The 288,358-nt window shown below is 37.7% G+C and overlaps 4 protein-coding genes across 12 annotated transcripts; 2 read left to right on the top strand and 2 right to left on the bottom strand.

Annotated features, from left to right (window-relative positions):
- Window positions 1-93,099: 93,099 nt before the first annotated feature.
- On the bottom strand, window positions 93,100-130,509 carry EPDR1 (ependymin related 1). Its single transcript, XM_033088886.1, has 3 exons — window positions 129,893-130,509; window positions 95,891-96,099; window positions 93,100-94,753 (listed from the first exon to the last, which is right to left on the bottom strand). Exons 1-3 carry the CDS (start codon window positions 130,189-130,191, stop codon window positions 94,557-94,559), a joined length of 705 nt encoding a protein of 234 aa, XP_032944777.1. The 5' UTR covers window positions 130,192-130,509; the 3' UTR covers window positions 93,100-94,556.
- A 3,186-nt stretch (window positions 130,510-133,695) lies between these two features.
- On the top strand, window positions 133,696-143,848 carry SFRP4 (secreted frizzled related protein 4). Its single transcript, XM_033087951.1, has 6 exons — window positions 133,696-134,431; window positions 135,699-135,779; window positions 135,870-135,935; window positions 138,388-138,586; window positions 141,011-141,074; window positions 142,987-143,848. Exons 1-6 carry the CDS (start codon window positions 133,987-133,989, stop codon window positions 143,170-143,172), a joined length of 1,041 nt encoding a protein of 346 aa, XP_032943842.1. The 5' UTR covers window positions 133,696-133,986; the 3' UTR covers window positions 143,173-143,848.
- A 21,608-nt stretch (window positions 143,849-165,456) lies between these two features.
- On the bottom strand, window positions 165,457-237,572 carry NME8 (NME/NM23 family member 8). Of its 8 annotated transcripts, XM_033087948.1 has the most exons (18): window positions 237,110-237,572; window positions 223,139-223,253; window positions 221,930-222,014; window positions 206,096-206,231; window positions 205,960-205,999; window positions 205,826-205,883; window positions 205,526-205,632; window positions 201,740-201,811; window positions 198,692-198,808; window positions 190,213-190,273; window positions 189,315-189,388; window positions 185,534-185,718; window positions 175,297-175,472; window positions 171,054-171,198; window positions 170,249-170,356; window positions 167,474-167,625; window positions 166,751-166,895; window positions 165,457-166,121 (listed from the first exon to the last, which is right to left on the bottom strand). In XM_033087948.1, exons 5-18 carry the CDS (start codon window positions 205,990-205,992, stop codon window positions 165,893-165,895), a joined length of 1,662 nt encoding a protein of 553 aa, XP_032943839.1. In that variant the 5' UTR covers window positions 205,993-205,999; window positions 206,096-206,231; window positions 221,930-222,014; window positions 223,139-223,253; window positions 237,110-237,572; the 3' UTR covers window positions 165,457-165,892. The 8 variants fall into 8 exon arrangements, 1 of the variants encoding a protein (XP_032943839.1); XR_004421111.1 differs by lacking the exons at window positions 165,457-166,121; window positions 166,751-166,895; window positions 167,474-167,625; ... (12 more) ...; window positions 223,139-223,253; window positions 237,110-237,572 and adding exons at window positions 212,457-212,794; window positions 215,891-216,048; window positions 220,566-220,893; window positions 224,998-225,094; XR_004421109.1 differs by lacking the exons at window positions 165,457-166,121; window positions 166,751-166,895; window positions 167,474-167,625; ... (11 more) ...; window positions 206,096-206,231; window positions 237,110-237,572 and adding exons at window positions 212,457-212,794; window positions 215,891-216,048; window positions 220,566-220,893 and having other exon boundaries at window positions 223,139-224,016.
- A 2,075-nt stretch (window positions 237,573-239,647) lies between these two features.
- On the top strand, window positions 239,648-287,611 carry PNPLA8 (patatin like phospholipase domain containing 8). Of its 2 annotated transcripts, none has more exons than XM_033088443.1 (10): window positions 239,648-239,788; window positions 246,525-247,669; window positions 247,816-247,965; window positions 252,258-252,409; window positions 256,293-256,387; window positions 259,241-259,412; window positions 264,279-264,336; window positions 266,383-266,577; window positions 276,137-276,332; window positions 286,511-287,611. In XM_033088443.1, exons 2-10 carry the CDS (start codon window positions 246,614-246,616, stop codon window positions 286,783-286,785), a joined length of 2,349 nt encoding a protein of 782 aa, XP_032944334.1. In that variant the 5' UTR covers window positions 239,648-239,788; window positions 246,525-246,613; the 3' UTR covers window positions 286,786-287,611. The 2 variants fall into 2 exon arrangements, with proteins under 2 accessions (XP_032944334.1, XP_032944335.1); XM_033088444.1 differs by having other exon boundaries at window positions 239,650-239,788; window positions 246,658-247,669; window positions 286,511-287,610.
- The last annotated feature ends 747 nt before the right edge of the window (window positions 287,612-288,358 follow it).

Here is a 288,358-nt window from a genome sequence, read left to right as displayed (position 1 = left end):
TTATGACTCCCATGTTTGCCTCTGTGTCACATGGCCGCTTTATTCCCATGTGTCCATGTCTTCACAAGGCATTCTCCTCTCTGTGTGTCTGTCTCTGTATCTCTTCTGCTCTTCTCATGACGATACCAGTCATATGGACTAACGGCCCACTGCACTTCAACTCTTCTCAACTTATGAGGTCAGACAATTAAGCTCGCAAACTTGTTGCTATGATCTTGCTAATCTTTTTTGATATCAGAGGGATTATTCATTATGAATTTGTACTAACTGGACAAAGAGTTAACCAAGTTTACTCTTTGGAAGTGCTGAAAAGGCTGCATGAAAAAGTTAGATGAGAATGACTTGAACTTTTCTCCAACAATTCACGGCTCTTGCATCACGACAATGCACCAGCTCACACAGCACTGTCTGTGAGGGAGTTTTTAGCCAGTAAACAAATAACTGTATTGGAACAGCTCCCTCTACTCACCTGGTCTGGCCCCCAGTGACTTCTTTCTTTGCCTGAAGATAAAGGAAATACTGAAAGGAAGACATTTTGATGACATTCAGGACATGAAGGGTAATACAACAACAGCTCTGATGGCGATTCCAGAAAAAGAGTTCCAAAATTGCTTTGAAGGGTGGACTAGGCACTGGCGTCAGTGCATAGCTTCCCAAGGGGAGTGCTTTGAACGTGAACGTAGTGATATTCAGCAATGAGATATGTAGCAGTTTTTCTAGGATGAGTTCACGAACTTAATTGTCCAATCTCATACATCTTAATCATATGTCCAAAGACCCTATTTCTAAACAAAGTCACATTCACAAATACCAAGTGTTAGGACTTCATCATATCTTTTTTGGAGAATACAATTCAACCCACAACAGGTCCCCTGTAAGTGGCTGCTTGTTCTCCTTGAAGAATATGCTGAATTGGGCAGAGGTGGGGGCAGTCTGGGGGGGTGGCGCTCAGGATTGCTCTGTTGCTGGAAGGTTGGAGATCTGATAGATTCGGTAGCTCTAGTAGGCTTGGTGCTTGGGAACAATTGTGGTTGGACCCATGCACAACCTCCATCACTGTCACCACAGCTACCTTATTCTTGAGCCCATTGTGCTAGCATCAAGGTGAAAAATGGCAGAGCCTGGCTTAAGTCAATTATTTATACCATTCTGTCTATTGGCTGTTTAGCCTTTCTTATGTGATGAATGCTCACTGATGGGTGTTATCATGTGACTTAAATATACTATGCAACTTAGGCTGTGTTAATGTGCTCCAGCAAAGATAACCTCATCCAACACAGCAACTGTGACTGGGGGGACCCTGTAGTTGAGTTTGTAGTGGACCACTGCCATCCACCAGGATTCATATCATTTTTGTAGAAGCCCCACAGATGAATTAAATGTGTACATGGTGGAGACCATTGCTTCTGCACACTTTAGGACTCTACGGGTATCACTCATCTCTGGCATCTATCCCTCAACTCCAAGGTCCAGTATTATTCATAATTTACTATTTGGGCTGGGGGAAGGAGAGAACTTTCAGAGACCAACCTGGCTTTCCCCACTGAGATAGGATTTATTCTACAGATCAAGAAATGAAAGCGAAGATTATGCCAACTATCAAGTATACTGTTTCAATTTTAAATTCAGGGCGAGAGAAATGGCCACTGTCATGCAGGGTGTCATGCAGGGTCTCAGCTCCAGCTCCCCACATAAGAACACAGGATATGGTGAGGCCAAAAAGGAACACCCACGGAGCCATAGATAGCGGAGTCATACCGCTATAGTCTCGCTGGCAGCATCCGCCTCTCTGCAATCTGCAATCCACAATCCGCCCTTGCTAGCCCCCATTTGCTGCTAGCAAAGCCACGGCAGTTATATTAGTGGCCAATGGTTCACTGGTGACAGCTGATGGCCAACTAGCCACACCTGATGGCCATCCAATCACAGTTGATGGCCATTTACTACCTGAGCCAGCACCTTTCCACGTGAATCTGAGAGCCTGGAAACTGCACTCCTAACTCTCTCCCCACAGCCACTGACTGGTTTCACAGACTCAGTGGACACTCTGTGAACTGAACTTAGGTTAAGATATCTTGTATTACTTTACCTATACATGTCCTCATCCTAAAAGGAGGGCCATTTGGTACTTTGGATCAACTCATGCTCAACAGTCCTCAATGTGTTGGGTTTTCCCTTCCCCCACTGGTAAATGGCTTTTACATTCTTTGAGGAAGGGCTGGGAAAATCATCAGAATGCTATCATGTTGCACTATCCTATCTCCTAGTCACCCAGCCTATGCTTAAGCCCAAAGGATCTAGGTCAGAAAAGTGTCCTTCTCTTGGGCTCCCTGGAGGATTGTATTCGGTTCAATATTTCCATAACTGCTCCTGGCTGCCGCTCTAACCTGCCTTTGCTTGTGATAGCTGTGTTCACCTCCATTCTGAGGGTGAAGCCAAACCTCCTGGCGTCTATTATTTTGGGATTATCCCCATTGCTATCTATGAGCACCATTCTGGAATGACAGTTCCAAGCATAAAGAGTTTCTCAGTGATTCTGGTGCCTGTTTCACCAGCACATTCTTTATTGCTCTAACAAATGGAGTGTCCTCCAGCCCTCCTGTAGAATGTAATCAGCTGGTAGGTTTTGGGGCCTGATATACTACTGTATAACCACATTTAAATGCCCACTTCTGTGAACTATTTGATCACTTCCTCCAATCCTTGCGAGAATTCTGGCACCTCTGCTTCACTTAATGGGTGCTATTTGTTTTTCTCAGCCATCTGAGAGTTATCCTAGTAGCACTGTATTAACATTGTTTCCTGGGGCCCTTGCTAAAGGATTAAACATGCAAGGTAGAAATGTGCTCCCTAATCAAAAAGCAGTCTCTTATCCAGTTTCATGATCTGACCCACTGACCCAGCACCTTCAGAATCCAGCTCCGTGTACTCTACCATCTCCTGCTGATACGTGTTGACTAGACCCGATAGCTCCACACTGCCTTCCATAGCCACCTTGGGATTTCTGTTGGAAGTTCACTGAATCTGTAGTTTAAGATAGGCAAAACTGAGTCTTTACAAGAAAGGCTTCTTTCTCTCCATTTCTTTAAGTCATCCTTGATGGTTTCTATCAGAATTTTATGATTTTCCCCATTAAAGGTTTGCATGCCCTTTGATAGGAGTATCCCTAGGTATTTTTATTTTTTTGGTCACACTGAAAATATCCCTTTTAAAACTGCTTGTTCCTGATGTAGAAATACAACTGATTTTTATGTATTGATTTTTGTATCATAAAACTTGTCAAATTTGTTAAATGTCTTGATTTTTATATAATTTATTTTAGATTTTCTACATTATGATGAAAATTATATCTGCAAAAACGAGATGTTTGGCTCTTATTTTCCTTCCTTATTGTGTTTCTTTCTTTTTCTACTTCATTGCACTAGCTAGATCCCACAGGTAACAGCTGAATAGAAGTCATGGTAACAGGCATGCGTATCTTTCACCTGCTCTTAAAGAAAATGCCTTCAACATGAGATTTTTAAGTTTTGTGTTTGCTGTACATTTTTTTGTTTGTGAGTTTTTATTTGAGTTTTGTAAAACTCATGAATTTATGTGCTTTTCCTAATTTGCTAAAACATTTTTTTTTAAATCATGTATGGATATTGAATTTTTAAAAATGTTTTCCTATATCTATGAAGATAATCATCTGGCTTTCTCCCTTTAATAATGTGACAAATTGTATTAATTGATTTTCTATTATTAAACCAACAGTGCATTTCTGGGACAAACTTACCTTACTCATGATATATTAACTTCTTATATATTTCTGTGTACACGTGGCTAGTATTTTATTTAATTACTAATATTTTGCATTTTTGTTCAAGAGTGTGGTTGTTATGTAATTTTTATTTATTTGACTATTCTGGTCAGGTTTGAACATCAAAACGCTAGACTCATAAAATGAGATTGGATGTAGTCTCTTTCTCTATTTTCTTGGAAGAGTCTTATGAATAACTGAATTTTTTTTCTTTCCTTGAATGTGTGGTAGAACTACTCTGTAAAGTTGTCTGGGTCTGATGTTTTCTTTGTGGGAAAATTTTTATTGACTTTGAATCATCTTTACTCAAGGAAAATATGTATTTCTTGGTATTTTTCTGAGACACCAATTCCCTGGCAGGTGAATCATAGTACTTTTACTTTACCAAATTATACCAGCGTCATTATCTATGAGAAAGAATATACTTACTGAACTTCTAATGACAGTAGCTGGAGTTTACTGAGTATTTATGTTTCTATGGCAGAATTCCTGCTTTCTTGTTAGAAATCACTTCACAATTTATGTGAAGTAACAAAAAAATTATCAGTGTTGTCTATATATTTTATCAGTCTAGATTTGGAAAGTAGTGACATTAAAATAGAAGATAAATTTTCTGAATAGCAAAATTAGTGTGGGATTTTTGCTGAATCAGATCAATTTTCAGAATTTGAAATCATTCTTATTTACACATGGCTTCATTTTCCTTTCACCATTCTTTGGATATGTTCTTTCACATGAGGTAACTACAGCTGAACTGCATTTCTTGAACGTAGTTAAACCATAGCAGAACTAGGTTTAGATATAGATCTGTCATTCTGACTTCTGGTTTCTGGCCTGACATGTTAAGAGTTTGCAAATCATTACTCTTGTTTTCACAACAAGAAAAAAAGCTGAACAAACTGAGAACTCAACAACTTTTCTTAGAGCTGTCTGATAAATGAGGTCACAGGGCAAACCACCGCCACAAAAACTAGAGAGAGGCAGATAATGAGAATCACAGCTGTGGGAGCAGCAGAAGCCCAGGTGTAGAAGCCTACAGCTGGACACAGTTACCAATATTCTACTTAAACTATAATTGACAAGTTGCTGGAGGCTCGGTGTGGATAAACTTCATATTTTTGTAGGTTTTACCTCTAGGAGCCCCACCAAATTCATGCGGTGAAGATCAGAGGAAAATCCCCTATCACTTTTGGCAGGGGGAGGGGAAAGTAATCGTTTTGAAATACATCTAGAGCTCTCCACTCTCCTTAACAAAGGCCAGCCTTCAAGGGAAACTATTTACCATAGCCTGACTGAACTGGCGGAAAGGAAATGCGTCACTCCGGCCCCTTCTCCCTCCCTGTCTCACCTAAGGACAGGGCACAGGTGAGATGACTGAAAAGTTTAGAAGCACCGGCTCACTAAAAACCGAACATCTAATCACAGGACTAGAATGATGGCCCTCCCTCCACAACTCGCCACCACATCAGTAGGGCTCCTGCATAACAGCAGTAAATCACAGCTAGAAGACCTGCAAAGCTCAGACCCTATTTAAGAAGGAGTCTCTACAGAAACTCAAATACAACAGGGATCACTAAGGGAAATAAGGACCCTAAAGGACATTTTAGCCTCTGCCACCTACACCTGCAACAAACACTAAAAAGCCTACCTCTTAGATAAATTTGTGATTCTAATATTGCATTGAATTTGTGTGGTCACTCTAATGGTGACTCAGAGGAGCAGCTTTTGACATTGTGCTGTTTTATTTCATATGTGAGGTGCTCTTAAGCCAGACCCTACATTTTTTATACAGTCCTTTTTTAACCCAAGTGCAGTATCTTCCATTTAGCCCTGCTTCGTGAACACTTACGCTCGTTAATGACCAGTCACAGTTAAAGCTTCCTCAGCTTTAACTGACATTTAACTGACATTGTCCATTCCTTGGACATTTGGCATTATCTGTTTGAATTTCACACCAAAATTGGATTAACATACCCTTACTAACTTTATTCAGGTTTTGATATCTGTTAAGCAGCCCCAGAAACTTCTCTCTAAGCTGAATTAAACTCATTAATAGTCCTCTTACTTACTCATCTGTAGTTATCCTTGTTCACAGAGATAGGAACGATCAATCAGAAAGAGTTTCCCAAATACCTTGTAAAAGGGCTTGCTGAAGTTCAGACTTACAGGGACCAATAGAGTATACAACCCACAAATTACAATATAGAAGATGACGTAAGTTTAATGTGACAAAAATTACTGATTTTAATGTTTAGTAACTTCATTTTTTGAAAAACAACATTTGAAAACATGATGCTAACATGGTGTTACTCAAAATCCTTCAAATACATTAGGAAAGATTTGTGTAAAAGCCTCTGGAGTGTTAAGTGCAATATGATATTTTGAAACATACTAATATGATTTTCTTCTTTTCCCTCACTTTTCCTTATTTATGAACTTCCCCTATTCCATTCATTACCTAGGAGAACATTAGGATGTGATGAAAAAATTCAAAGAAAACAGTGCTCAGTGTTGACTTCTGAAACGTGATCCTAAAGCTCCCTGAAAGAGCATAACACGTAATCAGAAGAAATGGATGGAATGCCTCGGCTGGGAGGTAGAGAAGGATGGAGGCAGGTAAGGTGGAGAATTCTGGATTTGGAAGAGAGGAACCTTTGCTATGTGGGCATAATGCAGTACAGTGGAGCCTTTGTGAGCTGAGCCAGAGGTGCCCAGGTGCCCCCCAGTTGAGCATCTATTGCAGGGACCTGTATGGCCCACTAATGTCCAACAGGAGAGTGCCCTGCCATGTCCTAGGACTGTACCCTATGTAGGCAACTCCCCATAAGCCCAGGGTACTTCTCAGCCCCTTAAAATAGAGGATGGGCCCAGGACACCCAAGGAGGCAGTGCTGATATGGAAAGATTTTAATGTTATTATTCAGATCCATCTTAAGAACTGTATTTCCTTTCTACCTGCCACATCACCACAATCCCCAGGACAAGCAGTGGTGAACCTTGGACCATGACAAAGGAATCATAATTAAACCTCATAATTATCTCTCTGACATCTGTTTTCCTACCATTCTGTTGTGAATTAACTCTCAAAAAAATAGCTAATGGAAACGAAATGGAAAAGAATACAGAATATCTAATACCGGAGAGGAAATATAATTTGGTAGATGCAACATTACTTAATATTTAAGAGCACACATCTGGAAGCCAGAATCAACAATTTCAGTTTTCTGACTTTCAGCCAACTACTCATCTGAACCTCTGTTTTCTGACGGGTGAAGTGGAGATAATACCTTCCTCAACTATTTTGACAATTAAATGGGCTAGTATATTCACACGCCCTCATGTATAACCACACAAAAGCCCGGTTACATCATTTTTATCTGTTAGCATTACTTTCATCCGAATTTATTGAGCACATATTACTTTGAGTGGCTGTAAATTGATTCCGGTGGAGACAAAATTCTAACAGACCATCAAGCAGGGGGATTTCTTTGTGTTCCTGGATCCCTCCTATTCACATACCCAAGAGCGACTTTCCCTCACAAGAGGAGTGCAGAAAGGGAGCAGTGATAATAAACTACTGGTCTCAGATCCAGACATCTATGTTAAAAATATGCACAAGGGGTCCTCAGGCCCAGAATATCTGTGTGTAACCTCAACCCACAACGATTATCACCTTGGTCTCAAGTTTTGTATGAATAAGGAAATGAGATTTTTGTACAAAATACTTTGTGCAAAATATTTGATTGTATGGTTTTTCTCTTATTTATTCTTTTACATGATTAAGATCTGCTTCTGGACATGTTACTCAATGTGTACCAGGTACATTGTACACCATGAGGTAGAAACCACAAACATGTCCTTTGTCCTTGGGAATCTTACAATACAGTGGGAGACACTTACCTATCTCTTTCCAAACATGCAGCCAGCTCTGGAAAAACGTTAGGTAAGGAGGTTTAAATTATTATTCAGTGCTTGGTTCCTCCTGACTTACATCTTAAATCTAAGTTACCATTTTTTAAAAGGCACACTCTACCAATGTCCTTCCTGCAGTATATTTTCAAGGAGGTAGCAGTAAAAGATAGAAAATGTATAAGGAAGAGTAACCAGGCAGAAGACACAGAACTCAGGCCTGCATCTCTAACTTACTCACCACGTGGTTGTCAAAACCACAGCTTTGAGGGAAGGGGCAAAGAGGAAGAATGCTCTAATTTTACCAGAGCTAAAATCATGAAAGTATCTCCTTTTGAGGGAAAAATAAAAAGAAAGGAAGGAAGGAAGAAGGAAAGAAAGAAAGAAGGAAGGAAGGAAGGAAGGAAGGAAGGAAGGAAGGAAGGAAGGAAGGAAGGAAGGGAGAGAGGGAGGAAAGGGTGGCATGATATTTTATTTGCTAATTTATAAGTGCAATTAAGGTTAAATCATACTTCCTTTTCACTACAAAACACGACTGAAAGCATTATGAGCAAGAGAGTTTTGTTTGTAAAGAACTTTTCAAGATGCTGTTTTTCTCCTGGAAAATGTGGTTTATCTAATTGATGGCTAAGGAAAACCATCTTTTTAAACTTCCCACTCAGTGAGTCAGCCTGGGGTGTGTCTGCCTTGCAGCATCCTGTGAGATCCAGTAATCTAAAGTGGCATGACCGACGCAGCCCCAACTTCATGCGTCAAGCGGAGCTACCAGCGCTGGGAAACCAGAAGGAGCCCAGTTTTCTAAACAGAGTGGTTAACAAAATTGCATGTTAGGAAGTGGGGTTTCATCCTTTAAAGGATCATTACCTATTTTTAAAAAGAACCTGCCGAATGGTTCCTATCAACACCCAGAAGTCTACAATTAGTAAAGTCCAGGTAATTACTCCAACTGAAGGGCAGGTATTATCGCCTTACGGTTTCTTCATGTTTTCCTTGAAGAGAATTTCCATGCTACCACCAGTTACATTAAGTGGAGGTGAAATAGAGAATCTAGACAAGTCCTTTTCCAAACATAACTTGAGACACTGACAAAGCATTGTGAATATTGAGCCAGACAGCCTATGAAACATCAAATCCTGAGGAAAGAAATTAAATAGTAGTCTGAAAGTCTTTACAGTCTTCTTGCCTTGTACCATAACTCTCCTTTCCAAAAGAAGAGATGTGTGAATCACTGACTTAGGAGTTTTTTGGAAGAGAACAAAGAAGATAAATGGACATAATGTCAAATCTTCTCTGTTGGAAAAATTGTCCACCTTCTTTATTATAGATAGTACAGGTAGCATTTATCTATGAGGTGTGATCAAACAATACAGTGAATGTTAAAATTAAAAAATATACGTATTACAGTAAACGACATATTGCCATTAATCCCCCTCAAAATACTCTCCCTCACTTCAAACACACTTATTCCATCGTTCTTGCCACTTTCTGAAGCAGTTCTGGCAGTCCTCTTTCATGAGTATCTTTAGTTGAGCTGTCATGGCTGCCTCGATGTCCTGAATCATTTTGACTTTGGGGAAGAGCCAGAAGTCACACAGTACCAGATCCAGTGAATAAGGTGGATGAGGACATACCATAATGTTTTTATTTGACAAATTGCCATATACCAGAAGCGATGTGTGGCATGGGGCATTGTCATGATGGAGGATGATTTACAACACTTTAAAATACACCTTCTCTCAACTGTAGCTCACACCTGACTGACTGCACCGAACAAATTGAAACTTGTCAAACACTGTTACTAAGGTTCGATGTGCCACTTCCTGTATTGAAGATCCCTACTTTTCTGTTGGATGGCACTTGGCAGCAGCATTCACTGTATTTGGTGATCACAATGGAAAGACTCCATGTCACACATCGCTTCTGGCACGGCAATTTCTGTCAAATAAAAACATTACAGTGTGTCCTCATCCACCTTCTTCACCGGATCTGGCACCGTGTTACTTCTAACTTTTCCCCAAAGTCAAAACGACCATGAAAGGTAAATGTTTTGAATCGATTCAGGATATCCAGGCAGCCACCACAGTGCAACCAAAGACACTCACAAAAGAGGGCTTCCAGAACTGCTTCAGAAAGTGGCAAGAATGATGAGATAAGTGTGTTGAAGTGAGGGGAGTATTTTTAGGGGAACTAATGGCAATGTTTCTTTTACTGTGAAAAAATTTTTTTAATTTAAACATTTACTGTATTTTTCAACCACACCTTGTAGGTATAATAAAAGAATGTGACAGGATAGTATTTGGGATTCTTTAAAATTGATCACATCAAACTTCCAGAGTTAGTTCATTAGGATAAGATGTAGAGGCTGCAAAATGAATGAAAAAAATGCAAGTTTTACCTCAAACTATAAGGCCTTTACTCAAGTCTTCAGGGATTAATATGTGAGATGAATTAAGGTCTTGGGGAGAATGGATGGGAGACTGGATTGGTTAAGTTTCTTAACTTAAGGCAGTGCATAGGACTGTATGGAATTTTTATTTTGGGAAAACAGCAATGTGTAGAGATTTACTGTAACTTCTTTAACTTACATGATTAAGACTAAGGTAGATAGCAGTCTAGTTTCATTCTTTTGCACATGGTGTTCCAGTTTTCCCAGCACCATTTATTGAGGAGGCTTTCTTCTTTCTACTGTATGTTTTTGGATCCATTGTCAAAACTTATCTGTCCATGTTTATGTGGGTTTATTTCTGGGTTCTCAATTCTATTCCATTGGTCTGTGTGTCTTTTTCTGCCAATACCATACTGTTTTGATTATTGTCACTTTGTAGTACAAGCTGAAGTCAGGGAGTTTGATACCTCTGGTTTTGTTCTTTTGTCTTAGGATTGCTTTGGCTATTTGGGGTCTTTTGTGATTCTATACAAATCTGCTGATTTTGTGTTCTATTTCTTTAAAAAATGTATATAGTCCTTCACATACTTTGTAAAGTTTATTCCTAGGTATTTTATTCTTTTTACTGCAATTGCACAAGGAATTGTTTTTTTCACTCACTTCTTTTTCTGAAATTTCATCGCTAGTATATAAAAATGCAGTGGATTTTTGTACATTGATTTCATAGCCAGCAATTTTACTGTATTCATTTATTGTTTCTAATAGCTTTTTGGTGGAGTCTTTAGAGTTTTCTGAATAAAGAATCATGTCATCTGCAAAAAGTGATAATTTAATTTTTTCATTCCCAATTTGAATGCCTTTTATTTCTTTCCTTTGCCTGATTGCTCTGGCTAGGACTTCCAATAGTATGTTGAATAGCAGTGGTAGTAAGGGACAGCCCTGTCTTGTTCCCGAATGTAGAGTAAAAGGCTTCAGTTTTTCACTGTTAATTATATTAGCTAAGGGTTTGTCATATATGACCTTTATTATGTTAAGGTATTTTCCTTCTATACCCATTTGATTAAGTGTTTTAATCATAAATGGATGTTGTATCTTGTCAAATGCTTTTTCTGCACCTATTGATATAATCGTATGATTTTTATCTTTTATTTTGTTTTTGTGGTGTACCACATTGATTGATTTGTGTATGTTGAACCACCATTGTGCCCCTGGGTATCTACCCAAAAAAATCTGAAAACATATATCCGTAAAATATATGTACTCCAATGTTCATTGCAGGTTTATTTACAGTGACTAAGACATGAAAACAACCAAAGTGTCCTTCTATAAATAATGGGATAAAGAAGATGTGATGTAGGTATATATACAATGGAATACTACTCTACCATAAGAAAAGATGAAATAATGCCATTTGCAACAACATGGATGGATCTCGATATTACTATGCTAAGTGAAATAAGTCAGACAGAAAACCATATGCCTTCATTCGTATGTGGGATGTAAAACTGAAAGCAACAAAGGAACAAGACAAACCAATAAAGAAACAAAAACTCGTAGACACAGACAACACTTTAGTGTTTACCAGAGTGTAAGGGAAAGCAGGGTGGTAGAAGAGGATAAAGGGGTCAAATATATGGTGATGGAAGGAGAACTGACTCTGGGTGGTGAGCACACAATGTGTTATATAGATGATATATTATAGAATTGTACACTTGAAACCTATGTGATTTTACTAACCATTGTCACCCCAATAAATTTAATTAAAAAAAGAAAAAGAAAGAGAAACAGAATAATGTAGCTAAAAGAATAGAATCTTTGAAACAAACAAAAAAGATAAGATAAAAACGTATTAGACTCTGCGTAACACAAAGAGAGGGAAAATGAGCTTAAAATACAGCAAGTATATTTTTAGATAAAAGAGGCATGACAGGAAAAGATCTTAACATTGGAATGAGTTAAATAATATGATCACAACTTCAGATTTCCAGGAACCTTATCAAGATGTGCAAACTATGTGCCTCTAGCCACTTTAGGCAGAAGTTTCAGCATATTAGGGTGTTTGTTTAGAATGATCATCACATTATAAACTTAGGAGGATTCTCCAGAGGTTTGAGCTTGAGCAAACATGTGTTTCTTGGTTCTCTGGTGTTTTCCTCACTGCTCATTAGCAACAGTATAATTTTCACTGCGCTATAGTCCAAGAACCATCACAATTATACCCCCAGGTCATGATGATCAGCTCTGGTCAGCTCCAGAGGGGAAAGTCATGGAGACAAAGGACTGACCAACTACACTATCATGGCTACTGATAGAATTCCTTTACAACTGTGAATATCTATGAATCCTTTACACTGATTTTGGGACCTCTTCCTTAATATTTCCAAAAAGCATTATAATTGCAAATTCTCTGCTTCCCCCCCCTTTCTTTTAAATTTCAGCTTTATTGAGGTATGTTGATATATAAAATTACAAATATTTAAAGGGTGCATTGTGATTTGATATATGTGTACGTTGTGAAAAGATTCTAGCCATCTAATTAACACATCCCTCACCTCATATATTTATCTCTTTTTTATGAAAACATTTAAGTTCTACTTTCTTAGCAAATTTCAACTATGCAATAAAGTGTTATCAATTATAATCATCATGCTGTGCTTTAGACCCTCAGAACTTATTCATTTTATAGCTGAAATTTTGTACCTTGTTACCTACCTCTCTCTATTTCTCACCCTCCAGCCCCTGGCAATCACTTTTCTACTGTGTTTCTATGGGTTTGATGTTTTTTTTTAGATTCCACATATATTTGATATCAGGCAGTATTTGCCTTTCTCTGTCGGGCTTATCTCAGTTGGCATGATGTCCTTAAGGTCCATTCATGTTGTCACAAAAGGCAGGATTCCCTTCTTTCTCATGGCCGAATGATATTCCATTGTATATGTCTTTATCCATTCATCTGTTGATGGACACTTAGGTTATTTCCATACCTTGGCTATTGTAAATAATGCCACAATAAACATGGAGGTGCAGCTATCTCTTCAATATCTTGTTTTCAGTTCCCTTGGGTATAGACTCAGAAGTGGGATTTCTAGGTCGTATGGTAGTTTTATTTTTAATTTTTTGAAGAACCTCCATACTGCTTTCCATAGTAGCTATATTTATATTCCTACCAACAGTGCACAAGAGCTCCCTTTCTTCTACATCCTTGCTAATACTTATTATCTCTTGTCATTTTGATGATAACCATTCTAACAGGTGTGACATGATATCTCATTGTGGTTTTCATTTGCATTTCCCTGATGTTAAATAATGTCGAGCCCGTTTCATGTACCTGTTGGCCACTTGTACATCTTCTTTGGAAAAATGTCTATTCAGTTCCTTTGCCCATTTCTTAATTCGATTGTTTGTGGGGAATTTTTGTTTGTTTGTTTTTATTTTTGCTATTGTGTTGTATGAGTTCTTATGTATTATGTATATTAACCCCTTATCAAGTGTGGTTTGCAAATATTTTCTCCCATTTGTTATGTTGCCTTTTCATTTTGTTGATGGTTTCCTTCAGTGTGCAGAAGCTTTTTAGATTGGTGTCATCCCACTTGTTTATTTTTGCTTTTGTTATCTTTAATTTTGGTGTCAAATCCCAAAATACCTTCACCAAGACTGATATCAAGTTTACCCCCTTTATTTCCTTCTAGGAGTTTTATGGTTTTAGATTTTAAGTTCCTCTTTAACTCATTTTGAGTTGATTTGGGGGTATGGTATAAGATAGCAATCCAATTTCATTCTTTTGCAGGTGGCTGTCAGTTTTCCCAATACCATTTATTGAAGAGGTTATCCTTTCCCCATAGTAAATTCTTGGCTCCTTTATCATAAATTAATTGACCGTATAAGCATGGGTTTATTTCTGGGCTCCCTATTCTGCTCCATGCATCTATGTGTCTGTTTTTATGCCAATACCATACTCTTTAGATTACTACAGTTTTGTAATATCATTTGCAATCAGGAAGTATGATGTCTCTTTTTTTGTTCTTCTTTCTCAAGATTGCTTTGGTTATTCAGCATCCTTTGTGGTTCCGTACAAATTTTAGGATTGTTTTTTCTACTTCTGTGAAAAATGTCATTGGATTTTTGATAGGGATTGTAGTGAATCAGTAGATTGCTTTGGGTAGTGTGGGCATTTAACAATATTAATTCTTTCAATTTATGAGCACATATCTTTTCATTTATTTGTGCTGTCTTCAATTTCTTTCATCAATGTCTTACAGTTTTCAGTGTATAGATCTTTTGCTTTTCTGGTTTTTCCTAGGTATTTTATTCCTAGGTATTTTATTCTTTTTTGATGCAATGTAAATGGGTTTTCTTAATTTCTCTTTCTGATAGTTTCTTATTGGTGTATCGACATGCAACTGATTTTTGTATATTGATTTTGTATCCTGCAACTTTAATTAATCATTGATTATTTTAACAGTGTTTTGGTGTAGTCTTTAGGGTTTTCTATGTATTGGGTTGTGTTATTGACAAACAATTTTACTTTTTCCTTTCTTATTTGGATGCCTTTTATTTCTTTTTCTTGTCTGATTGCTTTGGTTAGGATGTCCAGTACTATTTTGAATAAAAGTGATGAAAGTGGACATCCTTGTCTTCTTTCTAATCTTAGAGGAAAAGCTTTCAGGTATTCCCTGTTGAGTATATTGTTAATTGTGGGATTGTCATATATATTCTTTGTTATATTGAGGTATGTCCCTCTATACCAGGTTTGTAGAGATTTTTTTTAATCATAAATGGATGTCAAATGCTTTTTATGCATCTATTGAGATGATCATATGATTTTTATCCTTCATTTTGTAATGTGGTGTATCACATTGATTGATTTGTGGATGTTGCACCATCCTTCCAACCTGGGAATAAATCCCACTTGATCATGGTGTATGATCCTTTCAATGTATTGTTGAATTTTGTTTGCTAATCTTTTATTGAATATTTTGCATCTTTGTTTATCAGAAATATTGGCCTATAATTTTATTTTCTTGTAGTATCCTTGCCTGGTTTTGGTATCAGTATAATTTTGGCTTTGTAACATGAGTTTAGTAGCATTCCCTCCCCTTCTGCTTTTTGGAGGAGTTTAAAAAGGATTGGTATTAATTCTTCTTCAAATGTTTAAAGAATTCACAAGTGAAGCCATCTGATCCTGGACTTTTGTTTCTAGAAATTCATTCAGTTCTTCTAGATTGCTCAATTTTTTGACATATAGTCATAGTAGTCTCTTAAGATTCTTTGTATTTCTGTGGTATTAATTGTAATGTCTTCTCTTTCATTTCTTATTTGAGTTCCCTCTCTTTTTTTCTTCAGAGTCTAGTGAAAGTTTGTGTATTTTGTTTATCTTTTCAAAAAAGCAGCTCTTAATTTCATTGGTCTTTTCTATTGTCTTTTTAGTCCTCATTTCATTTATTTTTGCTTTGATCTTTGTTATTTCCTTCCTTCTGCTGAGTTTGGGCTTAGTTGGTTCTTTTTCTAATGCCTTGAGATGTAATGTTAGGTTGTGTATTTAGTTCTTTGTTTTTTCTTAATGTAGGCATTTATTGCTATGAACTTTTTTCTTAGAACAGCGTTAGTTGCATCCCATAAGTTTTGGTATGTTTTACTTCCATTTTCATTTGTTTCTAGATTTTTAAATTTATTTCTATGTTGATTTCTTCTTTTGCCCATTGGTTGTGAAGTAACATGTCATTTAATCTCCATATATTTGTGAATTTTCTAGTTTTCTTCTTGTAACTGATTTCTAGTTTCATACCACTGTGGTTGGAAAGATGCTTGATATGACTTCAATATACATTTAAGTAACTTTAATTATTCATTAAATTTAATTATTGAGATTTATTTTGTGGTTTAACATAATCTATCCCAGAGAATGTTCCATGTGTGCTTGAGAAAAATGTTTATTTTGGTGTTGTTGAATAGAATGTTCTGTAAATATCTGTTAAGTCCTTCTGGTTTAATAGTTTAAATCCAATGTTTTCTTATTGATTTTTTGCCTAAATGATCTATCCATTGTTGAAAGGGGGGTATTTAAGTCCCCTACTATTATTGTACTGCTGTCTATTTCTCCCTTCTGGTTAGTTAATATTTGCTTTATACTATATTTATTATACTATATTCAGATGCTCTTATGTTTGATGCATAGACATTTACAAATGTATACCCACTTGTTGCATCAACCCCTTTATCATTATATAATGAACTTTTTGTCTCTTCTTACAATTTTTGGCTTAAAGTTTAATTTGTCTAATATAAGCATAGTTACCCCTACTTTCTTTTGGTTCCTATTTGCATGGAATATCTTTTTCCATCCCTTTGCTTTTAGTCTGTGTGGGTCCTTAAAGCTGAAGTAAGTCTCTTGAAGGCAGCATGTAGCTGAGTCTTGTATTTTTTAATCCATTCAGCCAATGTAATTCTTTTGATTGAATAATTTAGTTCATTTACATTTAAAGTTATTGTTATCATTGCCATTTTTAAAATTGCACAATTTCTTTATTCTTTTCTTCTCTTTTTTTTTGTGATTTGATGACTTTCTGTAGTAGCCATATGCTTAGATTCCTTTCTTTTTATATTTTATGTATCTACTATAGGTATTTGCTTCATGTTATTGTGAGGTTTATATAAAATATCTTACATTTATAATATTCTATTGTAAGCTGATGATTTAACTTTAAATGCATACTACAGAGCTACATTTTTTACTCTTCCTTCCCACATTTATGTGCTTGATGTCACAATTTACATCTTTTTACCTTATGTATCCATTAGCAAGTTGTTGTAGTTACGGTTAGTTTAAATACATTTGTCTTTTAACCATTATATGAGATTTATGCAATTTACCCACAATTGCAACATTAGAGTATTACTTTTACCAGTGATATTTATACTTTCATATGTTTTCCTAATTAGTTTCTTTTCTTTTCAGCTACACAAACTGCCTTTAACACTTCTTGTAAGGCTGGTCTAGTGGTGATGAGTTCCTTTAAATTTTGCTTATTTGGAAACTCATCTCTCCTTCAATTCTGAAGAACCACTTTGCCAGATAGAATATTCTTAGTTGAATTTTTTTTTTCTTTTAGCACTTTGAATATATTATGCCTTTTTCTTCTGGCCTGCTAAGTTTCTGCGGAAAAATATACTGATAGTTTTACGGAAGTTCCCATGTACATAACAAGGTTTTTCCCTTGCGTCTTTTAGGATTCTCTTTCTTATCTTTAACTTTTAATGGATTCATTATATGTCTTGGTGTAGGTTACTTTGTATCCATCTTATTTGGAACCTATTGGCTTCCTAAATCTGGATGTCTGTTTCTTTTCCCAGGTTAGGGAAGTTTTCAGCTATTATTTCTTTGAATAAACTTTCTGTTCCTTTCTCTTTGTCTTGTCCTTCTGAGACTCCTATAATGCATATGTTGGCCTGCTTGATGCTATGTCATAAATCCCTTAAGCTATCTTCACTTTTTCTTCATTTTTTTTTTCTTTTTGCGTCTTTGATTGAATGAAGTTCACTGCCCTTTTTAAAGTTTGCTGATACTTTCTCCTGTTAGATCTAGGCTGATGTTGAACCCCTCTATTAAATTTTTAGTTTAGTTACTGTTATTTTCAGCTTTGTAATTTCTTTTTTGTACTTTCTTGTATTTTCTGTCTCTTTGTTGAAACTATACTTTGCTCATCCATTTTTCTCCTCACCTCAGTGAGCAACTTTATGACCATTATTTTGACCTTTTTCTTTTCAGGTAAATCATTTATCTCCATTTTGTTCAGATCTGTTTCTGGAGTTTTATTTTGTGACATATTTCTTTGTTTCTTCCTTTTCCTTCACACTCTGTCCATCTTGCCCTTTCATCAAGCATGAGAAATGTTTCCATTAATTTCAAGCCTGATAGAATTAGTTATTGGAAGGAAAACTCAATAAAGGTACAATAATTTATTCTACCAATACATGCTATAAAAGAAAGAGTACAATTTTTAGCAAGTAGTTAAGGAGCTCTCAAGTTGCCCACTGACTTAGATACAAGCTCTTGCCTCACTAAAATAGCTCTACCACTCTCTCCTATTCTAGTCAAGACAGAACCTATTTAGCTAGAGTCTTTCTCTCAGAAAGTAACAATATTAATGGTAAATTGGTGTGGCTTGTAGTAGTTCATTGATCTGAGAAATATAATTATACATGTCTTTCTTACATGGGGTAGAGATAGGCAGAAAAAGCTTGAATAACAGAAGCACGAAAACATAAAACACAACTTTACCCATCCCACTCACCACAGCTGGTCATCAGGATCTGGGGATGTGGACCAGTGAAAATTACACTGTTGTTAATTAACAGGCAGGAAAACACTAAAGAACAAAGGAACATAATTTTTCTCAGACTCAAAACTCAGGAGAGTCCTTCTAAGTCTATAATGTGGTGATCATTCTAAATATCCTAAAAGAGAGAACAACAATAGGAGCAACAAGCCCACAAAGAGAAAGGAAGTGGGAACAGGAAAACATAAAAACACTTATATGCGTCTGAAACATGTTATATAGTAGGGACTGGGCTAAAAGATTTGAAAATCTTGTTGCTCAGCAGTACACGTGAAGAGGAGATTCAGTCCAACTTCCAGTTTACATATAAATAAAATGGAAGTCACTACTTCCATATTCAAAACAAGAAAAAATGCAAACAAACTAAAATTTTATGACTTTAGACTCATCAGAGAGCTAAGGTCACAGAGCAAACTACCACCCTAAAATCTGGAGCATCAGGTGAATGCAAAGAATCACATCTGAAATGAGCTCACTAGGAACAGAAGCTGCTAAAGATATATGAGTTCTGACAATTAAGTTCACGAACTCATCCTAGAAAAAGTGCTACATACCTCATTGTTGAATATCACTATGATCACCTTTGAAGTACTCCCATTGGGAAGCTATACACTGATGCCAGAGCCTAGTCCACCTTTCAAAACAATTTTGGAGTTCTTTTTTTTGGAATGGTCATCAGAGTTGTCATCGTACTACGCTTGATGTCCTGAATGTAATTAGAATGTCTTTCTTTCAATATTTCCCTTATCTTTGGGTAAACAAAGAAGTCATCGGGGGCCAGATCTGGTGAGTAGGGAGGGTGTTCCTATACAGTTATTTGTTTACTGGCTAAAAACTCCCTCACAGACAGTGCCGTGTAGCTAGTACATTGTCATGATGCAAGAGCCATGAATTGTTGGCTATAACAATTCAGCTGTAACCAGTGAGCCATTGGCCACTAATATAACTGCTGTGGCTACGCTAGCAGAAAAAGTTCATGTTGTCTAACTTTTCATGCAGCCTTTTCAGCACTTCCAAATAATAAACTTGGCTAACTGTTTGTCCAGTTTGTACAAATTCATAATGAACAATCCCTCTGATATCAACAAAGGTTAGCAACATCATTGCAACAAGTTCGCGAACTTAATTGTCAGAACTCATACATCAGTAGGAAGACTAAAATGTTAATTTTAATGCATTTCTGGAGGCTGACGAAGGACTATATTGAGAATTATATTGAGAATTAAAAACTCCTGGGAGCCATTACCCTCGCACTTCCATGGGTTTTAATTCCAGGATCTTCCAAAATTTCTCATGACGAAGTCTGGACATGAAAATCATATAATCATATTAATAGATGAAGAAAATGCATTTGCCAAAACCTAACATTCATTCATTCATTAAAAAAAAAAGACCTCTTCAAACTTGGAATAAAACAAACAAAACTTACAGATAATATTATCCTTAATAGTGAAAAATTAGATGCTTTTATCTAATCAAAAGCAAGGTAAAAATGTCGTCTCTCACCATGTCTAGTCAATATTGTATTGGAAGTCCTAAGTAGTGCAATAAGACAAGGAAAGAGGTAAAAATTATATAGATTGAGGAGAGAAAACTGAAAATGTCTTTTCTCATGAATGCTATGATTGTCTTTGTAGAAAAATTTTTAAAAAGGAAAGAAGAAATAGTGCCATTTGCGACAAAATGGATGGATCTTGAGATTATTATGCTAAGTGAAAGAAGTCAGACAGAAAAAGTCAAGAACCATATGATTTCACTGATATGTGGGATATAAAATGAAAACAACAAAGGAACAAGACTAACAGATGAAGAAACAAAAACTCATAGACACAGACAATAGTTTAGTGGTTACCAGAGGGTAAGGGGGGAGGGAAGTGGTAGATGAGGGTAAAAGGGATCGAATATATGCTGATGGAAGGAGAACTGACTCTGGGTGGTGAACACACAGTGTGATACATAGATGATGTACTACAGAATTGTGCACCTGAAACCTATATAACTTTACTAACAATTGTCGCCCCAATAAATTTTAACTAAAAAAAAAGTCCTAGAACTAATAACTGATTATAGCAAGTTTTCAGGACAAGATAATATACAAAAGTTAATTTTTTCTTATATAATAGCAAAGAACAATTGTAATTTGAAATTAATAACACTGTGGGGACAGAACCCCAGAAAGCAGTTTCCAGGCTCTCGGCCTCATGTGGAAAGGTGCTGGCTCAGGTAGTAGATGGTCATCAGCTGTGGCTGATTGGCTGTCAGCTATAACCATTGAGCCATTGGCCACTAATATAACTGCCGCGGCTACGGAGGGAAGTCGAGGAGAGAGGAGGAGAGAGGAGGAGACTGAAGGAGAGTGGAGGAGAGTGGAGGAGAGTCGGTCAGTTGGCAGCAAAGCGGACAGCAGGTCGCACGTCGTGTAAACCCAGCGAGACCATAGTGGTATGACTTCCCTACCTATGGCTCCGTGGGTGTTCCTTTTTGGCCTAGCCATATCCTGCGTTCTTGTGTGGGGAGCGGGACCAGAGACCCTGCCTGACACCCTGCGTGACACATGGCGTAGTCGGCAGGATCCCCTGCACGACAAACACAACACCATTTACAATAATACCCCCCAAAATTGAAACACTTATATGTAAAACTCGGAAAATATGTACAGAATCTCTAAACAAAAATGTTATAAAACTCTAATGAAAGAAATCAAAGGTGATTTAAATAAATGGAAATATAGCTATGGACAGAAAGATTTAATATTGTTAAGATGTCAGTTCTTTCCAGCTCAGCTTATATACTGGATTTTGCCATGTATAATTGTGGAGACAGAGCTAGGAGTGCAGTTTCCAGGCTCTCGGCCTCATGTGGGAAGGTGCTGGCTCAGGTAGTAAACGGCCATCAACTGTGATTGGATGGCCATCAGCTGTGGCTAGTTGGCTGTCAGCTGTAACCAGTGAGCCATTGGCCACTAATATAACTACTGTGGCTACGCTAGCAGAGAAATGGGGGCTAGCAAGAAGGTGGTGGCTGAGCCTGCAAGCGGCGCAGTGAGGGTTGTGAACAGTGTGGCTCCTGCTTCCTGTGTCTCCAACCCAGCCGCCAGCGAGAATATAGTGGTATGACTCCCCTATCTATGGCTCTGTGGATGTTCATTTTTGGACTCACCATGTCCTGCGTTCTTATGTGGGGAGCAGGACTAGAGACCCCAGAAGAGACCCCGCCTGTCACCCTGCATGACAAATGGCGCAGCAAGCAGGGTCTCCTGCACAACAATAATGCTCATTTTTTTGCCCAAATTTGTGAGGGAAAAATAAGGATGCACATTGTACATGGGTGGTACTAGTTTTTATCTATATAAATATTTTTAATTATTTTATTTATGGTTACGAGTTAAAAGTGTAACTCTAGAAATCAATAATGATATCCACATGGAATGCAATAATGGATTTTGTTGAACTTACGATAAACTTGCAACGACAAAGAGTTCTTGGCCTTCTGTGATTCATAAAAAATATATAAATATCGTAAATTTGTTACTGGTACATAAAATTTCTGGTACCTTGTATCTGTTCTTATGTTTTTTTGTTTGTCTGTTTGTTTGTTTGTTTTGATTTATTGGGCTGACAATTGTTAGTAAAATTACATAGATTTCAGGTGTACAATTCTACATTACATCATCTATAAATCCCATTGTGTGTTCACCACCCGGAGTCAATTCTCCTTCCATCACCATATATTTGATCCCGCTTACCCTCATCTCCCACTCCCCCACCCCCCTTACCCTCTGGTAACCACTAAACTATTGTCTGTGTCTATGAGTTCTTGTTTCTCATTTGTTTGTCTTGTTCTTTTGTTGTTTTGGGTTTATATACCACATATCAGTGAAATCATATGGTTCTCTGCTTTTTCTGTCTGACTTGTTTCGCTTAGCATTATACTCTCAAGATCCATCCATGTTGTCACAAATAGTCCTATTTCATCTTGTCTTACCGCCGAATAGTATTCCATTGTGTATATATACCGCAATTTCTTTATCCATTCATCTATTGAAGGACATTTTGGTTGTTTTCACGTCTTGGCCACCATAAACAAAACTGCAATGAACATTGCAGCACACGTGTCTTTATGTGTAGATGTGTTTATGTGTAGATGATTTTTTGGGTAGATACCCAGGAGAGGGATTGCTGGGTTATACGGTAATTCTATTCGTAATTTTTTGAGGAACCTCCACACTGCCTTCCATAACGGCTGCACCAGTTTGCATTCCCACCAACAGTGTATGAAGGTTCCTTTTTCTCCACAGCCTCTCCAACACTTGTTACTATTTGTCTTGTTGATGATAGCCATTCTGACTGGGGTGAGGTGATATCTCATTGTGGTTTTTGTTTGCATTTCTCTGATGATTAGTGATGTTGAGCATTTTTTCTATTTGCCATTTGTATGTCCTCTTTGGAGAAATGTCTCTTCAGGTCCTCTGCCCATTTTTCAATTGGGTTGTTTGTTTTTTTGTTGTTGAGTTTCATGAGTTCCTTGTATATTTTGGATATCAGCCCCTTATCGGAGGCACTGTTTGCAAAAATCTTCTCCCATTCAGTTGGTTGTCTCTTTATTTTGTCGATGGTTTCTTTTGCTGTGTAGAAGCTTTTAAGTTTCATATAGTTCCATTCGTTTATTTTAGCTTTTACTTCCATTGCCTTTGGAGTCAAATTCATAAAATGCTCTTTGAACCCAAGGTCCATAAGTTTAGTACCTATGTTTTCTTCTATGCAGTTTATTGTGTCAGGTCTTATGCTTAAGTCTTTGATCCATTTTGAATTAATTTTTGGTACATGGTGACAGATAGCAGTCCAGTTTCATTCTTTTGCACGTGGCTTTCCAATTCTGCCAGCAACATTTATTGAAGAGGCTGTCTTTCCTCCATTGTATGTTTTTAGCTTCCTTGTCAAAAATTATCTTTCCATATTTATGTGGTTTTATTTCTGGGTTCTCAATTCTATTCCATTGGTCTATGTGTCTGTTTTTCTGCCAATACCATGCTGTTTTGATTATTGTAGCCCTGTAGTACAAGCTAAAGTCAGGGAGTGTGATACCTCCAGTATTGTTCTTTTCTCTTAAGATTGCTTTGGCTATTGGAGGTCTTTTGTGGTTCCAAACAAATCTGATGATTTTTTTGTTCTTTTTCTTTAAAAAATGCCATTGGGATTTTGATGGGGATTGCATTAAATCTGTATATTGCTTTGGGTAATATAGCCATTTTAACTATGTTGATTCTTCCAATCCATGAGCACAGAATGTCTTTCCATTTCTTTGTGTCTTCTTCAGTTTCTTTCAAAAATGTCTTATAGTTTTCAGCATATAGGTCCTTCACATCCTTGGTTAAGTTTATTCCTAGATATTTTATTCTTTTTGCTGCAATTGCAAAAGGAATTGTTTTTTGTATTTCGTTTTCTGAGATTTCATTGTTAGTATATAGGAATGCAATGGACTTTTGTACGTTGATTTTGTAGCCAGCAACTTTACTGTATTCGTTGATTGTTTCTAATAGCTTTTTGGTGGAGTCTTTAGGGTTTTCTATATATAGCATCATGTCATCTGCAAAGAGTGACAATTTAACTTCTTCATTCCCAATGTGGATGCCTTTTATTTCTTTCTCTTGCCTGATTGCTCTGGCAAGGACTTCCAACACTATGTTGAAAAGCAGAGGTGATAGGGGACAGCCCTGTTGTGTTCCTGAAAGTAGAGCAAAGGGCTTCAGTTTTTCACCATTAATTATGAGATTAGCTGAGGGCTTGTCATATATGGCCTTTATTATGTTAAGGTATTTTCCTTCTATACCTATTTTATTAAGTGTTTTAATCATAAATGGATGTTGTATCTTGTCAAATGCTTTTTCTGCATCAATTGATATAATCATATGATTTTTGTCCTTTATTTTGTTTATGTGATGTATCACATTGATGGATTTGCGGATGTTGAACCATCCTTGTGCCCCGGGGATGAACCCCACTTGGTAGTGGTGAATGATCTTTTTAATGTATTGTTGTATTCGATTTGCTAGAATTTTGTTTATGATTTTTGCATCTGTATTCATCAGATATATTGGTCTGTAGTTTTCTTTTTTTGTGTTGTCCTTACCAGGTTTTGGTATCAGGGTAATGTTGGCCTCATAAAATGAGTTAGGGAGTACTGTCTCTTCTTCAATTTTTTGGAAGAGTTTGAGCAGGATCGGTATTAGATCTTCTTTGAAGGTTTGGTAGAATTCACTAGTGAAGCCATCTGGTCCCGGGCTTTTGCTTTTGGGAAGGTTTTGGATGACTGATTCAATTTCATTACTGGTGATTGGTCTGTTTAGATTTTCCAGTTCTTCATGGTTTATCCTAGAAGGCTATATGTTTCTAAGAACTTGTCCATTTCTTCTAGATTATTGAATTTGGTGGCATATAGTCCTTCATAGTATTCTTGGATGATCCTTTGTATTTCTGTGGTGTCCGTGATAACTTCCCCTTTTTCATTTCTGATTTTGTTAATATGTGTCTTCTCTCTCTTTATCTTAGTGAGTCTAGGCAACGGTTTGTCAATTTTGTTAATCTTTTCAAAGAACCAGCTCTTTGTCATATTAATTTTTTCTATTGTGTTTTTGTTCTCTATTTCATTTAGTTCTGCTCTGATTTTTGTTATTTCCTTTCTTCTGCTGAGCTTGGGTTTCACTTGTTCTTCTTTTTTTAGTTCTTTTTAGGTGTAACGTGATGTTATTTATTTGGGATTTTTCTTGTTTCTTGAGATAGGTCTGTAATGATATAAATTTCCCTCTTAAAACTGCTTTTGCTGCATCCCAAAAATTTTGGTAGGATGTATTTTCATTCTCATTTGTTACTATGTATCTTTTGATCTCTCCTCTAATTTCTTCTTTGACCCAGTCGTTCTTTAAGAGTATGTTGTTTCATCTCCATGTATTTGTGCTTTTTCCTGCTTTCTTTCTGCAGTTGATATACAATTTCAAAGCCTTGTGATCAGAGAATATGCTTGGTATGATTTCAATCTTCTTAAATTTGCTGAGGCTGATTTTATGTCCCAATATATGGTCTATCCTTGAGAATGTTCCATGGACACTAGAAAAAATTGTATAGTCTGATGTTTTAGGATGAAGTGCTCTATATAAGTCAATTATGTCCATTTCATCTAATGTATCATTTAGGGCTGCTATTTCGTTATTTACTTTCTTTTTGGATGATCTATCCATAGCTGTCAGTGATGTATTTAAGTCCCCTAGCATAATTGTATTTTGGTCAATTTCTCACTTTAGTTCTGTTAGTAGTTGCTTGGTATATTTCGGTGCTCCCTGATCGGGGGCATAAATATTGATGACTGTTATGTCTTCTTATTGTATAGTCCCCTTTACCATTATGAAATGTCCATCTTTGTCTCTTGTTATCTTTTTCACCCTGAAGTCTGTTTCATCCGATATCATTATGGCTACACCTGATTTTCTCTGGGTACCATTTGCTTGGAGTGTCAATTTCCACCCTTTCACTTTGAGTCTATGCTTGTCCTTGTAGCTGAGATGTGTCTCTTGGAGACAGCATATGGTTGGGTTTAGTTTTTTGATCCAATCTGCCACTCTGTGCCTTTTTATTGGTGAGTTCAGGCGATTTACATTTAAGGTGATTATTGATATGTGAGGATTTCCTGTCATTGTATCTTTAGTTTTCTGGTAAGGCTGTGTCTCCATTGTTTCTTTGCCTTTTTGTTGTTGTCTATTATTTCTGTATGGTGGTATTCTATAATGTTTCCCTCTGTTTCTTCTTTTATTACAGTATGTATTTCAGTTCTGGATTTTTTTTGAGTTGTTACCCTTAAGTTTAAGTAAAAGAAAGTTTGATATTTAGAGTATTACATTTTTTTTAGCACACTTACTTTCTCCATTCCCATATTCCGGTTCAGGAGTTTACTCTCCTCCTTTTTATGTTTTGGTTGCCACAAATTGTCCCTGTTGATGGTGGTCGAATAGCCTCCTTTAGTATTTCTTGTAGTGCAGGTCGTGTATTAGAAAATTCCCTCAGCTTCTGTATGTCTGGAAATGTCTTCATTCCTCATTCATATCTAAAGGATATCTCTGCTGGATACATTATTCTTGGCTCATAATTACTCTCTTTCAATAGTTTGAATATTTGGTTCCACTCCCTCCTGGCTTGTAGAGTTTCTGCCAAGAAATCTGATGATAATCTAATGGGCTTTCCTTTGTAGGTTACCGTCTTCTTTTCCCTGGCTGCCTTGAGGATTCTTTCTTTGTCGTTGATTTTAGACAGCTTCAATACAATGTGTCTTGGAGAAGGCCTGTTGGGATTGAAGTAATTAGGTGTTCTATTTGCTTCTTGGATTCGAGGATCCAGTTCTGTCCACAAGTTTGGGAAGTTCTCATCAACAATTTGGTTGAATATATTCTCTGTTCCCTTCTCTCTTTCCTTTCCTTCTGGTATGCCCATTATTCTTATATTGCTCTTTCTGATGGAGTCAGAAAGTTCTTGTAGAGTTCTTTCATTTCTTTTAAGTCTCAAGTCTCTTTCTTATTCTATCTGTGTAATTTCCAGGTTTCTATCTTTGATGTCACTGATTCTTTCCTCCATCTGGTCAACTCTACTACCTAAGCTGGTTATTTCATTTTTAATTTCTTCTATTGAGTTCTTAATCTCCAGAAATTCTATTTGGTTCTTTTTTAAAATTTCAGTCTCTTTCGTAAAATGCTCATGTTGTTCTTTGATTGCGTTTCTGAGTTCATTAAACTGCCTGTCTGTGTTTTCTTGCATCTCGTTGAGTTTTTTCAGAACTGCAATCTTGAATTCTCTGTCGTTTAAGTCACATATTTCCATATCTTTAAGTTCCTTTTCTGGAGACTTTTCTCTTTCTTTCTGAGCTGTCTTGTTGCCTTGGTTATTCATGGCAATTACTGATTTATTATTTCTTTTCCTAGACATCTACAGGAGTGGCCTCTGCAACAGGTTGATAGGAAGGGGTCTTTCTTTTGTTTTCCAGTATTTGTTGGTAGAATGTTTTATTTTCTCTCTGACTGCAGCCTTTCATTTCTCACACACGGTAGTGCTATGTTTTCTCTGCAGTATTCTAGCTTCTCACACAATGGGGGGATTCCCTGGGAGACGGGCTTCTCCTCTGTTAATAGTTCGCTTGGGTCACAGGGTGCAGTGTCCGTGTGGGTATGCGGAGAGCTTTTGAAGTTCCAAAGCTCTTCCTGCACCAGATTCAGAGCCTGTATGTTTCAGCAGTTGTTTACTCCTGCAGGGATCCACCCGGATAGGTGGGGCCAGGGGCGGGGTGAGTTGTGAGAGGTGGCCCAGAGCAATGGCAGGGCGACCACCACCACAGGCGGTCCTGCTTCCACAGCTCCCTCCCCTCTGCCGGAACTAGTTGGGCTGTGAATCTGTGTCTGTGGTCCACAGTTCTCAGAACAGCAAGTATTCTGTTCTTTTGATCTGACACGCTACTGTTCAGCTTCTAGCACGGGGCAGGTGGGGGCGGGGCGAGCTCTGGGAGGGTAGGGAGGGGGCGGCTAGTCTCAGTGCCTAAGGCTTCCGTTCTCTGCTTGGCAGTGAGGGCTTAAGCCACCGTTTTCAGCCTTCTTCCCTCAATCTTTGCTCCGAGGTCTCTGCCGTGAGTGCTGGGCTCAGCCGTGTTATATGCTGCCCCCTCAGGCCTGTGGGCCATAAGCGGAGCCCTCGCAGTCCGAGTTCTTCCCTCTCCCGCAGCTGCGGTAGTTCCGGGATGCAGTGATCAGAGCACTGAGCCAGGTCTGCGTCCTGCGCCCGCCCGCGCGGCTCCATCTCCGCACTTCTCCCTTCCCTCCACCCCCCCCCAGCTCGCTCGTGCGATTCGCCCACCTTTCGGTGAATTCAGTAGTGGGCCTCTTCGTCTGTCCTGTCTGCTGTGCAGAAAGTCCTTTGTGGAGTTATTGTTGTTCGATTAGTTGTAAATTCCAGGGGAGCTTTACAGAGGCTCACCTCATGCCGTCATTTTTTTTTGGTCCTATCTGTTCTTATGTTTTGTAATTATCTGATACATAAAATTTCTTGTACCATAGTATATTAAAAAATAAATGCTAAAATTCCTTTACAATACAAAAAACAAGTACCTAAATGTAAACAAATACAATTTTGAATTAAAAAATTAAAGTGAAATCTTTTTTGCCATGAAATTTGGGCCAAAAATGTGGGTGTGCATTGTACAGGGGAGTGCATTATACACAGCAAAATATGGTATTCATTGTAATTGCAATCAAAATCCCATCAAGCTATTTTGTGGATAAAGACAAGCTGATTCTAAAGTTTATATGGAAAAGCAAAAGACCCAGAATGGTCAACAAAATACTGGAAAAGAACAAAGTCACTACCTAACCTAAGAATTATTACAAAGCTAAAGTAATTCAGTCCGCATTGTCCTGATGAAAGAATAGACATACAAATCACTAGTACAATATAAAGAGATCAGAAGTAAGCCAACACGGAAATAGTCAACTGACCTTTGACAAAAGAGCAGACAATTTAATTAAAAAAAAGGATACTCTTTTCAACAAAATGTGCTAAAACAATTGAACATCGATATGCAAAAATAAGTATTTATAGACACAGACCTTACATCTTGCACTGAAAATTAACTAAAAATGTACTGTAAATCTAAATATAAATCACAATACATAAAACTTCTAGACGAAAACATAGGAGAAAATTTCAGAGACCTTGGGCTTGGTGATGAGTTTTTAGATACAGTACAAAAACCTCAATCCATGAAAGAAAATGCTGTCTTTATTAAAATTTAAAACTTCTGTTCTGTGAAAGACAATTTTAAAATAATCAAAAGAAAAGCCACAGACTGGAAGAAAGTATTTGAAAACACATATCTGATAAAGGACTTGTTTCCAAAATACACAAAGAACTCTTAAAACTCAACAATAAGAAAACAAAATCCCAATTAAGAAATGGGCAAAGGATCTGAACAAACACCTCATCAAAGAAGACATACAAATGGCAAATAAACATATGAAAATATTTTCAACATCATATGTGATTAAGAAATTGCAAGTGAAAACAACAATGAAATATCACTACATACCTATTAGAAGCTAAAATTTAAACAAACGAGCAATACCAAATCCCAACAATATTTATGAGAATACAGAGCAAAAGAAATTCTCCTTTCTTCCTATTGGAAATGGAAAATGGTACACATATTTTGGAAGAGAGTTTGGCAGTTTTATACAATGCTAAACGTAGTCTTACAATCCATTCCAGCAATCGTGCTCCTAGGTATTTATCTAGATCATATCCAGTTTAGTTGAAAACTTATTTCTATATAAACCTCCCTGTTTGTGTTTATTGCAATCTTATTTATGATTATCAAAAGTTGCAAGATATCCTTCCATAGGTGAATGGATTAATAAACTGTGGTACAGCTATACAATTAAATATCAATATTATTCAGCAATAAAAAGAAGTAAGCTGTCAAGCCATAAAAAGACAGGGACATAGTATGATCCAATTGTATGACATTCTGTAAAAGGCATAACTGCAGAGGCAGTAAATGATCAGTAGTTGCCAAAGGTTCTAGGATAGGGTAAGGCACAAGGATTTTTAGGGCAGTAAAACAAAACTGTTTTGTGTGATACTATTACAAGGTATATATGACTATGCATTTATCAAAATCCATGGAACTTTATAGCACAAAGAGTGAACATTAATATATGCAATGTTTTAAAAAATATTTAGGAGGTTTGGGAATACCAAGAAGAAATTCAGACTATGACATAAGCATCTGACTGTATTAAAATATGAAAACAAAACAAAACAAAAATACCTCACTGCATGGGTAGAGGGGAAATGTACTGATCTAAGTAACTTTGGTACTAAGTGGATTCTGTAAGACTCAAGGCAAAAGGAACCAGACATAAGACTGTATTTTATTGATATTTATTTTTTATTTATTTATAGTTATTTCCCACTGGGTTTTGAATTAATAATTCTGATACCGGTACCCATCTATACTGGAATTGAACTATTGAGTAAATGGATGGCAGATGGTAGGAGCCAGATTTTTCACAGTTGGAATGGGTGTTCACAGATAAGTAATTAAAGGATCTGCGTGATCCATGTGATAATGGATTAGAGTTGGAGACATCAGAATAAACTCACGTTTAACTTAGTATAAATACACATACATATAGAAACACTTACAGATATATATTGATATAGATACACAGGTTAGTACACATACATATATATCTGTACTCTTTTAGCTGAGAGGCCCCAAAAGAAATAATAACCCACTATCAACAAGGACACCTAATGCCCAGATCTTGGTTTCTAATACCATTCTCCAATAAAAGGAAGCAGGGCTTGTTAGAGAAATGACTGAATCTTGGACTTGGAAAGGAAGTATACAAGATGAGCTTGAAGCATTTTGTAGAGGCAGAAAGAAAACAAATGCTAAAAAGAGAACCAAGAAAAAGCAAGCAAGCAAGCAGGCAAGCAGGCAAGCAAAAGGAAGCAGGCAAGCAAGCAAAAGCACGCAGGCAAGCAAAAGCAAGCAAGCAAGCAAGCAAAAGCAAGCAAGCAAGCAAGCAAAAGCAAGCAAGCAAGCAAGCAAAAGCAAGGAAGCAAGCAAGCAAGCAAAAGCAAACAAGCAAGCAAGCAAAAGCAAGCAAGCAAGCAAGCAAGCAAAAGCAAGCAAGCAAGCAAGCAAAAGCAAGCAAGCAAGTAAAGAAAAGAAAGAAAGAAAAACCCAAAACACACAATTAATGTCAAAGTTGTACACGAGCTAACTGAAAGAGTTACCAATGGCCAAAATTGTAACAATTTGAGCAACAACGTTAAAAAGTAGTATTGTATTATAACCCAAAGTATAAAAAAAAAGAGTCCAAACTGATACAAATACATGATCAAATAAATGTGGGAGAAGAGACAAATCTCCCATTCAAAAGAATTCCAAATAATATATGAAGGTACTCCACCCTCAAGGAAGAAGACTATATCTTCCCACTCCTTAGGTCTGGGCTGTGCATAGAGACTGCTTTCCAAGGAGGACAGTATGAAAAGGGGGGAAGGGAGTAACTACAGTGAAGGCTGACAAATGCTACCTCAGCCAGATCAAGGTCAACATCAATAGCCATAAATCATACTGATAATAAGCACCTTCCATATGATGTGATGAAAATAGCACTTTACCTCTGATGTTTTCCTCCTAATATGAGAAAAACATCAGATAAATTCCTGTTGTGGGCATCCTACAAAATATAATACTTGAGCAGTATGCCTCAAAATTCAAAATTATCAAAAACAGAAAAATCTAAGAAACTGCCACAGCCAAGAGATGCCTAAGGAGACATGACAACTAAATGCAATGTGCTATCCTGGATGGGACACTTGAAGAGAAAAAGGACATACATATAAATTAAGGAAACCTGAATACACTACAGACATTACTTAATAAGAATGTATCAATATTTGTTCATTAATTGCAACAAATATACCACTCTCACGCACGATGTTAACAATAGGTAAAACTGGTTGGACGGTATATAGGGAACCCTCTGTATTCTGTGATCATTTTTTCTGTAAGTCTAAAAGTATTCTAAGAAAAACAAAGCCTATTTAAAAACCAGAACCCAAGTATACAGCTCTTGTGCTGGGGGTTCCTTTTGTTCAAATCCTGGAAAGTCCCTACACCTACTTCCTGTGTTGGATTCCCTGTGTCCTGGATCCTGTGTCCTTCCTCTATCCTAGCTTATTCCCTCACCTTGTTGGATTTTATTGCCCAATACATTTCTGATGAAAAGTGAAGGATAGTAAATGTTTCAAAATGTGCATGTTTCAAAATATCATTATTCTACACTTACCCTTGATTGGTCATGTGGATATGTATAGTATGCTAGGTTGGATATCATTTGTTACAATTTTACCGGCATTTGTTCCTTGTGTTCATACTTCCAAAGTTGCAGCTAAGAAATTCAAAACCATCCTAATTCTGGATCCTTTGAATTTTACCTCCGTTATCTCATTAGAAGATTTAGGGATCTATTTTATCCACTCCTGTTTATGAGTCATTTTTCATTTATTGTAACAGGTACTTGAATGACCCTCTAAATCTGGAAATTCATGTGTTTCAATTATGGCACAATATCTTCCATAGCTTCTATCTTCTATCATTTCTTTGATATTCCATCTCACTCTCTCCTTTGTCCATTTATTCTTCTGGAACTCCATTATTCTGATGTCGCACTTCCTGGGTTCTCTTGTAATCTGAATTGTCTCTATTTTCCTTCTCTTTGTCCTTTTGTTGTACATTCGGTGCGATTTCCTCAGCTTAATCTTCCAACCCTCTGTTAATTAAAAAAAGTGATGTCCTAGTGTATTACTGGAAATTATGTAAATATAAACACGGAAGGATATATAATATATACATAACCTGCTACTATATATATATAATCTGATGCATATGTGTGTATTTATATGTAAAAATTTCTTCCTCATTCCGTTCTCTTTCTCACTCTGTTTTTCCCTCTATTTCTCTCTCTTTTTCTTTTCCTTGCTCATTTTCATCCCCTTTCTTTGATTCCACCTCCCTTTTTTTTGTTTTATCCACTGTTTCCACACCTTTTTCTTTTTAATGATTTTCTTTTTATTCTCTGATTTTGCTTCCTACCTCTTTTGTTCTTTGTTTCTGCCCTTCTTCCTGTTTCTCCCTTTGTTTTTGTTCTGTTTCTTCCATTTCCCTTTCTCTTTTTCTCCCATCACTCTTTTTCTTTTCCTTTTTTTCTTTCCCATATCTGTTGCTCCTCCTCCATCTCTCTCTGTCTCCCTTCCTCTTTCAATTTCTCTACTTCACTTGATTTATCTCTTCTCTTCCCACTAGATATATACCCTCATTCTCTCTTTTTCTCTCTCCCCCCCACTGTATTCTCTGTCTCCCCTTCTATGTTTCTCTATACCTGACTCCCCTTTTATTATTCTCTCTCTCCCCATCTCTAGTTCCATCTTACTCTCTATTCACACTTTCTATATTGCTTTTTCTCTGTATTATGCTTTTTTTTTTAAATTAAAGTTTATTGGGGTGACAATTGTTAGTAAAGCTTACATAGATTTCAGATGTATAATTCTGTAATACATCATTTATATATCCCATTGTGTGTTCACCACCCAGAGTCATAAAAACCACAATGAGATATCACCTCAGATCAGTTAGAATGGCTATCATCAACAAGACAAATAATAGCAAGTGTTGGAGAGGCTGTGGGAAAAAAGGAACCCTTTCACACTGTTGGTGGGAATGAAGATTTGTGCAACCACTATGGAAGACAGTGTGGAGATTCCTCAAAAAATTAAGAATGGAATTAACATATGACCCAACAATCCCTCTCTTGCGTATCTACCCAAAAAATCTGAAAATATTTATACATAAAGACAAGTGTGCTCTAATATTCATTGCAGCTTTATTTACAGTGGCCAAGACATGGAAACAACCAAAATGTCCTTCAATAGATGATTGGATAAAGAAGATGTGGTATATATACACAATGGAATACTATTCTGCCATAAGAAAAGATGTATTATGCTTTTATATCCAAAATATCTTAGTTGTTTTGATATCTCTAAAAATACATATAGCATCTACGGTTTGTTTCATGGATGCAATATAGTCTTATCTTGAGGATATTACAATGTTATTTGGAGTTTTTTCCCCATGGGCATTCTATTTTGCCTATGCTATCCCATATTCATTTTTTTCCATTTCCTTGTTGGTTTGAATGTCTATTTTTCACATTAGATGCCTTCTGGTGCTACTTGGCAGTTTATCTATGTCCATTTATACTTAATAATTTTAGTAAAAAACTAATTGAAAGCTATGTGTGTAAGGGTTGGATTTGTTAACTAGTGGATTTCACTGTAGGGTGACTGAGCAAGATTTTGCCAGTGTTTTAGGGAATCTACAATGTCAATATCTGTAAGAATTTTTAATTTTTCTAGACAGAAATGAATCCTCCCTACAAATAAATCCTTCATTCCTTTGTGTACGGTGTATAAGCCAGATAATAAATTCTGGCATCTAGTCAAGAAGATCTGTGTGTTTCACCACTCATGTTGACTTTCATTTAAAGTTCCCATTTTCTGTGTAGAAACTCCCTTTCATGTCAATGGTAATTGAAAAATAAAAAGAAAACAGAAAAAAAATAATCTCTCCACTGTGTCTTGGGTCCACAGATTCAAAACCTATCTGGCCCATTCTTTCCAAAGAATAAATATTCAATTTTCTGCTAAGTTGAAAGATACTGTTTTAGCCTGGATTCCTCCCAGAAAAACTTGAGACTAAGGCATAAATAAAAAGTTTAAAAAACAAAAATGTTAAGGGAATCAAGCAGGAAAGATGGGAGAACAATAAGCAAGAATGAAAATACAAATTGGACAACTACTACCAAAAAAACCACATCCAATATACCAAGGTTAGACTGAGTGATGAATTTTTTATAATGTTTGTATAATAATTCCAATGTTAAAAGTGGCTCAGAATATAAAAATATGAAATTTTCCCATTTATTTCAAGACGGACAGAAATGAAACTGGATATTAAAAGAATAAAACTATGGTCATGTAAGGATTTATAACCAGAATGCAAGGATGGTTTAAAATTAGGAGTGAGAATGCAGACTGGTGCAGCCATTATGGAAGGCAGTGTGAAGGTTCCTCAAAAAATTACGAATAGAATTACCATATGACCCAGCAATCCCTCTCCTGGGTATATACCCAAAAAATCTGAAAACATTTATACATAAAGACTCGTGTGCTCCAATGTTCATTGCAGCTTTATTTACGGTGGCCAAGACATGGAAACAACCAAAATGTCCTTCAAAAGATGAACGGAAAAAGAAGTTGTGGTATATATACACAATGGAATATTATTCAGTGGTAAGAAAAGATGATATAGGAACATTTGTGACAACATGGAGGATCTTGAGAGTATAATGCTAAGTGAAATAAGTCAGACAGAAAAAGCAGAGAACCATATGATTTCACTGATATGTGGTATATAAACCCAAAACTACATAAGAACAAGACAAACAAATGAAAAAGAAAAACTCATAGACACAGACAATAGTTTAGTGGTTACCAGAGTGTAAGGGAGAGGAGGGTGGTAGATGAGGGTAAAGGGGATCAAATATATGGTGATGGAAGGAGAACTGACTCTGGGTGGTGAACACACAACATGATTTATAGATGATGTAATACAGAATTGTACACCTGAAATCTATGTAACTTTACCAACAATTGTCACCCCAATGAACTTTAATTTAAAAAAAAAAATCAGGAAATCAATAGAAAATGTTAGTCAATCAAGAGTCTAAAAGATCTTTGATAAAATATCCATTTCTTTTATAAACTTCATAAACTAGGAATGGAGAGCTCTTTCCTTAACATGATAAAGAACCATTCTTAAGCCAATCAACATGGAATATCACCCTGAACAATAAAACACTGGATGCATTCCCACTAAAGGGAAGAACAAGATATGAATGCAGCCCATGACCACAGCTTAATTTTGGTCTGGAAGTCCGGAAGAGCTCATGGATTCTTAATCACTGTGAAGGTGGCATTAGAAGGTAACCATCTACAAATATCAACTCCTTCTGATTATGTAATTACATTGTTGCTGAGGAGCTCTATTTTCATTGAAGCAAAGTCTGTGACCTCTCCAGGGCTTTCTAAAAGTACATAGGGAAAGGGTGAGAGCGTTCTCAGAACACTCAGGAATTTAGCAAAGTGCTATTTACAGAATAAAGTGGGAGGTCTTCATGTGTCAAGATTGAGAGGCTAGCCTCAGTCATTCCATGATTGTTGGCTTTAAACACACATTCCAGACACTCCCCAGGCCCTATTGGGAACATGATTATAGCCATCCCCATGTGATAGAAAAGCATTCTTCATTAAAGTTGTAACTACTTGTGGATAGTTTTCATGGATGCTTGAAAGAGAGTCTTAGGAGAACTTTTGAGAGTAGAATCATAAAATTCCAATGCCACTTTCTGTGGATTTAAATATGAGATGTCAACCAAAGGGAAAAAAGGTTTGAGAACTACTATCCATAGTGGACAGAGCTTGAGATCTTTGGTTAGGAGCTCTGGGTTCAAGACCATCCCTTATTTGTTGTCTAATGTTGGATAAGTGAAATACACCCCTTTCTCAGATGAGTTGTCAGACAGGCTAACATCTGCCTCACAAAATTTCTTGTAACAAATAGGAAGAAAAAGCTTCTCTAACTGAAACCTCATATGCTAATATTTCTGGAAAAAAAAAAACCAGGATGCTTTTCAGCTGAAATGTTTTATCCTTTGTCACCACCAACGCTTTTCAATCATTTGCTAGGCCTGAGTCAGAGCTGGAACTACTGAGGCTGCAAAAGTCTACAGTGTAAGGCCACAGGGGCTCTGCCTACCTGGATGAACAAAGATCTACAAATTAAGGAGGAAGATATTTGGTTTCAGCAATAAATCAAAAGGCAAAATGATTTTGTATAGATGGATACAATGACAGCCAAACACAAGTTGGGCCCATGCTAGATTTTTTTCCATAAGGTTCAACAAATCTTAGGGGCATAATGATAATGACTACCATCATTTATTGGAGTGGTATATATGTGCAAGAACTTTTAGCTTCAGGATCCAACCCTTTCAATTCTGAATTTCATGCTCTGAAACCCTGGTAGGTCCTTATTATCCACTGCAATTGAAAAGTATAGGCAAAGCGCACGTTATGTGGTTATGTCATCAGTAGACCTCTTCATAGAGAATACTAAAGAAGCATGAAGCTTGGAATAGTTCCAGTTAAGTATATCCAAAAAATTCTATTTTGAATATGAGACTATTTTCATACATTAACATTAATATTTGTTTTGCCATCTTAGCAACTATTTCCAAATCAGCAAACTCATTTCCAAACTCTAATCCCAGTAGCAAAATTTAAGCACCTTAAGCCAAAGTTTAAAATGTATAATATGACATACTTACTTAAGAAGAAAATTTTTATAGAGTGGGTTTAATTAGTACTGTCTTCGTTGATACATTGAATCCTGGAGGCCTTTGTGGCTTAGGTAACAATTTCTATTTAATGGTCATCTTTCCTCAAGGTACAGTGCATCTAGTCTTTTAACAATGCAGAATAGAAAATGATCACTCAACACTTGCTGTAGAGTGGCCAGGGCAAGCAATATGAAATGCCTCTAAGATATTAAGCAATTTTACTGTAAAGATCATGTTGAATAAACAAACTGCCAAGATCAATTCAGTTAACACATAATAAATAGCATCAAGCTTTGTGTAGTTTTGTTAAAATGAAAGTCTAGGAACACATTTGCATCAAATTTAAAATTTTTACACATTTGGCCATTGCCTAGTTTACTTTGCTTCATAGAGACATAAATCATATTTCACTTTGCTATAATGACTTTTAAAAATCAATATACATATACATTTAGTAATATGCTATTCACTCTTTGTAGATATTATTTTATACTGTTCTAATGAAGTAAGTGAAATTACTCCATTATATTTTCAGCATTAACGTTCCTCTGAAAGGACTGTTAACTTTAATTTTAACTTTTAAATGCTTCATCTGCATGGGTTTTGTTTGTTTGTGTTTTTTTTTTTACATAATCCTTCCACTGTGTATTAAATATTTCAGAAATTTTCTCATATAATAACAAATGAGGTATTATCTTACTTTGGAAGACTGAGGAAGTATCTAAATATTCATTTTGAGGCCACTAAAATTATTTTAAATTTAATGATACTTTTAAGTGGTTAAATTCAAATAAGAAATGAGTGCTACTCAAAACAAAGCCATTGAGAGTTTGTGTACATCTGTAGAAATAAAATACTCGTAAGTTAAAATATTTTTCTTTATTGTTGCTCAGATTTTTAAAATTCCCCCCTGCAAAAAAAGAAAAAATGCTTCATGTTATCTTTATGGTAATTCTACAATAAGTGTATTTTCTTTGAATTCTGGGTACATTCTATTCTTTAACCAATTTTAAATAAGAATATCACAAATATCAACATTAACTCAACTTGCCGTGAGTTCAGATGTTTCTCAATGTTTTCCAGAAATTTCATTCCAAGTATAGACTCTTGTGTCTTAAGGGTTTTCTCCACCACAATTTGTAGCAGACAGACCATTCAACACCATCAACAAAATGCTGCCTCCCCTCTTAGGAAAAAAACAAAAACAAAAACAAAAAACCTTAGCATTGAGGGTTATTAAAGTTTTTACACCGAACATTAATTTTGATTGAATCAGTCCATTATTTGTCTTCACTAGCCTCAGACCATGTGCAAAATCAAAGCTTAACACTGTATCTTTATGATTACCAAATGTGTTGTGACTAATGAAAGTTCACAAGGATGACCACCATCCAAGGCCTGACTTTCCAGATGAAAAAAAATTTTTCCCCCCATTGGAATGAAACATTACTAATTCACTAAATACTAACTGCTGGCACTCAATATTCTTCACATCCTTTTTTTATTTCAGGTCTTTCCTTATACTGCCAAGGCCAGAAGCCTGGGAGGTATACTACCTAGACTCCCTTGCCTACAGTGTTTTGAATTTGTTCAGGATTCCACTAATGAGATAATTGTATCCTCTTTTTTCTTTTCTTTCCTTTTCTTTTTTTCTTTCTTTTCTTTTTCTTTTTTTTTTTTTCTAGATGGAAGGAGATCTGATTCTGGGTGGTGAACACACAATGTGATATATAAATGATGTATTATAGAATTGTACACTTGAAACCTATGTAATTTTACTAACCATTGTCACCCCAATAAATTTAATTTCAAAAAGAGATATACTTTTACACAATTTGGAAGGCAGAAGAAGCAGAAGACATCTTATGTTTCCTATGACAGTGAGTTGAGGTGTGGGTTTTCCAGGTGTGAGTTTTTGTAGCAATTTCTGCATTCTAGTGTCATTCACCTTCCTGGATGCTATGAGGGAGTTCTGAAATATGCAGCAGTTTGCTGACTCTGGGTGGCAGCAACTCTGCCTCTCTATAGCATAAACCTTATAACCAATGACGTTTGCTACTTTAGGCTTGTAATGATTTTGTAAGCACCTCATTCTAACCTAGAGTAGTTTTTTTCTTTTTACTTATTAACCCATAAACATAAATGACCAATGGAAAAAATTCTAAGTATTGAATAACATTTAGTGCCAGAAAGGTAAGCCATCTAAAAAATGCAGATGGAGCTAAGGCAGAGGGAAGCTAGCAGAAAGGGGGAGTTTAGAGTCTAGAAGCTCAGGAAAGGCTGGGATGCTAAGGAAGTTCAGTGAATTCTGATCTAACTAGAGGGAGTTATTTCTGTATCTATTTATACTGCTTAAAGCATAAGGGTAGCCCATGACTATAAAAAATAAATGTCAATAAATAAATCCCACTTCACTCAGTGAGTGAGAAAAATGCCTAGTTATGCTCCTATTGCCTTTAGTTCCCAGCAGCTTTCCGTTCAGTAGGCCAGTCACATCCCACCACCCATCTGGCAGCATTTGTCTCTCAATAATAAGTCACTTAAATAAGCAAGTCAATTAATCTGAAGATAATTTCCACCACCTAATCAAGGAGTTGTGATTACTAAATGACTTCTGGTAGGTGGAAATGCTCAGGAGAGATCAGATCCAAAGCAAGACTAAACTGCATAGGAAAGCTAAGCAAGTAAGCTATGTAAGTTAGCATGAGTAATAATGCTGGCTTTTATTGGGAATTCTGCTGCCTTGTAGAACTAAGGAATCCAGATCTGGCTTGTGTTACTACTTGCATACAGAAGGCAAGACACTGGAAAAGTTTTAGCACCTAGAAATAAAACGTCAACATTTTACTTGCAATTAAATCTGGCTTGCAACCTTGTTTATTTCATTCTTGTTTTTATGCTGTCATATTAGTTATTAAAAAAATGTTGGGCTAAGAAATCAGGAGATCCAAGATGGCGGAGTAGATAAACATTGTGCCTGCTTCCTTCTGTGAACAAATTAAAATTACAACTAAATTATAGAACAACGAACCTGAAGAATCATATGAAGTCTGGCTGAACAGAAGTTTTACAACTAAGGATATAAAGAAGATGCCAAGTCTGGTAGGAGGGGTGGAGATGCACAACTGGCTAACCCCAAACGTCCATGGTGGTTGAAAACTGGGAGGGATATTTCAGCCATGGAGGTTACCCCCAGAGAAGCAAGAGACCTCAACCCCACACTGGCCTCCCTAGCCCAGAATACTGGCTGGGAAGAGGAGCCCCACAACATCTGTCTGTGAAAAACAGTGGGGATTCTGACCATCCAGGTGGGACAGAAGACAGTGGGAAACTCAGGCGTCCTGCTAAAGGGACTGCACACAGACTCTCTCACCCCTAGGCACTCACCTTGGGCTCCAGTGGATGAGCAGTAACTCGGGGGTTGTTGTAGACTTATGGGGGCAGACTGAGTTGTGTTGCTTTGGGTTGAGGGCTGAAGGACAGTCAACATTTCCCTGTGAGGAGGTCCTTTTCCCATGCAGCTGGCAGGCAGGTGCCATCATTCCTGTGTTGAGCCTGCTCCCACCATGGCCAAATCTGAATCTGATTGGTCTGATGAGCTCTACAACCCTTCCCTGCTGACTAACTGGGACCCCACCATACCCAACTCCCCCAACACCAGAGGCGCTTTCCCCGCAAGCAGCCAGCCCCACCTGAATTTCATTCTTTCTTGGAAACTATCAGAGTCCTACAGACCCCATGTTGGTGGTGACTGCCCTCAGTGTGCTGTGAGTCTTTTGCTGAGTAGCTTTAGGCTCAGCACTGGCACCAAACCAGAATTTACATTGAGCTGGTGACCAAAGTTCTTCCCACTCTAATGACTCCCTGAGAGCCTGCCTCACCCAACTTATGTGCCACACGAGGCTGAATCAATGACTGAACCTTAAGGGAGCCAGCAGGTAGCAGCAGGTCTTGGGGTTTCCTGGCATTTTGCAGAGCTACCCTAGGCCGATACTGGTGGCAGACATCCTTGGTTCATAGTGTGGCTTCTCCCACATGCCTCCAGGTTTAACACGGGCAGCATACAACTGCAGATCAGTTTGTAGCTCTTACCAGGTATTTCCTGGCTGGCCAATAGCAGTAGGTGACCTGGGCCTGCACTGGAGTCCCTTCCAAGGGCCCCAGAACCAACATACTTGGAGGTTGGCTTCAGACCACAGCAGAGTACTGCCCAATCAGCTCCAAAAGAGGCACACCCAAAGGGCAGTCTCAACAGGCACCAGAGCCCACTAGGGTGAATCTCGCTCAGTGAGGTAAGGCCCTACACAGCAGCCTGTAAGCCGTGGACAGGTCCAAACCCCATAGCCAATCAGCCTGAGGGTCAATCCCACCCACTGATATGCCAATAGCAACCAAGAATCAAATATAACAGGAGGGATACTCCATAAAAGGGACACTCCTGGAGCACCCTGCCCAGGTGACCAGGGAGACTGTGCCACTGCGCCCCATAGGGCACCTACTACATAAGGTCCCCTGGCCAAGACTGGGGAATATAGCAGATCTACCTAATACATAGAAACAAAGAGAGGCAGCCAAAATGAGGAAACAAAGAAATGTGTCCCAAATGAAAGAACGGGAAAACTCCAGTAAAAGAACTAAACAAAATGGAGGCAAGCAACCTACCAGATATAGAGTTCAAATCAAGGGTTATAAGGATACTCAAAGAACTTAGTGAGAACTTCAACAGAGAAATAGCAAGCATAAAAAAGGACATAGAAACCATAAAAAGAACCAGTCAGAAGTGAAGAATACAATAACTGAAATGAAGAAGGCAATAAAAGAAATCACCAGCAGATTAGATGAAACAGAGGTTCGAATCAGCGATTAGGAAGACAAGGTAGCAGAAAACACCCAACTGGAAGAGTAAAAAGAAAAAGAATCCAAAAAAATAAGGAGAGTTTAAGAGACCTCTGATACAACATCAAACATAACAACATTGGCATCAGAAGGAAAAGAGATAAAGCAAGGAATTAAGAACCTATTTGAAGAAATAATGACTACAAACTTTCTTAACCAGGTGAAGGAAATAGGCATACAAGTCCAGGAAGTGCAGAGAATCCCAAACAAGATGAACCCAAACAGGCCTACACTAAGACACATAATAATTAGAATGGCAAAGAAAGTTTAAAGACAAAGAGAGAATCTTAAAAGCAGCAAGAGAAATGCAACTAGTAAAGTAAAGCACAGGGAATATAGTCAATAATATGGTGAGAACAGTGTATAGTGCCAGGAGAGTACTAGACTATTCAGGGGGATCACTTCTTAAATTATACAAATGTTTAACCACTATGCTGTACATCTGAAATTAATATAAAATGATATTGAATGTCAACTGTAATTTAAAATTTTAGAAAGGGAGGAAAAGGTGAAAGGAAATAAGAGGTCCAAATTTCTAGGCATAAAATAAGTGAGTAATAGGCATATAATGTATGACATAGGGAATATAGTCAATAAGATTGTGGTAACGTGGTAAGGTGTCAGATGGTTGCTGGACTCATCATGGTGATCACTTCTTTAGGCATATAAATGTTGAATAACTATGTGTACCCCTGAAACTGATATAATGTTGTATGTTAGCAATATTTTAACAAAAATAATATTTTAAAATGCACCAGAAAGTAAAAGCAAACACAAAATAAATGGAGAGATAGGAAATCTCAGAAAATAGAAGATATAAAGGAAAACCAAATAGAAATTATAGAACTAAAAATATAATAATTTATATGATTAAAATCTCCCTGGATTAAACTCCGTAGTCAAGTGGAGATGACAGAGGAAAGAGTCAGTGAACCTGAAGACAAAGCATGGGATCATCCGGATTGAAAAACGAAGAGAAATTAATATATTGGAAAGAACTTAGCAGAGCCTCAGGGACCTAAGTACAATACTAAAAGCTCTAACTGAAGTATCTGAAACAGAGGAGAAATATGAAGGACAAAGAAAGTATCTGAAGAAAATATATTTGAAAAAAAAGTTCATATTTGGTGAAAAGCGTAAACTTCAAGACTCAAGAAGTTAATCAAACTACAAAGAGGATAAACTCCCAAATCCACACTCAGGCACAACATAATCAAATTTTCATAAACTAAAGGCAAAAAAAAAAAAAAAAAAAAAAAAAACTTTGAAAGTAGTCAGAGACAAACAGTGCATCACACACAGGAAAACAACAATTTGAAAAACTGGGTTTCTCATCAGAAACCATGGAAAAATTGCAAAAGAAAGTAACACAATAATTTTCAAGTGCTGAAAGGAAAGAACTACCAATCCAGAATTCCAAAAATATTTTACAGAAATGGAGATGAAATGAGAAACTTCCTGCTGAAAGAAAACTAAAAGAGTTCCTTTCCAGCAAACCTGCACACACACACACACACAAATTATAAAGTTTTTTTGGATAGAAGGAAAATGATACCAAAGGAAACTTGGAACTTCAGGAAGGTAAGAAAAGCAACACAAATAGTGAATATCTTGGTAATTCTAATAGACTATATCTCTAAGTTCTTTAAAATATGTTTGAATGCAAAAATTATAATACTATCTGATGGAGTTTTCAATATATATAGATATAATATGTAAGACAATTATAATATAAAAGGAGGGTAAAACCTATATTATAGTATTGTTGTATCACTTGATATGATAGAACAATGACTTTAAGCAGTCTGTGAATCCTAATCCCTAGGTTAGCCAACCAAAAGTCTACACAAAGAGATATAGTAGAATACACAATAGGTAAAATTAAATACTAAAAAAAAAATTACGCAACACAAAAGAAAAGAGAAAAGGGGAAACAATAATAATTTTAAAATAAGGTAACAAACAGAAAAGAAATAATAAAATGGCAGTCCTAAATCCAAAAATACCAACATTATATTAAATGTAAATAGTCTAAACACATTAATTAAAAAAAGATTATCAAAATGTTTAGAAACATGAGACCCAACATAATGTCTATAAGAATTCACTTTAAATATTATATAGGTATGTTAAAAATAAAATATGGTAAATAAATATATCATGCAAACAACCCTAACTTTAATGGAGAGATATATCTAGTGAGCAATAGCCCTCAAAGAGCCTGGGGATAAGGAGATGGAGATAGCAGGAGCTTCAGAGACTAAGTGGTTAATCTCCATGGTGGAATTACATGGTCATGTGAGGCTGGCAGCTGGCTGAGGTAGATGGTTTAGCCATGATCTCTCAAGAAAGTAAACCAATTTGGACTTCATTCCCACCATCTCATCTTTCCAAAACACTTCCTCTTTAAGGATTAAACAGTGTTCTTTTTTTCAACATTTGAAAAGCTAGGATATCCATGGGGGAAAAAACACTACTACACCCAGCCTCTTTCATTCCAGCCATCCTGAAGCCTATCGTGTCTGTTTGCCAAAGGTGCTTTATTTTAACACAGGCTGCTTTTGCAGAGGCTGACTCTTTTTTGAAGTTAGTTGTTGCCATACTTGACTCCATTCCCCTCAGTATAGATTCTGGGTCCTATTTTTCACCCTCACATTTATACCTCTACCTTCCGTGGAGAAAGGCTACTTTGTATTATTGAGAGATAACAGGATCCTCTTACATCCTTCTCTTCTTCCTCCCCCAAATATCTTGACCTAGGTCTTGCCTGACTCCAGATGTTAGGAATGATAGGCATTTTAAGTAGTTCAAGGTAGAAAAATAGTGTAGATAGCAACTGTGTTAACCTTCTCCTACTCTCACAGGCATTAGGAAGAAAATACAAAGGCAGTCTCTCCTTGGGAGGAGGAGAGAAGCCTCAGCAAGATTATGTCTAGCTCTGACACCAGTCTCAAGGTCCAGAAACCTGGAGACAGAGAGTCTAGGTTTACTGGGGAGAAAAGAATGGCCACTATCAAGAAACTGGTACTTAAGAAATGGTTTTGCTAGAGATCTGGACTTCTGTTAGTTCTTAAGATGTGAGCTCCAATGAAATTTTGTCAGATATTGGTAGAAATCATGGAGACAAAAGGCTAACCTCAAAACAAACAAACACCATAAGCATGGACTATCGTCGTTTTCAAAGACAGTTTTGCTAAAAGCATTAGCCATTCAGACGTGGGAAGGAAACCTGTCTTATTTAGTTATTTGTAGGTCATTACCCTGATTGGAGTCTCCAGTCTCCTGGGCCAGCCTTTAGATCCTGGCCTGAATTTTGGCAGTTGGAGGGCTGGCTATTTGGAAGGAAATGAGGAAGAAGGTCATGGCTGTACACATAGTCTCAAAATTAGTCTCCTTAAGAACTCATCGATTGCTTGCTCAGTCTCCCACTGAACTCTGGAGAAAGGCTGTGGTCTTTAAACTGGCTTTCCCCCAAAGCAAACTGGTTTCACTGTCCTTGAGCAGGTCATGTTCATTTGGAACTTTGTTCTGTTTCTTATGCTGTTCCCCTATCCCCTAGAGTCTGGTTTTCCTCTACCCTTCTCCAAATCATATCCATTCTGCTTCTTTGAATACTTGGCTTCCTCTACACTGGATCACAATATTTTTTCTTTCTTTCTTTTTTTTTTTTTTTATAGCACTTGCAAATACCTTTTTTTTAATAGCACTTGCAAATACCAAAATAAGAGGTACAGAATGTATAAGGTTAATTATCTATTGTCTATGTGTATCTTGGGTCTACAAGTGGCTTTTAAATCCTTAGAAGCTATAGACACTGGCTTCAATTTATTTTCCTATTAATAAGGCAAAACAAATTAAATTTATCTTCACGAAGTCCAAAAGCCATTGCCAGCCTACTTGTGAATATTTTTGTAGCTCATGAATCATAGTTTTTCTTTGCATATCCACATTTATGCTATGGTATGCTTATATGTTGATCAAAACACATGCTCTGTGTGCAAAGAGAAAGCAGCAATTTTCTTGTTATAACACGCAAAGTTGAGATTATGGGTGTCATGGCTAATTTCTGTTTGAATGGAAAATTACAAGTATAGATAAAGAATCTTGATTAATAGATTTTTTATTATTTACAGATGTTAATCCTCTGTTAGTAATCGGCAATAACATCTGCTGTGTTCTTGTAGGCATTTTAGGTGACAGATAATATGCTGAATAGTTTGCTGCCTGATTTACATCAGATTTATATTGTTACCTTGAGGTCTCCCCTGATTGCACTGAGATCCAGTTTTCTTTCAGGAAAACATTTGTAACAGTGAGCTTTTAACAAAAGTAGGTGCTTTAAATAAAACACTAATTGTAAAATATTAGATATTATAAAAACATGTAAAGAGTTGAAAGCAGCCTTCCCCTCAACCCTAGCCCCTGACGTAACTACTATGAACAATTTGGCCAAGGGGCTGACAAACTAAAGCTTGTCACCTGTTTTTGTAAATAAATTTTATGGGAACACAGCCACAGGCATTCATTTCTGTATTGTCAAGGGCTGCTTTTGCACTAACAGTGAAGCTGAGTAGTTGTGATAGAGACTGCATGGCCAGTAAAGCCTGAAATATTTACCATCTGGCTCTTTATAGAAAAAGTTTGCTGACTCCTGATTTAATGTGGCATATTCACTTCCAGAGTTTCTACATATGTACAAATGCTTTAAAAAAAATCTTACAGAAATGTAACATGCGTACTGAATTGCACAAATGTAATTGTATAGCTTGATGAATTTCCACAAAGTGGAAATAACCAAATAACTAGCACCCAGTTCAAGAAATAGAAGATTACTAGAACCTTAGAAGTCTCCCTCATGCTCCTTTCCTGTCACTACCATTCCTTAAAGGTAACTTTACTCTGCTTTCTATAGGTTATTTTTGTCTGTTTCTGAACTTTAAAAATTGTGCATATACATTGTGTGTTCTGTGCCTGACTTCTTTTGTGCAACATTATGTTTTAAGAATCACCCATATTGCTGCATATAGCAACACTTTGTTTATTCCTATTACCTATAGCATTTCACTAAATAAATATGCCACACTTTGCTCATCCATTCTGTCAGTGGACATTTGTGGCATTTTCAGTTGGGGCTATTTTAAATAATGCAGAAATGAACATTGTAACATGTCATTTGATGAACAGGCATTTCGCAAACATACTTTTTTGAAACTGTTGAATAAACATCCTGTTCTGGAACAACTTCACATGTCAGTCCATGTAGAGCTTCCTTATTTTGTTACAACGGCATTGTATTCCACTGTATGACGTTCTAGAACCTATTTCCCTATTGTTGGGTATTCAGTCACGTGGCAGAGACTGCTAGTTGTTCCTTGAAATCCATTCTCCCTTTCATCTATGATAATAGTCCTTCCCCATTTTTAGCTAGGCAATGGCTGCCCAGAATAGAGACAATATTGTCCAATCTCCCTTGCAGCTAGGTGTAGCCATGTGATTAAGTTCTGGACAATAAAATGTAGGGAGATGAATCACATAGAATATTCAGGGATACTTCCTAAGAGATAGGATGCCTACCCCTCTGCCTTTCTACCTCCATTCCTCCACCCTGCTGACTATAAGCACATGCTGCCATCCTGAATCATGATCTTGAATCTCACAAGGTGGAGTCACAAGACATAAGGAGCCTGGGCTGTGATATGAGCAAGTCTTATACCCACCCTGGACTGCCTACTTGGATTTTTACACGAGAGAAAAATGAATATCCATCTTATTTGAGCTGCAATTGTTTTTCTGACACTTATAACTAAAATTGATTACAACATATACAAGGTAGTGTCCAATTTTTGTTTCACATCATACGGAAGCAAACATCTTTCTATATATCTTTATATTATTATGTCTATTTTTTAGAAAAATAATTACCATAGATGGAATTGTTAAGTCAAAATTAAAAATATTTTAAAATGTAGATGCTGCTGAATGTCCTTCCAAAATGTTGTATGAATTACATTACCACTTACATATGTGTAACATTTCCTCCCTAAGTATATTGGGTGTCAATTTGCTCTTATGTTAAAAAAAGAAACACTCAGACAAAACAAAAGAGCCAATGACCAAATTTTAATTTTCTTTTTCATGTCTTTGTTAAGGGAAGTTGAGCAAATTTTCATTTAAAGAATCTACTGTTTTTCTTATTTTGTGACTTGTCTGTTTAAATGCTTTGCCCACTTTTCCAATTTAGAAGCTCTTAATAATTATTTTAACCCATATTTATATATAGTTTTTCTTTTAATTTTGTTTAGATTAGCTGTATATTTTTTGGTATGTTCTAGGACAAATCTTTCATCATTTTTACAAAATTTGAGATACTACTACACGTTTCTCTTCCAGAAGAAATTTAGAGTCAAGTAGTCAATTTCCAAAAATATGAAGCTGATAATTTGATTAAAATTTTATTGAACATATTTATGTTGCAGGAGGCAGGAATAATCAACATATAATGATACTGGATATTCTCATTTAGCCAGATGGTTTCTTTCCATTTGGTTAAATCTTGTCATCTAAGTAACATTTTGGAGATTTATAGATGTGGGTTATATTCATTTTTTCTAAGTATATACCAAGATATTTTAGAGGTATCAATATGAATTGGAACTTTTTACCTTTACAATTTCAGTTTGATTAAGCCTGATTCATGATAATGCTATCGAGTTTTATATTATCTTATTTTAAAATACTTTCTAAAATTGACATAAAATTGACAGATAACATTGTATTCGTTTTAGGTATACAACATAATGAATAGACACACGCATACACGCATGTGGCACAAAGGTCAAACAATTAAGTTCGCAAACTTTCTATCATGAGCTTATACTGTGCGCTTATATTATTGCCACAATGCATTATTTTCACCATACAATGCATTCATTACCACACATAGTTACAAATTCTTTTGTTTCCTTGTTATAAGACTAAATTTTGTATGATCTTTTATCTGTCCCTGAACTTACTGTTTTTTCATTTTCTGAAAATCATACAGTGACAAATAATTTAGGTTTAGTTCTATTTTTCTTGTCATATTGCATGGGAATAGAACTAGAACAAGATTGAATAATATCAGTCAAAGTAGTCATACTTTATCTCTTACCAGTGTAAATCCCTTTAGTAATTTACCATTAAGCATGCATTTTAAAGTAGGTTTTCAATAATTTTTGAACAATATTAAGATAAAGTCTAAAAGGATTTAGTCTCACTTTAATACGTTATTTTTTCATATAATAAAAAGTGGTTTGTCTTTAATTGTAACAGAATTTCTTACATGTGAGGTTGCTAAGTAAGACAAGAGACCTTTGCAAAACCTGAAAGTGAGGAAATTTTCATTGGCTCTGAGTTTTAGAATGCTTGGTGAGTGACCTACTTTTGAGATGCTTTGGTTTTAAAATCCAGCAGGGAATGATTCTGGAATGTACACCCATTATACAATTTAATGTCTGTGTTTTGGGAGGGGGTGTTTAGATTACATCATTATTTGATAATAGTCTTACTATATGAAGGATGTTTTTAAAATAAACCTAAGATCTGTCTGAAGCATGTTAACAATACATTATTTTCTATTTTAGCATGAGACCACCCAAAACTAAATTATCAGCAGTACATCAGGAGTTATTTTAGCTCGGTTACTCAGAAGACTTAGTCAACTTTGTTTACTTTCCCCATACAATTCAGAATGTCCTCAAGTTTTTTCATTATTTTATTTTCTCCATTCCTACCACCTTATTTAAGTTTTTATGTCCTGACCATGCTGACCACAAAGACCAATTTAAAATGGTGTAGAAATTAGATATAGACATTTTGACCCAGGTGAGGTGGTATCTCATTGTGGTGTTTATTTGCATTTCTCTTTGCTAGGTGGGAGGGGGTGAGGATTGGGAAGAAGGTAAAGGGATTAGAAAGTACAAATTAGTAGTCACAATACAGCCAGGGGATACAAAATACACTTTGGGGAATATAATCAATAATGTTGTAAAGATTTTGTAGGGGGTCAGATGGGCACTTGTCTTATTAGGGAGACCACTTCATGGACTATATAGATTTCTGACCATTGCACTGTACATCTGAAGCTGAAACTGAATAATACTGAATTTCAACTATAATTAAATTATATATATATATATAATTAAAATTTATATATATATATACATGTATGTGTGTGTGTATGTGTGTGTGTGTGTGTGTGTGTGTGTATATATATATATATATATATATATATATATATATATTCACAGGATGGTTGTATACCTAAAACTAATTAAAAAATAATAATAATAATAAAGGGAAAAAAAATAGACACAGGCTCCTACATTGGCCTCTGGGACCAAAATCTAATTCAGCGGATCCAGCATAATGTTATCAATTGGTAGAGTGTTTAGGCCATCTTTTAAAAGCCTAACCCAAGTCTTGAGACAGAAATTGGAAATGATAATACTGGGATATAATGTAGAACTCAATAGTCTAGAAAACTCTTTAACAGAAAGCAATGTGATTTGGAAATTGCCTCACCGTCATAAAGAAAATATTTGGCCACTCTGAGGGATGTTCCAGGCATTAGTTTGAGTCTTACCTCAGCTACATAACCCCTTCAGGTCAGCAGAAAGGTCAGAAAACTGGCCAGAGTTCAGAATGAATATGCTTTTGAGACTTGTGAGAAGAATTCAGATCTAAAGTCTGCAAGAACAGACCATAGACATTCTGGCTATAATTCATTTGTTATTGATACCACTTGATTGCAATGACATTCGATGGTGTAAGGACAATACTTGCTGCCAAGACAAAAATCCTTGTATGAAGCTTTCTGTTTTTGGCCACTCATGTAACAAAGATGTAATTTTGGTTATTTTCATTTTTTATCCCTCCAAGGGCTTTGTGGTCATTCCTCGCTTCAATCTCCAACTATTCTATCCCAAATCGGTCAAGATAGAAAAATTTTTTCAGATCCTTTAAGATTATAAGAAGATGGGAAGAAACCACTTGACCTCTCATTTATTCCACAGGTGAAATTTTACTTCTTTCTCTTTCCTAAAAAGTACCACCAGAATACAATCTCAAAGACTTGCCTATAGAATGTGCTGCCTGCTAATGGTGTGGGATCCCCTCCCAACCCAGATCAATCCACTCCAGAGATGGTAAACATTCCCCTTCCCCCGAAGATGAGACAGTCTTGCTAAGGATAAGTGAAGTACTTTGAATTGCCTGGTTGCAATGATGTATTGAATTTAGTTATTTGAAAGAAGCGATTCCTGGCACAGGCACTTATGCCACCAATCCATGCTAATGTTTTGGCTTTGTTTGGTGAACTAGTAATCAAACTGATCTGTGTTATTCAGACTGCCTGTTATTCTTCTCAGGGTCATGACCATCTAGCTGGCTTATTTGACTTTTGTCTTAAAAATACTAAAACTGGAAGTGTATCAGTTGAAGCACAAAATCAGGAGATGAGATGGAGAAAATGAAAGGTGGTCCACAATTGGAATGTTGAGTGGGGTATAGAATTCAGATGGGCTGCTCCCAGGAAAACCATCTTGCTACAAGAGATAAGATTTTTACGTGTTGGAAGCGTTAGCTGAGTGTGGGGAATGACCAACCACATCACATTTTATTACAGTTTTGGGGCTACTTCTAAAAAGTCACTTAATGTAACACTTTAATAGGAAGGAATGTGCTACCGGTGTCCTTAATATGGATGAGATAAGGGAAAAAACTAGTGCAGAACAGCCTCTTTTCCCTGGCACCCAAGGACATGAAACCTACGTGGCATCTCAGACCCTTCCCTCCCCCATCCACATCTACTCTGCCACTTCTCTATGTCTTTATTGCGCACACGAGTTACCCACGTGCACTGTGGAAATGTTAGAAAGTATACATAATAAAAGATAATTTCACTTATCTCACCACTCAGACAATTTTAAATGTCTTTATAGAGTCATGTGTTTCTGTTCCAGAGACTATTGCTACACAACAAACCAGCCCATATTTAGTGGTATATAATTGTATTAAACATAAGAACAATTGTGTTCACAGACTTTGGGGGTCAAGAATTTAGTCTACACACAGGTGGGCTGCTTATGGCTGGGCTACCATGTCTGGGGAATTAGCCGGGAAGACTCAGAGACTGACGTGACCACAGCTGAGGAAGGGAATCATCTGGACGCATCTGCACTCACGTACCTGCCAGTTTATGCCAGTTGTTGGCTAGGACCTCAGCTGGGCTACAGGCCTAATCTCCTATGCATGGCCCCTTGCCTGTGGGCTAATGTGGGCTTCCTCTAAGAATAAGCGTCCTAAAAAGACGAGACAGCGTACAAGGTATTCTTATTATCTAGCCTCAGAAGGCAGGTAGCATCTCTTCCATTATACTCTACTTGCCGAGATAGTTACAGAGGTCTGCCCATCTTGGCTCTATAGGTTTTTCTTTGGGGGCTCAGAATCAGAAGACAGTCAAAGCCTATTCCTATTTACTTCTTATTCTTTAGAGCAGGGTGTCCAAACTTTTTTCAACGTTTTTCACCACGGGCCATATGCGGTAAAATACACAAACAGCCGGGCCACTCACTCGAGGTGAAGTACGTATTGCCTCACCTGGTTTATTTAAGTAAACTAAATATATTTTTGGAATTTGCTGCGGGCCAATTAACAATGGATTGCGGACGGCAGTTGGCCCACGGGCCGCAGTTTTGACACCCCTGCTTTAGAGGATGTTTCGGGGTATATACAAATAAAACTTCAGGGATATTGTCCTAATTCCTAGGAACCACAAGAGAGACTGGGAAGGAGGCATTGACATCTCACTACAGCAGTACCAGAGAGGGCTAGGCACACTTGAGTAAATAACTAAGGCAAGATTGCTGTTCCCATATTCAGATAGCAGACAGAACACCAGGTAGAAATGCCTCTGCTGCTCTCTGTCACCTACAAAGCAACGAGTTTAAGAAGTCTCCTCATGTATTTCCCACTTGGGATCACAGCAGTTACTGTCACAGTCTTGGGGGGTGTTTGGAGAGCAAGTCTTGTGGAGAAGGTCAAGGAACAAAAGGTACAACGCTTCAAGATCCTGAGGACACCACTCAGACGTGACACCTAGCAAGTCCAAGTTTAACGAAGGCCAAGAGACATCTAACTCACTTCCTATAGAAGTCATCACAAGCAGCAGCAGTGACAGCAGCAGCAACAGAGCAGCCTCAGTCCTCTAATCCTGCAGCAAAGTTCAGGAACAGCTGTTACCCCCGGGCTTAATAAAGATGAACTCTCCGAATGCAAATACAGGTGCTTAGGTCAACCAAGAAGATGGTTGTAATTATGTTGCACCCAGGGTGAAAACAGTATGTAAGAATCCGTGAGGTTCTTGAGAGGTTAAATGATGTGTAAGTAAGGCAATGGTCATCCTAGAGGAAAATCTGGACCGGCGAATGTCTGATGGACTAGAAACGATGCTAAAGCAGAAAGAGAAGCCAGAAAATTGTCCTAGTAATAATCAGGCCATCCTTGCTTTGCACAGTTCCAACTATACAGATTTCACTTACCACACATTAGTTAAGTGCCACCAGTCCTCCAGCAACACAGTTTGGATTTCAGTTACCACAATATATTAGTTGTGAACAATTACATAAAGCAGAAATCTCACTGCCAGACCTTCAATCCTCAAATCACTACATATGCACATCACGATAGTGACCAATGACATCACTTCCTCCAAAGTCTATCAGTGATTGGCCACCATGCATCTGTGATTCAGCTCACACACAGACATGTAGTCGTGTTGCCTCTTGTCTTCCACTCATAACCTAACATAACATTTGACAAATGGATAGTCAAAGAAGAAAAATGGCTGAGAGATCAAGTGTGACAAAGAAACAAATTGACAAGGCTGTAAGTGAATTCAGATTGAACACACATGGAGTTGTGGAGGTAATAGCTGTCTGGGGGACTGCTGACTCTGTCACTGTCTGAGAGACTGTAGATGTGTAGCGAGAAGAGCTCAGTGAAGGCACAGTTAGTGACACAAATGAAGAAAATGATTGTGATGAAAGGATGTAGGTGTCTTAGAAGAAGACACATTGGCACAAAGACCCTCATATTAAAGAAAATCTAGAAGGTGTTTCATAACACTGAAAGCACAATGGATAGTCAGGAGCTCATGCAAATTTAGAAAGGAATATGACAGTTCACCAAGGCATAGTAAAGTTACTCCCTCCATGCTGTAAGTAATAAAAGAGAGGGACAGCACTGCCCCCTAACTGTGCTCAATGAGATTTCTACAGAGAAAAAACTGTACTGTTCAGCATTTCCAGTGTTTGAAATTTCAGTGTACTAAACTAATATTAGTCTTACTCTTTTTACATTTCCCTATATGTTCATACCTTACAGTTAAAGAGTTTTTAATGTGTTGACAAAAAATTTTTAAAGGTCCCAGAACAACTGCAATTTCCCCCTTTAATTAATGAGATTGCTCTGCATGGTTTTTGTTTGCACAGTCATTCCCATGGTCTCTCACTACCATGAAACAAGGACTGCCTGCATATCTGAACTGAGGTGGTCTCAGTGGGAAACGAAATGAAACTGTAGATATGAAATAAAGCAAAACTGCAAGAACCATGACTGAGTTGTGAAGGAGGTTGGAGATTATCGTGGGTGTGCTTAGCAGACAGCAAACACGTTATTAGCAGAAAACAATTGGGAAGAGAACCTTTTTGTGGAGACAGATTCCAGGAGAAGTTTGGTTTAGAAAAAGAGAGTCATCACCTTTGGAAACAGTATGACTATTTAGGAAAGATTCAGATATGTGAGACATATTGGATGTGACAATGCACCAAAATTTGACAATTTGTGATACAGTTGGGGGACAGGCACACAAACTATTGTTGATACACATAAAGGGAATACTTCTCATTCTCATACCATTTCATACACTAGTTACCATATGTTTAGTGGGACAAATTTATTTTTTAAAGTCTGCCTTCAAAAAAGGCAGAAGAGCTTCTGCATTTCCTAAATCTGGCTAGTTTCAGCATAACTTTTTTTTTTAAAGACAAGTTGTCCTCATTGAGGATTTGCCTCTGATGTCAAATGTCACTTTTCTGCATCTTAGAGACATGTTATTTCAGAATTAAGACAGACAGAGGCAGTTAGAGGAGGAATGTACATCAGTGTCCTAGAGGGTCAGTTCAACCTGGGTTTCCTTCTTCTGGTGGAGGAGTTATGAACAGCAGGACCCAGCTGGCTGAGGTGGACGGCTATGTGTATCCAGCAGGAAGGAACTGGGCTGAGATTCCTGCCCTTCCAGAGCTTCCACTAGGAATGCTGTTGTTCTGTAGTATGAAGAACAGTCCTCATTCACCACAGTTGGTTGACATGATGTATTAAGTTGAATCAAGTACAGAGAAAAATAATTCTTTATGATAGGCAAGAATCCACGAGTGGGAATTCCTTGGAGTCAAATAGGGAGAGAGTACGCCCCGGTAATAAAGACTTTCCAGAAACCTCTTCCATTCCACTTTGCACCACTCCCTAAATCACTCGCCAAGTAAATACTTTGCTGGACACTGAAGTGACCACAGCTGCAGTCATGAGAAAATATCAGGATATAAAATGACTCATTCCCTCTTTCAGTTAATTTTTTTTTGGAGTATGCAGGCAGGGGGAAGGACAGGTGCTATTAGAATAATAAACATCATTAAAGTGTTTGGAAGTGCCTCAAGTTTCCATGAACAAAAGCTTCCCAAAAAGCCATAATCATTTGTAAGGTCAATGAACTAAAATTTTCCTTGTATCAGTATTAAGCAAAAAGGTCATTAATGCTTTAGGGGCCTGTAATGAGTCTGGAATAGGTTTACTTGATCCTCCCCTTCTGTGTTCTCTATCAGATCACCCTGTGAGCCTCCTCAACTGCCAAACCCATGGATAGCTGAAGGAGAGCCAGCAGCTGACTCCCTGACCAGCCATGCAGAGCTTGCAGTCATCCACCCAAACTGGCGAGGTCTTCTATGACTTATGTAGGCTCATCTCAGATGCGGATCACCTCCTCCTCCCAGAATACCCTGAGATCAGCCCTCTCCACTAGCTGTGAAAAAGGAGAGGTAACAATAGTCATTGAGTCTATCAGGATTGAAAAAAATAATCTGCTACTTCCCTGCTGGTGTCCCAAAGCATGTAGGATTCTAGGTACAGAGACGAGTCTTTCATTCACAACACAATCCCAGTTTTGCCTCCAGAGAAAAGGGAGAGGACAGATGTACAGATACTACAGGTGCTTGGGCTCACATGGCGTCCCCAAAGTTAGGCTTGTCCTCTAAAGGGCCTCTAAAGGGTCAGCTAGCTTTGGTGATCATTTTGCCGTAGATGCCATCTCTCAGGAACCAAATAATAAACTATAATGTTTTAAATTTGTACTTTATCCAGGGTGTGTGTGTGTGTGCATGTAATATTTTCTTATTTAAATCCCACCATCTATAATGTAGGTATTATTTCATTGCACAAATATGATAAATGAAACTTAATGACTTTCTCAAAAATTCTGACTTAAGCTTGCCTAACTGCCAAGAGTTCCAGGCAATGAAGAATCAGTTTCCTTAAGGAAATCTCCCTATCTTTTGCTCACCTTCCAAAGCAACTTTAATCTTTGTATAGATAGTTACTGATCTTGCTGTTCTTTGAGCCCTTCCTCATGAAATCCTAAAAAATTTGCTTTTAAGTGTATCCTGAGCTTTTCTCTCACAATAAATACAGTGCTCACCTCCCCACTTCAGCCCATCTAAAGTAAGATATCACAGACATTCCTTCAGGAAAAGAAATGCCTAGCTGAAGATAATTCCCTTCAATTAATTTGTAGATAGTTCCATTAACATCACCCACGTTTCCAAATTTTGTTTTTCAAATTAGATTCATTGCTCTTCATCTATTTGTCTTTGTTCTCAATAGCAATATATATATATATATATGTTTATATATATGTTTATATATGTTTATATATATAAACTTATAGTAATATATAATTAGTATATATATAAGCTTATATATATACTAATATATATAAAAACATATATATGTTTATATATATACTAATATTAAAATAACTGTGCTGTCCTTTTAAGAATTTACGTGCATGTATGAATACAAATAATAAATCAACTTATCAGACAGATTTACTATGTAAGAAATTCATTATGAAAAAGTTTAATGATGAAAAACATTCATCAGCGAATTTGTACATTTCATGAAGAAAGAGTGACATATTCCAAATACGTATTGTTAAATATTATTTCTACCACAAGAGAAATGTCCGCGTCCCCTCCTCCTCCTCCTAATGTAAAACTGGGCTTGACTTCCGCAGCGGCCCTGGCTCTGAAATCTTCAACTCACCACTCTCAGGGCTCCAAATACACACCCTCTCTCGCACCCCATGCAGAGTTACCACCTCTGAGCCCACACAGCTGAGCTCCATGGGGTGTTTTAGCAATCATAGAATCTAATTCCCACATCTTGTTCTGAGAGCTGAGATTTATGATCCCCATAAAGGTTTCAACAGGAAGATGAGGATAAATTGCTCAGAGGAACTTTAAAATGTTGCCCTGAAATTCCCCACTCACTACCCCATCTATCATGGGTTAAAATAAAAGCACATACGAGCTAATATTATAGGATCTAACAGGGTGAAAATGTTTTAAATTAGTAACAATCCCTTCCCAACAATGTGTTATCCCTGAAATATCTTTTGGAATAATGACCTTGATTTCAAAATTTTAAGAATAGAAGACAAAGGTGTTAGCAAGACATAAATACTGAGTGATGAAGGACACTCACTCTGAGGAAACACATTTATTTTTAACCATTTTAACAAACAAGCAAAAAACTTTAAAAATCTTAATAAGTGTCTGGTGTAAGAGATGTCTGGTTAGTCCCTGACAGAACCACGCCCAGCTTCCCACTAAAACACCCCTGAAGACACAGGCAGCGTTAAGAGCACACATCACCACTGAAATACCAAGAATGGCAGCCAACCTTGTGCCAGAATGCCCAGGCAAGTCTCCACCTTTTGGCTAATCAAACTCAACTGTGAAATACAATCGCTAGCCCAGGTCTACAAAAGGAGTAAATACGATGGCCTAAGCAAGGGTCAAAGATATGTTGTCTTGTTCTTCATTTCTGCAGAAAATTGGGCTGCTCTTCATGTATTGTGCAAGCATTGCTCACAGAGGTGACCAGAATGATATCTCTGCTGTTTCTCTGATTCCCCATTCACCTCCCATAAATCACAAGCACCTGTCTCATACATTACATGTCCTGCTTTTCACCCCTCCCTACACTTTAAAAAGCTAATTATGGAAGTAATGTATGCTTACTGGGGAAAATTTGGGGAATGAGAAAACTGCAGCTGTCTTTACTGCCTGTGTGCCTTTCACATAGCTAAGCCCTTTGGTGGTCGGCCCTCCGTGCTGCCAGGTCTAGCCCTTTCACTTGACCATCCACTTGGAAGACCATTTACCACTCCCTTCTCCTTCCTCAAACCGCAACAGCCTCTCTGTGCTTCCTATTCTCAGTTAAAGACTTTAACTCATACAGAAGCAATCAGAACAGATCTTTCTACAAAATACACCGGCACAGGCATTGTCGCAGGCACTCTGCCCCTCTGTCTGCTCCTAGGACAAAGTCTCCACTTTGCACAGCATCCCATTCCCGTCTCCTCCTCGGGACTTTGCTCCTGTAATTATTTCCACCCCTGCCTTACCATCTGTCCCCCTCTTCTTTAATGGGGCGTTGCCAAGGGAAAAATATGCCATAATATTTCCATTTTAGAAAACCCCTATCTTTCTCAGCTCCTGCCCAGTATTAAGCTTTCCCATTCACAGGGAAAGTACTTGTAAAAATTGTTCACACTCAGTGTTCATTTTTATCGTCTTCTCTCTACAGCCGAGTTCAACCCGAATTTCCTTTGTTTTGAAGATGCCACCCATCTCCTGGACTGTGCCAAGCCATACTGTCTTTGTTAAGCCCCAGAGCTGACAGGAATCTGCAATAATCCTATCAGTTCCACATCTCTGCTCACTTCTGGATTCAGATGAAGTGCTGCAGTACAAAGTATGGGATCTGCCTTCCTGTCTGGCCATGCAGGGGCACAGTGATATTCTTATATCCTCATGACCAGTGGAAAACAAGGAGACTGGGGAAGTCAAGCCAAAAGGGATAGAGAGTACATCTATAAAGATACATCAAGAAGGATCGAGACACCCTCTATCCTCTTACTCTGTTATTTCTTCTTATTGCACTGATGTTTTATTACATATATGTACTTATGCATGTATATATATGCTCCTTGATGGCAAAGATCCCATGTTTTATGTTTATTGAAATATCACCAGTTGTTAGACCAGTGACTGGCACATAGTAGGCACTCAACAAATATTTTTGTAAAAGAATGAATGAAGATTCAATACTCACACTTTCTCAGCTTGTTCTTTTCACACAACACAACAGCTTTTGGTTTCCTTTTTATGTGACTGAAGTATTTTTCTAAAGGAAATGATGGTTTCTTTGGGGAATCTAATATAAATAGACATGAAAGTAAAGGCACTATTGAAGTAAATTGCTTAAGTAAGATATGTAGAGAGTATTAGTGATTTTATAATAAATAATACTATCATTTGGTTTCATAGGTCAAGAAAAGATAAAAGTGTTTAGTGATGACTAGAGCTGATAGAAAAAGCATTTGGTAGGTAGGTGTCAAAGAACCAACAGCAAATTTAGAGCAATCCCCTAAGCAAAGATACCAGGCAGAAATGAGCTGGTATGGAGAAGTGACTGGGGGAAGGAAATTTTAAAGTTGGAAAACTGGCCCTGCTGCACCCCTTTTCCTGGGAAAATAAGAATGGCTACAGAATGGGGAGGCAAAAGACTTGATATTTTTTAGAGAACAAAAAGTCAGTCCTTGCTATGTGAATACATTTAAATCATAGTAGTTTGAGAGACACTAAAGGGTTTTCTTATTACTTTTCTTTGTCAGATACAAAATTGCTCATTCCTGAAAATGAAACTCAAATAAGCCATTGATCAAATTACTTCTAAAACAAGCTGGTGAAAATGTATAAGCCTCTAAGTAAATAATATTACTTTTTACATATTTTATAGGAACATAAACTACATACACATGCAAAGCTATATGTTAATAATAACTGTTTTTTACTTTTACATATAATTATACTTATTATAGAAAATTTAAAAATAGCTATAAAAAAGAAAAAATGTGAATCAAAACAAAAGTAAGCACTATAAACTTTTTGATATATAATGTTCCTGAATGTTCTAGCCAGAGCAATTAAGGAAGAAAAAGAAATAAAAGACATCCAAATCAGAAAGGAAGAAGTAAAGTTTCCTCTGGTTGCAGATGACACAATCTTATATGTAGGAAAATCCTAAAAACTGTTAGAATTAATAAATGAATTCAATAAAGTTGCAGGATACAAAATCAACATACAAACATCAGTTGCATTTCTATATAGCAGCAATGAACAATCTGAAAAAGAAATAAAGAAAAAGAAATCCCATTCACAACAGCAACAAAAACAATAAAATACTTCAGAATAAATTTAACCAAGGAGGTGAAAGATCTGAATACTAAAAACTATAAAACTTTGATGAAAGAAATTGAAAAAGATAAAAATAAATAAAAATGTATGCCACGTTCATGGAACAGAAGAATTAATATTGTGAATATGTCCATAATACCCAAAGCCATCTGTAAATTCAGTGCATTCCTTACCAAAATTCCAATGTCAAAGGTGGAGGACTGGCCCTGCTGCACCCTTTTACCTGGGAAAATAAGAATGGCTACATTTTTCACAGAAATAGGAAAAAAACCCTAAGGTTTGTATGGAATCACAAAAAACCTTGAATAGCCAAAACAATCTTGAGAAAAATAACAAAGCTGAAAGCATTATGCTTCCTGATTCCAAACTATAATACAAAGCTATAGTGATCAAAATAGTATGGTACTGATAAAAACAGACACATAGACAAATGGAACAGAACAGATAGCCCGAATTAAACACAGGCGTACACGGTCAATTAAGGTGATAAAGGAGGCAAGAACATACTATGGGGAAAAAACAGTCTCTTCAATAAATGGTGTTGGGAAAACTGGATATTCACATGCAAAAGAATAAAACTAGACCCTTATCTTATACCATGCAAAAAACCTAACTTGAAATGGCTTAAAGACTTAAATGTAAAATCTGAAACTGTAAAACTTCTAGAAGAAAACATAGGGGAAAATCCCCATGACATTAGCCTTTACAATGATATTTTTGGATTTAACAACAAAAACAAGCAACAAAGCAAAATAAATAAGTGGAACTACATCAAACTAAAAGGCTTTAGCACAGCAACAGAAACCATCAACAAAATGAAAAGGCAATTTACAGAATGGGAGAAAATATTTGCACACCATATATCAGATAAGGGATTAACATCCAAAATATATCAGGAACTCATACAATTCAATAGCAAATAATAATAATAATTAATAATGATAATCCAATTTAAAATTGGGCAAAGTTCTCCAAAGAAGAACAGTTCTCCAAAGAAGAAATATACATTAAAAGGTTCTCAATGTCACGAGGGAAATACAAATCAAAACTGTAATGAGATATCATCTTATACTCTTAGAGTGGCTATTATCAAAAAGACAAGAGATAATAAATGCTGTTGAAGATGTGGAGAAAAGGGAACCCTTGTGCACTGTTGGTGATGTAAATTATTACAGCTACTTTGGAAAGCAGTATGAAGATTCCAAAAGTATTAAAAATAGACCTATTATATGATCCAGCAATCCCATTTATGGGTATACATTTGAAGGAAATGTAATCAGTATCTCTAAGAGATAGCTGCATCCCATGTTCATTGCAGCATTATTCATAACAGACAAGACATTGGAACAATGTAAGTATACATCAACTGATGAATAGATAAAGACATGCGATATATTATGTACAATGGATTATCATGCAGCCACAAAAATTAAAGAAATCCTACCAATTAGAACAACATGAACAACTTACAATTATGCTAAGTGTAACAAGTCAGACAGAGGACAACTACTGTATGATCACATTTATATGTGGAATCTAAAAAAGCTGCACTCACAGAAACAGAATTGATTGGTGGTTGCCACGGACTGGGGTGGGGGAAATGGGGAGATTTGTGCCAAAGGGTACAAACTTCCAGTTATAAGATAAATAAACTGTAAGGATCTAATATATGGCAAGGTGACTATAGTTAACCATACTGTATTGTATACTTAAATGTTGCTAAGAGAGTTGATCTTAAAAAGTTCTCACCAAACACACACATACAATAAAAATTTACTGTGTGAGGTGATGAATGTGGTAAATAACCTTATTGTGGGAATCATTTCACAATATACACAGATAATCAAGTCATGTTGTTCACCTTCAACTTCCATGTTATATGTCAGTTATATCTCAATAAAGCGGGGGGTAAAAAGAAGAAAATGTGAATTAAAACCAAAACAACCACTGTAAACGTTTTGGTTTATAATGTTCCATGTATTTTTCTACTCATTCATATAAATAAATGCTTAAGTATGTAATTATAAAAATTGTACTCATGACTGTTGAATAGCCTGCTTTGTGGATGATAAAATACTTTGTATGAGTATTGGGATAATTGTTAATATCTCTCTTAAACTATTAGCGTAATAGCATATATTAATTGGTTTTCTATGTTGAAATATATAGCTCAAAAGGTAAAGGAAAAAACAAAATTTTACTTGGTAAAATTTGTATATTTGTATTTTAATTTAAGGCTCAATTTATTTGGTAATATTTTACTTATAATATAGATTTCTTTTTGTAGGATAGTTGTCAAGTTTTAGTATCAGGACCCTGCTAGCTTTACAAAATAAATTAGAAGAGTTTACATGTTCTTTTATACTCAGCAGTGTTTTTCAAATAATCTGTTAAAGACTTTTTTAAAAATTTCCAATCCATCATGCACTGCTATTTTTGTTAAAACAAAATAAAAAGGAATTACTAAAAAAAGAAAAAAGATAAAAAAACCACAGATAATCAAAATACAAGTTAAATTTCTTCATTGTTAGTTTTAATAGATAGACAATTACTGTATCAGATTACTATAAAAGTTTCTAAACATTGACTTTCAATTACTGTATTTGTTGTGGACCTGCACAATAGTTCATTACTGGTGCCCACACATGGACCACACTTTCATAGCTCTGCTTTGAGAAGAGTTCTAATATTTTTGATGATGCACACCTATCAGCAAAAATTGATGTGAAAATATAACCACAATATAAGTATTTTTATTTATTTATAAATTATATTTATATAATTATTAATAATATTCTGGATGTTTCTATTTTAAATACCCTATATTTGAATGATCTCATCCTTTTATTAGTTAATACACAAGGCATAATGTAGACTTGGAATAAAGTTTGTTGTTGGTACTGTGTGTAGGTCCTTAGTTTCCAGGAACATTTTTGATCACTTAACATTATTTGGGCTAATGGTTTTTATATCTGAGCAGATAGTCTGGTTTTGCCTCATAAGGTGATTGATGAAGTCTTTTCTTTGAACTATGCATTTGAAAAGTATCATCTCAGTAGTGCTGTCTTCAATCTGTGGCTTCTATTCAGGGATACAATTTTGCCACTTGTCCATTTTGTGGGGATTCATTTAGTGACAACTGTATGACATAACCCAGGAAAATTGCAGTGCAGTGTGGAAGGGCAAATGTGACTGTGAGGGGACCTTGTGGCACCCATAATTTTCTCCCAAGACCTTTCTCAGCTGGGACATATGTGTGGCTTGGCCACCTGACATATGGACTCCGAGAGTGAACTGGTCAATCAGTAAAACAATTACTACTAAAGTGACATTTCTTTCCTAATAAGGAAAAAAAAAAAAACAAACAAAATTCTGTTTCTTTCCCTCACCCTATTGGATTTTTCATGCAAACTTCGTATTAAAGACCATGGCTTTAAACAGTTTCCTCAAAGAACATCATCCTCTTCATTTGAGGAGAGTAAGAGGAGGAAAATTTAAAATTAAATTACCTTGAACACTAAAAAAAACAAATTTTTTGAAATCCATATCGAAGATGAGAGTTTTGAAAGCTCTTAATTCATAAGAACCAAGCTTTTTGAGAGAATAATTTTTGAAAACCAAAAGGCAAATATTTGACAAATCAAATTACAAAATTAGCCTATAAATAATCAATTAAGACTGCAGTTTTCCAGGGAGTGGATAGGAAACTAGAGAACAAGGATGGAGGTCAGGGTGACCTGGAAGGATCACATAGAGATGAACAGAGATCGTATTCAGAAAGAAGCCAGTCTCTGCCCAAAAGAACACCATTGTGGCCAATGCAAGGACAGCTGATGGAGCCCAGCCAATGCCGACAGCTGCCCATCAACTTTCAGTGGAGCACTAGACGTTGTCCCACCCAGAAGCGTCACTAGCATGAACATCTTCTATTGAGAGCTGCTTGCACCTCACCCGCTGAGCCACGGGTGTCACCCAAGTATGTGCTGAGATTTTATTCCGCCCATTGAAACTTTCTTTTCAGTAGCCTAGAACATTCAAGGCCTCTTAAAAGAGGGTGGAGGCTTGGACATTTGAACGGATTGTGGTGGTGTGGTAGGAACCAGCATCTGAACTTGTGTAGAATTGGGAAAAAGAACAAAACAGCTCAAAATTTTCCTTTGAGCCAGGATGGTGGAGAGGCCCACTCCTGTTATATTAGTATGAATATTACTAGAACATGCTTCAGTCAGTTCCAACTTTTCTTACTTGGAGGATATAATCACCACTTAACTGATCTCTCTGGACTATTTTCTCCACCTTCCAGTCTTTTTCTTCTACATTTCTTACAATTATATTTCAAAAATTCAAATGTCATGTTGCTAGTATAGAAATTGTTATGATTCTGTTGTTACACACTAGAGAAAGGTCAGGTTTTGTGTCATGGACTGCACTGTCCTTCCAAACCCAGCCTAGTCCAATTTTTCAGCCTCATCATACGCCTCTGCCCCTGATTAAACCTATGTTTCAGCCACTCCAAACTGTTGAATTTTCCCTGACTTGTCCTTCCTCCTAGATTGTCATGAACTCCCCTTTCTGCAAGCTCCTTCTTCCCATCTCACCTTCCTATGTCTTCCCTACCTTCCCCCTCTGACCCTATGAAAAGTTATTGACTCTCTTCTGTATACTCAAAAGTGCTTCATTCAGTCTCCTTTAAAAGCATCTATCAGATCATTTTATAATGATATATTTATGTCTCTATCTCTCCTTGAGAGTGTGGACTTTCACAGCTTTCGGTCTCTGGCTCCAAGCACAGTGCCTGAAGCAAAGGAGACACTCCATAAATGTTTGCTGAATGACTTACCTGTAATAAGTGATGAGGCTGACTAATAAAACTAAAATGTCCTTTGTTCACATAATAGTCTACATTCATTTTTCTGTTGTTCTGATACAGCTGGGTTTTGGATGGAGGAGTTCATTTATTCTTTATACATAATTTCTTTAGATTTGGCCTATCATTTCGCCCTGACAGGATGGTTTTCTATTATCTTCTTTTTAAGTTTTTGTGTTTATCACCCAAGACATGTGCTGCCCGTTCCAGCTGCGTCATCAGCAACATTTATTATCATGCAATCAATTTTTTTATCTATGTTATAAATAACAATTCTGGACAGGGCCTTTTATATGACATTATTTTATCTTCCTTAGGATTATATATATAGTTATTTCTTGTTTTGTTAACTGGATTGTGAACTCCTCAAGAGAGCCTCGTGGTTCACTCATTTTTGTATTCCCTTAACTTTCTTGAGATTAATAAATACTATGAAACATCTGAATGTCCCTTGATGGTGGTAGCAGGAAGCTAGTTCTATAATCAGATGAACTAGGATCAGATCACAGCTCTCCACTTGTGCAAGTTTCTCAAATCCTACAAGCCATATATATATAATGTTTTCTAACATTCAAAAATGTGACTAAGATTAATAACCTATGTCATGGAATTATCTTGAGAGAATAAAATAGATAATGTATGTAGAATGCCTACAGATGTACTTAACACACTATAAATGCTTAATATTTGGTACGGATTATTATGGTTGCAGGTGTTACTTGAGCAAAATAAGGAGTGGAAATACCAACATCATAAAATCTGCTAATGTGTTCATCAGTGTATTAATTTGTAGGAGATGCTACAACAAGGTACCACAGTGTGAGTGGCTTAAACAAAAGAAATTTATTTTCTCACAATTCTGGAGGCTAGCTATCTAAGATCAAGGCATTGGAAAGATTGGTTTTATTCTAAAGCCTCTTTCGTCGGCTTGTAGATGTCTCTGTGTCTTCTGTGTGTGTCTGTGTCTTAATCTCCTCTTCTTATAAGGACACCAGTCATATTGAATTAGGATCTACCCAATAGACTCATTTAACCTTAATTACCTCTTTAAAGACACTATCTCACAATACAGTCACATTCGTAGGTGAGTACTGAGGGTGAGCACTTTAACATGTGAATTTTGAGGGGACATAATTCCATCAGTAACAATTAGAAATAGACATCACACATGTTATAAGTATAATATCTAAGTAGCTTTGGCAGACTGTCTAACCCTTAACAACTACTCACTTGGTCTTCTCTTAAGAGAGTTCTGTATCCCCACTCTCTTCAATTTGACTGGCAGTGTCTCCAGTGAGAGGGATAAACATTCATGCTGCACTGCTGTGGGGCTCAGCCATGTGACTCGATTTGTCAGTGGAAGGTGAGTATATGTGGCACAGCCCACACTGAGGGCCACCCTTGGCTGGGGAATCTGGGCCAGAGCACAACTCAAAATGCAATGGGCAAAACTCTCAGTGCTACAGACCTCAGATTTCTATGTGTGCGCCTGATGTTTCAAACTATTCCTCTTTAATAAATACATAATATTGTATAGCAGTTAAAAATGCAGGCTTTTTAAGCAGACAGCCTGACTCCACAGCACAGCTCTGCCACAGCTATGCCCTGTTGAACTTGGGCATATGAATTTACCTGCATAAGGCTCAAGATCCACTTCCATATAACAGAATGTGATAATGATGGTGTTTTCCTTATATAGTGCGGATCACTGACTATAATGGTGCATGTAAGATGCCTGCCAAATATCTGCGTCAAAGTAAAAGCTCCAAAAATGGTACTTGCTGCTGAAATTGTTGCTGTCACCACATTTCATTCAGAAATCAAAGTTTAATAATATGTGTCTATAAGACGAGACAATCTGCATCCTTTAGTTGTCCTCTGACATCCTAAATACTGCTTCTTATTTGTCCTAAAATTTGCCTAAGATAGAACCAGAAAGACAGCCCCACACATGACAATCAGTTACCGATGTGACTTGCATGGAGAGGCCTCAGCCATGCCGCTCAGTTCTTGTCTTGGCTCAAAGAGCTCCAAACCAGCCACAGGCCTCCGCTTGGTTGTGACCACACCAGATACAACTTCAGAGGAGGGAAAATGAGAAAGTGCCCAGCAGCTCTCTTCTGGAAAATACCTGGGAAATCAGTCATCTTGGCCACTATCAAAACTTCAGGGTAGCTTCAATTGAAGATTGATTCTGCATAAGAAGGCAACTTTTTTCCACGAGAACGTTATTTTCTTTTTCTTTATTGAATCATTGGCTTCATCATTTTGGGGTTTATGAGCTAAAATTTCTTTCCTCCTTGAATTAAAGCCTGTGGTTAACTTATGGTTCTTTTGTACTTAAGCTGATTGGTACTGTTGAAGAAAGGAGGGGAAAAGAAGGAAAAGAAAATGATGAGGTTAAAACCACGAGTTGGCTTTTTTCTCCTTAAGTATTTTCTAGTTTAGTTTAGATAAAACAGTATTTGATCAATGGATGTTTAAAACAATATTTCTGTACTGTGAGATCTTTGAGGGGGTGTTGTCATGGAAATGATGGAAGTGGGAAATGATCCAGAATCATTTTTCCTTTTTCCCACAAAGTAATACATCTGGGCACAGGTCTTGAATGTACAGCAAATATTGATATTTGTTTCCAAAAGAGTGCCCTCATGATTTTCCTGAGATTTATCCAGAAAAGCTGCATCTTGTTAGTTATCAATGACCTTAATAAGATATATTGAAAGACAACCTACTGCATGGGAAAAGATATTTGCTGATGATATATCCGATAAGTGGTTAATATCCAAATTTATAAAGAACTCACACAACTCAACACCAAAAAAACTAACAATCTAATTTAAAAATGGGCAGAGGACTTGAATAAACATTTCTTTAAAGAGAACATACAGATGGCCAACAAACATATGAAAAGATGCTCAACTCATCAGGAAAATGCAAATTAAAAACACAATGAGATACCACCTCACACTGTCAAAATGCACATCATCAACAAATAACAAATGTTGGAGAGGATGCGGAGAAAAGGGAACCCTGGTGCACTGTTGGTGAGATTGCAAATTGGTGCAGCCACTATAGAAAACAGTATGGAGGTTCTTCAAAAAACTAAAAATAGAACTGCCTCATGACCCAACAATCCCACTTCAGTATTTATCCAAAAAAGCCTAAAACACTAATTTGAAAAGACATATGCACCCCATGCTCATTGCAATATTATTTATAATAGCCAAGATATGGAAGCAACCTAAATGCCCATCAACAGATGACTGGATAAAGAAGTGGTACATATATACAATGGAATATTACTCAACCTTAGAAAAGAATGAAATTTTACCATTTGTGATGACATGAATTGGACCTGGAAGGTATTATGCTAAGTGAAATAAGTCAAACAGAGAAAGACAAATGCCATGTGAGCTCACTTATATATGGAATCTAAAGAACAAAATAAATGAACAAACAAAACAGAAAGACTCACAGATATAGACAACAAACTGATGGTTGCCAAATGGCAGGGGGGTTGGGTGGCTGAGTGAAAAAGGTGAAGAGATTAAGAAGTACACATTGGTAGTTACAAAATAGTCATGGAGATGTAAAGTACAGCAGACGGAATATAGTCAATAATATTGTAATAACTATGTATAATGCCAGGTAAGTACTAGAATAATCGGGGGGATCATTTTGTAAATTGTAATACATAAATGTCTAACCAATATGCTGTACACTTGGAACTAATATAAAATAATACTGCATAATTGAAAATAAGTAAGTAAAAAATAAAAGTAAATAAAGATATAGTGAACTATTTTATGATATGATGTATTATCCTGAATTTAATAGCTATTTTTCATTATTGACAAGTTGAGTGTTCCCTTTAAATACCACATTCTTAATAGGTGATACTGATTACTCCAGATAATGTTGTTCTAAATAAAAGAATTACTCAGACTAACTCTTTCTCTCTTTCATGCCTGTATCCCTATTTCCTTCTCTCTATTTTTTCTTCCCCCCTTTCTCCTTCTTTCTCACATTTGTTTATCCATTCATTCAATCTACATTTATTAGCATTTTAAAGAACCCCAGAGTACAGAGTAGGGTATACTTGGAAATAATTATAATTCAGAAAGATACAGCTGCCTCTCATTAATCATAAAGGTCAAATATCTCAAAACACTCAAGAGAAAAATTTAAAGTTGAGCAATTTAAACACTGAAAGGCATAAACCAGGTGGGTGTCTCAAGTAACATGTAAGCCTGCTAAAGTCTGCATAGTTTTATTACTTACAATGACCAAAATAAAATGTCCATGCTCTTCCAACTTAACAATCTTCCAAGTTCATGACTCCCTCTGACTAGGTTCCACTGGGCACCCTAGCCCAACACAGAGTGGTTTGAATGTTGGTGTAGAGAGTTAAAAAAATTATCTTAATAACTGGTTGGCTTAGTTTTGCTTATCAGGCAAAGGGATTTATCTACATACCTGCCCAACCTTTAAAGTCCAGGATGACACTGAAGTTTTGTCGACTGGGAATTTTCCAATTCATTACTGAAATCCGGAGTCTGTGTTCTGGGGTTGCTCATTTGCCCAATTCTTCTCCTTCTCATGCTGCCTAGAGGGAGATGTGGTGGGGGGCAGCCTGCGGCGTCTCTGCTCCCGCTCCCCATATAAGAACGCAGGACATGGTGAGGCCAAAAAAGAACACCCACGGAGCCATAGGTAGGAGACTCACTGGAGGCTGGATTCACACGATGTGCGACCTGCTGTCCTCTTTTCTGCCAACTGACTGACTCCCCTCGCTAGCTGCAATCCACGGTGCTAACTGCAATCCGCGCTTGCTAGCTGAGCCACCATCTTCTTGCTAGCCCCCATTTTCCGTTAGCGTAGCCATGGCAGTTATATTAGTGGCCAATGGCTCACTGGTTAAAGCTGACGGCCAACTAGCCACAGCTGATGGCCATTTACTACCTGAGCCAGCACCTTTCTATGTGAGGCCGAGAGCCTGGAAACTGCTCTCTGGGGCTCTGTCCCCACAGGAAATATGGAGTGATTTAACTATATTGACACTAAGGAGACTGAATACACAGACTGGAGTATATCTCTCTTTAAAAAAAAAAAAAAAAAAGTCAAAAATACCTGCAGAGCTGGGTATTTGAGTAAAACAGAGATGCCAGTTGGTAGGTTTATGTTTGTATCCACAAGGGTCTACCATTCTTCCAATAACAAGAGGTGCTCTGTGTTTATGTCTGTTAGAAACAGTTACCATCTTAGTTGCTGGCTTTTATGGAAACTGCCTGAATTTAGCAAAATACCTGAACAAACCCCTTGGGAGAGCTGAGTCACCAAGAACATTGGTTAGGAAAGAAAAGGAAGTAAAAGGAAGAGCTCAACCGCTCTTAACTAGAAAAGGACAGGGATGTGGGAACTGGGGAGAGGAGAAAAGAGAGGTGTCGTGCGGGGTGTCAGGCGGGGTCTCTGGTCCCACTCCCCACATAAGAACGCAGGACATGGTGAGGCCAAAAAGGAACACCCACGGAGCCATAGGTAGGGGAGTCACACCACTATACTCTCACTGGCGGCTGGGTTGGAGACACAGGAACCAGGAGCAACACAATTCTCAACCCTCACTGCGCCGCTTGCAGACTCAGCCACCATCTTCTTGCTAGCTCCCCTTTTTTTCTGCTAGCCTAGCCACGCCAGTTATATTCATGGCTAATGGCTCACTGGTTACAGCTGACGGCCAACTAGCCACAGCTGATGGCCATTTGATCACAGTCGATGGCCATTTACTACCTGAGCCAGCACCTTTCTATGTGAGGCCGAGAGCCTGGAAACTGCTTTTTGGGGTTCTGTCCCCACAAGAGGCGACTGTTGAAAGAGATGACAAACAACATGGGCCAATTTCCAAGAGCCTCTTAAGGAGTTTTGTGTTCAGTCTTACGATGCATTCTCTGCTGTCTCTAAACTCCTATCTGCCTAAAACTGCAGTAAAGACCTGGGATAATTTGTTTGTTTGTTTGTTTGTTTGTGGAAATAATGGAAAAGGTTTGGATCCATGCCTCAATCAATGCCAAAATATATAAAAAAGAATAACAGCAAGTGTGAGGAATGATTTAGCAACATCTGGAAATCACAGCTGGAGGTAACTATGAGAATACAAACCCCTCCAAGAACAATTCACAGTGCACAAAATTCTGGGCTTTGAAGGGGGAAAAATCCAGAAGTAGAGACACGTACATTTGAATTACCCAACAGAGGAACTCACTGTTGCAGAGTGATTGCTGTCTATGCTAATGTGGCATTGTACAAAACTGTTTGGAGTCCCCAAGGATAAAATGACTAAATGAATTAAACAGAAAGGAATTTGCCCAATGTACTGGGGATTTGTTGAATGAGCACTTGCCAAATGTATTCCATTAATGATGACTAGAACAGATAGTTCTTGCTGGACAAACTTCCCTTCAAATTCCTTAACATAATATTCCTGCCCTGGGTGGGCAGGGAGGATAAAACCTATTAAAGGAGGCTGTTGTTGGAAGTGCCCAAAAGCCCTTCTTATAAGACTCTGACTATAAGTCTTCTCTGGGCTCTTTCCTGCCCTAGAGGGGTTCATCACTGGAATATGCAGATTATCATCCAGGTAGACAAGCTTAAGAATTCTGCTTCCAGATAGAGCCATCAAGCATTTAAGGATCTAAAATAAGTCCAGTATGACCAACGAGTGGCCCAGGAGGCAAATCCTCAATGAGTACTGAGTTAAAGCCGGTAAAAAACAAGATCAAGTGTCAAATAGTATGAAGTGAGCCAAATCAGAAGGAAAAACCTGGACTAAAAGTCAGGAAAAACCTGCCAAAAATGGGAGAGATGTAGGGCATAGCACAGAGGTGGTTGTCCCATGGAATTGCTGGGTCCCTGGCTTGCCAGTACTTGCTGTCAGCCATGTGGTTTAGGTTTCGGCCAAGCTGATCCAACTTCAGTAATTGTATAGGTTCAGGAGAAGGTGTATGTAAGAAAGAGCTCTGAGAAGTCAATGGTAACTGAGTCCTCACGGGAGGGGCAGAAAACAGTACGACTCAAACGTTCTGGTGAATTCACCATATTCATGACCTAGGCTTTGTGAAACCCTTGAAAGAACATCAACTACAAAAGAAAAATGATTGATTCCCAACCCAAATACTCACCTTGCCAGGCTGTTTATGAGGATCAAATAAAGTAGGTCTGTAAAAGTAAATCCTGCAGTGTTCAGTAAGTACTAGTTTCAACCTTTTTCTCCCTCCCTCCCTTCTTCCCTCTCTCTTCCTTTGTTCATCTCTTTCTCCTGTTTATGTTCCCCAGTAGACACCTTAGAAGCATCACTCCCCAACTGTCAAACCCACCAAGACTTCCGATTAAGTCTGTTTCTCAGTACTCACGTAGACCTGGCCACAGTGACCTTCAAATGCCTTAATCTGCTGGCTTCCTCCCACGCCATCTCAGCTAGGGTGATGCTGTATGCCCACACGGACGTAAGCAGAGGGTGATTGCAGCCCTGAGTCAGGGTCCCTCAGGGAAGATGAGCAGAAACCTCAGCAAACTCAAAGCATGTGTTTTATATATCAGGAGCAAGCACAAGGGCAAAGTATCTGTCAACTATTTCCACTGCTGACTGGGGAGGCCTTGTTGGGAACATCCCAGCAGTTACTGTTCAAGCCTCCCTAAAGGTTCTTCATTCTCCTTTGACCTTTGGCAAATCCGTGTTAGTAGTCCAAATAGTATGGATTTGGTAACATCCTCTAAAAAGAAGTTACCCGTAGAGTTACAAAACAGGGTTCAAGCAGACCATATTGATATTCATGTGACCAAAACTGTGCAGTATTTATTTTGTCAGCAGATGGAAAAGGCAACTGCAGTCCAGGGAAAACATTTTGGAGGCATCTGCAAAAGGGTGGTAGCTGAAACCATGCAACAAAATGACATCACTCAGGGAGAGAGTGGAAAGCAGCATTTAATGAGCAGACTGAGAAAAATGACATTGAAAAGGCATAGTCATAGCAATAGGAATGCACCAGAATACAGTTGTATCTCTAAAGTATCAAAGCTAAGAGTTTCAAGACATCAAGAAAGGTAGGGGTTGATGACAGGGTGAGTAAGATGGAGAAGCCTTCAATGGCTTCCCATTTTGCCTAGGATAAGATCCCAAATTCTTCACAACGCACAAATGCCCTTCAGCTTCATCTTGCACCATTCTCTCATTCTCCCAATTCCAAATCTCTGCTCCAGCCTCACTGGCTTTCTTTTAGTTCCTCTAATATACGATGTTCCCTCCTACCACAAGCCCTCGGTGTATACTCTTCTTCTGTCTGAGTTACGCTTTCCCTTCAGTGCACCTTATTTGTCTTTCTGATCACAGATGAAGTATCATTTCCTCAGTGAAGACTTTCCTGACTGATCCAGGCCAAGTCAAATTCCTGAATTTTATGCTTTTATAGAATCATGTTTCTTTCTATCCTGCATTAATCTCAATTTATAATTATATGTTCACATATGTTATTTCATAAAAATGCCTCACTCGCTGGACTGTAAACTTCAAGAGTGGGACTCAAGAAATTCTTAACATAGCCATTAAGATTTTAACCAAACAGCAATGGTTGCCAACCAGGATCAAGTCTGGTGTGAAAAGAGACTCTGTGTCCTCTCTGCCTATTAGTACATGTCACCTTGCTGTTTCTCCATCATTTGGCACTCAAGGTATGCTCGTAGCCTGGCACATGTCAAGCCTATAAACTTGCTAGTTAGGCTGATATAAGGTAAGCCACAAAGCAGGCTTTCTAGCTACTAGTTCTTAATCTTTGGAAGGGCTACAGACTCCTTTAAGAGTCCAGCGAAAGCTATGAATATTGTTATGGATTGAGTTCTGTCCCCTCCAAAAAGATATATTGGAATCCTAAGCCCCAGTACCTGTGATCTCATTTGGAAATAGGGTCTTTGATGATCACGAAGTTTAAGATGAGGCCATTAGGATGGGGCCTGAGGCAGTATAACCAATGTCCTTATACAAAGGGGAAATCTGGACACAGAGACAGACACGTACAGAGGGAGACAATATGAAGACACAGCAAGAATGCCATCTATAAGCCAAAGAATGCCTGCGGCTACCAGAAGCTAAGAGAAAAGCTTGGAACAGATTCTCCCTCATAGGCCACAGAAGGAACCAACCCTGCCGACACCTTGATTTCAGATGTCTAGCCTTCAGGTCTGTGAGACAATACGTTTCTACAGTATGAGCCACTAAGTTTGTGGTACTATGTTAAGGCAGCCCCAGGAAACTAATACAGTAACTCTATCTAGAAATAAAAGCCCTTATGGATATACACAACTCCGCATGTAATTTAAGGTGTTCACAGATCCACTAAAGCCAGGTGAATAATTCCTGAACAGATGCTATAAATTCCTGGACTAATACCCCGTGGGATAAGGGCAAAGAAAGAAGAGAGAAAAGAAAACGGGCACCAGCAACTGTTTGCTACCTGTCTGACCTTGGCTACACGCTTGACATTCATTATTTTATTGAGTCCTCATAACCACTCCATTAGTAAATAGTAGCATCCCCATTTCAAGTGGAGGAAATGGAGACCCTGAGAGATTTAACATAGTACACAAATTCATACATCTAGAGAGTGGTTGTGCTGAGAATGTGGCCTGAGTTTGTTTTACCCTGAAACCAATGCTTTTTCCATTCGTACACTGCTTCTATGCATGAGTGATATGTGAGATGTGAAGCACATGATGTGTGGTTTCCGGAGCTGTGAGGTTACAGAGAGACCAGGGTTATGCATGTGTCAGTGGCTTCGAGGGAAATAGGAGAATAGCTAATTTTTTTTTTTTAAGTTAGAATAAAGTTAAAGAAAGGCCATTTCTTTTGACTGCTTTCCTTTCATTGTTTGGCATTATAATTTCTTTTGAATAAGGATTTTGGTATAGAAGGATTTTTGCTTTTGCTAAGCAAGGATAGAGACAACAAAGGATTAATTAGATTATACTGATGATAGTTGTCAATATAATTTTAGGAGTTTTTAGGGATTGAGAGTAGTATGGATGAGACAGCAAAGCAAAGGAAAGTCAATCTCTCATTCATCAAAAAACATTGATTGGCCCCTGACTTGATGGAAAGCTCCATGTTCTGTGGACAAAGTCTGGCCACACAAAACATTCAGTCTAGAGGAGGAAATCAAGTTATATCAATCAATACAATAAAGTAGAATGTTGTATGATAAACAAAAAATAGTGTACAATATAGCAAATAGAGGGGGTAACTACCCACTTCTAGTTGGGGAGAAGGTTGTGTCTAAGTTTACTGAAGTCTGAGTAGTGACTATCTTGGCACCAGGGGTGAGAGAGGGATTGTTCCAGGCAGAGGAAACATATGCAAAGACCCTGAGGCAACCGAAAATATAATACACTTGAAGGCCGGAGTGCAGTCTTCACAACCTGAGTGTGGAATGGGGAAGGATAGAAGGTGATGGCTCAGGAGAGGTGTGCAAGAGCTGCCCCGTGAAGGGCCGCACAGGTAGCTGAGTTTCCTCTAAGGAGCAGTGGGGAGACTTAGAGACAGGCAACAGTGGAGGGAGGACGGGAGAGAGGAGTTCTGGCTGTGGGAATCAAGCAAGTGAATTCATCTCTCTGAGTCTTAGTTGCCTCATAGTAAGAGATAATACAGGCCATTGTGAAGACAAAATGAATCATTTCATGCAATACTCTTAGAACAGTGCCCTGGGCATCATCAGCTCTTACAGTATAACAGCAATGCATGCAGACATGGCGGAGACCTGTGTTACTAGTATTAGGTGCAGTATTCTAAACACCATACCTTCATTCCACCTGTCTCCTGAGAATGGCTCCTTCGTGGCTAGTGCAGTAGTGACATTGCTTACAGCCCCCTTCGATCATCCATAAGCTTCCAACAGATGTGTCGTATTCCACCTTGATCAGAGTGTGAGGTTTCTCCTTCCACCGTGCTCAGGCAAGGTCTGCACGTGTCCAGGTCTGTCTGTCAAAGCCTGGCTGTCCACAGGCACTGCATGTGGGAGGGGCAGTAGGCATGGTTCATGGCATGGGGTATTCAACGGTGCACTGTCGGCCAGTGGCCCTGGGAGCCCACACTCTGTCTCAGCTCAGAGATCACCAAGGCTTGTCTCATTCAGGGCTGCTGTGGGATGGCAGACTGGAGGCATGCACCAGAACCAGTATGCCATATACTTCTTTGTTTTACAACTTTGAAAAAGCTTAAAAGGTTTTTGGTTTTGCTTCAGTGAGATCTGGGAGAGGTCATACTTAAAAATATCACTCTGCTTCACCACCATAGAAAACTTCCAGAAAATTCAGTTCAGTTGAAAGTTTTCCTCTTGTCTCCTTAATGTGCAATTTTAGCGACTTGATCAAATTATGTGTGGGTGTGAGTGACAGCTCTTCCAAACATGCAGTGCCATGGGATACAAATGTTAAGGTTTATTTCACACTGTTCTAATCACCAGCCACCGGGCCTCTGAGGTTGAGGACAGAACCCATAGAAATATGAGTACCAGAGAAAGCAGACTCTCTCTGTTGTGAGGATTTCTTCTTATTAAAAATAGAATCTCATATATGCTGAGTACCCACCATGCTCAGGGAACTACTTTGGCATTGCTAAAATATTACCTTTTACTCTACTAAACTTGTGAAGCAATTATTAGGATTCTCATTTTTATGGGTATAGAAAATACGGCCCAGAAAGATCTACGGATCAGACCAGAATTTCACCTAAGTAGTTTGACTCAAAAGCCTGCGGGTTCTCTGTACTCCATTACAGTTAGAACCTGACCTGCGTGAATCCCAGCTGCATCCCCACCCGGCTCCATGACTTGGGACAAGCTGTCTATCTTGCTATGCTTCCAATTCCTCAACTATAAAATAGGTAATGAAAATATTCATCTAATAAGACCATTAGTAGTTAGATGAATTAGAACTTGTGAAATACCCAGGGTGGTGCCTGGTGCTATAAACAAGTTATCCATTACTATTATTATAAGTGGAAAGAGCAGGACAAAATAGAATATTGCCCAAGGTCTCTGGGATAGAAATTAATACATCTATAACCAAATAAATATACTTAAAAAGAGCATTCAATACCAAACTCAACGGCTCATTCCAAGAAATCTTCCCTAAAAAAAAAAAAAAAGAAAAGAAAAGAAACCTCTAGAGCAGATACATGAGAAATGCTGGTTTTTAAAAATTATTTTCCAGTAAGAGCTAATTCCTTTATTTACGTCTCTTACATCCCCTCCAGTTTCCCCTCAACTTCATTAAGAATCTGGATGAACTGAATAATACCGTCTTTGTCCCATGATTATCTACCATTATTATTGGCATCGGCAAGTAGAACCCATCCAGGGAATTTTAGAGGAGCTTTACCGTCATTAAAATCTTCAACCTCAAAGTTTATTCAGCTTATCCTCAGCTACAAGTGGGATAATAGGAAGATAGGGATTTTGTGACTTTCCTTAATGGACCTAAGCATGAATCCTAAATTGTAGCTGTGGTTATAGGCCCAGAACTTTCTATAGGCTCTTTCTTCTCAGAGTTTGGTGGTTTATGAATCCAGTTCAGTCAGCAAATCTGTATTGATCACTGTGCAAATAACAGTGGGGAGTTCCAGAAAAGTTGAAGAAGGGGTCTTGTCCTTGAGGAAAGTAAAGTCTAGCTGGGAAATCATGAACCAATCTTACATTAAAAGTTAAATGACCCTTGGAATCTGGCTGGGATAGTAGGATGGTACCAAAACATCTCCCATACACTGGCTGAAGCGTGATTGAAACTATCCCATCATAATTTCATTTTTTAAACTCACAATGTTGCCCCCCCTCCGTCCCCCAATACATCAGATTATTATGTGTCTTGCTCACCTTAGGAATACTTTCCTAGGCCAGTTGTTCTCCAACAGCATCAGCATCACTTGGAAACATGTTAGAAATGCACATTCTCAGGCCTGACCCCAGCTCTATCGAATCTGAAACTCTGGGGGTGGGGACCAACAATCTGTTGTATCAACTCTTTCCAGTGATTCCAATTCATGCTACAATTTGAGAACCATTGCTCTAAGAATTTTACTCTAATCCCCTGCCCCAAATTGGGTTAAAGGGCTGTGGAGGACACAGGTGTTTTGGCCTGAATATGTGTGTTTTGGAGAATGGAGGATCCACAGATTCTATGGCCAATAATTGGAAGACCCCAAGATTGTAATAGCCCATCAGGTTGAATTAACACCCTTTGATACAAAATAGAAAACTGATGAATAGAAAATTGCCCCAAGTCTCAAAAATGACTTGAGAGAGTCATTATATACCAATATTTTCTTTAAAAAATAGTGTGGAGCTTATACCAAGAAATGGTCAAATGATTCATTAAAACTCAAAAGTTCTACAGCACACTCCCAGACTGCAAGAATGTAGCTGGAATTACATTTAAAGTTGATGATGCTAAATGCTTATTTCAGTCATCGGGGGGTGGGAGTGCATGTTGGTGACATAAGAAATTGTATAAGGCTCTTAATTCCATATTACCAAAACATTTTCCAGAAATACTCCAAAGTACAAATCAGCAGCTTTCGATGCAAGTACTTATTTCATCATCAACATCACTGGGGATTATAAACTTCTCAATATTTGCAACTCAAAGAAGGTGAAAATGACATTATTTGTTATTTAGCTTTCATATCTTTACCACTGAAGTTGTGTCCTTTGCTATTTTCTAATGAACTATAAATATTGATTAGTAAAATGTCATTATGTAGGTTGTCAATTGTCTTTTAATCTTCTTTATATTAAATATATGATAGTATGATATTACATAATGTGATATTATATATCATATATTTCACATATGTGATATTATATATATTTCATATATATTTTTATATAGACAACTTTATATAGTCAGTTCTGTTTCTCCTGTGTGGTTTCTTTCAATGCTTTTTTTTTTCTTAAATTTTTTCAATCCAAAATCAGGATACGTTTTCCTGTGTTTTATTTTAGTAGCCTTAAAAAAAATCCTGGAGTGGTTTTACACTGTTTTTACATCTATCTCTTTAATGTAGTACAATTTTTTTCAGTGCACGATCTGGGTAAAACTACAAATAGATTTGGTTTCTAAAAGAAATTGATGATTTTCCAAACACTTTTTTGGTAAGAAAACCCATCCCTTATGTGGATTTATGATGATTTATTATGAAATTGTTAAATTTATGTTCTGTTTCAAGACTATGTACCCAATGAATTATCTGTGAACTCTGAATTCTGCCCAACTGTTTATTTAGCAGTTCATTTTATAACTGACATCTCATAGACTCCACAACTATGCTTTCTTTTCATCTCTAGTCCAGTTGTTTGTTTTTCCAGATAAGCTTCTAAATTGTTTTGTCAAATTGCAAAGGAAACCCTTTTGGGACAGGAGTTAGATATTTGGAGCCCTTATTTTAAGTGGAAAAAATGATTTAGTAGGTAAATTCAGAAGTTGATTTTAAAAATCATTATATACTGATGTACATTTATGAAGTTTACGTTTGTTTATTTACATTCTTTAGAATATAAGTTCCACAGATTTCTTGTGAGGGTCTTTGTTTTTCTGATGCTAGTGTGGATATAGTTTTTGTTTTCATTTTATTTCTGCTTATGACTGGTATTTTTAAAACATTTCCCATTAAAATGTCTTCTATCTAAACAGTTGTTCAGCTGAATAACAAGAGGCCTGTCTCCCCAGCGGTCAGACATGTCCACGCTTATGGGTGGTGTGGGCAGGGAGGCCGCGCCTCCAGGCAGAAAGAGTGCCCTCCCCACAGCACTGTTGAACATGGTCCTCATCTTATGTGATGAGTTAGTGGGGGGAGGGGTTGTTTAGTCCCTTTGCACTGCTGTAACAAAATACCACACATTGGGTAGCTTACAAACAGAAATTTACTTCTCACAGCTCTAGAAGATGGCAAGTCCAAGATGAAGGAGCGGCTGGAATCTGGTGAGAGCCTGCTTCCTGGTTCACGGACAGCAGTCTTCTCACTGCGTCCTCGCATGGCAGGAGGGGTAAAGGAGCTTTCTCCAGCCACTTTTAAAAAGGCACAATCCCATTCACGAGGGCTTCACCCTCATGACCTGATCACCTCCCAAAGGCCCCACCTCCTAATACCATCACCTGTGGGTTAGGATTTCAACATATGAATTTGAGAGGAGGGAAGCAAACATTCAATCTTCATTAGTAAGAGAAGGAGGTGTCTGGTATCAACTGTTGGTGGCTCTCTGAACTTCATCCTCAGCTTTTAGCATTAACGTGATACCATGGAAATAGGAAAAATTCTCATTGATATCCTATTATATAGCATCACAGACATGGTCATGAATATGCACACATTATTCATAAATAATAAAATGTTCTCTCTAGTTCTAATAGTACACAGATGCACACACACACACCCCTGGATACTACACTGAGGGAAGAATTTCTTGTGCTGCCATTATCTAACTCTCTGAATCTGAGGTAGATTTAATCATGATTTACACTGACTGGGATTTCCTTGACTCCTCCTTCCTCCTCACTTTCCACATCTAATACATCAACACATCTCACTGACTCTACTTCTGAACATATCCCGACCTGTCCCCTTCTTCCCAGCCCATCGCCGCCACCCTCATGCAAGCTGCCATCATCTCTCCCTGGGCAATGGCAGTAGCAGCCATTGTTTTGCTTTCCCTCCCAATCCCCTAAAATCCATTTCCACACAGCAGACAGAGGCTCTTTCTAAATTATAAGTCAGATTTTGTGATTCCTCTGCTGAAAACTTTCCATCAGCTCCACATTGTCCTTAAAATAAAGTCCAGACTCCTCGCTCTGGTGCCCCAGCACTTGGGATCCAACCATTGTCGGCCTCTTCATCTCGTCTGGAATCACTCTTTTTGAAGGTCTTGACCACAAAGCTCCTTCCACTTGGGCCTGTACATTTCCTCAAACAGGATGAACTCATCGCATACTGATGCTGGACCTTTTAACAACTAGCTGCTTCTTGATGTTGAGATCTCTAGTTAAAGAGCACCTCTTTAGAAAGGCCTTCCCCGACCATCTCCATCTAAACCAGTTATTTATTCACTCTACTCCATCACCCTCTTTTCATTCTGTTTAGTTCTGGTCACTCTCTGGTTTTTGAAAGAGTCTGTCTGTTGCCTGTCCCCCACCCACCCCCCACCCTCACACACACACCAGAATGGAAACTCCCTGAGGGCAGGACCTTTCCTGTTTGGTCTGCCACTGTATTTTAGTGCTTAGAAGAGAGTCTCACACACAGGAGGGGCTCAGAAAAGCTTAATGAATGAATGGGTTCCTGATCATTTGGACAGGTGATAGTTCTTCTTCAGCCTGAAAACTACAATTCCCAGGATCCTTTTCTCTCTGTGGGGAATTTCACATACTGTGAACAATAGACTACTCCCTGTCCTATGGCTGCTGCTAGAAATAGGATTACCCGGAATTTATTTGTAAAGTGATGGTATTGAGGAGTAGGGTGAAAATAGAGGGTGAAGTGATGGCTTCAGCTGTGCCAGAAATTCTCTCTCCCAGTAGGAAAGGTACAAGCTGGCTTTCTGACTGCTCAGCCCAAACCTTTAGCAAAAGTGGTAACAGCATATGGGAACATCTTTGTACCTTTTTCCTGCTTGCTGTGGTGCTTTTCAAAACCTAGCTGTGGCCCCTGCTCAGCTGACCCCTCTGATGGTTAGTTAGTGATAACTGTTGCACATATTGGCAAACTGCAGATGGTTACTTCTTGTTTCCAGCACTATTGTGACTTTATATCTTTTCTTTGTTTGTTTGTTTAAATGTGCATTTCACCATGACGGTTTTGGGAAAAGATAAGAAGGTGCCACCACAACCGAGAAGTCCACCAAGCACTGCCGTCACAAGAGTGATTTTAGCAGTAGTTTTATATTCAGTCAGTTTTCAAAATTGGCCGTAGAGAATTGTGTTTTAATATATTCATTAGCCATTTTTTTCATTTAATAAATGTGACTCTTATAAGTAACATCCTAATAGCATATACTTAGAAGGTAAAATAATAGTTGAAAATTGTTATCAATTATCCTCTCAAGTCATGGGCATTTGATATAAACTTCACTCTTCTCATTTGTAAGATGGAATAAAAATGATAATAATATCTGGCTTAAAGGTTGTTGTAGAGATTAAATGAAATAATCAGCACAAAACTCTGAATAACACCCTGACACAAAATAAATGCTGCTTAATATTCTCTAAGATTGAGGCTGATATTATTTTATTTTTCTATCCTTAAGATGTTGTGTGCAAAATGGCAAGAACCATAAGATCCATATTTATGAAGAGCAAGTCACTGTTATTTTAAAAATTAAGCTTATATTATCCCCGATAGTACCTGAGTGTGGCTAGGGCTAAGTACACATTTCTGCCTTTGGGTGTGAAGCAATGGAAAACATCTCAGAGGGCAGGCCAGCTATGGGCCAAGGGGAGCTCACAGAATGCACTGCCTTCCAGGGTCCAACTAATCCTTAGCATATTTACAGTCATAAAAAGTTTGATTTTGTTGGCCCATGGTGGATTGGTCAGGCTCTCTTAGGAAAGACAGTAAAGGTAGGAAGTATCTAATATTTTTGGTGCCTATTACTTGCAAAAGCCATCTGCCACATACTTTATGAATGCTATTTCATTTAATCCTATCAAAAGCTTTTAAAGTAGGAAGTAGAGAAAACTTAGGCTCATAGATTGTTCTAATAACTTGTCCAAGGTAGTAAGTAACCTAATCCGCATTTGACCTCAGGTATGTATAATTTCAAACACTCGTCCTTTCTATTGCACCGCACAGCCTCCCTCAGAAACTGACATACTCGTATACTAAGCAACTTTGACAAGAGACTGGTATATAAACCAGAATGACAATGCATTGTTTTACAATGGTGTTTTTAACCTTTCCAGAGAGTGGAATACTGAAATCTGCCATTTAAAACATTCACCTCTGATAAATCATTTGAAAAGCAAAATTTCTTATCAGAAGGTAGTCCACCTAGTCTGGAGGAATAATGCTTCCAGGCTATGGGGTATATTGAGTTCTGCCTGACCCATAGGCCTAGCGAAATCTTTCTCTTGGTTTTGAGCATTCTTCTTCGTACAGATTGGCTATTGCACTGACCAGCTAAGGTATAGGGAAGGCAACATAAGGCACTGAGGTGAAATCTTTCTTCCTGTGACCTTGGTCCTTTCCTCTGAAGCCAGCCAGTCTGCTCTGTGGGCCATTTTGCTGAGCTGGAAGTAATAAGATCTACTAGAGTTGGGATTCATAGTAGAATGGATAGACCTAGTAACTCAGCCTGTGCTGGCCTGTGGCTACTTTGGCCCCTGTTTCCTCCACGTGGTCAAGCCTTGTTCACCAGAGTTCTATGGAAGTACCTGCAGCCAAATCTTCAGCTAAATATGTGATGGTTGGCTTGGCTCCGTTTTCTGAGCTTGCTCCTTTATGGATGCTTGACAGAAAGAGGAAAGTAAAATCTCGGTATTCCTGGATCTTGGCCAAAGAATCAACAAGTAATGTTAATCTTAAAATTATCCTCAACGTTCTCTATCTGCCAATTCCATAATTTTCTCTCCTGGACATGGTTAAATAAATATTGCCAAATCCTTAGTCTTAGATTCCCTGTCTAAATTCTATGTAAACCAACCTCTTTCTGCTAAAACGTTTTGTCCTTCAGACAAAACAATAATATTCCAGTGTTCTTTCATATCAGCCCCATTCTGACAGCACCTTGATGAGATGGCATTCCAGTGACAATCTCGCTTTATTAGGTCTTCATGATTTTGCCACTTTTTTGCCCTGAATGTGCAACCTTCTCTTTCTATGGTTTAAATACCTAAATAGCTCATTTATCCATTCATTATATATTGTTCCTAATCTTTCAGTCACAGAGCTTAACCTCATTTCCAAGCTTGGGGCAACTAAGTTTAGCCCATTTATGTCTGACTTCATCAAGTAAATTTGTGACATCAGAAATATGGCAATGTGAGGGGTCCCCTTGACGAAGTAAATTTGTTACTAACACTCTTCTGGAAACACATGGATTCATCTAAATGGAAAATTTATTGACAAAGTTATTTTTTAATAGACTGGTGTACTGAATGTTTATATATTGCAAGAATCTGAGGAAAAATTTACCTCCCTTCCAGGAGCATCCACTGTGAACATCATAATAAATTCTATCATTCTTGTATTAACTGAGCTATCTGAATTATCTGAAAAAAATTGTTTCTCCCTTTATCTAACACTTGACCCAGGAAATACAAAGTTCTCATGACTGAACTGGGAAGTAAGGGGTTTAGGAAGAGTAAGATAGACCAGCAAGTTTTCAAAATCACATGGAAACCTATTATTATCCAAAAATTATGTACATAATAGTATAATTTCCATACAAAATTAAATTAAATTATGCTCTCCAAGGTTCAATTTATACACACTTAAACACACCAGAATACCGAGCTTTACTTGTTTTGAGTAGACAAAATAAAAATTGTTTCAAATTTTTTGAACTGAAAGAGCAGGGACAGTATTCCCAAAAGTGGTAGTCTTTCTCACGCAGGCTATTTTCCTTTCTCATTAAATGACAATATCTACTATGAGGCGTATTGATGCACAGGCATGGGAATAATTCTAAATTCCTGGTAGAAGGGACCAAATGTTTGTGGTTTAGGGAAGAACATTCAGTTTGGAAATGCTTTATGTTAGGGTAACTTAAAGGGGAAATATCTGAACTGAAATATCTCTAAGGTGCTGCTACAGTTGGATAGAATTGTTCTTATGTTAATTCATCAATACACATCAATAACTTTGGATTGAGAATTTATGACATAAAGCAAATAACACCTCCTCCTCTTCCGTCTCTTCTGCTCTTTCTGCTCTCTTTCCCTTCCCCTTGCTCTTCCTCCCCCTATTCTTATTCATATTATTTTATTTTTATTCTTATTCTTCAGTTCTCTTTGCTGTTTGGGACATAGCTAGTTTGAGCTAGAATTTATAAGATTGCTATAGTCATGATATTTAGTGATATTAGGTGGGACACAAGGATCTAAGCAATGTTCTTAATGCCAAGCTACCAGGAGTATTGGGAACCATCTTTGTAGTGCTGCTGGTTGCTTTTTATATAATGTGTGTTAGGGCAATATGAACATGTGTAATGTTGCTTATTTGGGAGGAAATGATGAAAGCTGTTAAATGAATGGAGGTTTAATAAAAAATCTTCATAAAAACATACACCTCTGTTGGGCTTGAGGCATTGTTTTATTTACTCCCTTGATGCTAACGGGCACCACAGGTCACTGTAATTTCCTAAGATTGTGCAAGACAGACCAATCCATGTGTTTACCTTATTATAATATTACTGAGCCCTTAAAGAGGCCAAAGCTACTAAGGAATTGTCACGTAACACTTTAGAATTTAAAAATTCTGCAAAGGCAAAGGGACCTGCTAAACAGAGATTAAATTGTAACTGCTGATCACACATGCTGTCAACTAATGTAATTACAGAATGTTTCAGAAATAACTCTTATCTTAGTCTTTTCCTCATCAAAAGTTTTCAATTTAGAGAAATCCGAGATGGTGGAGTAGATAAGCACGGTGCCTGAGTCCTTCCAGGAACACATTAAAATTACAACTAAATTATAGAAAAATCAATCTGGAGAACCTTCTGAAATCTAGCCAAACAGAAATCCTATGACTGAAAATATAAAGAAGAAGCCATGTCAAGATTAGTAGAAGGGGCAGAGACACAAAATGGGCCCCAAACCTCTGTGTGGCTGTTGAGAATTGGGAGGGATATCTCGGCCATGGAGGTTCCCCTGGAGGAGCGAGGGACCCCAGCCCCACACCAGGCTTCCCAGCCCAGAGTACTGGTGCCAGGAAGAGGAGGCAAGAAAACAACTGGCTGTGAACAACAATAGGGATTCCGACCATCCCAATGGAACGGAAGGCTGCAGGAAACCCAGGCATCCTCTTAAACAGCCCTCTCACAGATGCAGTTGCTTGCAGACACTCACCTTGGGCTCCAGTGGAGAGACAATGACTCAGGAAGCATCAGAAATATACAGGGAGTGAGGGAGGGGGAAAACTAAGCTGTATGGCTTTGGGGTAGGACTGGAGGACAGTTGGCATTTTCCCTGTGAGGAGGTCCTCCTCACATGCCGCCGGCAGGTAGGCGCCATCATTCCTGTATTAAGGCTGCCCCTACCATGGCCAAATCTGAATCTGATTGGTTTGGTGAGCTCTGCAGTTCTGCCCTGCTGACTCACTGGGACCCCACCCCACCCCGCTCCCCCAACACCAGAGGCACTTTCTCCAAGAGCAGCCAGGCCCTCCCACATTGAACTCTTTATTGGAAAACCGTCAGAGTCCTGCAGACCCCAGGCAGGCAGCAACTGACCCCAGTGTGCTCTGAGACTTTTGCTGAATAGCTCCAAGCTCAGCACTGGCACCAAACCAGTATTTACATTGAACTGGTAACCACAACTCTTCCCACTCTAGTGACTCCCAGAGACCCTGCCTCACCCAACTTGCATACCACACAAGGCTCTATCAGCAGCTAGACCATCAGGAGCTGGCAGGTGGAAGCAGGCCTCGGGAGTTCTGTTTTTTTGTGGAGCTACCCCAGGATGGGTATTTGTGACAGACATCCTCTGTTCGCAGCATGGCCTCTCCCACATGCCTCCATGTTTAGCAAAGGAAGCGTACAACCACAGATTGCTTTGTAGCTCCTACCAGGTAGTCCCCAGCTGGTCACAAGCAATGGATGACCTAAGCCTGCATTGGGGTCCCTCACAAGATGCCCCAGAACTGATACTTAGAGTTTGGCTTCAGACCACAGCAAAACACTGCCCAATTAGCCCCACAAGTGGCACACACAAAGGACAGTCTCAACAGGCACAAGACCCCACTGGGGCAAATCCCACTCAATGAGATAAGCCCCCCACACAGCAGCCCATAAGCTGTGTATGGGGCCAAACCCTACAGCCAGTCAGTCTAAGGGTCAATCCCACCTACTGACATGCCAGTAGCAATCAAGGCTCAACTATAACAGGAGGGCACACACAACCTACACAAGGGACACCCCTGGAGCACCCAGAGCAGGTGATCAGAGAGACTGTGCTACTGGGCCCCTCAGGACACCTACTACATAAGACTCCCCCCGCCAAGACTGGAAGACATAGCAGATCTATGCAATACCTAGAAACAAACACAAACAGGCAGCCAAAATGGGAAACAAAGAAATATATCCCAAACAAAAGAACAGGAGACAATTCCAGAAAAGGAACTAAACAAAATGGAGGCAATCAATCTACCAGAGACAGAGTTCAAAGCAATGGTTATAAAGATGCTCAAGGAACATAGTGAGAACTTCCAATAAAGATATAGCAAGCATCAAAAAAGACATAGAAACCATAAAAGGAACCCATAAGAAGTGAAGAATACACTAACTGAAATAAAGAATGCACTAGAAGGAATCACCAGCAGACAAGATGAAACCGAGGATCAAATCAGCAATTTGGAAGATAAGGTAGAAGAAAACACCTAAGCAGAATAGCAAAAAGAAAAAAGAATCCAAAAAAATTAGGAGAGTTTGAGAGACCTCTGGGACAACATCAAGCATAACAACATTTGCGTCACAAGAGTCCCAGCGGGAGAAGAGAGATGCAAGGGATTGAGAACTTACTTGAAGAAATAACGACTGAAATATTTCCTAACCTGGCAAAGCAAATAGACATACAGGCCCAGAAAGTGCAGAGAGTCCCAAATGAGATGAGCCCAAACGGGTCCACACCTAGGCACATTATAATTAAAATGGCTAAGGTTGAGACAAAGAGAGAATCCTAAAAGGAGGAGGAGAAAGGCAACTAGTAACTTATAAGGGAGCTCCCATAAGACTTTCAGCTAATTTCTCAATAGAAACTTTGCAGGCTAGATAGTATTAACACAAAATATTCAACGTGATGAAAAGCAAGGACCTCCAACCAAGGGTACTCTAACCAGCAAGGCTAGCATTTAAAATTGAAGGACAGATAAAGAGTTTCCCAAACAAGAAAAAGCTAAAGGAATTTATCATCACCAAACCAGTATTGCAAGGAATCTTAGAGGGACTTCTTTAAGATGGAATAAAAATCCAAAAATATGAATAATAAAATGGCAATAGCTACATATCTATCAACAATTACTTTCAATGTAAATGGATTAAATACAGCAATGAAAAGACATAGGAGGGCTGAATGGATAAGAAAACCAAACCCTGCCTACAAGAGACTCACTTCAGATTGAAAGACACACACAGACAGAAATTAAAAGGATGGAAAAAGATATTTCATGAAAATGGAACAAACGAACAAACAAAAGCTGGCATAGCAATACTTATATTAGACAAAATAGGCTTTAAAACAAAGGCTATAACAAGAGACAATGTAGGACCCAGCAATCCCACTTCAGGGTATTTATCCAAGGAAACCCAAAATGCTATGCCAAGGGAACCTGTGCATCCATATGTTCATTGCAGCATTGTTTACAATGGCCAAGATGCAGAGGCAGCCTGGGTGTCCATCAATGGATGAATGGATAAAGAGGAGGTGGTACATATACACAATGGAATATTGCTTGGCCAGGAAAGGGAATGTATTCTTGCCATCTGTAGTGGCATGGATGGACCTGGCGGTTGTTGTGCTGAGTAGAGTTTATCAGACAGAGAAAGACATATATAATGTGATTTCGCTTATATGTGGAATCTAAGAACAAAATTAACAAACAAAACAGAAACAAACTCATAGCTACAAAGAACATTTTGATAGTTATCAAAATGGGTGGGAGTTAGGTGTGCAAGTGAAAAAAAGATGAAGGGATTAAGAAGTACAAACTGGTTGTTACAAAGTAGTTATGGAATGTAGGGCATAGCATAAAAAATATAGTCAATAATATTGTAATAACTATATATGGTGTCAGATGAGTGCTAGATGTGTTGGGGTGATAGATGACAGGGGGTTGGAGGACAGGGTGAAAAAGGTGAAGGGATCAAGAAGTACAAATTGGTAGTTGCAAAAGAGTCATCAGGATGTAAAATAAAGCACAGAGAATATAGTCAATAATATGGTAATAATTATGTATAGTGCCAGGTGGGTACTAGATTAATCAGGGGGATCACTTCATTAATTATATAAATGTCTAACCACTATACTGTATACCTGAAAATAATACTGAATGTCACTGTAATTGAAAAAATTTAAAAAGGGGGGAAAAGGTGAAGGGGAATAAGAGGTTCTAATTTCCAGGGATAAAACAAACAAGTCATGGGATGTAGTGTACAGCACAGGGAATATAGTAAATAATATTGTGATAACATGTAGGTACAGTGTCAGATGGTTGCTGGACTTATTGTGGTGATCACTTCTTTAGGTACATAAATGTTGAATAACTATGGTGTACCCCTGAAACTAATATAATAATGTATGTTAGCTAAATTTTTAATAAAAATCTGAAAGAAAAAATGTTTTCAATTTTGTTTTTACACAACTTTATTTTCCTTGAAGAGAATTCCACATTTTATAATGGAATTTAGTGGTAAACTTGACTTCACAAGATAACCCTCTGACTTATTTGTGTTTTTTGATAATTTTCTTTATTAACACTCAACTGAAATTACAATGTTAGCCATCATGGTTTAGTAAGAAGAGTACATATTTTGCCATCAAAAATTCTCCTGATAAAGCAAAAGAAGACTGGGCTGTGGGATTTGAACAAATGTACATTAAAATAATCATACAGTGTACCACTGCGAATGATATAGCTACAACTGTAGCATAGAACACAGAACTATACTCAGATTAGCTAAATGCTCTGTATGTGGTATTCACTGCAAATATTCCTAAATGATAGATTAATGATAGCCAAGTCATTTATTGCTGAGGCTACATTACATTTTCTACTTTTAAATATGAAAATGATATTGTAATGATACTGAGTTAATTTTTGCTCTAATGAAAACAATATGAATTTTAATTTGGGATATCATAAAAGTCTGCATCACTCTCCCTGAATAAAATATGCAACAATTTAGAGGCTCCATATATTTTTACACATGTAACTGAGTTAAAAATTCTGCTTTACAGCAAATAAAAATATATTTCAATTGTAATTATCCTAGCATAGTTCTTAAAAGAAAATATTTACACTAGAATATCAATATAGAAAGTTAAGTTTGTCTTTTAAAGAGATGTTTATTTACAAGGCCTTTATATCTCATAAATTATTCACAAGACTTTAGCTGAGGAGGCTCATTCTCTCCTCGAATTGTAGTCATTTTGACTCAACAAGTGTGGCAAGGACACCTTTCCTACATTTGAGGTGTTTTGCATAGATGGAGGAAGATAAGAGCTACATACTTGGAAAAACTGAAAAAAATGCCCTCGTATTGTACAGGTGAATACACAGGGGAAATGATTTAAAATAACAGAGGGAATATTGGAAAGATGGAATTTGTAAAGAAAATCCAGCAAGATGAGCAAGATGTGAGTGTTGGGTTTTCAAATGGTGTGGAATTTAGCTTGGTAGGAAATTAAGTGTATTTCATGGGATATTTCCTCAGAGACCTAAACTTTTTGGCCTTTTAAAAATATTTAAATAATTTTAAAATGTGTTCCAATTTTGAGAAATGCAGCATGATCTTTGTTAGCAAAGCTTCTTGTAAGGAAGTCATCCTGCTGATAGAGCAACAGGGGCAGAAAGGCCAGGCCCCTTTGACTCGCATGCGTCAGTGGGAGAGAGGGGAGGATGGCTGTCCCAGGGCTGCGTCTTCAGAATTGAAGGCAGAGGGTAGTGAACACCTCAGCGCTTGCAGGGACCCTGTCTATTTGCCTTGGGAGAAGTGGAAGTAAGTTGTTGTGATGTAGCATAAAGGCTCAGAGACACATGAGGCAGGGTATCCACAGAGTGGCACCCAAGCCTAGTTCAGGCCCATTGTCAGGAAGACTATGGCTGCAGGTGAGACACTGCATGTCCCTCTCCATCAATAGGGGCAGTCCCTGCCCTTTTTAGGAGCCCTTTTCTTTTTCACGAGGATGGCCACTAGCGAGTTTTACATAAGATTGGTGACTAAGGAAACACTCCTGCTACCCAGAGGTGACACAGGCCTCACTTCTCAGGCTCTGCGGCAGTTGCGAAAGAGCAGCACTGAGTGCCGAGACTGAAGAAAAAGGAATCAAAAGGGGCTGATCTAAGAGGCCTTGGACACCGTGCTAAGAAACCTCTGCTTTACTTTAGACAGTAGAGAACCACAGGAGCTGGGCACCGCCAGGTGTGCATGGAGGTCCCACCAGACATAGAATCCTTCTGGAAGGGGGACTTTTTATTCATTTCTGTGAAACGGCTTAACTACTAAAACAGGCCAACTGAAAAATGAAAAGGCATCTACTTTGCATATCCCTGAATAAAACAGAAGGAGTTTCTTTCCTTTCTCCTTTGAGTGCCCATTGGCACGGGCACAGACAGAGATCCACAGCTAAGGGAGATGTGCGGTCTGGACAGCAGCGGGCCATCCTATGGGCGCAGAGACAGGAAGTAGGGCAAACACTGTCACAAAGGCGTTATCAGCCTGGCCCACCTCGAAGGCCTCTGTGACAGTCCCCTGTCTGTTCATTCCTTAGTGGGGTTTCACTCTGCTCTGTGACTCTAAGAACCAGCATGGGCCCTGAAGATAACAGGGCTTCAGGGTTGGCTTACGAATGAATGAATGAGCAGAGGAGGGTATCTAGAAGAAAAGACCAGGGCAAGGACACAGAGTATGAAGATGTTGTGCAGGCCCGCCGTGTAAAGAACCTGCACCGGGATGGTGGCTGCGGGGGGACAAGGGGCAGCAGTTTTAGGAACTCTTCTTCTGATAGGATGCTGAACACTGACAGCCAGTGAGCACAGGAGGAGAAAAATAGATTAAGAATGACCTGAAGGCTTCTGACCGAGGCAAATGGACTTGAAGTGGAAGAGCAAGATTTTGAGAGAGGAAAATGAATGTGGTTTAGATCACATGCAGCACTTTATTCATTAGAGAGGAGTTTTAACTCCCTCATAACCAAGATAATTCATATTTATTACAAAAGCAAATATATCAAAGAACACTTTGAAATGCAATTTAATTTGTTTATTGAAATAATGTAAACTGTGAGTAATACAGATCATTTTCAGCATAACATAGGTGTCACACATTTCGCCTTCTAATGGGTGATAAATAGATGTACAGAAGAAACACAGTTTGTAGAATAATTTAGAATAATAATTTTATGACTAGGAGTCTCGCTAGGGATCAGCAAATCCAACCCTATTAACAGATGAGGAATCTAAGGACCAGAGAGGCTGGCATTCTCCGTTCTACAAACCTGTAGGGCACTGACCATGTGCCAGGCACTTACTTGGTGCTGGGCATATAAAAGTAAAGGAACCCGTACTCAAGGAGCTCATAGCCAGGCTAGCGTATGATAGTGTCCGGTACGCAGGAAATGAACTCACAGCATAAATACGTACTGTGAGAACAGCAGGCTTAAGCTGCAAGGTGCACTCAGTCCAGGCTTGGGAACAGCTCTCTGAAGGTTAAGTGTGAGCTGACCTGGGAAGGATGAGCAGAAGTCACCTAGACAAGGAGGCTGTGAAGCAATGTCCCAGGAAGGCTAAGGTGAGGGAAAGCATAGTGCATTTAGCTAATCGAAGAAGTTCGAGTACAGGAGATGCTAGTCCTGGGCTTTGGAGGCCGTAGTCTTCTGACTCCCAGGTCAGTGCTATTTTTGGAAATACTACCTGTCTCTGTAGGTCTCTTGACAAGTCTGTGATGATTCAGCACAAGCATCAATACTCTTGCATAGTAAAAAAGGAAGCATACATGGCTCATGCTTACCCAGGGATAGGCATTAAGATTTTCAAATTCTTTTGTTTAAAATGTCTCTTGAGAGGAATAACTACTTTGATTTATAGCCTTTCATTTCCTCCCAAATTGTGTACATCAATTGGCTCATGTCATAAAGCAGTTAAGTCTGGAAGGGACTTTAAGGGATCACTTTTTCAGTCAGTAGCCAAGGGAGCGTGATGGGGGTGGGGCAGACGGAGCAGTCACCACCCTGGTGCAGGCAATCCAGGGCTCATTATCTGTAGAGAACTTCAAAATTCATAATGAAACTGCCCAAAATTGTTCTGCTTTTTACTATCACCTCGTGCTATCCTGCAATTTTCAGTAATGTCAGTGACAAAACATTCCTCCCCGCTGAGGCAGACTGCTTCGGCTGACTCCGAGCCCCGTGTAAGCCACAGCACTGCATATAGACCTGCACATGCAGATAGCACAGCCCCAGAGAGGTTACACAAAGCCCCCATGTTCGTCTCTTCAGTTCCTATCACCAGTCTCTATCCTATTCCCTCTTTTAAACACAGCGTGAGTAGTCAACATCATATGTACCAAAATCCCACATCAATGTTTATCTTCCTAAAATGATGGTAGGTCTCCAAAGAAGATTCTCATCTCTCAAGCCTCAAATCCGTTCTGAGCGGCAGCCGTGGCATCTGATGTCGTGTGCTGTCACTTCTGTGTTGGCAGGCTTACCAGGAGCAGTCCTCACTCATCCTCTCCTGCTGGGCCGTCTGGCACGTGCTCGGGGGAATAAACACCGTGGGGTCTTTAATGCCCAGCTGGATGTCGAAAAATCGCGTGGACAATATCACACTATAATTTTTGGTGAAGGTTTCCTGGACAGGATAACAATCCTTGACTGTATAAATGCCAATCCAGGTTTCATCTATAAGAGGAAGGGAAGTTGACTTTTTAATATAGAAAACAGGCAAAACACCTGTATTTTTTTTATTGTGGTAAAATATGTACAGCTTACCATTTTAACCATTTTTAAGCACATTTCTGTGGCATTACGTACATTCACATTGTCATGTCACCATCACCACCACCCTCTCTAGAACTTTCTCACCTTCCCCAATTGAAACTCTGTACCTGTTAAGCCCACCCCCATCCCCACCCCAGCCCCCAACCCCTGGCAATTACTGCTACTTTCTGTCTCTATGAACTTGACTACTCCATTACCTCATATCAGTGGAATTATATACTATTTGTCCTTTAGTGACTGGCTTATTTCACTTAGCGTAGTGTCCTCTAGGTTAATCCATGCTGTCAGAATGTCCTTCCATTTTAACCTGAATATTATTCCATTGTTTTAATACACCACATTTTGTTTATCCATTCCTCTGCTGATGGGCACTTGGGGTGTTTCCTCCTTCCGATGATTATGAATAATTCTGCTATGAACATGGACGTTCAAATATCTGAGTCCTTGCTTTCAATTTTGGGGGGTATATGCCCAGAAGAGGAATTGCTGGGTCATATGGTAATTCAATGCTTAATTTTTTGGTGAACTGCCATACTGTTTCTCGCAGCATAAAGGCCTGTGTTTTTGACACAGTTTGGGGTTCCTGTGTTGGCAGCAGACCAGAGCAGAGCAGAGCTTCACATCTCGTATGTATAAAAGCAGACACTTAAAATAATGGGAGTAAATCTGGTCACTGCGACTTTAGGAAGTGATGCAAGGGGAGGAAAAGGAGGCGCCCTTCCGTGTCCACTGGTCTTAGGGGAGGAGGGGGATCATTAAACGTCAGAGTCAAGGCTGAGTCCATAAGAACTAATGTGGCAGAAACATACAGGTGGTGCTAGAAGGCTGAGGTGTTTCAACTATGATGCTTAGCTCCTGGTGCTCCACAGCTAGCAGAGTACATGTGGGGTCTTCAATGGGGGTGTGTGTGGGGGGAGGTTAGACAATTCAATTAAGCTTATAAACTTCCTTAACAACCACCCTCCTTATGGACTTACGCATTTTTTCCCCAGCATGCTTCCTGAGTGGCAACCCTCCCATACTTTTTTGAACCCTTACACGATCTAGCTGACTTTCTGTCAGACCACTCCTGGACCATGATCTGCTCCTGAGGCCCCCCTATGGAGTACTGGTCCTCAAAGGTGGAGTTCTGAGGAATGTCAAGAGGGTCCCAGGGGTCCGTCAGCGTGATCTTGGAGCACAGCTTGGTGGCTTGTTCAATCTGAAACATCACTCCATCTTTATAGAGCAAAATATATTCAAATAATCTGAAAGACAGATTAAAAGAGAATAGCTAAGGACTTTAAGTTTCATTCATCATGCCTTTTATCAGCACAAAGGCCAAAAGCCTTTGATACAAATTACTCTTAAAATGGAAAATTAATAGTTTTGTTTGCAGGCAATCACTTATTTATAAACACTCACTATATGAACCACCTGAATATGAAATAATTAAAGTTCAGAGCTCAAAACTGAATATTCACTGGACAATTACTTATCAAGTACCAAATGCCAGACATTGTGCTTGGGATACAAACAGGAAGACCCGGCCCTGGGTTAACAGATGGCTTGTAACCTATCTTTCAGAAATAGGGACACAGGAGGATTTGACCCTTGGCTTGGCTGAGTTCTCCTTGCAGCAGTAAGTCAAGGAATTACCAGGGTACATATACTGAAAGTAGGACAAGGAATTTCAGGGGTAGGTACACTGCATGTAGGACAAGGAATTACAGGATACGTATACCGAAAGTAGGACAAGGAATTACGGGATACGTATACTGAAAGCAGGACAAGGAATTATGTGGGTACGTATACTGAAAGTAGGACAAGAAATTACGGGGGTATGTATACTGAAAGCAGGACAAGGAGTTACGGGGATATGTATACTGAAAGCAGGACAAGGAATTATGTGGGTACACATACTGTATGTAAGAAAAGAACTCGCTGAGGATAGACCAAGCACCTGTGCCCCAATGTCTCAACCATCAGTCATAAGTAAACAGTTTTGGTGAGGAGGCATATCTGCGCTGAGAATGGATGACCCTCACATACAGGGAGGAGACTGAGACGAAGAAGGACAAAAGCTGAGGGGACCCCAGAGTGAACGGCTCCCCGTGCAGTCTGCCTACATGTTCTCTGCCTCTTGTCTCATGCCCACATGCACACACTATTCCCAGGCTGTGCCTGGGGTCCTCAGACTGCCCATGATTATGTTGCAGGCTGTGCTGTTAACAGTCCTGTGTCATTCTTAAAACTAAGCCATCTTGGGGTTGGGTGAAGCCGCTGTGTTTCTATGCATCTGACTGTCAATCCAAAACTCAGGCCATGCGGCTGGTTGAGCAGAGTGAGGTTGCAGCCCTGACCTCAAAAAGTGAAACACACAGCACCTGAGGGTGGAAGAGCCTAGAGAAGTGGCTTTTCCTGAGCAAATAAAGATAGCCAACATAAATTATCTGTGATACTCCACTCCATAGCCCCCATGGAGGACGCCTGTTCTCCATCCCAAGTCTGAGTTTAACAATTATTTTCTTCAGGTAAAAGTATTATAAATGAACATTGTCTATATGGTCAAAATAGTATTACTGTTAGGATTAAGCTTCCGTTTTTATAAGCTGGTATAGAAATATATACATGATCTCATTATACTCGTATATATATTTAGATATATCGATCCTGTTTATTCCAGAAAATACTGGAAATGGCTTACAAGGCCAAAACCAAGCACAGACCTTTAGAAGTGAGAGAGTATGTAGACAGAACAGGAAGTGTTCCTGTTATGCCATATTGCTCAAAAATAGAGTCAGCCATATGCAAGTATACATGCGAAGTTCACATCAAACTATAAGCCTTTTGGAGGAGTTTGGGGTTAGACTGTCACTGTTTTCTCAGTATGTCCCTGGTACATCAGTCTAAATATTCACGGAAGGGCTAAAGAAATAGCATCATCTTTAAAGCATAGTCCATTCGCAAACACAGGAATCTCTGTGCATACACAAATATGTACTGTTCCAGCCTGCACCTGGATGGTGGACAAGGGGCAGCAGCTTTAAGAACTCTTCTGATAAAATGCTGGACACTGACTGCCTCTGATCACTGGAGGAGCACTTGTCCCTTTAGTGACAGAAGGCCCCCCAAAAAACACCTGTACTGTTTGCCCTCAGGTCTGGTCTACATCATTCTTCTCCTCACCATCAGCATTATCGTCTCGTGCTTTCCCAAGTTTAAGGTGGTTAGCCTAGAGACTCATTTCTAGCTTTTGCTAAAACTCCAGTTCTGTGCTTCTCAAACTGCCATGATTGTCCCCTGGAAAATATGCAGCCATGTTCAGGAGAGGGAGGTTCCTTCTTGAAAATAGCCCTCAGGCCTGTGAATCGCAAGATCACAGAAGTGAGGGCTTGGCAGCCATGTTTGTGTACATGACTTGGTCATGCTCCACAGAGCTTGCTGGACCAGAGATGGACATCTGACCCAGGGTAGAACAATCAGCTTCTCTCCCTCATGTGGAATTATGACAGAAGTTCTGCCAGTCCATCACTTCATGTGGCTGGATGTGTCATACATAAACACAGAAGCTGTGGGCTGCTATTTTCCAACATGTGAATTGAGTAAGAGCAAAGAATGAAGCAGAGAAAAGCACAAGCACACTAGGATTCTAACAGCTGTTCAGCTCCTGGATGCATTTCTTTTCTGAGGTCAAGTGCCTGAGATCCCCTTGCAAAGTTATGATATGTTTCCTTTGTTCTAATAAACTTTCCTTTTCTGCTTGGAACTTTTTGTGTGACTCATAACCAGGACTTGTTTCTAATAGAGTTGAAGACTCCACTCACTGTTCCATCTAGAGCCTGGGTAATAAATAGCTGCTAGTGCAGCTGTTCTGGGAGATGCACAACGTAACTCCCTGCTGAACCAAGGGCCACCAGCGCCCGGTGAAGGGCAGGGGAAGGGCAGGGGACAGCAGGAGAGGAGTTCGGCCACCTTCACTGTTTTCCTGAGGCCAGTTCTGCCCATACAAAGAAGTGCAATTTAATTTTAGAATAAGAATTCTAGACTTGAAACGACCATTACAAAATGCTAACGTTTGTTAATTCTGGGTGGTCTGAGCACAGGTGTTTGCTATGGTGTTCTTTTCTGTTTTCAAAATATTTTTTTAAATGACGGCATAGTCTGATATGGAGCTCTGTTGACAGTACCTTAAGTAAAACAGAAAACATTAGTTTAATGAGAAACAAAATAGAACTGTAATAATTTGTTTTTCAAAATACCCTGTGGATACAAATGTGAATACTGCTCTGTACAAAGTTTTGGAAAAGAAGTTTTTCATGATGCTATAGTGGTGTGTATGTTTATGTGAAGTTAAGATGTAAGGCTCTCCATCGAAATTAGGATACAGGGCCTGGAGCCCGACAGAGCCAGAAGGTCAGAACGCAGAGGTCAGCCAGGGTTGAAATGAGTCATCGGCCTGGGACGCCGTGCGGGTAATAACTGTAAACCCAAAGGACTGAGCGGTTTCAACAGCAACTGGATCCTGGGAGGTGAGATCAAAGGCTGGCTCTGAAGTGAAGGGAACTTGTCACAAACCATACCCCTGGGGTGCAGTCAAGCACGGTGAGGTGGAATGGATGTGGAGGACAAGCCAGGCAGGCCAGCCTGAGTCAACAACAGCCTGCAAACTCCTCCTTGCTGGCCAGACACCAAGCAAAGCTCGGTTCCGGGGAGGGCCCCACCTCCAGGCCTCAGGTGTGAGCGAGGGTCAGCAGGCCGGGCTGTCCACAGCAACCTCAGTGCAGAGGAGGTGCCCAGAGCCCCATTTTGCTTCTCACTTCTGGGACAATGAATTCCTATTGCTTTTGAGAAAATTCTCAGGCTGTATTGACAATTTCTATTATTTCCTGAAAATCTGTTTTCCTAAAGATTAAGCTCTACCATCCCCGTGTTTTCCAAAACATTGAAAACCTGCAGAAGTTCTGTTTATTTTGAAAATAGGTTTCTGGTTTTTATAAAACTGATTCACGTTTAATGTAAAAAATGCAAACAATAAAGAAATGGAAAAGGAAATAAAAATTGCCTAGAAACTCTAACTTACAGAAATAATTCTGTGCATATGTCTAAATATACGTTGATTTATGTAATTTAAATTTTTAGTTTTAATTGTTGTAAAATACACAGAACATAAAATTTCCCATCATAACCATTTTTAAGTGTACAGTTCAATAGTGCTAAGTTGTGCAGTTGATCTCCAGAACTCTTTACCTTGCAAAACTGAAACTCTATACCCATTAAACAACTCCCCATTTCCTCTCCCACAAACTCCTAGCAACCACCATTCTACTTTCTTTCTCTATGAATTGGACTACTCCAGGTACCTCATATAAGAGGAATCATACAGTAGTTGTCCTTTGTGACTGGCTTCTTTCATTTAGCGTAATATCCTCAAGGTTCATCCATGTTGTAGCCTGTGTCAGAATTTCCTTCCTTTTTAAGGCTCAGTAATATTCTATTGAATGTATATATCACATTTTTTTATCCATTCATCCATAGATGGACACTGGGTTGTTTCCAACTTTTGGCCATTGTGTATAATGCTGCTATGAATATGAGTATGCAGATATCATATTGATTTTTCATATGTACTACCCACATTTTACAAAAATGAGTGAATATTATTTATTTGTTTTCTAACCTGCATTTTAAATTCAACAATTTGTCCTTGCTATCCTTCCAAGTCACACACAGTTCTATGGAATCATTTTTTCCCCTAATTTATTATGAACTATTCTAAATATGCAGAAGAGCTAAAGGCTTAGTAAATAATTACCTTTATATCTACCACCTGTATTCAAAAATTGTTACATTTTGTCATATTTGTTATGCCTATTTTCTAAATATTTCTTAGAAACAAGGACTTTCTGCCTTGTGGCCATGGTACCATTATCACACTTAAGAAATTAAAATATCAAATATATGGTGATGGAAGGAGAACTGACTGGGTGGTGAGTACACAATGTGATATATAGATGATGTATTACAGAATTGTACACCTGAAACCTATGTAACTTTACTAACCATTGTCACCCCCAATAAATTTTAATTAAAAAAAAATAAAATTCATTCCCTAATACCACCTAATATTTGGTTCATATTAAATTGTCCCCAAAATATATCTTAAAGCTGATTTCTTAAATCAAAATCCAATCAACATTCAAGCATTATATTTGGTTGTTATATCTTTCCTCTTTTAAAAAACCTGCAACACTACTACTACCTATTTTATTTTTAACATGGCACTGACTTTTTGAACATTCCATGTTTGCAGATATTCCACATTCTACATTTCTTTGGTAGTTTCCTCATGATGTCATTTAACTTGTTCCTCTAGCTTCTGTTACTCCTACAAATTAGACATGAGATCGAAGGGCTTGTTCAGAGGTGTTTTAAAGATTTTTGGAAGAAATATGTCATTGGTAAGGCTGTGTACTTCGTGTTGCATCACATCAGAAGACAGACAATAGTTTAGTGGTTACCAGAAGGTAAGTGGGAGGGGGAGTGGTAAGATGGGGGTAAATGGGGTCAAATACATGTGATGGAAGGAGAACTGACTCTGGTTGGTGAGCACACAATGTGATATATAGATGATGTATTACATAATTGTACACTTGCAATCTATGTAATTTTACTAACCATTGTCATCCAATACATTTTAATAAAAAAAGGAAGACAGGTATGTCCCACCCCACTATTAATGCTATTAACTTTGATCATCAAGTTATGTGGTTACTCCAGATGTGTCTCTCATAAAGGTGTTTCATTTGGCAATTCCCAAGGAATCTGTGGATGATACTTTGTGATGCTGGGGATATTCTGTTTCCTTATCATTGTCACCTAATGGTTTCAGATAAAAGCATTTTCTAAATCAATTATTTCACTGGAGATTGGCATAATGGTACCAATGTTATAGCAAATGACATCTATCTATCTATGTATCTATATGTATGTATGTATGTATATATCTATCTATCTAGCTAGCTAGCTATCTATCTGGGTACAAGTCTGTACTCTTGTGTTTTTATTTATTCAATGTAAGACAAACAATTAAAGTAATTATTCCTTATGATGCTCAAATCGTTGTAAGTTCAGTCACTGGAAGTTCCTTCCAACTGGCATTTGTGGCTTCTGACATAATCCCATTAGTCTTTGAGTGCTTCCTGGCTTTCTGTGATACAAGAAGTCTCAGGCTCACCTTAGAATTTGCCTGCACCAAATCTGCTATCAGCCATTTCTCTAGGAAACCTGGAGCTTAGTGGTAAACAACTTAGAAACTGATGTCAGGGCCGTAGGTTTGCTTATAGTCATTGGGATGTCATTGTTTTGAGGACCTTGCTATGGTCAGTTTCCTAGATTAAAAAAAAAAATCATGAATTTATATCGTTATTTCCAATTTAAATTTAACATTATAGATTTTCCTCTACTGTTTTTGTTTTTATATTTGTATCTTTCTTCTCCTAAAATAAAAATCATGCTTCCTAAAAACTTTGACAAATTTACTTATTTGCTTTATGCTACAATAGTAATGAAATAATAATTTCAAAAGTATTGTAAAAAATAGAACTGCTGAGTGAAGTTTAAGATTTCACTGCAGCACTTTCTGTGTTAGAATATAACTCACTAAGATGTAGAGTCAGTACTATGTTAAAAATTTACTTGGAATAGGCTATTCTTTGTGTGGTCATGTTTAATATATTGTTAGGTTCATTTGTTTGTTTTTTCTTAATTCAAGGATTCGACACGTTTCCTTTTTGATTTATGTATTATTTAAATGTGTAAAGTTGTTCATGTTTCAAACTCAAACAATATAAAAAGACATATTCAGGGAAGTCTCACTCCTATTCCAATCCCCTCCCCAGTCCCTCCTTCTCCCTCTGGATAACACTCTTCACTGGCTTACATGTTATTTTCTTGCATGTCTTTTGACACAAAAGAAACAAATACACGTACACATTCTTATTTCCCTCTCTTCTTTACTGAAAAAGTAGCATGCTATATACACTTCTCTGCACCTTGTTACTTCCCCATTAGAGGTTGTCCTTATTGTTCTTTATGGCAGTATAATAGTTTATTGTATGTAAGTACCATTGCTTATTTAGTCAGTCTCCTACTAGTGAACATTGGTTTGTTTCTCTTCCTATGAGATTGCCCAAAAAGCCACAGTAAATATAACCTTGTGCTGTTTTGGAGGTGTGAATTACGAGATGTGACACTACTAGGTCAGAAGATATTTTGTTAAATATTATCAGATTTCTCTCCCTAGAGTTGCACATTTTGGACTCCCATCAGTAAAATACAAGAGTGCCTGTCTTTTTCTTCTTTTTTTTTTTTTAATTAAAGTTTATTGGGTTGTTCATTGTGGTTTGATTTACGGTGGCCAAGACATGGAAACAACCAAAGTGTCCTTTGATAGATGATTGGATAAAGAAATTGTGGCATATATATACGATGGAATACTATTTTGCCATAAGAAAAAATGAAACAGTGCTATTTGCAACAACATAAATGGATCTTGAGATTACTATGCTAAGCTACAGTACTTGTCTTCTTTACTCTTTCCAACAGAGTATGTTGTCAGATTTGGATTTGTGCCAATCTGATAAGTACAAAATGTTATGTCAGATATTTTTTTTAAGAACTTTTTTTTTTTTTGGTAAGAGTAACCTACATACAATAGACTGCAAAAATCTAAAGTGTAGAGCTTGAGCAATTTTAGAGTGAACACCTGGGAGGCACTCCAGAAGCCTCCCGCTCCTGCAGCAGTGTGGTTCTAATGTGCCTTCACCTGTTAAGAGTCCGTTGAGCATCTTTTCATATTTTTAAAAACCATTTGACTTTCTCTTGCTGTGAAATAACTTTACATTTCGGCACACATGACTTTTTTTCTTCTCAGTTTTCTACAGCTCATTAAGTAGCCTTTTTTGTCTGATGTAAGTTGTAGATATTTTTTTCTCTGTCATTTGTTGACTTTCTTTAAAATTTTTTTCTACAATGCAGAGTATTTTGCATTTTTTTCAAATTGCTTTATCGATTTTGTGATATTTAGAAAAAACTTCCCATATTCCCAGGTTATAAATTAATTCATGCATGTTTTATATTATATTTATATTCATGTTCATATATTCATATATTTCATATATATTTCAATATATATATTCATATATTTATATTCATGTACGTTTTATATTATATTAATAAACCCATATGACTTTATTTTGTTATTTTGTTAACATTTAGATCTTTAACCCATTTGGAGTTTATTCTGGTGTATGGTGTATGGTGTGAGATATGGATGCAATTTTATTTTTTCCCAATTATTCTAACACCATTGATTAAAAAGTCTACCTTTTTTCCCAGTGATTTATGATGACACATTATCCTACACCAATTCAAGATGTATGTGGGTCTACTTCAGGACTCCATTTTATTCCATTGGGTAGTCTATCTAGCCACGCACCTGAGTCTCGCTGCTTTAATTACAGAGACTTAATAGTGTTTTTCATAATCTGGTAGAATGAACTACTCCTTCCATTCTAGGTTTTCCTAGATATTTGGGCGTTTTGATTTTTCCATACAAAGTTTAGAACCGACTTATTTAGCTCCAAAAAAACCCAAACATTTTTGCAGTTGAAGGAAATTGAATTAAATTTATATATTAATGTAGGAAGATTGGATATCTTTATGATTTTGAGTCACCCTATCACTACCAAAAAAAAAAATCTCTTTCCATTTTTAAAAATCTCATCTTGTGTCTTTTTGTATATTTCAGGAGTGTTTAAAATTTTTCCTATATTTTGCACATTTCCTTTAAATTTATTCCTAAGTAGTTTATCTTCTGTTGTTGCTGGTTTTTTGTTTTTTTTTTTTTTTAAATAAAACCTTCTCTCCCATTGCAATTTCTAGCAGATTATTGTTTGAATATATTAAGGCTATTGACTTTTCATGTTAATTTTATATACAGATACCTTACTAAATTATCTTGTTTGAATCAGTTTTATTTTTAGATCTTTTGTATTTTCCAAGTATACTGCATCCATATCATTGACAGAGACAGTGTTTATTTCTTCTTTTCTAATTCTTGTGCCCCTAATTATTTTATCTGTCTGAAAATTTTGGCCAATAAATCAACACAATATCAAATAAAATAAAGATAATGGATATATTTGCCTCTTTCCTGGGTTTAGTAGGGGAAAGAGACTATGGTTTCAATATTAAGTAAATTAAGAACTGTACAGATTTTATCATATTAAGGAAGCATCCATCAATTCCTATTGAATGCTTTGTATAAAAAGTTTATTGAATTTTATATGGAGACTAAGGAGATGATAACGTGTTTATTTTCGTAGATGTTTATGGATTCCCTAAAATTGAATTATCTTTGCATTCCTGAATAAGCCTCACTTGATCATAATGTAGTCTTTGTTTTTAATGTGCTGTTAGATTCAGTGTGCTGAATAAAATTTGGGAATTTTTATTTTTTAATAACTTTTCATTTTTCAATTACAGTTGACATGCAATATTATATTAGTTTCAGGAGTACAACATAGTGATTAGACATTTATATAAATTACAAAGTGGTCACCTCGATAAATCTAGTACCCATCTGACACCATACACAGTTATTACAATATTATTGGCTAAATTCCTTATTCTATACTTTATATCACCATGACTATTTTGTAGCTACCAATTTGTACTTCTTAACCCCTTCACCTTTTTCATCCATCCTCCAACCTCCTTCCCATCTGGCCACCATCAAAATGTTCCCTGTATCTATGAATTTGTTTCTGATTTGTTTATTTATTTTGTTCTTTAGATTCCATTTATAAGTGAAGTCATACGATATTTGTTTTTCTTTATCTGATTTACTCCACTCAGTGTAATACCCTCTAGGTCCATCCATGTTGTTGCAGGTGGTAAGATTCCATTCTTTTTTAAGGCTGAGTAATATTCCATTGTATACATATATATACCACCTCTTCTTTATCCATCCATGCATTGATGAAAACCCAGATTGCCTTCATATCTTGGCTATTGTAAATAATGCTTTAATAAACATGTGGGCGTACATGTCCCTTCAAAGTAGTATTTTGGGTTTTTTCAGAAAAATACTGAGAAGTGGGATTACTGGGTTTTTCTTGGTCTCTTGTTATTAAGGTCTATTTTTTCTGGTATAAGTATTGCTACTCCAGGTTTTTTTGTTTTGTTTTGTTTCCATTTTCATGAAATACCTTTTTCCATCCCTTTACTTTCAGTCTGTGTGTGTCTTTCGATCTGAGGTGAGTCTCCTGTAGGCAGCATAAGTAAGGGTCTTGTTTTCTAATCCATTTAGCAACCCTATGTCTTTTCATTGGAGCATTTAATCCATTTACATTTAAAGTAATTGTTGATAGCTATGTAGTTATTGTCACTCTATTACTCACAATTTTTATCTTTTCTAATTCTTCTTAAAGAAGTCCTTTTAACATTTCTTGTAATATTGGTTTGGTGGTATTGAACTCCTTTAGCTTTTTCTTGTCTGGGAAGCTCTTTAATTCTTCTTCAATTTTAAATTATAGGTTTGCTGGGTAGAATACCTTTAATTGTAGGTCCTTGGTTTTCATCACTTTGAATATTTTGTGCCAATCCCTTCTGGCCTGTAATGTTTCTGTTGAGAAATCAACTGACAGTCTTGTAGAAGCTCCCTTGTAGGTAACTAGCTGCTTTTTTCTTGCTGCTTTTAAGATTCTCTTTTTGTCTTTACCCTTTGGCATTCTAATTATTATGTGTTTTGGAGTGGGCCTCTTTGGATTCATCTTGTTTGGGACTCTGCACTTCCTGGGTTTCTATGTCTATTTTCTTCAGTAGTCCCTACTCATGACTACTTATTATTATTTAAAATTCATTAATATTAACAATCTTGAATATAAACTGGAGATAAACCCTTTTGCCTTCCTTTGTTGCACATTAAATAGAAAATTTATAGATTGGTATAGTTGGGTCAAAGGAAATTACCATTTTATATTTTACAAGATACTACTGTTTCTCACAAAGGAACAGTGGAATTTTTAACTGGATGCAGAATTTCATCAATTTATTTATACTAGAAAAGATACCAAAAGTTTACCTTACTGTGATAAGGCAGGAGAAAATATTTCTGTGTAGTTTTCTTACTTCAGGATGAAGTTTATAGACATCATGAAAAGCACTGTAAAGAAGCTCAGATAGAAAAACCAAGGTTCCCAGTATACCACTGGTGAGCTATATGATCATAATTTTAATCCCCCTATATCTCATATGTAAAGAGAGATAAAATTTTGAAGTTTACAGCGTTATTTTGAAGATCATTTGAGATGATGGATATATAATTGTTATATATCTTAGTATATTGCTGCTGAAGTGAGCACAAAATTGTCATACAAATCCAAGGATTATAGCCTTGTAGGAGAGTCTGTTTATAGTTGTGCTTATTATAATTAGTATTTAAAAAGGAAACTACTTACTTAACTTGTACACATAATACTTGATCTACTATGGAACAAAGAAGGGTTAATTCATCCAGGTGAGACAGAGAGATAAGGAGAGTAAATTCCTGAGTGCTATAGTGGATCCTTTTGTTCAAGACCTGGAGGGATTCCCTCCCCTTCTCCCTTACCTGCCTCTCAATATAAAGACTGAGATAGTATCATCATATACTCGTTTTCTAGTCTCCTTTGTAGCTAAGGGTATAATTGGTTCTAGCATTGAACACCTAAAGAAAAGTCTGTGGGGAGAGGGAATCCTTTGGAAATTTCTCTTCTTTCAAAAAAGAAAAGGGGAATAAAGAGCATGTGGTACATATATACAATGGAATACTATTAAGCCACAAAAATCATGAAACATTGCCATTTGTGATAAAAAGAATCAATCTTGAGAGTATCACACTAAGTGAAATAAGTCAGACGAACCATATGAGTTCATTCATATGTGGGATATAAAACAGAAAGCAGTGAACTAACAAATAAAACAAACAAACTCAAAGATACAGACAACAGAATGATGATTCCAAAGGAGAAGGGGGATGGGGAGAGGACAAAGATGGTAAAGGGAGTCAAACATATGGTGATTAAAGGAGACTAGACCCAGGGTGGTGAGCTCACAATAGAGTATACAGATATTGTGTTATAAAGTTGTACACCTGAAATTTATATAATGTTATTAACCAATGTTACCCCAATACATTTAATTTAAAAATTCAATTTAAAAAAATTCAATGCACTAAAAGGGAAGACAATCTCTGTCCTATTCCACGTCCTTTATTTCCTGTCTTTGAACATAGCTGGGTAAGGATGTAATGCTTGTAGTGGAGGTAACTACCTTGAAGCAATGATGCAACAAGTCAGCATGGCATCTTGCCACTAAGAGCCAACATTCTAAGAATAGCAGAGAAGATAGATGGAGAAGAATCTGCGGCCTTAATGAAACTATTGAGTCAAAACCTAGAAATATGTATCACCAGAATTCTGAGATAAAAAACAAACATCCTTATAGTTTAAGCCTCTGATAGTCAGATTTGCTGCCTCTAGAAGCACCTTAACTGAAACGAGTAAAAACCACTGCTTTACAAGGTATTACCTGTTGGGTTCTTTGTAACAAGTCTATGAGAGCCTTCCCTTCCAGAATGAGCAGAACCCAAGATTGGGCTAATCCTTGAACCCAAATACCAGAGCCTGGCCAGGGCAGAGATGACTCTGAATAGTTACTTCCTTTACAGCCAAGAAACAATTGTTTTTCTGTCCTGAGTTAGGGTAGTAAGGAAAAAAACAAACAAACAAGCAAAAAAAGTTTAAGAACTAGAAAATTCAGCTGACTGACATTATCTTTTTCTTTCTTCCTTCCTTCCTTCCTTCCTTCCTTCCTTCCTTCCTTCCTTCCTTCCTTCCTTCCCTCCCTCTCTCCCTCCCTCCCTCCCTCCCTCCCTCCCTCCCTCCCTCCCTCTCTCTCTCTCTCTCTCTCTCTCTCTCTCTCTCTCTCTCTCTTTCTTTCTTTCTTTCTTTTTAACAGATGAGAAAATAGGAGGCTCACAGCATAACTTAATAGTAAATAATGGTTCCAGGATTTGACCCAAGGTCTGATTTCCAACCAGACTCATTCTAATTCACACTAACACTATGCTCCTTCCCTCCTTCCACAGGGGAAGGACTGAATCTTCCCATCCATGTAGAACTGCTTGGCCCTCCAAGATATATTAAATTACAAAAAAAAGGGAGTAGACAAATATTATATTATGATTACAAAAGGATTTTGGCTTTGTAGAAGAAATTGGACAAACTTTGGATTTGTGTAATATGCAATATGATAGATTAGTAATGCATACTGGCTTTCTGACTCTTAGCAGGAAGACTTGAGCTGCAGCCTCTTGCCATTCTGGCATATACCAAGCCTGAGTTACACCCTACAGTAATTATGAGACATAAAAGAAAAACACTATTTTGAAATTGTTGTGTTAGACCCAAACTCACTGTGCAGGCTGATGCCAGCCATATACAACAAAAGGAAAATTAAATTACTTGAGAATGCAACCCTAAGAAAAGTAAAATCAAAGAATGATTATGTGTGCAATTTAAGAAACTGTAAGGTGATGGACCTCCACTACTTGGATTCTAGTTCAAAAGAGGAAAATGGTGCTCAAGAAATATTGAAGAGATTTTTTTCCCAAAAATTTATCTGGATGAATATTGGCAATATGTAGGCATATATTCTTTCATCTGATGGAAGATAATAAAAAACTGCTCATGAGACAATAGTTCAAGATGACTATTTTTTCACCACCACTAAAAGAAACAGCTGCATTAATACTGAGATACCCATGTTGCCATGGTACTCAGTGATTTCTACAACCATGTATCAGGGAGTGTTAATGAGGTAGGGAGGGTACAAGAAGAGTCATGTTCATAGAGTCAGCACTATGCTTTTCAGTAGAAATATATCATTTTCAGTAGAAATCTATCATTTCCCTCCATGTTGGAATATAAACACACACACTCTCTTCCAGCTAATAGTTAATACAACTAAAATATAAGTCTTATTTTTTTAGATTCACTGGAATTTGGAATGATGCTGCATTTAAGAAAAAAAAGAATAGCTCCTTAGTGAAAATATGATTATCAAAATAGAAAATGCAGTGGAGGCAGTGTAGAACACACTGTCTATGGAAAACAAACAAAAAAACAGAAGTAGTGAACTTAAAGGTATTATTATAGAACTCAGGAGAGGAAAAAAAACATGTAAAGTGATGAAAAGGGTAATGAAAAGATAAGAAATTTGAGGATAGATGTAAGAGAACAAATATATGTAAGTAGAGAAATATTCTACAAGGAGCAAAGAGAGAAGATAGGATATCAAACTTCCAGAAATAGTAGATAAAATTTCCCTAGAGCTAGACATAACCTGGAGACATTAATTAATAAAGTTCAAAGATAATGAAAACAACCTGCAAAAACTTGAGTTGAAAAAAAATTATTGAAACTAAATCAAAATTACTTTAGTTACCAGACTTCTCTTCTAAAGCTCTAAATGCCATAAAAATTAAGAAAAGTGCTATTATTACCCAATGAATTGAATGCCCCCAAAGCCATCATTACGTAAGACAGCAATAAGTAGATGTTCTCAGATATTCAAAGTCTCTGAAAGTATACCACTGTAACAGTAACCTCTCTCAAGAAAATTCATTGAATACATTGTTTAGCTGACTAAACCATAAATCAAAGTAAAGGATTCAGGTAAATAAGAATATTAGTATAAAAGAAATTGCAGTGAATAATAACATGAGTAGAATAATATACATTTCTTTTTTAATAGAAGACTTTGTGGTAAAACTACGTAGAAGTTTGTACAAACACAAACACTATAAAAATCTGTGTTTTAACAAGAAGTTGACCTTTTAGAGGTCTGACTCAGCATGATGAAAGAAGGGAAAACTAGAAACCACCCAAGCACTTAAGCACTTAAGATACTTTTCAACACACTGAGTGGTACCTAAATAAAATACTTCTACAATAATATATGTACCATGTTTCCCCTAGCCAGACAATCAACTCTAATGCGTCTTTTGGAGCAAAAATTAATATAAGACCCACTCTTATTTTACTATAATATAAGACCGGATATATAATAATATAATGCAATATAATATAATATAATACCGGGTCTTATATTAATTTTTGCTCCAAAAGATGCATTAGAGTTGATTGTCCTGCTAGGTCTTATTTTCGGGGGAACATGGTATGTAAAATTTATACATAAAAATACATATTTGCTATATATGCTTTTTTTTCCCCAAAGTGATGAAGAACAAGGGCCTACAACCCAGCATGGCTGTCACTTAAAACTGAAGGAGAGATAAAGGGCTTTCCAGACAAGAAAAAGCTAAAGGAATTCATTACAACCAAGCCAGTATTATAAGAAATATTTTTTAAAAAGGGGGAAACAAACTAACTAAAGAAGATAAAAAATATGAATAATAAAATGGCAATAACTATGTACCTATCAATAATCATTTTAAATGTAGATGGATTAAATGTTCCAATCAAAAGTCATAGGATAGCTGAATGAATAAAAAAGCAAGACCCATCCATATGCTGCCTACAAGAGATCCACCTCAAATCTAAAGACACATATAGACTGAAAGTAAAGGGATATAAAGAGATATTTCACTCAAATGCAAATGAAAATAAGCTGGGGTAGCAATACTTGTATTAGATAAAAGAGACATTAAAATGAAGACAATAATAAGAGACAAAGAAGCACATTACATAATTATAAAGGAATCAATACAACAAGAGGGTATAACCCTACTAAACATGTATGTACCCACCATAGGAGCACCTAAATATATAAAGCAAATATTGAGCAATATAAAAGGAGCAATCGACAGTAACACAATCATACTAGGGGAATTTAACACCCCTTTGACACCAGTAGACAATTTTCCAGACAGAAAAGCAATAAGAAATCAGTGACCTTAAATGACACACTAGACCAGATAGATTTAATTGATGTTTTTAGAGCATTTCACCCTAAAGCAGTAGAATATACATTCTTTTCAAGTGCACATGGAACATTTTCCAGGATGGATCACATGTTAGGCCACAAAGCAGTTCTCAATAAGTTTAAGAAGACTGAAATCATATCAAATGTCTTCTCTGACCAAAATGGTATGAAACTAGAAACCAATTACAAGGAAAAAAATGAAAAATACACAAACACATGAAGGCTAAATAACATGCTACTAAACAATGAATCGGTGAACAGTGAGATAAAGGAATGTATCAAAGACACCTGAGACAAATGAAAATAAAACAAAACAACTCAGAAACTATAGGACACAGTGAAAGCAGTTCTAAGAGAGAAATTCATTGCAATGCAGGCCTACCTCAAGAAATAAGAAAAATCTCGAATAAACAATTTACCCTTACATTTAAGGGAACTGAAAAAAGAACAGCAAACAAAGCCTGAAGTGAGTAGTAGGAAGGAAATAATAAAGGTCAGAAAGGAAATAAACAAAATAGAGGCTAAAGCAACGATACACAAGATCAATGAAAACAAGAGCTGTTTTTTTAAAAGATAAATAAAATTGACAAACCTTTAACCAGACTCATAAAAAGAGAGAGAGAGAGAGTGAGAGAGAGACAGAGAAAGAAAGAGAGAGAGAGAGAAGCTCCAAATAAATGAAATCAAAAATGAAAGAGAAGTGACAACGAACACCACAGAAATAAAAAAAATTTTAAGAAAATACTATGAGCAACTATATGTCAGCAAATTGGACAACCTGGAAGAAATGGATAAATTCCTAAAAACATACAATCTTCCAAGGTTGAATCAAGAAGAAACAGAAAATCTGAACCAACCCGATTACTACTAATGAAACTGAATCAATAATCAACAAGTTCACAACAAACAAAAGTTCTCAACCAATGGCTTCACCAATGGAATTTTACCAAACATTCAAAAAATTAACACCTATTCTTCTCAAACTATTCCTAAAAATTCAAGAGGAAAGAAGGCTCTAAAGCTCATTCTATGAGGCTACCATTACCCTGATTCTAAAACCAAAGACATTATTAAAAATAAAAAAAAGAAAGGAAGGAAGGAAGGAAGGAAGGAAGGAAGGAAGGAAGGAAGGAAAGAAGGAAGGAAGGAAGGAAGAAAACTATTGGCCAATATCCCTGATAGATACAAAAATCTTCAACAAAATATTAGCAAACTGAATTCAGCAATACATTAAAAATATCATAAACCATGATCAAGTGGGATTCATTCCTGGCATGCAAGGTTGGTTCAATATCTGCAAATCAATTAAGGTGATATACCACATAAAGAAAATAAAAATCATATGATTATATCAATGGATGCAGAAAAAGTGTTTGACAAAATCCAGCATCCATTTATGGTAAAAACTCTCAGCAAAGTGGCAATAGAGAGAACATGTCTCAAAATAGTAAAGGCCATATATGACAAAACCAGTTAATAACATACACAATGGGAAAAAGCTAAAAGCATTTTCTTTACAATCAGGAACAAGACAAGGATGTCTTTCACTGCTTTTATTCAGCATAGTATTGAAAGTCCTAGCCACAGAAATCAGACAAGAGAAAGAAATAAAAGCCATCAAAATTGGAAAGAAAGAAGTAAAACGGTCATTATTTGCAGATGACATAATACTATATATAGAGAACATCAAAGATTACACTAAAAAACTATTAGAATTGATTAATAAATTTAGTAAAGTAGCAGGATACAAAAACAATATTCAGAAATTGGTTGCATTTTTATGCACCAAAAATAAACTATCAGAAAGAGAAATTAAGAAAACAATTGCATCAAAAACAATAAAATACCTAAGAATAAATTTAACCAAGGAAGTAAAAGACCTGTACTCAGAAAATTATAAGACATTGAAGAGAGAAATTAAAGAAGATATAAATAAATAGAAGAATAAATCATGCTCATGGATAGGAAGAATTAATATAGTTAAAATGTTCATACTACACAAAGCATTCTATAGATTCAATGCAATTTCTATCAAAATACCATGGCATTTTTCACAGAACTAGAACAAATAATCCTAAAATGTATAGAGAACCATAAAAGACCCCAAATAGCCATGGCAATCTTGAGAAAGAAAAGCAAAGCTGGAGGTATCATGCTACCTGATATCAAAGTATACTATAGCCCATGGTAATCAAAATAGCATGGTACTGACAAAAAAAAAAAAAAGACACATAGATCAATGTAAGAGAATAGAGAACCCAGAAATGAATCCATGCCTATCAGGTCATTTAATCTATGACAAAGGAAGCAAGAATATACATTGGGTAAATACAGTCTATTCAATAAATGGTGATGGGAAAACGGGACAGATACATGGGGAAAAAAATGAAACTGAACCACCTTCTTATGCAGTATACAAGAATAAACTTAAAATGGATTAAAGACTTCAATGTAAGATCTAAAACCATAAAACTCCTAGAAGAAAACATAGGCAGTAAACTCTCAGCCATACCCTTAGTAATATTTTTACTGATACATTTCCTTGGGCAAGGGAAACAAAAGAAAAAGTAAACAAATGGAAATACATCAAATGAAAAAAGTTTTTGCACAGCAAAGGAAACCATCAACAAAGTGAAAAGATATTCACCAATGATACATCTGAAAAGGGTTGAACATCCAAAATTTGTTTAAAAAACTGATACAACTCAACACCAAAAAAATCATAAAGTATCCAGTTTAAAAATGGGCAGAAGACCTGAATGGACATTTCTCCAAAGAGGACGTACAGATGGCCAATAGACGTATGAAAAAATGCTCAACATCACTCATCATCAGAGAAATGCAAACAAAAACCACAATGAGATATCACCTCACACCTGTCAGAATGGCTATCATCAATAAATCAACAAACAACAAGCGTTGGCAAGGATGTGGGAAAAAGGGAACTACCTTATGACCCAGCAATTACACTCCTGGGTATTTATCCAAATAAATCCAAAACACTAATTCAAAAAGATATATGCATCCCTATATTCACTGCAGTGCTATTTACAACAGCCAAGATAGGAAACTACAGAAAATCCCCATCAATAGATGACTGGCTAAAGAAATTGTGGTACATATATACAATGGAATATTATTATCTTGACATAAAAAATAATGAAATCTTACCATTTGTGACAACATGGATGGACCTAGAGGGTATTATGCTAAGTGCAATAAGTCAGAATGAGAAATACAAACATCATATGATGTCACTTACATGTGGAATCTAAAGAATAAAACAAACAAACAAACAAAATAGAAACAGACCCATAGATACAGAGAACAAACTGATGCTTACTAGACGGAAGGGTGGTTTGAGGGCTGGGTGAGAAAGGGGAAAGGATTAAGAAGTACAAATCAGTAGTTACATAAGAGTCTCGGGGATGTAAAGTACAGTATGGGGAATATAATTAATAATATTGTAATAACTATGTACAGTGTCAGATGGGTAATAGGCTTATTGGGATTATTACTTTGCGAGGAACATAAATGTCTAATCACTATTGTATTGTATACATAAAACTAATAAAAAATGAAAAGTATTTATTTAAAAAAGAAAGGAACTTGGGAGATCCACTTCTAGAAGTTTTGATATACCATCCCATGGGAGAGCTCCACTACAACCCCACTTAAAAATATTTGAAAATATGGGTAGACAGTGTAATTTGATGTCAAAAATTATTCTTAACAAAGGAAATATAATGTAAAATATAAATAAATAATACACCACTACACCATTGCACAAATCCATGAGTGTATAGTTAAAAATGTAATTATGAGGAAAAAAGGAAATGCAAATATAGCATATTAGGAAGAAAACAGGGTATCAATATAGAGATGGTGGAGTTGTTTAATAGTTAATAAAATATCATGTACAAACAGGATAAATAGAATCTTGATGAAATGGAAGATTTCCTAGGAAAATGTGAATAAATAACATGACTCAGAATGAAGCAGAAAGTTAAGTGGATAAATAACCAGAGGAAAAATCCTTACAATGGCCTAATGAGCTCTTTCATCTTTGATCTTTGAACTTAAAAATAGATCAAAGAGTTACCTCTTCAAAAGTTACTTCTTTAAAACCATTGTGTCCAAATGGTTTCATGAATTAGTCTTTTCCAACCTCAAGGCTTTAGAGCATAGAGAAATATAGAGAGCTTGCCAATTCTTTTACAAAGTTATAAAAGCATGACACTAATATATATAAAGCATAAAAATAAAAACTAAGCGAAATTGTGGATTAAAAACAAATCTTAAGTAAAATGATAGCAGACTACTAAAAAATTATACATAATGATAAAAATGGAATTTATTTAACTCTCAGTCAAGATGATGGAGTAGGTAAATGCTGTGCTTACCTCCTTCCATGACTACATCAAAATTACAATGAAATCATAGAACCACTCTTGGGAACTACCTGAAGACTAGCCAAACAGAACTCCTATAACTAAGGATATATAGAATAAGCCATCTGGAGACTGGTAGAAAGGGTGGAGATGCAGAATGGGCTGGCCCCATACTCACGTGTGGCGATTAAGAATCCGGAGGGATTTCTTGGTTGCAGAGGGCCCCATTGAAGAGTGAGGGGTCCCAGCCCCACCCTGGGCTCCCCAGCCCAGAGCACCAGTGCTGGAAAGAGAAGTGCTCAGAATATCTGCCTGGGAATATCAGCAGGGACTTGGTCTGGCATCCTTTTAAAGGACCTGAGCACAGACTCACTCGCTCACACTCACCCTAAGCTCCCAAGAAGGGACAGCAGCTCAAAAACCACCAGCAACATACGAGGAGGAACTGAATTGTCTGGCTTTAGGGCAAGGTCTGGAGGGGCAGCTTTCTTCAGTGCCGGCCTTGTTCCTTTGTTGAGCTCTCCTTCCACATAGCTGGCAAGTGGAGGCAGGTGCCAAGTCTGAGTATCCATTAACCCAGCTAATACCACTCTTGCCCCACCCTGGTGATTCTCTGAGACCCTGCACCACCCAATTCACGCATATGGCAGGAGCCTCTTTCAGAGGCTAACCCACACAAGGGGCAAACCTGAGCCACACTGTGGACTTTCCTAAAATTTTTCGAAGGTCCACAAGCCTCAAACAAGCAGCAGCTAGCCTTAGCATGCCCTACACCTCTTGCTAAGCAACCCCAATGCTGGCACAATTGGCATCCTGTCTCGGTTCACAGCATAACTACTCCCAGGTGCCTACAAGCCTAGCACAGGCAGCTACCAGCCAAAGATCATTTCATAGGTCCTATCAGACAGCAAACTTGGCCTGCACTGGAGCCCCTCTTAAGAGGCCCCAGAACCAACACACCAGGTGGGAGCTTCAGACCATACCAGAGCACCACTCAATTAGCATCACAAATGACACACCAAAAGGGTGCACATGGCAAGCACCTGAGCCCCACTAAAGCAAATCCCACGGAAATTATGGCCCGTCCTCACAGCCAGTCAGCTTGAGGCTCAATCCTACCCACTGACATGCCAAGGGCAATTAAGGCTCAACCACAACAGGAGAGCACACACAACCCACACAAAAGACAATCCTGGAGCACCCAGCACAGCTGAACAGGGATACTGTACCACTGGGCCCCATAGGACATCTGCTACATAAGGCCTCTCTGCCAAGACTGGGAGATGTAGCAGATCTACCTAGTACATAGAAGCAAAACCAGGGAGGCAGCCAAAATGAGGAAACAAAGAAACATGTCCTAAATAAAAGACCAGGACAAAACTCCAGAAAGAAAAAACTAAACAAAATGGAAGTAAACAACTAACAAATAAAGAGTTCAAAACACTGGTTTAAAGGATGCACTCAATGAACTTGGGGGGAAGAACAGATTATTTCAGTGAGAACTTCAACAGAGAGATAGAAAACATAGAAAAAGGAGATAGAAAACACAAAAAGAACCAATCAGGAATGAAGAATACAATAATTGAAATGAAGAATACATTAGACAGAATCAACAGCAGATCAGGTGAAGCTGAAGACTGAATCAATGATTTGGAAGACAATGTAGCAGAAAACACCTACACAGAACACCAAAGAGAAAAAAGAATCCAAAAAAAATGAGGAGAGTTTAAGGGGCCTCTGGGACAACATCAAGCATAACAACATTTGCATCATAAGGGTACCAGAAGAAGAAGAGAGAGAGCTAGGGATTGAGACCCTATTTCAAGAAATAATGACAGAAAAATTCCCTAACCTGGCAAAGGAAATAGACATACAAGCCCAGACAGCACAGAGTCCCAAACAGGATGCACCAAAAGAGGTCCACCCAAAAGCACATGATAATTAAAATGCCGAAGGTTAAAGATGAAGAGAAAAATCTTAAAAGCAGCAAGAGAAAAGCAGTTATTTACCTATAAGGGAGCTCCTATAAGACTGTCAGCTGATTTCTCAACAGTAACTTTGCAAGCCAGGAGGGATTGGCACAAAATATTCAAAGTGATAAAAAGCAAGGACCTACAGCCAAGATTACTCTATCCAGCAAGGCTATCATTTACAAACAAAGGAGAGATAAAGAACTTCCCAGACAAGAAAAAGCTGCAGGAGTTCATCACTACAAACCAGTATTACAAGAAATATTAAAGGGACTTCTTTAAGAGGAAGAAAAAAATAAAAATATATGAATAAGAAAATATCACAAAGAAAAATATTCTCATTGGCAAAGGCAAATGCATAATAAAAGCAGTGGATCAACCAACACTAAATCTAGCACAAAAGTTAAAAGGCAAATGTAGGATGATCATGTGTAATTACAAAGATAAATTAAGAGATACACACAAACACGCAGAAAAGAAGTAAAATATAATGACAAAATCATAAGCGAAAAGGGGATGAGTAAAAATGGTAGTGATTATAGAATGTGTTCAAACTTAAGTGAACATCACCCTAACATAGACTACTGTAAACATAGCTTGGTACATATGAAGAGCATGGTAACCACCAATCAAAAATATATAAGAAATAAAGAGAAAAGAATGCAAACACAACACTATAGAAAGTCATGAACACACAAGGGAAGAGAGCGAGAGAATAAAAAAGGAACAAAAAGAACTACAAAAACAATTAGAAAACAATTAATAAAATGGCAATAACTATACCCTTTTCAATAATTACTTTAAACATAAATGGATTAAATGCTCTAATCAAAAGACATAAATTGTACATATATACAATGGAACATTACTCAGCTCTAAAAAGAATGAAGTTTATTTGTGACAACAAGGATAGACCTAGAAGGTATTGTACTAAGTGAGATCGGTTGAACAAAGAAAGGTAAATACAATATGATTTCACTTATATGTGGAATCTAAAGAACAAAATAAATAAACAAACAAAACAGAAACAGTTTCATAGATACAGAGAACAAACTGTTGGTTGCCAGATTTTTTGGGGGGATAGGTTCGGGGGCTGAGTGAAAAAGGTGAAGGGATTAAGTACAAATTGACAGTTACAAAATAATCACAGGGAGGATATACAGTACAGCTTAGGGAATATAATCAATAATATAACTAGACATGATGTCAGGTGGGTGCAAGACTTACTAGGGGGATCACTTTGTAAGTTATATGAATGTCCAACCGCTATGCTGTCCACCTGAAACTAATACAATATTGAATGTCAACTGCAATTGAAAAATAAAAATTTAAAAATACAAAAAATTGAATTTCTTCACTCAACACATATTTATTGAGATTTTCTATGTGCCAAGAACATCTAGGTGCTGGGGATTTGCTTGTAAACCAGATTGGTAACATTCTCCCACTATGGAGAAGAGAGACAGACAATAAACACCAGACTACTGACCTGACAAGACAATGTCACACAGTGGTAGTGTCCTGAGGAAAACAGAATGAGATGTGATGGAGAATGACTTGTGAGAAGAACTTTGTTGGATGGCCACAGAAGGCCTGTCTGAGAAGATGACAAGCTGAGACCTGAATAAGGAAAAGCCAAGAGTTCAAAGATGACAGAAATCGAGTAGTCTGTATGGATGAGCTTACAGAATGTTTTGTTAAGTGGGAAAAAGCAAACAAACAAACAACAAAAAAAAAAACATTATGAGCCAGTATGTGTTATAGTATGTATACTGTGCATCTAAAAATTACCTAGGCTATTCAAAACGTGTCAACAGTAGTCATATTAGTTGGGCTGTTATGGACCATTTTTACTTTACTCTTTGTATATCTGTATTTCAGATGTCCTTCTACAATAAATATGTTACCATTATTACTCATTCCCTCATTCACTTATTTAAAAAAGAAATGTAATCCAGCTCTGTTCTATGGCTCTGGAGATACAACAACCAGACCAAAGTCCCTAACTTACAGAGCTTACTTTGGGCCAGGAGAGGCAGGGGAGATGAGGGAGCAGACTGAAAAAATATTAAATAGTATGTTAGATAGTGGTACGTATCTTGAACACATAAGGCAGTGAGGTGTGGTATGTAAGAATGTGGAGAGGAGAGACAGTCTAATTTGGGAGTGGGCGATACAGCTTTTTAGGGAAAAGCCTTTCTAAGCGGAAAGAACAACAACACAAATGCCAAAGGGGTAAGCATGCTGAGGCCATGGGCTGGGGTGGGTGAGCTGCTGATGCGATAATGGATGGATGACGGAGTGATGAGGGCAGAGACAAGACAGGAGAGGGGAGGGGAGCAGATCCCATAGGGTGATCAGATCCTCATAAGGGTATTTACTCCGAGAGACAGCAAGGCGTTGGAGGATTTTGAGCAGACAAGTGACATGATACATTTTTTAGCAGTAACACTTGGGCTCCTGTGTTGAGAACAGACCAAAGGAGGCAGGGGCAAAAGTAGAGTAACTCATTAAGAGGCTACCACAAAAAATCTAGGCAACAATGATAAAGGTTTGGACCATGATGATAGTGAAGTTGTGTTCAGATTCTGGGTATAGATTAAAATTAGAGTCAATAGGGTTAGTTTATGGATTACTTGTGGCGAGGGGAGAAAAAGAAATCAATGATGACTCCAAGTGTTGATCTTAAGCAACTGGAGTTGCTATCGGCTGAGATAAAGAAAACTTCAAGAGGAAAACTTTTGTTTGTTTGTTTGCAGGGGAGGCATCAGTTTTGGACATGCTGAGTGTGAGAGGATCACTAGAGATTCAGTGAATGCAACAAAGCATTTGGATATCTGAGTGTAGCGTTCAGGAGAGAGCTGTCAGCTAGAGATATACATGTGAGAGTCCACCACGTAAAGATGGCATTTAAAGTCGTGACCTACATGAGATCAACAGCGGAGGATAGACAAAAAGCCTGTGCCCTGGGACATTCTACCATTATGAATGCTACATGAGAAGAGGAGGAAGAGTAAAGGAAACTGAAATGGAGAGGAAGTGAGCTAGAAGAGGAAACCGGAAGAGTGTAGTGTCCTGAAAGCCACGTGAAGAAAGTCTATCAAGATGGAAGAAATGACCAACAGTAAAATGAGAACTGATAAGAGGTCACTTGATTAGTAAGGTGGAGCACGTTGCTCTTGACCAGAGCGGTTTCAGTAGAGTTGTGATGGTGAAAGTGTGATTTGGGTGTGTGTTTGGGGTGGGGGTGGGGTGTTTCAATAGAACAAGGGAGGAAAGAAATTGGAGTTGGCATGAGATTCGCTTTAAATCTGTAGAAGGGGAGAATGGAGTTTCAGCTAGTAGGATCAAGAGAAGACTTTTTGTCTTTAAAGATGGGTAAAATAAAAGAAATTATAAAGGAAAATAGAAGATTTTTACTGGAATTGGAGAAATATAAAAATATCACATTTATTCCAGGAAAAACAAACCACTAATTGGTGGAATATTTTCAGATCTTTGGGCACTTTGCCCCTGACCATCATCTCTGAGGTCAGAATCAGGAAGAAAGAGCTCAAGAGCTCAAGGTTAATGGAGAGAAGTAAAGATCTTTTCAGAGAAGAATGGCAATCAACTCTGTTTTCTATTTATAAGTTGGTCTTATACCGGCTGGTCCTTTACTCTCCTGGGCTTATCTTCCTTGGAACTTCTTGTTCCTCACTATCTGCTTCTCCTTCCATATCCCAGCATCAATCCTCTGAAATCCAGGGTCAGTAGACCCATCGAATTAAGTCTCTTAAAGTAAACTTTATGTGCTTCCAAGAAAATCTTTTTCTTGAAGAAAAACTTAGTATTGCAAATCAGCATGGTTTATTTTTCTAGGATCAAAAGGCCACAAGCAGTCATACATCTGAACTAATAGAAAATGCTGGCTCCAGCCACCAGGGATCAAGGGGAGGGAATAAAGTCAAAAGGAGTCATTCTCCTGAAATTCTGAAAATTTTGATTTCATAAAATGAAAGCCCAATCCATGCAGAACAGGTTTTGTGATCAAATACATTTGTTGAACCCTTCGTACTAATCTACCTCCCTCTGCCACAGACACATTCTGAGCATTTACAATGATGTTACTCTGAAAAATCCAAAAGGAAACAAACATACAGAAGAAATAACGTGGTCTCCCCCTTCCTCTTGTTGAACAATTTAGAGCCATTAGACAGGGCTGAGTGAGGTAGGCATCTGCATGCCTGTGCCTGGGGCGCAGAGTGCAAGGGGGGACAGGAGGACTTCCCTATAGGGAGGGAAGCACACGTGGCTACCTACTGCAGCTGAATTATGGGAGCTCTTTTTCTCTGAGCAGGGACTTACAAGAATGAACAGGAGAAAACTAGAATGAACCATGTGGTGGTAGATTAGAATTGGAGGTATTGGTATAAACACCTCTATGAATTAGAATTGGAAGTGTAGAAATAAATGTAGATGTAAATGTGTGTATATGTGTGTGACAGAGAGAGATAGAGAGATAGAGAGGAGAGAGAGAGAGAGAGATAGAGAGAGAGAGAGAGAGAGAGAGAGAGAGAGAGAGAGAGAGAGAGAGAGGATGCAAACCTATATCCCCTTGCTTTGCCCACTGAGAGAGCCTGGGAGCAGCCCCACCCTATAGCAATGAGCACAACTAGAGCAGAGATCTTGGCTTCCAAATGTTATCTTCCAGTAACAGTAACTAGAGCTTCTTGAGAAATGGATTATTCAAACACTGTGGCAGGGAAAACACAGATAATCTTGAACTATCTTGTGGTGCCAGAAAGCAAGGAAGTGCTCAAAGAATAAGAGAGACATGTCAAAAGAACATGGGAGCCAACTTGAAGAGGGTCCCACTGGCTAAATCTCAGACAATTTGAACATCAAAATAAACAATGAGAGCAAATGAAATACAATGAGAATCATTGAGTCCATGCTGATATAAAAGGATAAATTGAAAATTTAATGAAGAATGGGATGTGTACAGTTTAAAAATATCTCCCAACAAAATACTTACCATCTACAAAGTAAAAAGTGTCACTTCACACTGAAGAAATTTTGCAGACACGATTTAATCAAGTGATCAAAGTAACATCAGGATGTAAAAAGAATATTACCTCTGTAATATTCCTACCATAGGTAAACAACTTGAATCTAAATTATGAGGAAACATCAAGCAAACCCAAATTGAGGAACATCCTACTAAAAAATTGGCCTATAATCTTCAAAAGTATCGAAGTGCAAGAAAGACTGAGATACTGCTCCAGACAGAAAGAGACCAAGAAGACATAACACCTAAATGCAATACTTGAATATAAACTGGGTTGTTTTGCTATAAAGAACATAAAAAAGAACTGGCAAAACTTGAATAAGACCTGAAATTTGAAATGGTAGAAATAAAACCATGTTACTTTTTTTTTTTTTTTTTTTTTTGATGGTTATGTTGCAGGAGAGTGTCCTTGTTGGTCACAGAAAATACTTACTGAAGAATTTGGGGGTTGTGGAGATATCCAGTTGTCAACTCACTCTCAAATGTTTCAGGGGGGGAAATGGTGGCTGTGGACTGTAACTGCAATTTTTCTGTAAGTGTGAGATCGTTTCAAAATAAAATAAAACTACATATTTGGAGAAAAAGGACTCTTATCCTGATTCTCAAACACATATGACCCCTTAGAATGAATCTGCCCCATCAGGTACTTGGAGGAACACTTCTGTGAGCAGCTCCATTCAGTCCCATTGGGTTCACAGGAGGCTTCACAGACAGAGGAGAGCCTTCTGAGTTTGGGTCCAAAGCATTTGAGGGTCACCTCTTTTCTTTACCCACGAACACAAGCTTAGGTGAAAAGTAGAAGGACTAAAAATAACTCTTCTGAATTTATCTGCATAAAGGGACAAGTAGAGAAAAATTTTAGAATCTATATCAAGTCCATTGCATCATGGTAAAAACAGAAATCAGCCTGATATACGAACAGCATGATTAGGGGCAGCTGGTTTGCTCAGTTGGTCAGAGTGCAGTGCTCATAATACCCAGGTCGCCGGTTCGATTCCCACATGGGCCACTGAGCTGCACCCTCCACAACTAGCTTGAAAAAAAAACCAATGACTTGCCTTGGAGCTGATGGGTCCTGGAAAAACACTCTGTTCCCCAACAAAAATTAAAAAAGAAAAGAAAAGAAAAGCACAATTACTGATCTCATGGTTTCATTTAATCTTATCTGTACCTAATTTAAGGAAGAAGGCCTAAGTATTATTTAGTATCAACATTGTAGATATTATTAAATTAAAAAATGAAAAACACTGATGTTCTGAGAAGGTAAGGACATTGTGGTGAAGCCAGAAGTAGAAGCCATGTTTGGCATCCCATGACTGTCTAACTGGATGCCCATGCTCTCTCCATGACACGAGGTTGTTTTCCGAAAAAATGGAGAAGAGAAATAATATTTTGTTCTCCAAGAAATAAAGTGCTCTGAGAAAGCTGAGACACGTATGGACTGATCAGAATTTGAATAAAAAACCCACTTGCCAATCTACTTAAGACATGTTTTTCTTTTCATCTTTTACAAAAAAATAAAAAATTTAAAAATTCCCAAACAGGTAGGATTGGTTACTGTTTTTTTTTTAATTTTTAAAGTTATTTTAATTACAGTTGACATACAATATTATATTAGTTTCAGGTGTACAGCATAGTAGTTAGACATTTATATAATTTACAAAGTGATCCGCAATAAGCCTAGTACCCACCTGGCACCATACCTAGTTATTACAACATTATTGACTATATCCCCTGTGCTGTACTTAACATCCCAATGACTATTTTGTAACTATTCATTTGTACTTCTTAATCCCTTCACCTTTTTTATCCAGACCGCCAAACCTCCACTCCCATCTAGCAACCATTAGGTTGTTCTCTGTATCTATGAGTTTGTTTCTATTTTGTTTGTTCATTTATTTTGTTTTTTAGATTCCACATAAAAGTGAAATATATGGTATTTGTCTTTCTCTATCTGACTTTTTCGCTTAGCATGATACCCTCTAGGTCCATCCATGTTGTCACAAATGGTAAGATGTCATTGTTTTTTATGGCAGGGAAATATTCCATTGTATATCTGTACCACAATTTCTTTACCCAGTTGTCTATTCATGGGCAGTTAGGTTGCTTCCATATCTTGGCTATTGTAAATAATGCTGCAGTGAACATAGGGATGCACATATCTGTTTGAATTAGTGTTTTGGATTTCTTCAGATAAATACCCAGAAGTGGGATTGCTGGGTCACAAGGTAGTTCTATTTTTAATTATTTTAACCTCCATACTGTTTTCCATAGCAGGTGCACCCATTTGCAATCCCACCAACAGTGCACCAGGGTTCCCTTTTCTTCACATCCTCACCAACACTTGTTGTTTATTGATTTATTGATGACAGCCATTCTGACGGGAGTGAGGTTGGTATCTCATTGTGGTTTTAATTTGCATTTCCCTGATGATTAGTGACATTGTGCATCTTTTCATGTATCTATTGGCCATCTGTATGGCCTCTTTGGAGAAATGTCTATTTAGGTCCTCTGCCCATTTTAGGATTGTTGTTGAATAATCTTCTAAAGATATATCTCTGACTTACTGATGCATATTTTCTTAATGCCTCTCTGCTCACTCTACATGAGTAGCTTCATTAATTGCAATACCCAAGCCACTGTTTTGTAAGTGGGAGCAGTAAGTTACTGGTGGCCTAACAAAATTCATTCAGTGTCGACATCATTTCTTCCACAAAATTCAACATGTTCACTGATTATGAAAATAATCTTCTTGCTTTTCCTCCAGTCTTCCAAATGTAATACCTGTGAGTTTAATCAAAGAGTCTGGAAAGACAGTTGGAGCCAGAAAACAAAATAGTATCAATTACTAACATTTCCCATTCTCTGCTACAGCTTGTCTTATCTGAAATATGTAAAATTGTTTAATCTTTTCCATAATCTCAGGGTAAAGAGAGTCTGGAAAATCCTAGTCATTCCACGGTAACTATCAATTTGATTTTCCATAACTATCGTGATGCAAAATAAAAATCTTAAGAAGTTGATCCAATTGTAAAACTTACTTCTCAACTTACTAATAAATATACAGAGACAACCCATCCACATTTTCTTCAAATAATATCTGGTTTCTTGGCCAGACTACTAATACCTGAAAAAGTTTCTGAGTTTGTTCCAACAAATCTACATTTAAAGAGCTGTTAAATGCATTTATGCATTAAACATTCTTTTCTACATCTGACTTACAGCCAGAGACGGGACTGTGAGACAAAACCTTGCCAAGAAATTAGAAAGAAGAGGAATAAAATTGTCTTCTAAAAGTTTAAACTGTGAAATCAACACTTGATGGATCAGGACAGGGAAATGAGAAATCACCACATGGGACAAAAAAGATTCTAGGCCCGCAAGATTTGGCTGTGATCCCACTAAAGACATACTACACACAACTAAAGACCACATCAATGGATTCATAAAAGAAGGGTTGCTAAGGCAGACCTGAGTAATACCCACCAAGATTCTGTGCACAGTGGGGGGAATCAAGACTGGCAGTGAGCTAGTGACAAGGCATCTCTATGGTGAACATGAATGTATCACTTTGTCTTAGACTGATTAGCCTGGGCTGGCCTGTTATTCATGATGGACAGCTCAATATTGAGCATACAGCCTAGCCTCGAGCAGGTAATCATTAGATTCAATGAATTTGCTCCAACTCTGCTCACAATCTCCTATTATAATTTGGCTCTCACACAGTTCTGTCTACAGGGAGAGAATGATTTACTCTTGTGGATTTGAGAATTCTGGCCCCCATGCCAGCGATAGCACTCATTGAAATATGCAGTTTAGCGTTTGAGTTTGTTTACTCCAACTCAGCTCCCAAAAGAAGGGCCTTTGAGTGCACTGAGGGATCAAGTTTCTGAGCCCATAGGGCTGGCAGCAAGTCTCTGAGCCATGGTAAATTCACCAGGGTGATGACAATGATGGTGGTGACAGTGCCAAGCAGGGCCACGTGCTGGGCACCCTCTGTGTGTCAGACACTGCACGGTGTGCTTTACACGCTTGAGCTCACTTATTCCCCACAGCAATCCAATCAAGTAGGCATTTTTAGTGTTTCCTTTTTGTAAATGAGGAACCTGAGGCTCAGAAAGCTTTAGGAACTTACCCAAAGTCCCACATTAGGAATCTGGAGTCAGACCCAGGTCTGTCTGATTCTAAAGCTTAATTTCTTAAATTTTGAAAATACTACCTCTGGAGGATGAACCCATCCTTCTCCTGTCCACACTCTTCTGCTTCCACAGTGTGCTTTGGGCCATCCAGTCCACCTTCAACACAACTATTCAGCAGCATACCACTACTGTGCCAGCCTTCACATCAACACAAATAAAGGGAAGCAACCGACCCTTCAGCAGAAGTGCAGAAAGTCGATGCCTATCTCTGAGCAGCACCATCATCTCCATCTAGTCCAAGCAATCAGATGCTTCGCTTCAGAAGCCAAAAATGACACTTCCTTCTCCATCACCACCCCAGCCACATGCCAGCTACTCACCTGCACAGCCTTCAGTAAACGTCTTCAATACTTCCCTAATGTGTCCGCTTCTCACTGTCACCATTGCTACTACCTGTCCTTCACCTGGACCTCTACAAGTCTCCTAAGGCATGTTCTTGCTTCCACTCTTGCTCTCCTACATTCTCAACCATGTGTCTAGTGATCTCTATATTATCCAATCATGCTATTCCACTGTATAAAGCCCTTCAGTGGACTCCCAACCTCTCATCATACTCTGTACTTCAGTCCTAGTAGTGACTGGCCTACAGTTCTTGGAATGTACTCAGCCACATCTGCTCCAGGATGGCACACAAGCCAAGCCTGGAATACACTCGCATCCCCTGGACCATTCTTCTCTCCACATCTCCCCTAGTCAGCTCACACAAGGGTTCTGGGACTTGCTCAAGTTTCACGTCCTCCAGGAAGCCTGGATCAGGCACCCATCTGAGGGGTCTCATCACATTCAGCCCATCCCTCAGCTCACTGTAGGGGAAGTTTTTATTTATGTGACTCCACCCACAGACCATGACCTCCCTGAAGCCCAGGACCCACTCTGTTTACACACAGTGGTGCGCGCACGCGCACACACACACACACACACACACACAGGTATGTGGAATGAATGAATGAATGAATGAACGAACAACTAAGAGACTGGTATATCACAGGTGTCAGACTCCACCTGCTTCCTCAAGTCCCAGCTGTGTGATCTTGAGAAAGTTGTTTCATCTCCCTAGACCTCAGATTCTCTGTCTGTAAAATAGAGATCCTAAACCTTACACTCTCAAGTTCTTGTGAGATTTAAACTAAATCATATAATATGTGGGAAGTGCTCAGCACCATTCTTGGTATATAGTAAGTGCTCAAATGGTGGTTGTTGTGATTATAACTGTGTCCTTGGAGACCTAACTGAAACCATTCAGGTTCTCGAGTATCTCACAGATATTTCCAGACCCCATGATGACTCAGCCATTACCAGCCTCCTCAGTAGGCATGTTTTACATTTTATAATGCATTATCTTGCATTCTTGAATGTGTTTCTTTGACAGGAGCTGTCACTTCCATACCTTCTCCAAGATGCCTAATGCTCAAACAAATGCTTTAGGTGAAATGGTATCAAGATTTGCTGCAAATCTTACTCCCCACAGGAGCCTGAACTCATGGACATTCACGTGGCATCTCCTAATGGTGCAAATGCCATACAGAGAAACCAGCATAACTCTGAGAGGAACACACGCAGAGAAACAGGAAGGCGGTGGAATTGACAGGTGGTGATCCCAAAATAGAAATCAAGTCTTAAAGGGGTCAGAAGCAACACGAGGTCTCAGAAAGAGGATGTCCTTTGTCACAACAGATGCGGAAAGGTGAATTATCAGACCAGTGGTTTATAAAAATTACAGCATAGCCCCTCAATGGAATACTGTGCAGCCATTAAAAATAGGTAGGGGTCCAACTCATAAAATGGCAAATAAGAACACATAAGAGATCATTTTACATTAAAAAGATACAAACAATAGGTTTTTTGGTTACAGTATATCAAACTTGCTTTAAAAAATTTTAAAGGATTAGACCGAAATTTTAATAGTTGTAACTGTTATGAATTTGTGGATGATATTTTTCTTTGGTGGATTCCCCACACCTTTTGTAGTGTTGTCGTATTCGCTTAAAATGTAAAGACTCATTCTTTTAAAAAATGTATGTTCTGGTGCCTCCCTGGCAGATGGCTCCTAGAAGAGATGAGATAGTGCAGAAGGCACGCCCTGGGCTAAAGGGGGCTCCAAGGGCCTGGGGCCTGGGCACCGGGGCGTCCTGCAGTGTAATCCCGCCCCTACCGGTTCCTTCTTTATGGGCCAAGGCCCCACAGGGTCTCAGTGAGGGCCCGCCGGCAGGCTGCCCTCGGTGGGCCCAGCCCTCCACCCACCCTCTACTGTGCTGTCTATCCCCTAGGGATCCTCCCTGTGAAGTTTCTTTGTAGTAGGAGAGGGGCGCCGCGAGCTACTGGAATGGAGCGCCCCGGCGCAGCCCCCGAAGCCTCCCCAGACCCGGCCTCCCCGACCGCTCACCCCGCGCTCCGCGTACCTCTTGCAAGGGATCAACGCCTTCCTTTCGTCCAGCACCCGCACGCGCTGGTTGAGACCGTCATAGGAGAGCAAGGCGCGGCTGTTGCGCCCGCTGCTCTGCCGGTACAGCACCTGGCGCCCCTCCCACTGCTGGGGCGCCTGGCACGGGCGCGGCGCCGCGGGGTTGCCCCAAGCTCCCGCTGGCGGCACCGCCGCCCCTAGGCCGCAGAGGCTGCCCAGCGCCCAGACCCAGAAGCCGCCCAGCAGCCAGGCGCCCAGGGCCCCCAGGACCCCCCGGAGGGGAGCGCGCCCTGGCATCGCGGTCCGTCACGCCCGCTGCCCCGCAAGGGCTAGCCCGGGTCCAAGCGGGCGCTGAGCAGCCGGGTCGCAGCGCGGCCCAGGCCCGGGCAGCGACGCGTGGCTCTCCAGCACTGTGCCCCAGTGTGATCTAGGCGAAGTTGCTGCGGGTCCGCGCGACGGCTTCTACAGCTGTCGGGATCAGGACGCGCGGCCGGGAGCCGAGTCCAGGGGCCCGGGAAGGCTCCGGTGAGCCGCGCAGGAGCTATTTTTGCCTGGGTCGCTGCCCGCTGCAGCTTCTGTTTTCATTTGCTCTCTGCTGCCAACAGGAAATGCAGTGGCAGTGGTGCCACTAACATCCTGAAGGGCATCCACGTTTTAAATGGGGGGAGGAGAGGTGATGAGAAGGGATGTTTCTCCACTAAGTGTTCAGCAGGTAACCAAACACGGGGGGACAAAATCAGTCAGGAAAGCAGTGCGCCTGCACTTGCTATGCTCCACACACCTTGCCCCTTTTCTAAAATTGCCACCTTCTTCCTCCAAATTAAAATGGAAAGAAGGGTCCCTTCCTGAGGAAAAGATACCAACCACTCATTATAACCTTTTCTCAGTTTCCGGGCTCCGCCCCCAGTATAGAGCCTAGGGGGCTACAGGATAGGCCCTTGCCCTGGGCTGAGGCCTCGGGCGCTGCCTGCGCACCGCACGTGCAGAGGCACTGCTCCCCACACCAGTCCTCTCACAGTACCGCAAGCCTAGAGGGTGTGGGTCTGGGAGTTTACCATCTGCAAGGACAAAGTTCAGTGGGTTTCTGGTTTATGTTATGTAATGCTGGGATCTATAACATGGAAGAAGCAACTTAAAGCAAGAAAAAAAGGAGCAACTTAAAAAGAAGACCTTTGCTTTCAAGTGTAGGGCTCCTTTGCATTTGATTTGTGTTGAAAGGATGAGGAGGAGTGAGTCAGGTGAAAGAGGGAGAGAACACTCCTGGATGAAAGACATGGGGACAAGAGGAAAGGAGTGTAATGCTGGGGGTCAAGTATGAGCAGAGGGTACTTGGGGCCGCATCACTCAGGGCCTTGAAAGACATTCTAAGGATTTGGCATTAACACTGAGGATGGTTGGAGCCCTGGATCAATTCAAAGACGGGAGAGGCACGAACAGGTGTATATGCCTCAGGGAGCGCACTCCAGTGTCAGTGTGGAGAACACGTAGGGCAAGGGGAAGGCTGGGAGAAGGCAGAGGAAGATGCTGTCATAATGCAGGTGAGAGAGAAGACTCAGAGCGAAGGCAGTGGTAGTGGGACTCAGAGGGTGGAACAGAGTTGGTAACTGTAAAGAAAGATTTACACTCAGAGAGGTTTCTGGTTTGGACCACTGGGAATTCAGTCCTGAGCTAGAGAAAATAAATCCAGTTTAGGATTGACCGGTTTTGCGATGACTGTGGGATATGCAGGTGGAAACACCCCAGGAACAGTTGGATAAGCACTTCCAGAGACCAGGAGGGCTAGTGGTCTGGATGTGGGACTCACTGGCATCTAGGTGGTCATTGAAGTCAAAGAATAGAATAATGGTTCTCCACCCAGGGTGACTTTGTCCCCCAGGGAGCAGTTGGCAATATCTGGAGACCTCTTTGATTGTCACAACAGGGTGGGGGGTAAGCTGACAGTGGGATCTAGTGGGAGGAGGCCAGCGATGCTATTACCCATAACGCACAAGACAGCCCCTCCCCCTCCCAATAAAGAATTATCCAACCTCAATGTCAATAATACTGAAGCTGGGTAAAACTGGAGTAGCAGGGAGCACAGAGAGAGAGAGAAGAGGGCTGAGGGTGGAGCCCCAGAAAACGCCAGACATTTAAAGGATGGGCAGAGAATCAGGCACTTGAGATTGAAAATGAATCACCAGAGAGAAGCCAGTGACCCAGGGCAACTTCCTCAGTTACACGAGTTTTTGGCAAGTCAGTGTCAAGTATGGGGAAATGGACTGAGTGCTAAAGCAGGACATGAAGAGGGAGGTGGGCTGACAGAATCTCCTGATGAATCCCGCACTGCTGCAACCCCACTCCCCTAAATATTAGGGGTAGACTACCATTGGACTTAATGGGGTAAGCAAAAAGCTTTACAGAGAAGGGCTTTTAACTTCTCACCCTCTTGAAGGACATGCCATGGAAAACATTAGGGAAGCACCTGATGTGTGACTTGGTACTTGCAATACGTTCAAACTGGCTGCAGACCGATGAGCCCTCTCCAAGTTTTCTCTACTCAACCAATTCACAGGAAAAGGGCAGGCACTTCAGCTCTTTCTCAAAACTGTATCCTCTTTCCTTATAGGAACTCAGACTGAAAATCTTTTTCACTAAGCCAGGGGTTTAGTATCATTGGATTTTACTGGTGGGAATGCCTTAAGACAGAAAAACCTGTCTGCCTTAACTTCAGATTGCCAAAGAAACTGTAATTTTAAAGATTAACATTCAGAGAACATGTTTTCATATTCTAATGCCCTAAGAAAATATCATATACCAGCAATTTTACTGCCTGAAGACACGTATCCTGGCAACAATAGAGCCACCCTTTTCTATGGATAGCTGAACCAGCCGTTGTTTTCACTACCTCTTCCTAATAAAAATAAGAGAAAAGAGAAAACAGAACATACACACTTGCTTTCCATGCTACAGCTACTTACTCAATTTAAATAAGTTTCTAAGCACCTCAAAAATGAAGATTTTAGGCTGCTGGGCTGGAAATCATTTGGCATGGAGGGAGAAAGGCTTTCAGACTGTGGTGTCCACAGTTTTCTCCGTTTTCTTCTGGGTTTCATTCATGTTGAAGAGAGGAATGGGGAGTTAGAAGAAGGGGGAGAGTTGGTAGATGGAAGACATTTCTCAAACTAGAAGATGCTATTGCACATTCAGGCAGTTCTGTTCCTGGTGCAGGTACAGACCAAATGTCATTCTGGAAAAACTTGAGCCCAAACTAATGTGTACTAGCCATGACAGTAACAACAAACTCCATAAAACGTGAGGCAGGGGTGGGGTGGTTTGTTTTATAATGTGTGCGTCCTCTGCCAACAACTTCTCCGGTCCCACACGACTGTCTCATTACTCAGCTCGTCTCATGCCCCCTACTGGAGAAATCAAGTATGTGTCAGAAATAAAGGGCAGCACATGTTCCCATTTCCCTCAACTCTGTACTTGGAGAACCTGTAAGGCAGAAGGCTGCAAAGTTCAACTTTGACTCAAAAGGGCGTCTTTTCCTCTCTTGAAATCCTTTCTTGCACCCTCTTGGATCCGGTGTCGAAAACGATTGCCAGCGGCTCTTTTTCTTGAGAAAGGACTGGCCAGACTAAAAAGGAGGGACTTTGGGGGAATGCAGAATTCCAGCCCTGGGCTGCGGCCCGTTGGAGATGATGTCACCGCTTCTGCGAAGAGAGGGCTGGGGGTGGAGCGGCCGAGGGGGAGCCCGCGCCGCGCCTTCAGCTGCCAAGGGAGCGTTCTGAGCTCACGTCAGGGGAGGTGTCGGGATAAATAGGCTCCCGCAATGGCCGTGGCTGGCTGCGCTGGGAGCTGCCGGGTCCGGGACTGGAGCTGCCAGGGTGAGTTCGCGCCCCGGAGGCTGAGGGCTGGCGCCGCTCGTGCTCTGTGCTCCAGGCTGCTGATATCCCCGGCCAGCCCCCGCGGCCCCGCATCGCTGCCGACGGGAGTGTGGGGAGTCCTGTGCCCTAAAGGACTTCCTCCTCGGAGAAGGGATAGCGAAAGACTGGAGGGGCGGGAAGAGAAGGGCCCTTTCCGCCTGTCGGGGTCGCGGTGCAGGACAGTGCCATGCTGCTCTCCATCCTGGCCGCGCTGTGCCTGTGGCTGCGCCTGGCGCTGGGCGTGCGCGGCGCGCCGTGCGAGGCGGTGCGCATCCCCATGTGCCGGCACATGCCCTGGAACATCACGCGGATGCCCAACCACCTGCACCACAGCACGCAGGAGAACGCCGTCCTGGCCATAGAGCAGTACGAGGAGCTGGTGGACGTGAACTGCAGCGCGGTGCTGCGCTTCTTTCTCTGCGCCATGTACGCGCCCATCTGCACCCTGGAGTTCCTGCACGACCCCATCAAGCCTTGCAAGTCCGTGTGCCAGCGCGCGCGCGACGACTGCGAGCCCCTCATGAAGATGTACAACCACAGCTGGCCTGAGAGCCTGGCCTGCGATGACCTGCCTGTGTACGACCGCGGCGTGTGCATCTCGCCGGAGGCCATCGTCACTGACCTCCCAGAGGGTGAGGCCAGGGGAAGGACAGAGGGGTGGTGATGAGGCATTGTTGGCTGTCGCTGCCGCACGAGAACCCAGAGGCTGCACTCACAGCTGCCAGCGGGTGGTCAGTCAGCGCCCCATCCCACTTCCGAGGGTTAGAGGAATTGGGAAGGGCTGGTGACTTTACTTCCGGAAAAGTCTGGTTTCTCTACAGGAATTTCAGGAGCTGAAGAACCCCAAGTCCCATAAGGGGTGGTGGTGGTGGTGGTGCTTACAATGTGAGCCAGCGGGGACCTTTTCATTTACAGTCATAACGGAATGGTAATAGCAACAGTAGCAAAGAGGTGTGTAGGGCTTATGGTGGGTGGGAGCTAGAGTTAAACACTTTACACATACCATTTAATGCTTAAAACAATCCCACCAGGATTCTCCATTTAGTGTTTGCTCTTGAAAGCTCTTTCTGAAGAAGCTTCCCGTCATCACTCCCCACCAGGAGCGCAATTTGTAAATTTAGTCACCCCGGAAAATTGTAATGTATTTCATGGTCTTTGACCAGGAGTCAACGTCTGTGACATCTTAGTTACCTGGATCTCATCTTCCGTTTCCTTCTTTTCTCTTTGGTCATTTTGCTGCTTTTCTAGGAAGAAGGAGCAGCTTTAAATCCACTTGGTGAAATGAAACCTAAGAAAGGAAACCTAAGAATATTTTTGCATCCTTTCATCCCTGACCCTGGTTGCTGCACATTTAAAGAGATTACGGTGTTGCTTTAGTAGTTTCTCAAGTTCTACCTCAGAGCATTGCCCAAAACATGAAGGAAGAGATCAGGAAAAGATTGAAACGCCTCTCTAGTTCAGAGTTCTAGAAAAACCTATTTGTTGCTTAAATAATATAAATGATGAAGGGTTGTGCTTGTTTTGGATTATGTAGCTGTGGACTGTTTCTGCACTGCAAGATGTGAAGTGGGATTTGAAAAAATTCTGCTTATTTTGATTAGTGTAAATTGTCAACTCAGAAAATCAACATTTTACAATGGATTTGAGAAGGAACGACATAATTTGTCCCGGTTGGCTGGTTAACCTCAGTTTGTGCTGGATAGGCAGCCTGACCTGAAAGTCTTCTTTCCTGAGCCCAGGGATTTCCGTATGAAAGAAGTAGTCATCATGAGCCATTTTTACTATTTAGTATTATCTTTTGTGATGCTGTTAGTTTATGTCTCCAGATGGTTCCTTATTCTAGCTGGGTAAACAGACCACATCACTGACCACACCCGTGTGGCCCTGTGTGTGTTTCAGATGCCAAGTGGGTCGACATTACACCAGACATGATGGTACAGGAAAGGCCTCTTGACGTTGACTGTAAACGCCTCAGCCCTGGTGAGTTGGTTTTCAAGCCTCCGTTTCCTTCTCCCCAGGGTGATTTCTGAACGCTCTTCCAACTTTTTGTCTTTCTTTTGTCTTCTGTAGACCGGTGCAAGTGCAAAAAGGTGAAGCCAACTCTGGCAACATATCTGAGCAAAAACTACAGTTACGGTAAGTCGTCTGATGAGACCATTCACCTTGGGACCTGGAACATTACAAAGCCAGGTCTGCTGGTCATAAAGTAAAGAAGAGGGTTGGTGATTTTTCTAGTTAACTATATGTGTTTCAGATGGCACAGTAACAACTGTAAAATTTCTTGCTTTTCTGGGTAAATCTAATAAACACAAAGTAAATTCCCCAGGTTAGGACAGTGATGTGGCTACCATTGCACGTCTGACCTGATCCTACTTGCCTCCGTGAGAGGTGCTGCTCTGCCAGGACAGCACAGCTCACCTATTGTCTTATTAAGATTTCATAAGTCAGACAGAGAAAGATAAGTTCCATATGATCTCACTTATTTGCGGATTCTAAAGAAAAGAATAAGTGAATGAACTAATCAGAAACTGTTTGGGAGACAATGAGGAAAAACTGAGGGTTGCTAGATGGGCGGGGGGAGTGGGGGGTGGGGGGGAGGGTGAGGGGATTGGAGGGCAGTCGGTGACCACAGGATGGCCACGGGGTTTGAAAATTAATCTGGGGAACGTAATTTGGTGGTTACCAGAGCGTAAGGGGGTTGGGGGGTGGGGGATGAGGGTGAGGGGGATCAAATGTACGGTGATGGAAGGGGAGCTGACTCTGGGTGGTGAACACACAGTGTGATTTATGGATGATGTGATTCAGAATTGCACAACTGAAATCTATGTAATTCTACTAACAATTGTCACCCCAATAAATTAAAAATAAATTTAAAAAAAAAAAAAAAAAAAAAAAAAAGATTTCATTGCTGCGGGAAGGATGGGTGAGTGACCCATGGAATCGTTATCTGAGACCCAGAGGCCCAGGAAGTAAGACCTGCCCCTGTATCTTTATACTTATAAATAGCTGTGAATATTTAACATGTTAAAGAAATGATGGGAATGTGTTATCACCAGACACTGCGGCTACAAGTATTAACAGAGCTTAAAGGCCTCTTCACTCTTATTGGGAAAAAGCCAGTCAGCACTTTCTTCAAAAAATAAGTCAATCATTCTATTTTGAATGTTCTGAATAAATTTAATTGTACTATCATCACTTGAAAGTAAACTTAATTAAAATATGTTCCTTTAAAATATCTATTTGGGCTATTTTATGATTCATTTCATTTCTTAAATTATTTCTGCTGAAAATAATTTAAGATTAAATAACAAACACTGGGGGGAAATGTTCATTTTATTTACTTAGTTTTCCATATTTCAAACTGAAATTTTATATCATAAGAACCTTTATATTATATACACACATGAAAGTAAGAAGATCATGGCAATATAAAAGTCTGAAAAAATAATCTTTTCTTTAGGTTGCCAGATTTGACAATCATGCTTAGCCAATATGGGTGATTCAACCAAAAAAAAAAAAAAAAAAAAAAAAAAAAAAAAAAACAAACAAAAAAAAACACGTTCTTTTCTAGTAGCTTTCTGTTATTTAAAACCATTCTATGTATATATGGTATTTTAATCTGATCTACTTAGTCCCTCATCTGACACTACCCAGCCTTCGTTACTAATCTGAGTTTTACTCTCACACTGTTCTCTGGGGTGTCATAGCCTCAAAACTACTTTGATGATGAAACCATTTCTATTTAAATCCTTTGGCTCCTTCATAAACCAGCTTCCTAGGATGGAATCCAAGACAGATCCTTACTAGGCTGATTACAACTCCATGACAGGCAGTAATAGCAAGGGACCAAAAGAGCCAGAATGTAAAGTGTGATTAGACCCCGTGACATTCACAGCCATCTGTAATAACAGTTCTATATCCACTAACCACAGACCTCACTTTGACAGTCTTGGAAATTAAAGGATTGAGAACAGTGATCTTCAGAGACTCCTTCCAGTCTAAAGTGTGATTGCTCTAATAACTTCCTCTGGGACAGAGGAAGTTCAAGCCTCAGATGGGTGATTAAACTGCAAACTTTAAAGTGGCTTCTGAATCTGAGAGCGTATGATTCTCACTTCAAATCATCACAAGGCAGAGTATAAACAAATATTTGTTTCTATGAAATTTTTATTGACATTCTGTATAACTAAATTTCCTGGTACGTTTTGGCGGGTGGGGGGCAGCTAATTTTAGAATTATAGAATTTTAGGGCTGAGAAGGATCTGTGGAATTCTCTAATCAAACCCTATCTGTAGCCCAGTGAGGAGCTGTCGCTCACTCAAAGGCAGAAGCTAGGCTAAGCCTGCTTGTCAATTTACTTTTACATCTTGCAGCATGAGTCAGAACTTCGAAGACATTGTTGACAACATGGGAGGCCTTACATTTACCATATGATTGTGTGGGCTTTCTGCCTGCATTTGGGCAGCTCGGACATGACCATAATTACAGGAGTGATTCCGTAAGAGAGGTTCAGGAGTTGGCATGAATGCACCATCCCTATCTTTCTCCAAAGGCTTCAACAACATTTATATCGATTTTTAAATTGCAGTCATTCATGCCAAAATAAAAGCTGTGCAGAGGAGTGGCTGTAATGAAGTAACGACAGTGGTAGACGTGAAAGAGATCTTCAAGTCCTCATCACCCATCCCGCGAACTCAAGTCCCACTCATTACGAACTCTTCCTGCCAGTGTCCTCACACACTGCCCCATCAGGACGTCCTCATCATGTGTTACGAGTGGCGCTCACGGTAGGCATGGAGGGCAGGAGAAACTACACACAGCTCACGAAAACATGAATTCCATTTAGCAGTCATGGTTTAAAAAACGAAAACCAAAACGGCACCAGCTTTTTTGAAAAGCAGTTTTAATAGATACGTTTGTTGGGATGTCCATATATCCTAAGTATCAATTAATTCTTCATAGAATTAAGGAAATATAGAAATGTGAGTTTTTGAATGGAATCTTTAAAAGTAAATTTCATAATTCCTTAAATGATTTCAGAAACTTATAGGCAGATAAATTACTTTGAGTAAAACCAATTCTTTTCAAATTATTCAAATCCATCTTAGTGTGGCAAATACTGAATTTTTTAAGGGCTGTTTAGTAACTTACAGATCAAGTAAATACCATTTGAGACTACAGTTCTCCACATTTCCTTTACATACATTTAGTTTGCATATTTATTTGCTATAGTATTACATACACACACGTACACGCATAATCACTCATATATACTCATATCTCCAGCTGTGTGTGTCTCCCCACATCTCTTTCTTTAGCATCTTTTTTTATATATTACTACATTCCTTATATTGTAAAAATCAAAAACTACAGCACAGGTTCCAGGATGAGCCCCATAACTTGCTACAATATACTTCTCCAGCAAAATTACTTATTTTTATTTAACAAGTCTTCCCTTTGATTCTCTGCCACTAATGGTTATACGTTTGTTTCTTCTAGATACAGCTCAAAACTCTATTTCTAAAAACAAAAAACTTTTGAAACTCACCTCCCCGGAAAACTTCCTGTGTTCTATCAGTACTTTGTACCCTCCTCATACCACATACACCACCTCGTGCTCTTGGTTTTAAAGCTGTTCTACTTATATCTTGCCTCTCTAAAGAAGCTGAATAGATGAATGTTGAATGAATTTCTGGGCTTGTCTCTTGCATGGTGTTTGTATCTGCTACCGTACTACGTGGAGATCTGGGGATAAACCAGGTTGCTAGGGATTAAATTCTACTTAGACAGAAGAATGGATTAAAAATGAATTAAATAATAGCTTTTGTGTCATCTTTCCCAAGTTTTGTAAATTTAATGTAATTCTGATCAAAATCCCAGTAAAAAATTTTGTAGACAATTGAGATTTATGTCTTCACAAATGACGCAATGATCATTTGGAAGAATAAACTAGTAAGGGCATGTAAATGAGATTTTGAAAATAAAGCGGGTGAGAGGAAATCTGCCTTATGAGACATGCAAAATCGGTGCAATGCTACACTTCTTAAAACAATATGGTGCAAGAGTAGACATAAAGATAAACAAAGCAGAGGAAAAAGTCTTGAAACAGATTCTAATACATAAAAAATACTTACATAATATAAGAAATGTCACAAATCAATAGGAAATGAAAATATTGCTTAGTGAAAGTTGCAAATATTTTTATTTGAAAAAATACGACATATTTTCACTTTATACTACTATAAATCTCAAATGGATTAAAGAGATAAATATTTTAAAAACTTAATCAAACAGGATAAAATTAGGTAAATAAATATATGTTATATGAATGGCACGATACTTTGTAAACATAAAAGTAATGTAACAAATTCTAAGGGAAAATGTCAGTACACAAATCGGACCACATATTAGCATATATATAAAAATCACAAATAAAAATAAAAAGACATAAAAATTGAGAAAAATACTCTCTCAAGAGTAAAGTTGCTATTTAAAACAGTAAGACTGCAATATAGAAATATGTGTACATAAATCTATACAGACCAGATCCAGAAGAAGAAATACAAATAGTAAATAAAACATTGAAAATTTTATCTCCTTAATTCCTCAATCCAAATAAAATTAAGATTCAATTTTCACCTCGTCTTAATATTAGTGAACTGAATGAAAGTTCAATCATTTTGAAAACAATGTGGCAGTATGCATTGAAAACCTTAATATATGAAGTGTGATCAAATATATATATATATAAACTCTTTGACCCAGTAATTCTACTTTCAGAAATCTGTCTGCAGGAAATAATAAGCCAGTGCACAATATTTACAAGGATATTCAATGCAACACTGGCAATAATAGCTAAGCAAAAGAGGGAGGTTCAAGAGTAAATAAATAGTAAAATATATTATGGATCTCCATAGTTGTAATATTATTTGGTTATTAAATTTATATTTTTGAATTATTCTAATTACATCAGAAAATGCATATAATACAATGATAAAAGGAAATGTATGATATTATCTAAATATACAGTGTGATCTAAAAATAAATATATAGGTACATACAAGGAAAAATGAAAAGATATATCCATAAAGTATAAATGGCGGATTGTAGGGTTAATGGCTATTGAAGAATTTTTTTTTAATTTTTGTATTTCTAAACTTTTTCGTTTCATAATCAGAAGTTGCTTATTAAGATAAATTATTCTTTTTCAGGATGATGCTTCTTGAAAATTGTTTAGTTGAAAAATGGAGAGATCAACTTAGTAAAAGATCCATAGTAAGTATAATTAGCAATACCAGGAATATAGATTTAAGTGCATGTAAAGAAATTCTGTAGAATTTGGGTATTTTTCTCATTCTTTCATCTCCAGGCTTTCATGGGAGCCATCAGCAGCAGCAGTATTTGTCTTTCAAATAAGTAGTTATGAGCATAGCTATTCTCACTTGGAATTTTTATTGTAAATCTGTCTTCAACTTCAAAGACCAATTTGGTTGCATTCAGTACTAACCTACTGGTTATTTCCAGATTAAATTTGTTTGTTTGTTTTGTTTTTTTTGGTTTCTTTATTGTATTGCATTTAATTGTTTTAGCAAACAGTCAGGTACTTGGGCAGAAGTAATATCCAGAGGGATTAAAACAGACATATACATGTAGGGGTGTGAATACCTAGTTCTAAAACTCATCGCTGCACAAAGCAGAACCTTTCCCTGTATTTAAAATAATTTTAAACTTTTATCAAAGTAAACTATATACAAAAAGTAATGATTTTCTATTTTGTATATCTGTGATTTTAGTGGTAACATCATAGAAATATTGGTAATTCAGTTACAGGAGTTAGAATAATTTTTTTGCCCAGAGATGTGAAGTCATACCACAACTAAAGAAATAAGGTCATTAGTTTGAAATTTTTAAAGCATCTCCTCTCCTGAAAATATGTTTAAATACATTCAGGAGAATTTGTGTTTTCAAGTTCACAAAGGTACTGCTACTGCCTATGATTTCTTGGTTTGCATGAATAAAAATTCTTGGTTAGGGGAGAGTATATATTAATACTGACTGATGGAGAATGTAGTTTCAACACAGCCTCTCCTATTCAGTGCATTTCTGAATAAAAGATCCAAACACTACTAGTACATCTGAGCTAAAAACTCGAGCTACTCAGGAGCACACTTAGTCTTACTAGACAGAAAATTCTGGCTGCATTAGTTATCTGGTTTCCAAGACTAAAGTAGATTAGAAGTGCCATAGGGGTCTGAGGGGAAAGAAAGCTTTCAAGAGTCACAGCTGTTTGGACCATTCACTTTAGCAAAAAATATTACAATGTATTTCAATAAGTATCTGAAGATATCACCATACAATAGCAGTAATGAGTTTATTTTTTTAGACTACCCTAGGAGGGTGGGGACCGTCTTTTTTATTTCACTGTATTTCTCATGCCTAGAACAATGCTCAAACTCTTTGTTGATTGAAATATACTCTAACAAGTGGGGATGTGAGTTATAATAAAAAACAATGTCTGTTCAAGTGGAATCACTTTCATTTTTTTTCTTACATGCAACTGTTTAAATAAATAGTATTTATTTATATTATAAATAGTAAATCCTTTTCTATCAAGGAAACTTAACTGTCCAGAATGACACATTTCCCATCCTTTCTGGGAAGCTAACACTTGAGTGGATTACGAGATGTAGGTGGGGCTTCTGTCTTCCATTGGATGTAACAGAATTCAGTGAATTCCTAAGTGTGGAAAGAGGCCTCTGATTTTCAGTGGGGCTGGATAAATTTCTGCTTTTAGCCACGTCAACTCTTTTTAAGAAGGCTTTGCTATGTAGGAATGTTATGTACGAATAGGAAAAACTGCGTGGGTTAGGGCCTTGGGCTCTGGAGTCTGACTAGAGAACTTGAATTCTAGTTCTGACATTTACCAGCTGTGTGACCTTTTGCAAATAACCTCAGTGAGCTTGTTCCCTGGTCATGAGTCTGGTGTCCACCTAGAAGGGCTGTTGTGAGTTTCAGTGAAACGAATGCATGTCAAGACTCCATTATATTCAGCACTTAGGGTAGCTATTATAATTGTTATCATGATTAGTATATTACAGTGAAAACAGTTTCATTAATTCTGATGTTAGTTTGATAGCATACAGGGGTGAGATGTACTGGACAGTCATGTTTACAAATTGCCTCCCAGCAGTGGGAAGAGAGACTACGCGAACAGCAGAGGACAATCCAGGACAAGAAGCAAACAAGTGGGCGCACCAGTCGTAGTAATCCTCCGAAACCAAAGGGGAAGCCCCCTGCTCCCAAGCCAGCCAGCCCCAAGAAGAACATTAAAACTAGGAGTGCCCAAAAGAGAACAAACCCCAAACGAGTGTGAGCTAACTGCTTTCCAAAACAGAGACTTCTTCTCAGGGTGAGGCCAGGCGCTGCCCAGACAGCCTGCGGAAGGCACACGCCCCTTGCCTTAACAACTACAGCATTCTTCATAGATACGTCTTGCAGCATTTTTCCTAATGATATGCTTCAGTTTTTCTTTTTAAGCCACGACAAGCCATAGTGGTAGGTATTCCCTTTGGTATGGAAGGTATATGAAAGCTGGTCCAAAAAAGTTTACCGTGTTCAGAGTGGCCTATGTGCATACTCTGTGAAAGCTCCATGTGGAGAAATATGCTTTTGTTCTTACAATTTGACCTAATGTGTGCACTGTAAAATAAATGCCATATTACAAATAAAACACCTAATTTTTGCACAATATGTTTTATTTCAGTTTGACTTCTGTTGTTAGAATCTTAGTGATTTTTAAAAATGTAATTGAAAATATAATGCTTCTAAGAAGGTAAGCAAAAGGAATGAATGTTTAAAAGATTTTTATATGTTTACTGTTTGCAGAAGAATTTTTGTGATGAAGGGGGCCTCTGAACAATCTAGAAAAGTAGGATATGGAAAATTGTAATGAGTTCTTTTTTACAGTGAAGAATTTCTGCTCTGTTTTTAGCTAGAAACTCTAAAAAATTAAATCATAATAATGACAAATAAATAAAAGGGAAAGACAGGCAATGTCTGGATCTTTGTTTTCTGGTTACCGTGTCATGGTGCTTCTCATCAGGGCCCTTTAAGCAGCAACAGAAACAGTTTCTTTCTCCTGTTATGACCAATTAGGTACCAATTAGTCAGCACCAACTATTTTACACCTGTGGGTGCGGTACTCGGCTCACTTCCCAGGGCTTCTGAGGGATCCTGAAGCCAAGCCTCTTTGCTGGCTGGTGGTGCTTAGAAGGGGGCCATAGGTCTGAGGAGGGAGTGTCAGGAAGGACCCAAGCAGCTGGTTCTCTGCCTGCTAATGCACTGGTGCCACATGCAAACTCTGCACCTGGAAAAGGCTACTGTTGTCACTCATCCACCCACCAATCAGTAATGTAGAGGAACAATATAAAGCGTAAGAGTTAAATCTCCTTTCGCTATTCCATTGTTCCTGCTTCTCAGAAAAGGGGTAAGATCCATGTGGCATTCATCCAGATAATTAAGCACATAATTCAGTCTCATCTCTGGAGCCATGGGGACACAGAAGCGATGTGTGCAGGTAAGCCAGGGGAGAATGGAAGAATAGGACTAATGAGAATGTTGGTACGGGCAGCCGTTTCCCCGATAGTGTTTCTGCCTGCACTGCTACCCCAGGGCAGCAGAGAAAAGAATCCGTTAGATCCACCCACACAAGGGTATCAATAAAATCTGAAGGGTGTGTTTCTGCTGTAGGAAAGACAAACCTCTTTGGCCCTTAAGGTGTTTAGCATAGATCTACACTAAAGAAACTAGGAAAAGCCACTAAAAGGCACTGCTAGCCTAGTCTACCTCCTTAGCATAGTAAGAATTCTGTGGGGGAGGGAAGTTAGAAATGGAACTCTCTATGGAAAAGGAGAAAAAATGCCTATGTAAAACTTATTTTTTAAAGTGCAAAACAATGTAATACGAATTTGGCGATGACTTCACAAATTTAAACACTGTTTACTTTGAAGATTTAACTGAAGTCATATACTGATTATTAAACAAAAACTTAATCAGCACATTTATAAGTTTGATGAATCGATAAAGGATTAACCAGGCCACCGTTTGGTTTATGAAACTGAACATCAGGCCACATTAAGCATAATATAACAAAGATGGAAGTGGACTTTGTGTGAGAGCTAAAAATTTATTTTTCTCACTTAAAGATTTCTCCGCCTAAATAAATACGTGTGAGAGGAGATAAATATAAATATATGGAGAGGAAAGCTGAGGTTCTATCTCTGAAATGGGAATTATTTGAGAGTTGTGTTACTCTCATCAAAAAAAAAAAAAAACTTATTTTGCAATACGTTTATCAACACATTTTATGATAGAGAACAACTGAAGGCATTTATTTTGAAAATTATTCTGTTGGTCTTTCAATAATACAGTAAACATGTATTTTCTATAAGCATTCAATAAATGCATAAAATAAGAAATAATGGAATTAAAATCCTACCTAATCCCACTCACCACAATGAGGTAATCACTTTTAGTATTTTTGTATGTAATTTTCCAGTTATTTCCTATGCATTTATATAATGATTTGAAAAAAATAAAACTAGGAGCCTATTATACATACTGTTTCATAACCTGCCTTCTTCACTCAGCTCTTTACTGAGATCATTCTCATGTCAATATAGCTAATGCTACCTCATTTATAATGCTGTTATATTCCATGGTATGCGTTACACGGCAAGCTGTTGTGTTATTAGGGGTTTACTTTGTTTCTTAACTGAACATACTGAATAACTGAATAAACAACTTGATAGCTAGTATCTGTGCACATTCTTAATTAGTTCTTTGGGATGTTTGTTTAAGTAGCATTGCTAGGCTGTGGACTATGCCCCTAAAGGAAAGTTTTTGATCATACTGTCAATTATCCTCCAGTATGCTTGGACCTTAAATCGATCAAAGTCCTGACTTTCCAAATCCTCACTAAGATCATTTCCTCCTTCCCATAGTTGTTATAAGTTTTAAATGGGAACTGGATGTCACCCTGGGTGAAGCTACTCTTCATCCGTGAGTCATAAGCTGACAACATTCTCAGCACTCCCAGCCTCTAGGCAGCTGGGAAATGAATGACTGAGCTTCTGGAGGGACGTATAGTAGATGATAGATAGGTGATAGATAGATGATAGATGAATAGATGATAGATAATAGATAGATAGATGGTACATAGATGATAGATAATACATACATACATACATACATGAATACATAGATTTCTTGACTTCTGGAGAAAACCAATGCAACCTTCTTAATTTGTTTAATGAATAAAATTTAACAATATACCTCTCATTAGCTAGAGAAACCAAAGAATTAAGATTTAGCAGAAGTGCCAATAGATTTTTTTTCTTTCCAGCTTTCTTTTAAGATACATGAGAATTTAGATAAATGACCTTAATTTCTTTCCAGTTCTAAACCAATGCATTCTGGGTTTTGTCCTTGGATGCTTATAAGATTGTGCACTGCAAACTTAGACTAAAACTCTTTTACTTCAGCTAGCTCAGGGTGCTTCTGCTTGATGGAACCAGTCCCTAAATAAAAAGGATGGGGACATTTTACCACAAGTCTCTACCTGCTGTTATCACCAATTCAAATAGCAAAAATAGTTATTTGAAAGCATGGAATAAAAAACATTGAATGGGACCTTTTAAGTCATCATCTAGCTTGCTGAAGAAAGGCTGTGTCAGGGCTTGTCTGATGTCTTACATCTAGCTAAATGAAATGTCTGGGTCCCCAGAGTCACTCAATTTTAGTATACTAGACTGAAGTGTACTGGTATTTTGGGAACAGAAAACCATGCTATTAGGAGGAATACTTCCGGTTCTAGTCTGATATGTGCTAATACAGACCATATTTCCTAAGAGGAAAATGTTTTTTGAAAAATGCATTTTACACTGAGATATGTCATATTATATTTACATTATGCCAACCAAATCTTTCAGTTGTTACCTTTGTGACTTAACTGATCAGCAATCAATGCTGTGTTCTCCAGATCAACAGAGTACCTGGGATAGAGCATCTGCCTTAAAATTGGTACCCCCAAGGAGGTGCTTGACAGTAGGAGGGCAAGGAAATAGCTCCCCTTTTTACTATGCAGACAGCAGAGATACGCAAAAGGAAAAAAAATGAAAACAAAAGCACCTAAAAATGTCGAAATAACTACCCCTAATGTTAAATTAGCATTTTAGTATGGATCTTTTCAGACTTTCTCTGTTTGCATGTATGAATTTAATGGCACATGAACATTTATTTCTTCACAGATGCATAGCATGGATGTATCAGAGTTTATTTTGCCAATAACTGTAAGAATGGACTTTTAAATGTGGTTCCCAAGGCATGCTAGGGTCAGATAGATTTTTTGTGACACAAATATTTTTCCACTATTATTGAATTCTCAAGACCAGAATGGGGCATAAATGGGGTATTTTTGCATTTTTTAATGAACATGTGTTACTTTTACACTAGAAGATATTACATAAATATGAGGGCGGGGGAGAGAGAGAGATGGATTTAAGCCACAGAGATATGCAAACATGAAAATTATTTCATTGATTATGTTTGTTAGTCTGTGTCCTCAGAGGAGCAGACACCAAAAGGGAATTAAATTAAAAGTGAAAGGATTCTACTAGAGGAAACACCTGTGAGATAGAATAAGAAGAGAAATGAATATGGCAGAGGGAAAGAATGTCGGGGGAAGCATTTTAGACTGCCTCCGCGTCTAAGGAAAGTTTGGCAAGGTCACCGGGGAGCCGTGAGCCAAGCATCAGGAGCCGCTCATCTCCTAGGAACAGCTCTGTCCTCATCCCACTGCACTCAGTCACGGACTGGGAGCAACCCATGGACAGCCTTGTTTGGATGCAAAAGTAGCAATAGATTTCAGACTGTGGTGTCCGGATACCTGGTTAATTTTGGTCCCTGTAGTTGGAGTCTATGACTCACATCCCAATGGCCATTAAAATAAGAGCATTAGAAAAATATTGAGATGTTGCCATTACATTTTCAGCACGATCTATAAAGTGGTGGTGCCAGGCAACAAAGCGTCTCTGTCCAACTTCCGTAATTGTCATCAATACACTATTTGAATCCCTAAACCTCAAAAACTCTTATGTATTCATGTCCTTTTAACACCTTTTATGTTTTATTTCAAATTTATTGAAGAGAAAATGTGTTGATCACAGCTGCAGTTCTTTCGTATTTATTCTTCTACCTAAGAACAGTCTCTTTATACTAGACTGTAAGGAAACATTTTTTAGAGGTAATTAATGACAATAAGAAACTCTGTGTTGTGTAATTTTGCCTTTACCTGTTCAGACAGCATAAGCATAAGCCTAACATACCTAGCTGCTATATTTGTATGAGAACACTTTTATAACTCAATAACCCTAAAATATGTAGCTATAATATCTCAATAAGAACCTCTTTATAATGGCAAGTTTGGATCACATTAGTGATACAGTTTGAGAGGTAAAAAGAGCATCCTTTTTTAACAATTAGATTTAGCTAACAGCAAACTTATAACCAGAGGGCTGAACCAAAATCTCACAAAATTGTAATCACATGAATAATACAACAAGGTGTAAAGAACTGACATTAAGCAAAAAACTGTTTTATGAATAAAATTCCATGATGGTACTGAGAAATATCTAAAATGCTGTTGTTGAATCAAACAGATGGATTTTTCAAATTCATTATCATTTTTAGTCTCCTAACAATTTCAAATATTTATTATGTCATTGAAATATTTTAGCAGCTGAATAGCATGTGGGAAATTACCTAGTAAACTTTCTTCCTTTATTGAAAGCATTTGAAAAACTGGCTTGGGAGGTCATCCAAAATAGCCTCCAAGTGTAAGCAAGTTCAGACACAGTTTGTGCAAGCGTCAGACTCAGTGGGGGCACTCCATTGAAAAGAAAGGGCATCAGGAGAATCCAAGGAGAGGACCATAAAATAGAGCAGAGCATGTTTTAGAAAATTTGTCCATTTTCTACAGAGCATCTGCTTACAGGAAACAGGATCCAGGGAGGGGATGTTGGAAAGTATCAGGCTCTGATCAAGAGTGCTTCAGGTCTTCTGTCTTAGAAGGATGCTACAGGTGCTAAGTAAGGCCGTCAAAGGATCTCGGGCTTCGGCGTCCAGGTGCATTACTGAGCCAGTGCTAAAGAATGGGACCGTTCTGTATGGTGCAATTCATGAAGAAACAGACCTCATCCCATCTCTGTTTGGCTGTTGGGATAGAGGCACTTACCTCACAGGCATACCACTGCCTACTTCTGAGCCAGTCCTTGTATTTGGACCCATCTCCTCACCATCATGTGCTTCTCATCATGCTTGCATATCTCAGCCCAGAGATTTGCAGTCCTCAATTGTCTCCGCCACGACGGCCCAGAACATGTGTTTTCTGCCTAAAGGCCAGCTGAGATTCAAGATCATCCCATTTAGCTGGAGCCCTGACAAATTCTAACCTTTTCTCACCTTTCTTCCCAGGGGCAAGAAGATATTCCCAGTACTACTAACCCCAGCCCTCATATTCCTGCTTTTTGCTGTGGTGTCACTCTCACTAAATTTCATTCTCTCAAGACTAACATCAACACAAACTAAAGTTTAATTGACTGTATCTCTTTGTACATTGATTATTATACTTCTGACAAATAACCTCAAGACTAATTCTATAATCTGAAAGAAGTAGCCTTTCTCTATATTTTGCTTATAAAATCTTTGTACAGATATGTACATATATATAGACAACTGAGTGAAGCATGCCATCTGCTGGTGAAGTATGTTATTAATTTTTAGAGAGTGCTGTTTTAATGCTTTTGAAGTTCTGGACCATTCAACACAATTATATGAATACTAAATATTACCAGGCATGTAAAGCAGCAGATAAAAGTATTTGATTTGAAGGAATGGGGAATGTGAAGGAAGTTAGAACGGTGAAGATTTCACTCTACTTATTTCTCTGCACAATCAAAAGAAAGCCAATATTTAATTTACCCTAGTATTTAAAAATTCATTCTGAAGAAAAATTGAAAGACATCCTTACTGATAATTCACATGTAACTAGCTTTTGTGTATTTCACAATTCAGATGCATGTCCACAGGTGTGCTTCTCATAGTGTTGGAACAGCAGAGTTTAGAGGTGAGCAATGTGTCACTAACCCTAAATGATCAAGAGGTGATGTCAGCAAGACGGCAGAGTAGGAAGTGTTGGACTATCCTTCCCTCACAAACTCATGAGCTCAGAAACAATTCATGAACAAATTCTCTTGGTGAGAAATCTAGAAACTGAGTGAAGTGTTCCTACTCTCTAGATGAACATGAAACTGGACTCAATGAAGCTGGTAGGGAGATTTGGGACATCCTCTGGCTGGAGTCCCTGCTCCCAGTACAGCACTAAACAATGAGAATAAGATCCCCTAACTCTTGGCTCCTCCCGGGGGAGTGAAGGAGTTTCTTCACACCTCCAGTGCCCCAAGTTTCTGAGAGAATCTCAGAGGACCAACTTCTGTCTTGTCAGTCTTAGAGTTGCATGGATCCACCACAGCCTAACAGCCTGGAGGAGAACAGAGATGGCAGCTTGGGATGGAAAACACCATAGCTTCCTCTTTTTCCCAGTAAGAGAAAGCAAATGAAAAAAACAGAGATCTGGAGAGAGGCTCCACATCACATACAGGCAGCAGGGCCATATGGGGTCGAGCTCTAACAACACATCCAGCCTCTGCATCGGGAACACAGTGTGGACACCCACTTTTTTTCAGACAGGGGGCTAAGTGGGCAGGGGCAGGCCCTGGCCACACTGGCCTAGAGGGCATGAATGTCTAAGACTGAGTGCAGATTGCAAACTGCACATGTACACATTGTGCATTCCTCAGCACCCAGAGGGCCCATGTGCCTATCTCCATGTCTGGGCTGTGTAGACAGAGACTGGGTCATGGATGCGTGTATCTGGGGGCCACACCACTCTGCCAAGAACCAGACCATTCCAAACAAAGGAGCCTGTTTCCCTGAAAGCAGGTCTTGTCGAATCTCAGAAGCCATGCCTGCCCAGCTGCACCAATGAGTCTGCAAATGAGAGGCTAGGTTATAAGAAAGGGACTGCATCCCTCCCAGATGAACAGCATGGCCATAATAAAAGAAAAAGTCCAGTACTCAGCTTCCCCTTAGGGAGGGAAAGAGTAGAGCTGCTTGTATAGCACCCCAACTTCTCCAAAGAGGCTTTACAGATGACTAACCTTGGTCTTGCCAATCTTAGAACTTCAATGGCTCCACCACATACTAGCAGCCTGCGGGAAAATGGAAATAGCAGGTTTGACTTGTACCCATGGTAACTGTCCCTTCTGGCTCACCACAGAGTGAACTGACAAAAAACACAGCTGCATACTTCTCCCTGAGGAAGTAAAAAGTTGGTAGAGGTCCTGAATCTCTGGCCAAGCTAATTTGTGGGGTCACATCCTGTACGAGGCCAGTCTGTGAAGACCAGGAGAGGTGCCTGCTTTGTCTAATTCACAGACATTGACACAGAGAGTCAAGGAAAATTAAAAATTAGATAAAGTTTTTCCAAACAAAGGAAGAAGATAAATCTCAAGGAACTGATCCTACTGAAATGGAGTTATATTTACCTGACGGGATTCATAATAACTGCCATACTCACTGAGGTCAAGAGAACAATGCATGAACAAAGTGAGAATTTCAACAGAGGCATAGAAAACATTTGAAAATATCAAACAAATATTAGGGAGCAGAATAATTCAGTAATTGAACAGAACAGTTCACTAGAGGAGTTCGACAACTGACTAGACCATCAGAATAACATACGACGTATAAGCAAACTTGAAGACAAGTCTTTAAAAATGATTCATTCAGAGCAACGAAAAAAAAAAGAATTTAAAAAGTGCAGAAAGAGTAAGAGACTCATAAAATACCATCATGTACTGTGTTTCCCTGAAAATAAGATCGGGTCTTATATTAATTTTTGCTCCAAAAGACTCATTAGGGCTTAAGTTCAGGGGATGTCATCCTGAAAAATCATGCTAGGGTTTATTTTCTGGTTAGGTCTTATTTTCAGGGAAAGAAGGTAGAATAAAAACAAAAAAAATATAGGAATCCTAGGGAGAAAAGAGAGAGAAAATGGACCATATAGCTAATTAGAGAAAATAATGGGATTTTCCAGTGAAGGTGGCAGAGTAGGGTAATGCTGTGCTCGTCTCCTCTCATGACCACATCAAAATTACAACTAAACTACAGAACAACCATCATTGAGAATCTCCTAAAGTTTAGTTCAACCAAAGTCCTATAACTGAGGATATGCAAAAGAAGCCATGTCAAGACTGGTAAGAGGGGAGGAGATGCAAAACGGGTTGGTCCCACACCCATGTGTAGTGGTGAAAAATCAGGAGGGATATCTTGGCTACAAAGATGTCCTGTGAGGAACAAGAAGTCCCAGCCCCACACCAGGATCCCCAGGCAGGTTTCCAGTGCCAGGGAGAGGAGTCCCCACATCTCCTGGCTGTGAAACCCTGCGGAGATTGTGGCTGAGTGAAATGGAAAGCTAATGAAGTTCCAGATGCTACTCTTAAATGGCCTGCATACGGACTTACTTACTGATGGACTCACTTACTCTGAGCTCTAGCACTGAGGCAGCAGCTCGAAAGGCACCAGGGACACATGGGGAAGGAAAGAATTATCTAGCTTCAAGGCCAGGGTTGCTGGGGCAGCTTTCTCCTAGACAAAAATGCTGGCAGAAACCATTGTTCCTTTGTTGAGCCCTCCTGCCACCCAGCCTACAGGCACAGATGGGTGCCAAGGCTGAGTCTCCATCAACCTGAATAACACTGTTCTCCCTGCTCTGGTGACTCCCTGAGACCACACCTCACCCTACTTTTGGGCCTACCCAGGCTGCTTCCAGTGGCTTTTCCATACAAACATCCTGTCTTGGCTCATGCTGCAGGCTTTCCTAAAATCTCTCAAAGGTTCACAAGCCCGAAACAAGCAGTATACCGCATACCTCTTGCTAAGCAGCCCCAAACCAAGCACTAGTGGCAGCCAGCCTCGGTTCCCAGGTTAGCCTCTCCCAGGCACCTTCAAGCCTAGCACAAGTACTAACCTTATAAAGATCACTTTGTAGCTCAGGTCAGGTGGCCCTGGGCATGGCACAAGCAGTGGCTGAACTTAGTGTGCACCAGAGCCTCTCCCAAGAGATCCCAGAACCAACACACCAAGTAGCCAGCTTCAGACTACAGCAGAGCACATGCTAACCCCTTCCACAAATGACTCACCCAAAGGGTAGACTCAGCTGGCACCAGAGCCCTGCAAAAGCAAGTTTTGCTCTGTGGGGTAAGCCCCTGCACGATAGCATATCTGCTGTAATCATGGACGTTCCTTACAGCCAATCAGCGTGAGGGTCAAAACCTCCCATTAAAGTGCCAACAGCAATCAAGGCTCATCTACAATAGGAGAGCACACACAACCCACACAAAGGACATCCCTGAAACACCTGGCTCTGGTGACCAGGAAGACTGCACTACTCAGCCCCCCAGGAAACCTACTACATAAAGCTACTCTAGTAAAACTGGGAGACACAGCCGATCTACCTATTACATAGAAACAAACACAGGGAGTTAGCCAAAATAAGGAGTCAAAGAAATATGTCCCAAATGAAACAACAGGAGAAAAGTCCAGAAAAAGAACTAAATGAAATGGAGGCAAGCAATCTACCAATTGAGGAGTTCAAAACACTGGTTGTAAGGATGCTCAAGAACTTAGAACTTCAATAAAAACATAGTAAGCATAAAAAAGCACAAAAATCCATAAAAAAGAATCAGTCAGAAATGAAGAATACAACAACTGAAATGAAGAAGAATACATTACAAAGAATAAACAGCAGATTAGAAGAAGCAGAGGATCGAATTGATGATTTGGAAGACAAGGGAGCAGATGACACCCACACAGAAGAGCAAAAAGAAAATAGAATTTTAAAAATGAGGATAGTTTCAGGGGGCTCTGGGACAACATCAAGTGTACCAACATTCATATTACAGGGATAACACAAGGAGAAGAAAGAGAGCAAGGATTTGAAAATGTATTTGAAGAAATAATGATGGAACTTTCCTAACCTGGTCAAGGAAATAGACATAAAATTTCAGCCAAACAAAATGAACCCAAAGAGGCCAACACCAAGACATATCATAATTAAAACACCAAAGGTTAAAGACAAAGAGAGAATCTTAAAAGCAGCAAGAGAAAAGCAATTAGTTACCTACAAGGGAGCTCTATAAAACTGTCAGCTGATTTCTCAACATAAACTTTGCAGGCCAGAGGGGATTGGCACAAAATATTCAAAGTGATAAATAGCAAGAACATACAACCAAGATTACTCTACCCAGCAAAGCTATCATTTAGAATCTAAGGACAGATGAAAAGCTTTCAAAATAAGAAAAAGCTAAAGAAGTTCATCACCACCAAACCAGTATTACAAGAAATATTAAAGGGACTTCTTTAAGAAGAAGAAAAAAAGGTAAAAAAATATGAACAATAAAATGGTAATAACTACATATCTATCAATAATTACTTTAAATATAAAAGAATAAAATGTTCCAATCAAAAAAGATAAGGTGGCTGAATAGATAAGAAAACAAAACCCATACATATGCTGCCTACAAGAGACCCACTTCAGATCTAAGAACACAAACAGACTGAAAGTAAAGATATTTAGTGAAAATGCAAACAAAAAAAGAAAGCTGGCGTAGCAATACTTATATCAGACAAAATAGACTTCAAAAGAAAGGTTACAAGAGACAAAGAAGGACCCAGCAATTCCACACCTGGACATTTTGGGGGAAGAAACCCAAAAACTAATTGAAAAGATATATGCTTCCTTTTGTTCATTGCAGCATTGTTTACAATAGCCAAGATATGTAAGCAATCTAAGTGTCCATCAATAGATAAATGGATAAAGTAGAGGTGGTATATAGATACAATGGAATATTACTCAGCCATAAAAAGGAATGAAATCTTGCCATTTGCAACAACATAGATGGACCTCAAGGGTATTATGCTAAATGAAATAAGTCAGACAGAGAAAGACAAATACCGTATGATATTATTATATGTGGAATCTAAGAAATGAAATAAATGAATAAAACAGAAACAAACTCATAGATACAAAAAACATTCTGATGGTTTCCAGATGGAGAAGCGTTGGGGGAAAGGATAAAAAAGGGGAAGGACTTAAGGTGTGCAAATTGCCAGTTATAAAAACAGTCATGGGATGTAAAGTACAACATAAAGAATATATTCATAATCAATAATACTGTAATAATTATGTATAGTGTCAGATGAGTACCAGATGTATTGGGGTGATCACTTCGTAAGTTCTGTAAATTTCTAAACACTATGTTGTACACTTGAAATTAATATACTATTGTATGTCAGCTAATATAATATTGTTAATATAATATTGTATGTCAGTATTCAAAATATAAAAAATTATTTTAAGAAGATATTATAAGCAAATGTTAACTAAAAAGGGGCAGAAGTGGCTATACTTTAATCACACAAAATAGACTTTAAGTCAAAAACCATGTATATGCACCCCACATCAGAGCACTTAAACATACAAAGTATACATTGACAAAATTGAAAGGAAAAATAGATAGAAATATAATAATAGATTTCAACACTCCACTTTCAGTAGAACTTAACATATATTATACAGGGATCCCACTTCTGGTCATATATCCAATAGAATTAAAATCAGGATCTTAAAGAGATATTAATATTCCCATGTTCATTACAGCAATGATTATTACAGCAATAGCTAAAATGTGGAAATAACCTAAGTGTCCAGTGGTAATGAATGGATAAAGAAAATGTAGTATATAAATATAATGAAATACAATTCAGCCTTTAAAAAGAATGAAATTCTGGGGGAGATCCAAGACAGCAGAGCAGATAAACTCTGTGCCTGCTTCCATCCATGAATAAATTAAAATTATAACTAAATTATAGAAGAATCAACCTAGAGAACCATCTGAAATCTGGCTAAACAGAAGGTTTATGACTAAGGATATAAAGAAGCCACATTAAGACTGGTAGGAGGGTGAGAGACACGAAACTTGCTAACCCCAAACCTCTGTGGGGCTGTTGAGAACTAGGAGGGATATCTCAGCTGTGGAGATTCCCCCCAGAGGAACAAAGGACTCCAGCCCCACATCAGCCACTCCAGCCCAGAGTACTGGTGCTGAAAAGAGGAGCCACCACAGTATCTGTCTGTGAAAAATCAGTGAGGATTTGGACCATCTGAGTGGGATGGAAGGTGGCAGCAAATCCAGGTGTCCTCTTACAGGGCATGTGCACTGACTCTTTCACTCCCAGGCACTCACTCACCTTGTGCTCCAGCGAAAGGACAGTAACTCAGGGGGTGTCAGAAATATACAGGGGGCAGACTGAGTTGTGTGGCTTTGAGACCAAGGCTGGAGGACATCTGGCATTTTCCCTGTAAGGGGTCTTCCTCCTATGCAGCCAGCAGGCTGATGCCATCTTTCCTGTGTAGAGCCCTCCCCCTACACTTATGGCCAATCTGATTGTTTTGGTGAGCTCTGCAGTTCTGCCCTGCTGACTCCCTGGGACCCCACCCCACCCAACTCCCCCAATGCTAGAAGCACTTTCTCTGAGAGCAGCTAGCCCCACTGGTATTGCACTCTTTCCTGGAAAATTATCAGAGTCTGACAGACCCCAGGTGGGTGGTGACTGGCCTCCATGTGCTCTGAGACTTTTGCTGAGTAGCTTCAGGATCAGCACTGGCATCAAACCAGAATCTACATTAAACTGGTGACCACAACTCTTCCCACTCTACTGACTCCCTGAGACCCTGCCTCATCCAACTTGCATACTGCACAAGGCTTTAGCAGGGGCTGAACCTTAAGGGAACCGGCAGGTGGGAGTAGGCTCAGGGTGTCCTGGCATTTTGCAGAGCTAACCCAGGCAAAGAACTGGTGGCAGACATCCTTGGTTAGCAAAGCGGCCTCTCCAACATGCCTCCAGGGTTAGCACAGGCAGCAAACAACCATGGATAACTTTGTAGTTTTTACCAGGCAGTCCCTGGCAGTGGGTAACCTGGGGCCACACCAGAGCCCCTTCCAAGAGGCCCCAGAACCAACATCCTTAGAGGTTGGTTTCAGACCATAGCAGAGCACAGCCCAATTAGCCCCACAAGTGGCATACCCAAAGGGCAGGTTCAACAGGCACCAGAGCCTACAGGGGTGAATCCTGCTCCATGGGGTAAGATCCCTGCACAGCAGCCTATAACCTTTTTTATTGGGATGACGATTGTTAGTAAAGTTACATAGGTTTCAGGTGTACAGTTCTGTAATACATCATCTATATATCACATGTGTGTTCACCACCCAAAGTCAGTTCTCCTTCCATCACCATATATTTTAGGTATTTCCTTCTAACTAACTTCTCTCTTCTGGGTTCCCTGTCTGGAAATGGTTTGACCATTTCTTCAGTTGCTCAAGACAGGAAGCTTTACCCTTTCCCATTTATTTGGTAGAGTAGTAGTCAGTCATCAAGTCCTGTGGATGCAATGCAGCCTTCTAAGAGTTCTCTGATCATTCCCCTTATCACTAACTCACCATTTCTACATTAGTTAAGGTTGCTATCATCTTGCAGTTTGATTATTGCAATGTCTCCTGCCTGGATAGCTTGCATCTCATTTTCCCTCACCATCTCCTATATGCATCTGCTCAAAGCACCCTATGCTTACCCTGAAGAACCCTAGAACATAGTTTTATTATTTATCTCCTGCTTTTAGAGCCTAATCTCCTTTAGGGCAAGGACTGTGTGTATTTATCCCTGCAACAGTGTCCAATATATAGCAAAAGCTGAACAAATAATTCTTGAATGTCTGAAACAGACCCACAATACTAGCCCTCAGAATGATGATATAGTATAGTAGGCATAGTAAGAGCAACAAGCAAAATATCCTTATATATAAGAATAAAGATTATATATTATATTATATTATATTATATTATATTATATTATATTATATTATATTATATTATATTATATAGGACCGGTCTTATAGTAAAATAAGATTGGGTCTTATATTAATTTTTGCTCCAAAAGACTAATTAGAGCTGATTGTCTGGCTAGGTCTTATTTGGGGGAAACATGGTAAATATATATATATATATATATATATATATATATATATATATATATTATATATTAGTTTTATGTAGGTATAGTTCTAATTATATATAGTTTTATATAGTTATAACTATTTAGAAACTTTTAAAACTGAATTTACTTTCTTGCTTCCTTACCTCTGATTTTGAAAATCCTACCCTTTATTCAAGATCTATTTCAGGAGATGTCATCAAAATGGCGGCGTGAGGTGAGCCTCTGGAAATCTCCCCTGGAATTTACAACAAATTGAACAACCATAACTCCACAAAGGACTCCCTGCACAGTAGACAGGAAAGATGAAGAGGCTCACTACAAAATTCACGTGAAGGTGGGCGAATCACGCAAGCAGGGGAGGAGGGAAGGGAGAAGTGTGGAGATGGAGCCGCGTGGGTGCAGGACGCAGACCTAGCTCAGTGCTCTGAGCTGGCTGCATCCCAGAACTACCACAGCTGCAGGAGAGGGAAGAACTCAGACTGCTAGGGGTCCGCTTATGGCCCATAGTCCCTCCTGAGGGGTCAACATATAACACGGCTGAACCCAACGCTCACGGCAGAGACCTCGGAGCAAGACTGGGGGAAGAAGGCTGAAAACAGTGGTTTAAGCCCTCACTGCTGCAGAGAATGGAAGCCTTAGGCACTGAGACTAGCCGCCCCCTCCCTACTCTCCCAGAGCTCGCCCCGCCCCCACCGGCCCAGTGCTAGAAGCGGAACAGTAGCAGTGTCAGATCAAAAGAACAGAATATTTGCAGTTCTGAGAACTGTGATCCACAGACAGGGACTTGCAGCCCAACTAGTTCTGGCAAAGGGGAGGGAGCAGTGGAAACAGGACTGGCTGTCGAGGTGGTCACCACCATTTCTCTGGGCCACCTCTCATAACCCACCCTGCCTCTCTCTCCACCTATCTGGGCGGATCCCTGCAGAAGTAAACAGAGCTGCTAAAACACACAGTCTCTGTTCCAAAGCAGGAAAAGCTTTGGAATTTCAAAAGCTCTCCACATCCCCACACAGATACGGCACCCTATGACTCAGGAAAACTATTAACAGAGGAGAAGCCTGTCTTCCAGGGAATCCCCACATTGTGTGAAAAGCTGGAATAGTGCAGAGAAAACATAACACTACAGTGTGAGAGAGAAAAAAAGGCTGCAGTCGGAGAGAAAATAAAATATTCTACCAACATGTACTGGAAAACAAAAGAAAGACCTCTTCCTATCACTTTAACCTGTTGCAGAACCCACTCCTGTAGATGTCTAGGAAGAGAAATAATAAATCATTAATTGCCATGAATAACCAAGGCAACAAGACAGCTCAGAAAGAAAGTGAAAAGTCTTCAGAAAATGAACTTAAAGATATGGAAATATGTGACTTAAATGACAGACAATTCAAGATTGCAGTTCTGAAAATGGTCAATGAGATGCAAGAAGACACCGAAAGGCAGTTTAATGAACTCAGAAACACAATCAAAGAACAACATGAGCATTTTACGAAAGAGATTGAAATTTTAAAGAAACAACCAAATAGAATTTCTAGAGATTAAGAACTCAATAGAAGAAATGAAGAATGAAATAGCCAGCTTAGGTGGTAGAGTTGACCAGATGCAGGAAAGAATCAGTGACATCGAAGATAGAAACCTGGAAATGACACGGATGGAAGAAGAAAGAGACTTGAGACTTAAAAGAAATGAAAGAACTCTACAAGAACTTTCTGACTCCATCAGACAGAGCAATATAAGAATAATGGGCATACCAGAAGGAGAAGAAAGAGAGAAGGGAACAGAGAGTATATTCAAATAAATAGTCGATGAGAACTTCCCAAACTTGTGGAAAGAACTGGATCCTTGCATCCAAGAAGCAAATAGAACACCTAATTACCTCAACCCCAACAGGCCTTCTCCAAGGCACATTGTATTGAAGCTGTCAAAAATCAACAACAAAGAAAGAATCCTCAAGACAGCCAGGGAAAAGAAGATGGTAACCTACGAAGGAAAGCCCATTAGATTATCATCAGATTTTTCAGCAGAAACTCTACAAGCCAGGAGGGAGTGGAACCAAATATTCAAACTATTGAAACAGAGAAATTATGAGCCAAGAATAATATGCCCAGCAAAGATATCCTTTAGATATAAAGGAGGAATAAAGACCTTTCCAGATATACAGAAGCTGAGGGAATTTTTTAATACATGACCTGCACTACAAGAAATACTAAAGGAGCCTAATCGACCACCATCAACAGGGACAATTTGTGGCAACCAAAACATAAAAAGGGGGAGACTAAAGGCCTGAACCGGAATATGGGAATGGAGAAAGTAAGCATGCTGAAGAAAATGGAATACTCTAAATATCAAACTTTCTTTTACATAAATTTAATGGTAACCACTCAAAAAAATCCAGAACTGAAATATATACTATAATAAAAGAAGAAACAGAGGGGAAAGTCATAGAATACCACCACACAGAAATAATAGACAACAACAAAAAGGCAAAGAAACAATGGAGACACAGTCTTACCAGAAAACTGAAGATAGAATGATAGGAAACTCTCACATATTCATAATCACCCTAAATGTAAATGGACTGAACTCACGAATATAAAGGCACAGAGTAGCAGATTGGATCAAAAACTAAACCCAACCATATGCTGTCTCCAAGAGACACATCTCAGCTACAAGGACAAGCGTAGACTCAAAGTGAAAGGGTAGAAATTGACACTCTAAGCAAACTGTATCCAGAGAAAATCAGGTGTATCCATACTGATATCAGATGAAAGAGACTTCAGTATGAAAAAGGTAACAAGAGACAAAGATGGACATTTCATAATGGTAAAGGGGACTATACAACAGGAAGACATAACAGTCATCAACATTTATGCCCCCAATCAGGGAGCACCAAAATATACCAAGTAACTACTAACAGAACTAAAGGGAGAAATTGACCAAAACACAATTATACTAGGGGACCTAAATACATCATTGACAGCTATGGATAGATCATCCAAACAGAAAATAAATAACGAAATAGCAGCCCTAAATGACACATTAGATGAAATGGATGCAATTGACATTTATAGAGCACTTCATCCTAAAACATCAGACTATACAATTTTTTCTAGTGTCCATGGAATATTCTCAAGGATAGACCATATATTGGGACATAAAACTAGCCTCAGTAAATTTAAGAAGATTGAAATCATACCAAGCATATTCTCTGATCACAAGGCTTTGAAATTGGATATCAACTGCAAAAAGAAAGCAGGAAAAAAACAAATACATGTAGATGAAACAACATACTTTTAAAGAACGACGGGGTCAAAGAAGAAATTAGAGGAGAGATCAAAAGATACATAGAAACAAATGAGAATGAAAATACATCCTACCAAAATTTTTGGGATGCAGTTTTAAGAGGGAAATTTATATCATTACAGACCTATCTCAAGAAACAAGAAAAATCCCAAATAAATAACCTCACGTTACACCTTAAAGAACTAGAAAGAGAAGAACAAATGAAACCTAAGGTCAGCAGAAGAAAGGAAATAATAAAAATCAGAGCAGAACTAAATGAAATAGAGAACAAAAAGACAATAGAAAAAATTAATGTGACAAAGAGCTGGTTCTTTGAAAAGATTAACAAAATTGACAAACCCTTGGCTAGACTCACTAAGATAAAAAGAGAGAAGACACTAATAAACAAAATTAGAAATGAAAAAGGGGAAGTTATCACAAATGCCACAGAAATACAAAAGATCATCAAGCATAGTATGGACTATATGCCACCAAATTCAATAACCTAGAAGAAACGGACAAGTTCTTAGAAACATATAGCCTTCCTAGGATAAACCATGAAGAACTGGAAAATCTAAACAGACCGATCAGCAGTAACGAAATTGAATCACTCATCCAAAACCTTCCCAAAAGCAAAAGTCCAGGACCAGCTCGCTTCACTAGTGAATTCTACCAAACCTTCAGAGGATGTAATATCAATATCGCTCAAACTCTTCCAAAATAATTGAAGAAGAGACAGTATTCCCTAAATCATTTTATGAGGCCACCATTACCCTGATACCAAAACCTGGTAAAGACAACACAAAAAAAGAAAACTACTGGATTGGAAGAATCAACATAGTTAAAATGGCTATATTACCCAAAGCAATATACAGATTTATGGCAATCCCTATCAAAATCCCAATAACATTTTTTAAAGAAATAGAACAAAAAATCATCAGATTTGTTTGGAACCACAAAAGACCCCGAATAGCGAAAGCAATCTTAAGAAAAAAGAACAATGCTAGAGATATCACACTCTCTGACTTTAGCTTGTAGTACAAGGCAACAATAATCAAAACAGTATGGTATTGGCAGAAAAACAGAAACGTAGACCAATGGAATAGAATTGAGAACTCAGATAAAAAACCACGTAAATACGGACAGATAATTTTTGACAAAGAAGCAGAAAACATACAATAGAGAAAAGACAGCCTCTTCAACAAATGGTGCTGGCAGAATTGGAAAGACACGTGCAAAAGTATGAAACTGGACTGCTATCTGTCACCATGTACCAAAACTAATTCAAAATGGATCAAAGACGTAAGCATAAGACCTGAAACAATAATCTTTATAGAAGAAAACATAGGTATTAAACTTATGGACCTTGGGTTTAAAGAGCATTTCATGAATTTGACTCCAAAGGCAAGGGAAGTGAAAGCTAAAATAAATGAATGGGACTATATCAAACTTTAAAGCCTCTGCACAGCAAAAGAAACCATTGGCAAAATAAAGAGGCAACCAACTGAATGGGAGAAGATTTTGCAAACAGTGACTCCGATGAGGGGCTAATATCCAAAATATACAAGGAACTCATGCAACTCAACAACAAAAAAACAAACAACAAAAAAACAAACAAAAGTGGGCAGAGGACCTGAAGAGACATTTCTCCAAAGAGGACATATAAATGGCAAATAGACAAATGAAAAAATGCTCAACATCACTAATCATCAGAGAAATGCAAATACAAAACCACAATGAGATATCACCTCATCCCAGTTACAACGGCTATCATCAACAAGACAAATAGTAACAAGTGTTGGGGAGGCTGTGGAGAAAAAGGAACCCTCATATACTGTTGGTGGGAATGCAGATTGGTGCAGCCGCTATGGACGGCAGTGTGGAGGTCCTGCAAAAAATTATGAATAGAATTACCATATGACCCAGCAATCCCTCTCCTGGGTATATACCCAAAAAAATCTGAAAACATTTATACATAAAGACAAGTGTGCTCTAACGTTCATTGCAGCTTTCTTTACAGTGGCCAAGACATGGAAAAAACCAAAATGTCCTTCGATAAATGAATGGATAAAAAAGTTGTGGTATCTATATACAATGGAATACTATTCGGTGGTAAGAAAAGATGAAATAGGACCATTTGTGACAACAGGGATGGATCTTGAGATTATAATGCTAAGTGAAATAAGTCAGACAGAAAGGCAGAGAACCATATGATTTCACTAATGTGTGGTATATAAACCAAAAACAACAAAAGAACAAGACAAACAAATGAGAAACAAAAACTCGTAGACACAGACAATGGTTTAGTGTTTACCAGAGTGTAAGGGAAAGCAGGGTGGTAGATGAGGGTAAAGGGGAACAAATATATGGTGATGGAAGGAGAACTGACTCTGGGTGGTGAACACACAATGAGATTTATAGATGATGTAATACAGAATTGTACACCTGAAATCTATGTATCTTTACTAACAATTGTCACCCCAATGAACTTTAATTAAAAAAAAAAAAGATCTATTTCAATCCTTACTATCTCCAGCTCCTACCCATCAAATACCTGTCAATTTGGCACTGAATCGTACTCTAATGTGAAATCCCTGGTATAATTCATAATGCTACCCTCATCAAAAAAGGGACGAATATGCAAATGTGAGCGTAAATATATACCATACTGCTTATAGATGCTATAAACAGAATGTAATTCCACTCACCTCCCCAGTCTCAGTTATTCATCACTCACATGCTTAATAATGTATTATCCTCTGGTGGTTATAATTAGATATTGTTTTGGTGAGTGTTGTCTACCCATTAGATCTACATTTCCCTGAAGGTAACAAACAAGCTTCATTCAAGCAGTTTTTTTTATTAACCAAGAACCCACAGTTCAAGCAGATGTACAGTACATATTTTCCCAACATAAATGTTTTTATGGGTTGTGCAACCATGCCTTGGTCTATAATTGAGTAAGACTTGTGGGGTGAGCTGTACTATGAATTTGCTTTTATTTTTGCACTGAATGTTTTAATACAATGTTATTATACCTGGAGAAATCTAGCCTAAATGACAATATTAAGGGAGCAATGTACTCATCTCCCCCTGAGGAACCTGGATGGGTGTGGAGGGGTTTTTCCATTTCACATTGCTTTCTTATTATGCTTGGGAGACGGAGTCTTAATTTGGCTCATCCAGCTGAGGATACCACTCCACATGTGAAGAGTCTGTATAGACATATTCAAGTCAGCATCCGGAGCCATACGTGTGTACATTTGTGAACCTGGTCTTTGAAGATAAAGAAGGAATGAACATTGGAGCACAGTTGTCTTTATATATAAATGTTTTCAGATTTTTTGGGTAGATACCCAGGAGAGCGATTGCTGGGTCCTATGGTAATTCTATTTGTAATTTTTTGAGGAACCTCCACACTGCCTTCCATAGCGGCTACACCAGTCTGCATTCCCACCAACAGTGTATGAGGGTTCCTTTTTCTCCACAGCCTCTCCAGAGGGTAGGGGGGAGGGGTGTGGTAGATGAGGGTAAAAGGGATCAATATATGGTGATGGAAGGAGAACTGACTCTGGGAGGTGAACACATAATGGGATTTATAGATGATGTAATACAGAATTGTACACCTGAAATCTATGTAAGTTTATTAACAATTGTCAGCCCAATAAACTTTAATTAAAAAAAAAAACAAAAGAAAGAAGGAAAGTAGGTTCAATGGGAAAAGTCACATAACTTACACTCACTCCATCTCCCACATTGCCCAGGATAGAAAAGTTTTCAAGCTTTCTATCAACAGCTAAGCATACTAAATCCACACACATATTATGTAGCTACCTCTCCCCCACTAAGTATTTCTTTGCCAAGGAATAGAAATGATGCTTTCTGCTCTGTGATTTGTACTGTGTTTCCTCGAAAATAAGACCTAGTTGGGCCATCAGCCCTAATGTGTCTTGTGGAGCAAAAATTTATATAAGACCGGTCTTATTTTATTATAAGAACAGGTATATAATATAATATAATATAATATAATATAATATAATATAATATAATATAATATAATATAATATAATAATATAATACCGGGTCTTATATTAATTTTTGCTCCAAAAGGCCCCTTAGAGCTGATGGCCCGGCTAGGTCTTATTTTTGGGGCAACACGATAATATCGTATTATATTATAATATGTAACCCACAGTAGTTAGTAGGTTCCAAGTTTCCAAATACTTAGTGAATATAGTTAAGGCTGCTGAAAGACACCTCGGCAATTCAAAGTGGAGAAATGGAGGAGAGTCAAGGAGAGGGACTGCATGAGACTGTCATGGCAGATGGCACACACGGCGTGAGACCAATGCTTGCAAACCCGAGGGTATCAGACTTGTCTCACTGTCTCCCAGGTCTCTGGTATCTGCAAGGCTTGTCTTTGACGTTTCAAGGCTGCTATGGAACAGTACAGTGTGTTTGCCAGGAAATAAAGTTTAATTCAGGAATATGGATAAAGTTCTGGTCTTTTCAGAACAAACTTGTCCTAAACCCAGTCACTGTAACAACTAAAGAAAAGGAAATAATTAAAAAGGTACTGTCCTTTAGATTTCCTCAGGATTCTCAGGAGGAAACATTCTATTAATGGTCTCTGTTGCCTCATAGAGATTAGATGATCCATGGACAGCATTTCTCAAAACACTTTGTCCAAATCTGGCTCGGATAGAGTCTGGGGACAATAGTTTTGCTTCATTTGGATCTGTGGGACCCATCAATCGTCTCCAGTCTGAAATAGCATTCCACTTCGTCAGAACCATGACCAAAGATGGAGCCCTGCAAATAACAATGTTTTCAGAAGACTTGGGCTATTTACAACTGTACAGATTGCATACATGGCTAAAGACAGAATGCAACAGTTTGAACCAGAGAGCTTGTCTTTATTCTTTGTCCTTATCAGTGAGATTTTGTGCTTGCTTTTCTTCCTTAATTTCCTCCTCTTCCAACAGGCTTTTTTGTGCTAGAAAAATGCTGTAGTTTAATTGTAGGGATATATGCCAGGCACAGTTCCCAGTACTTTCAAAGTCTCAAGTATTTAGTCCTCACAACAAGCCTATGAGGTAGGTACTATTATTATCCTCATTTTACAGATAAGGAAACCATCGCACAGACAAACTATGTTGGTAAGCAGGGATTTAAACCCAGATAATCTCTATATCTAATGTGAAGACCTAAAGAAACAGAGGAAGGAGAGAAGAAAGGGAGGGAAGGAGGGAAGGAGGAGAGAAAGGAAGCTATGGAGGAAAGAAAGGAGGTAGAAAAGAAATTAACCCCAAATATGAACAGGGTGTCTTTTCATGAATGGAGTTACATGGAATGTTTTAATTAATTTTTATATTTTTCAAAGTTTCTGCAATGAACATTTACTACTTTATAATGCAAAGAACTATATGTCAGAAACTTACTCAGATAACTGTTCCAATATATCTTTGTAAAAGTGTTTTTGTTTTATTTTAAAATAGATCGCTTCTGCTTGCTCTTCATTTAGCAGCAATTCTTTCATCTGTGTTATTTCAAATCCATTCTCTTTAATAAGGTTCAAGATCTCCTCTAGGGAAAACAGATATTTGCTAATCATACAGATTGCCTTCACTTTTCCTCCATATTCAAGTAGCTTGAAATAACTAAGGAAAGTAATAGTTTTACTTGCATACTGTGATTTAATACCAAAACCATGCTAAACTAAACTGAACTTAAAAAGTACCAGACTGACATTCAGAAGAACTTTAATATGTTAATGTAGATGTTCGAGCTCTGAGATCCATCTTTCCAGAAACCACTGGAAACATCTACCAGACTTTAAAAGTGGGAGAGGCGGGGATCTGCTCCTATGCTAAAAGTGAAGATATATTTTCATCTCCGTGCAATAAATGCCAAGGAACTTCGTTCTAGATATGGACTGACGGGGAGAGCCAATATGAACTCTTCTTCCTGAAGTAGCACGGCACCATTGAGGGAATTAAATAAAACAAATCTTGTCAAAATCTTACCAGCATCCTAAACATTGAGGGCTACATCCTGGATTTGAAGGTTTTCATTGCATTATTCTTTCAACTTTTCTGTAATTTGAAATTTTTCATTAAATTAGGAGAAACTGGATACATTGGGTTTTACTTTTAAATATTTACCTCTTTGTTCATGTGTTACATGAGGTTTAATCAGTCCTAAAACATTTTGAGGCGGAAAGAAATACTCTATTTCCTTTTCAGCAGCTTCTAACGAAACACTTCCATACAACTGGTTGATAGGTAAACTTTCCATTGCAAATTGTACACATAAACTTTGGAAAAGAAATCAAGTTAAAAACTGTTATAGCATAATGTAACATAACATAACATAACACAATGTAACACCATATAAGTGTTCAAAAGTTATCAAGCAACAGCAAGTCACCCTGAACTAGGCATTGTGCAAAGGACGCTGCTACAGGACGGCTCGGGCATGCTACTTCCTTCCAGGGACGTAACAGTCATTAGGAATATTTAAATAATTCTGACAATGGATGCTGCCTGAATGAAGGAATGGATGACCTCGTGCAGGGACAAAGCACAGAATATAGAATCCTGGCTGCATTGTTTGCTAGCTATGTGACATTGAGCAATTAATTAATTTCTCTGTGCTTTAGTTGTCGCAAATATGAGTAAAATAATAAAACCCATTTTGGAAGGTGCTTTTGAGAATGTAATCAGCTGATGTATTTGAAATATATGGTACATATTAAGCTCTCAATAAATATTCTTATCCCTCCTTTCACCACTAAATATTATCAAGCACTAGAAATGGCACTTGACTCTATACAAAACTATAAACATTAAATCCACGAGACACTACAGGAGAACCACCCAACCCCCCACTCCCCATAAGCAGGGAAGCAACAGAAGAGGAGCCTACAGGACACTAAAGGGACAGAAGTGATGTTGATGGTGCTGGACAATCCATGTCAGGTTAGACAATGTATTCTGGTTCTATTTCTGTATTCTATTTCTATATGTATACATATATACATATATATGTGTATATATGTGTGTGTGTGTGTGTGTGTGTGTATATATATATATATATATATATATATATATATATATCTTAAATCAATTGTTCCTTAATAATTTTTTAGTTTCCTTTTTTTCTATCTATGCATATTTTAATAGAAGAGATGCTCACTGCTCATTGCATTTTCTGCCCGTTACACAGAGTCCTGAGCACCCAAAATCCAGCCATGGTGAATAATGTACCTTCCTGTTAAAAGAGCAACATCACTGGAAATTTGGCTTTCTGTCCTCAGCTTCAACACCTTCTTGCCTCTCTGCTTTAAGTAATCCATTCAGATTTGCTTTTTACCATACCCAACCTGACCTTCCCACTCAGGCCTTGGCTGTTTTCATACCTGTAATTTGGACATACTTGCAGCCTAAACCCTTGGAACCTGTGTTTGCCAGGGATGGAGGATATGCACACCGAATAATGAACACAGCCTAAACCACCAGCAGCACTTACTCCATTCAATGCAGAGAACTATATTCAGCCCCTTGTATGCTATTAGACATGATTATTGGAAAAAGTTTGTGTGTCCGTGCATGTGTGTGTGTGTGTGTGTGTGTGTGTGTGTAACAGAGGAGTTTCTATATATCTGTTATGCAGGTGCCAGTATTTCAGATTAAGCAATGCAGAGTGCAGAATCTCATACCCAAGTGCAGAAAAGGAACAGAGCTCTGTTGAAAGTTTTCTAAAAGAACCTGAAAGACCCAGGTGGAGTAAAGAAAACTGGAAAAGTGGGGACCAGTAAAAAGTAACATTCAGGATTAGTTGTGAACTTGGCAACAGAGAGATCATAAGGGCTCCGGAGGCGAATCCTTACTATCACAGTGGGGTGGAGGGGACTCGGTGTCTTCCCCTAGAGAACGTGGCTCTGTGCAGATACACTACCTCCATACTTGGAGCCCCAATTTCTAGAAGAGTGTGCCTATAGGCATAGGCCTTGTGTTGATAGGCGTTCCTCTCTCTCATGCTATGCTTTCCATTCTATGCTGCATTTCATTAAGCGGCTCTGTGGCACTCGGCTCACATCATTTACGAGGCCAACCAACACTATCCTTGATAGTTATTTTCTGGCTAAATAAGGGATAGAATGTGTCCATTCAGGACAAGTCATATTCAAGATATCTAACCCAACAGAAACCATTTCAACTTTTATATGAGTGATGTTTTGTAAGTATTGTGTATTGTGTAAACTTGTGTCAAGTTTGCTCTGCCTGATACAGCATCTCTATTCTTTCTCACTTGAAGGGAAAGCCTTTCTTCCCCTGAGTTGAATCCTATCCTGCAATTGGTATGAAGAATTCAAGAGAAATGCAATTCGGTTAGTTTCCATCAACTATATCCCAAGAATGTAGATAGTATCCCCATCTTCCAGGTGATAGCAAGCCCGACGGTTAAGATAAAAAAATATTTAGAGTGCCCTTTGTGTGCTAGTTAACATGCCATGTTTTGAGCTGATTATAAAGTTTAGGTGATATCTAAGATTCATCAGTAAACTAACTTAGAAATGGCTTCCCCAAAATTATAGACTACATATTAAATTAGTCATCGTATTAAAACGCTTATGATGATCAACTAAAGAACCTGCAGCTGTCATCATATCTTTTTCAAGAGAATTTCTCTGAAAGGTGGATAGAGCAGGTATTTCTGCCAAGTGATGGCCTTTTGGCTGGGTATACACCACTTTCTTCCCAGCTCCAAACCAAGCAACCCACAATCTTCTCTTGAAAAGCCTTAGCTGTATTCAGGCTGATACGGGGTAGTCCACTCCTGACCCAGGACTAGAGCTGTTTCCTGTACCCCATATCCAAAAAGAAATTATAATGGCTCCCATGAAAACAGTTTGGGACCAATGATATGAATCCTACCTCTCTGGAAAACATTCTTTAGCTTCTTCAACAGTACTTGGTCCAATTAACGCTTTCCAGTGTTGTAAACCATTATCTCTTAATAAAACAAGGGCTAGAGATGGACCACTGTTAAAAAAGAAAAAAACAAAGTTAATAAAAGTATGGGTCAATAGCTAATTATATATATGTGATACAAGTGCCTATGTTAAAAAGACTACAAAAAGTCAAAATAATTCTTTTATCCAGAGTCTGAAATTAATTCCCATTGGTGTATTCTTAAGAGTATATCTGTTAAAAGATGGAAGCACAGAAATGAAGGGAAAAGAAGGACCTTGGTTCTGAAAGAGGTGTTTCTATATTGTTCCCATGCTCCTGCTGATTTATATACCCTTACAGGATTTCTGTCCCAGCTGCTATTTCACTCACTCTTCTAGAAACCTGATAGATTTCTTGCATCTCATTCCTTTCATTGAATTAGTGATCTTTAGGATTATCAAAGCCCTTGAGAGTCAATCAGTTCTCTGCTTGGACTTGATGATGTTGCACACCCTGGATTTCTGCATTCCACTCAACTGAACTCCAGCAACTTCACCTGGGACCTTTCCATTGTTCCAGTAACATTTCAGGAGGACCAGAGAAGACAGATAGTTGAGCAGAGAGTTGACAAAGGTGAAGATTGGCAAAAAAGCAGACTCAGCACATGTTTACAGAATTGAGAGAACTGGCAATTTGAACAGAAAGAAGGGTTAGCAGAAGATTTAAATGATTCAAAAATAAATCAGACTGTGCTTTCTACACCTGAAATCTACTGGTGTAAATTTACCTGGTCATGTTTTCTATAAGATTTTCATAATAATCTTCATTTTTATGTTCTTTGCATAGTGTTTGAGCTTCCTCTTTTGATAATACTATTTGTCTTTGCATCAGTATTTTAAAGCCTTCATCTTGAATAATATTCAAAACATCCTCTAAATAAAAGTCACATAATACACTTTAAACTGCTACATTATTGGTTACACATACAATATAGAATGTATTATCATAAGGGCATGTAATGTATTTTACTGTAATATGAAATTTTAAAATTTGCAAAAATAACTCATTAGATTTTAACTTAAGGTGAACAATATTCTTAAGATATCAAATTATGGTGCTATTTCCAATTTTTCATGCCATAAGAATCATACAGATACATACACACACAAACAAACACACAGCAGTATCTCATTAGCAAACATTTTCTATACTATATACTTTGTCTCTAAGATTGGAATCAAGGCAAGGCTATTCCCTCTCACCACTTATATTCAATATCATGCTGGAAAACCTAGAAAGTGAAATAATGCAAGAACAGGAAATAAAGAGTCTATCGATGGGAAGGAGCAAATAAAATTTTCTTTGTTCAAAAATGACATGATTGTCTATGTAGAAAATCCCAAAGAAACAACAACAAAACTCCTGGGACTAATAAGAGACTATTATAGCATACTTTCAGGTTACTATTAACATACAAAAGTCAATGACTTTCCTATATACCAACAATTAACATTGGAATTTGAAATTTAAAACAATAGCATTTACATTAGCACACAAAAAATGAAATACATGAGTAGAAATCAAACAAAATATGTACAGAACCTAAAAGAGGAATACCACAAAACTCTAGTGAAAGGAATCAAAGATCTAAATAAATGGGAACATATTCATTGTTCATGGATGGGAAGACTCAAAATTGTTAAGATACCAATTCTTCCCAACTTGAATTCTAGGTTGTACACACTCCCAATCAAAAGCCCAGCAAGTTACTTTGTGAATATGGATGTTGTCAAACAGATTCTAAAGTTCATATGGAAAAGCAAAAACCCAGAATAGCCAACTCAATATTGAAAGAGAAAAACAATGTTGGAGGACTAACACTACCCACTTCACGACTTACTAAAAAACTACAGTAATCAAGACAGTGTGGGATAGGCAAAAGAATAGACATATGTAACAATGGAACAGAATAGAGAACCCAGAAATAGACCCACATGAATACAAACAACTGATCTCTGACAAATAAGTGAAGGTAATACTGTGGAACAATGCTAGCCTTTTCCACAAATGGTGCTGGAACAACTGGACATACACATGGAAAAAAATAATCTAGATACAGATCTAATACCTTTCATAAAATATAACTCAAATGGATTATAGATCTAATTGTAAAATATCAAACTGTAAACTTTCAAAGATAAAAGTAGAAATTCTAGGTGACCCTGTGTTTGGCAATGACTTTTTTAGTTTAAACACTAAGAGAACAATTCAAAAAAAAAAGAAAAAAAAAAGAAAAAAAACTAAGTTGGACTATATTAAAAATAAAAACTTTTTGGTGAAAGACACTGTTTAAAAAACACAGCGCCAAAACCCTGGAAAAATATTTGCAAACCACATATATATAAAGGACTTGTATTCACAATATACAAAGAACTCCTATAACTCAACAATAAGTTAAAGAAAAAAAATAACTCAATTAAGAAATGGGCAAAAAAATCTGGAGACACCTCACCAAAGAAAGAGAAGTTAGTGTATGAAAAAATGCTCAGCATCATCTGTCATTAAGGAATTGTAAATTAAGACAACTATGAGATACCATTATATCCTTATTAGAATGGGGGAAAAATCTAAATAACCACTTGTTGGCAAGGATGTAGAGCAAAAGGAACTCTCATTAATTGCTGTGTGGATTGGAAAATGGTACAGCCACTTTGGAAAGCATTTTGACAGTTTCTTACAAAGCTAAACGTAGTTTAACCATATGATCCAGCACTCATGCTCCTAGGTATTTACCCAATTGAATTGAAAAACTTATGTCTACACATGGAAAAAAACAAACATTGTATAAGAATGCCTATAGTAGCTGCTTTATTCATAATAGTCAAAAACTATTTTGACTATTTTAGGGCAGTGATTCTATTTTGTAGGGTACTATAAAAGGGATATGTAACATTATGCACTGGTTAAAAACCACAAGTACAAAACAAAGAGTGAAACTTAATGTAAACTATGGACTTCAGTTAATAAAAATGTATCAATATTGATTCATTAATTGTAAAAATATACCACAATAATATAAGATGTTAATAGGAGAAACCATTAGGCAGGCACAGGGGAACTCTGTACTATCTTTACTGTGTTTTCCCGAAAATAAGACCAGGTCTTATATTAATTTTTGCTCCAAAAGATGAATTAGGGCTTATTTTCAGAGGATGTCTTATTTTTTCATGTACAACAATCTACATTTATTCAAATACAGTCATGTCATCTTCTTCTGGAACATCGTCATAACGTACTAAATGCATCCATCTGGCTGACGATCTTAACTGGGGATTATTTTTTGGGTAGGTCTTATTTTCAGGGAAACACGGTATTAATTTTTCTGTAAATCTACAACTGTTCTAAATTATAAAGTCTATTGACTTAAAAAAAACATGTACATATTAACAAAAGATTTTAAAAGACAAACAGAACATTCCAAAAAAGAAAACTCAAGGCCCAGATAGTTTTACTGATAAATTCTGGTAACCATTCAAGAAAGATGTAATATCAATTATATACTATGTCTTACAGAAAATAGAAGAGGAGTAACTACTTCCCATCTCGTTTTATGAGGCCTGCATTACACTGACACCAAAACAAGATAAAGACTTTACAATAAAAGAAAACAAATAGCCCTCATGAATATAAGCATAAAAGTCCTCAACAAATTATTTAAAAATTAAATCCAGAAATATGTAAATTGGACAACATACAACAATTAAGTGTGGTTTATCTAGAGAATGCAAGGCTGGTTCAACATTCAAATAGCAAAGTAATTGCTATATTATCAAATTGTAGGAAAAAAAATAAACGTATCAGTAGATACAGAAAAAATATTTGAGAAAATGCAACATCCATTCAAAAACCGCAACAAATTAGGAATAGGTGGAAATTTCCTTAATTTGATAAAGAATATATAGAGCTAACATTGTACTTAATTGTAAAACACTGAATGCTTTCTCTATAAAGTCAGGAACAGGTAAGTGCGTCTATTCTTACCTCTCCTATTCAACATTACACAAGAAGTTCTAGCTAGTCAGTCAAATGAGTCAAGCAAAAATTAATTAATTAATTAAATTAATTAAATGGTATACAAATTGGAAAGGAAGAGATAAAACTTTCTTGATTTGTCAATGATATTTTGTCTATATCATTGGTTCTTGGCTAGAGATTTTGTCCCCAAGAGTGCATTTGACAATGTCTGAAGACATTTTGGTTGTCACAACTGGGAGTAGGGGGGATGCTTCTTGCATTTAATGAGTAGAGACCAAAGGTGTTGTAAACTTTTTACAATGCACATGACACAACCTCCCTCAAAAAAGAATTATCTAGCCCCAAATGTAACTCAGTCTGAGGTTGAGAAACCCTGGGCTATATAAAAATTTCCAGGGTGGCTATATCAAAGCTTCCAGAACTAAGTGAGTTCAGCAAGTCAAAGAATACAAGGTCAATACACAAATATCATTGGATTTTCATACACTAAGTATGAGAAAGAATTAATGCTGTGAATTTATGGTTTGTGTTCTTACTCTGCCATATTCACTCTGCTATGTGAGTATGGGATGAAGTTAAAAACTTTCTAAGTGCCGGGCACTTTATGCTTTTCATTTTATTCTTTTGAATTTTACACACGAAGAAATAGACTTGGTGAAATATATTTTTTCAAATCACATTATTAATAAGGGGTTGACCCAAGTTTTGAATTAAGGCATTTCACACATGAAAGCTTCTAATCTTTATGTAATAATTCCTGCCATGTTAAAATCTACTCTAACAAATTCATATGTTATAAAATACTTTGTAAACTCTACAAAAATGTTTTATTCATTATTATTGAGAAATTAGTAAATTAAAATTAACAAAATTTCTTACTTCAGGTACTTTGTCTTCAAAGATAAATTTAAAAATAATATTTTAATATAATTATACTAGGGTTTATTTAAATCCCATGTATGAAATACTTAAATAATTTAAACTTTATTTCTTACCTTTTCTTTTTTGAAAGAGATCTGGTCGAAGTAATGCCATTATCCTTCCTAATTTTATGTTTTTCATACTTTTAAAATCAGGGAAGAAGATATCAATAAACTTATTAACATTAGCTTTATTCTCTTCAATATCACAAAACTCAGATAGATGTTGTCTTTCCATATATTCTTGTAAACTGTTGAAATACAAAATATAACTTAAGATTATTAGAAGTGAAGTTTAATAACCCATGCAAGAAAAATAAAACTGATAATATATTCACAAATAATTTGGGGTTTACTAAAATAAATAAAAAATTAAGTATACGTGAAGATAAGCTGTATCTTGAAATCTGAGTCTGCATTGGCCTAGTGAACTCTGCTCCCTCCACCCTGGTGACTCCTTGGGACCCCACCCCACCCAGCTTGCATACTGCCCAAGGCTCTTTCAGGCAGCTGAGCCTTACATGAGCCTGCAGGGGGCGGCAGGCCTCAGAGTGCCCTGGGATTTTTGCTGAGCTGCCCCAGGCCTGATACTGGTGGCAACTGGCTTTGATTCACAGCATGCCCTCTCCCCATGTACCTCCAGGCCAAGCAAAAGCAATGACCAACCACAATTGCTTTCTAGCTCCTACCAGGTGGCCCCTGTCTTGTCACAGTCAGCAGCTGATCTTGGCCTCCACAGGAGACCTTCCCAAATGGTCCAAAACCAAACCACAACAGAACACCACCCAATTAGCCTCACAAGCAGTACACTCAAAGGATGGTCTAAGTAGGCACCAGAGCCCACTGGGGTGAATCTCACTCCATGGGGTCAGAACCACACAGCAGCTCATCTACTTTGGTCATGGCCAATCCTTACTGCCAGTTAGCCTGAGGGTCAATCCCACCCACTGATGTTCTAACAACAGTCAAAGCTCAACCACGATAGGAGAATACACACAACACAAACAAGGAACACTCTTAGAGCACCCAGTTCAAGTGAGTAAGAAGATGTGTCACTGGGCCCCACAAGACACCTATTACATAAGGCCAAGACTAGAGGGTGTAGCACATCTACTTAATACATAGAAACAGAGGGAGACAGACAAAAAAAGGGGGGGGGGCGGAGGGAAGACAAATAAACCTGAACTGAATGAAAGAACAGGATAAAACTCCAGAAAACAACTAAACAAAATAGAGGCAAGATATCTACCAGAAACAAAGGTAAAAACATTGGTTATAAGGATGATCAAGGAACTTAGTGAGTTCTTCAACAAAAAGATGTAAGCACTAAAATAGGACATTAAAACCATGAAAAAGGACCAGTTAGAAACAAAGAATACAGAAACTTGGAGATCCAAGATGGCAGAATAGATAAATGTCGTGCTTGCCTCATCCCAGGAGTACATCAAAATTACAACAAAATTATAGAGCAATCAACATGGAGATCCATCTGAAGTCTAGCTGCAGAGAAGTTTTATAACTAAGGATATAAAGAAGAAGCCATATCGAGACTGGTAGGTGGGGTGGAGACGCGAAATGAGCTGGCCCCAAACCTCCATATGGCACATGAAAATTGGGAGGGATATCTCAGCCACAGAGGTTCCCCATGGAGGAGCAAGGGACCCCAGCCCCACACAAGCTTCCCCAGCACAGAGTACTGGTGCCACGAAGAGGAGCTCCCACAACGTTCAGCTGTGCAAAACACTGAGGATTCCAACCATCCAGTTAGGACAGAAGGCTGAGGGAAACCTAGACGTCCTCTTAAAAGGCCTGTACAGGCACTCAGCCTGTGCTCCAGCAGAAGGACGGTGACTCTGGAGGCATCGGAGACGTATGAGGAAAGACTGAGGTGTGTAACTACAGGGTGAGGACTGGCGGATAGTCCCCATTTTCCCTATGTGGGGCCCTTCTTCCATGCAGCTGGCAGGCAGGTGCCATCGTTCCTGTGTTGAGCCACCCCCACAGGCCAAATTTGAATCTGATTGGTCTGATGAGCTCCATTGCTCCACCCTGATGACTCACTGAGGCCCTGCCTCAACCAGAACTTGTGTACCACCAGAGGCTTTATCAGCAGCTGAACCTTACCGGAGCTGGCAGGTGGAGCAAGCCTCGTAGTATCCTAGCTTTTTGCAGAGCTACCCCAGACCCAGTAATGGAGGTAGCCATCCACAGTTTGCAGTGTGGCCTCTCCCATGTGCCTCCAGGTACAGCACAGGCAGCAACCAACTGTGGATCACTTTGTAGCTCCTACCAATGATCAATAATATGGTAGTATATATAACTACATAACTATCAACAATTACTTTCAATGTAAATGGATTAAATGCTCCAATCAAAAGGGCTGAATGGATAAGAAAACAAAACCCTTACATATGCTATCTACAAGAGACTTTCAGATTGAAAGACACACAGATTGAAAGTAAAAGGATGGAAAAAGATATTTCATGAAAATGGAAACAAACAAACAAAAACAACAACAACAAAATCTGGAGTAGCAATAGTTATACCAGAAAAAACAGACTTAAAAACAAAGACTATAACAATGGACAAAGAAGGACCCAGTAATCCCACTTTTCGGTATTTATCTGAAGAAACCCAAAAACGATAATTCAAGGGGATGTGCTCATCCATATGTTCATTGCAGTATTTACAATATCCAAGATACGAAGGCAAACTGGGTGTCTCTGAATGGGTAAAGAAGAGGTAGTACATATATACAATGGACTAATACTTAGCCATAAAAAACAATGAAACCTTTCCATCTGCAACAACTTGGATGGACGTAGAGGGTATTGTACTGGGTGTAGTAAATCAGACAGCAAAAGACAAAAGTCATGTGATTTCATTTATAAGTGGAATCTAAAGAAAAAATAAATAAACAAACAAAACAGAAACAAACTTATAGATACAGGGGACATTTTGATGGTTTGCAGACAGGAGGGGTTTGGGGTTGGGTGAAAAAGGGGATGGGATTAAGCAGTACAAATTGGTAGTTACAAAATAGTCATGGGGATACGTAAAGTAAAGCACAAAGAATATAATCAATAATATGGTAATAACTATGAATAACTATGTATAGTGCCCAGTGGGTACTATTGAGTAACTATCATGTACACCTGAAACTAATACAATATTGTATGTTAGCTATATTTTAACAAAAATATATATTTTTTTTAAATCACAAATACACAACCTAACATTACATCTTAAAAAACTAGAAAAAGAACAAATGGAACCCAAAATCAACAGAAGGAAGGAAATAATAAAAATTAGACCAGAATTAAAGGAAATAGACAAGAAAAAGTTACTGCAACAAAGAGCTCGTTCTTTGCAAAGATTTATAAAATTGACAAACGCCTGGCTAGCCTCACTAAGGAAAAAAAGAGAAAGACACAAATAGACAAAATCAGAAAGAGGAGAAGTTATGATGGATACTAAAGAAATGCAAAGAATACTATAAAGGACTATATGTCACCAAATTTAATAACCTAGAAGAAATGTACAAGTTTTTAGAAATACATAACCTTCCTAGACTGAATCACAAAGAACTGGAAAATCTAAATAGACCGATCAACAGTAAGGAAACTGAAACAATCATCTAAAACCTCATCTAAAACAATCATCTAAACCCGAAAGCAAATGTCCAGGACCAGATGGCTTCACGAGTGAATTGTACTAAACATTCAAAGGGGATTTAATAACTGTCCTTCCCAAACTCTTTCAAAAACTGAAGAAGAGGCAATACTTCCTAACTCATTTTATGAGGCCAACATGACTCTCATACCAAAACCTGGTAAGGATAACACAAAAAAAGAAAACTACAGATAAATATCTATGATGAATACAGATGCAAAAACAAAATACCAGCAAATAGAACACGATATATTAAAAAGGTTATATATCACAATCCAGTAGCATTCATTACAGGGGCACAAGAATGACTCAACGTAACACAAATTGATTAATGTGATCGATAAAATAAAAGATAAAACTCATATCAATAGATGCAGAAAAAGCATTTGACAATATGCAATATCCATTTATGATTAAAACACTTAATAAAATGGGTACAGAAGGAAAGTACTTTAACATAATAAAGGCCATATAAAACAAACCCTCAGCTAATATATAATACTTAATGGTGAAAAAATGAAAGCTTTTCCTCTATGATCAGGAAAAACACAGGGATGCCCCTCTCCCCACTGTTATTCAACATAGTATTGAAAGTCCTACCATAGCTGGAGTAGTCAGACAAGAAAAAGAAATAAAAGACATCCCTTTTTGCAGACAACATGATTCTTTATACAGAAAACCCTAAAGTCTCCATTAAAAAACTTTTAGAAACAATAAACAAATACAGTAAAGCTGCAGGATACAAAATTGATGTACAAAAATCCACTGCATTCCTACATACTAACAATAAAATTTCAGAAAAAGAAATGAAAAAAACAATTCCTTTTCTAATTGCAACAAAAAGAACAAAACACCTAGGAATAAACTTAATGCAGGACTTATACACTGAAAACTACAAGACGTTCTTAAAAGAAGTTGAAGAAGACACAAAGAAATGGAAAGATATTCCATGTTCACAGAGTGGAAGAATCAACATAGTTAAAATGGACATATTATTACCCAAAGCAAAATATAGATTTAACGCAATACCCAAGAAAATCCCAATGACATTTTTTTAAAGAAATAGAACCAAAAAAATCATATTTGTATGGAATCACTGAAGATCCTGAATAGCCAAAGCAATCCTGAGAAAAAAGAACAAGACCAGAGGTATCACACTCCCTGACTTCAAATTATACCAGAAAGCAACAATAATCAAAACAGCATGCTATTGGCAGAAAAACACACAGACCAATGGAACAAAATTGAGAACCCAAAAATAAATTCACATGTATTTAGGCAGATAATTTTTGACAAAGGAGCCAAAAACATACCATGGAGAAAAGAAAGCCTCTTTAATAAATGGTGCTGGGAAAACTGGAAAGCCATGTGCAAAAGAATGAAACTAGACTGCTATCTGTCACCATATACCAAAATTAACTCAAAATGGACCAGAGACCTAAATGTAAGACCTGAAACAATAAATTGCACAGAAGTAAGCATAGGTACTAAACTTATGGACCTTGGGTTCATAGAGGATTTTATTAATTTGACCTCAAAGGCAAGGGAAGTAAAAGCAAAAATAAATGAATAGGACTAAAAAGCTTGTGCACAGCAAAAGAAACTATCAATGAAACGAAGAGGCAGCCAACCAAATGGGAGAAGATATTTGCAAACAATACCTCTGATAAGGGGCAAATATCCAAAATATATAAAGAACTCATACAACTCAATTACAAAACAAAAACAAAAAAAATGCAATCCAATTTAAAAAATGGGCAGAGGACCCGAACAGACACTTCTCCCAAGAAGACAAATACACAGCCAACATATATGTAAAAAAATGCTTAATTTCACTAACTCTTAGGGAAATGCAAATCAAAACCACAACGAGATACCACTTCACACCTGTTAGAATGGCTATTATCAGTAAGACAAGCAATAATAAATGTTGGAGAGATTGTGGAGAAAAGGAACCCTCATACACTGCTAGAGGTAATGTAAATTGATAGAGCCACTACGGCAAACAATATGAAGGTTCCTCAAAAAATTAAGAATAGAATTACCATATGACCCAGCAGCAATACCTCTTCTGGGTATCTACCCCAAAAGTCTGAAAACATTTATCCATAAAGATATATGTATCCCTATGTTCATTGAAGCATTACTCATAGTAGCCAAGACATAGAAACAACTGAAGTGTACTTTGATGAATGACTGGATAAAGATGATGTGGTACATATATACAGTGGAATATTACTCGGTCATAAGAAAAGATGAAATACTGCCATTTGCAACAACATGGACGGATCTTGAAATTATCACGCTCGGCGAAATTAGTCAGACAGAAAGAGTTGAGAACCATATGACTTCACTCATATGTGGGATATAAAACTGAACAACAAATAAGACAAACAAACAATCAAAAATTCATAGACACGAACAACAGTTTAGTTGTTACCAGAAGGGCAAGGGGGGAAGGGGAGTGGTAGAACAGGGTAAAAGGGATCAAATATACGGTGATTGGAGGAGAATTGACTCTAGGTGGTGAACACACACTGTGATATATAGATTGAAACCTACATAATTTTACTAATCAATGTCCAATAAATTTAAGAAAAATTAAAAATAAATAAATACCAAAAATAGAACAGACGTTTTCTATGGAGAAAGAAACACAATATATTATAGGAGATAGGAATTGTTATCTTCACTCAGTCATAAAGATTTAAAGCTGAAAGGGACCTTAGAGATCATCTAATTTTTCCCCCCAGTCTTTATATCCCCAGGACTTGGCACATAGTAGGACTTTAATAAATATTAGATGAATGAAAAGATGCATAACAGAATTAATGAATGAATGAATGAAGGCTGAATGAATGAATGAAGACTGCCAGAAACTGATACAGGCCAAGCGAGTAGCCCCTCCCAATGAAAAACTTTAAGTTTTCTTTCCTGTAGGGATTTTAAGTTTCCTTTTCCTTAAGTTTCCTTTTCCCCAATTTCTTAGCTCCTACCACCCTGCTTCTTAATTATTTTGTTAATCAGTTTCTCAATCTTAGGCAACAGATTGTTTTTAGCCTGAATCATAAGAAGGGTTTTTACTTCCTGCGTTAGATAATTACCCTGAAACTTGTGATTTATACTTGTTGATTGTAGTCATTGAAGCCTAATGTTCTTTCCAACCCATTCTGGGCCCAGCTCCTGGAGAACTGACGCCACCTGTGTGACCAGTTGAATGGCCACAGGCTCCATAAAAGCTGATGGATTTTCTATCACATAGCCACCCCGCACGAATTGCTTTGAGTTCTGCACTTTAAGAAATTTATTAATTAAAATCTATTTTTCCTCATTCAGGGGCCTTGGGGATACAGATGATACCCCAGCAAGATTACCAGTCGCAACCAAAGAAGCCAGTATGGTCTTCCAGGCAGATCTCAAAACCCGTTTCTCTCATTGAAGATTAGATGGGCGAGAGTTCCGTGAATCCCCATTAGGTAGGGACAGCTCTCCATCCCTGCCCAACAGGAAGCAAACACAGAAGAAAAGACCTCCTGTCCCTCAAATTCCCATAGAGATTTTATGGTGATCATGTCTCTCGGGGGAAACCAAGGCAGGCAGTTAGCGATAGGCATTGGGTATCTGCATTCCTGCACGTCCAACACAACCCACAGAATATGACTGCCCAAAAGACCTCCCCTCTCCGCCCAAAACTTCCCCTTTTCATTATAATTATCTACCCCTATGAAGAAACAAATGGGTACAGAATACCCAACTAGATTAGACCAGTCACTTGCACCTGCATGGTAAAGGCCACAACGACTTTCATTTCTCCGGGACCTCATTATACCATCATTAGAATATCATACATATGCCCAGAGTTCATTAATATCATTATAACAGACTGAATTCTGGGAAGGAACATGAGCAGTCTAAAAAGATGAGGTAATAGCCTCTTGTCAGTCACAGGTGTCAATCAAGTGGTCCCGGAGAGGAAGAGCCCATTCTAGAAAAGAAAAAAAAGAAAAACCACCAAGTCCTCTCCAGCCAGCATCTTTTGAGCCACGCTTTTGCTCAGGCTCGTTCCTATACCTTTGGAGTGTATTTTGTCTTCTAATAATGACGCCCTTGAGCCACTGCCTTCTGCTCAGGCCCACTCCTATCTCTTTGGAGTGTACTTTTTCTTCTAATAAACTGCTCTTTCACCACTTTATTTCTGTGTCTTATTCAATTCTTTGCTCGAGATGCTAAGAACCTGGACACTGCACCAAGGAGGGCCTTCTCCCTGGTAACAAAACTACTTTTATGAATGTAGCTAAGGAACCATAACTTCCTCTTCTGTAGAATGACTAGAAAGCAAAGATAGACAACATTGTCCTTTGAGTTCTTAGTACACAGACAGGCTGATCAAGGAGACAGGCATATAAACAGATTAATATAAGTAATGTGATAAAAAGCCATCATGAATGAATTTGGAATCTAAGTGAAAAACATGGGTGCCTGTGTCCTGTTTTTCTGGTTCTCTCTCACTCATCCCCAGCCAGCCATTGGATCAAATGAGCCATCGTAGGCATGAAGGAAGTTTTCCTATGCCATGTAGGTTCACAAACTGTAAGTGTCTGTCTCTGCCAGGATAAGCGACCTGACAAAGCCTTGGGACTGTGCGCCCTGGGAGTGGCTCATGTTCATAGAAGGAGCCACCCATGACTCCCAGTCTAATTGCTCTGCTTTTTTGTTTTGTTTTGTCTTTTTGAGTTTTTTTGTTTGTTTGTTTTGCATTTCATTGTTTTATTTAACATTGTTGTTTTTTTTTAATTAGTTTCAGGTGTACAAAACAATGTAATAGTTAAACTTTTGCACCCCTCACAAAGTGATAACCCCCTCCCCCAAACTACTACCCCTCTGACACCATATATAGCTGTTACAATTCCATTGACTCTATTCCCTGTGCTGTACTCCACATCCTGTGACTATATATATATATATAATTATAGTTGACATTCAATATTATTCAGCTTCAGGGGATGAGGGAGAATGTGAGGGGATTAGAAAGCACAAATTGGTAGCCACAATATTGCCATGGGGATATGAAAGACAGTTTGGGGAACATAATTGCTCTGCTTTTTAACTTGTCTTCTGCCCCATTCCCCACCACCAAGAGAAGAAGCTGAGGAGGCTCTGAGGTGGGGGAAGGGCGGTAGTAAAGAATAAAAGTGAACAAATGTGTAAATTATTCATGAGAGTTTTTGTCCTTGATCCTTTAGTTTCAGGATCTACTTAAAAGATGGCAGGCGGAAGTGCACAGCGCCGTTAATCCCTGCCTTCAGAACAAGTACTGTGCAAACTGATTCCCAGACACAGGCTGCGCACCACTCTGTGCTGCCGGCTGTGACCAGTATCACGATAAACACCGGCCAAAGGCTAAGGGAATCTCTGAGTTTAGAAAGAAAATGCTGAAGACCTTGCCCAAACAAGATTAACACCTCTCACCCCACACCCACCCTGCCAGTTGCCTAAATTGTTCCTCCTATTACGAGGGTATTGAACAACTGGAGACAACAGCTTCTCAAAGCTGGATATAATGGAGACTTAACTGAACAATAGCACCAAGGCAATACTGACTTCTTTATGTCACTTGCATTAATGAGTGTTTCACAGAACACTTTTTTTTTAATGGCTCAAAAATTCTGGTATGAAATCTGGTATCTTTTTTAGCCAAATTCTGCCCACCCAAACCTCCCCTCTGACCATTGATTATCATTTTCCCTTAAACCTCTGAAAGTAAGTACCACTGTTTACAAAGCCTCTGGCAGCAGATGATTTATTTTATGAGTCTCTCTATCCCACTTAAAGTTTGGAATAAATGATATTAGGGTCTCCTTGCTACCTAAAAAGCATGACATTGCTAGGAACCAGCTAATGTAGCTACTTAAGAAAAGCCATGCAATTCATTAATAAGACAACAAGGAAAGTTCTGGAGAGTCCCAGCCAAAAAATGCAATGGAGATGGGCTTCCCAGCATGAGGAGACACACATCACAAAGCCTCAAGACTCAGCCACTCTCACTGTGTTGCTGCTCACCCACTTTTCTTTCAGGCACAGCTCAGACAACCTTTATGTTAAACTCTGGATTTTCTGAGTCCTCAGAGGAATAAAAGGCACAAATAGCAGTCCATAAAACCAACATTCTCTAAATTACTTATGTTGCTTTTCAAATATTTAAAAATTCATTAATAAAATCATACAACTACTTAATTCCTAGCAATGTGTAACCACTAACTGCCTTAAGTGAAAGGGCAGAGCACACTTGATGTCTGTAGGACACAGGGAAGGAATGTGGAATGTGGGGAGATGGGAAAGGAGACAGGGTTGGGAGGGATTAGGCATGGGCCCAATCTACCCCTGGAGCCCCAGCCCATGAGGCCAGACTGGGGTCCCAGCTGTAGGAAGACAAATGGAAAATGCTTCCCTCACTAATCCTCTTGATGGAAACATCAGGACAACACCAGCTTTGCTGAATATACAGTATTTTAGATTGACTAGAAGAAATAATTGTGGCTTCAACATAAAAACGTTTGTCTTTACATTTTGAGATATTTGGACATTGCACTTCATTACCTACTAAGACATTATAAATGATAAATTCCTGGTCTCAAGCTACCTGTCCTGCTTCTTCGTCACTGTAGATGTGGCCATCTCATGTTGATCCTCAGATAGTTCTTTCGATTCGGTCTCAGGATTAGGTACAGTTCCTTCCCAGGAAGGCTCTTGTTCATCTCTTTGAGATGTAATTAGAATATAGCTTTGGCCACTTGTCATTAAAGAAACAAAATCTTCAAAGTCAGGCTACAAAATAAAATGATAAACTGTTCAGGCTCCTGAAATGGATAGACTAACATGGTGGCCACTACCCAAGTCAGGTGGCATCTTCTCTTTCATGATCAATGGGCAAGGGAATGGTATCCTTATAAATAAAGCTCCTATTAACAAACACATCATTGTTTTCCCAAAAATAAGACCTAGCCAGACCATCAGCTCTAATGCGTCTTTTGGAGCAAAAATTAATATAAGGCCCAGTGTTATTTTACTATACTATAAGACCGGGTCTTATATTAATTTTTGCTCCAAAAGACGCATTAGATCTGATGGTCTGGCTAGGTCTTATTTTCAGGGAAACACGATAGCAGGGATTGATCATAAAGATGGTCTGATAACTACTCTCAAACTTTAGGATGTGTCTAAATCATTCGGAGGGCTTATTAAAACAGGTTTCTGGAGTCCAATTCCAGAGTTTATGATTCAGTAGGTTTAGGGAAGGGCCCAGGAATTGGATTTTCTCCAAAGCTCCCGGGTGGTCTTGGTGCAGTTGGTCCAACCCCTTCCCAATGGCCAAAAGAGATGGTTTGTGTGGTGCAACGAATTTGAGTGGTGCAACAGCACTTTGTGTAATGACAAACATGTTCTGTGCTATCCAACATATGTGGCCATAAGCAGCTACTGAGCACTTGAAATGCGGCTAATGCAACTGAGACAATGAATTTTTATTTAATTTCAATGAATTTAAATTCAAATGGTCACATGTATCTAATGGCTACCATATTGGACAGTGCATCTGTAGGAGCTATGTCTCTTGACCCCAAGCCAGCATACAGCACTGCCTTTATCCTATTCCCCCAGGCAAGAGAGAATTTAAAAAAATAGCTTCAGAGAAAGGCCTTTGGGTACAGAAAGAATTAAAGCTTTCCTGTGAAGTGTATGACAAAGAGCCTTCAGCCTGGTATAAAAATCGATTAAGAAAGGCTTGGCTATTCCAGGGAATCTTAGAGGACGTAACATAAAGCGGCCCTCTCTCCAAAAGAACACATCAGAACATCCACTTCTGCTCGGCAGCCACTACTTGTACTGGAGACCTCTGTCGAGTCGCAGCTTTGGCAATGCCACGATGTGGACACCAACAGGAACACTGGGAGCTTATTTGGTTGGTCACACTTATTCATTTCCTTTTCTATAATGAGGGTATAAAAGTTATAGGAATCTACTGCATCTGAAAACATAGTGGCTATTTTTTTTTTTTTAACTTTCTTACCTGGTATGCTATTCCACTATAGAAATCCCTTACTTGCTCTTCAGTGAGCATTCTCTTATCCTCTGTTTCTATGACATATCCTGCACCGATAATCTTCAATTAGAGAGTAAGGTCAGATCCAGACGTGTTGTGGGACCACATGTAAAACAAGTCAAGGACATTTGGTGCCTACGCTTAACAAACCAGCCAGATTTCAATGCATTTCATGTAAAGACCTCAGCACAATCCGTAGGGCACTAGATTTGAAGAGGCTCAAAAATATATACACAAAGAAGACCCTTTCATGCCTCCTACTATTTATTTTTCCACGACTCAAACTAGAGACTTCACAATAGTTCTATTATTTAATTGAATTGTCTCAAAATGTGAAAAAAAACTTTTGAATTCCAAGGAAAGATATCATAGCTCTCTGAATCATTCAAAAAGACATAAATTTACAAGCACTTGTTAACCATCCATTTTCAAAATAGTTTTAACTTTTTGTAAGCGTTTATTTTGTTAAGGCTATAAGTCATAATCTATTATTATCTTGCTCTTCTAGCAATAAAAATATCCAAATTATGGGGAAGGACAGAATTTAAGATTTAGGCATGCTTTGTCTTGAAGAAAATTTAATTTTAATTAAATGACAAATTCGGTTTGCATGTCACTCAAGTATAATAAAATATAACAAAGAGAAGTTTTGAGACAAATATGGCAAGTGCAATCAGGTACTAAACAATTAAATATAAGGGTCATCTGGGTCCTGAGCAAATCATTAATTACATTAAACAATACCAATAATTTGAGCTCAATTTGGTTTGGGAGTACCTAGCACCAAGTACCTTTACTTCTGTTGTGAAAGCGAGCCCTGTTCTGGTTCCGTACGCTCAGTTGACACAGCAGAGCTGTACTTACATCTCAGTGACCCCTCTCCTAACTGAAATTCCAATTTGAACAATTTCTAAATACTCAAATCATGTCTATGAAGTTACTTAGTGTCTGACAAAAGAAAGTAAAATCCAACGAACATTTAAACTTGATAACTTCTCCTTTAGTAGATTGAAAAATGCAGTGTGTTCGTTTTCCTTTTTTCCAAAACATTTTTAAATTTTTTTCTTTCCTGTTTGTTCTGAAGCCTTTTACTGTATTCCACAGAAGTGAGGTATTTTGGAATAATTCACATTTCTAAAATGTTGTTCAGTATGTCAAAACAAAAAATTCAGATGACTTAAACTGTTATTAATAGTATTGCTGTAACTAAAGAACTATATCATTCTGAAAATCTTCACTATTGTAGCTATTAAAACATATTAAAATAAGGAACAGTAAACAATGTGTATGCAATATTATTTTTGAAAATTTTATAAAGTATAAGGAAAATATGGGGGCCTAGGGCACAATCTGGTGTCTCCCTCCCAAATATACACCAGAATCGAGAGGGGGAGGGGGCTATACTTAGAGAGTCACATTAATTGAATCAAATCATAACTGGAAGACAGAATATATGTACACTGACCCATGAACCATCTACTTTGATGTAGTTTAATCAATGCTGTTACAGCTAAAGAAAGAATACATGACAGGAAATTCATCAAGAGATACCCAACCCTTCCTGACATAGCTCCCCATGTGATTTCCTCTATTGCACATGGCTTCATTCATTGCAACATTCCTTCAAATTTCAACATAATTTTATTGTTTCAACACAAAGTCATTGCTCAGGGCTCAGTAAACTATAGCCCACAGTCAAACTCTGGCCCAGCATCTATATTTGGAAATAAAGTTTATTGGAACATAGCCATGCCCATTTGTTTACATAGTGTCTGGGGCTGCCTTCTCCATATGATGGCAGAGTTAAGCAGTTGTGACAGAGATCATATGCCCCACAAACCTGAAAATAGTTCCCACCTGGCCCTTTATAGAAAATGTCTGCTGACCTTTGGATTACAATGCAATTTTACTCTAAAAAAATTTATTTTGGCTCTAAAGCAAAACAGTAAATGCTTCCTTAAGCTATAATGTATCTAAAAAGGACCATAAATTTGTGACAACACACAGATAATACAGCAAGCTGATGTGAGCTTGTAGTAACTTTGCATTGCAAATAGCTCAACATGAAGAATGTCTGCTACAATCCAATATGAGAACTATAGTTTTTATCAATTATACTGCATGCTGGTTGGGCAGAATTATTTAAATAAGTGTGCTTGAGTAGGTCTAGCCTTTATAAAAATAAAATGTTCTAAGCCTTTAGAGGCACCAGAAGTTCATTATGTTCTATTTTACTCTACATGATAAGCTTGTCTCCAAATTGACAATTAAGGGGTTTTTATTTTATAATTAATTTAAACTATTATTGCAAAACATTACTTACTTTTTCTTTAATTTCTATACTTTTTCCAGTAAGCACAGCCTCGGGTTTGATAATAACCATATTGTATAGTTTGTCTAGGAAAAAATAAATAGAAGAATTTCATTTTATTGGCACCAACTCTAGATAATGAAGGATTTGGCAATTAAAACTGTAAACTACTAATGTGCAGAGACTTTTGTCCATTGACAGCTTTGCTCTTATTGTGGTATTTCAACTACCAAAGAGTTTCTACTTAGAACCAAAGTGCAGTTCCTACATTTGCCAGCAGGAGAAACATTCACAAGAGTTTGTAGTCAACAGCCCCTTTCCTCTCCAAAAATGAATAGATGGGCACTAGTTATTTTAATGCAATTCACATACATTAGAATGACACCTGTGACCTATCCAGCTCACTATCACTGGTAAGTGGAGTTTAAATGCAAGCAAACATTACACACATTATGGATTTATCCACATTTATCTACACATTCTTAGATGTGTTTGTTTCTGCTCCTTCTGGAGGATGAACACACACTCATACAGCCACACAGGCAATCCAGTAAAGGCAAGAAATTAGTAACTGTGAAGGAAACTGGGAGTATGCGTCATCAAGAAAGAGATTTTCTCCATAAGTTTTTGGAAGATGATGAAGGATGACATAAGAGGAAGCTGTTGTCTAGATTAGTTATCCCTGATCCTGCTGGGTAACCTTTGAAAGGCTCCAGGCACAGAGACAAAAAATGGAAGGAAAGAGAAGTCAAAGAGGTTGCTTTTTAATATCTGACTCTAATATTGCATAAATCATCATTTATCCTATCAACTAATATTGATGTCACTACAGGCTCTTTGCTGCTTCAAGTGATGCTGTAATGAACACCCATGTACACCAATCCCTTGCCATTACTTTAAATCTACTTACCATTATTTTTGTGGGATGCTTCCACAACATCTTCTGTATCTACAAATGCAATTTCAGGATACTACAGAAGAGAAATGCAAATAAAATAGTTATATTTTAATACGATAGTGAAAGAGTTTTTAGAAAGTTTGTTTCTAATAAATATTTATAGTTCAAGGGATAGAAAATAAAGTGGATATGTGCCTGCATTTATTTAACACTACTTTTTCCAAGCTTTTCACTAAAAGGAAATAAGGAATGTTTAAAACAGTTGGGGTAGGGGAACTATCACAAATAGTGGATATATGCTCTATGGAAATGGTTAAAAGCAAAAACAACAACAACAACAAAAAACAGCTTGAAACTTAAGAAGAGCATAAGGAATAAAATAAGAAAGAAACAGAGATTAACAAGTAAGAAAGCAATAAATATATAATTATCAGGTTAAAGATCAAAAGTGCATTTGATAAGTTTCAAGATCCATTCCTGACCATTACTATTTGGAAATTAGAAACAGAAAGATACCACCTTAACATTTATATATGTAGATATATATATAAATGTTAAACCACATAAGTCTATTTGAGCACTTGAAATGAGGTTAGTCCAAATTAAAATGTGCTATAAGTGAAAAACACACATATTCCTAAGATTTAATATGAAAAAAATGAGAGCCACAACAATCAGAGGAGAAAAAAAAGAGATAAAAGGCATCCAAATGGAAAAGAAAGAAGTAAATTGTCATTATTTGCAGATGACAAGATACTATGTATAGAGAACCACAAAGATTCCACACAAAAAACTATTACAACTGATAAATGAATTTAGTAAAGTAACAGGATACAGAATTAATATTCAGAAATCAGTTGCATTTTTATACACCAAAAACAGACTATTAGAAAGAGAAATTAAGAAAACAATCCCATTTACAATTGCATCAAAAAACAAAATATTTAGGAATAAATTTAATCAAGGAAGTAAAAGACCTATACTCAGAAAAGTGTAAGACATTGAAGAGAGAAATTAAAGAAGACACGAATAAATGGAAACATACCATCCTCATGGATAATAATAATTAATATAGTTCAACTGTCCATACTACCAAAAGCAATCTATAGATTAATACAATACCTATTTTTTTAAAACTGGCATTTTTCAAACACAAACAATCCTAAAATTTATATGGAGCCATAAAAGACCCCCATTAGCCACAGCAATCCTGAGAAATAAGAACAAAGCTGGAGGTATCACATTACTTGATATCAAATTAAACTATAAATAATCAAAACAGCATGACACTGGCATAAAAACAGACACATAGATCAATGGAACAGAATAGAGAGCCCAGAAATAAATTCATGCCTATGTGGTCATTTAATCTATGACAAAGAAAGCAAGAATTTACATTGGGGTAAAGACAGTCTATCTAATAAAAGCTGCTTGGAAAACTGGACAGATACATGCAAAAAAGTGAAACTGGACCACCTTCTTATACATGTACAAGAATAAACTCAAAATGAATTAAAGACTTAAATGTAAGACTTGAAACTATAAAACTCCTAAAAGAAAATAGAGGAAGTAAACTCTCAGACATTACTTTTAGTAATATTTTTACTGATGTATCTCCTCGGGCAATGGAAACCAAAGGAAAAAAATAAACAAATGGGACTATATCAAACTAAAATTTTTTCACAGCAAAGGAAACCATCAACAAAATAAAAAGACATCCTACTGAATGGGAGAAGTTATTTGCCAATGATACATCTGATAAAGAATTAATATCCAAAATTTACATATAAAAGGAAAAAAAACCTCATACAACTCAACACCAGAAAAACAAGGAACCCAATTAAAAAATTGGCAGGGGCATGAATAGACATTTCTCCAAAGAGGACACCCCCATGGCCAATAGACATATGAAAAGATGCTCAAGTTCACTAATTATCAGGGAAATAAAAACCACAATGAGATACAAACCTCACTCCTGTCAGAATGTCTATCATCAATAAATGAACAAACAAAAAGTGCTGGTGAGGATGTGGAGAAAAGGGAACCCTTGTGCACTGTTGGTGGGATTGAAAATTGGTGCAGCCACTATGGAAAACAGTATGGAGGTTCCTCAAAAAATAGAACTACCTTATGACCTAGCAATTCCACTCCTGGGTATTTATCCAAAGAAATCCAAAGCACTAATTCAAAAAAATATATGTACCCCTATGTTTACTGCAGCTCCATTCACAATAGTTAAGATTTGTAAACAACCAAAGTACCCATCAATAGACAATTGAATAAAGAAATTGTGGTACATTTATATACAATTTAATATTACTCTGCCATAAAAAAGAATGAAATCTTATCATCTGCAACAACATGGATGGACCCAGAGGGTATTATGTTTAGTGAAATTAGTCAGACTGAGAAAGACAGATACCATATGATCTCACCTATATGTGGAATCTAAAGAACAGAATAAACAAGCAAACAAAACAGAAATAGAATCATAGATACAGAGAAAAAACTGATGGTTACTAAATGGGAGGGGGTTGGGGGATGAGTGAGAAGGTGAAGGGATTAGAAAGTACAAATTGGTAGTCACAAAATTGTCACAAGGATGTGGAATATAATCAATAATGTTATAAAGACTACGTGGGGTATAAGATGGGTACTGAACTTTTTGCAGGGATCACTTCATAGATTACAGAAATGCCTAACCACTGTGCTGTACACATGAAGCTAACATAAAATAATATTGAGTATAAACAATAATTACACACACACACATGCGCGTGCGCGTGTGTGAGCTCTGACAACTAAGTTCACGAACTTGTTGCAACGATGTTGCTAACCTTTTTTTGATATCAGAGGGATTATTCATTATGAATTTGTACCAACTGGACAAACAGTTAACCAAGTTTACTATTTGTAAGTGCTGAAAAGGCTGCATGAAAAAGTTAGACGACCTGAACTTTTCACCAACAATTCATGGCTCTTGCATCATGACAATGCACCAGCTCACACAGCACTGTCTGTGAGGGAGTTTTTAGTCAGTAAACAAATAACTGTATTGGAACACCCTCCCTACTCACCTGATCTGGTCCCCAATGACTTCTTTCTTTACCCGAAGATAAAGGAAATATTGAAAGGAAGACATTTTGATGACATTCAGGACATCAAGGGTAATACGACGACAACTCTGATGGCCATCCCAGAAAAAGTTCCAAAATTGCTTTGAAGGGTGGACTAGGCATTAGTGTCAGTGCATAGCTTCCCAAGGGGAGTACTTTGAAGGTGACCATCGTGATATTCAGCCATGAGGTATGTAGTACTTTTTCTAGGATGAGTTTGTGAACTTAATTATCTAATCTCATATGTGTGTGTGTGTGTGTGTGTGTGGTGTGTGTGTGTACCGGGGGTGCCAAAAAATGTATACAAGTGAACACTTTGGTCAACGTTGCTCAAGCAGTAGTTTGCTGTAATCAGAAGTGTCTGGATGCTGATGGTAACCACCTTGAGCACCTCTATTAATTGCAGAAGTCACATTTGACTTGTATTCATCTTTTGTTATTGGTATATATTGAGTATTACAATTTTAATACAGTTTTTTCCTTTCTTCAAATGTGTATACATTTGTTTGGCACCCTCTGTATATACAGTCAAAGGATGGAAAGTACAGGCATAGGGAATATAGGCAACAGTATTGTAATAGCTATGTACAGTGTCAGAGGGGTAGTAGACTTGGTGGGTTTACCACTTTGTGAGGGATGGAAATGTCTAATCATTATGTTGTTTTGTACACCTGAAACTGATAATAAAACTAAATTTAAAAAATAATATGAATGTAGAATATTTTACTTTTTATATTGAGTGTATCTTTAAATGGGAATCTTTTTAATATACTGGATTAAACAAAAGAGGCTTTTAAGATTAGTTTCACCTGATTCTTGTTTCCAATGTGACTAGTAAAATATTTTAAATTATGTATGTAGCTCACATCGTGGCTTATATTTCATTACTATCAGACAGGGCTGTGCTAGACAAGGCAATTAGATAAGAAAGCTAATACAGATGTAGTCAACAGAATGGAATAATGTAAAATAAACATAATGTTAATAAATTTCTTGTATACACACTCTTATTAATTAAAACCAGATGTCATTCTGTAAGAACAGCAAGAACAATGAGAACAATATCATCATAAAACAGTAAACATAGAGAAAGTAGATTGAATATAGCATTAGGAGAATATGTTTAGGGGTCATTCTGTCTGACTTCAAATTCTGGTTTCACCGCCTACTAATTGCCTGTTTCTGGGGAAATGACTTAATGTTTTTAAGCACGGTCTTATCATTTGTAAATATCTCGTAAGATTTCTTGAGGTTCCGTTTCATAATGGCACATAGGAGGCCCCTGAACTCACCTCCCCCCAAGGACATACCCAATCTTCAGCTACATGTTGCACAATTCCCTCTGAAAGAAATCCAGAAACTAACTGGGTGCCTCCTACACATCAGGCAAATGCGGAAAAAACAGACAAAACAAAAACAAAAAACCTCACCATGTTGAAAAGGGTAGGAGAGGTTAACACACAGTCTCACCACAAATAAACTCCACCCCTGGCACAACAACATACAATCAGGACGGAACTCACAACTCCCAGCATTTTCCTAAGGAAGGGTTTAGACTCAACATCTAGTGCCCCAAATCTTAAGACTTCCAACAGAGAGATGGGCCCTCAAAAAGCCTAGCTGTGAAAACCAACTGGGGCTTGCATCCACAGGATCCATGAGATACAGTAAATAGCTCTTAACAGGCTCCTGAGGACTCACTGTGCCTATACTCCCAGGGCTTGGTGCAGAGATGGCAGACTGACACACCCAGGTTTTTTCCTGAGAGGCCTATTTGGAAATCTTAAAAGCTGTAGCCTGAGGGTCAGTGTCTTAATTTAACAAGGTTTAGGGTCTGACTGCAATTCTCTCCAGACACCTGGGACGCCAGCAGAACCCACTTTGTGCTCTCCGTCTGCCCTACTCCAGGTTGCTGGTGTCTTCCTGGAGAGAGCTTGTGCACATGTCTGGTGCCCTGGCTTTTGCAACTGTTACCTAGGGAACAAACCCCTTGTTCACTTGGTTCTAGTGAACCAGAGCTTGCATTTGCACGTCCCACGGGAATGTAACAAACAATAAAATAGTTCTTGACCAGCTATTCCCCAGGGCACAGCAAAAAGGCAGCTGTCAGAAGGACCCAACTCCCAATATTTCCCTGAGGGATCCTATTTGCATGTCTTGGGGACTGCAGCCTGAGGGTCAGGCTTTTAGTATGACACACATCTAGGGGCTAACTGCAATATTCCCCAGAAATCAGGAAGGCTGGCAGGTCCCTTCTTTGCTCTCTCCTTCTGCTCTGTTCCAGGTCACTGGTATTTACATGAAGATAGCTTGAGTGCACATCTGTTACCTCAGCTTTGGTAGCTGCTCCCCAGAGGGCACATCCTTTGATAGCCTGGCTCTGGCACCCAGCAGGGCTGGTGTTTGTTGGGTCAGTAGAACCAGCAATGGATAAACCGTCCAAACAGAAAATCAATAGGAAACATTGGACTTAAACTTTAAACTGCACAGTAGACCAAACAAACTTAACAGATATGTATAGAACGTGGCATCCAAAAGCAGCAGAATACACATTTTTCTCAAGTATGTGTGCAACATTCTCTAGGATAGATCATATGTTAGGCACAAAACAAGTCTCAATAAATTTAAGTGGATTGAAATTATATCAAGCATCTTTTCTGGTATGAAACCAGAAATCCACTACAAGAAGAAACTGGAAAATTCAAATATGTGGTGATTAAACAACATGCTACTGAACAACCAAAGGGTCAAAGAAGAAATCAAAACAAAGGACAAATAAAAAACCACCTTGAGACAAATAAAAATGAGAATACAACATACCAAAACTTAAAGGATGCAATAAGAGTTCTAAGAGGGAAGTTCACAGAAATAAATGCCTATATTAAGAAAAAAGAAAGGTCTTGAATAAATAACCTAGCTTTATACTTCAAGAAACGAAGAACAGAAAAAGAATAAATGAAGCCAAAGTTAGTAGATGAAGGAAATAACAAAGATCAGTGCAGAAATAAATAAAATAGAGACTAAAAGGACAATAGAAAAAAATCAATGAAACTAAGAGCTTGTTTTTGATCCACTGTTGGGAATCCACTGATGCAAAGGGCTGACTCTATACTATTTTATATAAGTAACTTGAGCATCTGTGCATTTTTATATCCACAGGGAGCCCTAGAACCAATCACCTGCTGATACTGAGGGATAACTGAGTTTGAGGGGCATCAAAAATTATACAGGGATTTTTCAACTGTGTGGGGGTCGATGCCCTTAACCCCCATGTTGTTCAAGGGTCAACAAACTAAGTGTCCATCAAAGGATGAATGGATAAAGAAAATGTGGAATATACATAAAATGAAATATCATTCATCCATAAAAAAAGAGGAAATCTTGCCATTTGTGACCACATGGATAGACCTTGAGGGCATTATGCTAAGTGAGATAAGTCAGACAGAGCAAGACAATATTGTATGATCTCACTTATATGTAGACTCTTAAAATTATCTGAAGTCATAGATACAGAGAACAGAATGTGGCTGCCAGAGGCAGAGGCGGGGGTGTGGGGGAATTGGGTGAAGGTGGTCAAAAGGTACAAACTTCCAGTTATAAGATAAATAAATTCTGGGTATAATATACATACAATATTCTGGATATAATATACAGGTGACTATAGTTACTAATACTATATTATGTATTTGAAAGTTGCTAGGAGAGTAGATCTTAAAAGTTTCCATCAGAAGAAAAAAGTTGTAATTATGTGAGCTGACATGTTAACTAAACTTAGTGAAATAATGATTTTGCAATATACATATATATCAAAACATTATGTTGTACATCTTAAACTAATAAAATGTTATTTGTCAATTATATCTCAATAAAACTGGGGGTGAAAAGATTTCTATAAGCATTAAATGAGATCTATTAATATTTGCAAATCTTAACAAACAGTAAGTCCTCAATAATTCCTAGTTATTAAATATTTAACAAGAAGTGGGGGGATATTAAGAGAAAGAAAGGAAGAGATAGACAGACAGAGAGAGAAAATGGGAGATTTCCTGAAAAACAAGAAACCTGAAAAATAAAATGTCCTTGCCTAATAGTGATAAATCATTTTTTTATAATTTATCACTATAAATTTATATGACAATATAAATTCCCTACATTTTCTTTGTCAATTTTTTATCAAAATGATCATTTTTTTCCTTAGTGCTCATAAAGTACTTTGTATACACTATGAATATTAGCACAGTGACACATAGTGCAAGCATTCTACTCGGTCTATTGCCTTCTTTTTACATTTTAGGATGCCCACCAAAGTTCTGAATAATCAAATCTATTAATTTTTCCTTTTTTGATATCCCTGTTCTGTGTTATGCTTACAAAGCCTCCCTCAACCTATGGTAATATGAATGTTTGCCAATATTTTCTTCTAACTTTTACATTTTTTTTCTTCATATTCAGCTCTTTAATTCATCTGTAACTTATTTATGTATAGAATATGAGGAAATGATACAACTTTCTTATACAAACAATTAACCCAATATTCCTAAGTCTATTTATTGAAGTGTTGATCCTTCCTTGATTTAAACTGACATTTTTTACAGCAAATACTTGTCAAGTTTGGATCTCTACCATCTCATTATTTCTATTTTTCAATATTTCCTGGCTCATCTCTACTTTCTGTTTCTTAGATTCATACTTTCCCTTGTTTGTTGTTGTTTGGGGGGTGTGTGTGTGTGTGTGTGTGTATTTCAAAAACACCAGTCGCTTCTATTTATCTGCCTATATTTCTGATCACTTTGTTAGGTGGCTTACTTTTTCATGTTATTATGTTCATATCTCTACATCCTTTATGATTTATTTCTTGATTTTAAAATATTTTATTTTTTATCACATAGGTAATACATTTCACATACACAGGATCTTATTCTCAATATCTTATTAAAATGTACTCTTTTTTTCTTCATTAATCCCTCTTTCCATATCAATAATACAGAGCTAGAATACCCTAAATACTATTCTGCTCTTGGATTTGTATAATTTATGACATAAATTACAGACATCTTATGTAATATATTCACTGTTGTTAGAATTTGGGTTGATTCCAAATTTTTAATAAGATAGACAACACTGCAATAAACATTCTTTTCTATATTTGTCTCATTATCTTCTTAGGGAAAATTATTGGGAGTATAATTGCTCAAAGGATGCATGTGCTTGTTAAGGCCTCTGATTCATATTGATAAAATACATCCCAGAAACTCTGCACCACTTAGACAGATAGATAGTTATAAAATTAGGGAAAATGTTTTAGGAAACATTTTTAGGAAACAAAAGAGACGTAATGCATTTTTTAAGAATAAGACAGTAATCCAAAGTGTTACCTGAGGACGAACCAGTTCACCTGCTGCAATTTTCCTCTCCTCATTGATCAACTTAATAATTTTTTTACTAACAAGTGGTGCATTTGCACCATTAATCTTTGCAATAATTTTGCCATTCTATAAGAGAAAACAAAGTATAATGGAGACTTTTATTTTCAGGATAAGTCAAGAGCTAACACTTTCGACTGGACTAAGTCACCACCTCCCATATCCACACCCACACCCATCCTTTTTTTAGAAATTGTAATTAGCCATTTTAAAATAATCTCGTGATGTGAAAGTATGTCTCAATTTGGTAAACCCAGCTCTTCGAGTCCTGCTTCCAACCTGTCTGTCCTCCTAGAACTAAAGACAGGCCTTCCCTGTGTGACATTTTGATGTTTCTGTTGAGGCCTACCAACATCACCCTCCTAAATTATTTTTGACATTATGTACCTTTTGACTGTATTTCAACACATATTTATTAAACACCTGTTTACTAGCACTGCATAGGCATGCTGGTATGGAATATTAATACCTGACCTAATTAAATTACCAAAACAACAACAACAACAACAATACGTGTGAAAGAACAACCATGATAGGTGCCATCAAGAGAGGAATAAAGAACTGGGAGCATGTGTAAGAATTTGTCCTGATCAAGGAGATTGGCGAAGGAATTTATAAATATCAGGAAGTGATTCTGGTTTTAAAATATGAAGGTTTGGTAAAAGATAACTAGGCAAAAAAGAGAAGAAAGAGCATTCTAGCGAGGCAAAAGGAATAGAGATGCAAGGGTCCTACGGACAGACAGGAATATGGCAAATGAGAAAGCCAGCCACGAACGTGAGGGGTGGGTGCTTGGTCTGAGACGAAGCCCATAGCCGGGGGAACCAGGGAGTGCAGAGCTCAGTGGTCACGCAGGATGCCTTTATCCTGAGTGCAGTGGGAAGCCTTGGGAATGTTAAAACAGAGGCAGTCACTATGATTAGAACCGTTGTTTATAAGGATCATGTCACCTACCATGTGGAGAAAGGGTTAGCGGGGGAGCAGGAGAAGATGTCTGTATACTAATTAGATACTATTGTAGAAGTAAAGATGAGAGAGATGGTTGCTCCGTCTATGGCAGTGGTGATGTAGTTGGAAAGAATGCAAAGAAGCAGATGAGTGTGAGAAAGACTTAAGTGGTAAAATTGACAGGTTCAGGTCTGTTGTGGATTGGGTATGATGTAAACAGAAGTTGCTAAGTTGACTTTTTTGTTCTGGCTTGAGAAACTAGATAAATTAAGCTAGATAAATTAAGATGTTATTCACTAAATGAGGCAACACTAGAAAACCAATTTCCTGGATGGGGGGTGGGGGTCTGCTGTTAGACCAGCTCATTGTGAGATGCCCTTGAGAAAGCCAAGAGAAAATGTCAAGGCACCATCTGGATACACAAGTCTGGAGCTCAAAGTGTAGGATTTAGCTGAAGATATAAACGAGTTATTGATACATAAAAGGTGACTACTGAAACTGTATGTGGAGGAAATGTTCTAAGGAAAGTATATGGCATGATAAAGTCAGTGTTTACTAGCTGCATAAAGAAGGATGAACCTACATCTAGGACAGCGAAAGAAAAACCAAGTTATAAAAGCCAAATGAAGCAAATGTTTCAAAAAGGAAGAAGATATGGTCTCTCTATTCAGTATATTTCAGAGTTACAGTATGTGAAGACCTAAAATATCTGTTTTATTTAACAAGGATAGTAATTCATTATAAATGGCAACAGCAAATTTGGTGGAATAATCAGACAAAAGTTAGATTGAATGGATGTGAACTTAATGGGATGAGAAGAAATGGGGTAAAAATAAATGTAAAATCTCTTTTGAGAAATTTAGCTGTGAAGTAAAGGAGAGAGATGGTTGGTAGCTGGAGAGGAACATGATATCAAACATTATTATTTTTTATTTGGAAAAACTTAGTCATGTTCAAAGGTCAATGAGAAGCATCCAGTTGAGAAAGGTTTAAATGAAACCTGACACTCTATACCACTTCCCACTAAAAGGAACTTTCCAAGGATTCTGTGAGCTTTCTAATGTCCCTTGAAAAAGCCCTTCCTGTCTGAAACTTGCTAGATGAATTTGTTGTCAGCTAAGAATGCTGACCAATACACAGGGCCACTGTGGGAATATTTGAAAAAACAAGCAGTAAGTGAGCAAGTAAGTGATAAAGTCTGAGGCAAAACTGCAGGAATAGTTAGAGGAGGTGCACTGGGAGAAAAGCTCATTGGATGTTAGGAGGTCAAGTGCCTGACCACTGCACTGTACACCTGAAGCTGAAGCTGAAGAATACTGAATGTCAACTATAATATAACACATATATGTATATATATATATATATATATATATATATATATATATATATATATATATATATATATGTAGTCACAGGATGTGGAGTACAGCATAGGAAATAGAGTCAGTGGAACTGGAACAGCTATATACGATGTTTTTCTGGTTTTAAAGCTGTGTGTTCATTACAGAATATTGGGAAAATATAGAAAAGTGTAAAGAAGAAAACTTAAACTATGCATCCTTCTCCCAAACATGGAAAACTGCTACTGACATTTTGTTGAATATATTTTCTGTCTTTGTTCTATGCATTTCTAAATACAAAGATAAACACAATATATATTATAAAATAGTGATCATACAGATATTTCCTTGTATTGATATACATGAATATTTATAATCAATTCTCTCCTACTGGGAATCTAAGAAATTTCCAGTTTTTCACTCCTGTAAATAATAATTCATCATACAAATTCTGATTATTTCCTAAGAAAGGTAAACACATCTTGTTTTCCTTTTCCCTGATCAATTCAGTGTGTGGTGGTCTAATCTCCCAATCCATTATCAGCTGCTAGAGGTCAGATTATGAAATCTATTAATAGACAAGCAAAGATAAGGCAAAAAATCTATAATTACTATCATCAGAGGAGTTCCATGGCAATTTTACAATGCTACTTTTCTCTAACTGTAAGTTAGAATCTGATAATACATTTGAGATGATAAATATTGTACTTACAACACTAAAGAGAAAAATTGGTTCACATTTGTCTCTAAATGACTGCAAAGTCACAATGCTGTCGGCTTCTGCCTGAAAAAACCAATTTCACAGAATAATAAATGAAACTATGTCCAAGTCATTAGATACACTATGTACAAAAAGCACAGAGATTCATATATTTTTTTATTTTTACCTTTACTACAACATTCTCTTAGTATGTCATAATTGTTTTAAGGATCAAATTGCCTACACTGGCAAGTCAGGCCCTGCATCATTTGGCTGAAACGTGACGTCTGACTGTTCACCTATAAAGGTGAACCCAACCTGTAGCTGAACTCATCTCCTTGTGGTTTGCCAGACACCACCCACGCTTTCCTCACTCCTTACCTGCTTCTTTTCCAACCCAGCTCACGTGTCCTTCCTCTAAGAAGTCACCTTTCTTCCTCCTGTTGCCAATCACCTCCACTCCAGACAGAAATTACTGCACCTCTCTCAGGTCACCTACGGCCCCTTTCAGTACTGTATGACTGTCATATGGGCCTATCTCATCTCCTTTGTTAGAACAACACCCGTGCGCACAGATAGGTGATGTTTCATATTCACCTTTGCATGTCACCCTCCCCGGCATCAGTCATAGGGTTATACATAAAAAGGAGCTAACTAAATACTTCCAAATACTGGTTGGTCAAATCTCAAAGTCTTTAATTTTTACATTTGTAATTTTCTTAGAGTTTTCTCACAAAATTCAAGTTGTCCTAAATTGATTTAAAAAAAACAAAGGAAAAAAACCTATGTATTAAATAATGTGTTCCTGCATATTAACAGAGCATCCCTTGGGCCAGCTGTCAGGAGGAGGTCAGTGGTAGGGGCTTCTACAAGAGCTGTTTTTTTGCGACCTAAGGCAACTGTTTTCAAACTGGGATTTCTGCAAGTTCCTCAACCTCTGCCAAGGATGGTAAGGGGGAACGGCCCCTCAGTTCGATGTTATATTTTTTTTTTAAAGCATATTGGAGTCTACATCATTTCCTTCCTTCCTTCCTTCCTTCCTTCCTTCCTTCCTTCCTTCCTTCCTTCCTTCCTTCCTTCGAAGATTCTACAGCTTTCAGAAAAGAAAACAGGAAGGGGCTGAAAGAAACAAATCTATAATATTAACGGACAGAAGTCAAAGATTATATTTAAAAGTAGTCTAGGTATCATCATTACAATGTCTATATCATAATAAAGTACTAACAAGTAAAGCGTTTAATAATATAAAAGAACTGCAATAAATCATATTTACTGAAGTTTTATACGTATAGTTGCAAAGTTAGCACAGGTCTTCAAGTCTTTTAAAAGAGCACATAACAGGAAAACTTTTATAATGACCATTCAGCTTAGGATGATTTAAATAGGTAATCAATCTTACAGGTTTTAATTTTGGATTTAAATTTACAAGTTCAGAAAGGGTCCCTTTCCTAAGCTAACTTCAGAAAGCAAAATATCCAATAGAGGGCCCCCACCCGTTGCTCACAATGAAGGGTTGGAAACTATACATAGTATAAACGTTCTTCCATTTATAAGCAAGTCATATAAAAACAGTATCTGTCTATGTGAATGTACTATTGTTGGGGGCATTCAAACAGAGCAGAAGAGAAACCATTCAGAGACAACACACAAATTTTTTGTTAAATTCAACAGACGCTAGTTCTTATAGATTGGACATATTTTGGAAAGACACCTAACACATCCCAGTGGGATAGACACAGTCGTGGACCTGATGCCTCATGAAGTAGGCTGAGGAATTTTGTGTGGCGCGGGTAGTGCTGGGAGGACACAGACAGAGGCCTCTGGGTTTGGGGAGGAAGCGCTGTTGAGACCCATATCCTCACACAGCTCTGCGCGGTGCTGAGACGGGAGCCCAACAGTTCTGTAGTCTGTTCCCTTCCACACCCACTTGTCAGCCTCCACCACTTGCCCACTCCACACACACCCCAGGTTGGTTCCTACTCAGACCCTATAAACAAGAAGGGATATGACGACTCTAGACCACCTGGAAACACAGCATCAAGTTACACTTTCTCATTGCCTAAGGACTTCTTGCTTTGGTTTCCTCTGCTCAAGTTCCCCTCCAGCTAGCCTGACAGGTAAGCAGGGGGCCTGCCTTATTGTCAGTCTCTCCCAATTGACCCTCAATTTCCTTTTAGACACTGGAGTTTCCCCATGACCACTAGCCCATGAACTTGCACTCCTACCATGTCCAGACAGCCACTAGGGTTCATAAGAATTTTCTGATGATCCTTGATTGTCTGTGATCCATTTGCCAGCTGTTAGATCCTTTTGATGTCCTTTAACTTCTTACACCTACCCAGTCTACTGCATGTGGCAATAGCCTTTAAGCCCCATTCTCTGTCCTCTGAAATTAGGTTAACAATTGTGGATAGCCATTTACTCTCTGTCTTTTTTATTTTTACACTTTTTTCTTTGTTGGTGCTTTAGTTTTTTGGGTTTATTTCTTTACCACCTCCTCTCTTGAAGAGAAAAAATAATAAGAGGTGAGTTTCTAAGCTTTAGACTACTTATTTGTAATGTTGAACTAAGAAAAAGAAGTCCTGTAAACAATGTGTTTGTGGAAGAGGATGGACGGTCAAACACAAGTTAAGGTCACTAAGCAATTTCATCCCAAGGTCTGGGTTGGAAGGTGTCCTGGAAGGCCTGAGAGTGTGCAGTGGCTTGAGGCTTCATGTTTGCATCAGGGGTTCTGCATGTTAGGGGTAAGGAGTAAAGATATGTAATCACTTATCTGCTGCTGCATCCTAGGTCTAGCTGGTTTGGACGTTTCTGTCCAATCAAAACAAAATGTGAGCCACACTTATACTTTTAAATTTTCTAATAGCCACATTTAAAAATGAAAACAAAGTAACAGGTGAAAATAATGCAATAATATATTTTCCTTAATTTAGTATATCCAAAATATGATCATTTCAACATGTGATCAATGAAAACATTATTAAGATAGTTCACTTTTTTTCATACTAAGCCTTCAAAATCTAGTATGTATTTTACACTTAGAGTACATCTCAATTTGTGGGCTAAATTTTAATCATAAATAATTGCTCTCTAATTTGAGTTCATAATATTCACAGTAAAAAAAGTAGATTCACATATCCAAGTTTTCTCAAACAACTTTAAAAGATTTATAACAACTGAATTGAGAATCAGTTTTTAAATTTAAATTAATTAAAAACAAAAATTCAGTTCCTCAGTCATACCAGCCACATTTCAGTGCTCAAAAACTGCTTGTACCTAGCGGCCGCCATATTGGATAACAAAGCTCTAACTAGTAGACAGCTTAATGTAGAAAAATTGAATAATCAATACAGTGGGGTCCAATGAGCTTGGCTGTAACATTTTAATCCCTGTCACATTTGCGTGGCAAATAAGTGAGGGAAATCACTACCACTGGAAAACTGGGTAAATGTCCAGAGTCCTTCTCAATGCTCTTCAGTAAACAGTACTTGCAGTCCATATTCTAAGAGACATACACTGACTATATTGTCAGGTGAAAAGAAATGTGCCAATAGATTCTATTTTTATACTTTTCTAACATTCACAACCATGGTTGATCAACTCAATGTAATAGGAATGGGATAAAAATCACAATCATTCTCAGACCCCATAAAACTAAATATATAGTAAAACTACCAAGTAAACATTGTCCATTTAGAAGAGTTGACAGGTTGTTTAAATTAAGACCATTCTTAAAGAGAATACTTCAACACTTAAAGCAACAAGAAAACAACAGTTTAATAGAAATGAAATCCTTACTACAACAAAATGCAGAATTTCATCTTCGTTCAGCTCATTTTTCAATTTTCTGAATAAAGTTTGCATGGCTTTGCATGGACCACACCAGGCTTGATAAACATCAATCACTAGAAGAAGATATTGTGAAAGAGCAGTGTCAAAAGTTCTAGAATAGCAGCTTGACCCAGTGCTGGGCAAGGACAAGGGCAAAGATATAGCAGGGTATTATGCTGGAAGTAGGGAACTGAGCTCTGCTTTGGGGTGCTATGAAGTGTCCTGGGCCAAACTGCAGCTGGCTGGACAACAGGGGAGCCCCAGTACCTGTTAGGCCTTTGTTCTGCAACATCTCATCCCACAGGCTTTGGTTATTGATGACTGCCTGAAAAAGGAAGGTGCTGTAAAGCTGTTCAAATGCCAATGCACCATGTAAAGAATTGTTGCTATGTCATGCCCACCTGTAACTGGATTTCTCGCTTTTTGCCTGCCATTTATCCACTATCACATGAAAAAGGGAAGAAAAATAGAAACTATTTCAGAGGAAATTTTAATAATGTTTTTCTGTTTATGCATTCAAGCAGCATCTTAATGTACCGTAGAAATGTTCCTTCAGCAGTACTGGATTATGCACTGTGCCCTGTACTGGAGAGGCACCAATGTCACCAAAGGGACTCTTCAAGCGGGGCTCGGCTAAGTGCTTACAGCCAAACTTCTTACTCTCCCAATAATCCTGAAGCAAGGTAAGAATGTTAGTTAGGAGTTACAGTTTCTTAAAAACAGTTGTGACTGTGTTCTGGAGTGTTATGGAGTGTGCTATTTGCATCGCACACGTTAACTGCCTGCCTATGAACATGCTCACGGATCTTTCGTGGGTCCCTCTCCAAGGAGATTTAATTTTTAGAACAAGGCCGCGAGTGTGTTCTGCAGCACATCATAAATTCTCCACAGGTGTTAAATCAGTGAGGACCAAATGCCCTATTCCACGGCCTCAGGGGCGTTCAAAGTGTGGTCTGCGTGTGTGACAGCTGACACTCCAGACACTGGTGTGAAACAAAGCAGTGACCGCGAACAACCAGGCAAGCAAAGTGTGGATTTTCCAACCAGCTACACAAAACACAGACTCCTCTAAACTAGATTGGGATCTTTAAAGACTAGGAGGAAACAACTCCCCAGGATCTAAATCAGCCCTCCTGCCGAGGCCTATGGCCTTTACGTGTTGAGCTCCGCCAAGTCCGAGTACCTGGGCACCCCGCAGGCGGGGCGGACGGCGGCCGGACTCCTGCTGCCCTTTCTGCCGGCGCAGGTCGTGCTAGAGCACAGGGGATCCGGGCGGTTACGGCCACCGAACGGGGACCGACGTGTCCTGCCCCCTGGCGGCCGCGAGCCCAGGCTCCCCACGTGGGGACCGCGCCTCCAGGCTCCCAGCCCCCAGCGTGCAGACCTGGCCGCTGTTACAACAGCGGTTACCAGAGCAGTCAGCTGGAAAACAGTCCCCTACCCTGCCCCTACGGCGAAGGGGCAATGCAGGTCTGTTTCCCCTCCTCCTTCAGCTGTCTCCTCCCTGTCTCAGTCCCCCAAGCCGCAGGTGGGTTCGCCTAAGTGCAGATTTCATCAGCCCTCTCCCGGGCGGGACTCCTTCCAGGGCTCCTCATGATTTACAGTATGAAATGTACACCCCACAGATGAGAGCCGAAGCCTCTCGAAAGTCCCTCCAACTTCTGCATGCCCCTTCCTTCCTTCCTTCTTTCCTTCCTTCTTACTTTCTTCCCTTCCTCCCTCCCTCCCTTCCTCCCTCCCTCCTTTCCTTTCCTTCCTTCTTTCCTCCCTCCCTCGCTCCCTCCCTCCCTTCCCTCCACCCTTCCTTCCTTCTTTCTTCTCTTCCTTCCTTCCTCCCTCCCTCCCTCTCTTACTTCCCTCCAACTTTCCTTCCTTCTTTTCTTCCTTCCTTCCTATTTAGAAATAATTTTAGACTTAGAAAGAAGTTTCTGAAATAGTACACAAGCTCTCCCATACACTCTTTCCCTTAATTTCCCTCAAGGTTAGCATCTTTCATAACCATAGTGCAATTATCGTGGCAACCAGGAAGCTAACGCTGATACCATACTTCACCACTCTGTAGACCTCAGACAAATCTTTTCCGTTTCCCGTAAATGTCCTTTTTCTGGTCCAGGATCCAATCCAGATCCCACGTGGCATTTATGGAGTTTGCATGTCTCCCTAGTCTCCGCCCATCTGGACTTTTCCTCTGTTTTTTACAACCTTGATGTGTATTTCTTTTGTATTTTATTATGTCATTTGTAGAGTTCATACCAGTGGCATCTTTTAAAGCAACTTTTAAAACACAAACTTTTCTTGGGGTATGAATTCTGTCCTTTATACTTAACATCTTTTTTAGCTTGCTCTACTTTTATTTTATTCTTAAGATACCAGTTCACCCAATTTATTGAATCCACTGACTGTCCTTCCTGATGATTCTTGTTGTGTTGGTGTTTGTAACTTTTGACTGTGAGCTAATCTTTAGCAGGGATTGCTTTTTGTGTGAGTCCCTGGAACAAGACTGTGGAAACATACCTGCATGGTGATGTCCTACATGCCTTTGCTTGGCCCCACTGTTATTAGGGTACCAGACCAGGTGTATGTTAATTTCTCAGATTAGATTTCCTATTTTCAGTTAGACAGCTGAAAATCTAAATCCCTATCTAAGGACAGCACCATTCTGGGACCTGAATTACTCACCAATGACTTTTTGTCCACATAGACTTCCTACAGGTGACAAACATCTTTGCTGCTATCACTAAGTCAGTTGGGGTGGGGGGGAAGGAACAATAAAGTTTGTCAGGCTTCCCCCCCAGCCATCTGGTGGCCCTGACCGGCGACTTGCCACTCCAATAAGATGGAATGTTGCACAGGCACTGTCCATCCTGAAGATGTTACTCTAACTATTCTTATGTAAGCACCTTGGCTGTGAGCCACCTTTGTCTTGGCACGGTATAAAAAGGTCTGGCTATTTTATGAGGCTGGCTGCTAAGACATGGGGGCAGCTACTGTGGGCTGCTGAGAAAGGGGGCTGATGAGGAAAGAGGCTGCTGCCACTGGCCGTGGGTTGTAACCTGAGAATGTCCAGCTGTGTTCAGCAGTGAGAAACCCCTGGCTGTGTCCATAAAGCCTGTGAATAAAACATGGCAACTTTGCCTTCGGCTCCATGTATCTTCTTCCAGCTGCTTAGAGTCCCCTTACCCCCGGGACTCTATCCACTCAGACAGGGGGAAATGTTTATAGTCCCATTTCAGAAATCAGATAAGCCATCTTTATTTCCAGCAGTATACAAGTAGTTGCAGCTAACTATAATATGGAAGTTAAATCCTTGATTCTCAACCTCATAGTGTGTGGACATACGGGGATGTCACAATCCCAACGCCACCTACGAAGTCTTATTCTCCATTCCAATACTCCAATGAATCCTTTCTACTTTAGTCATGCTCACAACTAGGACCTCAACTTCCTGTTTTGCTTTTCTTTTCTAGATAGTTATTTCTCTTAGTTTTCAGCTAAATTAAAAATTGCTGAAATAAAAATATATGAGTTATTTTATTCACTATTTCCACCTGTTTAAACCTAGACTGGGCGTCTTTCTGCTGTAGCTTAGTCACACATTTTGATTACAAATTAACCTGCTGACTTTTCATTTTAGCCATGTTTCCCCTGTGATCATTGCCCTCCCTATAACCACCCCACCCCTGAAAGCCATCTGATAACCATCTGGGGAAACTAAAGTTTCTTTTGGGTTCATGTTGACAACACAGGTGCCACAAACTTTCCTCTTTAGGAAACTCTTTCTCAATGCCAACTATTGGGTTGAACCCGAGGGTCAATGTACTGACAACCTAAGCTTGGGGGAACAGCAGTTATAGGAAATATATGGCACTCCCTTCAAAATACCAGGTGGCAAAGTACAGGCTTAATATGTGCCCTACATAACGTCCTTGATAGGGAAAGCTCCTCTCAGAAATCCTCCTGCAGGTAATTCTGCTCATCTATTTGGTCCACTCTGGGGATGGGGATCCTATCTACAAAGGATCCTATAGTTGCTTCGTATATCCTAACCTATGTGCAGGAGCTGGAAATCTTTTTTAAATAAGACTTTTCTTGTTAACCCAAAATGATTGTGCAGGCACCTACAGGGAGAGTTTAGCAGGTGCCACAAATGTTCATGCACATATTTCACACGAATTCTTCACATAATGAATGTTTTTGCTATTTAAGAGAAAACATCACTGATACAAAAAAAGTTTCAATCAATTCTCAAATGAGCAGAAACATTTACTAATAATCAACACAGCAAGGCAATAGGTGACATTAGGTTTTTAAAAATTATTCCCACTGATTGCAAAAAGTTTGAATGTTGAGGTTTGAAACATAGTGAGGTCTGACAATTAAGTTCACAAACTTGTTGCAATGATGTTGCTAACTTTTTTGATATCAGCGGGATTATTCATTATGAATTTGTACCAACTGGACAAATAGTTAACCAGGTTTACTATTTGGAAGTGCTGAAAAGGCTGCGTGACAAAGTTAGATGAGATGACCTGAACTTTTCGCCAATTCATGGCTCTTGCATCACAGCAATGCACCAGCTCACAGGCACTGTCTGTGAGGGAGTTTTCAGCCAGTAAACAAATAACTGTATTGGAACAACCTCCTTACTCACCTGATCTTGCCCCAATGACTTCTTTCTTTGCCTGAAGATTAACAAAATATTGAAAGGAAGACATTTTGATGACATTCAGGACATCAAAGGCAATACAAAGACAGTGCTGATGGTCAATCCAGAAAAAGAGTTCCAAAATTGCTTTGGAGAATGGACTAGACACTGGCATCAGTGCATAGTTTCCCAAAAGGAGTACTTCAAAGGTGACCGTAGTGATATTCAGCAATGAGGTATGTAGCACTTTTTCAAGGATGAGTTCACGAACTTAATTGTCAGATCATGTACAACAACAAGAACATACTGATAACCCATACTAAGTGGCAATTGAATGATGTCCAGCTTAAATGCACTATGGTAGATGAAGGAATGCAAAAACTAAAAATGGAGTTTGCCAGGGAACTGGAAAGTACCAAGAAGGCATCTTGGGTTTCCGACAGCTCCAACTATTCATTTAATTTGCAGCCATTGTGTAGCCCCACGATATACCCTAGAAATTTATCATCACTTATTTGACAATGTTTCCCATGCAATTTAACATACCAAATAGTCCTAATCAGTTTAATCTCTTTTATAAGGAGAAAGACTCTTTGCAATATTCCAAGGACATTTTTGGAAATTCTGAAAGTTACTTCAGGTTAAAAAATACTATTTAAAATTTGGATTTTGGAAAGTTTGTCAAATCAAAAGGTTTAGATCACAGATAATTTTGAAACAATACTTAATTATCCATTTAACCAAAGAGACAATAGTTTTCAAAGACAAATACAGAAAGTCACGTAATTGTTAGTAAAATTTTAGCTTACTATTGAGACTATTACCATAGGCAAAAAGAATAGGGCCACAGGGAAAGAGAGGGGAGGAAAGGAAGGAGGAAGTGCTGGAAAACAAAGGAGGGAGAAAATGAAATCATTCTTTAAAAAAGGTGCAGCTACCAGACAGGCCAGAATTAGATTTTGGTGACTCCGGACGCCATCTTGCCTCTCAAGGGGAACTTTAGCTAATTGTTATAGATTATAATACTATTATATTAGCATTATGGGCAGGAAAAAAATCTCCACCCCTTGTGTCACCATGACAGTTTTGACACGGGCCAAATAAGGACAAGGGAATCCCACTTCCTGATGGGAAGGAGTAGTCAGTAAGGATCCACTGGGGAATGCCCATAATGCCACCCCTGCATCTTGAATATGCCCTCATTCTAAACAAATTCTAAGCCTCTTTGTTTTTTGGGGCTGTTGTTGTTCTCTTGGCCTGCCCACTTCCACTGTTTTGGGAGTGTGCTCTCTTCCTGTCTTTCAATAAGTCCTCTACTTGCTTGGCTTTGTTTGCTTGGCTTATTCGGTATGTCCTTGAATTCCTTCCTGTGGCGATACTGAACCCATTTTTCAGCAACAAGAAGATTCAGTTTTCTTAAGTAATCAAGGACTAATTAAAATAACATAAAACATACAAAATTATTTTTGATAAAACACAGAATCCTTGTTTTCTAGTCAGAAAACTTTCACAATGTCTTATCAGAAGCACACTACCAGTACAAGAAAACTTTGTCCTTATAAAAGAGAGGAAGAAAACCAAACTCTCAATTTTGCATCAGCTTACTTTTGATATTTAAACTCATTTATTTAAATCTTATTTAGCTTGACAAGACATAAAATTTCCTTTATCAAGAGTCCTTTTCATAAACCTTCTACACATAAACCTTCTAACTTTATTTTGTACAATTCAGATTTTGTCCTATTTGTCCTTTTTCACTTTGCCTCACTTTAGGGAACAATGACGTTCTTTTACTTCAAAAAAATGTATTTCCATTCCATTCTTTATATATATATATATTTTTTTTTTTTTTTTTTTTTTACTGAAAACTTGCATGTTAATCAGAATTCTTAACCCTTGGAAACCTTAACTTCTAGTTAAAACTAAAAGATAAGAAATAAGTATTTTTTTAGATTGGCAATTTATAACTTCATTTATTAACCTCTAGAAACATACATTCTTTTACTGGCAAATATACATCATAATTTTTGGAAACATAAATAAAGTACAATAAAGTACAACCAATATTTATTTAAATATCCAAATTTATCTTTTAGTTTGTCTGAAATCAGAAACCAAAAGTAGGCAAACTTAGACTTATTTAGCAATTAATGTTTCAGTATTTTATCTTATTTGGCAATTGTATTGGCATAGAATTAACCGCTGGTGGTTGGCAGAACATGAAAGCATTCACAAGACTCTACAAAGTGGGAGAGCAAGTAAAGGTTTATTGAAAGTTTGGCAAAGAAACAGATAGAATTCTATTTGGAAGAAAAATACTGGCAAAGGGAGTTTAGCAAGGGCAAAGCCAGATAGGGACAGCTGTGGCGGGTTTCTGTTTAGCTCAAGTTTTATATTTTTCTAAGGAGGACGTAGGGTGATTGTTAGCTTGTCGGGCGGCTGCCGTTACAATTGTCTTCTCCTGGGAACTGTCCTGTTCCCATCTGTGATGGATGTCAGCTTGCAGGGGGTTGCTGTTGCAATTGGGAACTGTTCTCTTCCCACCTATGATGGATGAAAGGTGCTTGTCAGTTTGCAGGTGCAGTGCTAGCCTGAGGATTTAGAGCCAAGTGGTTAATTTTTAAGCTTCTTCCGACTAGCTCACAAGCTCGCTCCTGTTAACCCTGTGCCTGTCCCATCCTGCCAGCTCATAAGCCCGCTCCTAGTAACTCTTTACTTGTCTCATCAGAAATGATCTAGATAGTAAATAATTTTCATCATTAACTTTGTAAAACTCTAAGTTTTCAAGTTATCAAAAGACATAAGGAAACTATTTTAAATATATATAACATAATTATTGCTAAAAAGTTACATCTAAACGTCTATTTTACTTGTATCTATTTAGTTTATTAATGCTTAACAATTATGTTTAGATCACTCATGTAAACTCCATGACACATCAAAGGCAATTATTATCCCAAGCTATTTTGCTTGCTGACAAATTTTGTGACAGAGACAACAAGAACTTATTTTTGTAAACTAAATAAAATAAAAATATTTTAATACTGACAACTCTAAAAACATGTCTGTTTTAATTAAACCAAAAACTTAAACTCGCTCTGTTTCTGAATATTTTCCCCAAATCACATGAACCTGAAACACATTTGGGTTACTTTCTATATTTTTCAGAATTTCAGAATACCCAATCCTTAATTAATATAAGTGCTTGTTTGTTTTTAAAGCAATTAAATGAAGATATTTTACAAATTAGTAATGTCATCCATAGGTAGAAAAATACTATATGTCTATAACACATATACACACATGAACAAACAAACAGATGGAGAGACATCATGGCTTTCATAAAAGAAGTGGAATACATTCAAATGACCTTCCTCCCAAAGACACCCTTTTTTTCTTTTGATAAGAATTACCTTCCTGAAATTTGCATTTTAAAAAGATAGCCTAGCTAACAGTTACTGGACATAACCAGGTATTTACCGTGTTTCCCCGAAAATAAAACCTAGCCGGACAATCAGTTCTAATGAGTCTTTTGGAGCAAAAATTAATATAAGACCTGGTCTTATTTTACTACAATATAAGACCAGGTCTAATATAATATAATAAATATAATATAATATAGTACAGTACAATATAATATAATATAATATAATAAAATAAATACTGGGTCTTATATTAATTTTTGCTCCAAAAGACGCATTAGAGCTGATTGTCCATCTAGGTCTAATTTTCTGGGAAACACGGTACATCTCAAAGTCACAGGGAAAGATGTACAAGCTCCTCCTAGAAGTACGTTGGTTTCCTAAGGCCAATATTTACAAGTCTTTTGGGATGAATAGGGGCAGTTTGGGGATGGTAAAAGGATTGGTAAGCGTTGAATTGTTTTTGCAGTCACATCCTTAGTCCTGTAAAGATTAGAATTTTAAAACTAAGACAACTGTTTTAAATTTCTCAAATAATTTATTTGCTGCTTAAATGATATCATCGATTCATATACTTATCTAACCACATTATCTTTTTTTAGAAAATTCTTTTATGTAGTTTCATTTACTCAAATAAAGTAGGCTAGCTATGTTATTTCTTTGGAACCACTTTTTAATTTGGTCTTTCTACAGTTATTAATAAAACAGTTATTTACAATGAGAGCTCTAAAAATTTTCTAGTTTAAAAGTTTTTCCAGTTTAAAGGATTTATCGTCTGCTCATTGACAATAGGATCTAGAGTGACTCTGTAACAGTGACACTATATCTTCTATTTTGAGATTTAAACTTCTCAGGTAAATCAATTTAACAGTGTAGTTTAGCTTGGGACTTTTTCAAAGTTTTTCTTTTCTTTGCTTCTCTTTCCTCCCTCCAAACCTTAGTGACTCTCTTTACTGTACATTTACGATGCATACCAGTTTCAGTGCTTCTGTTTACTATGTGTATCAGTTTCTATGATTCTGTTTACTTCAGACCATATGCATACCTGGTTCAATGACTTGAAAGAAGTTTTTATATCTGCATAAGATCCACTCCTATCCCAGATACTGTTAGGCAGAAGGTAGTCATCAGCGACAGGAGGGGTGGGTCATAACGTAACCTGCATTTTGTGCCTTCCAGGTCCACTCCCCAGCGACCACCCAGGTCCAACCCCCGGGGACTATTTTTGTGGTTAGAACATGCTGATAAGAGGGAAGTAAAAATCCAACCAGAATCATCTGGTTTTTGACGGCTGAGCAGAATGTTAAAGCTTGCCGTTGGTCTAACCTTAACCTCATTATAATACAGCTACAATAAATTAGCATTGCAGGTTTAATGCCCCCAGTGGGTTTTTCTGTGTGCATTGCCGGTAAAGGCATGCACAGAAAGAAATGGGTTATATAACCTATACATGTTAATCAAATGACCCAAGTCTGCACGTCACATGCAGAGCTGGCCCAGAGCCAACAATATAAACGCAAGTCCCAACCCCTTCAGAGCCATTGTCTCTCTTGACTTAGCCCATTCGTCCCTTAGAATGTATCCTAATAAACTTTCCTGACTCGTGTTTGATAATCTGTAATTCTTCACTGCATCGGCCAAAGGACCGAGCAATTACTCCAGTAACAACTTAAACCAATAAATTTTCTATGGCTTAATGAAGTAAGCAAGAGTGACCACAAGAGAGTGCAAAAGATAAAACCCTCACAAGATCTAAAAGTTCACTCCCAAAGTAGTCTAAGACATTAAAAGACTATGTTGTTTCTACAGGCAGTAACGCAATGAGGCTGAGACAACAAATGTCCTTTGTGGATTGGGACCCCTGATGACAAATTCCCCTGAGACCAAATGGTAAAAGGATGCCGGTCAACTAGCTACAGCTTCCCAGGTGCACTCTCCAAGTATTCCTGTGCATCTGTCCAAGGGATATATCAGCCTGGAATCCCCCGGTTTATTTGATTGGCTGCCAAGTGTATGACAATACGTGCACCTTTCTGATGGCAGAGACCAAAGAGAAGGTCAAAACCAAGTTCTCAAAACATAAGACAAGACAAAGACAAATGACACAGACAAAGAAAAACAGCAACCATCTCTGGGAGGAAAGAATCAAAAAACTCTGAGTCACAAATATTTTCTCCTGCCAATCGAAATTTAGGACACTGCTTCTAACTTCCGCTGAAATCCGCGGACAGAGATCAGGGAGGCTGACAGGGTAAGAATGCTTACCTCTTGCCAGCTTTTTGTTAGATGTCAGATTTCTCCACTGCAGCAGTTGCTAGGGAGCAAGCAGCGTCCCAGCCAGTGAGTTCTCCTAGCTGACCTACCCAAACTGTCAGGGTGGAAAAATGATCTTCTTCCCACCTTTCTGTGTTTTTCTGGCTGGACTAATAATCAAATTAACATGAGACAGATTAGCAGATGAAAAACAAATTAAAGTTTAATAACATGTATACCTCCTCTACACATGGGAGAGACCCAGGAAAATGGAGTAACTTGTCAAAATGGCAGAAGCCATCACCTTAAATATCACTTTCAGGTAAAAACAAAAAAAGATCTTGGGGGTGGAGAGTCAGTTAGTTATGGGAGGTTACCAAGAAAAGCACAGTAAACAGGGGTAACATTGTTATGCAGACTTAAGTCTGTACCTTCTCCCTTGATAGTGAAGGCAGGCCTGGTACAGTGAGGGAGACACAAATGGAGATTTCCTTTATAAATGTAAGTATCCTTAAAAAGGGTAATTTCTACTTGGTTTTCAGAGCTTCTGTCATATCTGTTGTTTTCTGAAGTTAACCAGCCTAAAATAACCAATGTCTCAATGAGCAATATTTTGGGGTAGCAAACTCTGTGTCCCTTCATCCCCTAAAAAAGTGATTACATGTAATTTAAGTATACTGCTACTTATCTCTTTCTGTGACAGTGAGATTATATAATGGTTCTACTATTGTATTTTGAAGTATAATTAATAATAATCATAATGACAGTTCTTATAGGCAAAAATAGGAATACGCATCTATTTATTGATTTAATAGAAACATGAAGCATGAGATCAACAGTGACCAATTGCATCTAATCCTCTAAAATATATTTCTACAAGTTGTGATCAAACAATACAGTGAACTTTTAAATTTTAAAAAATTATTACAGTAAAAGACATATTGCCATTAATCACCCTCAAAATACTCCCCCTCACTTTGAACACACTTCTTCCATTATTCTTGCCACTTCTTGAAGCAGTTCTGGAAGTCCAGTTTCATGAGTGTCAGTTGTGCTGTCATGGTTGCCTCCATGTCCTGAATCATTTTGACTTTGGGGAAAAGGCAGAAGTCGCATAGTGCCAGATCCAGTGAACAAGGTGGATGAGGACACACCTAATATTTTTATTTGACAGAAGAAATTGCCATATACCAGAAGCGATGTGTGACATGGAGCATTGTCATGATGGAGGATGATTTACTGCACATTTTAAAACACACCTTTTCCTAACCGTAGCTCACACATGACTGACTGTACCAAACAAGTTGAAACTTGTCACACACTATTACTAAGGTTCGATGCACAGCTTCCCGTATTGAAGATCCCTGCCTTTCCATTGGATGGCACTCGGCAGCAGCATTCACCGTATTATGTGATCACAACAGAAAGGTTCCATGTCACACATCACTTCTGGTGCGGCAATTTCTGTCCAATAAAAACATTACGGTGTATCCTCATCCACCTTATTCACCGGATCTGGCACCATGCAACTTCTGGCTCTTCCCCAAAGTCAAAATGATTCAGGACATCGAGGCAGCTACAACAGCATAATTAAAGACCCTCACAAAAGAAGACTTCCAGGACTGCTTCAGAAAGTGGCAAAAATGATGAGATAAGTGTGTTAAAAGTGAGAGGGAGTAGTATTTTGATGGGGATTAATGGCAATTTGTCTTTTACTGTATAAATATTTTTTTATTTAAACATTCACCGTATTTTTTTTTATCACACCTTGTATATGGATCAACATTTGGACCTATATTAAAATTTTCTTGCAGAAAACTGTATCTGAATTAGGAAAAGTAGTACAGTTGACCCTGAACAACATGGAGGTTAGGAGTGCTGATTCCCCATATAGTCCAAAATCCACATATCACTTTTGACTTCCCACAAACTTAACTTCTAATAACTTACTTTTGACCAAAAGCCTTACCAATGACATAAACAGTTGATAACACATATTTTGTATGTTATCTGTATTATATACTGTATTCTTACAATAAAATAACCTAGATAAAAGAAAATGTTGTTAAGAAAATCATACAAAAGAGAAAACACAGTACTGTACATATTTATTGAAAAACATCTACCTATAATTGGAACCTCACAGTTCAAACCTGTATTGTTCAAGGGCCAACTGGGATCTTATTCTGAATACCATATGCCAGCCACTATGCCACTACTTAACACATATTGTTATCTCCTTTCAGCTTTACCAAAACCCTGTAACATAGGAAACAGGCTCAAAGAATATAAGTAGCTCACCCAAGATTCCATAGTTATGAAACAGTTTTGAATCCAAGATCTCCAGATGTCTCCAAAACTGTATGTAAACTATGCTGCCTTGCTAACCAGTAACGGCATCATTATTTGATTCATTGAATTTAGTCTCGAACGTAGCATTATTAGAAGCAAAGCATAAGAGCATGTCAATTTCTATATCAGATAAGTGGCATCCACGTTGGTTTCCTTTGTTGTTTTTATTGAGTTTAACTGATACAGTGTCGATTTTAGTAATGTAACACTGCATGGTGCCTTGAACAATCTTAAGAACAGTCCACAGTCTCAAAGTTTTGAGCTCTAATAAATCTTCCAGCATGATTAGACTACATCCAGATGTCTTTCACCTTTTAAAATGTCTTTTCTTGCTAATGGATCCATGTCTGGGCAGGTAGATCTAGGAGGCAGTCTCAGCTTTCTGAGTACCTACAATGTGTTAGTAAGAATCAAACCACATCAATGCCCCTTCAATCCTAAAGAATTTCCTCTAAGTCTCTTGACTATCTGAACTACTCCTTTCCTTCAAATCCCACAGCCAGCAGCTCTAGATTTTTCTAGATAATCGTCATTTTCAAGAGGCAGCTATCTCAAGTTAAGCATGAGTTGAATAAGTTAAGGCTTCTATAGATCCCCCATCTTGAGGTTCTCTGGACTTCAAAGAATAGATTGTTTGGAGATGGAGGGAAAGAACATTCTAAGATTAAAGCTCAGTGAGAGTAAATACAAAAAGAACAACCTGGATGGGGTAGAAGGAAAGCTAGTAGCTGTGATTAGCAGAAGTAATTATTGCATGAAAAGAGAGATAGAGGTTAAGTCTGGAAGTGATATTTGGGGTCAACTTAAATAGAACTAAGGAAATTGAACTGATGCTGTTGGGGCAAAAGGGACTTAAGCCCTGGGCCAAGGAGGTTCTTGGCTTCACATAGGAAAAAATTCAAACATGAACTGATACAGAGATTAAAGTGAAAGTAAGTTTATTTAGCAGAGAGTCAGTGAGAAAGGGCCACCCAAGGACAGAGTCACAGTCTCCAATCGCTAGTGGAAGAGAGACCCCCTCCATCCCCCGGGCTAGGCTTTATGTGTTTTCTGGTTTCTATGGAAATGTTCTTGGTATGGGGGAAAGGAAGAAGAAAGAACAGTAGTAAGTTTATCTTTAACTTCTGTAAGATGCAAGAAGAATAGGGGCAAGTTTATCTTTAACTTTTGTAAGGTACAGCCTGTGGTTAGATTATAATAGTTTTAATTACAAGAATGGCTGTTGCAATGGCATCTCTTTGCTCTACAGGACTCACATGGTCTGTTCTGTGTGATTCATTAACTCTGCCTGAGTTCTGTGTCTGACGGCACATAGCAGGCTTGGAATCCAACCTCCTACCCTGTTCCCCGAAAATAGGACCTAGCCAGCCAGACAATCAGCTCTAATGAGTCTTTTGGAGCAAAAATGAATATAAGACTGGTATTACATTATATTATACTATATTATATTATATTATATTATATTATATTATATTATATTATATTATAGACTGGGTCTTATATTATAGTAAAATAAGACCGGGTATTATATTAATTTTTGCTCCAAAAGATGCATTAGAGCTGATTGTCCGGCTAGGTCTTATTTTTGGGGAAACACGGTACATTTTTCATGGATAAATAATTTTGGTGATAATTAAGAGCAGAGAATTTGATAAGTCTTGAAATCATTGTAGAACCCATTCAATTGGCACTATTTTGTCATAATAGTGGAAAAATTATAAAGCAAGTGACATAGGAGTATTTAATGGATAACTCCACCTATAAAACACAGCATATCCAGACAACAGACAGTAGTTAAAGCAACAAAAATTTCATTATAAAGAACTAACTCAGAATTTTCTATCTCTGAATAATTTTGAATAAAGTGGACCCGGAATGCATGGTGGGGTATGAAACAGACAACTATTACTAGGAGGAAGAAGAAGCTCTTGATTTGAGCCCTATATTCTTGATGGGCCCACATGTCAGGCCAAAGAGCCTTTATCAGTTGAACAATGACACCCATCTGTATCAGAAAGAGAGTCATGACCGTTGTGATCATAATGACAATAATAGAATAGTTCAAGATAATGAATTTTCCTTGGTTAAGATCTTTGTGGAACTCAAAGCATTGGGCTTGTTCTAAATAACTTGGATCTATGCCATATTGCAAAAAAAAAAAAGGCAAAAAAATGAGGCCACCCACTGTCCAAATAATAATGCTAAAAACTACCACGTGGCATTTTTGTAGCTTTTGCATTTGGAGTTTCTTAAAATAGAGGAGCAATCGGAGTATGACAATGGCCACATAGAAAACAAAGGTGAAGTACATATGAAAGTATATTATGCTGCTAACCAATCGGCAGCTAAAGGGTCCAAACTCCCAGACGTTTAAGACATAATAGCTAAGGCGAAACGGAAGACTGAACAGAAGGATTGTGTGTAGCACCATGATATTGAGAACAATTGTAGCAATCATTGACTGATTATTCCTTTTGAACATCAAACACGACATCCATGCTGTTCCAGTAATGCCTCCAAGCAAAACCATGCCATAGAGTGTTATCAGAACCATCCGGCAGTGTGCGTTGCAGTGACCGACGTCTGTGTTTGAGGCGTTTGGCAGAGTGGTTTTATTGATCAGCTCCATGTTTCACCACAAAATGCTTAGAAGACCATAAATCCTTAAATCAAACGTTTTACAAAATTATAATGAATATATTGAAATTTACAGCAACTGCACATTAACAGCATTGAGTTTTGCAATCCTCGCCAATTATTTACAAACCTAAAATTGTATACCCAATAAATATTGTCAGAGACTCCACTTGATTATTCAGATATATTGAAGAGACAGAGTTGAGTAAACAAAACCACAAAAATGAGTTTGAATATAAAATTTGTAACTGCACACTCAGGCATTCTATTAGCAAATATGTCCAAGTTCAAGTAACAACTCTGGGATTCGCGTGAGACATATTAGCCTCTAGCATGAAATTTAAGGAAGACCCCAAAACTCAGTAATCAAAATAAATAATATTTTAAGGCAATATTTTTAAAATCAGAATTAATGAAAAAAATTCACCATGAACAAAATTTTAAATAAAGGCAGAGTCAGTATACATCCACAGACTGCACCTGCATGTCAGACCTATAAAAGTTGTCCCTCCCATTTTCAGGAAATCCAATTTGAGAGAATTTAGAGAAGACTGCAGAAATCATGTGTAATTATTGTAAGAAGATGTATAACACAACATTTTAAAATATTTTCTGTGAACAGTTTTTAAACAAGGAGAAGTATATAATATACGCATACATATAATATTGCCTACGTTCTTTTCTTCTTCCTAACCTTGAATCTTTTCCTAGACTCAAAATGTGCTACATTTTGCTGAAGAGTTTGGGTTTGAGGGTAGGTTCTATTTAGTTTTTACTGAAGTTTTTCAGGTATGGATGCATAGGGGGCAGTGATTGTATAGCAGAAAGAGCACTGGCAACCTACTGTCCTGCAAGTAAGTGCCAACTCTACCATTTGGTCTCTGTGGGGGTGTGCTGGAGCTCTAGCTGGGAAATGGGAAAGCTCACACTGCCTACTTTAATGGGTTACTGGAAAATTAAATGAGCTTGTGTGTTTGAGAGAGCTTTATAACTGAAAAAGAAAAGCCATAGGAAAGTTATGATTCTTAAGGTGACACAACCAGACGAAAGGACATTATTTACCTCTTTTTCTTCACTCTACATAGGGGCAGATACACAGTTATGGTCCATAAAATTGTTGTTGCATCAATAAGTGTTTAATAAATATCTGAAAATTAAAAAAAAGAAAACTTTTTCAGACCTTTGATTAGAGAGTTGTCTGAGTAGACAACAGGTCAGACTTTCTTCTCTGAAAGGATCTATGTCCATTTTCCTCATGTATTTTCTGCCCACCTGGCCAGAAGCACAGTTTGAGCATTTGTATCTGAGGGAGAAGTTACTCCCCAGCTAACATCTAAATATTTTAGAATTTTCTTTCTGCTACTACAGAATCCTCTTAGAATAACTAAAGTTTTTTTGTGAAAAATTATATTGGACCTGGCATGTTTAATACCCTCAAGTAAGATTTTATTATGACTTAAAAACATAATTACAACTTGTATAAAAACCTAAATTTTATGTACTGAAATATGCATTTTAACAAAGTACATATGTAAAATGTATAAGGCTTATATGCTTTCTGTGTAAAATAGAATAGTTTTATATGACTTATGAACAACAAATAATGATACTAATATAGTTTTAAAAGTTTGGCAGTCCTCAAGTCTGAGCAGACATGATTTAAGTTTAAAATTATTTTAAAGCCTTGGGAACCTAAATTATTGATCAAATCCACAATTTGAATGGACATATCTCTAATACTATGTGACATTTGGAAATAGACAGGTTGCAGTGACACTTACTAGCTGGCTAATCATGAGATGAATACGTAACTATGAAGTTGTCTCTCCAACTGTAAATATGGAAATAAGAAGATCTATTTTGCAAGACTGTTGTGAGAAATAAGTTAGATTGTGTCTATAAAGAACCTAACAGAGTCCCTGACATAAACTAGGTCATCAAACTGTCAACGCCACTTCCCCCTTTATAACATATACAAGATCTTTGATAAACACAAGATCTTTGATAAACACAAGATCCCATTCTTCTTTAGTTACTTCTCAGAATCGTCCTACAAATATTTAAATGCACAGTGATAAATTCATAGGAAAGGGAGGAGGTGAATCATCACTTTTCTTTTCCCTCAGGCCCTTACCATTATGACCACTACCACCCAACATTATTCTTCAACAGCATGTAATTTCTCGGTATTTCTTGGCTCATTAAAACCAAGTACTGAAATTTCTACATCTGTTTTCTATGCAGAAACAAATTACTACCCAAACTACTTACTTGGTCTTTCCCTCTTAAGATTTGCTTCTGGAAGAGGACTCCAGGCTCTCTGGTCATTTGCTGGTGGTTTACACCAGGGCAGGCAAGAAGAGCACTTTGCTGGAATCAGGCTCCACTAATAACAACAGTCAGGAGAGATCATGGGATAAATGACGAACTGGGGAATAGCTAAAGCTTTAGACTGAAGGCTTCTGAACTTAAACAGTCAAGATGGAGGACCCAGATAAACTGTGTGGGCCATGAACGGATGTTTATTTTTAGAGCTAGTGGTTAAACAGATTCAAAATTATTCTTATAAGTCAAGACTTTCATTTTCACTATAATTGACTTATCTTCAGGAATTTTTATTAATGTGAAAAGCTTACAGTTTTTTTCAAATGTTGTTTTTTATCATACTTGTATGTTTTACCCAAAATGTTTCACATTCAAGATAAGAATGGCCTAGAGAGGTACTTCATATGAGGCTTTCATTTTCTCAGCAGTAAGCTCAAAATAGTATATCCCTGCCTTTCAATTTCCAAAGACTCCCTTCTTTTATTAAATGTCATGTGTGGACATGGTTCCTTTGAAAGCTTAACCCTCTAGTGATGTGACTTCAACCAGAGGGTCCATTTCTTTTTTCTCAAGTCTTTCATTTTCTTACATCAACCTTTTCCCTTCCTGTCTTAACTTTATTGTCATCTTTAGCTGTGCTAAGAACTCAAAACATAATTTTAAGGAAGTGTTTAGGACACATAAAGATGCAGGAGACCAGTATGCCTTCAGCAGTTACAGGCAAACCTCCCCCCTTCAAAACAAACAAACAAACAAACAAACAAACAAACACCTGTTAGAATAAGACATTAATATTGGTGATTAGCCTAAAAGTTTTCAGAAGATGAAGTCAATCTGTCCTCCACAGGAGCAGGTCCAAAGCAGATGCTGCTGGAGATGCCACCATTCTGCCCACTTCTCCCCTTCCATGGGAGACTCCATTCAAGGTGGCCAGTGGTGGGCAATCTCAGCTCCTGAAAAACTGGGTTCAAGTCGCTTGTCAGTCTAACGCTGTTAAATTGCTACTATGAAATATCCTTAGGAAAGTGGTAACAAAATCTGCAACTGCTAATTCTCAAACCTGTTTACACTCATGAGTTATTAACCAAGATCTTGATGCTAGATTTGATGCCCTAGTTGATGTAAAGTGTCAAGAGGCTGAGCCCACCTACGCATAGATACTGGAGGCAGCACCTGGAACCTTCACCCTAAACACCTGCATTTTCAGCCCCTCCCTTCATCTCTCTCTCTCTCTCTCTCTCTCTCTCTCTCTCTCTCTCTCTCTGTGTTTATGTGCATGTCTCACTCTGTTTCACTTTCTTCCAGGTACAGCATAACTTTCTTCTATGAACACATGAGATTTGAAGGCAGAAAAGTCCAAACAGAGCATCCCATGCCTCCCCTCCATTTCACACGTAGGAGATGGAGGCCCAGGAATACCACTTGTCCCCCTTTCTCCTCCCCCTAGAAGGTGACCTAGGGCAGCATTGCTGAGCATCTTAGGTGCCAAGTAAACTAAAGAGCATCACACAAGCATGTTGCAAGAAACCCATATTTCTTTTAAAAAATAAATATTCTCTGGCATTTATTTTCTAGTGTTGATACAGTCTCAAACAATGAAACCAAAGTTGGTGCTTGAGTCCATAGATATTAGTCTTCACATATATAAATGTATACTTCATCCTGTCAATGTGTTCTCTACAGCTGATAAAACGATACATGATTTTAAGTAGAGCAAGAGAAATTGAGATAGATATCAAGAAAAAACAACTTTCAGGAAGGCAGAGAAGGATTTTTGCTGCCCACAAAGCCCTCCATTAACACACTTAGCTTTGGTTCACATCACGCCACGCTCCATCCCTTCGATTTCTCTTTGCTCTGCAAGGCCATACTGGTGTTTGTGTGTGGTGCCTCTGGCATCTGTGGGTCTCTTTGCCTGCAGTGCTTATCTCACTGCCACGTGTCAGCTGCCTCTTATCATTCGCTTCTCAGTGCTGAGGTCACTCCTTGAGGGAGCCCTCTCTGACTGCCACAGTGGCAGGCAACTGCTCAGGGACTATCTCCTTGCCCGGTTTGAATTCTTGGCATATAATTTTTCCACCAGATATTTTTATTGCTTCATTGTTCATCACGGGTTTTTTTGTCTGCCTTCTTGTCTACTGAGATCTACTGCCTCCAGTATCTCAATACACTTAACTTTGGGAATTTTAGATTAAGCAGGGCACCCTGTCTGACGTTTCAAAGTCTTGGTCAATGACTTGATAGTGTAAACAGGTTTGAGAATTAGCCGTTGCCCATTTATTTACCACTTTCTAAATAAGTGTTTCACCAGAACTTAACTATATTGTTTATGGTTACTTCCCAGTGCCCAGAACAGTGCCTGGCATATACATGTTGGATGAATTCAATGTTTGTTGAATGACTGTACATGATTTTTTATTAGTGTCTGGGAATGATCCTTCTTTTGTAGATAATTATTTAATCATTTTAACTTCATTTTTACAAGTTTTCTGGGACCAGGGTTGAATGTAAGAGCTAGAATTGATCTAAAAGATGCTCTCTTGGATCCAAATACATCATTTTACAGGAGAAAGAACTGAGGGCACACATATGCCGTGCCTTTTTTTGGGGGGGATGTTGGGGAACAGTGTGTTTTTCCAGGACCCATCAGCTCTAAGTCAAGTCGTTTCTTTCAGTTTAGTTGTGGAGTGCGCAGTTCACTGGCCCAGGAGGGAATCGAACCTGTGACCTAGGTGTTATGAGCACTGTGCTCGATCCAACTGAGCCAACCAGCCACCCTGTCCTGCCTTTCTTGACCTGCTCTGCCACGTGAGGGAGGCCATCTCCCAGGCCACTACAATGATGTCTTCACCATATTCCAAGAGGTTTCTCCCATTTTTAGGTGACTGTGTCTCTTAACAGTTTGGAAGCATCCCAGAGCATGGAGATATTCAATCAATCAATGAGGAAACATTGTGATCAGCATAAACATTTCCTATAATCTTCTTGAATTCAGATCTCTAAATGCTTTGAATGAGTCATCTCTTGTGCCTTAAGGTACCAATTTGATTTCAGAATAGAAAAAGCAGGTTACCTCTTTGGAGATTACTGTATAATGTGGTTTGGTTTTTTTCCCTCTGCTTTATTCTGTTCTTTTATGAAAGGAAGATAATTTTTCCCCAAAATATAAGAAAGGAACTGGTGGTTTTACTAACACATGACACTTGCTACGCTGAAAAATGAGATGTAATTCAAATAAATCGATTAAACTCAACTGCTTTCTAAAATGATAACTATCTCAGTACTTGATATCCAGAGTCAAGATATGGTTGACAGTGTATCTGATGAATGTGTCAAGGAGGACACAAAGTATCTTCTTCGGGGTATCAGAATATCCGGAAGCTGTGTGTTTGTCATTGCAGTGCCTTAAAAAGTAACCTTCTAGAGCAATGTTTCTCAAGTGTTATTGTGGTTATGAATTCCCTGGAGATCTGTTAAAATGCAGATTCCTATGCAGTAGGTCTGGTGAGGGGCCCAAGACTCTGCATTTCTAACTGGCAACCAGGTAATTTATAAGCTGCTCATCTGTGAATCACACTTTGTGCAGCAAGACTGTACTACATGGTCAGTATGGCAGCCATTTGGCATGTGGTTATTACAATTAATTTAAACTAAATTAAACTTAGCAATGCACTTCCTCAGTTGCATTAGCCACATTTCAAATGCTAAATGACAGTTCTCTTAACTGGTTTATTAAAGGAAGCACATTTATTAAATAATCCGTAGTCCCCATGATCTTACCTCCTCTCTTTCCTAGCTACAGGCTGCCAGATTTTATTTGAAGAATAGCAAGCATTTGGTGGTTAAGTACGTGTGTTTGGAACTGGGGAAGATGGGGCAGAAGAGAACCACGGGAAGAGTTGTTAAAGAATCCAAAGAATGAAAGGATTTCAAGAAGGGGGGGGATCAACAGGGGCAAATATTGCCAAGAAGACAAGCTAAGGTTTGAAATTTGTCCATCGACTGAAAGTGTAGGCAGAGCACAAGGGCAGTCATTGGTGGAATACAGGATTAAGTGAGGGTTTTTCAAGATGGAAGATTTTTGCTTATTTATATGATAAAATTTGAAAATGCCAGTCATGGGCCACAAAGGAGACTGGCCATGGGGATATATTGGTTTTGAAGGTTCAAGTCAAAATTCGCCCTGGTTCATACTTTTAATGTTCAAAGAACTCAAAAAAAAACCAGTCATTTCTCCAGTTCTGAGGTGTACATCTCAATCCTTCAAAAGAAACCTCACGTTTCCTTCTGGCCAAGTAGACAAATAATTACTTTGTCTTTATTATAGCAGTGATTAAAGAACTCTTGGCTCTTTTGTAGGCTATTTAGGATGAAGAGCAATTTCACTAATCACTTTTCAGTCTTAATTCCTGGGCACCCAGACACTGGAATCCAATTTGCAACACCCTTGCAGTTTTTACTGGTGATGCATAAAGTCCCAGGCCGTGGTGGCCGAGTCTGAGTCCTGAGCCCAGAGATAACATCATCTTCAAACAGACCAAACCCCAGAAAGTGATGTCAGCCCTCAGACCTGCCTGATCGACTTCCCCTTTCCTATATAAGAGAAAGCTTACCTAAAGTTAGGAGCAGCTGTCCCCATCAGACTCTGCCATGGCAGACTCCTTATCGCCAGTATTTCTCTTTCAAACAGAAACCTGTGGCAGCCATCTTCTTTAGACATTGTCACGGGCATTCTGTCTCTGCCCAACCTTCAATAAAACCTTTCCTTGCTCTCCCACTTTTCTGAGCCTTGTGAATTCTTTCACCTTCTGCAAAGGACCAGGAGTAATTCTATGCCAGAACACCTAACAAATTTCCTTCCACAGGGAAAGTGAAGAAACATACCTTTTAAAATGCTGTAGAAAAGTATTCTGGATTCTGTTTTTGAAATGACATGAAGTCATGGTTTTCTACATGCCCATGAAACATTTATGATTTCTGTGAGTCATGTAACTTAGAAACATATAGACTTCCTGCTTGACTTCAGTAATGTTTCATAGTTTTAATGTCCAGTTTTTACTTTAAAAGCTGTTTTAAGAGAATACATATTTACAGTGAGAATACCTTAGTTGACTTTTGTCGACTTTTCTTTTTCCTTTCCCCAAATTAAAATACAGGAACATGATCTCAGTATCAAACAATCTTAAGTTTAAATATTCTACACAGAACAAGAAATGATATTGCAGAACAATTAGCCATTGAATCTAAATCTATAAAGTCCTGATGGCTGGATAATTTTTAAAAACCCAGGGGACCAATTGTTGAGAAAAACACCATCGGTGTTCAAAGGAAACACCTATAATCTAGTGTAGACACTGATCTTAGTGTCTACTAAGATCAGCAAGGCATCAGAAGTAGAAAGGTGAGGGACCCTTGCTCGAATCGCACCTGAAGCAGGATGCAGCAACAACTCCTGACTCTGTCAGGCTGATAGCTTGGACTTGTGCTGCTCAGTAGGACAGCCCATGTACCTGCTGAGCACTTCAAACGGGCTGCGTCCTACGTGAGACGTGTTGTGAAGTGTAAACTACACGTTGGATTTTGAAGACTCAGTATTAAAAAAATGCAAAACATATTATTAGTGTTTTTATATTGATGGCAGGTTGAAGCAATAATATTTTGGATATACTAGGTTACATAAAAATTATATTAATTTCAGCTATTTATCTTTACTTTGTTAAAAAATGGCTACTAGAGAATTTAAATTTGTGCCCATGGCTATTTTAAAGTGTACATCATGATGATTCATACACAAATATAAATCATGAAAGGATTCCTCCCATCTAGTTAATTAACACATCCGCCACCTCATATATTTATATATATATATATATATAAATATTATCTTTATGAGAAAATTTAAATTCTAGTTTGTTAGCAAATTTCAATTATACAGTACAGTGTTATCAGCTATAGTCACCATGTTATACACTAGATCCTCAGAACTTATTCACCTTGTAACTGAAAATTTGTACCCTTTTGTCAACCTCTCCCTATTCCCCCATTCCCAGCCCCTGGCAACCACTTTTCTTCTTTCTCTTTCTAGGAGTTTGACATTTTCTTAAGAGTCCACCTCTAAGTGAACTATGCAGTATTTGTCTTTCTCTGTCTCGCTTATTTTATGTAGTATACGAGTAATGTCCTCCACGTTCATCCGTGTTGTCGCAAGTGTCAGGATGTCTTTCTTTCTCATGGATGAATAATATTCCATCATATATATATATATATATATATATATATATATATATATATATACACACACACACACACATATATCTACATATCTATATCTATATCTATATCTATATCTATATCTATCTATCTATATATATATATATATATCTCACAACTTATTTATTTATTCATCCACTGATGGACACTGAAGTTGTTTCCACGTCTTGACTACTATGAATAATGCTGCAATGGACATTGGGTAGAGATATCTCTTCAAGATCTTGTTAATTTCCTTTGGATAAACACCCAGAAGTGGGACTGATAGGTTGATTTTTGTATATGGAGCGAGATAAAAGACCAATTGCATTTTTTCTGAATGTGAAAAATCAGTTTTGCTGACACCATTTATACTACATATCCCCTTTTTTGTCCTTTCCGCATGAGTGTTCTTGGCACTTTTCTCAAAGATCAATTGAACACAAATGCATAGATTTATTTCTGGGATCCTTATTCTGTTCCATTGGTCTATATGTCTGTTTTTTTGTTTGTTTGTTTGTTTTGTTTTGCGTTGTTTTGTTTTATGGCAGTGTCATGCTGTTTTGATTACTGTAGTTGTGTAGTATATATTGAAATCACACACACGTTTGTGCGGTTCCGTGTGTGTGTGTGTGTGTGTGTGTGTGTGTGTTCAAGATTGCTTTGGCTATTTTCTGTCTTTTGTGGTTCCATATGAATTTTAGAATTGTTTTTTTTTTCTATTTCTGTTAAAACACCATTGAAATTTTGATAGAGATAGTCTGAATCTGTAGGTTTCTTTAGGTACTATGGACATTTAAACAATGTCAATTCTTCCAGTTCATGAACAAAGGGTACCTTTCCATTTATTTGTGTCTTCTTCAATTTCTCTCATCAATGTTTTATAGTTTTCCATGGACAGATCTTTCACATCCTTGGTAAATTTATTCCTAAGTATTGTATTTATGTGACTACCCACCATGCCCTGTCCAGTTAGGAATTAATGTTAAGGTCACCCTGTGAGGTTACTTTTGGTCGCTGAGCTTGTTAGATTTACTACATATCGGTTGAAAGTGATGTGTGGAGGCAACCAGGCTTTACATCTAATTGTACAAAAGGTTGTTTTGGAAATAGTGGCAATTAGAGGAGTTTATACAAAATCCCAATCTTCCCAAACCTTTGTTTCTTAATCAAACATTAAAACTATACCAAGGAGTTAAAAGTCTGATTGGATGGTCCTTGAGGAATGATTGTCTTTACTATGTTTACTTGGCAATAATAAATACCATTTTTTAAATTATTATGCTAAAAGGAGATTTTAAGATATGAATATAAGTATCATAAAGCTAACTAGATCACTCTAGTCAAAGTATCATGTGTTCTTTATATTTAAGATTCATTATATGGAATACATACATCTCAGTTTTCTACTGGGCATAAAGCAAAACCAAGAAATTTGGGTGTAGGTTTAAAAACAATCTATAAATATAAATAATGACCTATATATAGTCACACCAATACAGTGCTACTTATCTTTTCTTTTGTTACTTGGAGAAGCAGTTTTTGAAAATACAGAAAATAGTATAAAATGTGCCTTTCTCCACTTTCAAAATTATTGTTTAAGAAGTTTAAAAATATTTGAAATAGTGTATTTCAAAGAGGTTGGAGTCAGATTTTACTTCTCTTTATTTCTCTTCTATTTAGATAGCAAATACATCATGAAGTTAAAATTACTTTTGTGCATCAAAGGAGGAAAAGGAAGAAGGTAGTACCAATATCCTTATACAGTTTCCATTGAGTAATTAGTGGTATGGAACACTATTGGGATAGCATGTTCCTGTCTTTTCCCATAACCCACATCACATTGCTGGGACTATTTTATCTCAGTTTAGGATTATTTTTTTGTGCAGTCTGATTAATTCAAAACCATTTATCTGAGTTACAGAGATAGGCATAGAAGCTAGCAAAGCACCTCCTTCCCCTATGCTGACAGATTCCCGCATTTTGTACATATTTGACTGAGAAAATAAGAAAAGTTTTCCATTTGTTCTTCATTGATGAGATAGATGCTCCCACATTGTGATTCTCTTGAATTGTGTCACTTCCTGCTCTTTGGGGATTTGTAAGGTGCACCATAGTTTCTGAATATTTCAATTGCGTACAGTCTTGCTTTTCCTACTCTTGTGTCTGTGACTCATATCTAAGCATTAACTAGTTTTCCTAGAAAGAACTAATTTCCCATTCCTTTTAGACAGGTCTTTTCTTCTCAAGGTGTTCAAGGTGTTTTTGATTGCTTGTTCATTTATTTAATCTAAATTAATAAAAAATTTGTTTAATCTGAAGTCACTTCCAGCTTTTTTCAAGGTTCCATTCTTCTTTAATAATAACTTAGGGCCCCCTTCTAGAGAAGTCCTACTATTTGGCTCTCTCTATAGCATTTTAGTATACTTTTATTTGACAGAAATTGCCATACCAGAAGCGATGTGTGACACGGAGACTTTCTGTTGTGATCATAAAATACGGTGAATGCTGCTGCCGAGTGCCATCCAATGGAAAGGCAGGGATCTTCAATATGGGAAGTGGCACGTTGGACCTTAGTAACAGTGTGTGAGAAATTTCAACATATTTGGTGCAGTCAGGTGTGAACTATGGCTGAGAGAAGGTGTGTTTTAAAGAGTAAATCATCCTCCATGATGACAAGGCTCCGTGTCACACATGGCTTCTGGTATGGCAATTTCTGTCAAATAAAAACATTATGGTATGTCCTCATCCACCTTATTCACCACATCTGTCAACAGAGCAACTTCTGGCTCTTTCCCAGGGTCAAAATTATTCAGGACATTAAGGCAGCCATGACAGCGCAACTAAAGACACTCATAAAAGAGGACTTCCAGAACTGATTCAGAATGTGGCAAGAACGATGGGATAAGTGTGTTCAAAGGAAGGGGGGTGGTATTTTGAGGGGGATTAATGGCCGTGTGTCTTTTCTGTAATAATTTCTTTTTATTTAAACATTCACCGTATTGTTTGATCACATTTAGTACCATCCTTACTTTCATGTGTTTATTCTGTTGTCTTATATTAAATGTCTTTCCTCACCTATTTACACCCTATACATACTTCCATTTGGAAATAATTAAGTTATATGGCTTGTCAGCAGCTTCTCCTAATAGTGTGGCCAAATATAATACAAGATGTCCAGTTAAATTTGAGTTTCAGATAAACAACAAATAATGTTTTAGTACAAGTATGTCTCACACAATATTTGTTTTGCTAAAACTGGCAACCTTACCCCTAACCCGTTTGGAATCAATCATTCCCTCCTCTGAATTCTCATATGACTTTCTTGGTTCTTTGGTTATATAACGTATTTCATTCTTCCTTATTTTACAGGGCATTTAGAGATCTGCCTCTTCTCTAAGTCCATCAACACTTTGAATGCTGCAACTGCACCTAACGGACCACTTTGCACAGAGCTGATGCTCACAGAGGTCACTCCTGCTGAACAGAATTTAGCAGCCTGCTACATTGGTTCAGGCTAGCCTCTAACTTCCAATAATATCTCTGGAACCCTATGAACTTTTTTTCAGCCCTATTAAGTTGGTATTGATATGCCAATAATATTTTTTAAATTTACTGAACATATTCTCTGTGTGCATACTGTTAAATTATAGAGACTACCAGAGTTGAGACCACATTTCTTTTATTGACCAATGTATATTGAAAGACTACCATAATGATCAGGTCATAAAAAATATACAATAAATATTGTTTTTAAATACTAGGCATTTCACAGATATCTCATTTATACCTCTGTAAAAACCTATAAGATTGGTATTATTGCCCCCATTCTTTTTTTTTTTTAATGAGAAAAGTAAAACTCAAAGAGGTTACAAGACTTGCCCACCATCATGTTTGGAAAGACAAAATAATAACTTTGTTTTGTATGTTTCTGAACCCCACACTTTTAAAGATTTTATGATATGATACAAGCAAGTATTGCTACCTTTTAAAAACTGACATTCTATCCCAGACTGGATACAAATGTCCTTGAAAAGGTCCTTGTAAACAGATGAATATATTTTTCAAGTGTGGGAACTGAGACTTTAAAGTTAGGTAATTTGTTCAAGTAAGTGGCAAAGCTAGAACAGGAATCTAAGTCTGCCAAACTCCAAAGCTCATGCTTTTCACAAATGCTATACTTCCCAAACAGTGTTAGTCAGTCCCTACAAATCCCTAAGCATTCAGGGATTGTTAAAAGCATATGGGTACTGATTCATTTATTCTTTCAATCAGTGTTTATCTGCTCACTGTGTTGACCCTGCTTTTTGTTTTTCTGATCTGTATTCCTCTCCTTCTTCTGGGAAAAACTTTTGTCCCAAGACAAATTCTGTGGTTCTGGGAGCTGCTGTTTTCTTAGAAGACCCCACATCTTAGGGTAATTTTGAGGGGTCTGAGGTAGCCTGACCATGCTATCCAATCACCATACCTGACCGCCTGGCCATGGATCATAATGACTTTAAGTGATTGAATTGGGATTCTGAGAATTTTTACTGATGAAAAAAGGGAGGCTTGTAGAAGTTATTTGCTCAAGGTATCACAACCAGTAAATGTTAAGGATAAGGCTTCAATCCTGTCTCAACTCAGAAGTTAAGTATCACAAATATTGATATTTACCTATAAGAAATTGACAATAAAGTTCAATGTTAGAGCATATTTAGATTTTTGCTAAATTTTTAACTGGATAAGGTGGCCTACAAATGAGTATCAAGGCAAGGGATAACCTACAAAAGTATTAGGTAAAAGGTAAAATGTAACTTAGATTCAAAAGCAAGTTAAAGAAAATATAATTATTTGTGTCTTTAAGATTTTAATTTTATGTTGTTACTCTTATGCTAAAACATGAGAATTAAACTATTAATAAAACTATGTTTTTTTTTAATCCAGAAAATTATATTAACTGATTTAGTTCCTCTGGGGATGCCCCAGTTGGATTCTCTGGCTCAAGTTTGACAGAGATATCTGGACTGCAGATCTAGATGGGCAAAATCTTTAAGGCAATTTTAGAGGTGAAGAAAGAATAGGTTAAGTAGGTAAACAAGATAAGAAGAGAGCTCCAGATCTCCAAAGCTTGACCTCTCATGATGCCAAAAGCAATCTACTTAGAACTTAAATTTGACCACAGTGCTCTTTTGCCTTAAAATCTAACAATGACTCTGATTACCTCGAAGATCAAGAGATCAAGTCCAAGTTCGACCTCTGCGCTCAGCCAACTCGTGTATCACGTTTCCAGGACCAGCAATATGGAAAAGACCGTAGTTCCTTTCAGGCATAATGGTGAGCACTTAGTAACCGTGTTGTTTCTTATCTCATTGCCTTTGATCATGATGTCTATTCTCTCTATAAAGTTATCTCCCTTCTTCCACACCTTAGCCATCTCCACTACTGCCATCTGTCTTGCTAACAACTTCATCTTTTAAGACTCAGTTCAGAAATCCCCTTTCCAAGAAAGACTTTCCTAACTCCACGGGCTGAGCTGGGTATCCCTGCTCTGAGTTCTTATAATAACGTGTGCATATCCCTATTAGAGCTCTTTCCACTTTAGTAGTATAATTACCTAAACTCATACCATGAGTTCCATGAAGACTCTTCATTTTTTCTTTCTTATCAAATAGCTTGGTGCCAGGCACATAGCAGGCACTCAGTAAATAACTGTTGAATCAATGAATCTAATTCATTCAAGAAGTACTCATCTAATATTTACTGTGCACCTATCAACTGCCAGGCCTAGATGTTAAAGATCAAAACAGATAAAGTCCTTGCCTTCATTTCTTCAAACTATATAAAGGTAATTATATTAACTTTCTATTGCTGCTGAAACAAAAGATCACACATTTAGTAACTTAAAACAACTCGGATTTGTTATGTCACAATTCTGTAGGTCAGAAGTCCAGGTGGGGTCAACTGGTTCCTTTGCTCCAGGTCTCACAAGGTCAAAATCCAGATGTCAGTTGATCTAAGCTTTTATCTGGTAGCTCTGGGGAGGAAATGCTTCTAAAGTTTTATTTAGGCTGTTGGCATAATTCAGGTCCTTGCAGCTATAGAGCTAAGGTCTCCATTTCCTTGCTGGCTGTCAGCCAGAAGCATCTCTTAGCTCCTAAATCTCCTGTATTCCGTCCTTGTCACATTGTCCGCACTTCTCCCTGCCACCTCTACGACTCACGAGGATCTCCAACTTCCCTTCTGCCTGAGAAAGTTCTCCATTTTTAAGGGCTCATGCAATTAGGTTGGGCCTACCTGGATAACTCAGGATAATTGTCATTTTTAAAAACCTGTACCCTTAATTACATCTGCAAATTCCATTTTGCCATGTAACATAATATATTCATAAGTTCAAGGGATTAGAGCATGGGCATTTTTTTAGGAGGTAATTATTCTGCCTACTACAGTAACTGTTCTTCTGGATTTATTTCCTGGCATAGTTCTCACTCAGATGATTTAAAGGAATATCTTACAGCAATATGGCTAAATTTATTTTGGCTACAGCATTGTTTTGTTTTCTAACAATAAAGAGACTAGAGGCTCTTTGAAAATGTATTATGCTACACATCTTAATAGTTAATAGCAAGAGAGGTTGAACATAGATTTAGAGAAGGGAAAGATCTAAAACAGATAGCTAGCAAACCTTTAAACGGCACGAGGACACCACGATACAGGAGCAACGTGGATGTCTATTTTGTTTAGCAGCAAAAGAATATAGGATTGAACATTGTAAGGACCTGGCCCACAGTCATATAAGCTGAGCAGCAGTCAAGGTGCCCCAGCTTCGTGGGAGATTGTGTGCAGGAGAGCAGGCCCTCAGGGCCTGCCAGATGGTTTCTCTCACAGAATGTTCTCCATTTGTTGTATCTGTATAACTTTGCTGCTTCTCTGCCTGTGTGCCGAATGCTATCCCTCCAGATGGCCACCGGAGACTTTCCTGGTCTGTAAGTCTCAATAAACCTATGGCCCACATTCAGCCACCCGGCGGCGTCTTTGGGCTTACGGCTTCTCAGGCACAAATCTTGGAACAATTTGGACTCAGTCTAAACAATAATTACTATATTTAACATCATTCCAAGTATGATATTTTGCAAATGTTAAGTATTATTAGTCTTCTATTAAAAAGATAATCTGTTTTACACACTACTGAATTTATTTTGTTTGAAATTAACTGAAACTCTCTTTTCTTTTAAACCTTTTTCCAACATCAAATGACTCATGAGTGGGTTTTATTTTCCATCTTTAACTTATGAACCAGTAATCTGAATAAGATTAAAAATCAATTCAACATTACAGAATTGTAGAGAGTCTACTATTTGCTGGGTATTTATGCTAGGTCCAGGAAATACAACTGTAGCTATATCCCCCGCCTACAGAAAACTCATAACCATATAAACAAATAAATTACAATATCATGCATCCAGAGCACTAGGAGAAGTAAGGACAAATGGAAGGAATAACTTACTGTATGAAGTAGTAAGATAAGGCTATCTTTTTAAAAAATTTTCTTTTTAAAGACAATTTTTAGAGAGGTTTTTGGTTCACAGCAAAATTGAGAGGAAACTACAGAGATTTCCCGGTACCCTCTGCCCCATACATAATCTCCCCCATTATCAACATCCCCCACCAGAAGGGGACATTTGTTACCTTAGACTCAAAGGGTCAGCTTGCCTGTGGGCATCCAAGCCAAAAAGATATGAACAGGAAATTGCAGCAAAGAAAGTAAAGGTCTATTTAAAAAGTTTGTGCCAAGCACAGAGACACAGAAGAACCTGTGCTCTCAAAAACTTGGCTCCTTGGTGGCCTCTAGTGGCTCGGTTACATAAGGGAAAAATCATTAATCATGATTACTATGGGAGTTGGGGCTGGGGACTCTACTGATTGGTTGGGGCCAAGGCAGGGAGCAGTCGATCACGGCTTCAGGTCCTGATGTCAGTCATGGCACTGTTTGGTCTGGTTTCCACGGGATGTGGTTTGTGGGGCCTTCTGCGTTCATGAGTCTGGAGTGGAAACATAAATGAGGCCAAGGTGTTATCTTTGTTTGACTAAAACCTTATTCTAATTTGAAATTTAGTTATTACATCCTGTTTATGGTTGATAGACTGGAAGCTTTATTCTTAAGTGAGTCTAATGCTGACCAGAACCTCATGTCCTAAGGACTTAATGATTAAAAGGAGGCGACACACTGTATATGTAAAGACAGAAGGATCTGGGGAAAGAATGCAAGGGAGTCACAGTTCTATCAGGCTAAACAAAACTAGCTTGGATCAAAACAGAATGCACTCTAAAGAAATGAAACTCGGGGCAGCCGGATGGCTCAGTTGGTTAGAGCCTCAGCTCTCAACAATAAGGTTGCCGGTTCAATTCCCGCATGGGATGGTGGGCTGCACCCCCTGCAATCAAGATTGAAAATGGCTATTGGACTTGGAGCCGAGCTGCGCCCTCCACAACTAGATTGAAGTGTAAGAATAATTTTTCCTTTAATAATAGGGAGAAGCATCTCTCCAGAACTAAAGATACTTCTATATGCCTCTAAAGTTTAATTTGTGCATACGTATTTTAGCTATTGTATATAGCTCAATAATATGTCTGGATTATGTACTGCAGGGGTTTACCAGGCATTATGATGTACACAATCCAGCCATTTGTGCCCCAAAAGACAAGCAAGCTGGCTTCCTCATCTTAAAATAATAATAGTAATAATAATAATAATAATAATATTAACAATAAATCAGCCTAGCACTATGTTTGGTAGCTCATACAATTCTCCCTAAAAGACTACAATAATCTTATAGGAGGCTAAAGCTTAATACTCATAGTAGGTCTAGGGGGAGAGAGTGACAGTCTTGGTAATTGTCTTGGTGTAGAATTAACCCCTGGTCATTCGCAGAATGTAAAAGCATTTACGAGACTCTACAAGAGTGAGAAAAGATTTACTGAAAGTCAGAGAGAGAGACAGATCTGGCAAAGGGAAGTTTTGCCAGGACAGAGCCCGATAGGGACATCTGCCCCAATGAGAAGGGGTGCTTGGGTTTTATATTTTTCTAAGCAGTATACTTGTCAGCTTGCAGTGGGGCTGCCATTACAATTGTCTCCTGGAAACTGTCCTTTTCCCATCTATGATGGATGTCGGTTTGCTGTTGCTATTGGGAACTGTTCTGTTCCCATCTATGATGAATGCAGGTGCAGTGCTAGCCAGGGAATTCAGAGCCAAGCAGTTAATGTTTAAGCTCATTCCTGCCAGCTTACAAACTTGCTGTTAACTCTTGGCCTGTCCCATCCTGCCCACTCCTGTTAACTCTTTGTCTAATCAGTAACATTTTGAGTTTGAGGTCTAGTGATGATTACTTTTCTACATTTCCTAACCTCAACTTACTTGCAAGGTCAATTCAAGTGAGTAAAGGAAGCTGTTCTAACTACCCAAATTAGCTTCTGCAGCACGAAAGCTGCTTGACATATAAAACAATGGGCATGGCTATGTTCTAATAAAACTTTTTTTATGGACACTGAAATTTGAATTTCATGTCACTGTCATGTCCCAAAACCTTTTTTATTTTTTTAACCACTGAAAAAATGTAAAAACCATTCTTAGTTTACTGATATACAAAAACAGGTGGTAGGCCATATTTGCCCTAAGGGCTATCTATAGTTTGCTAACCTGGTTATGCATAAAATGTAAGAATTAGAAAAATATTAAGTGTTACGTGCAGGACCTTGCTGGAGCGGTATGTATTAACTCTACAGGCTAACTTCCAATGTGTTATACTTGAAAGCGCGTTCTAGTGCTATTTAGTCCAGGTGGCCATTTCCAGGGATGGTGACAGAATGGAGGGTGCTCACTAGTCCCCAGGAGGTTAGTAACGCAGAACCGAGCTCCTAAGCCCGGACAGAGTATGGGCAGGGCTTTCAAGGACGTGGAGATCGAGGCTTAGCTCGGCGGCAAAAGATAGAGGCCCGCAAACAAGAGTACAAAGCAAAACAAACTCCTCGGGCCCGCCTCCGGTAGCGCCTCTCCGGGCACAAGCGGGCGCGAGCCCTCAGTCACGCTCTGTTGCGCATGCCCGGGGACGGGGCACGCGCGGTGAGTGACCCGGAGGCAGAGCCCGAAGGAAGCGGAAGAGCTCCCCGTGGGCGGGCGGCTGGACGCGAACAGCGTGCGCGTCACTTCCGCTGGGACGGGGCGGAGCTGGGGAAGGAGGTGGTTCCCGGCTGCTGCTCTTCGGTTTGCTTTGGAAGCTCAGCTGATGCGGGTCCACCCGAGTGGACGTCAGTGCTGGGAAGAGTCGCGTCGCCACTGCCGTCGAAGTAGTTGCGGCCTGCATCCGGGTGAGTGGCTGCTTGGGTACCGAGGTGGGATGGTAGGACGGGGAACTGGCCGCCTGGTAGCCCCGAGCGCTTGTCCCGGTCGCCGGGTCTGCTTCTCTCTCCTCCGAGGGCGCTTCTAGAGTGAGAGGGCGGGTTGACGCCCGGCTTGCGAGAGGCCCGAGGACCGAGGCTCCCAAAGGTGACCGGGCAGGAGCCCGCGGGTCCTGGGGCTGGTGGGTGCGCGGTGCCCTCCGCCTCCGCCGTGGGTTTTGCTGGCCCAGACGTGCAAATTGTTTTGGTTTCTCTGGTCCCGCCCCACGCTTCCTGTCCCACCCCCACGACTCCTAGCCTAGTTACCCGGAGTCTGTTTTCCTGCCCCCGGACTCTAGGGTTTTCCAACAGTTCGCCGGTGACTGTCAAAACGGTTTCCCTATTCTACAGCATTCTCGAATGTCAGTGCACCAGGTGATTCCATTGCTTGATATTTTTATTTATCAGCGATTTCTTTTTAACCCCACCCACATTTAAGTCTCTCACTGTCTGCTGTTGCTAAAGTGGACTCAGGTGTGTGCTTTCCGAAAGGTGAAACTGTCTGAATCGTTGCGTTGCAGTGCCTCAGCTCATTGTCATTTCTATCATCGTGTTGGGAGGAGCTTGGTTTCTATGTTTAATGCAACGATAACGTTAAAGAAAAGTGGTGACTCCGAAGAAGAAGGAGAGATGTGTCATAAGGGACTGTCATACAATCCTATTGAAAGTATTGTTTTTACTTTCTGTAATAGTTGCATCCCGATTTCACAGTCCTGATTGTTAATATTTCAGAAGTGACGAAACTGTTTCAGTGTATCAAGAAAATGCTGTTTAAAACGTGAAATATTAAGAATTTAAAACCCGAGAATTTTTAAAAAGTACAATAAACTGTGAACTGAGAGTTTATGCCTCTTAGGAAGCAGTTTCAAGTTCATTGTAGTTATTTTGTTAAAATTGCTTGTGCAGATTAGTTGTACTTTCAATGGAAGAAAATGTTCTGATTTCGTAACTTCGTCAAATTTTTTCTTAATGTACATCTTGTTTTTCTATTTCTGTATGAGATCTAAATTAAAATCTGGAAAGTAGTAGTATCCTTTTAATGCGAGATGTTGAATGAAAGGATCACTTTCACTAGTTTATGTATTTACTTGCTTCACATGCAGTTGATAGAAGTACAGCTTGTACTTTGAGTTGTTTTTTTTTTTTTTTTTTTTTTGGTTTAGTAATAACAGAGGAATTGTGCTGAAGGGTACATATTGCCTCACTTGTGGAATGTATATTTATGAGAAGGTCAGAGAGAGAACTATTAGCCCTGGACACCTTTTTATCCCTTCGTGTCTTAGTTCTAATCTTTCCCTCAGGAGCCCTATATTTTACTTTGTTCATCATTCAGCATTTTTTAAGAACTTGCTATTGTATTGGTTTCCACTGCCCTGATTTTTTTTCAGACTGTTACTTCTCCTATGCTTTTTTGTTTCCTTGGTAATTTCCTCTTTCTAACTCTGGATGGCAGGCAAAGCCCTACCCTTGTTCTCTTTAAAACAGAGTTTTGAAATTTAAAACCCAAAAGAGACTTTAGTAGGTCCATGAATATCCTTAAATGTCATGGAAAATACAGTGTATGTATTCAAATAAGCATTTTTCACGGAAGAGGCGTTTTTATCAGATTCTATGAACCCCAGATTCTCAAGAATTACTATACATCTTTCTTTGGTAAAGAAACACACACATCTTTTCTTATGGTTTTACCTGTCACTGTGCTGATAACTCCTATGTTCCTATAAGTACATCTCCATTTGAGTGTTCCACTGTTACTTCGTCCTGTAAATACAAGAGATTTTTCTTTCATATTAAATTGGCCCCCTTCCCAGTTATTTCATATTCACAAATGGCATTCTCCTTGTGTTTCTGATCAAAAACCCTGAAGTTGGATTGACACCTCTCTCCTTACCCCATACTTCCTTGTCACCAAGTCCTGTGTTTTGTTGTTTCCCCACTTTCAAAGTGTGGCTTAGCGTAACCTTCTCCTTTACAGTACTATTATCGTAATTTCAACCTTTGTCACTTTATGCCTACATTATTGTAATAACTAAGCGAAGTTCTCTGTAAATTCATTCTTTCCATCCTCAATGGAGCCTCCACCTAGCAATTGCCTTATTTCCTCTAGTTAGAATTCAATTCCATTTCCTAGAGGTTGGTCTAAGCCTCTCTTCTATTTATACCTTCAGTGTGTTTATACTATCCTATAAATAGGTAGTCTAGTCTTCCCTGATCTTTTCTCAGTTGATAGCACCTCCCATTTTACATTCTTCTGTTTATACTTTTGCAATATAACGTCTGTTCAGCTGAATTTACTCTCAAAACTCTTATCTGCATTTACTGGTGATGTGATGTGGGAGCAGCTAAATTAATCTTGTTGATTTTGTTGACAGCTGTCTATGTTTAGTAATTTTTGTTTGATAATTATAGTTTCTAGAGAGGTGTATTAAAATATAATCATGAAAATGTCTAGTCGTCCTGTAATTGTTCCTTTTTTTTTTTTTTGCTTTATATACTGTATTTCAATGCTAAGTTGATAGGTGTATTCATAATTAGTCATAACGGTTATATTTTATTGAAAAGAAACAATACAGACTCCTTAGTCCAGGCTTATATAGCTCTGTCTTCTGCTTGACTCTTGGGCCCATCTCTACAATTTTTCCCGTTTCTTACTTCCTTTTAACCACATTGTTGTTCTTGGTATTCCTGAATAGACAAAGCCCATTCCAGTCTCCAAAGTCTTGGTTGCTTTTTCCTCTGCCTTGAATGCTTTTTTCTCAGATACTTTTAATAATTTTCTTCCTCACTTCATTCAGGTGGCCGGTAAAATGTCAACTCAATTCTTCTCCTGACCAAATCAACTAAAATAGCACTCTCTGTGCCCTTCCTCCCCAACCTCCAGCTTTACTTTTCCTCATGGCACTTCTCTACCTGATATTCTACATTACGTTACTTATTTGTTAGTAAATTGTCTTCTTCTCCAAGGCCTAGAGTACTACGGAGGTTTAATATAAGTAAGTAAATGGATTACTCCTTTCACTATTGTTTAGTATCCCTCTTTTATCCTTATTTAATGCTTTTACCTTAAATTTGTGTTAAAGTGCTTTTTTACCTTGTCTTGTTATTAATATAGGCGTGATACATCATTTCCCACATTCTTTTGTTTTCAATTGTTCTTTGTCGTTATATTATAGGTGTGTCTAGTAACTAGCATGTAGCTGGAGTTTTCATTTCTAAAATTTTGCTCTTCTTGTTCACTCTTTGTACAAATCCCTTTTTTGCCTTCTAATTTATGTTCCCTCTGTTAGATCATTGACATTGTAAATCTGCTTAACTTTTTCTGTTATTTCTAAATCATGGTTACACATTTTGCTATTGGCTAAATTTGCTGATCCTCTCTCTCGAGGTTTCCTTACGAGTTTTATAATCTTTGTGAGTTCAGTTTCACTGGTGGTGGCTTAGTGTGGGAGTTCCATTTGCCCTGAGCTTTGGAAATGACCTTAAGTAGTAGTTTCTGTTGACTTGGCTCAGGCCCCACGGGGTTCACCAGCTCTGACTAGTTTTCCTTTGCTTAGGGCCTCTGCACCATCAAGGTGATGTGGCTGCAGATCCAGGTGTGTGATTCCGCTTCAGCTGTGGACTTCCCACTATTGTTCTATTTTTTGTTTTTTGTTTTATTGTGGTTAAAAAACACATATTGTAAAATTTACCACCTTAATTATTTTTAAGTGTATAGTGCAGTGGTGGTAAGTACGTGCACATTGTTGTAAAACAGATTTCCAGCACTTCATCTTGCAGAACCAAAACTCTATAATCATTCAACAGCAACTCCCCTTTGCCCTCTTCCCCCAGCCCCTTGTAAACACTGCTCTGCTTTCTCTGTCAAGGAATTTGACAACTCTAGATACCCCATGTAAACAGAACCAGCATTTGTCCTTTTGTGACTGCCTTACTTTACTTAATTATGTCCTAAAGGTTTGTCCTTGTTGTAGCATGTGACAGGATTTCCTTCCTTTTCAGGGCTGCATAATATTCCATTACATTTATATACCGCATTTTGTTTGTTCATGTGTCCGTGGACATTTGGATTGTTTCCACCTCTGCTCTTGTGAATAGTGCTGCTATGAATATAGGTGTGCAAATATCTCTTTGAGACCCTGCTTTCGGTTCCTTTGGTTGTATACCCAGAAACAGGATTGCTGATAGTGTGTTTAATTTTCTGATGAGCCACCGGACTGTTTCCGTAGCAGACGCCCCATTCTTGGCCCACCAACAGCATTCAAGTGTTGCGACTTCTCTACATTCTAGCACCTGTTATCTTCTGGGTTTTCTGGCTGTTATAGTCGTCGTCATATTGAGTATGAGGTGATATGTCATTTGATTTAGATTTGAATTTCTCTGATGATCAGTGATGTTGAGCATCTTTTCATATGCTAGTTGGCAATTTGTATATCATCTTTGGAGAAATGTCTGTTCTCCATTTGGAGAAATGTTTGCCCATTTTTAATTGGATTATTTGTTTTTTGTTGTTGAGTTGTAGGAGCCCAATTTTGGTTTTGAGCATGGCTTTTTATCCACAAGTACTTTAATTGTGTTTTATCAAGTATTTCTGTGTTGGGGATTGTAGAGCTTTTACGTTAATTCAGCTTATTATGTTAACTGGAAGTCCTGAGGAGTTCAGAAGAGTGAGGAGGGCAGGTAAGTTGCTTCTTTTCTCTCCTCCCCTCTGTAAAACTGTATTTTAAAATAATATGCTCACATGCAATTTAGAAAGAACTAAATTCAGACTACCACCTTCTGAGTAGTCACAATAGGTTCTTGGTTTCTGTCTTTCTCAGTCTTGTCCCATTACTCCATTCTGTCAGATCTGCTAGAATCATTGTTCTAATGTCATCCCTTTGCTTAAAATACTTTATTGACATTTAATCTTTAATGTCCTTGGCAAGATTTATAGGACCCTTCATAATCTCATCCAAACTATCTTTGCAACATCATCTTCTACTTTTCCCTCATTATTCTCTCCTGGTCCTGGAGCAAAACTGGACTATTTGGCAATTTTTGCTCATATTGTGTATGCTTTCTTAAATGCTTTTTCCCGTTACCCAGAATTCTCTCCTTCCCTTCTTATCTTTACCATGTGATGAATTTTTTCTTAACTTTGCCCAGTTTCTAGTGTCTTTTTTTGGACTTACCTGGATATCTACTCTCATCTTGTGTCTTACAAGGTACCATCTGTTAAAGTGCTTTAAACTCTTTGATTTTTCTGATAACAAAAGTAATACCTGCTCATTGTAAAAAATTCAGAGATTACAAAAGTAATAAGAGCCCTTCACCTCATTCTCTTTTGATCCCACGTTTCAGTTCACAAGAATAAATAAACTGGTCCTTACCTTTTCTCAATCTCTCCCTTTGTGTGTATGTGTGCACGCATGGGTGCGCGCGCGAGCCACAGATTTAAAGTGCATATGTAGGTTTTTGTTTTATTACATAATACCTATATTGGTCTGTCTTAATGTGTGAATAGTACATATAGCATTGTAGCTGGCCTTTTTCACTGTATTCTGTATGAAGGATATGTCGGTATATGCAGATCACCTGGTTCTCTTTAACTGCTATGGTAAATCCACTGTATGTATGTACCATAATTTATTCAACCATCCCTTGCTAGAAGACATCCCTTGCTAGTAGAATTATTTTTCAGTGTTTTGTTATTTCAAGCAATGCTGCTGGGATTATTTGTATATATCTTTGCAATATTATGCAAGTATTTCTGTAGTATAGATTCTTAATATGGGAATTGCTGACCAAAGATATGTGCCTTTAAATTTGATAGATAGCATTTAATATTTCATTAGATACTGTCAAGTAACCCTCTGTGTCCCCTTTCTCCAGCCCATTATCAGTACTGGATATTATCAATCATTTACATTTTTGCCAGTTGAAAGAACAAAATATCTCTTGGGCATTTTTCTTTGATGTGAAGAATGTTTTCATATATTTATTCTTCTGTGACTGGCCTGTTTATGTTGCCTATTTTTCTATTGTGTTAATCTTTCTTACGTGTTCTTTTTATGTTGTGGTTATGGACCCCTTGTCTGTTAGATGTTACACATAGCTTCTTCTAGTCTGAATTCCTCAATTTAATAAGCACTTATTCCTAGATAGTAAAATCTTCTTTACGCAGCTGTCTCTAGCTCTAGATCGAAAGTTCCTTAGTATCCTGTTTGTCTTTGTGGTCTGCATCTAGCAACGTGTTTACTGTAGATTAACGGTTATAAATGCTTTACAGTGAATGAAATATAAGACCCGACTCTTGGCTTCAAAGAACTTAAAGCCTAATGTCATATAAACTTGTTAAGACTTTATCAATAAGGAAGAAAAACAATTTAGTATCTAAATTGTATATTTAATTATGTGTTGTAGGGAAACTTATCTATTGGTAACTTCTCTAAATTAGTGCTCATAAAACATCCTACTACTTGCTTTCTTTTTTCATTGACATCTGTACTGAAAGATGAATTTTTTTGTTAGCTTAAAAGTGAAATCTGTCAACCATAATGGAAATATATTATTCTGTCTTTTTTTGAGACAAGTTAACAAGTTTAGTTTAAGTAGTAGTGTATTTTATTTGTATACTCAATTTCAATTTTACCTTGAATCCTAATTTTTTTTTTCTTTCCCATTTCAGGTAAGCCATGAATTATGGCGTTTCTTAAATGAAGTGTTCAGGAATGAAGTGAAAGTCAAAACATATAGAAAATAAGTGATTTTTAAGTTATGTCTATTAGTTTGACTATAGATATATATATTTACCTCCTCAGTAATGCGCGAAGTCTTTGTGGGAAGCAGAAGAGCAAGCAGCTGCATTTCTTGTGCTCACCTAAACATCACTGGAGGATAAGCCACATCAATCTACAAAGAGGTTTCCATACCAGCAAAGTAAGATGTAAATGGACCAAAAGTGAAGCACATTCTTGCAGTAAGCACTGCTACACTCCAAGCAATGATGGTTTGCATATTGGGATTTTGAAACTTAGCACTTCCGCTCCCAAGGGACTGACAAAAGTGAGCATTCATATGTCCCGTATTAAAAGCACTTTGAATTCTGTTTCAAAGGCTGTTTTTGGAAATCAGAATGAAATGATCTCACGTTTAGCTCAATTTATGCCAAGTCCTCGAATATTAAGAAAAGTATCAGATAATGATTGGTTAAAACAGAAAAACATTAAACAAACCATCAAATCTCTGAAAAAATATAGTGACAAATCAGCAGAAAAGAGCTCTTTTCCCGAAAAGCAAAGTCACATTATAGATAAAGACGAGGATACCAGTAAACAAAGCCTTTTTCATGACTCAAATAGTATAACCACAAAATTTGGAGAGTCATTCTACTTTTTATCCAATCAAATTAATTCATACTTCAAACGTGAGGAAAAAATGTCTCAGAAAAAGGAAAATAAACATTTCCAGGACAAATCAGAACTTGAAGATAAAAAGGTTGAAGAAGAGAAATCCAGTTCTCCAGATCCTGGTGTTCTGAATGATAAAAAGCTAGACTCAGAATCTTCTTTATGTACTGTGGACAAGCCGAAAAATGGGACACCTGAGGTTCTTCCAGTTTCTACTAAACAAAGTATTGCTAACTTTCTTTCTCGTCCCACTGAAGGTATGCAAGCTTTAGTAGGTGGTTATATAGGTGGACTTGTCCCCAAATTAAAGTATGAGTCAAAGAGTCAGTCAGAAGAACAGGAAGAAACTACTAAAGCTGAGCATGCTGTCAGCAAAGACAAAAATGCAGAGGAGAAAAAGCGTTTATCTCTTCAGCGAGAAAAGGCAAGTGTTATTTAGAGTGGGTTTAAGTTTTAATTTTTCTCATATTTATGTTTTATTTCCTAATGGGACCTTAGAAATTTTAACAATTTGTTAGTATTACTAGAGCAGCTTCATATTCTAATCATACGTGTTTTAATATGTCTTAGATTATTGCAAGAGTGAGTATTGATAACAGAACCCGGGCATTAGTTCAGGCATTAAGAAGAACAACTGACCCAAAACTCTGCATTAATAGAGTTGAAGAACTGACTTTTCATCTTCTAGAATTTCCTGAAGGAAAAGGAGTGGCTGTCAAGGTAATTTTAATTTATTTAATTTGGTTTTGTCTCGGAATAAAAATAATAATAAACCTTCTAAAATGGAGAAGGCAGTGCTATTCATTTTTTTATTTAAATACTTTTGTGGTTTTTGTCATATGTGTAATGTGTAATATGTTCAGTAATTGCCCCATCTATTCTCTGATATACATTATGGTAAATGTTCCCTTTTATTCTGTGATATAAAATATGCTCTTAGTACTAATATCTATACTTTGAGATTAAACATTTTAAAATGAAGCTAAATCTCAGTATATTGGCTTTTCTTTGCTTCAATTCTTTCAAATATAAATTAGTGAAGATAATTTAGACCCATTTTAAATGGACTGTTTTCAGAGAAATGCTATAAAAGATGAATGATATGGCTGAGTCTCTTTATATCTGTACTTCTAGGATTATTTGTAATATTTAATGAACAATTTAAAAATACCACATGACATAAATGATGTTAACATTTTATTAGTGCTTATTTTTAATTTGCTATTCAGAAAACTGTAAGTTAACTTAGTTCACATTTTTTCAACTTTTTGACGACCATCTTGCTGAGAAATTAACTCTTTGAATAATGTACTCTTCTGTAGTTTTATATAGTATAATACATACATTATAATGGCTAAACTTCAGAATTACATGTTCATAAAATTTGGGATTATCTTTCATATATGTGTAATCTCTTACCTAAAAGATAAATTTTCAAAATAGATATATGCATTTAACTCCATTTAACATTTCAGTGATGTACTGAAATCAGAGACCTAAAATAGAATTACATATTTTAAAGACCTCTTAAAAATTTTTATTGAAATATAATACACACGCAGTTATAAGTATAAAATTCACTGAATTTTCAGAAACTGTACACGTCCATGTAACCAGCACCAAGTTGAAGAACAGACTTTACCAGAACTTCAGAAGCATCCCTAATGCCCCAAGTCACAATCTCTCCCAAAAAGTAATCATAGATTGGTTTTACCCGATTTTGTGTATTATGTAAAATGTTATAATAGGCTTCTTTCATTCAACGTGTTGATAGGAATCATTCACACTGTTCTGGGAATTTGTAGATCTTTCATACTCGTTGCTTTTATATTTAATGGTTTGAATGTATCACTATTCATTGTACTATTGATAGATTTCCGAGTAGTTTTCGTGTTTAGTCTATTATGAATGAATAGTCTTGCTAACAGAAATTTTGAGGACTCTTATTTTGCATAACTGGTCCCAAATCTAAGGAGCCTTCAATTCTAAGGAGAAATGTGATGTAAGAATGTATATTCAGGTCAGTTATGAATGCAAATCTAGAGAGTCTGAAAGAAGTTCTCACTCTTCCCCTAAATTATAAACATCTCACTAACAGTGAACCTGATATTGTGTAAGACACGTTAGCATATATGCTGTCATGTGAACTTTCCCAACTAAATTTTTTATTATTAAGAATTGAGCTTTTTAAAAAATTAAATTTATTGAGGTGATAAGGGGCTAATATCCAGAATATATAAAGAACTCATACAACTCAACAACAACAACAACAAATCTGATTAAAAAATGGGCAGACGACCTGAACCAATACTTCTCAGAAGACATACAAATGGCCACAGATACATGAAAAAAGGCTCAACTTCACTAGGTACCCTATTTCCGCGAAAATAAGGCCTAGCCGGACAATGAGCTCTAATGCATCTTTTGGAGGAAAAATTAACATAAGACCCAGTATTATATTGTATTATATTACATATTATATTATATTATATTATATTATATTATATTATATTATATTATAGACGTGGTCTTATGGCAAAATAAGACCGGGTCTTAATTTTTGCTCTAAAAGTCACATTAGAACTGATTGTCCAGCTAGGTCTTATTTTTGGGGAAACATGGTATTAGGGAAATGCAGACCAAAACCACAGTGAGATACCACCACACATCTGTAAGAATTGAGCTTTTTAAAAAGGGTGGAATTATTTGTTATAAATCCTCTATATGAGTTTTATCTAGGCAATTGTCTTTGACACCGACTACTCTAAAAAAAACCTACTTTCTCCTTTTGTGTATATATATTTTATGTACTGCATTTATGGCAGCCATATCTAGGAAATTGTCTTTGATCATTTTTTTCATTTTTGGTGGTGAAGGTGGTTTCCTTTCACTATTTGTTAAATAAAACAGTAACTTTTATTATTTTTAAACGGGCAGCACATTGACATTGAAGAAAATTAGAAAAAAGGAAAAGAAAAAATTAGAAAATAAAAATAACATGTTTTTACTACCCCAAGATTACCACTGTAATGTGTTTGTATCTATTTGTATTAGATTAGGCTGAGTTAAGCTCTAATAACAAAACAGTACCAAAATTTTAATAGCTTAATACAAAAGAAATTTGTCACTCATGCAAAATGGACTGTAGGTTTGGGTGACTCCAAGACCGTGTACTTCCATGTGGTGGCTACTTTGATCCTGTTCCCTGTATCTCTGGACGAGGCTCCCTTGTCATTGCTATATCAGGGTAAGAGTATTTCAGCAGAAAATACCACAGGTTTCTTCTACTCAAAACTTACTTGTCCCATCCAGTTGTGCTGTTCTGAGGAGTACTGCCTTTGTATTCACCGGATCTGGCACCATGAGATTTCTAGCTCTTCCCCAAAGTCAAAATGATTTAGAACATGGAGGCAGCCACGACAGCACAACTAAAGACACTCACAAAAGAGGACTTCCAGAACTGCTTCAGAAAGTGGCAAGAACGATGGGATAAGTGTGTTGGAGAAGAGGGGTAGTATTCTGAGGGGGATAAATGGCAATGTGTCTTTTACTGTAATAATTTTTTTTTTAATTTAAACATTCACCGTGTCTTTTGATCACACCTTGTAGTTAAAGACTCCACCAATATCTTGAGGTGAAACCAGTCTTGTGATTGAGTCCCCTCAAGTCTTCATTTTTGTGGCTTCAAGCCTATGAGACTCTAAATGATCAACTGTTTCCTCTTTCCCTGATTTTATACCATTCTGTCTGAACCAAGCCCAGTTTTTCAATACTTTGTTTCTTCTCCCACTCAGCAAATGCCTCAAGGGAGGAAAAGACATAGTTTATGAACTCATTTCCTAGCAATTATCCCCTTTCCAGATTCTTAGTGCGCCCCCCCCACCCTTCTCATTTCTTCAGCCGCTCTCTGATGCTTTTAAACAAAAGATGGCACTTTGTATTTTATTAAGCTTTTATAGTTGTTCTTGGAAAGATACCATTCTATCCTAACAAAAAATGGAAATTCACATTTCCGTGATCCACCATTGCTCAGGTTCCTCTAGTGGGGCCTTGGAGCTAAACATTAAGCCAGAGTAAAGAGGGGAGGGGAGGGGAGGGGAAGAATTTAGAACAGTAGTATTTCAGGGGAGGGGAGGGAAGGGGGGGAGGGGAAGGGGGGGAGGGGAGGGGAGGGGAGGGGAGGGGAGGGGAGGGGAGGGGAGGGGAGGGGAGGGAGGAATTTAGAACAGTAGTATTTCAGATTTGATTTATCCTAAAAAGCAAATGAGTGATGCATTGGGAAGTTACTTGATTTACTGAAGATTTCACAGCGAAAGTATAGCTGCCACTCGGCTATTCCCTTAAACCTTAAACCTGGGCTCCTGACCAGATAAGATGCTTCTGTGTATAGAACCTAGGGAACCTTTCATAAACTCAGCATAGAACCCTAAGGTTTAAGCTCTTGCCTCTGATCAACAATATGAAGTTGAACACTTAGAATCTTGAAGTTTCAGTTTTGTTTAAACTAATTAACTGTAATGGTCAGCTTTTGCCTTCTACTGTAGTTTTATTTATTAACATTTATTCATACTTCACTCTGAGCTACTCTTGTATCCCATGTGCAATGTACAGAAGATTTTTTTTTTCTTTTAGTAACAAGTTTAGTTTCCAGTCATTACTATGTATGAAGCAGTTTCATCTTCTTAACTTTAGGATTTAGACAAAATATCGTACAATTTATAATGTTAATCTTTTGTAAATTTGTGTTAAGTAAATTGTATTTAATTGTTAAGCGTTGCATCTTTTAAAGGAAATGCTTGGATAGAGGTTAATTTTGACCTAGATATTAGGACAGATATATTCTAGATATTAACATTACTATGTCAAGCACTAATGTATCATTTAAGATTACAGAGAAAGTAATAAACACTGGTACCTTGATTACATATGATGGTCAACATGTGTGTTAAAAATAATAAAAAATTTTCACTTTTGATTTGACAAAAGCAACAAAATATCTTTTCTCAATATAGGAAAAAATTATTCCATATTTATTGCGATTGAGACAAATTAAAGATGAAACTCTTCAGGCTGCAGTTAGAGAAATTTTGGCTTTAATTGGCTATGTGGATCCAGTGAAAGGAAGAGGAATTCGTATTCTCACAATTGATGGTGGAGGAACAAGGTAAGGCTAGAAATACGATTTTTAACAACTGTACCTCTAATTAAGCCATAGAGGTATTTTTTAAATTAATTTGGTGTAATTTCAAAATTTTGAAATAAAACATGAAACACTTTTCCATAATTTACTTCTTTATCAATCTAAGAGCTTCTTTAATATGTATCTGAATTTACTTTTATTTTAATTTGACCTAGTATTTATATTTTAGTTTGGTCTTTTCAGATCTTTTTAGTAGTTTAGAACAGTTTATCAACCAAGATTCTCTTAAAATCTTGGCAATATTTTATAATGTTAGCTTTCTTTTACTGTATTAGCCATATGTATCAGTCAATGAGTCATTTAGTAAAGTGATGGTTTTAAAAGGACTTTGTATCAATAACTTCCTGACTTCCTGTGTCTTCACTTGCAAATGTCAATTCTTGTGCTATAAGAAATAGTAAATGCATTCTTAGCTCAGAAGGAGATAGTTTTACCGTCAAGCCCCATTCTTACTACTGGCAATCCATCCATGCTTCTTCTTATTAGTTTCTCTAGTTCCTTCCTACTTGTTGGTTAAATTCTTTGTCATAGTTTTATGGACCTTTCCCTCCAAATTTACTTCTCCAACTTCACTGTCTGGTATATCTGCTTTGCCAGTCAGCTCTTCTGTATGTTAAAATGCTATCCTTATATTTTTGTTAAATTCTGTAGTCCTATGTGGGAGCTAAGTCCTTTAAATTTTGACACCAATGTGAAGGAGTGAGTGATGAGAGAAGAAGTCTACTTAATAATCTAGGCGGGGACAATAAAATACCAACCTTGGATGGTAGCAAGTCGGAAGCAAGAGGAAGGAACAGTATGCAAAAAAATTGTGAAGAAAAAAGGGGACTGGATGTAATAAAAACAGGGCGAGACCACTCTGAGTGTCCCTCCTGTAGATGAGTAGGACAGAATTGCACGGATAGGGGAGGAGGTGCTTGGTATTGAGGAGTTCTGTTTTGCACATGTTGAATATAAAGTCTTACACTCCATTTCGAAGTGCTCACTTGGCAATTGAAGATGGAATTGACTAAGAGAAAAGTCTTAGAAGATCGTTTATTTTTTAGGGAAGTGAAATAATCCAAGAAAGTGAACGTCATTCATGTGATGAAGTGGTAATGAACTGGAGAGAATCCTTCTAATTCATAGAATTGGTTCCAAGTGATGAGAAGTAGGGAAAGGGGCAGTTAAGTGAGTAAGGAATTTTCACTGAGGAATAGGAAGAAGCCAAGTCCTCTCTGCCCCTAAGTTCAGGGGAGTTGGGAGGGATGGTGTCATTCATTGAATCAGCTGCAGTGCCTACCATGTTCTAAATACTGATTTAGGTCAGTAAACAAAACAGACAAAAATCCAAGTTTTCATGGTGCTAATATTCTAGAGGAAGAAAGAGGAAACAAATAGGAAAAAAACAACAAAAAATTGAGTAGCAATGGCTGCTATGAAGAAAATAAAAGCAAAGGGATAGAAAGTAACAGTGCTATTTTAAAGAGCGATCATGACTGACGTCTTTTTGAAGAAGTAACATTTGAGTAGAGATCTGAAAGAAGAACATTAAAGGACTTCAAATGTCTATTTAGAGTGAGGGAGGTATGGTGAAAAGAGGTTTGTGACCTACAAGTATTTGACTTGAGAATGGTCGTTTTGATAGTCGTATAGGGAGGAAATTGAAGTGAAGATGTTCGGGAAAACCTAGAGGTGGGTTAGGCTGAAGGTGAGTTTACATCAGTGATTCTCCACTAGAGGCGACTTTGCCGCCTAGAAGACATTTGTGTCTAGAGACACTTTTGGTGGTTAGAACGGGACTGCCACTGCATCTAGTGAGAAGACGACAGTCGCTGCTAAGTATCTATAGTGCGTAGGATAGCCCAATACAAAAAGAATTATCCAGCCTGAAAGGCCAGTAGTGCTGCTGTTCAGAAACATTGGTTTAGGGGAATATGGGAAAGTAGCCAAAATGGGAAATTTGTGTTGAAAGGAGTAAGGTATGGGAGCTTATGAGAAAATCCGTATCTTTTATTTCTTTTGTATAAGAAAGGCTGGTGCAGTGTAAGGCATATAAAATCAACCTGGCAAATATATTTATTTTTAAATTCATCCTGAGTTAATTTATAAATACAACACTTTTATTTCCTCATTATACAAGTAAAACGGGGAAAAAAAAGAAAAATATGAAGAAAAACAAAACAAATCATAGCTCACAATTCCAAAATTATGTTTAATGTTTTGATTTATTTCTTCTAATCTTTGTTTTTCTATGTGAATATATGTTCATGTTTTATTTTCTTTTTATAAGTAACGGAGGTCACATTGTTAAATATAGATTATCCAACATTTTCTTTAATTCTTCCTATCTTACCTTGAATTCATAATGTGTCTCTCTTATAAGCCATCTTATGTTCTCTTACCGCTCTTCAAATCCACATTACTTCTTATAATTAAAAAAAACACACAACTGAGCATCTTTTGTTTTCTGCTTTCATCTTACAGTATTTTCTGGTGACTTCCTGTTAGCAGTATCAAAGCACAATTTGGCACTCTAAGTTTTGTTTTGTGGTATCTGACTGTCGTTGTGTTTCAGAACTTCTCTGCCCCATACCTTGTATTGGGATTAGAATGTTTCATTATTTCTGTATATTCTCCCAGTATTAAGAGTAGTCTGTGTCCTAGAGAGTATTATGCTCAGTGAAATAACTCAGATGAAGAAAGACAAGTACCATATGATTTCACTTATATGTGGAATCTAAAAAACAAAAAATGAACAAACAAAACAAACTCAGAGAACAACCTGATGATGACCAGATGGGCGAAGGGTTGGGGGTTAGGTGAAGAGGTACAAATTGCCAGTTATAAAAATAGTCACAGGGATGTAAGGTACAGCATAGGGTATATAGTCGATAATATTGTAATCACTGTGTATGGTGTCAGATGGGTACTAGATTTATCTGGGTGATCACTTCATAAATTATATAAATGTCTAATCACAATACTGTACACCAGAAACTAGTATAATATTGTATGCCAACTGTAATTGAAAAATAAATTTTGAAACATTTAAAAGAATAGTCCGTGTGTTACATCCTGAATTAGCCTATGCATCCTAGACTGTTTCATCTTTCACATTCATCATGAAGCTATTTGTGGCCTTTGACAAGGATCCAGAAATGAGTAATACAGTATAAATTAATACATCCTTAATGCAGAGCATTGTCCTAAGGTTATTGAGAGTTTTAAAAAATGAATAAAAGAAAGCTTAAAAATATGACTAGTGAAATACATAGAACAAAAACGTATAGAAGCATAAGCGACCACTACGTTAGTAAGAGAAGAAACCAATATATGGCATCCCAAAACTGGTGATTGGAGGCTTTAAGTATTTTCCATGGTTGAGGTATTTAAACAACAACAACAAAAAATCTTACATTGGATATCTTTGTAGTCTAAAGAGGTATTATTATAAATTTAAAAACATGCTGCTATGGCACAGATTTCATACCATTATTTAGATACTGGATTTTCAAAAGTGATCTTTGAAACTTAAGAAACATTTTTTTTAAATTTTTATTAATTAAATGTGTTTTTCCAGGACCCATCAGCTCCAAGTCAAGTAGGTGTTTCTATCTAGTTGTGGAGGGCGCAGCTCACGGTGACCCATTTGGGGATCGAACCCGCAACCGTGTTGTTAAGAGTACCGTGCTCTAACCAACTGAGCTAACCTGCTGCCCAGAACTTAAGTAACTTTTACTGATACTAATTTATATTATTAACTTTCATGTTAGAATGTAAGCTAGAAAGGCAAATTTTAGGATTGTTTTATTCAATAACTTTTCTTGAAAGAAAAATTCTCATTTTACCTTTCTCTTTTCTATAGGGGTTTGGTTGCTCTTCAGACACTGCGAAAATTAGTTGAACTTACTCAGAAGCCAGTTCATCAGCTCTTTGATTACATTTGTGGTGTAAGCACAGGTAATCATTATTTGTGGAAGTGGTAATAAGTTCATTATGAAAAAGATTAAGCACTTACGTTCAAGATCATGGTCATTCTCTGAAATGATGGATATTAATTTCATGTTTTGACGATGAGTAATCCTTTGGTTCGCTTAATGTACTTTTAAAAATATTGGGAATGTTAACATTCAGAAAATGGTTTTGTTTTGTTTTTTAATTAGTTTTAGGTGTACAAAGCAACTTAATAGACATTTACACACCTCACAAAGTACAGAAAAAGTTTTTAAAGTGCTTTTCTAGTACGTTTTAAATAAGCAACAGTGACAAACACAAATTATGAATTAATTGCTTTCTAATACAGTCACCTTAAGGAAAGTGATGAAATGGAAGGAAGCTAGGTACTCAAATTGTACTTGAACCAATAGACTATTAAAAGATGGATAAGATTTTACTTTTTTTGTGAGATGTGTCCCTCTGTGAGGAAATTGCTTCTTCTATCCTTTTTTTAGAAATCTGGTTGTTTGAAGTCAGAATTTAAATGGATAAATGTGAGAATCTATATTTTTGAAAGGCTATTTTTAATATTGCTATTTGATATACATTTAAAATTACAGTTTCATGTTTGTGTAGAAGAAATTGGCAACTTAGAATACGATTGTGATTGAATAATTTCTTAGTTTTCACTGACACTATCAGGTGATTATTTGTTTTGTTTTTCTGTTTCCTTACACCAGCTCTCTCACACCCGTCTATTCTGAGCCCTCTCCCCACCCCCCGTGAAGTCTCTCAGGATACCCATAGATATTACTTACTTGCTTACTTACCAAGTAACACTCAAGGAATACCGTGGTTCCCTGAAAATAAGACCTAGATGGACAATCAGCTCTAATGCGTCTTTTGGAGCAAAAATTAATGTAAGACTCAGTCTTATTTTGCTATAAGACTGATTTAATATAATGTAATGTAATATAATACAATATTCCAGGTCTTATATTAATTTTTGCTCCAAAAGACACATTAGAGTTGATTGTCCGGCTAGGTCTTATTTTCGGGGAAACACAGTATTACGATTGCAAATCCTTGCTGTGTATTGTACTGTTTGACCTGATAATTTCTCACTTTCCATTAGTTTATCTTCATCGATTTTTACTTCTATTTCTTTTTCTCATTTTTGGAATTATAATAGTAGTTCTAAAAACTACTAGCAACAAAATCAAATGATTTATCTACATTATGTGTGTCAAGTATGACAAATATTCCCAAAGGGCAGGTCAGTTGATGCTCAATTGTAAAAACTAAATGAGAGCCATTGCAGGGATGATTCAAAAGCATAAGGAATCAGTGATTCCTATGATGTTCCACTAATTCCTCAAGATGTTAGCAAATTTGGAAAATGTTGGGTTAAAGGAAGTTAAACAGGTTTCATTACAGAGGGACTTGTGAGATCTTTTAATATGTTAAAAATGCATTGTGACTCTCAGGATATGAAAGCAATACGTATATCCCAAATTGATTTAACTATGGAAACTTTTCTTAAAGAGGCATTTCCTAGTTCTTTTTTGGAGCTATTACCCTGACCATTTGTGTTGAATTTTAGAATGGTCCTAGCAATTCAAACATTTAAACATCTACAAACTAACTACTTACTTTGGCACTGTTTTTAGTAGGTGGATGCTCAATGAAGAGAATTTTATATCACAGAAATTTATCCATGGAATAGAATATCTGCTTATGTAGTATGTACATTTGTGTATCACAATATATCTTTTCCATTGTGTCTTCTAGCTTATGTTTACCTTAACTTATAATAAATCCACTGCTTATAATTTTCATTTCTTTTTTACTTTCTATGTATTCTAATATAGAAATTTTATTTCACTTATAATTTCTATAAAGTTAATAAATATATATCTAAACTAAAGTTAATGTCCTTACCAGTTCAATAAGGTTCAGTTTTTTAATATCTGCTCATCTCTATAGTAGCTCTGCTTAAAAGGAAAGGAACTTAATTTTTTGGAAATTAATTTCTTGTGTTAATTACAACTTTTCTAGAAGTTGAAAATAACGATTCCTGTTTTATAGTTACGCCATACAATGTATTTAAAAAATATAATCTCTTTTATTAGAATAAGGCCAAGTATAATAAAATATATAGAATATTTAAAATACATTATGATAGTGATTTCCTGTTTTTTCTTTGCAATCTCAGAGTAAGCAGTGATGCTATACAGGTTTTTGCCTCATCCCCTCACTTTCCCCATCCTCCAAAGCTTTCTCCTCCTCTTTTCCTTGTTAGTTCAGGGTTAGGCCAATTAGATACACTAGGTGGCAGTGTGTCTTACCAGTTGCTGCTAGGATATGTAATAAGCTATTTAAAAGGACATCCCAGAGACCTAATTTCTTTAATTACATTGGTTCCCAGGATGAACCTGAAGGAGTCATTATTTTAATGAATTTGGTAAGTTGTCAAATATACTGTATTCTGTGACTAAAACTAAGGAATTTATTAAGGTTAAAAAGGACACTACTTACCTACCACAGTACCTTATATGCTATTGAATGTAAAACAACATATTTTTATATATCTTTAAATTATCATCATCATCATCATTGGTTAGCATTTGTCTTTATTGAGGCCTAGTAAAGCCCTTTACATGTGTTACCCCAGTATAAGGACCTTACACATTTCAGATGCAATAATTACTTTATAGATGAAAAAAATTGAGCCTCTGAGAGGTGGTTAAGTAGTTTGTCCCAGGTGGCACAGTTAGAAAATATCAAAGCCAGAATTTTAACCACGTCTATGGCTCAAGAGATTTTATAAGTACTGTAATGTCAACACTGGCAGAAACTAAGGATTCTTTCTTTCAGGTGCTATATTAGCGTTCATGTTGGGATTGTTTCATATGCCCCTGGACGAATGTGAGGAACTTTATCGAAAATTAGGAACAGATGTGTTTTCACAAAATGTCATTGTTGGAACAGTCAAAATGAGTTGGAGCCATGCATTTTATGACAGTCAAACATGGGAAAATATTCTTAAGTAAGTTATAATTATTCTTTTTTTAAAATGTCTTGATTATATAGATAATATGTGCATATTATAATTAGTGAAATGCCAAAAAATGTAAAGAAGAATATTTACATATAATTACTACTGTTAATATTTTGGTGAATCATATTCTAGTCTCTTGGGTTCATATGTGTGAGCTTAGCATGTAAAAGTTTCAATTGCCTTTTTAAAAATTGAGACCATGTTGTATATAGACCATGTTTGCATCCTGTTGTTTTTACTTAACATATTATTCTTCCTTAGGCATAAATGTATTCTTCTAAAACATTAATTTCTAAACATTTTTTCAAGTTACTACAAAGCCATTGTACTCACTTTCCAAAAACAGAAACATAAAGTATAAACTAAAAATCATCCACAATCTTATTCAGAGCTGTAGACCTCACAGTATATTTTCTTCTAGTTTTTTTTAGACTCCATATATTTTCGTATACTTTTTAGCAGAAAGTATATTGTACTTGTAACTTTTTATCCTTTCCCTTTTTTTCAACTTTATTGATATCTCGAGAAAATTTTAAAGACCACCACATTTCACAGTATGGTGGTACCATGTTTTCTTAACCATATACATTTAGGACGGTCATTCCTAATTTTTTTGTGATTATGAACATGCTGTGGTTGGAAAATTTACATTTCTCCACACATTTCAGAATATATGAGTAGGACAGTTTACAAGAAGCGTAATTATTGGGCCAATATTGATGTCTTTTAAAAATAATCATATCTTTATATGATTATATGAAATAGAGAACATGTGAAGAAAACAATGCAAATAACTTGTAACCCCACTAAGAAAAAAGCACTATTAACATGGGATGTACTTTTCTCTAGAATTTCTTACAGATAAATAAGTGTATATGTGTGTAAGGTTGTGAGTGTGTGTGTGTGTTTATCCCCTTCACAGATTGGAATGATCATGCACATTTTAGTTTTGTATCCTGCATTTTATCATGAATGATTTCCTATGTCATTAAATATTTTGAGGCATATTTTAAAGGCTGTTCATTATCCTGTTTTATGGATGTACTATTTTTTATTTAACGAATTCCCTATGGGAAAAGGAGGCTAATTTAGATATTTTTACAGTTCAAAATGAAGTTTAAATGGGAATCATACATCTCTACTTAAATCTCTTTATATCTTTAAGGTGTATTTCTAGATTGAAAGTTCAGGTTAGAAAATATACGTGTTTTAAAAATCATGAGGGTGTGTGTGTGTGTGTGTGTGTGTGTGTGTGTGTGTGTGTGTCTGAATTGTTCTTCAAAATAGTCCCAATTTACCCACCCACCAACATCAATTTGTATTTCCATTTCCGTGATACACACACACACACACACACACACACACACACACACGTATATATGTCAGTTTCAGAGATTTTTATAATAGATAGTGTTCCCAGTTTCCATCACTTTGATTGTTGATGAGTTTGAACATTGGTTATGTTTTCTTATTGTATTTTTTTGTGCGAATTTCAAGGGCATAATATTTTCTCATTTTCCTATCAAGGTATTCCTCACTATATTCTAAATATATTGACCATTTATTATATGTTAAAAATGTGTTTTTAATTAATGATTTTTTAAATGTAGAGGAGTTTCAAATCTTTAGTCAAATCATTAATTTTGACTTTGCTTTCATGTTTAGAAAGTCTTTTCTATCTTGCAATCAGGTACGTTTTTATATTATTTTCTAGTCCTAAGGTTTAATTATTTTAAATTCTGAAGTCATCTGAAATTTATTTTGATGTATATTGTAAGGGGATCAAACTTTATTTTTTACTGTTTTTTTTATCCCCCCATCATTTTATTGAGAGAGTTTTTTTTCGGTGATAATGATTTTGTGTGATTTTAGGGACACTATTTTTAATTACAGCATCAGTAGAATCTAGGAACGTTGAGAATTTTTTCGTATTTTGACTTCTTCTGAAACGAGCAGTTAATGTTCCTGCTCTTTGAATTTATATTCATAACTTAATTCATTAAAGCATTTTGTTTCTGTTAATAAACTCAAAGTTGAAACAAAACGTAATGTGAACTTTGCTTAAAGTCTGAAAGCAGCATGTTCCCTGTAATTCAAGTGTCCCTGTACCTTTTACCTTTTTCCCTTTTCTCTTTTTTCACTTTTTTTCACTTTTTCCTTTTTTTCACTGATTTGAAATACCACCATTGTCACATTTAAAATTTTATGTACATTAAGAGTCTGTGTCTAAGTTTTTGTTTTTTTCTATTGATTTTTAAATTTTTTGTCGAAATTCTTTACATAATGTTTTTGTATTGATATAGCAAGTCTTTTCTCCTTACTCTTCTTTTTCAAAAATCTGTTCAGTATTTTCATTTAACGTCCAAAGTGAATCTTAGGTTACTCGTATTACATTATAAAAAAAAAAAAGTCCCACTGCTATTTTGATAGAAATGTAGCAGTTATTTTGTGGAATAGTATCTTTCCAAATGAGCAGTCTTCCCATTCATTACTGTATATTGCTTATTTTGGGGTTTTCTCTTGTGTCTGTTAAAAAAATAATGTGTATGAATTCTCGTGAAATCATAAAATCGAAATACTAGTCTAAGTTTTTAATGAAGATTTGAAAATTTACTGTAAGACCAGTCTCTTTGCTATGAAATATTTTTTTCCTTTTGTTACTCATTAGAGTATTTTCAAGTATTTGCGTGTTGCTATTTCACTGATAATCCTTCAAAGGCTTCTTTATTTCTAATCACAGCATTGATAAACTTTCTAAGTGTGGTCAGTTGTTTTTTCCTTTCCCTACTTTTTCTGTACCCTTTGCTACAAAACGAACCACTTCAAAACTAAGTGGTTGAAAACAACACTTTAGTCTTATGATTCTGCATAACTGGGTGTTTCTTCTGTTCTTGTCTAAACTCACATGCCTACTGGCAGCTGGCAGCTCAGCTGAGATGACCTGGACAGCTGGTCTCTCTCTCCCCAAGGTCACTGTCATCCTGGACTTCATCCTATCATGATGGTCTCAGAGTTCCAATAGGGCAAGCCCCACTGCATAAGTTCTTATCTAGAAGCCTCAGTTTAATGGCATTTTTGCTGACATCCCATTGACCAAAACCATTTAAACCTGGAGTCTGTGTGGAGAGGGATTGTGTACAAGGATGTGGCTATCAGAAAGGGTGACTCATTCGGAGCCTTTATTGGTGTAACCTACCACACCTACTCTCGGGCCTTTTTGTCTGGTTGTGATTTTTGTTGTTGTCCCCCCATCGTTTTAGTGAGACAATTTTTTTTTTCGGTGATAATGATTTTCTGTGATTTTAGGGACACTATTTTTAATTACAGCATCAGTAGAATCTAGGAATGTTGAGAATTTTTTCGTATTTTGACTTCTCTCTGAAATGAGCCGTTAATGTTCCTGCTCTTTGAATTTATATTCATAACTTAATTCATTAAAGCATTTTGGTTCTGTTTAATAAACTCAAAGTTGAAACAAAACGTAATGTGAACTTTGCTTAAAGTCTGAAAGCAGCATGTTCCCAGGACGTCTGTCCCAATTTTACAGCAAATGTCTATGAAAAGATAAAGTGAGAGACCCACAGAAGAATAAAATTGAATTGCTCTTCATACAGAAGAAACATGTAGATCAGATTGGGAAAGACAAAGATCTTGTCTGTTTTAGAAAGTATTTTACATTGATATTTTTAAGGATTATAAAGGGTAGATCTTTTCCTAGTTTGTACATACTACCCTGATATGAATGCACTGACATTCTAGTTGAGAAACCTAAATATTGTTTGAAAAAAATTGTCATTAGAAAAATGTTTTTTTCTTACTGAGGCATGTTGGTGGAAAACAGTCTTTATGTTCAATACAGGGGAAAAAAATAATTTTTAAGTTTGGAAAAAATCTGCACTGAAATAAATTCCCTTGTAATGGAATTATAAAAATTGCTGCCCAAGGAAAATTTCTGTGATGTTGCAGTAATTCAAATGCCAACTCAGACGATTGAAAAAACATTTTTTGGGGGGTGACATTGGCTTTGTATTGCTAAACCAAGTTTAAAGTAAATCTTCTGATCTGGTTTTTATTTTATTTTATTTTTTTAAGATTTTATTGGGGAAGGGGAACAGGAGTTTATTGGGGAACAGAGTGTACTTTCAGAACTTTTTTCCAATCAAGGTGTTGTCCTTCAGTCTTAGTTGTGGAGGGCACAGCTCAGCTCCAGGTCCAGTTGTCGTTTCTAGTTGCAGGGGAGCGCAGCCCACCATCCCTTGCAGGAGTCAAGGAATCAAACTGGCAACCTTGTGGTTGAGAGCCCACTGGCCCATGTGGGAATCGAACCGGCAACCTTTGGAGTTAGGAGCATGGAGCTCTAACCGCCTGAGCCACCAGGCCGGTCCTTGATCTGGTTTTTAGATTGCTCTGGAACTAGCCTACCCACACTTCTGCAGCCTTATCTCAGCACAGCTTTCATTCTATCAGTGGGATGCTGAAAACATCTTTATTCTGCCTTCATCTTTACCATGTATATATCTGTCCTGGCTTGGAATGTGTTCCCTTGACATCTTTTGGTCCTTCTCAAGCTATACCTCCATGCGTCTTTCCCACACACCACAGCCTGTACTAATTGTCCCACCTCAGAACTGTAGACACTTGCAGTTTGAATCAGATTAATAACTACATGATCCAATAAATGTTTCATGTGCATTTATTGGATTATAAGCCTCCTAGAAGAGATTCCAATACTTCTTTCTCCCTCATAGTGCTTTGACAAAGCCATGAGCAAAACAGTATGAGCAAAGTGTATGTTCCCTGGTATTAAGAGATAAAATCGTTTTGACATAATTTATTTCTTCTCCTCTAATAAAGGGATAGAATGGGATCTTCACTAATGATTGAAACAGCAAGAAACCCCACGTGTCCTAAGGTAAGTTTAGAGTCTCATAAATTTATCACCTCGATGGAATTGAAGGCCAGGTCAAAGCACTTATTCTGAAGGCCCTTTATTAAAGTAAAAATTTCTTAGGAACCTCTTTCAATAGATTATATTGATTCCTTATATATTGAGTCATCCTAAGACATAGGATGTGATCATTAGATCTTTCTAATCCAGTAAAAGTACAAGAAAAATTTTAAGAATATGAAAGAGTAAGACTAAAAACAAGGGAGAATTTTTTTATCGTAAGGATTAATCAAATAATTGTGGCATTTCCTCCCCTAGATTTTTTAAAAGAAATTTTATATGCCTCTTAGGTATATATTAATGTACAAATAGAATCCCAATTTAAAAAATGTTACTATTAATAGGATATGTCTCAGTGTGGCTTCTTTCTCTCTTACTTGAAACATAATGATCTGAGTATTGCTTCACTTCTGTGTTCTTTGATAATACTTGTTATTTGATGAACAAATCGGATTTCTGCACCTAGGAATCCCATGCAGCTTCTGTTTATTCTTAGATAACAAACTAACCATTAAAAATCAAGCGCAGCTGTCTCTATTGCTCTTTCACTCTTGCCTATTATACTTTCATTCATTCTTTAGCTATTAGTTATGCACCCCCTGTGTCAGTACTGTGCTACGAGACATTTGGAATAGTTAGTGAGTAAATGCAGACATGGAGGGCAACGTAGGCATTCATCAGATAATCACACAGTGAGATCGTTTCCCTAAAGTAAGTGCTATGAGCACAAAAGCAGTTCTCTGAACGCATATATTTACAGGGACATGAGGAAGGCTATTCTAAGGAAATGAGATTTGAGATCTCAGTGTGAAGGCCGGTGAGTAGGAGTTTTCCTGGCAAAGGGAATGACCTGTGCAGGAGGAGTTCTGGAGAAATACAGGAAGTGGAAGAGTTCCGGAAGACTAGAACACATGGACCCAAGGGCAGCATGTGAAATGTGGCTGGAGTGGTAGGTGGATCAGACCGTGCAGTCCCTGAGAGGCCATGATACTGAGATGGGGACCATAGGGGACACTGCACACCTCTTGTTTGTTCCCCTGTATCTTCAGAGTTTTTTGTTTGTTTGTTTTTAAATCACGGGAGTTGCCTGTTTTAAATAAAAGGATAAAGTGGGTGTGGGGGAGCTTGACCTGCCTCAAAAAGTGATTCACTCATGGTAAATGGCACAGCCACCCATGTTTCTTGATTCAGCCTGTCCGTTTACCAGTTACTAGAAAGACCCTTTGGGTTGTAGCCTATGGCCTCCTTAGTGGCCTTAAACACCTAAGGCCACCCACAGTGGCCTTAGATGCACACTTGGGATATGGCCTTGGTTTATAAAATAGTAGTGCAAACAGGCCCCTTAGCACAGGAGCCTGACAGCTTTGGCCTCGTCAGTAACCTTTCAGCTTCTGAGGATTATATTTGAAATCATTAATATAGCACATTTTACATAAATTCAGCTGGCATCGATAAAAACTGAGAGCAGGGGGATCAATGTTAGTTTTTTAAATAAAAAAAAAAAATACCCAGATGCCAGTTATTAACTGATCAGAAAATCTTGATAGTTTGTATTGTCTTAGAATTTCAGGTATTAAGGTCATAATGCTTTCAAAGAGCACAGAAACAAAGACTAATTCGTAAATTATATTATGAAAATAGTGTATTTATCTTCAAGTAGTTTTTATTTATTACTATTGCTGTTTCAATTATTTATAAAGGTCTGCAAATTTGTGCATTTTTGAATGTCTTTTTAAATAGCTATCAAGTCAGGTAGTCAAACATACCTTTTATTATTGTTCTCTTAACAATTTCTCAAAATTATCTCAATCTTTGTATCTACTTCCCCATAAAGAAATACCTTTTTAAAAAGATTGGGTTCCCTTTCCTTAACATTATAGTTATGTTATACATTTATCTTGATGGGTGGTATTATACATTGTTTATTCATATTACTAAATAATACTTAATTTTTACAGATCCCAAATATGGCTCTTTACAGTGGGTGTTGTTCACTTTTTAATTCACTAGGTAGCTGCAGTAAGTACCGTAGTAAACAGAGGGATAACACCAAAAGCTTTTGTGTTCAGAAACTATGGTCATTTTCCTGGAGTCAACTCTCACTATTTGGGAGGCTGCCAGTACAAAATGTGGCAGGCCATCAGAGCCTCCTCTGCCGCTCCAGGCTACTTCGCAGAGTACGCACTGGGAAGTGATCTTCACCAGGTAAGTGGACTGAGGGGCTCATCCTTTAGAACTTTATGTGACTAAAAAGAATCGGCACATAGTAAATGGTCCCTGAACTCACAGAGGGATCAACCATGATTTACTTCTTCATGTCTTCATGTGCCAGAAGATGTGCAGTACAGGATATTTTTATTTGGTGTTTTGTTTTTCTTAAATCTTCTGGCTAGAGAGCATAGCATAGGAAAGATTTTGTTGTATTTTATGTAATGTGATTCGTAGCCAATTATAATTTTATTGATGGCAAAATGAAGAACTATGTATGATTGGCTTTCCAAATATGATAAAAATTCAAAATGAAGAAACACAGTCCCAGAAAATGCAAAACCCAATCTGACAGCTTTGGTAGTCATATTTTGAAGGGGAGGATATAATATGATAATAGTAAACACTTACTAAGTTAGCTATGTGCCAGACACTTATATAGTCCTTTGCATGTATTATCTCATTTAGTCATCACTGCTTATGAGGTAGATTTATTTCCATTTTACAAGTGAAAAACTAGAATCTTAAGAAAGTTTAAGTAACTTTTAGGGTCACAGCTATTAAGAGACAGAGGTAGGATGTTAATCTGTAATTATACGGTTTTAACATTTATGGCTAACTGATAGAGAAAGTTGAATATTATTTCTGATCATTTATTCTTTTTCTGTTATATAGACTCATTTACTAATCATAAATTTTTCCTCTGTCAAGTTTTTCCACTATTGATGGAAATCTTAACTCATAACTTATACTAAGTGATAAAGTCACTAAAGCTTTTAAGCTGATACTTCCAAAATATAGGTATCGTATGTATGCTTAATTTTTTATATGATAGTCCACTTAAAATCAATCTCATTTGATGGAGGCAATAGCCTTAACTTTCCTCTCTAGTCACTGAAGTATGTGTGCTCCTTTATTTCATGTTCAGATATATATTGAGAGAAAAACTAACATTTTGACAAGGTTTTTCAGGTGTTATTCAAAAGCTTATATATTTCTTCTGTATATAAACTGCATATCAACTATATAATTTAAATGTGTAAATGTTATACTAAGAAACATTTTTATCAATTTTATTTTTTCCTATATTTTTATGTAGTAGCTTAGATATATTTTAAAATGTTACAGTCAGCTATCCCATTTTATTTCTATCTTTCTAGAAGAAATGTAATAATCTTTGTAGTTAAGAGATTAAAATAGGATTCCTTTTCTCTTTGGAGTCAGTTCTAGACTATTTATTTGTCAAATCAGTTATTGTCAAATTATGTCCTTCTTGCCTTTCTCTTCTTTCTTCCACTTCCTTAGCACAGAAAATACTAGCTGTAGTTTCTTTCTGACGTTGATTTCAGGTCTTAGTGATCAAAATAAAATTTTTATTTTAATATGTAGCTTGCTGTTTTTAACAACAGTTTCTCCATATTCTTATCATAGTCTCACCATGTCATAAATGGAGAAGTAACTTGGTATATTCAAAATATAATAGTTAAGTTTTATAACTTAAAACTTTTAAATGGTAATCATGCTACAAAATTTCAGTTATGCCAAGTATTAGTGAAAGTCTCATGATAAATTACTGCATTTCAGGACCATATGTTCCCCGACTTCAAAAGAAGTAATCTCATTTGTTTTTTTTTATTCTTTATCTAAGAAGTAGTTCTAAGTTTAATTCAGTCCTATAGAATACATATAACAAACCAAAGTAATTTAGTGGTTCTGTTTCCATTTCAGATAGACCAGTGATATTTCTTCTTATCCTTAGCCATTTTTATTTTGATGACCATAATCTTTGAATTTAGGCTGAGCTGCAGATTAAAATACCTCCTTATGTAAATTTATATAAAGTATATAACAGCATGTACAGAGACTATGCTTTCATGTAAATCAATAACTTGACTTCAGAAAGTTGAACACATCAAATTTAATAAGAATATTCTGGGGCAGCTGGATGGCTCAGTTGGTTAGAAAGCGAGCTCTGAACAACAGGGTTGCCGGTTCGATTCTCACATGGGCCAGTGAGCTGCACCCTGCACAACTAGATTGAAGACACCGAGCTGCCGCTGAGCTGCCGGAGGGGTGGCCCGATGGCTCAGTTGGTTAGAGCGCGAGCACTTAACAACAAGGTTGCCAGTTCAATTCCCGCATGGGATGGTGGGCTGCGCCCCCTGCAACTAAAGATTGAAAACAGCGACTGGACTTGGAGCTGAGCCGCGCCCTCCACAACTAGATTGAAGGACAGTGACTTGGAGCTGAAGGGCCCTGGAGAAACACACTGTTCCCCAATATTCCCCAATTTAAAAAAACCCACAAGAATAGTCTAATGGAATTTGGAATCTAAACATACCTTATTTAAGTACATACTGTCCTTATTGCATATTCTCCTCCAGTACTTGAGGAAGAAATGGGTTGGCTTTCTCTTCAAAAGACACTGTGAAAAATGAATTAGAATATTCTAAGGTGTGAATGATTTTGCTTGCTTAAACAAAAAAACATTCAAGCAAAGTTCCTTTCCAACCCTTCAGAAATTGCCAAGTTTAAAACTAAAATGTGGTATTTATTAGACTCCTTTTATCTGATAAGTTCTTTGAATATTCAGTGATTTCCAGTCTCATTTTTAAAACCCCTTTAACTGTCATGTCTGACCAATGTTTTAATGTAAGTTACTTCATATCCTTTTTGGAATGGGGTAGAATGTAAACTATAGATTAGTATTCTATTTGAGCAGTTATTGACCGTATTGGTAAAGTTAAGAGGTATTAGTAGGTATGTTTTGAAAGGGCTGTATGTGCAGAAGTGGCCCCCAAACACTGAAGGAGCTGAGAGACCAAAGAATGAGGCAGACAAATCCAGCTTATAGGTTAATGAGTGTAATAAGGAACTTACATACAGAAACGCAGTCCTGGGCGGCCACAGGACGAAAGGGATCCCCATACCTTCCACCTATAGACCGTGTGCTTCTATCGCCTAAGCCATGAGAATACGTGCATGACCCAAGGGATCAGATGCCAGAAGGTTCTGGTGCCAGAGTGAGTAGAGAGATAGACAACATCAAGGGCAGTTCACCCCGGAGAGAGCACTAGTGGAAATCCTGTGATCAGCCCATAGGTCTGTGTATATATTCCAGAGCTCACCAGAGGGGAGGGGACGGGCTCAAGGATCCCGGTTCACCTAGATGTCAGGATGGCAGCTTAGTTTTAGGATGCAGTCACATATGTTCCGCACAGGCAGATGGATAGATTTCATTTGCCTTTGACTATGAAGAGAACACATTACAGTATTTACAAGGTTTATTGCATGTGCTAGAAAATTATAAAATGGGAAGAATTATTTTTGAGTAGCTTCCAATGTATTACTTTTCTCCCCCAGCCCAAGTAGCATCGTATTTGTCTTGAAATAGTACGTTTTGCACAAAATCCTCTCTCTCTGTCTCTCACACACGCACACATACATCGCATCATAGTTTGTTTTTTGACATATAATTGACATAAAATAACTGGACATATTTGATGTATACAATTTGATGAGTTTGGACATACACATATCTCTTCTCTCATCTTTTCCCACCTCTACCTCCAAAATGAAATCATTTATTTCCTGTCTTTGGAGAAAAAGCCTGACAAATTAGTTTGGACTAAAGGCTTTGATGACAGATTCTAATATATTATTTCTCTTGGCCCTTATTTACATTTTAGAAGGTTATGTTCAGAACTCAGAATACATTACCTAAAAAGAATTAGGATATTTCACATAAATGTTCAGATAGCGAGGGTTTTTAGCAGAAAACGCCTGCCTAGCACCTGCCAAATTGTGCGTGTGGTAGGCCACGAGTACTCATTTTCATGTTGACTAGTCAGCAGTGGAGGGAGTGCTTGCTCAGAGCCAGGCACCTTGTTGGCATGAGGAACGTAAAGGTTCTTAGGAATTGCTGGCTTGTTTGTTTTTTCTGGATCCTACCCTCAAATAGCTCAAACTAGAGGAATATAAACACAGTTACAGAATGAGATGATAAATCATAAAAATATGTACAGGGTTAAGAGCTGGTATAGATGTGATTTATTCTGTCAGGATTGGCTTTACAAAGACATTTCATCTGAGCTGAGGTATAAGGAATGAATAGTTGATTAGGATAAAAACCACATGAGGAGGGGAGAATGGGGAGTGATTGTTTAATGGTCACAGACTTTCTCTTTGGGGGGAAAACATTTTGGAAACAGATAGTGGTAATGGTTGTAAAGTAGTCTTAGTTAACGCCACTGAATTGTAACCTTAAAATAGTTTAGAAGAACATTTTTCTGTTACATATTTTACCATAATAAAAAACAAGTATTTTTAAAAACCTTTCATAAAAGGAGCTGAGATGATTACGGGACAATTTATGTTGTCTATTGATACTTTGATTGATGATTTGAAATGATTAAATATACAATAAAAGTAATACAAAGTACCTAAAATTTAGGCTTTTCAGTACATGCACGGACTGCAGTTAAAACATAATCCTGTGTGTACCTCTAAGAGATAAGTAGCAAATTGTCTAATCAATTCATTTTCAAGTCTGTTTTACCCCAGCAAACAGCAGTGTGCCTGGCAAATACCAAGTATGCAGTAAATAAGGAAATGCGAATATGACTAGTTAAGTGAATGGAAAGGCGACAGGAAATACCATAGACATAACATTTGCCTAATGACTTAGTGATAGAAGAGGCATCTGACAAAACTAGGCTAACTGTAAACAGAACCTAAGGGATGGATATGCCTCACCACTGGAGTTGAGTGAGTACTAAGATCTAAACTTCTGCACTTTTCTGATGAAAAGCAGATAAAGTTTAAGGAACTAGAACTTACTTGGAAGCATGGCTGTTGAAACTATTGGAAATCTGGCAACTTTATGATTTGGGATTGGTCTTACTATTATCAATTCTTGCTAAACCTTGTTTGCCCCTTAACTTTTCTCCTCCTTTGTCTTTTCTGATCCTTCTTTGTAGGTGTTTATAATAATGAAGCAGTATTTCATCTAAAATACCCAGATGATTAGGAGTTGCACAGAGTATAACTATAGGATTTAAGATAAAAATAATTTAATAAAGTATATAACTTCAGCTGAATTAGAAATGAAATAATATTACCTCTGTTAATGGAATGGGTAGCATTCTAATGTACTATTAATTGAAAACAAAGGAAAAAATTGAAAGGATTAAATTAAAATTTGTGCTTGAGAAAGCCTTTAGGTAATAACCTAGTTATTTCTACCTACATTTAAGGAATCCAAGTAGATTTGTACAAAGTTAAACAAACAACACAAATATTTAGCTAATTTATGACTTTCAACAGATATATAAAGATAGCTAAATTTAAAAATAGTTTCTTTCAGCTGGTGAATGAATAAACTGAATGAACAAACTGATAATGAAATATTACTCAACAATCAAAAGGGATGAATTACTCACGTGCAGAGATATGGACAGATCTCAGAAGCATTATTCTAGGTGAAAGAAACCAGATGCAAAAGACTGTATATGTTCTGTGTGATTCCATTTATTTTGGTAACAAGAGCTAATGTGTGATCTTGGAGAATAGATGGGCGAATAGTTTGTGTAGGTAAGAGGATTGAGGATCCGGGAGTCCGAGGTTAAGTCCACAAGGGGTAATATGAAGAGTTTCTGCCCCTTTCTACGTGGGGTAGACAGGGAGTCTGTGAGCCAGATGCTGACGACTTTGTTGAATGAGGAGTGATTAGAGCTTGATAGGTGACAGCAGTGGTGAGGAAATGGTGGCATAGCTGAAGAGCAGAGCCTTTAAAGAACATGACTTTTCCAAGTGCGTTGGAACAAATAGTCTAGAAGGAACACTGAAGAACAAATTTAAGATACCAACCTCTCTTTACCACTAAGGTATGTGAGATGAAAGAATCAACAACTACCTGGGAAATGATATCAGGGAAGAGCCGTATTTCCATTCAGTCAAAGAAGAAAGAGCACTTTCAGAAGGAAGTGAGGTTCCGGTGGGAGCTTTCACCCTGGAACAGTTTCATAGAGCACAGTGGAAGGGTTTAGGAGGTGGGGGGCAGAGTGGAGGACTGTGTCCGTGGCCAGGAAGTTCAGAGAATTGAATGTCCTTACGGGAACGAAGGTTTAGAATGACTTGGGTTTAGCCTCCAAGGAAAGCGGGTCTAGTGGCTGTAAAAACTTGTCCCACTCTCCAGCATGTAGAGTCTCAGTTCATCTGCTTCTAACTCAGCCACACAAGGAGAGCATTTCCCAAAACTTCGTAGTCACTTCGTGCTTTTTAGCCTGGGATAGATTAGATGGACATTTAAGTTTTAATGAATGAACTGACGCAGTCTACTTGGTATCAGAAGTTGCGTTTGGGATTCTGATCTTTTGTATATATTCTCTGCCATGCCCCTTTGTGTTTAGGAATGATTTAAGTATATTATTGTACCATTTAACTATGTTACTAAGATTTACACTGAAAATTAAGTGTATTGAGTCCATAATACAGGTAACTATAATGCTAGCATGTGTGCTTCTGTCGGCTCATTGCTCCTGAGCCGAGACAAAGGAGGGAGGCTTCCCTGTTCCTAGGACACATACTGCCAGTCAGGCGGCAAATGAGGGGAGCCCAGCCCTCCCCCCCACCTTTTTTTTTTTTTTTTCCAGAGCTGTGGCCATTCACAGACCAGCTTTCTGTAATCTTGAGGTTTCAGAGACAATCTCAACTTAAGGACATCTCAGCAACAAAGGGACATACATGAAAAGAGCCAAAGATGAGAAATGTGGTGGACCTATGAATAAATGTGCCTCCATTGACAAGAGATGTCTTTTAAAAGACAGCATTTTCTCATGAAAGTCACAAATACGGAAACATGAAACACATTCTTTTGAAGAGCTCTAGAGAGTGGTGGAGGTTGGCAACTCGGAAGGTAGAGATTGGATTAGAAATGACAGCAAGCAACCCATCCTAAAATGGAACATAGAGCAAGCAATGAAGACATGACAAAACAGCTTTTCTGAGAGTCCACACAGCCCTGTGTGTCCTTGTTACCTCAAAAGTGTCATAAAGCTGCATGTTGGGGATGGATGACATATGCCATGATAAAGGACCATGCACCTCATATTGGCTATTCCATAACTCAAGAGCCAATTAACTTTCTCTGGAAAGTGTGGTTAGCATTTTGGAACATTTCTATATTGCTGCCTTCTAGTGTAAACTCACTGATCAAACCAGAGTGTTACTTGAAATACGTGATTTTAAAAAAGTTGTTTTGGTAATGTTTAAAATAAAGAGTTACCGTTATGATTTATGAAATAAATACTGACCTTCCTATAGTAACTGAACATAAATTCACAAAAAGGTGAGGAGTGTTTCTCCTTCACGTTGCATGAAAAATTTTAGTAGCAGTTATATACGTATACTTCATTAGTACACAAAATCCTGCATCTTATTTTTAGTGGGGCCTTGAGCCAGAGAATATTGGGTAATCAAAATTATATTGATTATTGACTAATAATAGTGGAGGTAGGGGGTAGATGATTTTCCACAAGGAAAGAGAACCACTTGGGAGAAGTTTCTTTGACCCTTTTGATTCACTAATTTTGTAAAAAGGCAGGCATATTATTACCTCGCTAGAGGTTGGGTTGCTGCATGTTCTTTTTACCTTTATCAGAAACTTGCAAATTATTCAAAAGGAAGTTGTCAACAAAAACTTTTTAAAGTTCTGGGGCCAGTACTAAAATGAATTGCCATTGAGCCCATTTAAAATTGTTGTGTATCTATACTCAATCCAATACCTAATCATAAAATTTTGGAACTGGAATGGACTTTAAAAATAACCTAGTCAGACTTTATTTTAAAAGTCACGATACATTAACCAAAGAGCTAATAAGGAGAGGAGCTGAGATTAGAATTAGAAGTATTAGTAGTCCTGATCTGTGTTACTCCCCCACAATCCTGAATCCTCAAGAAAAAATTTAAATACTATTACTCTTTTTTAAAAAGTATGGCTGGGGGCGGCCGGTTAACTCATTTGGTTAGAGCTTGATGCTCTTAACAAGGTTGCCGGTTCGATCCCCACAAGGGCCACTGTGAGCTGTGGCCTCCACAACTAGATTGAAACAACTACTTAACTTGGAGCTGATGGGTCCTGGAAAAGCACACTTAAATAAAAGTTAAAAAAAAAAAAAAAAAAGTATATAACTTATTGTAGAAAGTTTTATTTAAACACACACACACACACACACACACACACACACACATACACATATACATGCACACCTGTACATACACACAAACTGGTCTAAAAACTGCTATACAAAGCAGTTCATTTGCCAAAGATCCTAGCCATAATTTTACCATATTAATACAATAAAAAAGAATTTTGAAAAACTATGTCTTCCACAAGAAAAAAAATTGATTATATATCTTTACTCAAGAATGTTTGAATTACTATAATTATGGTACCTTCATTTAAAGTGTATTATTGCATGACAATTTAAGGTAGTTCTCTTCCTATCATTATGGAAGGTGCTATTTCAAAATTGTTTTTTAATGTACTGGTATCAGCAGTGTACCAGTAGAAATGGACTGTTTTCTACTCAGTATGTTAGATTGTTTCAGTTAGGTTCTTGCTAGAATGAATGACTCCTGGACTGTGGGCCAAGGGGGGTAGTTGAGCCAACACATGCAAAGCATGAGGCTAGAGAATGGGGCTCATTCAGAAAACGGCGAATAATTCCTGAATGGTTAGACTGGGGGATTAGGAGACGCCCAATTCTCTGTAACTTCAAAGTTCAAAATCTAGAATTAATAGGTAAAAGTTACAGGGAGAGAGAGTTTGGCTTGTTAGAAGGCACAATTTTCTAACAGTTTATAGCTTTCCAAAATTGAATGGATACACTAATACCAAGGGAGGTTTATCCCAAGGGATATGAGACTAGTTATCTACTTTTATTCTCCTGTGTTTTGGTAGTGCTCTATCAGCATATTTTACCCTTCCTTTTGAATTCTTCAAAATAATATTGATTATTGTAAATGCTTAGGAATACAGTTTCCCTACTTTGTTTAGATTATATCTGTATTATAATGAATATACTTTTAAATTGTATTGTTAATAAAATTTCAGCTTAAATTAGTTAATTTGGTTATATTTGACTTGTGAGTGAACTCATTTTGTTTGGTAGAACCACAATTTTTTTGTTAGGTTTTACATAGAATCTATGTTAACCACTAAACAAGGATAATATATCTTTTAGAAGTAATTCAGTTCATTTCAGTAGTTTTGAGCAAAATATGCAAAGCAATCTAAGAAGCTCAAAGAAGTTCATAATAGGAAAGAAAAGCTTAATAAGGCCAGTTTTTGCATAACTTTTTTTGCAGCTGTAGTATGTAAATTTACTTTGAAGGAACTGTTCGTTTTTAAATAATTTGTTGTTGAATTTATTATGTAGTTCAGCTTTTCCTGTGAGTAAATTTCAAAGTGTTTAAAATATTGTTTTCATATTCATAAAATAGAATTTCACTTCTAAGAGTTCTGTATTCTATTTTCTTGACTTATGTTTTGCAGGATGGAGGCTTGCTTCTGAATAACCCATCAGCATTAGCAATGCATGAGTGTAAATGCCTTTGGCCAGATGTCCCTTTAGAGTGCATCGTGTCCCTAGGCACTGGACGTTACGAGAGTGATGTGAAAAACACTATGACATACACAAGCTTGAAAACCAAACTGTCGAATGTTATCAACAGTGCTACAGATACAGAAGGTTAGTTATTTGCTACCTTCGAGCTCTTTACCTCCTAAAATGCAGCTTTTGGTAGAATGTGCTAACGCTACCTGCAAAAGAGTATGTTATGTCTGTATAATAGGCTTAGGAAGCACCTGGGCACAAGTCTTCTGTTATTTCCATTTCTCCTCACCCATTTCTTCGAAGTAACCCTAGAACAGAGACTGTTCTTCCGGAAGCTAGTGCTGCCTTTGCCTACTTACAATTGGAGAAGTACCTAAAGCTGGATTAGCACAGAAGCCTAGCTGGAGACTCTTAAGCCAGTTAAGCAACAGGGAAAAGAAAAGGAGTCAGGTTGGTTCAAATATATACATAACAGTGAGAATTAGAGTACTATGGAATTAGATTATTTAGTAATGTGGAGGCAAACTGGAATTAGAATATGGCCTTTTACTCTTGCTACCCTTATAATCTAATCCTCACATAAAGACTAAAGTGATTTTTTAAAAACAAAAACCATATCTATTACCCTGCTCAGAACCTCTAAGCTTCCCATGATGCCTCGAACAAAATCCAAAAGTCTCATTCACTGAAATTTACTAGTCCCGCTAAGATTTAGCCTTTGGTTTATTTGTTATATAATCTTTATTTTTTAAATTTATTTTCTAACTTTTTTGTTACAGTTGACATTCAATATTATTTTGTATTAGTTTCAGGTGTACAACACATGGTTAGACATGTATATAATTTATACAGTGATCCCCCCATTAGTCTAGTACCCAGCTGGCACTATACATAGTTGTTGCAGCATTATTGACTATAATCTCTATGCTGCACTTTACATGCTGTGACTGTTTCGTAACTACCAATTCGTATTTATTAATCCCTTTACCTTTTTAACCCGGTTCCCCAAAATCCCTCTGCTTTGGCAGCCATTAGTTATGTGTATCTATGAGTCTGTTTTCTGTTTTGTTTGTTCGTTTAGTTTATTCTTTAGATTCTATATATAAGTGAGATCATATGGTATTTGTCTTTCTCAGTGTGACATATTTCACTTAGCGTAATGTTCACTACATCCATCCAAGTTGTCATAAATGGTAAGATTTCATTCTTTATTATGGCAGAGTAATATTCCATTGTATACATGTACCACATCTTCTTTATCTAATTGTCTATTGACAGGCACTTGGGTTGCTTCCATATCTTTGCTATTGTAAGTAATACCACAATGAACATAGGGGTGCATATATCTTTCCAAATTAATGTTTTGAATTTCTACAGGTAAATACCCAGAAGTGGGATTGCTGGTTCATAAGGTAGTTCTATTTTTAATTTTTTAAGGAACCTCCAAACCATTTTCCATAGTGGCTGAACCTGTTTGAATTCCCACCAACAGTACACAAGGGTTCCCTTTTTTTCACATCCTTACCAACATTTGTTGTTCGTTGATTTTTTTTCATAATAGCCCTTCTGACATGTGTGAGGTGATATCTCATTGTAGTTTTAATCGGCATTTTTCTGATGATTAGTGACGTTGAGCATCTTTTCATATGTCTATTGGCCATCTCTATGTCCTCTTTGGAGAAATGTCTATTCACATCCTCTGCCCACTTCATAATATGTTTGATTTTTTGGTGTTGTATGAGTTCCTCATAAATTTTGGATATTAACCCCTTATCAGATGTATCATTAACAAATATCTTCACCCATTCAATAGGCTCTCTATTCGTTTTGTTGGTGGTTTCCTTTGCTGTGCAAAAACTTTTTAGTTAGATGTAGTCCCATTTGTTTATTTTTTCTTTTGTTTTCCTTACCCAAGGAGGTAGATCAGAAAAACTATTACTAAAAACAATGTTCTGCCTATATTTTTTTCTAGGAGTTTTATTGATTTGGAGCTTACATTTAAGTCTTTAATCCATTTTGAGTTTATTCTTATATATGGTGTAAGAAGGTGGTCCATTTTCATTTGCCTGTGTCTGTTCAGTTTTCCCAGCACCATTTTTTGAATAGAATGTCTTTACCTCATTGTATATTCTTGCCTTCTTTATTATAGATTAAATGACCATATAGCTGTGGGTTTATTTCTGGGTTCTCTATTCTCTGTCCCATTGATTGATGTGTCTGTTTTTATACCAGTACCATGCTGTTTTGATATCTATAGCCTTGCTGTATAGTTTGAGATCAGGTAGCGTGATACCTCCAATTTTGTTTTTCTTTCTCAAGATCTTTGTGGCTATTTGGAGTTCTTTATGGTTCCATATAAATTTTAAGATTATTTATTCTACTTCTGTGAAAAATGCCATCAGTATTTTGATAGGGATTGCATTGAATCTGTACATTGCTTTGGGTAGTATGGACATTTTAAAGATGTTTATTCTTCCTATCCATGAGCATAGTATATGCTTCCATTTATTTGTATCTTCTTCAGTTTGTTTCTTCAGTGTCTTACAGTTTTCCAAGTACATGTCTTTACTTAATTTATTGATCAGTTCTAAGCTTTTGGGTGGAATCTTTAGGGTTTTCTCTATATAGTATCATGTCATCTGCAAATAATGACAGTTTTACTTCTTTCCAATTTGGGTGCCTTTTATTTCTTTTTCTTGTCTGATTGCTGTGGCTAGGAATTTCAATATTATGTTGAATAAATGTGGTAAAAGTGGGCATTGTTGTCTAGTTCCTGATCTTAGGGAGAACTCTTCACTTTCCTCCATGGATTATTATGTTTCTGTGGGTTTGTCATATATGACCTTGATTGTGTTGAGATATGTTCCCTCTATTCCCGCTTTGCTGAGAGTTTTTATTATAAATGGATGCTGGATTTTATCAAATGCTTTTTTTGCATCTGTTGATGAGATTACATAGTTTTTATCTTTCGTTTTGTTTAAATGGTGTATCACCGTAATTTGATTTGTGGATATTGAATCAACCTTGTACCCCAGGAATAAATCCCACTTGATCATGCTGTATGATACTTTTAATGGTGTTGCTGAATTAGGTTTGCTAGTATTTTGTTGAGGATTTTTGCATGTATGTTCATCACAGATATCGGCCTGTAGTTTTCATTTTTTGTAATATGTTTCTCTGGCTTTGGAATCAGGGTAATGGTGGCCTCATAAAATGAATTTGGGCACTTTCCCTCCTCTTGAACTTTTTAGAATAGTTTGAGAAGGATCTGTTAATTCTTTGTTGGTAAAATTCACCTGTCTTTTGGGAGCTTATTGATTACTGGTTCAATTTCGTTAGTAGTAGTCGGTCAGTTCAGATTTTCTGTGTATTTTTTATTTTGTCTTAGAAGATTGTATGTATTTATCCATTTCTTCCAGATTGTCCAATTGTTGGCATATAATTGTTCATGATATTTTCTTGTAATCCTTTGTATTTCTGTGGTGTCCATTGTCACTTCTCTTTCATTCCTGATTTTATTTATTTCAGTCTTTTCTTCTTGATGAGTCTGGTTAAAGGTTTACCAGTTTTGTTTATCTTTTCAAAGAACCAACTCTTGGTTTCATTGCTTTTTGTATTGCTTCTTTTAGCCTGTATTTCATTTATTTCCACTCTGATGTTTATTATTTCCTTCCTTCTACTCACTTTGGGCTTTATTTGCGATTCTTTTTCCAGTTCCTTTAAATGTAAGGTTAGATTATTTGTTTGAGATTTTTCTTGTTTCTTGAGGTAGACCTGCATTGCTATGAATTACCTTCTTAGGACTGCTTTCGTTGTGTCCCATAGATTTTGGGTCATTGTGTTTTCCTTTTCATTTATTTCAAGATATCTTTTGATTTCTTCCTTGATCTCATTGTTGACCCATTCATTATTTAGTAACATGTTACGTAGCCTCCGTGTGTTTGTGTGTTTTTCAGTTTTATTTTTTGTAATTGATTTCTAGTTTCATACCATTGAGGTCAGAGAAAACACTTGATATGATTTCAATCTTCTTGAATTTACTGAGACTTGTTTTATGACCTAACATATAGTCTATTTTGGAAAATGTTTCATGTGCACTTGAAAAGAATGTATTTACTGCTGCTTTGGGGTGAAATGCTCGAAAAATATCAATTAAATCCATGTGGTCTAGTGTATCATTTAAGGCTGCTGTTTCCTTAGTGATTTTCAGTCTGGGAGATCTGTCCATTGGTGTCAGTGGGGTGTGAAAGGCCCCTCCTATGACTGTATTACTGTCTAGCTGTCCCTTTACGTCGGTCAATATTTGCTTCATATATTTAAGTGCTCTTATGTTGGTTGCATAAGTGTTTAAAAGCGTCTGTTCTCTTGTTGATTTGATTCTTTTATCATTATGTAATGTCCTTCTTTGTCTGTTATTATAGTCTTTGTTTTAAAGTCTGTTTTGTCTGGTATAAGTATTGCTACCTCAGCTTTTTTATTTTTTTCATTTTCATTTGAGTGAAATATCTTTTTCCATCCCTTTACTTTCAATCTGTGTGTGTGTTTCCGTCTGAAGTGGGTTGCTTGTAGACAGCATGTTTATGGCTCTTGTTTTGTTATCCATTCAGCTACCCTATGTCTTTTGATTGGAGCATTTAATCTGTTTACATTTAAAGTGATTATTGATAGATACATATTTATTGACATTTTATTATGCATATTTTTGTTCTCTCTTCCCCCCTTCTTCTTCTTAAAGAAATCCCTTTAACATTTCTAGTAATGCTGGTTTGGTGGCGATGAACTCCTTTAGCTTTTTCTTGTCTGGAAAGATCTTTATCTCTTTTTCAATTTTAAATGATAGCTTTGCTAGGTAGAGTAGTCCTGGTTGTAGGTCCTTGCTTTTCATCACTTTGACTGTTTTGTGCCAATCTCTTCCTTCCTGCAAAGTTTCTGTTGAGAAATCAATTGACAGTCTTATGGCATCTCCCTTGTAAGTTTCTAGTTGCCTTTGTCTTGCTGCTTTTAGGATTCTCTCTTTGTCTTTAACCTTTTTGCCATTTTAATTATATGTGTTGGTGTGGGCATGTTTGAATTCATCTTGTTTGGGACTCTCTGTGCTTCATGGATTTGTATGTATGTATCCTTCACCAGGTTAGGAAAGTTTGCAGTCATTATTTCTTCAAATAGATTCTCATCCCCTTGTTTTCTCTCTTCTCCTTCTGATACCCCTGTGGTGGGAATGGTTTTACGCTTGATGTTGTCCCAGAGATGTCTTAAACTTACCTGCATTTTTCTTGATTTTTTTTTTCTCTCTCCTTTTCCTATTGGGTAGCAACCTGTATTCCAAATCTTTGATTCAATCCTCTACTTCTTCTAGTCTGATGATGATTCCTTCTGTTGTATTCTTCATTTCAGTTATTGTATTTGTCATTTCTGATTCTTTTTTATGAATTTTTATCCTTTTGTGTGTTTACTATTTCTTTGTTGAAGTTCTCACTAAATTCATTTATTATTCCACTAAGTTCACTGAGCATCTTTATAACCATTGTTTTGAACTCTGTATCTGGTAGGATGCTTTCCTCCTTTTTGGTTAGTTTTTTTCCTGGAGTTTTCTTCTGTTCTTCCATTTGGGATGTATTTCTTTGTTTCCTCATTTTGGCTGCCTCTCTGTGTTTGTTTCTGTGTATTAGGTAAATCTGTATCTCCGCAGTCTGGCCAGGTGGCCTCATGTAGTTGGTTCCTTGTGGTGCCCAGTCTCCCTTGTCACCTCTGCCAGGTGCTCCAGGAGTGTCTCTTGTGTGCGTTGTGTGTGCCCTCCTGTTGTAGTTGAGCGTTGATTGTTTTTGGCATGTCAGTGGGTGGGATTGACCCTCAGGCTGACTAGCTATGGGGTTTTTCCCATGTCACCTGCTTTGGCTGCTGTGCAGCGGTCCTTACCAGAGGGCTCCGGTGCCTGCTGAGACCACCCTTTGGGAGTGCCTGCGCTTCAGTGCTCTAAAGCCGACCTTCAGATATGTTGGCTCCAGGGCCTCTTGAGAGGGGCTCCAGTATAGGCACAGGTCAGCCACAGCCTGTGACCAGCTGGAGACTACCTGATAGGAGCTACAAAGCAATTTGCAGTTGGTCTTTCCCTGTGCTGGACCTAGAGGCACTTGGGAGAAGCCATGCTGTGAATTCAGGAGGGCTGCCATCAGTTCTGGTCCTGGGGTAGCTTCGCAAAAACCCCAGGACACCCTGAGGCCTGCTGCCACCTGCCAGTTCCCAGATGGCTCAGCTGCTGATAGAGCCTTATGTAGTATGCGAGATGGGAAAGGTGGGTTCTCAGGCAGTCACCAGGTTGAAGTGAGCGGAGCTCACCAGGAAAATGCAGATTCAAATTTGGCCATGTGAGGGAGGGCTCAACACTGGAAAGATGGCACCCACCTGCCGGCTGCATGGCAGGAGGATTCTATAAGGGAAAATGGCGACTGTCCCTCCAGTCCTCACCCTGAAGCTCCACAACTCAGTCTCTTTCTCTGTCTGTCTGACTCCTTCCAAGTCACTGTACCTCCCCTGGAGCCCACGGTGAGTGCCTGAGAGTGAGTCTGTGTGTAGGCCCTTTAGAGGGATGTCTGGGTTTCCCGCAGGCTTCTTTCCCACCCAGATGGTCAGTGTCCCCACTGTTTTTCATAGCCAGATATAGTGGGGGCTCCTCCTCCTGGCATTGGTCCTCCTGGCTGGGAGCCTGGTGTGGGCCTGGGGTCCCTTGCTTTTTCAGGGGGAATCTCTGTTGCCGAGATCTCTCCTGATTCTCAGTTGCCACACATAGGTATGGGGCCAGCCCGTTTCATGTCTCCACCTTTTCAGTCAGTCTCAACATGGCTGCTCCTTTATATTCTTAGCTACAGGACTTCTGTTCAACTAGATTTCAGATGTTTCTCCAGGTTGATTGTTCTATAATTCAGTTTTAATTTTAATATGGTCACGGGAAAAGGCAAACACAGCGTTTATCTCCTCTGCCATCTTGGATCCTCTATAAGACGTAGCCTTTGAATATATCTCTTCTCCCCTTCTCAGAATGTATCCCCTCTATAAAGTGTGTCTAGCTACACTTTAATTCTTGCTGTTCCTCAAACTTGCTAACAAGTCTTCTGCCTCTGGGCCTCTGCACTTGCTATATTCTCTCTCTGTAATTCCGTTCTCAGATATATGCTTGATTCACTCCTTTATTTCATTCAGGTCTCTCTTCACATGTGATTTCCTCAGAGAGAACTTTCCAACCCCCTCATCATCTCACTCTGACCCCTTATCCTGTGTCTTTCTTTGTTGTTTTTTTCTTGGAGCATTTATGTCATTATGGATACACACACATACACATTTATATATATTATATAATATATATAATTAAATATTTGATATATGTAAATATTTAATATACATAAATTTATTACATATTTGCTTGTTTAATTGTTTATTATTTCTCTATCCTATAAGAGCATAAGGCAGGAACTTACCCATTTGACTATGGTAACTTCAATGCCTAGCACTTTGTAGGCAGTCAGTATTTGTTGAATTTCTAGTTTTGACCTTGAGATCTAGATCTCATTTTACTATTTTATTTTTAATCCAATATGAGATCAGTTACTAAATTTAAAAAAAGAGTTGTTACTGCCTAACAGCGCTGTTGCTTCTGAACCTCATTTTTTCCATATAATCATGTTATTAGCTAACTCATTAACCTATGTGAGTATCTTAAACTCCCCACTAAGGACTTTTATCTGTTAAATGATAACCCAAGAAAAGTTGATATACTGGATTTTTCACTGTGTCAAATTTTGTTGTCAAAGCAATAAAATACCCTTACTGTAATCACTTTTCTGAGAAAAAAGAGAGCTTTAATCATCCAGTTTACTAATACTTATACATACATCTTGTGCAAGCCCTATGATGGGCTCATTTGAAATTTTCGAGAAACGTGAAATACTGTCTTCATGTTGGTTAATGAAGAATTTATATGGATATGCGAAGGACCTATATTAGCCAAAACAATTTTGAAAAATAACAAAGTTGGAGGATTTACAAGTTCTGATTTCAAGACTATGAAACTACAGTAAGCAAGGGACTATGTAATAAGGATAGACATGTAAATTAATGAGTACATAATGGAGAGTACAGAAATTAATCTGTAGAAGCTCAGCAGATTTTTGACAAAGGTAACTCAGTATGGAAAAGCTATTCTTTTCAAGGAATAGTACTGGGACAGTTGCTCAAGTTGAATAAAAAATATTTATTCAATTTCTTGAATATAGTTATCTAATTGTCCCCTTACCATTCTTGACCCTTCACACCATATACAAAAATTTACTTGAAATGGATCATGGACCTAAATTTAAGAGTTAAAACTATAATAAAACCTCTAGAAGAATACCCTGGAGAAAATCTTACTGGTCTTGGGCTAGGTAAAGATTTTTTAGATAGAACACAAAAAAGCATGAACCAAAAAAAAGGAAAAATGGGTAAATTAGATTTCATCAAATTACAAATTTTGCTTTTCAAAAGACATTTTTAATAAAATGAAAAGACAAGCTATAGACTGAAATAAAAATATTAGTGAAATGTATCTGACCCATTATCAGAACCAAATATATAATCAGATCCAAAGTATAGAGAGAATTCTTACATTATATACATAAAGAATATGTAAAGGAGCAAACAAATTCAGCGAAAAAAATGGGCAAAACAATTGAGTAGATACTCCATTGAAGAAGATATACAAATGACTAATAAGCCCATGAAATACTTCTCAACATCATTAGTCGTTAGGGAAATGAAAATTAAAACAAGATACCACTACACATCCTCTAGAATGGCTAAAATTAAGACTGACAATACCAAGTTTTGGTGAAGATGTGGAGCAGCGGGAACTCTGATGGGTAGAATGCAAAATGGTATAGCCGTTTGGAAAACAGAAAACCGTGTTACGGTTCTTAAAAAGATAGACATACTGCTATCTTATGATCCAGCAATTTTATCCTTGGGTATTAACCCAGGAGAAATGGAATCACATATCCACAAAGACTTAGGTGCAAATGTTTATAACAGCATTATTCCTAATAACTAAAAACTGAAGAGAACCAGAGCTAGAGAGAACACATTGTGCTGTGTTGTACAATGGAATACTACTCAGCAGAAAAAAAGATGGAACTATTCATACATGGGTGAATTCAACTTGGGTGAATTTGAAAAGCATTTTGCTAAGTAAAAGTTAGACATAAGGGCTATATCCTTATGATTCTGTTTATGTGAAATTCTAAAAAAAATGCAAAGGTTAAGGGTGGACCAACTATAAAGAGCCATGAAGGAACTTTCTGGAGTAATGGAAATATTCTGTCATGATTTTTGCGGTGGTTACATAAGTGTATACATTTATCAAATCTCGTCAGATTAAAATTGGTGAATTTTGTATGTAAGCGGTGTGATCAAAAAATACAGTGAATGTTGCTGCTGAGTGACATGTGATGGAAAGGTAGGGATCTTCCATATGGGAAGTGGTGTGTCGAACTTGTGTGACAAGTTTAAACTTGTTCGGTGCAGTCAGTCGGACATGAGCTATGGTTGAGAGAAGGGGTGTTTTAAACTGTGCCGTAAATCATCCTCCATCACGAGAAGGCTCCATGTCACACATCACTTCTGTTATATAGCAATTTCTGTCAAATAAAAACAGTACGGTCTTTCCTCATCCACCTTATTCACTGCATCTGGCACCATGCGACCACTGGCTCTTCCCCAAAGTCAAAATGATTCAGGACATCGAGGCAGCCATGACAGTGCAACTAAAGACACTTATGAAAGAGGACTTCCAGAACTGCTTCAGAAAGTGAGCAGAACAGTGGGATAAGTGTGTTCGAAGCGAGGTGGAGTATTTTCAGGGGGATTAATGGCAATGAGTCTTTTAATAATTTTTTATTTATTTAAACATTCACCATATTTTTTTATCACACCTTGTAAATTATGCCTCAATAAAGATGATCCCAAAAAATTTAAAAAACGGTTAGAAAGGCGTTTCAGTGTGACCAAAAACAGAGAGAACAGAACACTGGAGCAAGTATTCTAATTTAGCAGAATTATAAAGTATTCTGGGAGATGCATTTTATTTTATAGCTACACTCATTATTATGGATATCTTACTTCCTATTGTTAATTAGCTGGAGTGACGAAATAAGCAAGGCTTTGTAATTTGCCATAAAAGAAGATTTTAAATTTAAATCGTTATTTTAAATAAAGATAAAATTAGATCATTGCAGAAAAATTCAGTTTTCTTATCCACCCTATCCTCTCTTTGTTTGTTTTAACAGAAGTTCATATAATGCTTGATGGCCTGTTACCTCCTGACACCTATTTTAGATTCAATCCTGTAATGTGTGAAAACATACCTCTAGATGAAAGTCGAAATGAAAAGCTGGATCAGCTGCAGTTGGAAGGGTTGAAGTACATAGAAAGAAATGAAGAAAAAATGAAAAAACTTGCAAAAATATTAAGTCAAGAAAAAACAACTCTGCAGAAAATTAATGATTGGATTAAACTAAAAACTGACATGTATGAAGGCCTTCCATTCTTCTCAAAACTGTGATGAGTATATATATATATATATATATATATATATATATATACACACACACACACATACATGTTCTCAGAGATGAAGGCCTGTTCAGAAGCCACACCGAATTCAATAAGGAATTGTAGGGTTCAGCATGAGTTAACTTTAAAATACTTACACATTCTAAGGAATCCTGAAAAAGACCATGCTTGGACCAGCTTTCACAGCACAGAGGGTATGCTAAGTTACAGAATTCATAAGGGAATTCTTATGGGAATTCATAGGTTTTTATGATGTTAATAATTAAGTGTGCTTTAGGAATCTTACTGTGCTTGTTGGTTTTAGTAGATATTGGTGTTATATTGTTTGATGTTTGAAAATTTATTAATATATGTGCCAAACAAGAACTGAAAATATCATATTAGACTAGGTATTTTTGCTTTGTCACCGTAATCATGTTGAATTTATTTGATCATTGATTTTCTTCAATCTGGAAAAGCTAATTCTTAAATTTACATCACAGTTTTCAAGAGCTACATTTTGCAATTCAAGTGTTGCCTTTTACTATAATATCGTTTAAACAAATGCAGAAAAGTGGAATTTTTCTCTATCAAAGGACTTTTACATTTGAAATATGAAAGAACCAGGTACAGTTTTCTATTTCAACATTGTTTGGTTCAAAAAGGTGAAATTTTAATCAATCATTTTTCCCCCTGAAATTTCAAGATAATGCTATTATGTTAACTTGTCTAGCTCTAGCTTATCATTCACTGTTATAACATTAATTACTTGAATTTACTGAGACTATATCCCTGTAATTAACAAAAATAAACTATTGAAATAATCTATTGTTAAAAGGCTGTCATTTTAAAATTATTTATTGTTCATAATGTAGCTGCCCATCTCTTTGTAACATTTGAATATACCTGTCAACTATATGCTTAAAAAAATAATAGGCTTCTTTTACCTATTAACTCCTTTAACTTGTCTGGATTTCACAGAGGTTAATAACGTATACACCAACTCGAATCATTGTTTATGCCAACCAAGTTCATCTTTGTTGTGTTACCTATCTGCCTTTTAAATCCTTACATCATGTTCAGATTTGTCAAGAAAAATGAAAAGAGGTAAGTGCCCTTTGCGTCCTACATATAAACTAAGTTAACCCCTGTTGCCTGGGTTGTCATACTGCTTCTCTGCAGCGTTGATTCAGAGGCAGCGAGGTATGGTTCAGAGTGCTGAGGGCAGCTGAGATGGGTGATAATCTCAGTGCTGATGCACAGTCCTTCTGTTTGTGACCTTGAGGAAGGTGGACAACTTCTCTGTGCTTCAGATGTTTCATTTGTAAAGTGAGGAAAGCTAGCTCTAAGATCTTATTTGCTCTTCTTTATGGCAACCTAAAAAGCAAATTCTGCAAACATACAAGTGAAAGATAGGAAGAAATGTGAAAATGAATTGTCAGACCTACACCAATAAAATATCTGTTCTTTTCAAAAGCAAAACGGAAGAATAGTCTATTTTAGAAATAAAATGAAATAAACTCTCCAACTCATCAATTATATAAGAAATATAAAGAATAAAAATTGTTTTGATGCTCAGGCCT

The sequence above is a fragment of the Rhinolophus ferrumequinum genome, chromosome 20, assembly GCF_004115265.2.
Source record: "Rhinolophus ferrumequinum isolate MPI-CBG mRhiFer1 chromosome 20, mRhiFer1_v1.p, whole genome shotgun sequence".
Taxonomy (NCBI): Eukaryota; Metazoa; Chordata; class Mammalia; order Chiroptera; family Rhinolophidae; genus Rhinolophus; species Rhinolophus ferrumequinum.
Note: the sequence above shows the minus strand (reverse complement) of the source record. Positions and strands in the feature narration are given on the sequence as shown.

What these genes read in the sequence shown, in the direction of transcription:
- SFRP4 (XM_033087951.1), top strand. Translation starts at nt 133,987, where the DNA reads ATGCTGCTCTCCATCCTGGCCGCGCTGTGCCTGTGGCTGCGCCTGGCG. An exon ending in CGTCACTGACCTCCCAGAGG is followed by an intron (nt 134,432 to 135,698) that starts GTGAGGCCAGGG and finishes TGTGTGTTTCAG; the next exon opens with ATGCCAAGTGGGTCGACATT. An exon ending in AACTTAGTAAAAGATCCATA is followed by an intron (nt 141,075 to 142,986) that starts GTAAGTATAATT and finishes ATTGCCTCCCAG; the next exon opens with CAGTGGGAAGAGAGACTACG.
- EPDR1 (XM_033088886.1), bottom strand. Translation starts at nt 130,191, where the DNA reads ATGCCAGGGCGCGCTCCCCTCCGGGGGGTCCTGGGGGCCCTGGGCGCC. An exon ending in GCGTTGATCCCTTGCAAGAG is followed by an intron (nt 96,100 to 129,892) that starts GTACGCGGAGCG and finishes TCTGTCTTTCAG; the next exon opens with ATTATTTGAATATATTTTGC. An exon ending in CAGAAAGTCAGCTAGATCGT is followed by an intron (nt 94,754 to 95,890) that starts GTAAGGGTTCAA and finishes TTCCTCTTATAG; the next exon opens with ATGAAACCTGGATTGGCATT.
- PNPLA8 (XM_033088443.1), top strand. Translation starts at nt 246,614, where the DNA reads ATGTCTATTAGTTTGACTATAGATATATATATTTACCTCCTCAGTAAT. An exon ending in CATTTGTGGTGTAAGCACAG is followed by an intron (nt 256,388 to 259,240) that starts GTAATCATTATT and finishes TCTTTCTTTCAG; the next exon opens with GTGCTATATTAGCGTTCATG. An exon ending in CAGTGCTACAGATACAGAAG is followed by an intron (nt 276,333 to 286,510) that starts GTTAGTTATTTG and finishes TTGTTTTAACAG; the next exon opens with AAGTTCATATAATGCTTGAT.
- NME8 (XM_033087948.1), bottom strand. Translation starts at nt 205,992, where the DNA reads ATGGCAGGCAAAAAGCGAGAAATCCAGTTACAG. An exon ending in CTTATAGAAAACATGACCAG is followed by an intron (nt 170,357 to 171,053) that starts GTAAATTTACAC and finishes CTTTTTTAACAG; the next exon opens with TGGTCCATCTCTAGCCCTTG. An exon ending in TGTAACACATGAACAAAGAG is followed by an intron (nt 166,896 to 167,473) that starts GTAAATATTTAA and finishes TGTTTTCCCTAG; the next exon opens with AGGAGATCTTGAACCTTATT.